The 288,358-nt window shown below is 35.8% G+C and overlaps 1 protein-coding gene across 2 annotated transcripts; it reads right to left on the reverse strand.

The window, feature by feature from the left end:
• Positions 1-13,424: 13,424 nt before the first annotated feature.
• On the reverse strand, positions 13,425-217,031 carry LOC149532726 (uncharacterized). Of its 2 annotated transcripts, none has more exons than XM_089807366.1 (18): positions 216,808-217,031; positions 163,331-168,388; positions 163,034-163,222; positions 162,148-162,262; positions 155,754-156,804; positions 102,561-103,008; positions 102,131-102,184; positions 99,186-102,054; positions 64,338-64,451; positions 64,081-64,211; positions 63,070-63,171; positions 50,596-50,865; positions 49,670-50,471; positions 49,512-49,582; positions 49,034-49,409; positions 29,675-29,763; positions 14,013-14,151; positions 13,425-13,912 (listed from the first exon to the last, which is right to left on the reverse strand). In XM_089807366.1, exons 2-14 carry the CDS (start codon positions 168,287-168,289, stop codon positions 49,548-49,550), a joined length of 11,139 nt encoding a protein of 3,712 aa, XP_089663492.1. In that variant the 5' UTR covers positions 168,290-168,388; positions 216,808-217,031; the 3' UTR covers positions 13,425-13,912; positions 14,013-14,151; positions 29,675-29,763; positions 49,034-49,409; positions 49,512-49,547. The 2 variants fall into 2 exon arrangements, with proteins under 2 accessions (XP_089663492.1, XP_089663491.1); XM_089807365.1 differs by having other exon boundaries at positions 49,512-49,587.
• Between the last annotated feature and the right edge of the window lie 71,327 nt (positions 217,032-288,358).

Raw genomic sequence — 288,358 nt, forward strand, 5'->3', positions numbered from 1 at the left:
CAAATCTATAAGTATCTTCTTTTCTATTTCATTTGGAGCTAACTTATGATTTGCAATCATGTCTATCATAGCCTCCTCAACTTTTGTTCTATCAGTATTATCCAATGTGTCATATTTTAGAAATCTAAAACTGGATAATCCTAAAAGATCTTCTAAGGTCGGCACATACTACATCAATAAATTTTGTTTGCCCTATGGGTGGTCCTTTGACCAATCTCCTTCTCTTTGGTTTTGATCGACCAGGCTTAGTGGTCTCTCCTACTCATTGTTTTATAGTTTTCTCGGCACTAGTTGCTACCCTGGTCCTTGGTTTAGTAGGTGGTGGAGGAGAGATGAGTGTCACCACTAGATTCTTTGTAGTTATTTTAGCCTTATTGCTAGGTGGTCTGACAACCAAGAGGGCTTTACCCTTAACTCCTCCTTCCTCTTTCTCATCACCACTACCCTCTTCATCTTCTCCAAGACATTGTGTTATCTGCAAAGGTTCCTTGCTCTTGCCTTGGGTGCCTATCTTTTCCTCTAGGTCTTCAATCATTTTCTTCCTTTTATTTTCCTTAGAAACTATTTTGATGTTAGCAGCAATGTCTCCTTTCAATAATGCAACAATGTTTGCATTCATAGTCTCACTATAAATCTCATAGTCAAATGTTGTAAGCCATGCCTTCCTTGGCTTAATTGCCTGCACATATGTGTTATATGTACCTACCAAGAAACATACATCATTATAATGTTTCATTACCTATTCCTCTAGTATCCTCATCCTCAATCTCATTCTCTATCTAATTTCTTTGAAATATGTATCCATAACATTCTCAAAATTCTCTCCCAATTGAGTTATATACTCATTGATTTGTCTTGTGACAAGTTTTCCTTGTTCCCAAACAATGTTTCAAAATCTAGGAAAACATTTATGAATGTAAATGATAATACATATGACAAGTGAATCAAACTTACACATTGACTTATTTTCCTTCCTGATAGCTATCAAGTTTTTCGCAACTCGGCAAGACCATATTCATGATCTTTCTTTACTATCTTCAATGCTTGATCCACCACCATACATGGCACACTATTCAATCTGCTAGATTGATAGAATTTGTGAACAATTACTCACTAAAAAATTTGATCAATGGATTAGAAATGTTTGTGATGGACAAACCTCGTCCATTCCACTCGGCACCTATTTTTGCTTCAACTTCTTCATGGTTTAAAATTTGCATGGTCATCTTATTTCAACTGGTTCATTATGTAGTCAAAACTTCATATCATGAATCCTACTCAGCACAATCTTGATCCATTTGATCTTGAAATTCCTTGGGAACTCTAGGGCACAAGTTAACCCTTTCTTCTCAACGATTTTGAATTTTTCCTTCAAAACTCCTTCATCACACAATTTCTCATATGCTTCCCAAATTTCATAATCTCCCACTTCTCCAATATTACACATGTAGCAACTCTACACATCATGTATCATAATTACCTTAGGTGGTATTGAAGGCAATGCACTCATTGAGTCACCTCTCATTGCAATTTTAGGAATAGCACAAAATTTGGGTGGAGGACATGCATCACTCTTTGACAATTGAATCTTACTAACCTCTATTCCTTGACTTTTTCCTACGAATGATGAAGCTACCATTTTCTCTTTGTTAGGGTTCGTAAACTTTCTTTCCTTTGAATCACTCATCACAACTTAGATATTCACTCAATTAGTCTTCTTGTCTTGGATTTTCTCTTGAATCGCCTTAAGATCTCTTTTCTCTTAAATCACTTTGTGCTCTCAAATTTTGTATGCAAGATACGAAATAATGCCTTTAGATTTTGATAAATACTTTCTTTTGCTTGATTTAGGATCTCCATTAATGTTGTGTACTCAAGTAGGTGAATGCTAGTTGTATCAGTCAACATAGATGCCTTCGAATGAGGTCTTCACTATACAGCTTGGTCTCTTCCATCTAGCTCAACCTCTACAGTAGTTTAGCTTGTGAAATACTTGATCCATATTACAATGCTCGATCAATATAAACAATTTTACTAATGTTTAGCACTATCTAAATACATGATTCTTTTACACTTAACCTTTCATAAATCTATTCTTATGCATCTTTACTTATGCAAATATAAACTTTAGCACATTTCATGTTAGGAACAGATGTGATATGTATCATTAGATATATAGTTCCAAAAATACCTTTCTCACTTAGTTTGAGATTATGTGATCACTTCTCCATTGGATTGGGTGACCTTAACTCCATTTGTTCCACTGTTTCCATTTTTTTTCTTTTTCTTCCATGTTTGATTCATCTCCTTCCTTATTGATCAATGTCCATTTTGCCTTTACCCTTGGTGTTATGGTTTACTATTGGTACTTGAGTTCTGCAATGTTTTCTTGAATGTCCAAACTTGTGACATTTGAAACATGCATTGTTAGGTGCATGGTTTTACCTTTGATTAGTCTAGTAGGGTTTTGTTTGTGATCTGCATTCATATGTTTTATGTCCATACTTTTGATAGTTGTAGCAATAGCCTTCAAATATAGGTGTAGTAGATATATTCTTCATTCTTGACCTACACTCATGTATTTGATGTCCTTGGTTTTTGAGGTAAAAACAATAACCAGTTAGGTTTAGGATTTTGCATACCATTTTTGCTTTGGCCGATGTTTGTAGTATGACCAAGTTTTAAACAATGATAACATGTTGGTTTTCCCTTTGACTTTGCAATTCTTAGTTCTCCATTTCTGAATAATTTTCCTTGCTCAATAGATGAATATCTTGATCTAATAGTACTGCTAGATGATCTCATAAGTTCTTCAAAGTATCTCATTCCTTCATTTGGCTTGTTGAATCTTTCCACTTTTTCTTTTTCATTTTTTAGGTCATTCTTCAGTAAATCCTTATATGATGTCAGATGTGCTTTTTCCACATCCTTACTATTCAACTCTTGATTTGCAAGAATCGGTTGATTCATCATGTTGAGTGTTTGTGACCTTTTGTACATCAGATATACTTTCTTCAAGTCAAGTTGTCATTGTCCTATTGTCTTCCTCAGTGACAACCTTGTCTTCCTCAGCTTTCTTCTTTTGCTCAATTATTTCACACAACCTTACTGATTGAATCTCATGTTCCCTTTTTAGTCCTCTGACTTCTTCATTCAGGTGTATGTTCTTATCCAGTAGATCTATAGTTGTTGTGCCATTTGAATTTATTGGTTCAAATAGTCCTTTAGTTTCAACTTCTTCATAAGAAAACTACTTGTCTTGAATAGAACAATTCCTTTCTCCTTTTTAGGGATTTTCTCAAATCTTGTCTTGTTGTTTCAAGTTTTTGTAGTAAGAGCTTGATGTCAATCACCTTCTTTTCAATAGTTTTGTCCAATCTATAAGCCTTCATCTCCAAGATCTTTACTCCAAGTTGTTAGACTTCTTCAAGAGAACTTTTCTCTAATACCAATTGTTGGAAGTCTTGATTGGACACCAAGATACTGAGAGGGGGGTGAATCGGGATCTATAACACTTTAACCTTTTCAACAATTCTAAAATGCATTCACCACATTTACCATCTCATATCAAATTGCTTATACATGCATCACTTATATAATCAAATTGTAATGGCATGTTGTAAGAATTTGGTATAGCTTTGATACCATCTAAGAATTTGCCTAAGGCAAGAATGTAATGCCAAGATCTAGAAGCTCAAGAGATAGTACAAAATAGATGAGATATGATCAATTGAAATGGATTAATCAAATAATTGGATGAATACATCATTGAAGTGTCTTGTATATAAATAGAATCAACATGACTAGGAGTCAGCAAAGAGATAAGCATACCAACTAAGCACATGTCCACCAAAAGTGGATTATCCTCCATTGTGCATAAATGCACATGCAAAAATGAGAGGATAAGAATGTAAAAGTGTATCTCATAAAGAGATGTAGTAGACAACATCTGCTCAATTGGAGTGTAAACTAGTAACAACTCATATGAATATGCAAACTCCTAAGTGTCTACATGACAACTAATATGAATATGCATTAACCTAAGTAAACTTAAGTAAAGTGTAAATAGTAAATACTTATTTACACCAACACCCCCCCTTAAGTGAAACTTAGGGAAATGTACTTAAGCTCACAAAAGCTATATAATAACGCAAAATGGGTCCCAATTACTAGGCCATGTTAGGTGCCCACGTAAAAGATAGATCCAATGCAATCTCTTGTAAAGTGGAGAAAGAGGGAAACCCACATGGGAAAAAACCCCCTCCAAAAAGAGAGATAAGTACAATAAGAGAAAATGAGAGAGAAGAAGACCTCATGTGAGGAAAAGATCCCCATAAGAAAAAAGAAGAGGAAGATAGACCAAGTAACCTCTCCAACCCCCCTCCCCCCCCCCCCTTTAATGTAGAATGTACACCTATGGGAGATGTGCAAGGCTCAATGTAGAAACTCCTCCATGAGTGTAGAACAACATTCCTTCCCTTAGGAAAAAATAGAACCAAAGGTGTATCAATGAAGCCTCTCCCATCTATAGGAAGAAACCTCAAAATGTATGAAATCTCTAAAACCTGCTCAAGTATCCCCATGTCAATACTGAAAGGTGCCTCCTCCAAATCATAAGTATTATGCCACTTTGCTGAAAAAGACAAATCAAGCTCAACTGAGGATGAATGTAGAACATGTATCAAAGACTCAAATATCTCCTCTGAAAATAAACTAACCTCCTCCAAATGTTGTATCAAAGGATCTACCATCATGTCAACCTCGAAAGATCGATCAAGTAGAGAATGAAGATGAGGGTCAAAGTGTTCCTTCACAACAACTAAAGAAGGATCATCTTCACCAAAGAGAAAATGAATTTCATCAATAATGTCTCCCAAATATACAATGCAGGACTCCATAAAAAAACTATAAATGTTTGTCAAGTAGTCATCCCATGGAACTGAGTCTGGAAGACAATGAATATCATGTCGCATTGAATCACTTGAATCCATGGCTATGTGAATACAACTATCATCAGGAACAATAGTAGATGGAATATAACTAGTAGGAGAAGAAATAGAAGGCTCAAGAACTTGACCATATGTGAGAAAACCTAAGTTCAAGTAGCCAAAGTTCTCCTCAAAGTTTGAATCAACAGTAGAAGTGTGATCAAAATCTGTTGAAGAATCTACTGAGAAATCATTGTCAACATCATGAGAAAAATTTGATAAGTAGCATAGCCTAGATGTGTAATCAACCACCCCTATAGCAATGATTTGTCTAGTCTCCAAGCCTCTGATAAAAACTAAATCAGGTTTGAATTCCACAGTCCTTCTCCTATCTCCATGAGTGAGCTAATAGATGGGAAGAAGATTATGACTTAGGTGAGGTACACACAACACATCTTTGCAGTATCCCTCCCCCTTATTAATAGTTCATTTCCCAATCACATTCATGTAAGTATGATTTCCCATCAAAATAAGTGTAGTATGACAAGGATCAAATGATGAAAACATAGACTATGGAGATGCCATATGATGAGAAGCCCCTGAATCTAGAAGCCATCTCCCTAAATCTTGACTTGAAGTAGCTACTAAGGCTTGACCTTTTCCCATGTGATCCTTTCCTTTATCGAAATTTGAATTTGAACAAGAGAATGAAGTGGTCATTATTGATGGTAGACCAATTTGATTCTTCTTAAGAACATTCTTGAGTTCATCTATCTCCTTCTTATAACAATGATGTTCTTCATGTCCATTCTTCTTGCAATATGCACAAGTAAGAAACTCCTTGGATGATTTTCCCTTATTGTTGGAGTTGTCTTGTGGTGAGGAGGTTAAGTGTTCTTTCTCTTCTTCTGAATTTTGTTGCCATGATTTCTACATCTTGTTAGACCCTTTTCCCTGATTCTCTTTACTAGCCACCAATGCTTTGGACTTTGAAGACTTAAGAATCCCCATGCTCATCAAATTTGATTTTTCTACCATCAACATCTTTGTGAAGGAAACAAATGAAGGCATAGTGTAGGAAGAACCTAAGGTTACCTTATGAGTGTTGAAGCTCAAAACAAATGATGCATATTCTAGAGGAATTGTTCTCATCAAATTATAGATCAATTTTTCATCCTCTATGGTAATTCCACAATCCTTAACCATTGACCTTAGCTCATGTGCCTTGGTGATATAGTCTTGAATTGTGACAAAATCCTTTAGATCTAATGATATGAGATTTTCATCAAGTTCAAAACCTCTAGCTTTGTCTACTTTTGCATACAAGCTAGCAAACTTATCTGATGTTTCCTTTACTGTTTTACAATTATCAATATGGAAGATAAGATCTTCATGTACATACTTCCTCAAAGTACCAATAGCAACCTTATTTGTATGATTCCATTCATTTAGTTTATCAGGATCAAATGGTGCAACCATGTTTCCATCAACATATTCAATTAAACCTTTTTCCATCATTTTACTCCATGCTATAATTTTCCATGTAGCATAATTATGTGGAGTTAAAAGTGGAAATCTAGGAGAATCCATGAGCAAAATAAAAGAACACGAGAAAAAGAAATGCAAACATTCAAGACACACCCCCAAAATCACTCAATCAAAAACCTCCCCCCTCGAACCAACCCCCCCACACCCCCCCCCCCCAAAAAAAAAGGATGATTTTAGCACTTTATACTTTGTCTGTGTACAATTGTCACTTGTCAAAATGAACCAAAGTGGATTTCTGATTTTGATGGCTACAATAACAAATATGAAGCTATATATGACTCAGCAAGATAAGACACAAGACCTCTCAAGGATCTAATTAATTACAAGTGCCAAAATAGGTTAAAAATGACCAAAATTTGAAAGTACTATGTCTACTATAATTTTTCCAAACTAATACAAGATCTAGAAAGTAGACAAAAAATCATGCACTTTCATAAAAAAAAATAACACCTGAATATGTGTCCAAATGAGCCCGAATGAAGCCTTTGAAGTTGCGAAAATCAGGATTTGCAATTTTTAGAAAAATTTAGGGACAGGGATTGCAAACAACCTCTGTAATTATTTTTCCTAAATTGCTGTTGTCACACCTTTAAAAAACAAATGACTCTAGATTTCACCTCAGATGTCTGATTTTGATAAAACAAAAGTCAATTTAGGAGTTTTTGAACCTTCTGAATGTGATGCCAACATCTTATTTGCACTAGCAAGCTCAAATCTTGACCTGTAAAAAAAAATCTCTCTAATGGTATGTAATGAAACTCCTATGGCTCTGATACCATATAAAAATTTGATATAGCTCTGATACCATGTAAGAATTTGCCTAAAGCAAGAATGAAATGCCAAGATCTAAAAGCTCAAGAGATAATACAAGAGAAGCAAGATATGATCAAATGAAATGGATTAATCAAATAATTGGATGAATACATCATTGAAGTGTCTTGTATATAAAGGCAATCAATATGACTGAGAGTCAGCAAAGATATAAGCATACCAACTAAGCACATGTCCACCAAGAGTGGATTATCCTCCATTGTGCATGAATGTATGTGCAACAATAAGAGGATAAGAATGCAAAGGTGTAACCCATAAAGAGATGTAGTAGACAACATGTGCTCAATTGGAGTGTAAACTACTTTGTTATCAACATAACAACTCATATGAATATGCAAACTCCTAGGTGTCTACATGACAACTAGTATGAATATGCATTAACCAAGTAAATTTAAGTGTAAATAGTAAATACTTATTTACACCAACACATATAGATCTAATCTATCAATCACATGCATGAAAAGTAATCACATGACACATATTTTGGTTACCCAAAAACACTTTAGAATGAAGGTAAATTTGGGGTGGGGATAACACCCACAAATCTTCACTACTACGGTAATAAAGTTAACCTATTAGGGTTATAATGTTTGACCATATCCAATGATCTATCCTATGAGGGACCTGCACTATTAAAAGCTTTTTAGACTACTACATCTCATCTTGTTAGAGGATTTCAAACTTACAACAGAGTAAGGATTATGTTGGGAGATTTACCCTGTCTCAATCTGTTAGAATTGATTCAATACCTAATCCTTGGTTTTTTTTGATAAGATAATATTGGATCTCCTCTTTCCAATATTATACTTTCTCTGATCTGATAATGGTTTTCTGTCCTTCACCGCTTGACTAGGTTGATTGCTTTGTTATGAGAATAACAAAACACTTTGCCTTTTCTGCAATGTTCACACATGAATTGCAGGAATAGTTTGTTCACTCCTTCATATCATACTATTCATCATAACATCAAACTATATTGAAATAGGTCAAGTTCTGCCCTATTTAAAGATTCTATAAAGAGTTTCCTAGATGCTTTCATGTTTTGCCTCTTCATCTACTTTGTTCATCACAGAACATAGGGATCTATGATCCACATCATAAAACACATAAAACTCTTTGTAACATACTCTATAAGTATTAAATATCACATTCACGTCGGCTTGAAACAGTTACCCCAAAGTCTGCATTATTCTTGACTCGAATGTAAATTATGCATTGCTCTACACATATTGTTTCGGATACTCAACATTCATTGTTTATGTTGTTGTTAGTCGGTCTCTACTATGCTCAGTACCTTCTCTGTATAACTTCGGCTTCAACAAACTTTTACTGCTTGGTTAACATTACACTCAGCATACATTGAAAATACTCAGCGACCACATACTTGCTCAGGTCCTACAAAACTCGGTATATACAAGATTATATACATGACTCACCCTATATAGAGTAGCTCAGTCGTAGTGATGACCATTTGACTTTGTCTAATAAATGACTAAGTGTTTGACACTAATAGACAACAACAATTAGAGAGATCAACACTCACCCTTTCCGTCATCCTTAAGAGACAAAAAAAATTGCCTTAAATCCATTCTTCCCAGTGGTGTATGCATTTTTCCTATAATACTACCAAGGCCTTCTTGTATCCATTGGAACAACATCACACCATACCTCATCCTTGTAAACATTTCCAATTAAAAATCTAATAAGACACTTTTAATATATTGTAACTCCATTCCTCTTTTTAAACCATCCAATAAAGGTAGGGCTCATTTTTTAAAACCATATTTTCACAACTACCTCCAACAATTACTTGACATACATTTCACCAAAAGTACACCTTGTCCAAAATACATTAGGGCCCATTTGGCAAGCGGAATAGGAATACGTATTCTGGAATACATATTCTGGAATATGTATTTTGGAATAGAAAATGGGGCTACGTATTCCTATTCTCTGTTTGGTTCAGCCAATATTTGATGGGAATTCGCGGACCCCAAAATTAATGTTTTCTAAAATTAAAAAAAGTGGAATAGGAATACATATTCCAATAACACCTATTTGGGTGGAATTGCAAAACTCCATTTTTGGGCCAAAATTGGAATACGTATTCCTATTACAAGGAATTCAAAATTTTTGAAATACGTATTCCTATTCCACTCGCTAAACGGGCCCTTAGTGTTGAGCCATGAACCTTTAGAGGTATTTTCCTTCGCTTTCTTCTCTACAAGAATTATTGTTTTCCTCGTCATGAGACTTTTTCCCGATTTCCAAAGATATATTTTTCTATATTCCTTCATTCTTAGCTTGAGCTATGTTCAACCTTGATGATCCTTCTTGATTCTTATTTTTCATGTTGTAATTAAAGCATTCAAATGCTCTATAACCACCTTCTTCACAGCTACAACAAGTGAATACTCCTCTTTGGCCATGTCATCCTTTGATGTTGTCATAATCTCTACCTTGTCAAAACCCCTTTCCTCTTTGTTGCTTTCATAAAATCTAGCAAGTTTATTGTTTCTCTATTCCTTGGGATGACTATCCATGTCTATAACTTGAACCACCATGCTATGGAGATGGTGTACCCTTCTTCCTCTATACTTTGAATACCGCCAACTTTGTTTTTCTTGTCTTCAAGAAAAATAGATACGCCTCTTTCATGTTAGTGGCTCGATGCATGTTGAACTCGTCTTGTATAGAAAACTTCAAGCCACTAACATAGTTTGCAACCATTTGTTCCATTGGGATCCACGTGAATGGCTAATTTGTAGAGTTCATTTGCATAGTCTTCTAAAGTAAGATAGATTTTGCTTTAGATTTTGAAAACTTTGAAAAAAGGTTTATGTATTATCACAAATAGAAACTTCTCTCAATTTCTTCACCTTTTCCCAAATTCTTCATTTTTTCCTTTCTCTTTCGACCACTTTTCTTGAAAAAGTGGCCCCACCATATCATTGCATGTGCTTTTAACTTTGCACAAACAAATTTCACTTTCTTGTCATGTATGATATACTTCGACTCAAAGAACTTCACATGCTATTTAGCCATTCCATCAACTTCTCTGGATACTTCAAGTTTTACTTCATCATTTCATCCTTCTAATGCCTTGAGCATCCTTTCCTCGAAAGATTGTTTATTCCTTTTTTTGCATCATCTTTGGCTTCTACATGTTCAACTACTCTTCCATGGCTTACTTCATCATCTTAATCACCTCCCCTTTGTTTTAGCCCTTGATTTGCAACCATTTTTATAAGATCTACAACTTGTCTTTGTAGTATTTGCATGCCTATGCATCTATGTAATGCCTCTTCCTTATCATCTTCCCGCTCGAACACAAAATGATGTAGTCAAATTCTTTTAAACCTTACAAAAAAACATAAGAGAAAGCAAAAATAACAAATTTCAGACTTCCAATTCTTCTTCATTATTCTTCCAACTACTCTACCATTACAAACTCATTTTAACTACAATTCAATATATTACCATTTTTTGTACTTTTTAAAACAAATTCTATGAACTCATGTTTCCCTAGACCTAAGATGAGATGAATTGCCAACTAACATTCAAAATTCAATTTCAAAGGAAAAAAAAATCTAAATACCTTAAGAAAAAACACTCAAAGCTGATTTTGGAGGTCCAAATGAAAATTTCAGCTCCCAAATAATGTCAAAATGATCATTTAACAAGCTGAACTCCCTTGAAAATCCAAATAACACCTCAAAACGAAGTCACCAATACAATTTTAGTAAAATGAACCTCCAAATTAAAAATCATAACCCTGGGAAGTCTTTGCATCACCCTTGTAGGACTCTTCTACCACGTGACTCAATCTATTTTTAGAAACCACTCAATATTGGAGCTATTGAAGGTAAATGAACTTGAAATCAAGTTAGTAATTTAATTTTTAATATTTAACCATTTCTGATTTTTCATATTTAAGTTGCGCAATGTATATGCTTTTCTAAAATATATATCTAATAGTTATTTTTTGCTCTAATTTGTGTCGCACATTGTTGAGACCCTTTTTACATCACATATAATCATCTTGAGATGACTTGTACAAGTGAAAGATGCACTTCAAGGTATGGTAATCAACCACAATTGGGGTGTATGGAAGCAAAAGAACACTGATAAGAAAAATAAAATAAAGGATAGGGTATTTGCCAACTCATGTTGGGAACTTGCAAAATATCTCCTTAAGATCATAGAGCGCATTATGAGCATGCTTAGGTACATTGACATGGATAGACCTTGCCTCGGAGAGATCTATGATGCCATAGACTCAATGCTTGAGAAGATCAAGCAAATTATAAATGAGGAGCAAGATCCACAAGAGACCTTTTTCAAACAAATGCAATTATTGTTAGATGATGGAACAAAATGACCACTCCACTATATTTTCTTGCATATGCCTTGCTGCCCAAATACTATAGCTCTCAATATTGTAGCTTACCAAGAAGGTTGCCACCATATAGAGATATTTAAGTGTTTGACAAGTACCAAGCAGCATTTAAAAGACTATTTCGTGATGATGATATGAGAGATGTAATCATGGATGAGTTCTTAGAGTTTGTAAAAGGTAGAGGTCTAAGTAACGATGCTCTTCATCATCAGTTCAACAAGGATGCTCATAGTTGGTGGTACCTCCATGGCCAAAGATTGTAGCCCCTTGGAATCTATCACAAGTTCTATTTTTTAAAAATTAGCTCACTTTATTTACAAGAGAATTATGACTAGAAAGTGATTTTAAACTTTTTATAAGATTGAATTAAGTCTTTTTTAATTGGTTACTGTACGCGGTCTTCATAGGTTGCTAGTTCAACATTGGAGCACCTATTCTTTCATCCACTCGATGAAGCGCAATAGGTTGCCAAAAGAAAACAAAGAACCTAGTATTTATGCATTACAACTTGCGTCTTCTTCACACAAGAGTAAAGAATACAAAGAAGGGGAGACAAAGAAGTGGGATATAGGTACCAAGATTGCTGACTTGGATGCTTCCACTGCTCGGCTTGCAATGGATGATTTTGAAGACTTTGATGCCAATACCATTGTTGGTCCTGCTGCTGATCTCATTGGCCTTAGCTCAAGAAATACCGGAGAAGACAAATATGAAGATTGAAGAACTTATAATACTAATAGATTTTCAGTCCATTTGTTGAACAATGAACGTGAAACAATGATGAACTTGATATTTTTAATGTTTTGAGTCTTTGATGTTGAAGTTGATTGAACTATATGATGGTATGATCACTATGATTACAAGTTTATAGTGTTTTTTGTTGTTTTAATGTGTTTATGCTATATATATATATATATATATATATATATATATATATATATATATAAATTTTACATGTTTTTGTACTCAAGAACCCAAACGACCCCAAACCCTTTTTCAAAATTTTGACGAACACGGGAACCAGTTCTCAAACTTTGAACTTCGAACTGAACCTAGACCGTAAACTTAGTCCAAATGTATTAAATGGAAGGAGTAGGTGCTTCAACCTAAAAAGCTACTCATTTTGGAGGAAACTACCATGCTAAAAGTCAAAATGCTTTAAATATCAAGGCCAAAAGCAATATTAGTTTTGTCTTACAAGAGGCAATCATAGGTGTTACATGAGTGTGCAATGAAGGGGAAATGAAGAGAGTGTCCAAATAATTTCTGAGCACGATGCTGCACTTTCAAAACCAAATTTGGGGTCAATTTAGAAGAACAGCTAATTTCTCACGTGAATTGCTTGAAATTGATGTTATTGTCTAAAAATTTGCAGAAGCAAACTTGAGCAAACAGAAGGCTGTGAAATCTTAAAGAAGTGCTATGACTCATTGGGATAACAGGAGTTTGCAAAAAGTGTTAGCATAAGCAAGATCTTTCAAACTTGGAACAGTAGCAGCAGCCTCTCACTTGTAAGGTGCAGATTAGTTAGCCAACAAAACTATTAAATTCTGCAGGGAAACAAACTTGCCAGATTGTCCATCAATTCCAGCACTGATTAATTTCCAGCATTCTGCCAATAATGAGTCTATTGCCTAAAAAAGCATATATGTTCAAAAAGTCCAAAGAATATCCAATCAAACAGAGAACAAAAATCACTGAAGAGCATTTTGGACACATTATCATATAACTTGGCGATGTAAATAAAAGAATAAAGACCCCAGTATGGATCTACAGAACTGAATTACACCATCCTTGACAGAAAGAACAGTAATCTGCTTTGCTGTAATAAGATGCTTGTAAAAGTACATAAGATGTGATTTTACAGAGAACCGTCTGTGAACTACAACTTTACCAATCACATTTCACCTTTCCAGAAAATTTTGACAGCATTTTGTCAAGGCTTGATATAATGATGGTCAACTTGCTGCAAAGAAAAAAGAAGCAACTAAAGTCTAAAACCCTTGTCGATTTTCATCTCTTTTCAGTTTAGCCCTAGGCTAACATCCACAATGTGGTATTGTGATCTGACGAAAAGTTTTAGAATACTACTGTGGTATTTAATGGAAAAACAGATAAATACAAACGAAATAAAAATGAAATCTAATCTCTACAAGATTTCATTTTGCCAGAACATCGGAAGTGGCAAATTCCTCCAAAGAATTCCCTGCAGTCAGATGAATGAAATTGTCAGGTACAAGTCATAAAAGTGACAACCATCATATCTCCATTCAATCCGTGTATCCCAAAAATCCAGTACAACTTACAGAGGCATATGAACTGAAAATCTTGAATCCTCCCGATGGTCCCAGCATCTTCTCCATTTGGAGAGAGAGAAGGTGTCTTCAGTAACACTCAATTCAGTTTTGAGACACAATCAACACTTTCATTATGAGGCCCAGAAACCTATTACCATAAAATCAAAAGCATTAGTATGATATACAAATTCACCTGTAATGTTGACCTATTTGTAACCACAGCTTCTTTTTCTATAAACTTCTAGAATCAAATTGAGGAAACATATATAAATGATCCTTGAGGTACTATTTTAAGGGAGGTAACCCAAAATACAGGAAGGCTAATTTGAAAAGCAACAAGGACATCGATCTGAAGATACTCATTTTTAATGCTGCGAAATTCAATTTTTCATTTATCAACTGATTTTTTTTTTATACAATAAAGAAAGTTGAATATCCATTCCATGCATTGAACATATCAGGCATCTAAGAATGGTTACTACAAATCCATGGCAGCTAATCTGTGTAGACCTTGCCAGAACCTTTGTCTACCATATACCACATGGTATGATTATTTTTAGATCTAGCAAAAAGTCAAGGTCATTCTCTTTAAGTGCAATCAAAATTCTACACTTCCATGAAAAAATGTTGATGAACCATCTAATCCATCTTCAACTTTAACTGAAAGTAGAGGAAATAGAAAAGGTATAACAATACTTCTGGTTCTGGATTGTTTCGCTAGACCTGCTCTGATAACATGCTAAATTTAAGAACCAAAAATAAATATTGCAAAAATTGAAATCATAAATTCAATCTTCTCTTCCTTAGTACTAGAATAGTAACATGATCTAAGTATTATACATAAGCTTCTTAATTATCTGTGAATACCTTCTTACTAGAATATGTCACATATGTAATTTACCCAGTTTTGGCAAGCTCCTGCAGTTGATTAAGTTCATCAGAGCGACCCTTGTGAGTTGACAGTGTGATTTGAGGGTCTCAATGGGGATTTACTATTTTTAGTATGTCCAATTTGGGCAGTTGACATATTTGGCAGTGCAGATGGTGATGCTAATAGTTGGTCATCACCTGCAGTGGATGGAGCTACTTACTGCGCGAGTTCATATTTATTAATTAATTATTGAGTTTACATTACAATAAGGCACTTTATTATATTTGAATGTTATAAAATGATGTTGTTGAGGAAGTTTCTTAAGTGGTGTTACGTTTGGGAAACTTGTGCCATTCGGAGATTATAAATATTAGTCCATTTGATGAGAAATCTGATTGTTTATTTGTTTTTGTTGTCTTTGTGAGGATTTCTGAGGCTGATGTGTTCTATACCCTTGCTGAAGTGTAACAGTTTGAAGTTGAGAAGTGTATTGAATCACTGCTGAGGTATATTTAATTGCATTTTGGATTTTGGTTGAATCTCCTTTGCTGTATTTGTCTGTGGCTGGGAGATATCATTGTTGTTGAGAAACATTATTTGCTTCTCCTCTGTTGCTACTGTGATTGAGAAGCTAATTAATGCTGAAGAGGGTTTAGTGAGGGCTTGATTGAAGAAAGCACAGCATAGTTCAGCATTTTCCTGGTAGGAGTTTGATTGGTTTGTGGGGTGGCTGCCGTTTCATTTCCAGGCAGTGTTTCATGTTTTTGGAGCTGCATAAACAGCTGGGAGCCTGTGTGTGAATCCGGTGATTTAGAGGCCTGTGTTTGCTTCCGAAGGCCTGTGCAATTTAATTCTTGGAGCCTGCAATTTCATTCTGGGGGCCTATGATTGGTCTTTGCACGTGTTTTGATGTGCAAGGGACTGTCAATTCAAACTGAAGCAGCATTGGCATTTAGAGGGACCACTTTGCATTCAACAGTTCATTTGGTCACTGAGAGGGGCTGCGTATCATCACAGCAGTCTGCATTTCATTGATGGAGTCTACGAACATTTCCAGGTTCTAGAAAAATTAAGAAATTGTGTTATTGCATATCAAATGATGTTGCTTTTAGAACATACTGAAAATTCAGAATTGGTGAATGCAAATTTTCCTTGCAATTTATTTTGAAGTTTATCTTGGCATTGCTAGAGATTACATCAATGCTCTGTTTGCACTATTTATTATTTAATTGAAAAAATTCTAAAATTCACAAAACATTTGAACTATCAGAGTATGATTGACAAGTGTTTGATTAAATGCCAAACTGCTGATCAATAAAGGAAATTGATGTCCGTTGATGCTATAACCAGCTAAGGGTCATTACAACATGCTAAACATACCTTGTTACAGTACTAAAGACTAGATTATGCTTACAATATCCTCCTTTGATATCGTATTCTCTATTCCCTTTGCTTAATACTTGTTATGTTCAAGTTCTGATTTCTTTTATTCCATCTCCTCTTTTGCCCTCCCCATCGATGATCATGAGTACTGCCTTCTTATACCTTCGTTCTGGGATACAGAGTCATGTCTACTCCTTACTTACACTGGTTAACAAAATCTTGATAAATCTCAACTTATTTGCCTCTTCATATTCTCGTCTTATCACATCACACAATCTTAATAAATACTAAACATGGCGTGAGTATAATGAAGACTCAAGAGCATATATCATGTTTGTGATGGGGACACAACCCAAGAACAGAATGGAAACAACAGAAAAGGGAAATTATATTAACTGAGAAAATAAGCTAGTACAAACAGTACAGGAAAATAAACTTCAAAACATGCCCTAAGGGCTTACAATAGCATAAATCTGGAGATAATTTCTCCTTATGGTACCTCCTCTCAAACTCCACTCCGAACTGCCTTTTACAATGCCAAAAATCTCCCTAAATAGACCCCGGAGGGTTAAGGACTAGGAGTACATTCTAGAAAGTGCTAGTAGGCATCCACCGACCAAATAGAAGGTTCCAGAAGCGGCGTTAGAAGTCGGTGCAAATCTAGAAGAATCCAGAAACGGTAACCGAACTTCCGAGAGGCATAGCTTTTGAACCGTAGCTTCGATTGACGAATCGTTTACATTTTTGGAAAGCTCTCGAAGCGCTCTATAGCCCTATGGACCAGCTTCGCTCATCCCCCATTTTTCGGCCCTTTTCGAGGTCATTTAATGCCCCTAACCTGACTTTGAAGCATTCTTAGGAGGTCTCCAAAATCCGAAAAACTGCAATAACTTTCAAACCGTGGGGCCTTTTTACTTGATTCTTTTTCTGGAATGCTCTAAATCACAATTACATTCATCTGGCCAATTCACACCTTCTAAGTCACCAAAATGATGGCCAAATTGCATGCTCCTATTTTTTCGGGATTTTCAAACACACTAATAGTGGAACTGTGAGAGTTGGAACCTTTATTTGACCCAAATGGGTATCCAAAAATGTAAAGACATGAAACAGAAACTAAGTCTAAGTACATTTTTTTGGGTGACACAGGATTGCCCTTATACCTCTGGATGCTCCTACATCAGACACCCAGGGTAGATTGAAAAGTGACCCTGTCACTTTATGGATGGTAGAGGAAATCCCAAATGGGAAACCTCAGCTGCTGAAATCCAAGTTGAGTCCTCGATCGGCCGTCCTTTCCATTTGACCAAATACTCTTCATACTGCCTGTTTCTGGTACTCCTACCCACATGATGATCTAGAATGTCTTCTATTTCCTCCTTCTTAGAAGCAGGAATTGGACATGGCTCTAACACCAACTCCTCATCTGCACCATCATCATGATACTCTGTTAAATCTGCAATGTTGAAAATGGGTGAAATCTGAATACCATCTGGAAGCTCCACTTCATATGCATTTCCTGAGTCATGTTTCTTCAAAATTTTGCAGGGGTCAAATTTCTTCATTTTCAGCTTGTTGTAAGTACCGGCTGGAAATCTTTCTTTTCGTAAGTGCACCATGACTAAATCTCCTACTTGGAATTCCTTATGTCTTCTCCTTTGATCAGCCCTAGCTTTATACTCTTGATTCATCTTGGTTATGTGTGCCTGAACCTCCTCATGTAGACGCTTGATATGTTCAGCAAATTCCTCAGCTTCAGCACTTGTCCTCTCCCCTTGTTCTATCTTCCTCAGCTCTGGTGCAGTCCTTGGGCTATTCCCATATACAATTTGGAATGGTGATTTTCCAGTACTCCTATTTATAGAGTTATTGTAAGCAAACTCTGCTTGTGGTAGAATTAAATCCCATCCCTTGGGCTTATCCCCAACTAAACATCTCAGCAAATTGCCCAAACTTCTGTTTACCACTTCTGTTTGACCGTCAGTTTGTGGGTGATGCGTGGAACTGAATTTCAAGTCTGTTCTCAACTTTTTCCACAATGTCCTCCAGAAATACCCCACAAATTTAGTGTCTCTGTCAGAAACTATACTCCTTGGAAGACCATGTAGTCTTACCACCTCTTTGAAAAACAAGTCTGCAATATGGACAGCATCATGAGTTTTGTGGCATGGAATGAAATGTGCCATTTTGGAGAACCTATCAACCACCACGAATACTGAGTCATTAACCCTTTTTGTCCTTGGCAATCCAAGAACAAAATCCATACTTATGTCCTCCCATGGCCTTGATGGAACAGGCAATGGCTGATATAGGCCAGTATTGTGACTAAACCCCTTGGCAACTTGACAAACCTGGCAACTCTGTACAAACTTCTTCACATCCTGTGAAATTTGAGGCCAAAAATAATGTTCTCTAAGAATGGCAATGGTCTTATCTCGACCAAAATGTCCTGCCATCCCTCCACTGTGTTTCTCCTTAATCAGATTTTCCCTCATGGAACTCGTTGGAATGCACAATTGACTACCTTTGAACAACATGCCATTCTGAATCAAATAGTCTAACCACTTGGTTCTATCTACAGCAACAGGTTCTTTACAAGCTTTCCATGCTTCAGCAAAATCAGGATCCTCAGGGTACAAATTCTTGAGTTCATCAAATCCAACTACTTCAACCTGCATTACTGTAAACAACAACTGCCTCCTACTTAGTGCATCTGCAACCCTGTTAGATTTTCCACTTCTATGCTTCAACACAAATGTATAGCTCTGCAAGAACTCTACCCACTTCATATGCCTCTGATTCAATTTACCTTGGCTATTTAGGTACTGTAATGCCTGATGATCAGTATACAAAACAAATTCCTTTGGCAATAAATAATGCCTCCATTTCTTTAAGGCCTGAACTATTGCATAGAACTCTTGATCATAAACAGAATACTTCTTCTTTGCATCATTCAATTTTTCACTAAAATATGCAATAGGCTTACCTTCTTGGCTTAATACAGCCCCAATAGCGCTGCCACTAGCATCACAATCCACCTGGAAAACCTTTCTAAAATCTGGAAGTGCCAACACAGACTGTTCTGTCACCTTCTTCTTCAGCAATTCAAAACTTCTTGCAGCCGCTACAGTCCATTTGAACTCTTTTCTATCCCCTCTTATTGTATCAATTAGGGGTGCACATATGCCACTGAAATTCTTAATAAACTTCCTGTAAAAACTAACCAGACTATGAAATGATCTTACCTCAGTAGCAGACCTTGGAGTAGGCCATTCCAAGATGGCTTTTACCTTCTCTGGATCCATTTTGAGACCTTCAGGTGATATAACAAACCCCAAATAGACTAACTCCCTTTTTGCAAAGATACACTTCTTCAGATTAATTAACAGTTTCTCTTCCCTTAGCCTTTCAAGGATACTACGAATATGCAATAAATGTTCTTCCAAAATCTTGCTGGAAATTAAGATATCATCCAAATAGACAATAACAAATTTTCCTAAGAACTTCTTAAGTACCTCATTCATGAGCCGCATGAAGGTGCTTGGGGCGTTCGTCAATCCAAAGGGCATGACTAACCACTCATAAAGACCCTCCTTGGTCTTGAAGGTTGTTTTCCACTCATCTCCTTCTCGAATCCGTATCTGATGATAACCACTCTTCAAATCTATCTTTGTGAAGTACTGAGCTCCACTCAAGCAGTCCATAATATCATCCATCCTTGGCAAAGGAAACCGGTACTTGATGGTGATCCTATTTATAGCTCAAGAATCTGTACACATCCTCCACTCTCCATCCTTCTTTGGTGCGAGTACTGCAGGTACTGCACATGGACTCAGGCTCTCTCGAATCAAGCCCTTCCTCAACAGCCCTTGAACCTGTCTATTTAGCTCCTCTATTTCAGTAGGAGTCATCCTGTGAGCAGCCTTGTTCGGCAAACTAGCTCCTGGAATCAGATCTATCTGATGACTGATTTGCCTTACTGGTGGCAATCCATCTGGAACATTATCAGAGATAATATCTCCAAACTCCCCTAGTAAATCTGAAACTTCAAGTGGTATTTCACTACTACCTTCTTTATCTTTCCTAGGAATCAAAGCATAGCACATATGCTAATGTTTCATGCCATCTAAAAACTTCCTTCCATTACCAAGACAAATCCTAGCACTGCTACATACCTTTTCACCTTCCTTTTTCATGGGCTTCAATTTGTGGCGAACTCCATCCTTTGTCAGAGAGTATATGTTTGCATGTCCATCATGCACTGCATGTCTATCAAACTGCCATGGTCTACCCAACAATAGATGGCAAACATCCATCGAAATAACATCACAAAGAACTTCATCATGGTAACTCCCAATTTTGAATTTTACTAAACATTGTTCACTTACCAGGACCTTATGATCATCTTTTACCCAAGCAATCCGATAGGGCTGGGGATGTTTCTCCCTCTTGAGCTTCAGCTTAGAGACCATCTTTTCTGATACCAAGTTATCAGTGCTACCACCATCAATGATCACGTCACAACATTTATCCTCACACTTGCATCTGGTACGGAACAAACTCCTCCGTTGTCCTGGTTCAATCTCACCACTTAGTAGGACTCTTTCATTTACCAAGGTCCCACCTCTTTCTGCATCCTCTGAATGTGATGATTGTGCATCCTCATCCACATGAGCAACCCTAGCTTGGCCCTCAGCTCTCCTATCTGTCCTTCCTTGTTGTTGAGGGCATTCAAAGGCACGATGACCTTCTTCATTGCAATGGAAACAGGTACCACGGAAGCCTCCTCTTCCTTGTCCACGTCCTCTACCTCTTCCTCTCTGATTTCCAAAGTCTTGGTCACGGGAGCGGTTGAAACCCTCATTCCTCTGGTTCCTGCTAGTACCCTCATCTTCATTTTTCTTTTGGGTTTCATTGCGGCCTCCAGATGATCTACCGCTTCCCCTTCCTCTTTGACCACGCCCTCTTTGTCTTCCTTCAAACCTTTTATTCAGCTTCTCTTCAACTCGTAGGGCAAACTGGTATGCCTCTTCAACGCTGGTCATTCTTACTAGACTTAATTCCTCCTGGATGCTAGGTCTCAATCCACTGATATAACGAGCAACCTTCTCCTTATTTGCTTCTGCATGCCCCGCTCTAATCAAGAGTCGGTAAAATTCCTCTGTATATTCTTGGACTGATCTTCCTGCTTGCTTTAACCCATGCATCTTCTTAAACAAATCAAGCTCATAGTCCACAGGAATGAACTGCTTCTTCAATTTGTCCACCATGCAATCCCATCTTGTGATCTTCTCCTTTCCTCTTCTGTTTCTTTCCAGTTGAACCTCTTGCCACCAGATTTTGGCATGGCCTTTCAGTTTGGCCTTTGCAAACTTAACCCTATCTGGGTCCCTTATATCCTCATACTCAAAGTATTCTTCCAGTTCATTGATCCAATCGATCAACTCATCTGGTTTCAGATTTCCTAAAAATACACCCACTTCAATTGTAGGTTTTTTCCCAAACTTAGTAATAGCCCTAAAAAGCCTTTCCTCTACAGGATTCAGAACTTCCCCATCAAATTCCTCTTCTGGTCCCATTACTTCTTCTTCATTGTCATCCTCACTGTTGTCACCTACGGCAACATTTGCTCCTCTACGAAGCTCCTCTTGCAATGCCTGCACCTGCCTTTGGAGGGCTCTAACCTCCTCAGGATTAATAGCTCTGGCCCTTCCACCACGCTCTCTTCGTGGAGGCATCTTCTAACTCGAACCCACAACAACACAGTCCTAGTGCAAACTGCCTCACAGTCGACGCTTTGTCTACACACTCAGGAAAACCAGCTCTGATACCACTTGATGGGGACACAACCCAAGAACAGAATGAAAACAACAGAAAAGGGAAATTATATTAACTGAGAAAATAAGCTAGTACAAATAGTACAGGAAAATAAACTTCAAAACATGCCCTAAGGGCTTACAATAGCATAAATCTGGAGATAATTTCTCCTTATGGTACCTCCTCCAAACTCCACACCGAACTGCCTTTTACAATGCCAAAAATCTCCCTAAATAGACCCCAGAGGGTTAAGGACTAGGAGTACATTCTAGAAAGTGCTAGTAGGCATCCACCGGCCAAATAGAAGGTTCCAGAAGCAGCATTAGAAGTAGGTGCAAATCTAGAAGAATCCAAAAACGGTAACCGAACTTCCGGGAGGCATAACTTTTGAACCGTAGCTCAGATTGACAAACCGTTTACATTTTCGAAAAGCTCTCAAAGCGCTCTATAGCCCTATGGACCAGCTTCGCTCGTCCCCCATTTTTCGGCCCTTTTCGAGGTCATTTAATGCCCCTAACCTGACTTTGAAGCATTCTTAGGAGGTCTCCATAACCCGAAAAACTGCAATAACTTTCAAACCGTGGGGCCTTTTTACTTGATTCTTTTTCTGGAATGCTCTAAATCACAATTACATTCATCTGGCCAATTCACACCTTCTAGGTCACCAAAATGATGGCCAAATTGCATGCTCCTATTTTTTTGGGATTTTCAAACACACTGATAGTGGAACTGTGAGAGTTGGAACCTTTATTTGACCCAAATGGGTATCCAAAAATTTAAAGATATGAAACAGAAACTAAGTCTAAGTACATTTTTTTGGGTGACACAGGATTGCCCTTATACCTCTGGATGCTCCTGCATCAGTTTGTCTTGTCCATCTCCAATGGCAAGGACAAAGCTCTTTAAACACATATGTCTCTTGTGCTGATATCATCGACAAGAGTGTCGTGATGTACACTGTCAACTCATATTACCATATTCATTGTTATGGGATGATGCTAAGCATTGATAAAATCAATTAATTGTATTACATTTATTATATGGTTAATCATTTTTATTATTATTTTATTCATTTCTTATTAAACAATATTATATTATATTAATCCATTTATTGTTATATTAGTAATATAGTTAAATAATAATTTTGATAACAAGTTATACATGTTCAATAGTCTAATTATAATACAATATGTAAAATTTATTAATATATTTTCATTAACTTATTTGTATATTCATTTATTACCTTTAATGATTATTATAATTAAAATATTTGTTTAATTAATTAATCGATCAATATTTATATTGATTAATGTATACTAGTAATAATTTCATTATTAAATTCCAATGTAACATTGGCGTTGTGGCATGTCGGGATGCCTCGGCATCGGGACAAATTTCTAGGACAAGGGGACAAAAGGCCTCAATTTCAGGATGGCAAGGAGACAACAAGGGGAACGGTGGTCAGGGAGGTGTCATATACTATACATATTAAACATAAAATGCTGGTTATGAAATGATATTTCAGTATAACATACTAAATTGAAATAATTGAACATAACAAAATTGCAAGACAAATCAAAACCATTGAACATTCAAAATAGTAACATAGTACATACCCAATAGTAACATTCAAACATCAAAATTCAAATAGAAATTCAAGTACACTTCCGAGCAGCAGCATGGGATGTCTCAGTAACAGCTACTTCGAGGTTTTTATTTTGCAGGGGGGAGGGGAGGGGGAGTGTTAGTCCTGATGGTTCACTATTAAATTCTTATTACAAATAGTGGGTACCACACAACCCCTAGTATGGTCAACAAGCAATATGCAAGGCAAACTCCCTCTCGCAAGGGGTTGCGCCCCTTCCAACAAGCACATTTTCCCTCTTGTGTGGCCTTTGGATTCTTAATTTTTGAATCATATTTTTCTCAAAATTGACGTGTTTGAACTCCCGTGAAAGCCACTTCAAATTTGCTTTAAATCCACTCCAAATCAGCTAAATTCCTTTCAAAAAACCTTGCAATATCTTGGAAGGGCATTTTGTGGCTTGGAAAGTAAACAAAAAATGAAAAGAAGAAAATAAAACTTTGTGTTTGATGTCAAAAGTCCACTATAGAGCCACAACCAAGAAAATGGATCGAATTCGACGAGTATAAGTCAAATACGCGAAAGAAAAAACTTCCCACGAGAAAACAACTTCTTGTTGAGTAGTTTGTGATCATTTTTTTATCTATGATTATATTTATTAGAATAATCTTTATGTTTCTTTTCAATGCTCATTATTGTATCTTAGTGTATCTCAGTAAATATTAGAATGTTTCTAATATTTAGGTGGTCTAGAATAGAATGTTTCTATTCTATTCGACTCTCCTCTTTGTATATATAGATCATTTGATCTCTGATTAATATATCAAGTATTCTGCCATTTACGTTTGTAACATGGTATCAGAGCTAAATGCTTAAATTTTTCTTGGGAAAAATTTATAATTTCTAGAAATTATTTGTTTAAATTTTCTTCCAAAATTATTTCAGCTACTTTCTCTAAAAACCCGCCTAGGGTTTTCTGTCTGGAGAAATTCCGAACTCGGATCTACAAATCACGAACTAGTAAATCGCAACCAGCTCGGATGTCTCAGCTATCGCGATTTTCTGGATTTTCTTGGTCATTCTTCTCGACACATCCAGATTTCTTAAGAAAATCGCGTCTAAAATCAGGGTGTTTGAAATTGCGGCGCAGCTCAAATTGCATTTTTCCTCTCAACATGCAACTCAACTCGCGTCTCAGCAGAGCAGTTTGTCACGATTTTTCGACCCCAACTGGAAAAACATCTGAAACCTACGCAATTTCTTCTAAATCATGTCTGTATTTTTTCCAATAAGCCTACAACAAAATCAATGGGAGCCGCAAAACACTTGCTAAAACACTTATATTTCGAACTGCTGAAGGGTCGTTTTTATATATTCAGCTCTCACAACTTTCTTTGCCAACAAATCCGCCTTTTTTTTTGTAGATTCGACCTCCATGACCGCCGACTGATATTTTGCTCAAAACCCTAATTTTTGGGTCTAGAAATTATTTTTGGTTGCATATTCTTGTTGGGTTTTTATGAGATTTCAAATGGGTCTTCATCAGATTTTTGTGGGTGCCTCAATTTTTGAGCCAATGGATCCGAATTCTGATAGCATTTTATTTTTAGGTTTTCTGAGCTCTCTTCTGGGGGCTTCTCCAAATTTTTTAGGTCTTTCATTTTCTCACCTCGAAGTTTGTGCCATTTAAGATATTCACATATTATGAGGATCTAAATTAGCAGCATCAGAAGTTAGACTCGATTAAAAAGCAAGCCAATGCTGCCCAACGCTCAAAGCAGAAAGAATCTATCTACCATGCCTTTATGGCCAGCATACCTGCAGATCATGTGAAATCTTCTACCTGGTACATAGATTCCGGTGCCTCCCGACATTTCACTCACAGGCATGATTGGTTTGTTGAATTCACTCCCTATTCTGACTCAGTAATCTTTGGAGATGGCAAAGAATACAATATTGCCGGCAAGGGCAATGTTCAGATTCAATCCGAAGGATGAAGACTCATGTTCCTAAATGTATGTTATGTTCCTGGCATGAAACATAATCTTTTGTCTGTTAGTCAGATTATAATGCACTCCCCTCAATTGGATAAGTGTTTGATTATTGATCGTGCTTCTCGCACTACACTTGCTGTCGGTCTTGAGGATCATGGTATTTATAGGCTTGTAGATTCAAGTGATTCCTTTGAGCATGCCCTCATCACCTAATCATCCGCTCTCAGTAGCCTCTAGCATCAGCGATATAGTCACCTAAACATTCAATATCTAGCACAACTTGCTCAGGATAATTTAGTCCATGGCCTACCTAATATCCAGACCCAGAACCATCGCATTTGCAGAGCTTGCCAAGCAAGGAAACAACATAGGACACCATTTAAGGATGGTGAATCATGGCGGGCATCTAAATTACTCCAGCTGGTCCACGCTGATGTATGTGGTCCTATGAATACTCCTTCGATTATTGGGAACAAGTACTTCTTACTCTTTGTGGATGATTTCAGTCGCAAAATGTGGGTATATTTTCTTAGGCAAAAATCAGATGTTTTTCCTATATTTCAGCAGTTTAAAGCCCTAGTAGAAAAAAAGTTTGGTTCCCCCATCCGTAATCTTAGGACCAATAATGGGGGGGGAATTTTGTTCTACTTTCTCTGCCTTCTGTACTATTCATGGCATTAGACGTCAGTTCACCACACCTCACACCCCTCGGCGAAATGGTGTTGTAGAGCGTCGAAATCGTACCATCATAGAAATGGCTAGGGCTATGCTAGAACATAGAAATGTTCCCAAAAAATATTGGGCAGAAGCAATATCCACAGTTGTCTACCTTCTTAATCAGTCACCCACCCTTGCAATTAACCATAAGACTCCTAAGGAGGTCTAGTCTAGTCACAAACCTAGGAGCAACCATTTGCAAGTTTTTGGCTCTCTAGCATATGTGTGGATTCCTGATGCCAAACACACTAAGTTGGATTCCAAAAGCCAGAAACTCATGTTTACAGGATACAGTCACACATAAGGCCTACAGATTGATTGATGTAAACACTGATCGTTTAATCTTCAGTCGTGATGTTGTGTTTGATGAGGAACTCAGACCATTTCAGCTCTATACCTCCCCACCGCATTCCGAGATTCAATCTTCAGCAATCTCTGACTTGGGTCCTTCAATTTTATATGAGTCATCTAATGCTATTGATACACAACCTCAACCACCTCCAAATAATACAGCTCCTGCTCCTACTCCTCATCTAGCTATTCCGACAACCTCTGATATTGGCTCCTCTACTCTTCAGCCAAAATGGTGGGCTCAAACGATTAGTGATCTTTGTCCTGATGAACTCATTGGGGGTAGAACCTCCAGAAATAAGAGAATTCAGCACAACACAATTAATGTTGCTCACTTGGGTCCTTCAATTTTATATGAGTCATCTGATGCTACTGATACACCACCTCAGCCACCTCAAGATAATACAACTCCTGCTCCTGCTCCTCATCCAGCTATTCCAACAACATCTGATATTGGCTCCTCTAATCTTCAGCCAAAATGGTGGGCTCAAACGATTAGTGATCTTCGTCGTAATGAACTCATTGGGGGTAGAACCTCCAAAAATAAGAGAATTCAACACAACACAATTAATGTTGCTCTTATGGCCAACATCCACAATATCCCTAAGGCCCAAACATATGCAGAGGCCAAAGGAATTTCAGAATGGGAACAGGCAATGGATGTTGAGCTTCAAAGTCTTCAAAAGAATCACACTTGGGTTCTTTCAGATCATCCTCCTCGAAAGAAACCCATTAGCTGTAAATGGGTCTATAAGGTCAAGTACCATGCAGATGGTACCTTGGACAAATGCACAGCTAGATTTTTTGCTCGAGGATTCACCCAGAGCGAAGGCATTGACTATGAGGAGACCTTTGCCCCGACAACCAAGATGAGCACTATTCGCCTTCTTCTTGCCATTGCAGCTCAGTATGGTTGGAAAGTTCGTCAGATGGATGTGAAGAGTGCTTTTCTCAATGGTGAATTATAGGAAGAAGTCTACATGACACAACCCCCAGGTTTCAAGGTTGCCAGTTCAGAACCAAAAGTCTGTAGATTCCAGAAGGCCCTCTATGGCCTTAAACAGGCCCCTCAAGCTTGGTACATAAAGATTGATCAGTACTTGGTTGCTCTGGGATTTCAGCGTAGTCCATCAGACAGTAATCTGTATATTAAACACTTTGACAATGATATTCTTTTTCTTGTTGTCTATGTGGATGATTTGATCATTACTGGGAGTTCAAAACATTTGATTTCAGTTATCAAACAGGATCTATGCAGAACTTTTGATATGACAGTGTTCTCGGATTGCTTCATTATTGTTTAGGTATTGAGGTTTGGCAGACTGACAACAATATTATTTTGTCTCAGTCCAAGTATGCCTTGGTTGACAGGTTTCGAATTGCAAACTTGCCTCCACTCCTATGGAGATCGGTCTGAAATTGTCCACACAATCTGATTCTCCTCCTATAGATGAAACACTCTTCAGGCAACTAGTAGGTAGTCTCATCTACCTTACTACTACTAGACTTGATCTCAGTTTTGCAGTCAGCTACATCTCACAGTTCATGACAAACCCCAAAACTGATCATTGGATTGCAGCGAAACGTGTGTTGCGCTATGTACATGGTACTTCAGATTATGGTCTTTACACAAGGAGTGCTACTCCTCAGCTCAGTGGATTCACCGACTCCAATTGGGCTGGCTCAGTTGATGATAGGAAATCTACTTCTGGCTATGTGTTCAGTATCGGATCTGCAGCAGTTACCTGGACCAGTAAGAAGCAACAAGCACGGGCACTCTACTCTACAAAAGCAGAATATCAAGGAGCTGTCAAGGCAGCTTGTGAAGCAGTTTGGCTCCATCAGATGCTTGCAGATATGCATATTCCTCAAGCAGGTCTAACTTCCTCATTTTCAGACACTCAGGGAGTGCTCAAACTTGCCAAGAACCCAGTGTTTCATGAACGAACCAAGCTCATAGAGCTGCATTGCCATTACATCCGACAGTTAGTAGAAGATGGATCTTTTCAGCTACTCTCCCTACCTCAAAGCAACCAGTAGATATTTTCACAAAACTAAATAGATTGAGCATTAAGGGGGGGTATTAGAATAATCTTTATGTTTCTTTTTAATGCTCACTATTGTATCTTAGTGTATCTTTGTAAATATTAGAATGTTTCTAATATTTAGGTGTAGTCTAGAATAGAATGTTTCTATTCTATTCAACTCTCCTCTTTGTATATATAGATCATTTGATCTCTAATTAATATATCAAGTATTCTGCCATTTACATTTGTAACAATACTAACACCCACTTATTTATTCTTGTATCTAATGTATGCAATTTAACATAAGATGTAATATAAAATCTGCAAAAAAAGCTAGCCTTCCTTTTTAATGATCATTAAAACATCTGTACTGTAATGATGCATTAGTAATCCACACTCAACTCAAAATTAAAGCCCTACAGGTAAATGTTTCAGACATTCCTTTGCAAAAGAGAAAAAAGAATGAAGTATTATGATATAAATATTGCAATTGTTTTTAATTATGTCACTACAGAAAACATGCCAACCATAAAAGAGTCAGAGACCCAATCAAGTCTGCAAACGAAGTACCTTGTACAAACTTTGTATCCATTACAGTGGGTACATTGAAATAATATAAACTTCATAAATGCATTTTGAAATATAAAATACAGGGCATACGAGAGTTTCATTAATAAACCATTATAAGAAAAATAGCTTCAACAAAATATTGAGTGGTAGCCCTTACAAAAATGACATTGACAAAAAGCAACAAAAGAGAGTTTGGATTCCCAGCTAAACAGTGCAGTCCGTACTGAGATTAAACATTCGCTCATATACAAGGTAACTGATAGCTAGGTTCCTCTTACTGGTATTAGCCAAAGAATAGATAAGTTTAATTACTACAGAAAAGAAATAGTGCAAAATTTGAATCATGACTAGCTCACCTCGCTTAACAGCAATAGCCCCTTCCTTTTGATGACACTGACCTCAGCTTTCTGAAGAAAGCATAGATAACATTGTTGACAGAGCCGTACTGTTGAAAATTTACACAACAAATGTCGTGTTAGGATTCAGATCTTAATATTCGTAGAATGTAAACCAAAATATTCAAACGAAACATTACTGAACGTGTAATGAACAGTATGCCAGAAACAAAATATTCAGAGATTGCGCCTATGTTATTCCATAAACATGCATCATTGACCATACAAATGTCACCATAAAAAATAAAAAATAAAACAAGAAATGTGTAGATTACGTGTATGCCATCAGATGTGACATGAATAACCAATGAAATTAGGTATTTATGTAATGTCCCCATCTTTACTCTAATAGTGCAATAGCAATAAATCAAATATGTGGTCAAGGAGTGGCAGACCTTGAGCACCTCAAGATATAGGAGATAGATAATAGCAAATAAAAGTTCAAGTAGATAGTTTGCATATTCTTTTACTAGAGAATCAATACACATCAAGAGTATCAAGAAAAGTCATCAAGCCTACTCAATAAAACAGTTTTCCTAGTTGACATAAGATACACAACAAAATGTGTTATGAGAATGACTTAGGATATAGGATGACAAGATCAAGGCAACAAGGAAGAAGTATGGTGCTTAATGTGGATCATCATGCATCCATCATACATAGAGTATTCATAGCCACACCATCATGATGCATCAATCAATACCATCATGGAGACAATCATCAAACAATCATTAAACAATGATGAGAAGATGGAGATAGTAAGTAACATGCTTATAGTGTCAATCACAGGGGCAAGTCCTCTTGAATACCTCTATCATACCAAGGAGAGAATCATGATGAAAGCATAATTAACTCAGAAAGTTATCAATCAGCAAACAAAGATCAATCATACATGAAGGAGTTACAAATGATCGACAATCACTATACATTAGTTGGTTCGTTCATATCAAGCAAAAAGAGGAATTTATTGCCATTGCATACACAGATCAATTAAAGGTCTAGCAAAGACTACAATCAGTAACCTACTAATCGGCCAACCAAGAGAGATCAATTAATTACATAATCAGCAAAGTCAAAGGGTATTATTCTTACAAAAGATTGGTTAGCATGTTAACTATTGAGCAAGTAGACTTAATATCGATAGTCATCAGAACCTTTGTCGATATCAATATCATACAGAGTGAGAAGAACCTCACCATAATGAAAGAAGAATTAGAAGTGCATATAGATCATATACAAGCATTACCAATTAATGTCCACATCTAAGAAAACCATGTTATGTGGCTAATTAAGTGATCTATATACTAATCTTTAATATACAGCAAGGAAGACCTAGGGTGCAATTCAATTGATCCGATTTCAGCACAAAGAATAATACAACCTCTTCTAGACAAGGATAACCTTCATTGGTGAAAAACTTTTGAAGCATAAAAGAGTCGGTTATAAGAAAAAAACGAGAAAAAAAACCTTGAAGGCTAGGGTTTTTGTTTATGTGAGTTTTGTTCAACTACAACATACAAAATCAAATACATGATTGTCAAGATGAAACACCAAATATCCAACTCTTTTTTGAATAAGGAAGCAGATGTAATAAACAACATAAACGAATTGTATGATCAAATGAGACAACCTCAAGGTTCCTTCTTAAATGTGGACTTAGTTTTATAATGTGATATGTTGGTTATCACAAAGGGACTAATGCTATTCATTCAATGGATATCAAATTGACTTTTACAACTTCAAACCACTTCCAACCAAATAACTGAATGTAAAAAAATCCAAACTAAGTCTAAGAATGCAAGATAATGGGGCAAGCCTCCAACCAATCCATGCTTCACCCAACCCACTAGGCATTGGATAGTGCAATCTAACATGGATGAAGGAATGATTTTCACATTGTCAATGCTCATCCAAATACCCCGTGAAGGAGCAATCTAAATGAACATCTCCAATAGAAGTGCAACACTTGGAATTTATGCCCAAACCAAGGCTAACTTTAAGAAACCCCCTCCCAGAAATGTGTAAAATCTCGGTGAATCCTACATTATAATTTTTTTTGAATCCTGGTGAATCCTACATTATGTGCTAACTTCAAGGTAGTGGAAATTTTTTATTTGAATTGGCAATTTTTTACCTACTATAGGGAATTTTCATAACATCAAGGTGCTTAATTTATTAATTTGGGGGAAAACATATAATGCATGAGACGGCTTTTTTCCTTTTGATCGAAAATGCATATAAATTATGAGGTGGTTTTTAACCTTTTCAAGGAAAATATATATAATGTATGAGGCGATTTATTTCCTTTTGAAGAAAAATATATATAATATATTGGCAAATGTTTTTCCTGTAAATGGAAGAAAAAAAACTATATTGGTGAACAACCATTCATTGTAATTGGGACTCCTCTATAAACCTCACCCCTCTCATATGTAAAGGACTTTTTGAAATGTTTGCTATAATATTGCCAAATTGTTCTTAATTCATTGTCGATCTTCATGGTGAATTGTTTGCAATATTTTGGAGTATTGCACAGTCTCTTCATTATCCTCACCTAGATTAGGATTTCATTTCATGTTGTTTAGAAGTAGTGTTTGGTTGAATGGAAGTAACAGTGAATCAATCCTTGTGGAACTCACCTAATCCATACCACTAGTTGCTTGTTGATTATCAGGTTGTCTTGTGTGGTCAACTAGAACTTTAATGAGCTTTACATCAATTATTGTTTGCACAATGATATGCATCCAAGGATGGTGTTAATGGAATGGTAATCATTTGAATATCTTACATCTATCTTAAGAGATTGTACTAGCTTGGTTGATGTCAAAAGCCAAACCAACTCTAGTAGAGTCACAAAGACATTCCTAATTTCTTACATTCTAGGAGTAGAATAGTTCTCTAAACCATTAATCTCTTAGCAGTTTAGTGTTGGAAAAAGTTGAAGTAGTTGATATCCAATGAATGAATAATGTAAGTCCCTTTTTGATAATCAGCATATCACATCATAAAAACAGAGTAAAAGTCAACAATTAAGAAGGAACCTTGAATTTTCCTGATTAATTACACAATCCAAATATGTTTGTTTAGCATATGAGCATCCGTATTCGAGAGAGGATTAAGTATTTAGGTTTCACTTCAAAACATTGAGTGTTTGGTTTTGCATGATGTAGTGGAACAAAACTCACATCAATAGGTACGAGGACATATTGTGTGGGGCAAAAAATCGAAGCACCTAGAAGGCTTGAATAGTCTTACTCTTTGAGGAGAGCGAATAGCAAGACATTGTGGAAAAATTTGTAACCTTACCTCAAGACCCAACATTACTTGCAGATTCTGAGAAGAATATAAAAGCTAAAAGGCTAATTTTAGATGTTATGAAAGACAATATCATACCTCATCTAAGTACCAGGGCTTATCCATTTGAGATGTGGGAAGCCTTGAAAGGTGCTTTACTAGTGTGTAGGGCAAAATGGGATAATGGTACTCAAGGAGACGTTTGAGAAGTGCTAAGATCACAAAGTCTAATGCAGTTATCTCATATCTCACCAGGTTACCTCAGGTTTGAGATGAATTAGTTGATGTAGGTGTGAGCGTTGACTCATATGAGCTAGTAAGGACAACTCTGAATGGCTTTTTGAAGTCATGGAGAGCCTTGTGAGAGGCATTATAGCATGTGAAAACATGCCAGGTTGGGACAGACATTGGAATGATGCTAAGTTACAGATTTCGGTGCAAATGCAGGTACAAGAATCAGGTATGCAGATGTGTGAACATTTTTGTTTTAATTTCTGGGAGTGGGGTATCTTTGCCTTTGCAATTCCCTTCCCAGTCACTTAAAGTGAGTATATTTGATGCCAGCATAGCTAGTCAAGTGATGGAAATTTCTGCACTTTTTTAACTTTCAACAGGCTTTATACATTCTCCAGTATAACTATGATGCTTGTCTTAGGGATCCAACTTGGTCATTCTTAGATGGCCATTCTTCATAGAAAACCACATTTGCTATATAGAAAAATGCATACAAGGTCAAATACCATCCATCATAGAAAATTCTCTCAGATTAACAATTAGTAAAATAAATTTCATCTTAAAAAACTAAGAAAATTGTCTCCTCTTGAATTAATTATAATTTACAATACAACTTAATAGGACTTATAAGTGGAGCTGAATTACTCGTCAACAACAATGTGTGATGTTCACATTTATTCATTTCTATGATTAATACAACATATGATCCAACATTGCCTTCCAACATTTTACACAATATGAAAACCATTGCATTGAATGATAATTGTGTCATCAACTGAACATATCCCTCACTTAGCTTTTTAACCTTTATTACAAACACCACAAAACTTTTTCTATTAAACCATGATTTGGCAAATCTACTTGATAGTAAGGATAAGTTTGCAAAGAAAAGTATTCAATTTTAAAGATAAGTTGGGATATGTTTAAAGTGAAAAATGCAAAAAATTGCTTTTGGGCATTTTTTTGGCACCCTGAGCCTCGGATGCATCAAATGCTCAGGGATGCCCACGTAAAGCATTGCAGTGCCTTGTGGATGCTCTATCCATGCGTTGATGTGCATCACAAGGCATTGCAGTGCTTCTTATGCGGACCAAGACAACACCCACCTCGATATTAGCATCAAAATGCATCCACATCTGCATTTGAGGGTGCCAAAGACCATCCAATAATGTAGGGATGAATTTTTGTGGAAGGAGTTGTGACTTAGTTCTAGATCTTCTAGGAGGCAATGTGGTGTGGATTAGAAAGAGAATCTAGCTCTTGCAGCCAAGGGCGAGAAGAAGACTAAGGGAAATAGTTCTAAGTGTGGGGCCTCTTGATGTTAGTGTCAGGAGACAAACTAAAAGTTATCGAGAAGCATTCCTCCCTAGCTAAGAGGGAGTGCTAATGTTATTGTAGCTATGATCGGATTCCTTCAAGCCAACATAGATAGCATAAACGTTGTGACAATATAATTATTATGGTATAATTATATGATAATTATTGATAATATAATACTATATTAATAATACAATTATTATATTACTATTGAGATAATATAACTATATTATATAATATAATTATTTGAATTAATTAATTGGGCCAAGAGTGGTGACCCTTGGGGACACCATTAATATATATAAAGATCAAATCTTGCTTTTGGAAATAATGAAGAACATATTACGATAATAGATAGCTTCTATTATCTCGCTATATTCCCCAAGAACGCATCCCCCCCAAAAAAAGCCATCGTTTTAGGGACGGGAACGTCCCTATCCTGGGGACTTGCATCTGTCCTCAATTTTTTAACACAAAAATTTAAAAAATAAACAAAAATGTCACTTTTGCCGTCTCGAAAACCCATCCCATTGTCCCTTGCCATCCCTGTCCCGGAAACTCGGGGGAACATAGTTGTTTAGTATCTAATGGTTATCTATTGTAATCTTTTGTAAATATTAGACTATTTCTAATATTTAGTTTTTTGTTTCAAGAATAGAATGTTTCTATTCTTTACAATTGTTTCTTAAAGAAACATTGTTTAGTCTCTTGTATAAATTGATCTCTTGATCACTGTTAATAACAAGCAAATATTTTCCAAATACTTCGTAATAGGGTATCAGAGCCAACACTCATAATTTTTTCGAAAATAATTATAATTTCTTGGTTGAAATTATCTAACTTTTATTTTTTAAATTATTTATATGCATATTTGATTCCAACCCTCACTATAATTTGACTAGGGTTTCTGTTCTGAGAGATCTGAATCCCCTGACTTCTAGTTAGTTTTGCAACCCATTTCTATCTAGATCCGTCTATTTTTTCTGCACATTTCTGCCATTTTTTGTGGGGTTTTTTGCAGCAGAGCTATTTTTTTTTTGTACTAGATCAAAAAAATAAGAAATTCTTTGTGGGTTTTTTGATATCTCAACTGGGTTGTCGTCTGTTTTTTCTAAGTGCCTTGATTTTTGAGCCTCAACTTTCGAACCAGACGATCTGGAAACCGACAACATATTCTTTCTGGGATTTTCGAGTTATCTTTTGGGTCACCCTTCAAATTTTTTGGATCTCTACTTTTTGAGGGTTGCATGTTTGTTGCATGTGCTTGCATGTTGTTTGCATGTGTTACTTTACCATGCAAAGTCTTGTGTTTGCCTCCCTCAAAAATTCTGGTGGGTTTTCATAATTTTTTTCCTTCTAAAAAATAATTCTAATGGGTTTTCATTTTATTTCCCTAAATTTTTTTTATGGGTTTCTATAAATTTTCCCTTAAAATTTTCTAATTATGTAATTTGCAAAGTTGTGTGAGATTCCTTTGTGGATTTGTAATTTTTTCATCAAAAATTATCTGTTGGGTTTTACCGTTTTACCTATAAAAACAATGAAGCTTTGTAATGTTGGGTTTTGATTGTTTTTTTACCTCAAAAATCATGTTGGGTTTTGATTGATATTTCACCTCAAAAATCATGGATTTTTGAGGTTTGTTTTGGAACATTATGCTCATCTGCAAAGTTTTGGAGCATTATCCAAAGTACCATCAGCAGTCTTCTCAGCAGACATCCTCTACTCCAGATTCAAAAGGCTCTCGGGAAAAAAACATTCAATGCAACTATTGCCTCAAGTTTGGGCACATGAAAATTGAATGTCAGAAGCGCTTAGTTGCTCTATCTAAGCAATCTGGTTTGCAGCCCATAGCGAATAGTGCAGAGCACCTTGAGCAAACAAAATCTGTCTTTTACGCTTTTTGATAGCTTTGTGCTTTGGATAGATTAACCATTAAGGGAGGGTATTACAATAATAGATAGTTTCTATTATCTCTGTTTTGTATCTAATGGTTATCTAATCTTTTGTAAATATTAGAATGTTTTTAATATTTAGTTTTTTGTTTATAGAATAGAATATTTCTATTCTTTACGATTGTTTCTTAAGGAAACATCATTCGGTCTCTTGTATAAATTAATCTCTTGATTATTGTTAATAACAAACAAATATTTTCAATTACTTCGTAATAGAACATACATCACACATTATGGCGAAGTGACAATACTTGGGGGAGACAATCGGTTATTGTCTATAGCTCGGAGGGAAAATTAGTGTCTATGGTTAAACAAGCATCACAAAAAATAACATGGTATCAGAGCTTGAATTCAAGCCTGGTCCAGGAGGAGAAAATGAGTACACACCACAGAAGTCTCCTGTGTAGAATATACATTGGAGAGATGTGCGTAAGAGTTGTGCAAATCGTTTGGGTGGAGCCATGCAATTAAATCAAGGCATTTCTATTTATTCTTGAGATGCAAGTTTATGTTCTCTTAAATCCATTCGCTTCTGCAATAAAATGTCATTGAGTGTGTTTAAGCGAAGGTTCCAAAGTAAATGTGCTTGGAGCACAAACAACCGGCTCAATGTGATCGTGCTTTACTGATTCCGAGAGTTGTTAGGTAGTTTCTTCAGATCGGCATATTGCAATCGATGTAATGAACTTCAAAAGTTGAAATTATTTTGGATGTTGGGCATATAATCATCATTGTTGAGCGAATATAATTTATGCTAGGAAATATTATATCTAATGAGATAAATAATTTAAAATTCACGATTAATGGTTAACTTAGCCACTATATTGGGGAAAGATATTATCATTGACCAATGAAGAGATTATTAAATATTTCATGGTTGAGAGCCTAAATATTTCATTTTAGGTGTTTATCGGGGCATTGGTATATATATTCCAAGGAGTCCTTTCTAGTGAGGCCTAATAAAATATTGCAAACAAAATATCAAGGTGTGCTCTATAGTTTGTGGAAATATTTGTAATTTGGTTATAAGGTTTGATACAATTTTGAGCAAAATATTTGAAGTAGCAGCATTTCTATTGGTTCATCTCTTTGTCGTGAGTTTGGCATATGTGGTGGTAGACCATTCCAAACATGAAGAATAAATAACATTGGATCCAAAGGCCCAAAATCCAAAATGGATTGAATCAGGTCAGAAAATAGGTCATTGTTCTAGCCAACAGGACCATAAGAACTAGCAGAATGATTGATACTAAATGAATTGACAATAAGGACAAATCTCATAGTCACCATATCCACTAGAAAGGAATTAAGCTACATGGGCTAGCCACCATCGACTATAGGCCATATTGAATTGTTGAAGACTTTGATACACTAGAAAATCATATCCATATCTCTAGAGGGTGGTCTTCACATTTAGTTGGTATTGTGCAAGCATCAAAGACGTGTGATTGGCAACAACTACTACATCATCATAACGGATAATTTGATCTATTCCATCAAATGGGAAGACAAAAACTATCAAGACATTACAAATGGACAAAGAGATCAATAGTTTAGTAGGACACAAACATTACTAGTCATTACAATCAATGCCATTAATTAGTTGATTACGATGAAGACAAAGAAATTCATGCACAACATTGACAAGCATGGAGACTAAGGAATAATTAAAATGTGATGCAAGTACTCTCAATAAAACTATTCAGCACCTTCCTCAAGATTCACATCTCACAAGTCTTCACATAGATGCTTTTTGTGTTTCTATTAATGTCCTGGCAGCTTTGAAGCTATTTATTCAGCGAGCTTGAAATTTTCCGAAGGAAATATACCAGGCACTGAGGAAAGGTGGCTTAAAATTTAAAGCTTTTTTGGGCAATACAAGTGGATATCATGGTCTTTGGTATATCAAGCAACAATCATTCATGGAGGATTTTGCTTATTCCATATTGCAGTAATTATATTGGCTAGGAGTCTGGAAAAAGAAGGATAAATACTTGGTGTGATAACAATAATATAGTATCTAAACTATTATCTACAGTAGACTAGAATTTGATTCATTTCTTAGAGAAAAATTAACACAGGGTGTAAGCTAAGTTCACAAATGTAATTAGCGCCCATCAGAATAATGGAATAACACAAAAGGTATGGAGAAAAAGCTAAATGTAAAGGTTAGTACATATATATATATATATATATATATATATATGGTAGAGCTTGTACATATCTTTGAAACAATCGTGAGAGTAGTTTTGTGGGCTAGATACCTTCCTATGTACGCAACCGCAAAGTTTGTGAGGCTCATCATTCAACATCTTGTAATATATATATGCAGCCCAGAAAAATGAATTAACACTAGAATGCCACATAGTATCATAAAAACAACAAAAACACTATAAACTTGTAATCATAACATCATATCTATTAGCAACACCAAAATATTAAATAATATTGAGTCCAAGTATCATTATTTTGCCTTTCAACAATTAGAACTTTATACTAAATCGTAATCTTCTTCTCATCATCAAAGGCATTAGTCAATTCACAAATAGTGCCAATGTCAATGAGATCAATCACACTAATGACATTCATGTTTTTGCAGTTATCAAATGCTTATTACTTTTTCATTGTACAGAGAGCTTGTTAGTTTGTAATTAACATCCTACTTGAAAAATATTATATAAGTAGCTTGCAACTCCCTTCACCTATTGAAGATGTTGTTTAATGTTTAAAATATGTTTTATCCCAATACAGAGCTTCCAAATAAGCGGACCAGGGTCATTATCCGCAATTGGATATAAAATTTCACTCAAAGATATCTTGAGTGCTAGCTTAATTTGATGTAACAAATATTTGAACTTCAGCAAATTTTGTTTTGTAATGTTAAAGAGCTCTATTCAAGTTCTGTAATAATCATTTTCTGCAATAAATTATAGAATGTTTCTTGGTGGAATTGTACTTGGTTTGCACTCAGTTTGCCTGGGTCTACCCTAGTTCGACCATGGCTCGACCTAGGTTCATCCTAGAGGAACCAACCTACCTAAGTTCGAACCTAAGTGGAACCCAAAAGGGAATTGGGACCAAAACCAAGGACTGGTTTGAAATTCGCTTGGTTCAAAGGGTTAGGAGGAAAGCTAGGTAACTAAGGTATCAAGGATTACAAAGCAAAGACAAGATAACAGGGCCCTCCCGGTGAGAGGAAGCGGACTGCCAAGGATTTTCTTTAAATCTCAGGATAGTCATATTTTTGTTTCGTCTAGGCCTTGATCTTATCACGATAGATCCAAGGTGGTCTTAGATCTAGCACTTCCAATCATATATCATCATGGTAGATGATTAGAGTACCTTAGAGCTAGATATCTTCCATGATTGGGACCATGTGAGTAGGGAATGCTTTTGTAATAGAGGAAGCAACTAGAGGATCTTCTTTTGTTGACATCCGAGGATCTTGGTCGTATTGGTTCAAAGGAAGTGGACCATATCAAGTTTGTTTCTCTATTGACCAAGCTAGAAGGCTTTTATGCGAACATCTAGATCATGATATTCCTAGATAAATGGATACTTGTTGGATCAAGGATATTCAAGAGAAGAGTTTGACACATTCATTGTGAAAGTCATGCAAACCAAAGAATGGAGATACACCTTGCTGCCATGAGGATGAGATGGTGGCACATTTCTAGATCAATTTCTTCAAAGAGGAAGAATTAACATGCAAAGGGAGTCTGACAATCAATCACAAGCGATGTTGGATGAGAAGGTTAGAAGGTTAATATCAAATTCAAAGGGAGTCTAACAATCCATCACGAGTAACCTTGGACAAGGAGGTCAAAAGGTTAATATTAGACTGAAGGGGTCTGAAGTTTTATTAGCAGCAACCTTGAACGAGGTTAGAAGGTTGATATCTATTTCAAAGAGAGTCACATTATCCTAAAGATCTCAGTGCATTCTTCTCTATGAGAAGAAAAGGTTGAGGTGCAATCTCTTGTTAATTGATTCTTCTCTGTGAGTGAGAAGTTTGAGGTGCAATCCCTTGTTAATGAGTTCTACTCTGAGGGAGAGTTTGAGGTGCAATCCTTTGTAGCATTTTTCTCTGACACAAAGAAATTTGAGGTATAAACCATTTTAGCATCTTTCTTTGAGACAGACAAATTTTAGGTATCAGCACTTGTAGCATGTTTCTTGAAGACTAGAGAAATTTGAGGTGTCATCCTTAGCAATCCATTCTTCTCTGTAAGGGGGAAGTTTGAGGTGAAAGCCCTTGATCCAACCTATAGGAATAGCCATGGTGGACGTCATGTCAGATAATCCATGACTTAGGACTTGTATTTATTCACCATTTGAGAGTAGCTATGGTGAACATCATGATGAGATGGCAACAACACATTGAGTGATTCCATGATGGGGACTTGTGCTCGTTATATTTCCATTTATGGGAGTAGCCATAATGGTGGACCCACCATCTAGTAGTAGCCATGGCAGAGGTCATGCGAGTGACTCCACGACTAAAACTCTTGACTCACGCTCTAGGAGTAGCTATGGTGACCCTCATCATGAGATGACGACATCAAAAAACTATAATGACATCAAGTGAGTGATTTCATGATGAACGCTTGTGTTTTCTTGCATTTTCATTTAAGGGAGTAGCCAAGATGGACTCAGCCTCTGGGAGTAGCCGTGGTGTGTTAATTCTGTAACTTATAATCCTACTGATCTGTTCTTACATGACATAGATTGATCCAAAACCTTTACATTATCCTCTGAGGGATATCAGCGTCTATCCTTAAAATTAGTTTAGATTTAACTAAACTCATTTTGTGTTAAAGTTATATTTAAACTTATTGTCTCTTGGAAAAGTCGCCGACTTCTTGGATGAGTTTAAGAATGTTTTAGAAGGGACATGTCCCTTGTAAGGACATGTCCCTAGGTCTCTCTATTTATAATGGGTATGGTTGAAGTCTAAGAGCACACAAGAACACAAAATAATCTGCTCCTTAGTCAGTACTGCCCACATACGACTTGTAGAACAAAAGACAGTTCTTATTTTTAATTTAATTCAAGACAATAATTTGAAGTTATTCACAGCAAGCTACAAGGAGAGGAAGAAAGTTGAATCTAATCCCTGATTCAATCATAGAATTTGCAGAAACCTTACATGGTATCAAAGCTCTGGTAGTCAAACCTAGGCTCTGCAAAATTCAATAATTAGACTTTATATATATCTAGCATCTATATCCTATCTTCAATGGCATACACAATCAGACCCGAGGACAGGTTTGATGGGAAAGAACACTTTGATGCCTGGAACTTTAGAATCATGATGATTCTTGAAGAAAATGATCTAAAACAATTTGTTGATTGAGCATCCAAACAACCTAGTATTGAACCTCATAAAACTGTATGGAGTAAAGGAAATAGAAAAGTCATTTAGATCATAATAGATAGAGTAAAGAATGATATTGTACCTATGCTAACAAAACATCAGACAGCATTTGATATGATGAATGCATTACTAAATACATATGAGGTCAACAATGCAACTAGAGTTCTTGTACTGAAAAGGCAACTAAATCGCATACAAATAGAGAAAGGAGAATCAATGAATTCTTACTTCCTAAGGGTTTCCAACATAAGAGATGAACTATCAAGTATAGAAACCACTATTAGTGACACGGAATTAACACTATTGGCTATAGATGGATTACTAGATTTGTCGGAAACTTTTGCATAAGTGCCAAAGATAAAATTCCTGACTTCAACAGACTTAAGGGGGATTGTCTTCAAGAAGAATCCAAAAAAATAAAGAAAGGAGGGAAACTGAAAAACTAAAGATGAAGAACTTCATGTTCTTAATACAAACTCCTATAAGGGTAAGAAGAAGCATTTCAAGAAGAAAAAGGGAAATCAAAAGAACGAAAAACCCAAGAAAGATCTATCCAAGATAAAGTGTTTCAAATGTGAAAAGTTTGGACACTACAAATCTAATTGTCTTGAGACTAAACAAGTGAACTATACAAATGTTACTACGGAAGAAATTAACTATAATCGTGTATTGTATTCGTCACTATCAAATGAAATCTCAAGTAATGCATGGGTAGTTGATATTGGATCTTCTAGACATATAATAGGATACAAAGAAGCACTAGACTCTATTTCAGAAAAGGTTAATGGCAAAGTTATCATTGGTGATAATTCAGCACATTCTGTCAAAGGAATTGGAAACTGCACCTTGAAACAAAAATCAGGAAATTCTCTTCTCCTCAAAGGAGCACTCTACGTACCAAGAATAAAAAGAAATCTAATCTCAGCTAGAGCACTTGAAGATGATGGGCATAATGTTGCATTCATGGACAATAAAGTAATAACTTGGGCAAAGAACTCCTCTATTAAGAAAGTGAAGTTGATTGGTCAAAGAAAAAAATATTTGTATGAATTAAATTTAGAATCTAGTCGACCTATTCAAGCCTTAATTCATGAAGTTGCATACATAAATGAAATATGGTACAGAAGATTAGGGCATCTAAATTTCAAAACCTTATCAACTATGGAGAAGATGGTTACTGGTTTACCTAAACCAAATAAAGACCACTCAAGCATATGCAAAGGGTGCATTGTGGGTAAGAACACCAAAAGTCCATTTTATGATAGCACTAGAAAAAAAAATAATGTTTTGGAATTAATTCATTCATATTTATGTGGACCTATGTCTATTCCTTGGAGGATTCTAGTACTATATTTTGTTCATAGATGACTTCTCTAGGAAAACATGGATTTACTTCTTAAAGTGCAAAGAATCAAACGAAATCCTAAAGAGATTTAAAGAATTCAAAAGATTGACTGAAAACTTATCAGGATATAAAATTAAAACTCTTAGAGGGGGATACACCTCAGATTTGTTTGAAAGGTTTTGTAAAGAAACAGGAATTAAGAGGGAGTACACCGTTCCTTATAATCTAGAACAAAATAGAGTAGCAAAAAGAAAGAATAGAACAATTATAGAAGCTACTAGAGCTATGATATTTGATCAAAATATCTAAAATATTGTCTTTGGGCAGAAGCCTCTTGTACTGCTGTCTATATTCAAAATAGAAGCCCTCACTCTTACCTTAGAGATAAAACTCCTGAAGAAGTATTTACCAAAGTTTAACCAATATAAGTCATCTTAGGATTTTTGGGTGCCCCATATATATCCATGTTCCAAAAGAAAAGAGAACCAAGTTAGAGCCCTCTGGGAGGAAAGGTATTTTTGTAGGGTATAGTGAAACATCTAAGGCATATAGGATTTTCATACCTGGATAGAAAAGTATTCAACTTAGTAGGGATGTAATTTTTGAAGAAGATCTAGCATTCAAAAGAGCCTTAAGTTATGAAGAACCTTCTCCTTTACCTGGTTTTGAAAGAAATACTAAGTCTGAGTTTCAGAGGGAAAACATAGAAGAAATTGAAGATGAAATTCAAAATCTAAATCTTGGAGAAACTCAAAATTCAAAGAAAAGGCCACTTTGGGCCATTAAAACAATCGAGGAAGCACATGACTTTGTTGCACCTTCTAGAACAGTCAGAGAAAGAAAATGACCTAAAAGACCTTCTAGTTATATAGCAAACATGAATGATTTGTCCAAAACAGAACCAACCAATCCTTTAGATGCTATTAAACATACAACCTAGATGAAGCTACGACAAAAGAATACCAATCTATTATGAAGAATGATGTTTGGGAAATTGTTCCAAGACCTAAAGGAAAATCTATTGTTTCTTCCAAGTGGATATTTAAAATAAAGCATCCTACTGACAGTAGCATTGAGAAGTATAAAGCTAGATCTGTAGCCAAAGGATTCTCTCAGAAAGAAGGGATTGATTATGAAGAAATCTTTGCTCCTATTGCCAGATATACCTCTATAAGAGCAGTCCTAGCAATTGCAGCATCAAACAGATGGAAAGTACATTAGATGGATCTAAAAACAGCATTCCTAAATGGAAAGATTACAAAAGATGTATATTTGGAGCAACCTAAAGGATTTGAAACTCATGAGCCTAACGTTTTTGTTTGGAGGCTCAAGAAAGCTCTCTATGGGTCCAAGGGATTGGTATGAAAGAATTGATAAGTATCTCACCGGCTTAGGATTTTCCAAGAATGAAGCTGATCCAAATTTATATTATAAAAGAGATAAAGATGATATGGTAATTCTGATACTGTATGTCAATGATTTACTAATAACAGGTGATGATCATCTTATTAATCAATGCAAGAAAGATCTAATTAGAGAATATGAGATGAAAGACTTGGGACTCCTTCAATACTTCGTAGTTAAATAGATTATGAGATACTTACAAGGCACTCTTAATTTTGGGCTCAAATATGAGAAAGTTGATTTATAATTGTATGGATTCACCAACTTAGATTGGGGAAAAAGTGTTAAAGACAAAAAAAAAGTACTTCAAGATGTTGTTTTAGTTTAGGATCAGCAATGATATCTTGGATATGTAGAAAGTAGTCTTCAGTAGCTCAATGCTCCACAAAAGCCGAATACATTGTAGTAGCGATGGCCTCTCGAGAGCAGTTTGGCTAACGAATTTAATTGTGGGATTATTTGGGCAAGCTATGAATCCTACGATTATTCATTGTGATAATCAGAGTTCCATCAAGCTTTTGGTGAATTCAATTTTTCATGACAGGTCCAAGCATATTGAAATTCCTTACCATTATGGAAGAGATATGGTAGACAAGAATACTGTAAAATTAGAATACATTTGCACTGCGAATTAGACAACAGACATACTCACCAAACCTCTATCTAGAGTGAAGATAGATCACTTTAGGAGAAGACTTGGTATGGTTGAATTGTAATCCATTTGTATTCTTTAAATTATTAATAAAATAATTTTATTGTCAAGTTATTAACTGTTATGGGCTCCACCATTTGTATTCATTATTTAAGAGGTGACAATCTCTGAGATAATGAACACTTGCATAAAAGACATTATGAGAGATGACGATCTCTTAGATAATGTGCTAAACAATAGAGTTCTACTATAGGATCTAGATGAGTTCAAGATCACATTGTGATGTAGACATTGGTATGTCTATATATCACAATTTGGATAAAGGAAGAAATTTATTTTCTTTCGGAGTTTATCCTGTGTTCTGGTAGATCTTAACTTGGGATCATGTTGTGACATAAGAATACCAGTATCTATGAGTCACAAGTTGGATAAATGAAGAACTTAAATTATTCTTCAGATTTATCCTACTATTATCACTAGTAGCAGTGATTTGTCATATCACAGGTTTAGTCATATGACATTGTATCATGTGTTTTATGATACCACATGCTAAGAAGATTCAGATAGATATAGAGTATCAATTCTTGCATGTTCATCTTTATTGATGTTGCTAGATATGATATCTCTTAGTATGATTATCAAGTTAAGAGGGAGTGTTAATTCTATAACTTATAATCCTACTGATTTGATAACATATCAGTCTAATATGTTCTTACATGACATAGATTGATCCAAAACCTTTACATTATCCTCTTAGGGATATCAGTGTCTATCCTTGGAATTAGTTTGGATTTAACTAAGCTCATTTTGTGTTAAGTTATATTTAAACTTATTGTCTCTTGGAAAAGTCACCGACTCCTAGGATGAGTTTAAGAATGTTTTGGAAGGGACATGTCTCTTGTAAGAACATGTCCCTAGGTCACTCTATTTATAATGGGTATGGTTGAAGTCTAAGAGCACACAAGAACACAAAATAGTCTGCTCCTTAGTCAATACTGCCCACATACGACTTGCAGAACAAAAGACAGTTCAAATTATATTTCTAATTTAATTAAAGACAATAATTTGAAGTTATTCACAGCAAGCTACAGGGAGAGGAAGAAGGTCGAATCTAATCTCTGATTCAGTCATAGAATTTGCAAAAGCTTTACATGTTGGAGGTCATGTGAGTGATTCCATGACTACACTTGTGTTGAGTCACTCTCTGGGACTAGCTATGGTGACCGGCATTGTAAGATGACAACATTACCCTATAATTCAAATATATGAAAAGATCTTGCCTATCTAATAGGGAGTGTTGATGTTAAGGTTGGGAGGGACAAACCAGAGGTTATGAGAAGGATTCCTTGGTAGCTAGGAGGGAGTGTTAATGTTATTGTAGCTATGGTCAGATTCCTTCAATCTGATATAGATAATATAAAGTTTGTGATAATATAATTATTATGATATAATAATTATATCGATAATATCATTAATATTATTATCGAGATAATCTAATTATATTATAATATTATTGTAATACAATTATCATAATAATACAATATAATAGTTTCAATCAATTGATTGGGCCGAGAGTGCTAACCCTCAGTGAGGGGCACCACCAATATAAAGAATATCAAATCTTCCTCTTGGTAATGAAGAAGAGCATACAACACATTAAATCTGCATTATGGAGAAGCAACTGTGCTTGTGGGAGACAATCAATCATTTTCTATGGCTGGGAGGGTAAATCAGTGCCTGTGGTTAAACAAGCACCACAAAAAAAAAACAGGGCCAAGCAGCAAAAAGGGGGTGAGCAGCCAAAAGACTTGAGTAAAATTAATGCTTTGCTTGCAAGAAGATGGGACACTATGCCAGTCAATATCCAACAAGGAGAAGATAAGTATGGTAGCTTCTGCTAAGGAGGACAGGTTCACCTCGAAATTTAAGAATGAGTCCTCAGTAATTGTATGCTTATCTACAAGTGGCATATCTTCAAGAATGTGGTACATTTAGTGGAGCATCTTGTCATATGCCAGGTGCCAGAGAGTTTTCTAGATCTCATAGAGGTAGGAAATGATTTTTAGATTATGCTTGGAGATGATACCAGTGTCAGCACAATAGGACGTGGCACTATATCCTTTTGGTGGGAGACTTTGTTTCCTATGGTACTACAAGCTGTGTTTTATGTTCCAGGGCTGAGGCAGAATCTGATTTCAGTTTTTGCCACTGAGAAGAGGGGATTTGAGGTAATCTTTAGAGGACAGGTACTTATTTACCCGAAGAGGTACAATGTCACTTCAGCTAAAGTAATTGGGGCAAGGAAGCTTGTATCAACTTTCTTTCCAGCCTGTACATGCCTTGACCAACAGCAGTAGTAAAAGTCACTTGTGTGAGCTATGGCATAGGATGGTTCACCTGCATCATGGAACTTTGAGGGTACCAAGGAAGATAGTGGCAGGGTTTCCACAGTTTAGTACTTAACAATAAGATGTATGCAAAGAGTGTACTGTGGGAAAGTACACTATGACAGTCATTCTCACCGCTGATAGTAGATCAACGAACTTTGTAGACTTGGTACACAATGACATATGTGGGCCCATGTCTACAGTTTCTTTGAGAAGTGCTGAGTACTAATGGGAACTTCATTGATTACTAGTCCGAGAGGACCTGTATCTCTTTATTGAAGACCAAGGATGAGGTCATCAAATAGTTTCAAGAGTTCGTAGCTCTTACGGAAAGCCAAACACAAAAGAAGATCAAAGTCCTATGGTTGGATAATGGGGATGAGTACACCTCCAATGAGTTTGCTGACTATTACAAACAAGAGGGCGTCAGGAGGGAGGTAGAAGCACCTTATAAACCCTGGCAGAACAGGGTTGCCGAGAGAAACAACTGAGTAATTGTTGGGACACCATGGGATATGATACATTACCACTTTTCTTATGGGACGAGGCTTGTAACACGACAATTTACCATCGGAACAGGAGTCCCTGTAAGGCATTGGGTAGCAGGACTTCTGAGGAGGCCTTCATTGGGAGGAGGTCAGATATTGGACACATCACATCTTTGGGTGCATGACACACTCACATGTCCCTTCAGAGAAGAGGATGAAGGACATTGTTGTAGACTACAGTGAGACCCCAAATGCCTATCAAATCTACAATTCAACAGAGCGGAAGATTGTTGTGAGGAGGGTTGTCAGAAATTAAGGCGCAAGCCTTCAAAAGGTCACATAAGTTGAGAGAAAACAATTATCAGGATCCACGGGTATAGAATGGTACATAACAGGGGACTCAATCAGAGGTTTCAGGGACCCAGAGTTTAGGAAATACAACTTCACCTTGTACAAGTATATAGTGTACAAGTGCGGATTCACAGGGTTCAGGTATACAGGGCACAAGTCTTGGCATAGGTTCCAGAGGTATATCTCGTACAGCTAGACTCCCACAGGGGACAAGGGGGCATGAGGATGTTCCTCTACAAGAGGTCACTTTGTAAAAAAGGAAGGAGAGATGGCTATAGGATACACTGAAAGAGGCCAAGGAACTAGAGGTGAGCCACAAAGGATGATTAGAGAGAGTTTGGTACCTGAGAGGTTATGATTGAAAAGGTAACTGGAAAACAAATACAGGAAGGTAGGACTCAATTATGTTTCAATTATATCATAGGCATCTACAAGATAAGGCTAGAAATGCTCAGAATAGACCATTAATAAAAAGCAGCTCAATAGTAATGTGACTAATACAGTTGAAGAGAATACCTTAGTTAATGGAGATTGTTTGTTTTGCTATGCAGCTGAAGCAACCAGTCCTTGCACATCCAATATTGTGCTGGATGAATTTCTTTGCCATGCTTCCATTCTCTGAAATAATCATAAAAAGACTTGCGCAAATATATGTAGATAGCCCAAATGAAGAAAGACGGCAACTGGACTTCTAAGAGGTCTGTGATAAATGCACTTTCTGGAATATCATAATAGGTATATCAACCAGCCTGAGATGAAATACACTTTCCCACGAAAAATCTTTTTGAGACATCATATCCAGGGTGTCCAACCCTCATACATGTTGCACAAATTGTCAATGCTTGTAGCTTGACGAAGAAGATGGTCCACTTGTTCTGAGACAGTAAATTGTCTGCACAAACAATGTAAAAAGAATTTTAGTAAATACTGTTATAAAGAAATAAGTGGACTTGACCAATATTATCAAATAACCAGAAATTTAGTAATAATTAACCTTTTCCCATCAGTGTCTCGACCTTCCAACCTTGCCTCAACTCGTTTTAGCACCGATACTGCATACGCATTCTTACCTAGTAATGAAATGCATGTCAAAATTTGTCAATATCAAAAGCTTTTAATCAGAATGCATGATTGATCAATAAAATTCCATACCCCTAAAAGTGTGACTTCTTTGTTCTGTTTTCATAGATGAAAATAAAGTTGATAATTCACTATAGCTTCCAACCCTGCCTTTATCTGTTGTTACATGAATCTGTTCCTGCCTATTTCCCTGTTGCAACTCTCCAGTTCGATGTTTTTCAGTAGCATTCAAATAGTTGTTCCCTATTTCTGTAACATTTATTTGTGTAGTGCTTAGGATTTCAGAGTTAGCCTTTACAGATGCCGGTGAGTCCTCTCGCTTGTGATTTGTGCTCTCTGAGAAGGGAATGCGATTGCTGCCTGTACAAATCTGATTATTCCCCATGCATGGAACTTCAAATTTGCCATCAGTTCCAATATGTGGAACCGTTGCAGGATCTTCCTGGCTGTTAACAATGAAGGATGGAGAAGTAAAAAGTATATCCTCATTTACTGTATATTTTGAGGAATCTTCCAACTCCCCTCCACTAAACCTAATCATGTCAGCTACACTTAGATGAGATTCCCAGTCATTAAAGATACCCACAGGGTCTTCCTGGTTTTGGCAGATGGTACTCTTTGAGGAATTACCATCAGACTCAGACCCACTAAGTTCTAAGCTGTCAGGAGGTGAAATCCAGGACTCTTCATCACCTTGAAGCAGAATTTCTTCATCAGTCACAGAATCTCTTCCATGTTCATCATTGTCCCCGACTGCTTGTGCAAGATTTCTATCTTGATTTATGTTAAACACTTCATCCCTATCAAGTTCAGGCCCAACCAAATCTAATTCTTGTGACCTTGCTTCCTGACTTTCGCCAACACCTTCAAGAGCCTGGGGAAACAGTAAAAACAACTGACATTAGGCATTACTTAATTAAATTATTTCGATCATAACTGTAACATACTATATAGCACCAATAGAGACATGATTATATGGCATAGAGTTAGTAGTTTACTTTATGAAGAACACCAGCATCAAAACTTGCAGTCCGTGCAAGTTTTGTCAAAGCTATATGTAACTCTTTCACAGTGTTCAGAAGCACTGGAACAGCAGTCATCAAAATGGGTCGAACTTCTCCGAGCTTTGAATGAAGAGACTGGAATATTGCTTGGCCCTGTCCTGGTAAGACTTCTAGCTTCTGTCCTCCATCTCTATTGATAAGACTAATTATTGTGCTTGATGCAGAAGCCAATGTAGACTCCAGAGGGAGAAGTAAAAGGGTGACCTATCAATATCACTCATGATATTAGATTTTATATCACTTATGATGTTACAAAAATTTAAGTTCCACAACATTAACATTCCTACTAAAACAACCTTCCCTAAGTACAGGGCTACTATGTTTAAAGACTTTAATAAAGGTTTTGATTCAGTCACTCGGTGTGACCTATTGCACATTTTGACAGTAAAATTGATTTTGTGGGCTTGCCCATGGCGGATCACAACGGCACTGCCACAGAGCCATACAACAGAATATAAACTGAACACGTTAAGTCTAGAATATTTGCCACAAAAAAGAATTCAGTATAATTTCAAATAGTGGAAAACAAAACTCATAAGGGAAGGCCAACAACAGTTTCACCATTAAGTATGCCTACTAAAAACATAATATCAAATAAACTTCAATCAGCAATCATGAGTAACATCTACTTATTAATTAATTATGACTGAAACCCACAAATAATGTTGAGGCAATCCAGCAGTTTAGCAATCTAAATTATCTTACCCACTATATGTAACAATGAAGTTCTTGGCCTTCAATTCTTTAGACATTCTCATCATGTCCCATCGTAGTGCCTGGATTGTTGTCAATTCATCATTACTGCCATCTCTAGTGCTCTTGTCATATTCTTACCCTTCCTGCAGGAGGATGTTCTGTTTTCACTCTCAATGTCCATTGTCCATTATATTGGTGACGAAGGCACCACCTTCATTTACTTTCTTGGCAAAGGGATCAATTCCTCAATAAGCAATGCTTCTCCAATCCATCTGCTAGTTGATTCTCCAATTTCACCAACAATTCCTTGAGCATAGGATTATAAACTCCTAAAGTTTCTCTTGTCAGGTGTTGTCAAGTTCGGTGACAATCTCATTGTTGTTTGGCAGCAGTTTAAACTTGGCCCTGAACATCCTTCTTAGCAAGTCCTAGGAGGGTGTGGATGATCATGAAACGTCCAATATTCTAAACCAATCAATGGCTACACCCTATACCATTGTTGGAGACACTCTCAACCAAAAGTCTTTGTCCACCAAACCACTTCCTCTACAGATCGTCTTACACAGCTTGCGGTTATTGGCGATTTCGGGTGAAGCTGTCATGTCCACTCAAGCTGGAGTCCATCTGGACAAATAACTTTCTTATTCGGAATAACAGAGATTCCAAAAACAAAAATCACAATATGTGTCACCTTGTATTTGTGCCTAACATCTTTGAGGAAATGAGTTTTTGAAGGCAGGCGGATATCATCAGAAAATGTTGACCATATTCTGTATCCATGGTAGTGAAAGAATCACATGCCTCTCTGTCTGATAACTTGTGATAAAGAGTCCAGTGTGTTGATACTCGGAAGACCTGGAAATAGAAGGCTATGGTAATCAGATTATAGTGGTGAATCTGTATGGAAATTTCTATGATCCCCACTTCAAACAGATAGTACAATAGACCATCAGCACTATCTTGACATTAACGTCATTGAAGAATTTGGAGTTGAATCAGCAACTGCAACTTGGCATGAGCAATCTAGAATCAATGAGTCCAGTTCAAAAACTGCCTGCCACCTAACCAGTGATATTAAATACAGTATGAAATTGTATTGGATTGATTTAATGGATTTCTCAACAGGGATATTCATAGTTATCAATTCAGGAATCAATAAAGCTGATTGTGTGCAACTCTATTCATGGCACCTTCATCATTGTTTTGGAAATCAACTGTCAAATACATGAACTTCACAGGCTCCATATATTCTGGCAGGCAATGGTTCAGAAAATGATCCTTGAATGCACAGGCATCATCATACATCCGGAGGTTCTAGGAATCAAAGAAGTGATTTCTCTCATACAAAAGACGGTGACCAAAGGTATTCTGAAAAGTTATCAATTGATTGATAAATATAAACAAGTCTATATCATGGCAAAAGGAAACCAAACCTACAGGTTAAGGATATACTGCATACGAAATGCCCGCGAGAAGCATGAAGATGAGATTTGTTTAAACGGACATATATGTTGCTCAATCACCATCACACAAATTAATGCTGCCTAATATATTTGAATGGAATTTGTATATGAAGATTAGTAAGGTAATTGTCCCAATGTGATTAATTCATAAATGTCAAAAGATTTGATCAGTAGAAGCAGTGATCTTGACATCATATAAGATAACTATAGTTTAAATGGCAGATTAGTTTAAGAAGTTTTTGTAAATAAATTCTTGCCATTAGGCGGTTGGATTGAAGCAACATGACCATTCATATCTGCACCTTCTCACTCTTATATAAATACACAACGCTAAAATCAAAAGGTGAGACTTTAGGAGTGGAGGCATTCTTGATTAAAAAAAAGATTTCTTGTAAAAGGCAACATATATTTTCCAGATTAGTTCTTTAAAAGGAATGAGAATGGGAAAGAAAAGTTCAGACTCAAGCGTCCAATTTGGTGCAGTTGTTCCGGCATGACCAGTAAGAATTTAATATTCATAATATTATAGTGCAAAGGATTCATAGCACAAACAAGTTTTGTCCTTTATAGTCATCAGGAAATTTGTGAGCAATTCTAAATTTTTGAATTGTATAAAGATAGATTATAGCATCTTAAGTTAGATTATCAGAGATATAGAGAAATATTAATTTGTTTCCATACTGGACTAATATAAGATAGCATATATAATTAATTTCTTTTACATTTTAATAATTAGATTGCTGATGATATTAATACATATTGTCCTATAAAGTTGTACATAAATAACTTTCATGATATTGAATCTATTACCCATATAAATAAGGCACTGGTTGTTACATTCTTCATGTAGTATGCCTTTGATTTATAGTCTCAGAATTGGACATTGCTTTCTATCCTTTCCTTTCAAAGAATTGATCTATTCATTTATTATTATAATTTATAAGCATCCTTATTTTAAACATCTTTACTTTCAAATAATTATATTCATAATAATTACAATTTTAAAATATTGAAATCTTAAACGCATTCTGTTAGAAGCATTTTCAGCATGAAGTAATTGGTAAAGTTTTGAAGTCAATATACTTTCAGCATTTTCATTTAAAGTGGTGCAAATTTGAAGATTTCTTAATTCCTTACCATTTGGAAGATTCTTTGTTGCACTTGTGATCAGATTATCTGCTATAAAACTTCTTGGACTTAAGAGATTGGTTAAGGATCAGGTGCACCCAACTTGGCTTTGCAAAGCCAAAAGTGCAGAGGACTTCAATCGAATTGATCAGTCCTGTCAAGTTGGCTTTAACCAGTTGAAATCCCAGCATTGAGTTGGCAAGACTCATAAAATTCCAATATTTGGTTTTGGGAACCAACAGATTGGCAACTCTACTGGGGAAGAGTTGCAAGTAACTTAAAGAGTTTTTTTGTTTTCAGATCAGCATACAGATTCATTTAATCAAGAAATTATGGTGAGTTTCAGATTTTGGTTTTTTTCAGCATTCACAACCTTTTCCTACTTATCAAAACATTTGAAAAAATTTCAGATTTTGGAAATGTTTTGGATATATTAATTCAGGATTTGATATTTGGTTGCTAGTTAAAAAAATTTCAATAATTCATGTTATTCAGATTTCTGAGTTCTGATTTTTCATTTCTGCATATAGGAGTGAGCATATAAACATTAGAGCTTTTTAAATCTGAAATTATAGAGATTCTAGTTCCTGTTAAAGTTCTGATTTTGTTTTCAAAATTATATATTTCAAAAATCTTTATTTCAATTCAAACATTTGGTGGCATATACTCTGCTGAGGAAGAACCTAATGTTTTATATTATTCCCTTAAAGGGTGGCGACTCTATCATACATATATGGTTAATGAATGTACAATTATTTTGTATAAAAAGTGATAAAGGAATTAGACATCTATCTTTATAGTTTATGTGGGGAAAGAGATCAGTTAATCAAGGACCAAAAAGATTTACACAGTTGACTTATGAAAGGAAACTGAGGAAAAAGAAAACTAATAATCAAAAGTCAGATATGAACTATTCAAGACATAGGGATTTCCATGCAAGGACTAATGTGCAAAACAAAATAAGTAACTCGAATCATAATAGTTCTAAGAAGGAAAATGAGAATTTTAATCCATTCTTTCAAATCCCTAGAGTGGACAAAGAACCACAATGTGAAATAACTGAGGAAGATGAGGAAGATGAGGAAGAGTTACAACAGTGGGATGCAATCATTAAAAGATAGCTGAAGCGTCTAGCGATAACAATGCAATATTAGCAAGAATACTTAAGAGGCAGCCCGATCATATCTTGGAGAAAATAGGAATATCAAAAGCTAACATTATTTCCTCAGGAAAGAAAGCAAACAGTTGAGAAAAACAAGGGCAAGAGAAGTGGAGAGAAGAAAAAAGTGAACAATATTCAAGAAGAGACAAATAAAACATTTAAGTACAACCCTCCTCATAGGAAAAACTTATACCCACTTTATGCTACTGGCCATGTCAATCCTTTGTATGATCATGGGCAAAATAAAAAATAAAAATGAGGGTTTCAGAAGGCATTATAGCAACAACTAGCACGCTGGAAATTCAGGACAGCTTACTGGAGGTATTCTGCATAATAACATTGTTAATGTTTGATAGCTTCTATTGGATGAACATATGTATAATTATATAAGAGTTATATATATATGAGAGAAATGTGTGTGTGTGTGTGTGAGAGATTATATATATATATATATATATGATTAAATATATTATTAATTATCTGAATAACAAATAGACATGTCCCATGAAGGGACATGTCTATTTATTTACTTATTCTGAATATATATCTAAAGAGGATGTTGCATTTGGATAACATATACCATAACCATGGCAATGCGAATACATTTGTAGCAGACCTCTAAAAACTAACATGGTATCAGAGCAAAGTCTGGGAATAAAGATATTGAAGATTATTTCAAATAAAGAAAATATGGGTAACATTTGGTAGAGTTTCTTGATTATACGGTTGCTGTGATTCACGAATCTTGATACAGAGTTCACGAGAAGTTATGAAATGGGTTGGATTACAGATCGCCAATGTCTTTAAATGATCACAAATCTGTGAAATAAAATTGCAGATTAAACTCATAGACTGAGAAAGCAATTGTAACCTTTTAAACAAATATTCCCGTTCCAAAATCAGAATTGTTTAGATAAATTTTGCTGCTGCATCTACCGTTCAGTAATGTTTCCTCTTCGCATAAATTGCTTTTACTTGGACTACTTCCAAATTGTAAGCCTTTAATGACCAATATCTACAGATTTTTAATATTTCAGATTGTAGTGGTCTCAAAACTAAGCTTGTCTTTGATATTTGAGACACAATTTCATCTCCTATCATTACTTTAAGTATAGAGCACATTCACCATGCTTGGCAAGTATTTATAATAGACAATCTTCAGTTTTAACAGTTTCAATACTCCTTAACAAATGATATTAAGAGAATTACGCTTTTACTCATTCAACACTTGAACGCAGGAGTCATGGTGATTAGTTGTACCGTTTCATAAAATCATTGAGCTGTCAAACAAGTCAAAAATTTTGTGCTTTCCATGTTAATAAATAGTCACCTGACAAAGTCTTAGTAATATTCACGAAACAAGTGTTTCATTTTTCTTATTCCTGTAGTTTCTCGATGATATGTACATAACAACAAAAAATTCAATGCCACGTCCTGTTAAACTGGGTCTTTGATAGATTTTTTTTCATCGCAGTAAATCTCAAGGATGAACTGTGACATAAGTAATGATTTCTTCATATCAGCAATACATTGAATATAACTGTGCTTAGCCATTCGTGGTCTTCATTCATGGACTTTGGGTGAAAGACCCTAAGGAAAATAATTAGTAATAGTGATTAAGACAGGCAGGCCACATCTTATTACTAGACAGTGCAGATATATGTCAGTGGTCTCATGCATAGTTTGCAAGCTCTCGGAGTACTCTCAGAGTTGTCGAGTACTCTCAAGTTTTTTTGCTGGGCGAGTACTCTCAAGTTTAACTCTCGCATATTTATAGATGTTAAAAAACGTATGTAAAAATGTTGATGTAGGGAAAACATTGGATTAGATGCATTTTTTACATCATTTTAGTGCTATAAAACTATACATTTTCTCTATTGAAATATCAATTACTAATTTAATACATTTTATAATTGTATTCTACAAAAAAAAATATGTTTCTTCAAGAGATTTTAAATTTTAGTACTTTCTGAGTTGTCAAGTTTTCCCCGAGTTTTTGTTGAGTATATGCCAAGTTTTTTCCGAGTTGAAAATTTTGGGCTTGCCAAGTACTCTCCGAGTCCGAGTCTGCAAACTATGGTCTCATGTACTCGACATGCAACTTTTTAGGTGTGACTCATCCCCACAAAAGAGCGAGACTTTGACAACAAACAAGGGCAGTCGACGACTTGGGGAATTCATTTTCTTAAAGTAATTAAATATAAGGTGATGATATATGGTTTATTAGTAAATATGAAAACATATATGATGAGATTTGATCATTAATATTATTAAATGTAAAATGAATATATAGTAAGATAGAAATAAATTTTATAGATGAGATTAATTAAAATTTCTATAATGCTAGTGTAGGAACTACGCTCACTCCTATATGAATAGCTATGTGTCAGTGTATAGTATGAGATTGTTCCTATAAGAATGGCTAGATAAGAAAATAATATGTTGAAAATTTAGATTAAAGTATAAGTTTATCTATATTATATTAAAAATTATACTAGTCTCTCATAGTTTTTGTAATTTATTATGTACTATATGAGTTATATGCCTTGATCTTGTAGGAAAATGAAGGATTGACATTAGATTCAGAGGGACTTTGAAAAACTTTATCAAAGACAAGAAGCTCATATAAAATTGATGTTAAGAGAGAGTCATTAGAGACAACCTTGAAAGAGAGGAAACAAATAGAGGATATGATTCAACCTTCGGTGATGCGGAGGGAGTAAACCACGTTGAGATGGATTGTCCAATGATCATTAAGTTGTACTAGTCAAGAGGACTGTGACTCATGTTCATATACCTTGTGACTATGTGATTTTTTAATGGGCTTACCCCCTGTGTACATCATGAAGTGACGACTTCCAAATGATGTCACTTGTATTTGGAGAAGTTGTTGTAAGGTGATGATCTTACAATAACTTGTATTATGAGATCAAACAAATTAAGTATATGGTGAATGCCTTGCATCTCAACATTCTAGGAGGCCATTACTCTAAGAGTACTTGGTGAATATCTTTGATATTCTATGAGGCGAATACTCTTGATATAAGATGTGATATCAAACCTTATTTTGAGTAATTGGTGAATATTGTATGATATTCTCGGAGACCAATACTCGTGATGTCAAAAGTGATATCACACCTTACTTGAGTAATTGGTGAATATTGTATGATATTCTAGGAGGCCAATGCTCTTGATATCAAATGTGATATTAAAACCTTTTGAGTACTTGGTGAATATCATTGATATTGTAGGAGGCCAAACACTCGTGATGCCAAATGCAATCTCAAATATTGGAAAATTTTTAAGGTATCAAATGATATATACTTATAATTTGTCATTCTATTAATGGTGTAATATTTGTCTTTTGTTCATCCTCCCTAGCTAAGAGGGAGTGCTAATGTTTGATAGCTTCTATCGGATGAACATATGTATAATTATATAAGAGTTTTATATATATGTATGATTTAAATATATTATTATTTATCTGAATAACAAATAGACATGTCCCATGAAGGGACATGTCTATTCATTTACTTATTCTGAATATATATCCGAAGAGGATGTTGCATTTGGAAAACATATACCATAAACATGGCAATGCAAATACATTTGTAGCAGACCTCAAAAAACTAACAAACACAAACTTAAAATAGTCTTATGGAGGAAATCAAAACAATATATGTATCAATCACAATAACCAAGGCTATCGAATGCAAAATCAAAGGATAAGGAATCATATCATAAGACAATCTATGGTTATCGAGAGGTATAGACAATTGGATTTTGACGGAATAAGAGGATATCCCAATCCAATCTCTAAAGAGCTGAGAACAGCCATTTCGAAGATTTCTAGCAATGGAATTGATTCTACTGAGCAACATGTCATTAATCTGAAAAGTACAATTGAAGAAATCGATGAAGATCACAAGGATGTTTTCATGAAACTCTTTGTGAAATCTTTAATAGAAGACACAATGTAGTTATATAGGAGTCTTCCTGACATATCCATAAGTAGATGGTGCGATTTTGTCGATCAATTCAAAGAAAGTAAAAGACCTAACAGATTCTCAAGCTATGTGGCTTTAATGAGTGAAATCATAAACTCAGAACCTACTAGTGTAACAGAAGCTCTCAAATACCAAGCATGTTAAGATGTCATGATAGAAGAGTATCAATCCATTTTTTAAAACGATGTATGGGATATAGTATCTAGGCCTAAAGAGAAATTTGTTGTCTCTTGCAAAAGGCTCTTCAAAATTGAACATGCTACAGATGGCAGTATAGAGAAGCACAATGCACATTTTGTTGGTAGAGGGTTCTCTCAAAAGGAAGGCATTGATTATGAAGAGACATTTGCACCTGTTGTCAGATATACTTATGTTAGAGCAATCATGGCTATTGTAGCAGCTAAAGGTTGGAAGATACACCAGATGGATGTGAAAATTTCATTCTTGAACAGGACTATCAAAGAAGTCTATTTAAAACAACCTAAAGGTTTTGTGATTCATAATGTAGCCTCACATGTATGAAAACTAAAGAAAGCCCTATACAGACTTAAACAGGCTCACTAAGCTTGGTATGAAAGGATCGACACTTATCTTATGAGACTAGGCTTTTCAAAGAATGATGCAGACCCAAATCCCTACGTTAAATTATTAAAGGTGATATGTTAATACTAATCCTATATGTTGATGACCTACTAATTGTAGGAGAAGATCATCTTATTGTTCAATGTCAAAAAGACTTGGCCTCGGAATTTGACATGAAGCACTTGGGTATTTTGCACTACTTCCTAGGTTTGAAAGTCTGGCAGAACCTGATGGTATTCTTCCGAATCAAGGAAAATACACTTGATATTTAAAAAAAAAATTGGATGATAATTTGTAGACCAATAAGCACACCCTTGGAAACCAACTTACATAAGTTAAAAGAGGCAGCAAAGGAATCCAAATTTGAAGATCCTACTCTTTATAGACAGATTATTGTTTCACTGATGTACTTGGTTAAAACTCAACCTGATATTTGCTATGCAGTAATTGCTTAGAGTAAGTTTATGTGCAAACCACGGGAGATACACCTCGTTGCTGCAAAACATATATTGAGGTACCTTCAAGGAACTACTGGATATGTTCTTAAATATAGGAAAGTTGCCTTAGATCTACATAAATAGCTGACTCAAAATGTGCTGGAAATTGACTAATCGAAAAAGCAGATCACAATGTTGTTTTGGTTTGGGATCAACCATAATTTCTTGGATAAGCAGGAAATAGTCTTCAATAGCACAAGTTCTGTAGAAGCCGAATATATTGCAGCCTCTATGGGGGCCAGAGAAATAGTATGGCTTCAAAAGTTGATTGTGGGACTATTTGGTGAGCCCCTGAAACCTACTACTATCCACAGCAATAATCAAGTTGTATTAAGCTCTCATTGAATCCAGTGTTCCATGATCGATCTATGCACATAGAAATTCCTTACCACTATGTGAGAGATATAGTAGAAAGGAATGCGATTCAAATGGAGTATATTAGTACAACTAATCAAATAACAGACACTCTCATCAAGCCTCTCTTGAGAATTAAAGTTGAACACTTCAAAAAGAACCGTGGTATGGTTAAAATGTAAGTTATTGAGCCTAAGTCTCAAAATCATTTTTATACTAATATATATATATATATATATATTCAAAGATGTTTAATGTGTAATCTCTTTTGACATATGTGTGACTATGTGGCTTTATGGGGCCCCCTGTGTACATTACTGAAAGGTAACGATCTTTCTGATTATATACACTTATATCTAACATTGTAAGATGACGACTTTACGATGTTCACTATAATGATGAATATCATGTGACTTGATATTGGTAAACATGTCTTGATAGTTAGCGTCTCTTGAACATTTTGATAGATACCATGAGACGTGATACGTATTGCATCATTATGTTCTTTATGAGATAATCATGGTGGATATTATGTGACGTAATATATGTGGGTATGCCATGATATGGTAGACATCTTGAGACATGATGTCAGTTCACATACCATAACTAGGATATAAGAATGTCATGTGACTTGATGTTCTCTATACTCCTTGAGAACGAGTTAGGTGATATCTAAATTGATATATACTTGTTATCCTCCCTAGTTAAGAGGAAGTGTTGATCCATAGTAGCTTCAGTCAAATATTAGGGTAATGAATTGATTACACACATATGGGAATGCATGCATGTCAATTCACACAGTGAACTGACACACATACATAACACAATTGCCATGCTTAAGCCTTTGAAGATAAAACAATCAACCCTATATCTAATTTGAAATTCTATGCGAAAACAAGTATACTGAAATCTGTATTATCAGATTCTACTCATAATTACTCTCTTGAAAAAAAGGTCTTATTAGACAAGTCAAGTAATGATCTAACATGTAAATAATACACCTATTTCAGGATCGAGCAAACAATCCATTAATGCAAGCACAGATCAGTGACTTCGTATAAATTTTGTTTGTTTAAATACTAACAAATCAGATTCGTATAATGTTAATATTTGTTAATGTGGACAGTCATGTCATGAGCGGACAAGAGACATGTCCTCTCATGACATGTCCTTCGGCCACATGTCTCTTTAAGGCATTATTTATACCGAGTCGATTAGACCAAGAGAGAGAGAGAAATCAATCAATACTCTCTCATTGGAAGTTCGGCATCTACAGAAGTGCAGATAAAATTGCATTCTCTCATTTGCATCAGTATTTCATATAATATACTAAATCGATTCCCTCAAGAGTATAAAAGTCTGATCATTAACCTGCAACAAAGAAAATCAGTGCATTCAAATCTGAAAATAACAAAACTATACCAGTCTGATTAGAAGTTTAATTTACATTCACAGGAACAAATCAAAGTCTAATGGTTCAAGGTACTCCCGAGGAGGATGAGCTTTAATTGAGCAGTGTGTGCTTTACATATATCTGTAATAGACCTTTCAATTCTTGCGTTGGCATGAGTACAAGAATGAGATGAAGCAAGAGACTTGGTCATCTCAAGTAGAGATGGCAACCTTATATTAGTAAGAAGCTTCTAATAAGTTAGTCACAAATAACAAGCACAAAGGTCATGACAAGAGTTACACTAAAGCATTATTACTCATTTTCTAGTCCCACAGACAAAATATAAGATGTCTTGTGCCAAGATTTTGTATCTAATCTATTTAGTCACTTAAATTGTCTTACATTTTGATCATCAATGTCATAAAATATAAAACAGATGAAAGAGTGGTATACTATCACTATTTAATCAACAGATTGTCTTGCAGCAATGAATTACAACAGGATGTAGCCTCTGACAACAATAAAATATATGTTCTTTGAATACTGTTAATGAAACAAACTAACAAGATTGCTGGCTACCCCCTTGCTCTTTGGTTTAGTTTGTTTGCTTCCTGATTCTAGTCTTAAACATCTTTTAATGTTCCTTTTGCACCCCTGACAGGTTATGACAATTTGCTTTACTGTGACACGCGGTGACCTACACTGATCATTTACACATTACTATATTCCTCCTCTGGCAAATGTTAGCAAAGTTGCTTTTGGTGTTACACTAAAAGCAAAGGAGAACTCAACATTGTGCTAAGAATTTCATACTCAAATAATGATAGTAAATATATTCATATGCAGAAGTAAAACACGCAGATTGCAAAGCATTCATACATATATCAGCAAACTCTCTGTAACAGCAAGAATAAATCGACAAATGATAGTAGTAATAATTGGGAAAAATATTAGGATAAGAAAACTCTAACTTTTGAAGTGCACAAAAAAGGAAGAACCCTTTCCAAGATATGATAATTTCTAAGAATATTCTTAAAATTTGACAGAAAGACATTAAGAAGTGTATAAAAGCAATATATTTGTCTACAGATGCTACCACCTGAAAACTTGGTAACAGAAAACTAACCTTATTAAGTTCAGACATTAGATTACTATGTTGTGCAGCAGCATCTTTGGCCAACCTATACACATCATGTGCACCTTCCACCCCTTCTGTTATTGCTAGAACCTGCATAGCAATAGATTAAAACAATTAAACCTGAATCCTACATCCACTGTAACATAGATAAAGATAACTTTTACCAAACAAAATTCCAAAATATGCAACCTTTGCAAGGAGTGAGGTTCAATAACAGCTCCTACATTTTTCATATATGATTTGTTAGTTTTTTTAAGTAACGTCTTGTGACAAGTACTATTTATTCCAACACTTGTTTTGAAAGTCACATCTTTTGTCAAACAAGGATAGCCCTTTAATTTCACAAATGTTGGACCCTGCTTAGCCATTGGCTTCTCTCCCTTATGCAAATCTGGATGGTAGTGAAGTCAGGGAAGAATTGTTGAGATTCGAGACAACTTCATACACTACGACCTTCAAAAACACAATTATGACTCTCACGCAAGGCATTTGAGGATTGAAAACCTTGTTTAAACACAGAGAGTAATTAATATTGTCTTTGAATAAGCTTAAATTTACTAAAAGAAACCAAAGAAAGAACTAGAATGCAGTCATCAAAAAATGAAATAGAACAACCACCCATGATATGAAGGTTCAAAGTAAAATTGAAAGGAATTCAAGAAAACTTGGAACACTTGGATCTTGCCTGGGTTTTAGCAAACGGGGTAGTCTTAAAAATTATAAAATGGAGGCATGTACGATTCTCACAAATTGGGACAGAGACAGTGATCCAGACCCCAGATAGGAACTATTGGTATATGCAGGATGTTTCCTTTAGACAAAATGCCCACCTCTAACAAACTATGTTCTGTATTAGCAGATGATTTTTCACACAATGTTCATAAAACTTGAAAAGCAAATAAGATATCCATTAATATTAGCATCCATATTCTGCAGTAAGGATTTCAGAATTTGAATTGACAATTAGGAATCAAGATTCATCAACCTATTTAAGCATACCTCTTCAAGCATCGAACCAGTCTCAGTTGTTAGAGCAGAATTGCTCCTTGCCACACGACAAAATGCAGACAGCTCCTCACTTGCTTTCACTACCCATTCTCTCATGCTTGAAAGTGTAGCTTGCAGCTCACCTGTGTTTGATATCATGAATGTTATTATAAATTCTTTGACAACTTACTGTTATTATGAGGATCAGCTATCTCGTAAAAGAATTATATACCAACACTAATCATGTTTTACAGAAGCAAATGAATAACCTGAAGTAGATTTTGACTTTATAGATACAAGACGCAAATCATTTGTAGCAGTGGATAGGCTTGCAGTTGCCGCTTCCATGCTCTTTTGTGCTAGGTGCCATTCATGGTCCGCACCTAAAGAGAATGAACATACAACAAAAGTCAGTTTTAGTCATTTTCCCATTATAAACATTCTAGCTCCTTTTCTACCACCAAGCACTCAGTGGATTTGTATGCATTGCCATTATATTCAATAAATATTTTTATGTATTACTCATGCAGCCAAAATTATGTAATGAAAAATCATAAAAATGTAATTTTAGATGACCCAAATTTGGGGTCAAAGATTGCTGCACCCCTAAAAACCTTTCACTAATAAGCCCTTTTGTTATATTATTGTGTTCATGTATCCAAGGATTGTGCATATAAATCATATGTTATGATCTCAGCAATATTTCATTTTATCACATGCTCTGTTCTCGAAAACAGTTGTCCTGCTTGAAGTTGTTTCATTTATTAGCCAAGTTCCAAAGGAAAGCAAGGAAAAATGAAAGCCAGACGAGGAGTTTCCTGAAAGGCACCTTCGGTGTATGAGTTATGGTTTCAAATGGCAAATGAGGAACTTGAGAAAAATACCCAGGCAGAGAATTGAGAAGCAGGAACAAGCACAGGTCTGGCAGAGCATGCTGACTAGTGTATGGACAGCAGATATAAGCATCTAATACGCCCGTAGGCGCCAGAGATGACTTAACTAGGTGTTACCTATCCCACAACATTTTCAAATTGTGTGTGTCTAAGTTGGTAAAAGCGAAGCTTAGTACTTATGCCTTTGCGATGTATCTTTTCCCATGGTCACAAATGAAAAGTCCAAGCAAGATAAAGTGTTGAAGTTATTAAACCTTGGAACTCACTGAACCCCATGAACCAGTTCAATTGGTTCAACATCACCAAGACTATGTTGAAAGTGTCGTTGAAGTAGCCTGTGATCAATATTGAGCCGATTGAACCTCTTGAACTAGTTCAATGAGTCGAATGGTTCAGTGCATTCAATTGGTTCAATGTCGGTCACATAAAAACTATTCTGTCAGTTGATGTTTTGTTGATGTGCTATACTGGCCATTGTGTTTAAAAGGAAATAAATTTATTTTTGAACCACTTGAACCTGTTAAACCCTTTAAAAAGGTTCACACGGTTCAAGCATTTCAACATGATCTACCAATAATTCAAGTGGAGGCAGAAGGTACATATTTTGAAAAGGTGAAAAACCAGAGATGGAATATTCTGGCAACTTTATCAGATTTCACAATGTACGGGAAGTAATAATGAAATGGCAAGCCACATGTAGAAGTGACAAGGTAATTAATATCATTTAAGGGCAAGATTTCATGCTATTAATTGGCATAAGTGAGGGATTTGGGTATCATTCTACCAATCCTTCTGCAAGGAAGGCGACAAATGGAGGACACCTGGATTTCCAGGTTTGAAGTTGCAGAAGGTTTCAGCTACAAGGTGAATCTAATTGTTTGCCCTTGTCTTAGCTCACAGTGCTAGCATTCTTTTGAAATTTTACTATTGCTTCAGCTTGTGAATTTCATTATCGGGAGAGCTGCCTCTTATTTTTTGAAAATGAGTCTGAAGCAAGGATATGCCTCTTGGGTCTAGTTTGACCTTGACTATTTTGTAGAAAGAGCGGAAAACCTTGAAGAAGGCTCTGTTATGAGTACTATTGTTGAGAGTGGCATAGTGGAGGTTACAACCTCTTGGGTCTAGTTTGACCTTGATTGTTTTGTAGAAATAGCTAAGAACCTTGAAGGAGGCTTTGTTATGAGCACTATTGTCAAGAGTGGCATAATGAAGGCTACAGGTTTTCCGCTGGCCCTAGTATATCCAGAATTGGTCAAAGAATGTATAAACAGATATGGCCCAGTGGATAGGTGTATAAGGAAATTCAATGGGGAGGCCTTGCTACCAAATAATAAGGAACTGGGCTGCCCTGAGAATGCCAGTAGAGGAGGTGCATACCGAGTTTAACATATCAATGTCCTGGTCCACGTTTTCTGAGGAAAAACAGGTTTACAGGAACGTAATTGCCAGGAACTGGTTGTTAAAATTCTAGAAAGGTGGGTCATGGCATCTTACAAGGGAGCATATGAAACCCAACATCAAGGACTTGGTGGCATTGTTGCAAAGAGTTAGCTTTCCATTTTTCTAAGCTGGATGTATTTCTTCATCCAAACAATTTTGCAGGGAGCCCAGTTTTTGAATTGGGAGAGAATATAGCCAAAGAATTGCATGACAAATTAAACAATGTCCGTTTTGGAAGCTTGGGTTTCTACTGTTGATGCATAGCATCAGTCAAAGTGATATTGAGCATTTGAATCATGATTTACATGAACATTGTTTTATGCATTATATTATTGATAAGAATAATGTATATATATATATATATATATATATATATATGGTTAATTATTCATAAATATATATACACATATATGTTTATATGTATATATATAGATAGATATATATATATATATGGTTGATTATTCATAAATGACTTTATCAAATCGGGCTCTTATCATTGAAGAGACTATTGTTATCGGGGCTCTTGTATATATCTGTTACTGCCGCCAATTGTAAACAAACAAATTGTATTTGTTATGCACTGAACTGTTGTTAGCTATGCCCTTGTAGGGACATGATTCCTGGACATGAGTCCTTTCATATATATAATACAAAGCAATCATTGAGGACTGATAGCAATTACAAGGCATATACAGTCTCAGTGATCGCTCTCTCTCTGCAGGAAAACAAAGACATTACTCAAGGCATGTTCGTTGATCCTTCATTGCTTTTCAAGATTGAAGATTGTCTCATACAGAATGTCACTCAAGTTCAAAGATCTGCATCATTAGAACAAAACAGTCAAACTGTTATATCAGTAAGTAAATCTGAATTTTGTACAGTCTGCAATTATAGTTTATATCACTATCAGAGATCCTGCATTTACATCTACATGGCTTCATATTTGTTTTATTGTTTGTCTTGTACAAGGGAATGAACTGGGTTGCATCATGAACCATTTGCTGCAGTGATTGAGATTTATGAATACCATCCTCAACTACAGAAGAAAAGACGACGTAAAAATTACAGAAGGGTTAGCGATGTTTCCTCAGAGAGATTGACTCATGAGTTGGCTGGTATCCCCAATAAGCAAATGTCGGAGGAAGAAATGCAATTAGTGAGCATCTTTTGCAGTTTTTATACTCAGTTCCCAGTGTTTCACCTACCTCAAAGTAGGAGGATATGACGGACATCATGTCGAATTGCCTAGGTATGTGTTGGACTGTTTTAATTTGGTAGAATTGTGTCATCAGCTGGCCTATTTGAGTAAGATGTACTCACCTAAGAATGAAACAAGGATATTGTTTCTAATTGAGCTAGGTTTGTGTGAAAGTAGATAAATTTCAGGCCCTCAACCTTGAGGTTGATTTGTTCAAATTCAACTTCCAATTTTACAAACCTTGAGTTAATTTTGATAGTAAGGGCTTTGCTAGAGCTACAGATCATCTGCTACTCAAGATGGAATTCCTACGCCTACCTCATCTCAAATACCTAAGTCACAAGGTTCAAGTTCGAGTTCGAGTTCGACAACTATGAAGTTCGGATGAAATTGGACAAGTCAAAAAAAATTTTAAAAAATCAACATTAAATTCGCCTTATGCTATTTATATGTTATTTACTATTTACAAAAGTAAATATAATTTTTTAATATAAATATGGAATGATTTAAATATAAAATTAAAAAATTAAAAAATATAACTTCTACAGTTAACAATTTTATAGTTTATAAAATTTTAAAAATGTCTTCTATCATAATAAAAATTAATTCTAATATTTTAATACTATAATTTTTTAATACAAATATCAAACTATTTTAATATAAAATCATAAAAATAATAATTTATTACAGGTAACAATTTTATAGTTTCTAAAATTAATAAATATATAAGTTTTCTATCATAATAAATTTACTTTAATATTTCAATATTATAAAACAAATGACAAAAACATAAATTAAAATAAATTTTGAAACCTACATAACCGAGCACCTTAGAAAACAAAACAAAATCATGTGAAATAAATGAAATCATTCGGAATGATGAAGAGGCAACAACAGCCGATGAATGGGTGGCAGTGGCAAACGAACGGGCAGCAATGGTGGACGAACGGGCAGCAAGAATCTCCCTAGCCGTCACTACAGCAACAAACTTCTCAGTTGTCGTCACTGCACCTACAATCTTCTCACGATTCTAAACAATTGATGCATTCCCCCCGTTGTCAACTAATGCATTCCCTCCGATGTCAAAAACCCTAAAAAACAGTAATAAACAACTCTTTTTTTCCGCCGTACGAATTTATGGCGAACTTTGACGAATTCGTTTTTTTTTTTATGGGTTTGCCGAATTTCGAACCTGGAGCCGAAAATTTGGCGAACCCTGTGACAGTCAAATACTACTAGGATGTTGCTTCAGTTTAGGATCAATTATGATCTCTTGGATTAGTAGGAAACAGTCTTCAATAGCACGAAGCTCAACAGAAGTTGAATACATTGCAACCTCCATGGGAGAAAGAGAAGCAGTATGGCTCCAGAAATTGCTTGTGGGATTAGTTGGTGTGCCCCTAAATCCTACTATTATCCACTATGTTAATCAGAGTTGTATCAAGCATTCAATGAGTACAGTGTTCCATGATAGATCATAACATATAGAGGTTCCTTACCACTATGTAAGAGACGTCGTAGAAAGGAATATGTTTCATTTGGAGTATACTAGTACAAGCGATCAGACAAAAGTCATTCTCACCAAGCCTCTCCCCAGAGTAAAAGTTGAACACTTTGGGAAGAAACTTGGTATGGTTGAAAATGTAAGTCATTATTGAGATTGAGTCTCAAATTATTTGTACTAATATACATGTTTAAAGATGTTTAATGTGTATACTCTTTTGTCATGTGTGTGACTCCATGACCTTATGCCCCACCTCCCCCTATGTACATTACTGAAACGTGATGATCTTTCAGATAATGAACACTTGTATTTGACATTGTAAGGTGATGACTTTTCAATGATTAGCCTCACTATCATGATGGATATCATGCGACTTGATATATGTGGACATGCCATGATAGTATCTGTTGGACATTTTGATAGAGGTCATCAGACTTGATATCAGTTGAAGATCATTATGATCCTTATGAGATAATCATGGTGGATAACATATCTATGGACATGCCATGAGTTGTTAAGACATCATGAGACTTGATGTTAGTGTAAATATCATAATTTGATATTCAATGAAGAATGTCATGTGACTTGATATTCTTGAGCATATCATATATTTTGATATCACGAGTAAGGAGACATCTCTTCTCACAATAGATGAGTGTACCTTTGTGATCTATACTTGGTTAAAACTTTATCTTCCCTAGCTAAGAGGGAGTATTGAACAAAGAATCACTTCAGTCAGATGTAGGAACGATAAACAACTCTTTCATATATATATATATATATATATATATATATATATCAGTATAGACAGTGTATACTGATATATATGCACACATATTAAATTGCTCATAATTATATTACCATTTGATCTAATCAATTATCATTGTTGCACCTGATTGAAACATCATGAATGCCAAGTAAAATATCAATCTGCATTTAGAGATTATTACTTGCAGATTATTGTTATTTCATGTTTCATTCACAATCCTGATAGAGCATTGATTATCGGTGATTCAGATCGGATACTTGTTTGTGCAAGATCACTTCAGATCATACTTGATAAACATTAATATTTGTTAAGTTGTATCTCATGCTTAAATCCCGATTAGTGATCGTCTAACCGAAATGAAAAGGCACATTCAATAGGCGATGAACAAACATGCCTCCACTTTGCACAAACATGTCCGCTCATGGAAAATGCCTCTTCCATGCGTATTTAATGCAGATCCGATCTCTAAAGAAAGACATTGAAATCAGTTAATGTTCTACCTCTTGGATATCGAGTCTCACTAAAATCAGATTCAGACTTGTGAATTTATATTGAGTGTTTTTCCAATATTGATTTAGCATCAACTCCATATTCAACAAGATCAAGGTTATCAATATTCTGATTACAACCTGCAGATTAAGTACAGAGATTAGTAAGAATTATATTCTGAAAATTTGAAAAGACATATATAGTCCAAATCTGAATTAGATTTAATCATCATTAACATCATTTGATAATTTTGCAAAGGATCTATGGGTCTTAGTGACAATATAATCCAATATTTATTCATGTTCAAGTTTCATATCCATTGTATGGATATAATTAAACAGCTTCATACTTTCTGGTTAAAGGCATATGATTTTAAATCCAAGCTCATTCATTGGAAATCTATCTTAGAGAGTCGTATAAAATTCGGAGGGAATCCTTCATAATCAACCCAATTATTGCTAAATCATTTGTTCTCATTGTGGGAGATAAACTCTAAGGTCAAATTTGATGGCCAATGTCATGTCCCCATTTTGGAGGCAATTTGATTTAATTAATTTAATTAATTAGGTTGTCCAAAATAATGAATATTTTATGAGGATGACTAATTAATTATTTTTAATTAAATAAATAAGTGGTATTAAGTTAATTATTTATAAAGTTATCAAATAAATAAATATTAAAAGGTAACTTTATATTTAATTAATTTAATAAAGTGACTTGAATTATTAAATATTTTATAAAGTCACTTTATAAAAAAATCAAGAGTTCCCCTTTTGAGTACATACATGGACTTTGTAAAAGGTAAAAAGAAGTAATATTAAAACTCATGTATTATCCCACATTGGCAAGATGGAAGCGTGGAGCAAGTGAGGAAGGGATTAAAAGAAAGAGGATAGCTCTCATTTATTCATGCTTGGAAATATCAAAGAAATTGGAGAATTTTCTGGAGATTATGTCTCAATAGTTTGAAGGACGAAATCCCTTCAAGCTGGAAATCTTGACGCCATTGAAAGATATGGTCTTGAGATTCAACAGGGTAGCAGTGTGAAAAAGCAGATACGGAAAAGCAGTCCAAAAAAGCGGAACCGAAAAAGCAGGCCCAAAAAGAAGTCTGAAAAAGCGGGCCGAAAAAGCAGTCCGAAAAAAGTGGAACCGAAAAAGCAAGCCGAAAAAGCAGTCCGAAAAAGCAGTTTGAAAAAACAAATCGGAAAAGCAAAGCAGAAGGGGCAGCATTGAAGAAAATTATTACAGCCATCTACAACCAGGTTCCTTTATTAATATTGTTTTTTAGGGTGTTATAAGTTTCAGCTGTAAGTGTGCATTATACCAGCATTATCATTTTGTAATCCACGTAAATGCCAAAAGTCTTGGCCATATTTCATGAGCATTATATTAGAAATTTCATTGCAAATTAAGAAGATAATAGTTGCTAGTGTCATTTAAGCAATTCAATATCATTATTTATCAGCTAGTTAGTTTGCACACCAACTATTTGTAAAAATGCCAGTTGGCTGTAGGTGTTCATTTCTCATGCTTAGATCATATTTATGCACTGAATATTGTCAAAATTAGTAGCACACTCATGTTAGGCCATTGTGTAGTCCATTTGGAGTCTTCTAAAACAAGATTCTCATTGATGCAAATTGAAAAAGAGTCATTTAAAGCCAGCTGAAATACTATATCAGTCATACGTCCCTTGCATGTGAATTGTTTGATGAAATTCTTTGAGCTTTCATCAACATTTTTTTGAGGGCAGATTTGAGGGTTATTACAGTGGTATCAGAGCTTGCTTGCAAAGTGTTTGACGAAATGTCAAACAACTGAAGTATAAAGATTTTTGGTGTTTGAAGAAGTTATAACCTATTTGGGTCATTACAGTGGTATCAGAGCTATAAGTCCTGCCATCCTGTAGAGGTCTTATAGGGAATTTGGATAGCCAGATAGAGAGAAAAAATGTTTGACAAAATAAATGCCGGTCCAGATCAGGGAAAGCAAAGATTCTTACAATTATTAGACACCTTAGCACAGGGACAGCGATCAGTAGAGCAAAGAGCACAGGAACAGAGTCAGAGATTTGAGCTTATGATGCAGATGATGGTTTGTCAAATGGGGTTGAATGCTAATGTGGGTGGAGGAAATAATCAGAATGGTAATAATCAGGATGGGGCACATAATGGAGGCGAACAAGTTGGGAACAATTTCGGTCATGCACCCCAGCAAACTAGGACAGTGAGTTCGCTGCCCATGATTCCCATATTTCCTCCTACAGCTCCAAAGCAGCCCATACCAGAGCCCCAAATCACTGATATACAGGACCAGCTGAGGAGAGATTGGGAAGCCGGAGGTCCATATTTTATTGCTGCAATCACCTTTAGGGAGTATATAGATGTGCGGATGAAGCATATGCCACGTGGACATGACAGGAACCAGAGCTATGAGCTACAAAAGAAAGTAAGGAAACTTTAGTTACCATATTATGATGGCTCGAGGAAGTCTACAGCAAGAGCTTGGGTTCAAAAGCTTAACACATACTTTCAAATGAACCCTATGCCTGAGGAAGAAACTATTAAATATGCAGCAATTCACCTGGATGGGTTAGCACACAAGTGGTGGCATCATGGTATGGTTACTATGGGTCATGCACACATTACCTCACATGTGGAGTTTAAGGAGAGACTGATTGAACATTTTGATAGGCCTAAGGATCGTACCTTCCCTATGACAGGCAGAAACTTGTATGAGGAGTTTAACAGACATACTGATTCGATACAGGGAGACATTAGCACATCTTCAGGTAATGGTTTATCTGCATCATCTTCACAGGTAGAAGGGGTTACAGATGTTGTGCAGGTTGAGCCAGTAGTATTAGAAGGTGATATCACAAGTACACTAGATTGTGTGATTGACACAGATAGTGATTCCAGTACAGTTGGGCTGGATGAAATTACAATAGTTTAGGATACTGTCATGTTTGAGGATAGTACAGTTGATCAGAAAGTGAGCATTCAGGACTTTGCAGAAAATGAGTATCAAGCACAGTTGAATGCTTCTTCACATGAGATAGAGGCTAGTAGCTCTTCACTTGGTTTGGTAAGCCAGCTAAAGACAGGGGACAAGGATATTGTCGCAGCTTTATCTCATCATGATAGGATGCATGGATTGATTGAGAATCACATTTGGATGATTCAACTGCAAGAAAGACAGAAAGGAGTCACAACAGGTTCTTTTTGTGACGACTTACAGCAGATCAAGGAAGGCATGGAGGCAATGAAGGTAAGTTACATACACCTACTTTCAGATCGCGATCATCTCCTTAATCTTGCAGGCATCTATTTAGATGCATTGAAGAAGAAGAAGGAGGAGGTTGACCGGCTTTCTCATGAGCTGGAGGATACTCAGAATTCCTTGGTGTGTATTCAGTTGGCTCTCCAGGATTCTGAGAGACATGTGGACGAGCTTTGTCTTGAGGTGAGCTCAGTTCGGGAGTTAGCGTGTATAGCAGGGACTCAGTTTTCTTTTACAGTCAGATCACATGTTGATGATTTCTCAGAGATGACAGAGTTTACAGGAGAGTCCCAGGATCTGAGTATTACAAATGATAGCTATTCTGAGGTTACTCCTTTGGACAGTGTACCAGGGATAGAGTATAGGAGTTCGACCAGTCAGCACAATCATGTGTCTAGTCAGCTAAGAGTTGGCAAGCGAGACATTTCTATTGCTTGCGAGCATTTCGATGTTGCTCGTCAATTGTTAGCAGTTTATGGATGGGGTTCTCCTACTAGTGATGAGCAGGGGGGCAGTTATCTTTCTTTGACAGAGATCCACTCTTTATGGGAGGCTATCCGAATTCTGAGACAGAATTATATGAAGTTGGTAGCCGACAGAGATTATCTTATGGAGTGGGGCAGTACAGCATATCACGCATTATTGGTCAAGGAAGATGAGGTGAGTGAGCTTACTCAGCAGCTCGAGATGATTTCTGAGTTTCTTGAGAGTACACAGTTGGCTTTCGAGGAGTCACAGTTTCATTTAGCTAAGGTGACCGTGGAGTTGGAACGACTTCAATCTTTACCAGATTCTATACAGTCACAAGTTGTGATGTCTGGTGATCCGAGGATGTCCATGGTCGAGATTGTCAAAGACAGTGGAGATGGGGATGCATCCATCCTTGATACTAACATTGGCATATCGGGTTCGTTCTCGCTAGAGTCAAGTTCAGTTGAGTTGGGTGCTGCAGCAGATTGTTGTGGTATGCCTGACACGGTGATGGCCTCTAGTACTGATGGCACGGAGACTAGAGATGTATCAAAGATCATGTGTGATGTTGGTGAGCCGACAGTTGGCATGGTTCCTACTAGTGATACTACTCCCTTGGCGATGTCTTCGGAGGTAGTAGTCAGTTCCAGCTTGGTTAGTGATTGATTGCAGTTAGTTTCATCTGGGTTGCAGTCTGAGCCACTGACTAAGATTGGGGCATTCTATCGGCATTATACTGTGAGGTATGCTCATCAATTTACCTTTGTTGACCATGTTGATGAGATGATGCGGAGATATATTTTGATTCCTAGTGCTTGTCATCAGTTATGGGATGGTTTGACGCCACAGGATGAGAGTTGTGATGGGCAAGACATGGCGATAGGTTCTGCGGTTGACCGCTTGATCATACATGACTTAGAGCAAGAGTTTGGGAGTGATGCTTCAGCGGTTGTTGTTATTGATTCTACTCCTTTGGCTATGACATCTCCTAACTTAGCTGGTGATCAGTCACAGTGAGTTGTATCACTTGTTCATGGTGAGTTGTTGACTGAAGTTGGTTCTTTTTATCAGCATTATACTGCAGCGTATGTACATCAATTAGCATTTGATCCTTGTGTTGAGGAGTTGATGGCAGGCAAATTTGGTTTGGGTTCCATTTCTTGTTGTTTATCTTGTGATGTCTTTTCATCATCAGTGGTGCATGGGAGTTATGGTTATGAGATAGTGGTCGGTGATCTGCAAAGTTGTGTTGACTGCAGGAGTTGTACAGTGTGTGGATTCTCCATACTTGGTACAGTTTCATTCGGGAGCGTTCACCATTGTTGCAGAGTTGGATTATACATTCCATATAGGCTAGTGGGATGCGTTGATAGTATTTACTGTGTTGGCAGCTTGATTTGCCCACTTTACTTGGGTTTTGATGTTCTAAGAGTTTGTGTCTCGTGGGTTTCTGACTGTGGCAGTTGTGATTTTGGAGTTTGGTTGAGCTGTAATTATCAGTTTGATTATGAATTCCTCTTGGTTATATTGCAGAGGATATTGCAGAAGCCTATGTTAATTAACAATGGTATAGTTCATGACTACATTTGGGATCCAGGCGGATTGATTGGTTTATTGTTCAGCCATTGCTTGGGGACAAGCAATTTCAGGAAGGGCGGACTATCATGTCCCCATTTTGGAGGCAATTTGATTTAATTAATTTAATTAATTAGGTTGTCCAAAATAATGAATATTTTATGAAGATGACTAATTAATTATTTTTAATTAAATAAATAAGTGGTATTAAGTTAATTATTTATAAAGTTATCAAATAAATAAATATTAAAAGGTAACTTTATATTTAATTAATTTAATAAAGTGACTTGAATTATAAAATATTTTATAAAGTCACTTTATAAAAAAATCAAGAGTTCCCCTTTTGAGTACATACATGGACTTTGTAAAAGGAAAAAAGAAGTAATATTAAAACTCATGTATTATCCTACATTGGCAAGATGGAAGCATGGAGCAAGTGAGGAAGGGATTAAAAGAAAGAGGATAACTCTCATTTATTCATGCTTGGAAATATCAAAAAAATTGGAGAATTTTCTGGAGATTATGTCTCAATAGTTTGAAAGACGAAATCCCTTCAAGCTGGAAATCTTGACGCCATTGAAAGATATAGTCTTGAGATTCAACAGGGTAGCAGTGTGAAAAAGCAGATACGAAAAAGCAGTCTGAAAAAGCGGAACCGAAAAAGCAGGCCGAAAAAGCGGAACCGAAAAAGCAAGCCGAAAAAGCAATCTGAAAAAAGCGGAATCGAAAAAGCAAGCCGAAAAAGCAATCCGAAAAAGCAGTTCGAAAAAACAAATCGGAAAAGCAAAGCAGAAGGGGCAGCATTGAAGAAAATTATTACAGCCATCTACAACCAGGTTACTTTATTAGTATTGTTTTTTAGGGTGTTATAAGTTTCAGCTGTAAGTGTGCATTATACCAGCATTATCATTTTGTAATCCACGTAAATGCCAAAAGTCTTGGCCATATTTCATGAGCATTGTATTAGAAATTTCATTGCAAATTAAGAAGATAATAGTTGCTAGTGTCATTTAAGCAATTCAATATCATTATTTATCAACTAGTTAGTTTGCACACCAACTGTTTGTAAAAATGTCAGTTGGCTGTAGGTGTTCATTTCTCATGCTTAGATCATATTTATGCACTGAATATTGTCAAAATTAGTAGCACACTCATGTTAGGCCATTGTGTAGTCCATTTGGAGTCTTCTAGCACAAGATTCTCATTGATGCAAATTGAGAAAGAGTCATTTAAAGCCAGCTGAAATACTATATCAGTCATACGTCCCTTGCGTGTGAATTGTTTGATGAAATTCCTTGAGCTTTCATCAGCATTTTTTTGAGGGCAGATTTGAGGAGGGTTATTACAGTGGTATCAGAGCTTGCTTGCAAAGTGTTTGACGAAATGTCAAACAATTGAAGTATAAAGATTTTTGGTGTTTGAAGAAGTTATAACCTATTGGGGTCATTACAGCCAACATATTTTGAAGACTCTATCAAGGAAACGAACATTGGAAATAATTTAGAGCAGTTGCCCTATCATGAAAAGTGATGGTTTTGCCTCATGAAAATGTGCCATATATTGCATCCTAACCTAGGTTTCCAAGATGATTAGGAAGACATCATTTGTTCATTGAATATTGTAGTCTGGCATACAAGGAGAAGTCTGGAAGACTACAGGCAGGCTAGTTTATTGTTCGAGAGGGAAGAAGATCCAGCTGCCAACCTCAGGTTTTTGTTGTTGAGAAAAATGAGACGAGAACAGTTCAATGCATAAAGATATCGGCTTGTGAATCAAGTACCCAACGAAGAACAACCTAGACTCTATTGAATGATTTAAACATGTCTAACAGTTTGGAGTCTCAAAGATTCACAAGGTCTTGACAGAGAGGAGTGATTGATCTCGTCTTTGAAGCCTTACAGAACCTGAGTTTCGTAGCCAACCTCACACCTATTAAACAAGTTAGATGCTCAAAAAGCAAATCTCCACCTCCTCTTAAAACCACTACACGTCCTACTTGTAATGCCCTAAACTTACACAGTATCGTTATGCCTATTGTCATCAATCTTGCACCTGTAGTAAACACAATGGCTCAACCATGGGGAGAAGCCATAGGACCCTTGAACCTAGCAGCTCAACTTAATGCATTCCCAAAGGGAGCAGGGGAAACTCTATCAAAGTTTAATGGAGATGGTTAGAAATCCACTGATGAACGCTTAAATGCTTTCAATATAGCCTGAGGAGTGCTTGTCGTGCAGTAGCAAGTAGACTCTTTATGCAAACTTTAACAAATTCTACAGCCAAGTGGTTCCACCATTTATCAAATGCCTCAATCACGAATTGGAATGATATGGAGACAACATTTAAGGACAAGTTCAAGAGCACTAAGGATGAACATTTGCTATTGGCCCAATTAACTCAATTGAAGAAAGAAATACATGAGCCCATGAGGGATTTTGTTGCTAAATATAATAAGATTGTTCACAAGATTCCAACTACCCAGAGACCAAGGGTGGAAAACCAGAAATGCTTCTTTATAAACTCTATACCCTCAGACATTGGTTTCCACCTTAGGAGAAGTAGGGTAGCAAATTTGGCATCTTCTTAGACCCGAGCTATTGAATTGGAAGATGATTCCATTACGACACAAAAATGGAGAAAAGGAGTTCAAAACACTCATGCTCAAACTTCAACTTCATACGAGATTCTGGTCCAGAGATTAGAGAACAACATTGTTGCTCTAAAAAGGAAATTACCTAAAACTAATCACCCTTACCCACAACTCTATCAAGATATAAGTAGAAAACAGTTGATCAACAAATGAACACTGGGAGAACTCTACAAAGTCCACCTACTCGACCTCGATTGGCAATTGAGGCTACTCTAGGCAAGGGCAATATGTATGCATTCCATTTGACTATAGTCCACAATGGGGATACATGTGCAGAAATGATTAGGCATGCTCAAAAGGAGCAACAAAGGAATTGTGAGATGAAGCAACAAAAGATAGAAAGGAACTCAGAGGAACTTGGCGAGTTCGTAGCTCTCTAGTAAGGAATCTAATATAGAAAGGGGAGGTGAAATATTGATGACTCTAGAGATCCTTCATGTACAATGCTCACTAGGGGGTAGGGGAATTTAAAATATCTTGTTGGTTCAATCCAAAAAGTTACCTTTGCTAAGAAGAAAGAACCAACTATCTAAACCCCAAACTTTGGATCGGAAACTTCATCAAGTTCACCTAGTTGAAGCAATTCAAAAAAACTTGAGGTAAAGCTTCTTTCACAATCTGAATCGTACTTTCCTTTGATATAGTAGAGTTTTGTAAGATGGCTCGCATTATCAAGTATCACCTGTTGAATTCTTAAACCCCAAAGACCTTGATAAACTAGTCAAGTATGTGCATGGCGATCAAACCCAAGTTCAAGTTTCTGCTTAGTAGCCTATAGAAATCGAGTCCCCAATTGTGCAACTTTTTGCTACCCCTATTAAAAACCCTTACGTTCAGATGATCAGCAAATACATGTGTTCAATGAGTCCTCATTCAATGTCAAACCAAACTCTTTCTATGTGTCTCTGTTTTTAAATGGCCACAAATTGAGTAATTATATTATTGATTCAGGTGCCTACAACAATATCACGTCATCATCAGTGACCAAGGCTTTAGTTTTGTCACTTACCAGAACATTTGGGAAATTATGTTCCATGGATGGCAAACAAGTTCCCCTGCTCAAGCAAGTAAAAGATGCTCAAGTAGCTCTTGCAACATACTTGTTAAATTCTAACCTAAATAATCCTACAGGTCTGACAATATAGACCATACCTCTCTTAAGTGTTAATATATCTTAAGAATGATATCTAATATTTATACCTGTTTATTCGATAGGTGTCGACGACTGTCTTAGAGGTGTCTTTGTTTGTGTTTGGCTAAACTAATGTTTAGTTAATTAAATCCTAAATTAAGTCTCTAGAAGTCGCCAACTTAGGAAAAGGTATTATTAATGTCAAGTGAAGGGTTATGCTCTTTGAAGGACACGCCCTCTAGCAAGATATATATTCGGTTGTGGATGCAAAATTAGAAAACACACAATTCACAACAGTCTGCTCTTCTATGCATCTCACTTCCAGCAATCCATAAGTCTGCAATATTATATATTTATCAGATCGAAAATAGAATAGTGGATCTATATTCAAGATAAGATATACATTCAATCAACACACTGAATATCGATAACATTAAGAAGATCATTCTCGGCCAAAAACGGTTCTGATTCTGATTCAAGACTCAGAATTTGCAGAACTGTACATGGTATCAGAGCCCTATTATCAGATATAGGGCTCTGCAAATTTTCAATAATCAGACCTTGTTACATTCAGTAGTTGTTTTCCATTTCCAATGGCATATAAAATCAGGCTTGAGGACAAATTCGATGGGAAGGAACACTTTGAAGCATTCAAATTCAGAATCCTGATGATTCTTGCAAAAAACAATGTTAAACAGTTTGTTGATGGAGCATCCAAACAGCCACCAGTTGAACTTCACAAATCCATATGGACCAATGGAAATAGAAAAGCCATTCAAATCATCTTGGATGGAGTTAAGAATGATATCGTACCTATGCTTACGAAACAACAAACTGCCTACAATATGATAAACGCATTCCGGAATACATTTGAAATAAACAATGCAACTAGGGTCCTTGCATTAAAAGTGTTAGAAGTTGTAATCTTTCCTTGGTGTGTTTATAAACCAAGGTTAGAACTCCTTTCTTTATTGTTATAATATATTAGGATATAAGCCAAGGTATCCTAATATATTTCTTTTTTGTCCTTTTTCCACTACATCTTATTTTGTCCTCTAGTGGAATATGTGAGGACAAATATTTATTGTAATTTGTAATTTAGATTATTCCTCCTTAAGAGGAATCTCACACTTGGCCTCACACACTTATGAATGGTGGCATTCATAGGCATGGGAGTTACATTCTAACTCCTCTCTCTCATCTCTATTTAAGAGATGACCCTCTTCTCTCATTTCACAATGAGGTTTCTTCCTCTTCTCAATTATTGTATGAGCAATTGCTCTCTTACTCTCACTCTCTTCCTTCTTAGGCTTTTCATGCCTCATTCATAATGTCACGGGAGGTTTTCTTCGCTTTCCCCTTTCCAAATATCTTGTCTCATGGTGTTGGATCTTGAAGCTTTCTCTCTCCGATCTTATGGTAATATCTTTTCATGCATTAACTCTCTTAGATTCTTTCCTGGTCTTGCTTATTTACATATTTCTTTTTCCATTTCTAACAAAAAGGACAACTGAATCCAATCCATATAAAGAAAGGAGAATCAATAAACTCTTATTTCCTAAGAGTTGCTGGCATTAGAGATGAATTGTCAAGCATAGAAACCATCATTAATGACACCGAACTAAACTCATGGCCATAGATAGTTTGCCAGAATCATGGGAAACTTTTGCACAAGGAACAAGTGCTAGAGATCAACTTCCGAACTTTAACAGGCTCAAGAATGATTGTCTTCAAAAAGAGTCAAGAAAGCTAAAGAAAGGAGCAAAACCAAAAGCAGAAGATGAAGAACTTCACGTTCTTAATGCAAACTCCTATAAAGGCAAGAAAAAGCACTTCAAGAAGAAAGGAGGAAATCAGAAGAATGGAAAGCCCAAGAAAGATCTATCTAAAATAAAGTGTTTCAAATGTGAAAAATTTGGACACTATAGATCTAATTGTCTAGAAAACTCCAAACAACAGGCAAATTGTACAAATGTCATTAGAGAAGAAGAAACTTATGATCCGGAGAATCGTGTTTTGTATTCCTCTTTATCAAATGAAATCTCAAATAAGGCATGGGTAATAGATAGTGGATCTTCCAGGCATATAACGGGATACAAAGAAACTCTAGATTCCTTATCAGAGAAAGTTAACGGTGAAGTTACTATTGGTGATAACTCTGCACACTCAGTTGAAGGAATTGGAAACTGCACTTTGAAACTAGAAATAGGAAATACTCTTCTTCTTAAAGGTGTACTCTATGTACCAAGGATTAAAAGAAACCTAATCTCAATAACAGCACTTGAAGATGATGGACACAATGTTGCATTCGTGGATGGCAAAGTATTAACTTGGGCTAAGAAGTCTTCCATCAAGAAAGCTAAATTAATTGGGCAAAGAAAGGGATATTTGTATGAATTGAATACAGAATCTAGTCAATCCATTCAAGCCCTAGTTCACGAAGCTAAAGATTCAAACGAAATATGGCACAAAAGATTAGGGCATCAAAACTTTAAAACCTTATCAACTATGGAAAAGATGGTTACCGGATTACCAAAATTAAATAAAGATCACCCTAGTATTTGCAAAGGGTGTGCCCTGGGTAAAAGTACTAGAAGTCCTTTTATTGATAGTACTAGAAAAACAAATAATGTGCTCGAATTAATTCATTCAGATTTATGTGGACCTATGTCCATTCCCTCCCTTGGACGATTCCGGTATTATGTCTTGTTCATAGATGACTTCTCTAGGAAAACATGGATTTACTTTTTAAAATGCAAAGAATCAGAAGAAATCTTACAAAGATTTAAAGAATTCAAAGCATTAATTGAAAATTTTTCAAGACATAAAATTAAAACCCTTAGAACAAATAATGGAAGAGAATATACCTCAGACTTGTTTAAAAGGTTTTGTAAAGAATCAGGGATCAAGAGGGAGTATGATGTTCCTTATAACCCAGAACAAAATGGGGTAGCTGAAAGAAAGAATAGGACAATTAAAGAAGTTGCTAGGACTATGATTTTTTACCAAAATCTAAAATACTATCTTTGGGCAGAAGCCTCTTGTACTGCTGTATACATTCAAAACAGAAGCCCTCACTCCTATCTTAAAGATAAGACCCCTGAAGAAGTATTTACTAAAATAAAACCTAATATAAGTCATCGCAGAATTTTTGGATGTCTTGTATACATTCATGTTCCAAAAGAAAAGAGAACTAAATTAGAACCATCTGGGAGGAAAGGTATCCTTGTAGGGTATAGTGAAACTTCTAAAGCATATAGAATTTTCATACCTGGACAGAAAACTAGTGAACTTAGCAAAGATGTAATCTTTGAGGAAGATCTTGCATTCAAAAGAGCCTTAAGTTCCAATGAACCTTCTCCTTTATCAAATTCTGAAAGAATCAATGAATCTGAATCCCAGAGCGAGAACCTAGAAGAGGTCGAAAATGAAAACCTTGAGGAAAATTCAAAGAAAAGACCACTTTGGGCCATAAAAACAATTGAAGCAGCTCAAGATTTTGCTACACCTTCAGGATCAGTCAAAGAAAGTAAAAGACCTAAAAGATTCTCTGGTTATACAGCAAATATGATTGATTTATCCAAAACAGAGCCAACCAATCCTTCTGATGCTATTAAACATCCAACCTGGAAAGAAGCAATGACAAAAGAATATCAATCAATTATGAAAAATGATGTTTGGGAAATAGTTCCAAGACCAAAAGGAAACCCCATTGTTTCTTCCAAATGGATATTCAAGATAAAGCATGCAGCTGATGCGAGTATTGAGAAATATAAAGCCAAATTTGTAGCCAGAGGTTTTTCTTAGAAAGAAGGGATTGACTATGAAGAAAACTTTGTTCTTGTTGCCAGATATACTACCGTTCGAGCTGTCTTAGCAATTGCCGCATCTAAGGGATGGAAGGTACATCAGATGGATGTAAAGACAACATTTCTCAATAAAGAGATTTCAGAAGAAGTCTATCTAGAGCAACCAGAAGGATTCAAAACCCATGATCCTAATGCCTTTGTTTGCAGACTCAAGAAAGCTCTTTATGGGCTTAAACAGGCTCCCAGGGCCTAGTATGAAAGGATTGATAAATATTTCATCGGCTTAGGATTCTCTAAGAATGAAGCCTATCCAAACTTATATTATAAAAGAGATAAAGATGGTATGGTAATATTGATATTGTATGTTGACGATTTATTAATCACAGGTGATGATCATCTTATAGATCAGTGCAAGAAAGATCTAACCAGAGAATTCGAAATGAAAGACTTCAGTCTTCTCCATTACTTCCTAGGATTGGAAGTACGACAGAATGCTGATAGTATCATACTGAATCAAGGAAAGTACACTTTAGATATCTTGAAGAAATTTGGAATGTGGAATTGCAAGTCTATATCTTCTCCAATGGAGACCAATCTACATAAACTTAAAGAAGCAGTTGTAAAATCCCCTCCAATAGATTCTACTCTCTATAGGCAGATGATTGGGTACCTGATGTATCTAGTAAATACAAGACCTGATATTTGCTATATTGTTCATGCCTTAAGTCAGTTCATGTGTGAACCTAAGGAGATTCACCTAGTTGTTGTTAAAGACATTATGAGATACCTACAAAGCACTCTTAATTATGGACTCTAATATGATAAAGTTGCTTTAGACTTGCATGAATTCACTGATTCAGATTGGGGTGGAAGTGTTAAAGACAAGAAAAGCACTTCAGGATGCTGTTTCAGTTTAGGATCAGCTATGATTTCATGGATATGCAGAAAGCAGTCTTCAGTAGCTCAGAGCTCCACAGAAGCAGAATACATTGCAGCAACAATGGCCTCTCGAGAAGCAGTATGGCTAAGGAAGTTACTTGTGGGATTATTTGGGCAAGCCATGAATCCTACAATCATTCATTGTGATAATCAGAGTTCCATCAAGCTCTCAGTGAATCCAGTTTTCCATGACAGATCCAAGCATATTGAAATTCCTTACCATTATGTGAGAGATATGGTAGATAGGAATTCTGTAAAATTGGATTACACAAGTATTGCAGATCAGACAGCAGACATACTCACCAAACCTCTATCTAAAGTTAAGATAGAACATTTCAGGAGGAGACTTGGTATGGTTGAGTTGTAATCCATTTGTACTCTTTTGATTATTAATAAAGTAATTTTATTTTGTCAGGCTATTGACTGTTATGGGCTCCACCATTTGTATTCACTTGTATTCATTATTTTAAGTGGTGACGATCTCTGAAAATAATAAATACTCGTATAAAACATTATAAGAGGTGACGATCTCTTAGATAATGTGCTAAATAGTAGAGATCTACTGTAAGATCTAGATGAGTTCAAGATCATATTGTGTTGGCATTGTTATGTTCATGGGTCACAAATTGGATAAAGGAAGAATCTTGGTATTCTCCAGGTTTATCCTGTATTCTAGTAGATCTTAAACTCAGGATCATGTTATGATACCTGTTTCTATGAAATCATAACTTGGATAAATAAAGAGACTACCCTTCAGATTTATCCTGTATAATATCACTAGTGTCAATTGATTTGTCATATTACAGGTTTAAGTAATATGACTTTGTATCATGTGTTCCGTGATACCACATAAGAGACAGACAGATAAAGAGTATTAATACTTGCTTACTCATCTGTATTGATGATAGCTAGATATAAATCTCTCTGTAGGATTATCAGGTTAAGAGGGAGTGTTAAATTCTAACCTAAATAATCCTACAGGTCTGACAGTACAGACCATACCTCTATTAAGTGTTAATATATCTTAAGAATGACATCTAATATTTATACCTGTTTACCCTATAGGTGCCGGCAATTGTCTTAGAGGTGTCTTTGTTTGTGTTTGGCTAAACTAATGTTTAGTTAATTAAATCCTAAACTAAGTCTCTAGAAGTCGCCAACTTAGGAAAAGGTATTATTAATGTCAAGTGAAGGGTTATGCTCTTTGAAGGACACACCCTCTAGCAAGATATATATTCGGTTGTGGATGCAGAATTAGAAAACACACAATTCACAACAGTCTGCTCTTCTATGCATCTCACTTCCAGCAATCCATAAGTCTGCAATATTATATATTTATCAGATTCAAAATAGAAGTGTGGATCTATATTCAAGATAAGATATACATTCAATCAACACACTGAATATTGATAACATTAAGAAGATCATTCTCAGCCAAACACGGTTCTGATCTTTAAGTCTGATTCAAGACTCAGAATTTGCAGAACTGTACAATACCCAGATAAAATACTCAAACTTACTATCTTACTTGTTGATATCCCAACTATAAATGGCATGTTGCTCAATCAAACCTTTGGTAAGGACCGGGAGAAAAACTAAAATTGGACTAGTCAGAGGCCACAAATCTAGTAGGAAAGCATAAAGCAAAGCTTGAACCTACAGCTAAATGTAAATTTCAGAGTGTTTCCCTCCAGTGATCCCAAGGCCCAAATACTAATATAAGGAGTCCATCTTTTACATTTTCTCTTATGAAGAAACTCCTACAAAAATTACCAGAGAGGTGCCCCGAGATAATGACCTATGGACTCTGCAGTCCAGTGGAAGTTGTTCCTCTCCAGAATCCGGAGCAGGAGAGGTCTTGATCTCATCCCAAGGTGAAAACTTTCCATTTTCCTTTAAATTAAAATTCAAGAATACTAATTACACTGCAGAATATGAGGCTTTATTGTTAGGATTGCAAGACACTAAAAGTTAATGAGTAAAACATTTGAACGCGAAAGGAGATGCAGAGCTAATCATCAAGCAATTCAAGCCATCCCTAGAGATCAAAATTCCAAGGTGCCTCCCTTTTTTTGCCTCATTCAGATTTTGAAATTGATCTTTATAGAATTAAATTATTATATAGACCCCATGTACCTGGTCATGTAGAGCCCTAAACCGTTTTTGAAAATGATCGTCAAATTCAGAAATTTCTTAAGATAGCAAAAATGTTTGCAAGAGCTTATTTTGAAGGATCGGACAATCACTGCAGGATTTTTTGCCAAAACTGAGGGATAAACTTGGAGGATGATATGATATAGCTAAAAGGAAATAAAATCTTCAAGGGAATGGTTACCCTAGAAAGATTATTCGCTCGAAGGGACGAAGCTATTAAAAGTAGAAATACTCAGGCATCAAGCAACCTTGAAGAACATGAGAAAATAAATATTGGTAATGAATCCCAGCCGAGTTGGATATCCATTGGCAAGAGTTGCACCTCAGAGGAGAAGGGCAAGTTGATTGAGTTATTAACAAACTATGGAGATGTATTTGCATGGGGCTATCATGACTTGAAAGATTTTAGAAATGTGCATTTTAAGCACAAGATTCCTCTAAAACAAAATGAGCATCCCTTTTAGGTGGAAGTTGAGAAATTATCATCCAAAGGTAGCAGATGTTATACACATACACAGGGAAGTTGGGAAGATGCTGAAAGAAAGGATTATTTAACCCATACACCATTCTACATGGATTGTAAACATTGTGCCAATAAGGAAGAAGAATAGTGAGATAAGAATCTGTATAGATTTTCAGAATCTAAATCAAGCTAGCTTAAAAGATAGCTATGCCTTATCACTAATGGATCACATACTGGACACGATGGTTGGCTCCGTAACGATGTCCAAGCTAGACGGATTCTCAGGATATAGTCAGATTAGCATGGCGAAGGAAGAATAACACAAAACAATGTCCATCACACCGAGGGGAACGTTCATGTATACTCAAATACTTTTTGGCCTAATTAAAGTGGACACCACCTTTCAAAGGGTTGTAAATTCTTCTTTCAAGGATCTAATAGATAAAGTTATTGTCATATACTTGGATGACTTAACTGTATTCTTTAAAAAGAGAGAGGATCACTTAAGGGACTTCCACGCAATATTGCAAACATGTCATGAGCATGGAATCTTCTAAATCCAGAAAAACACAATATTTGGTGTGACCGAAGGAAAATTACTAAGGCATTTGGTATCCAAAGAAAGCATCGAAGCTGATCTCGAACATGTAAAGCAGCTAAGCCTTCCTTCAAATAGGAGCGGCATAATATCTTTTTTGGGGCAAGTAAATTTTCTCAAACAGTTTGTACCTGATTTTGCTGAGACAACAAAGCATTTGGTAGGCCTAATGAGTGAAAAGCAAATTTGTAAATGGGGTGATGATTCAAGAAAAGCCTTTGTAGACATAAAGGAAGCTATTACTCATGCTACAACGCTAGTCAACCCTGCCTACCAGTCTCTCAAGGATCTTATTGCAAAAAGATGAGCAAGGTTTTGAAGCTCCTATCACATTCATGAGCATCCCATTAAAAACATGAACTTAAATACTCCTCGCCTAAGAAACAAGCATTTGCAGTGGTGAAGAAGGTGAAGCATTTTAGATGCTACATTTTCCACTTTCATTATAAAGTTTTTGTGGCAGAATTGATTGTGACGAACTTCTTAACACACAAGGATGTTAGTATGAACAAAAGAGCAACCTGGGTAGCAAAAATACAAGAGTATGATACGGATATCCACCCTACTAAGCTGACTTGCGGACAATGTTTATTTAAACTAATTGCTAAGAGAAAAGAAGAGGAAGGTAATCTGCCCGCAAATTTATTTGTAAATCTTTGAGACCCCTGGTTCTTGGAAGTGGCATACTACTTAACCTATGGAGACTATTCAAAACATTTGAACCCAAAACAGAAGAGAAATGTAGGATTAAAAGTTGCGAAGTATGTAATCTGCAAGATGTATTGCACAAGAAAGGGCTCAATGGAACTTTCTTAAGATGTGTCAACAAAGAGCAATAGGACAAACTTCTGAAAGTTTTCCATGATGAAGCATGCGGAGGGCAATTCTCTTCGACAATAACTTTCAAAATCTTTGGGAATTACAATTAATGGTTAGGATTGTTCAAGGGCGCTTTACTAATGGGTGGCAAATTGCGAGAAATGTCAGATGTTTGTCAATAGACCATATTTAGCAGCCCTGGCTTTGAGACCTATGATCATTGAAGAACCATTTAGACCAAAGTAACGAGACTCAGACTCGGCTCGAACTCGGCAAGGGTAACTTGACTCATGACCCGACTCGGACTCGTCTGTGACTCAGCAGTGTCTCAGCAAAGTGATAAAACCCTTAAAATTTTGAAATTTTTTTGGATTTAAGTTAATTCCATGCACCTATTCTTAAATAAAGATTAAAGACACAATAACATCATAAAATAGAAGGTAATTTGATCACATATGTAACATACATCGATTGCGTAACTACAAAGGCAAAAAAATTAGAAATCAGCCAAGTCAAATGAGTCAGCTGAGTTGACCCACCAAGCCAGGGTCACTGGTCATTTTGACCTGGCTGAGCTAACTTGACTCTCTAACACGGACGACTCGCCCGACTCGCAGCGAGTCTCATTACTATGGTTTAGACAATAGGGTTTGGATTTTATTGGACTACTTACATCAGCTTCTAGCGCCATCCACAATCACATTTTGGTTGCAACAAACCATTTTATGAAATGGGTGGAGGCCATACCAGTAAAAAGGACCACTTCAAAGGTATTCTACAATTTCCAAATGGAGAATATAATGGTGCGCTTTGAATTCCCAACGAAAATCGTGGTTGATAACGCTACCTATTATTCTTCTCATGAACTTATGATGTTTTGCTATGACCATGGCATATCCCTGTCCCATTCCTCAAACGACTGCCCACAAGGAAACCGACAGGCAGAATCTACTAACAAAAACCTCGTGTCTATCATGAAGAAGCTAGTCAGTGAAAACTCCAAAGATTGGCATAGGAGACTCTATGAGGTTTCATTGGTTGATACAATTACGTCAATGAAGCTGATTGGAATGGTCCCATATGAATTGGTGTACGGGATAGGCGCTCAACAGTCATTGCTTCTCGAAGTTGCAACTTCAAAGTTATAGAGTTGGTGGAAGATATAGTATTTTCAAAGCTCCCTCAAGAAATGTGTCATGTATCTAACTAAGTTACAGGAAAGGGGTGAAATAGTTGATAGAATCACAACTCATCAAGCCAGGGTTAAGGAGAGTTTAGACAAAAAAGAAAGACCTTGGAAATTTATGAAATTCTAATGTAGGACAGAACAAGGGAACCCAAAGGGGCTCACGGAAAACTTGATGCAGCGTGCAGGTCCAATGGGCAAGATTTGAAACTAGTCCAGATATTCTAGTTTATTAAAAAGTAGGTGGCCACTATTTGAACGTAGTTGTAACTTGTAAGTAATGTCGTTTAAATTTGGTTGTAGTCAATCCCTATACTTTGTTCCTTGTCCTATTTGGTATTGTAACTAAAGATCCTGAGTTCTCTACATTTTGTCATAAATATAGCATCTAGTCAGAGCCAATGTTGCCTATTCCCCCAACATTATCAATTTTGTGTGTGTAACTTGGTACAAACAAAGCTTCCTACTTATACCTTTGTGATGTATCTTTTCCCAAGGTCAGAAATAAAAAGTCCAAGCAAGACAAAATGTTGATGTTATTGAGCTTTTGAAGTCATTTAACCTATTGAACCCCTTGAAACGGTTCAATTAGTTCAACTAATCTAACATCCCCAAGGCTATGTTGGAAGTCTCTTGTCTCAGTCGTTAAGTTATCCTATGATCAAATATTGAGTCGATTGAACCTCTTGAACTAGTTCAATGAGTTAGAGTTGTTCAGCACATTGAATTGGTTCAACATTGGTATTGTAAATTCTGTGAGTTTTTGTTTTGTTTATGTACTATAAAGGTAATGTGTTTAAAAGCAAATAAAATTTTATTTCTGAATCACTTGACCTCGTTGAACCCTTTGAACACTAGCAAAGAAAAGGAAAATAGCCCACCTAAGCCTTCCCCAATTCACTGTTGTTGCTAACCTGCTCAAGACATCATGTTAGAAAAACAAAGCCAAATCAAACTCTAGATTGATGCAAGGTATCACTTAAGAGCACATGGATGTGCAAGTTACCCACCCATCTACAACAAGAAACATTAGTGAAGTGATAGAGCGGGACTTCAAAATTACGAAACTTAAACAAGGCCCCTTTTCACAAGATGGGGATAATAGTAATTTTTGGGTGTCAACTACTAGGATTGAAAAAGGGCAGGCAATCCATAGATGAAATTAAACAACAGGTAAAAGTCCTCAATGCTTGTCTATTCTATGGTAGATAGCTCAGCTCAGTCAATAGAGAAAGTTGGTCCTTTTTCTATCCCAACTCAAGAGGTAATTGATCCTAAGATAAAATAATTGAAGACTACCTTATGAAATTGTTACTAAATGATCAAAGTTCATTGAAGAGGCCAAGAATGTAAAAACCTAGCCTGGTTATATCTTAAATGAATACTAATTCTACCAATTTTCTCACTAATCATATGTTTGGCATTTAGACAAACACTTTTAAGCAACTTATTTCCATGAAAAATAAGCTCGAATCAGTTCACACTGTTTATGTTGAAGGTCTCTAAATTAGATATTTCTCCTTTGTTTGGGTAAATAATTAGATTTTTAATAAAAAAATGCATTTGGTCTCTTTAGAGAATTTGAACACCAATAAAATGCAATGCTTAAAATAAACAAATCACATACTGATAGCTTGCTTCAATTGATGTAAATTTTTAATATTTCAAATGCTTTTGTGAAATGCAGGAAATGCAAAATGCATTTAACAAATTTACATAAATGAGAACCTAAAGATTAGCTGTAGCAGCCCAGTGGAATTAATGCCAACCTCCTGTGAACAGATTGCAGCCCAAAATTGATACTACAAGCCTGCTTGGCACCTGACATTGCTCTCCAAATTTAAATGGCAGATCATATAGATTGATTGTAGACCCTCCACCATGAGTCACAACCCCAAGCCTATTGTGCAGTCGTAGCAAAGGGGTCCAAATGTCTACATGAGATCAAATGCAGCCTTGTCTTCCAATTTGTAGGGCATGGGAATAAACGCAGGCGTCAATGATTAGCAACATGACACCCAAACCGCTAGCCGCAGCCTCCAATTCTGATTGTCGTCAAAGAGTAGCTGGTAAGTGACGCACAAACTCAAAACATTGCCTCACAATGATTACGGCAGTCACACAGAGGTGTCTCCCAATAATTTGATGCAAAATCGCAGGTGTGGAGAATTAATTACAAAATCAATCTCCTCCAAATTGATTAGCTCCTTAAATATAAATCGGACCCCCCAATATATTGCAGGTGTGCCCAGCCATCACAACTTCAAAAAAACATGCACAGAACAATGAATTCTCACCAATCCAACCACTTCTTAGACAGAACTTTCCAATTAACAATGTGAACAGATTTACAGAATACTTCAATAACTCCCAGATGTGCAGATCGAACTCTTCAGATTTGCATATGGAAATGCAATTAAATTTCAAAACAAAAAGTACTTCCCAACAACAGTAAAGACAGGAAGATCCAACCAAAATCAAATTGAATCACCAGTCAACCCAGAATACATCAGCTGTGAATTGCACACTCAACTCCAAACCCTTGTACCACAGAAAGGGCAAAGAAATCAGTAAACTCAAAATCTTTCACACAAATCAACAAAAGAAAATAAATACTTGGATGCTTTTCCATCAAAATGAGCTCATATTTTAACCCCTATTGGCACCAAGTTTCCCAAATGCAACTTCACTTGAGAAGCTTCACCAACACAACATCATTTTATAACATTCTTATAATGAAGTGCTATTATAATAATGATACTTAATAACTAATTAATAAATATAAGCCCATGAGATTAATAGCCCAATCCACTGCAGGCAGTAAACGACTCCCAATGCCACCATTTGCACTACCAAATATGGAAAGCGCTTGATTCAGACTTACCAAAAATAGTAAGTCCACCATTAAGACCCCCAAATCACCTTGTTAGCTCATCAGGGTTGCTATAATGAACTGACTTGATCATCTGCAGAAGCTTGCCAAAAATTGGAATATTATAGCCCTCCCTCCCTAAAATTTCTTGTCCTCAAGCAATCAGGCATCATACTAAAACCTCCACCACGGTCCCATACGAAACAAGTGATATCCCTATCATCACTGAACCAACTACATGCCAGTAACATCATCAAAACAAATAACATGACCTCTAACATAACACTAAACACCTATGCTAATGATGTAGAAGTCAAGACATCACTAAAAGACAAGTCCATAGGAGATCTTCACACAATCTCCTTTGATGTCCCTACCCAAACATCCTGCAAACAATCCAACTTAGGCACAAACCAACTCTGCACCTAATGCAAGTCCTAGACATATGTGTCAAATATCAGACTATAAACACTCATCAAAGTATATACTCTACTACCACTATGACCATCCATATCCTCATCCTCAGGTTGCTATGATGACTCTCCCTTGACAATATCAGCATAAATAATAGTTATGGGACTCTGCGAGTCCAAGCCAAAGTCCACATTTCCGACGCAAATGGCCTCTGGACTCGAACTCGACAGAGTCAACATGGACTCGCCGAGTCCAAGGACTCCTGACTCGCAAAATCCCGAGTTCTAGACTCTCTCTGGCAGCATCACTCATAAAGTGCAAAAAATAATTTAAAAAAGGGTTAAGTGAATTGTTTGTGCGTTGTATAACATCTATTTTACCTAAAAACGTCATTCCATCCTTTGCTAATGCTTGTGATAGAGAGAAAAGAGTTAGAGAAGATTATTAGGGTTTTGAGAGAGAAATTAGCAAACCGGTTGGCTCTCCCATTTTGATTGTTGATTGTTTGTGCAACTTTGTAGCTTGCACTTAAGTATTGAGAGAAGCTAAAGGAAGCACTGGAGGAGGCTTCTACAAACTTACTTGCATTTCCATTGTTTGTGCAAAAATTGAATGATATTGTCTTTGTAGTTTGTTCACTACAACCTTCGCCTTCTTCATAGATAGATCCAGGGCACTGATATATTACCGATTGTATTAGAGATTGATGATCCACATGCAGAGTGGAAGACAAAGATTGTTAATCCTGTCTCTAGTGACGAAGAGGTGGAGTGGGTTGATTAGGTGGATTGCAAGGTAGAGGCAGTAGCGATGGCAGTCGAGGAGGCTACAACACAAGGAGACCGAGTGCAAGACTTTGAGGCTAGGAGTGATGGATCCAAGTCTAATGATGAAGATTATGTGGGCGTAGATGAGGATGAGGATGCCCCTAAGGTTCAACCTTGAACACAAGGAGAGAGGATAGCTCTAGAGTCTTCCATCACTTATCTTAGGCAATTTCGTAGGAGGGCATAGGCTACCATAAGCCTTAGTCTTCTACACTCTAGCGGATATTCTGATATATGTTTTGAACTTTTGATTCCATGGATTTCATATATTGTAGACATTTGACATTGACATTATGTTTAACTTTATATTATGTTATTCAATTTTTTTCCTTCAAAAATTCGTTTTTATACTTATGTGATCTATGCAAAATTGTGTATGAGTGTTACATAGCTTTTATTTATCTCAATTATTGTGTATTTGGTGTTCCTTAAAAATCTTTGAATTTCATGGGTTTTTTGATTTTCCGAGTCCTTGCCGAGTATCGTCGCCGAGTCAAAGTCCGAGCCCAATTTTGACTTTTTGAATCAGAGGCAACTCCGAGACCTGTAACACTAGTATAAACCCACATGCCACAGTTGGTTGCTCTCTTTGGCCTCAATGCACAAATATGACCTTTAGAGAAAGGCCCTTTGCACCAATAGCAAAGTTATATCCTCCTAAGATCTTCTCTGGATGTATCATCAAACTTCCTCGACGACTACTCCTTTTCCTCAACCACTGGTGGGGGCTCCTCGTCAACAGGTGGAGGAACAGAAGATTTTGAAGCAACCTTGCTTCGAGAAGATGACTAACTCTCTTGCCTTCCTCATCACCTCTTGTAAAGATGGGTCCAATGACTTCACCCATCCACGGAGTAGCTCAATTAGTCCCTACATAAATAACGTCACTCGTCTGCACTTTGATATGTCATAGACCATAAATGAGAGTCTCTAAAACACAATGATATATCCCTCTAATTCACCAGACTGCCTCAACTAAGCCAACTCTCTAAAGTACAACTCTGGATCCTTCCTATCAAACCTCACTATCAAACGATCCACGAACTCTTGATAGGAAGTGATTTGATCATGCCACAAAGAAACTAACCCATAGTAGCACCAATCATGAGCAACTCCATACAAATGTAACACTCCAAACCTGATATCATCCACCTCTGACATAAGACAGAACCAAATAAGTATTGAGCTTATGGATCTAAGGTCGAGCTATAACTCTCCCGCTACCATCAAAGTGCTCCAACATCATCTTATTGGCAACCTGTTGTAACTCTATCTACCTAGGACTCAGTTTGTCAAGAGAAGACCTGCCTCTAGAATGCTCTTGCTTCTGAGTCAAGAACCTATCAAAATTCAAATGCTCTTTAATCGCCTGTGGCAAAGTGTACCACCATATCATAAGCAAAAGGAGCAGCCTCAAACTCAACACTGATAGCATCCACCTCGGGTCTCAAAAATGTGGCCCTCTGCGGCCTATCATGTGTCAATATTTCTATCAACTAAACTGTCTTGATCCTCAACTCAAACTCGGTCTCCATCGTTGTATCTATCACCATCTCAGGTTCTATCATCAACTCGATATCTATGAGAACCAATAGAAACATCAAAGCATAATACCCATCATTTGATCATGCTGCAAAGAAACTAACCCATAGTACCATCAATCATAGGCAACTCCATACAAATGCAACACTCCAAACCTGATAGCGTCCACCTCTGACATAGGACGCAGAGCCAAATAAGTATCGAGCTTATGGATGTAAGGTTGAGTTGTAACTGTCCCGCTACCATCAAAGTGCTCCAACTTCATCTTACTGGCAACCTGTTGTAACTCTATCTACCTAGGACTCGGTTTGCAAAGAGCAGACTTGCCTCTAGAATGCTCCTGCTTCTGAGTCACAAACCTATCAAAATTCAGATGCTCTTTAATCACCTCTGGAAAAGTGTACCACCATATCATAAGCAAAAGGAGCAGCCTTAGACTCAAGACTGACAGCATCCACTTCGGATCTCAAAAACGTGGTCCTCTGTGGCCTATCATGAGTGTCATTATTTCTATCGGCTAACCTGTCTCGATTGTCAACTCAACCTCGGTCTCCATCGTTGTATCTATCACCATCTCGGGTTCTATCATCAACTCGATATCTATGAGAACCAATAGAAACATCAAAGCATAATCCTGTCATCCTATGGAATTTGGTTAGTTTACACATCTCAGGAATAATGGCCAAACAACTAGCCCACAAATTAAGAACATTTATGGAACAAACTAATGAGAGAATTGAAAGCTCCAATAAAATGCTACTTGAAGCTTTACAAAAATTAAGCAACAATAGCAATCAAAGTGAAAGATCTAAGACACAGAGATATTGTCATTCTAATCATGAGGAAAATGAGCCATCGTCACAAAGTTCAGCTCCCAGGAAACCTTTCCTTCATTCCAAGAGGAGAACCTTTTGCAGAAGAAGAAACAACAACAAATAGTGTGGAAGAAATTGCACAAATATATGCAAACTTGGATCCTAACCTTCAACAACTCATCAATATTTCTATCAGCTAACCTATCTCGATCCTCAACTCAAACTCGGTCTCCTTCATTGTAACTATCACCATCTTGGGTTCTATCATCAACTCGATATCTATGAGAACCAATAGAAACATCTCGAGCCCTCTCCCTAATCCATTCCTGAGTGAGTGCTATCCACGGTAGAGCATTAGAAAGTTGTTGCAGCACACCTATCATCTGCTGCAGTCCAGCTGCCAAGTTCCTGTATATCTGTCTAGCCTCCCTGTCAATTTCAGAACCTCCATCAGCATCTCTGAATCCTATACTGGCTGAGCAACCTAGACTACCAACAAAACCAAATTGTATCTCAGGCTCACCTACCCCAGGTGGAATGGTACAGCCTCTACGGGCATAATGCATACCCGGCATGAATTTCCTATCAACACCCATGATACTGAACAATAGACAACTAGAACAAAATTGAAAAACCAAACTCTGTCAATGTACTGATTAAACAATCAACTGAGCCCAATCCCTGCAAGCTAGCAAGAAACCACTCCGATACCACTACAAAAGAACCCGCCTAGTTTATCTTAAATGAATACTAATTCCACCAATTTTCTCATTAACCAGATGTTTGGCATTTAGATAAACACTTGTTTAGCAACTTATTGCAACTGAAAATAAGCCTGAATCAATTCACACTGTTTATGTTGAAGGTCTGTAAATTAGATATTTCTCCTTTGTTTGAGTAAATACTTGCATTTTTGGAAATATATGTTTTCGGTCTCTTCTGAGAATTTGAACACCAATTTAAATGCAATGCTTGAAATAAAAAAATCCTATACCGATAGCTAGCTTCAATTGATGTTAATTTTTAATATTTCAAATGTTTATTGAGAAATGCAGAATGCATTTAACAAATTTACATAACCAAGAACCTGGGGATTATATGTAGCAGCCCACTGGAATTAATGCCAACCTCCTGTAAACAGATCGCAGCCCAAAATTGATACTACAAGCCTCCTTAGCAACTGACGCTGCTCTCCAAATTTAAATGGAAGATCATATAGATCGATTGCAGACCCTCCAGCATGAGTCACAATCCCAAGGCAATTGTGCAGCCCTAGCAAATGTGTCCGCAGGTCTACCAGAGATCAAACACAGCCTTGTCTTCCAAACCCCTAGCCGCAGCCTCCAATTCTAATTGTCATCAAAGAGTAGATCGTAAGTGATGCACAGACAAAGCAATGCCTCACAATGATTACGGCAGTCACACAGGCCTCTCCCAATAATATAGTGCAGAATCACAGGTTTGGAGAATTAATTACAGAATCAATCTCCTCCAAATTGATTAGCTCCTCAAATACAACTCGAACCCTCCACTAAATCGCAGGTATGCCAAGCCACCACAACTTCAAAAAAACAATCCACAGACCAATGAATTTTCACCAATCTAACCACTTCTTAGTCAAAATTTTCCAATTAAGAATTTGAACAGATTTGCAGAATACTTCAATAACTCCCAGATGTGCAGATCGAACTCTTCGGATTTGCATATGGAAATGCAATTAAATTTCAAAACAAGAAGTACATCCAACCAACAGTAAAGACAATAGGGAAGATTCAACCAATATCTAAATTGAATCATCGGTCAAGTCACAATACCTCAGCTGTGAATTGCATACTCAACTCCAAAACCTTATACCACAACAAGGACGGAGAAATCAGTGAAGTCAGAAATTTTTGCACAAAGCAACAAAAGAAAATAAAGAAACGGATGGTTTTCCATCACCAAGTTTCCCAAATGCAACTTCACTTAAGAAGCTTCACCAACACAACATCATTTTATAACATTATTATAATAAAGTGCTATTATAATCATGAGACTTTTATAACTAATTAATGAAATATAGCCCAATCCACTGCAGGCGATGACCAACTGCAAGCGCCACCAACTGCACTGCCAAATATGGCAACCGCCTGATTTAGACTTACTAAAAATAGTAAGTCCACCACTAAGACTCCCCAATCACCCTGTCAGTGCATGAGGGTCACTATAATGAACTGACTCGATCATCTACAGAAGCTCGCCAAAAATGGGGACTTACAAAGAAATTATATGGTGAGATAAATATCACAAGAAAGAAAGTTGTTGGTGAAATCCCCATGTTTAGGAGAAGTGAACAATTTGGGTGAGGTTAGACAAGAGTATCAAAGAAATGACTAAGATGGGAAATGATAAGTTATGTGTAAAGCAAATTCTCCTAAATGTTAACAATGATAGGTGCTTTTTATGGAATAAGAGCATAGAAAGGAGATCGATGGCTCTTGCGCAAATGTCTTACAAAAAGGGTGTGATCAAATCAAGATAGTTGTTTGGATTGACATTTTGTCATCAATTCAAATATTCAAAGAAAGGATGATTCACAAACCATTGATGCACAGACAGTCCAATGAAATCTCAAAATGAGAACCACAAGGTTGCTTGATAAAGAGATGTCCTATGTAGAATTTATGAGAAAGTTAAGTGTTACTGAAGTTCCTTTGCCACAATGCACCAGCCATCTCACCATATGTCAAAATAAGGTGAAAAACATTAGGAGGAGCAGAGAGATATAGACATAGAACCAACATAATCATCATTCCCAAGAATAATGATCTTACACCTCTCATCAAAGCGTTTTGAGTTTACAAAGCCAAAATTACCACCCAATCGCCTCTATACCCAATCAGCGACAAAGATGGTATCCTTAAAGATATGGAACATAATCTTTTAGAAACTTCCATTTCTTGCCCTTATAATATGGCCATTAACTGTGGCTGCTTTTAGGTGTTACCACCAGCTTGGCTTCCTTTCATAGTTCTGACTATAAGACGATGGAGGAAACCTCAACAGAAAACTAACTTTTTTGGTTAAGATCTATCAGATTTCCAGAATCCATAGGTATAGAGTAAATGTTTGTGAATCTGACTGTGTGCACACTTTTACATGAATGTTTTGGATCATACACCATATTCCATCATCAGGATGCAAGAGAGATCAAGGAGAGAAAGTTATGAAAGAACCAAGAATGCTCAAGGAAAAATAGAAAGAAAGCTATAGTGACCTAAGTAAGGAACTTACGTGTGAATGAATGGTAAGAATGATCCAATCTTGAAACGATATTCAGAAATCCTTGCTGCCAAGCTTTAACATCACTTAAAGATCCCCCTGGTGTTACATCTGAAAGTGGCCTTACGAAGCCATCCCTAGAATCTTCGAAATCTGAAACAGCACTACAGAGCTTCAGTATACCTGAAGCTTGCTCTTTCCCTGCTAACAACAAATGCTTCCTGCGACAAAGATGCTCATGAAATTCAGGTGGAATTCCCATCCCTCTACATGAATTGTTTGAGCCACTACCAGTACTGGGACCCGCACATGCCCATCCCATAGCCCTTTCAAGTTGTTCTTCGGTAGAAATGGAAGACCTCTCACAAATTTGCAGATCTTCTGTAGCCCTATTTATAGCAGACATTGCAGATCTGATGTTGTCTAACAAGTTTCTTCGGTTGAGCATGATAAAGCTGGGTGGCAGTTTATCATCATTTACACAACTCTGTGTAAGGATACTTTCTTTCTCTGGAAGAGGGAGTATAGAGTCATGCAGCCACTCTAGTTGTGCAGCCTCGAGTTTTGCCTTTTGAAGATCCTGACTCAGTTCTCTCACTTGTAACTTCATTGCAGAAGCAGCTGCTCTTGCAGCACGTGCAGTTTCATGTGCATTACTATATTCAACAAGAAGACCCTGAGCCCGTTTCACAGCTTCAAATTCTTTCTTTGCTATATTAGATTCAAGTTCTCTACTTTCCAGCAAAATATGTCTTAATGAATCTTCTTCTTTTTCCAGACATTCAAGAAAAATTGGTGCAAGTCTTTCGCGGAGGTACTGATCAAGGTGATATTCAATTTGCATTTCAAGCTTCCTCTTTTGAATGCCAACTATTTGGTCAAAGCCCAAGGTATTATGATCTATAGCAGATGCAAAATTACGAATACATGAATCAAGGGAAGCATCAATGATACCAACTTTCCACACAAAAAAAGTATGGTCTTTTAAAATGTTAGCAGCTTTCCAGACAGACTCAAATCCAGAAAAGCCAGAGCTCACAATCTCTATTTGATTAGATGAACTTTTCTCGGAGAAATCGTGCCCAAATGAAGCCAACTTTTGATCAAAGGATTGTAGCTCAGAGAATGGCCTAGCAAATGTTGCTAGTAAAAGATATCCCCTTGTAGGATGCACTTCTACATCATGTTCAATGGTCACAAGTGACTCAAACCGTTGCTCTGCTGCTACTAAAGCGCCTTGTGCACTTAGCTCTCTTCTAGCAAGTGTAGAAGCTTGTATTTCCCGCTGTTCCCATGCATTTCTCAGTTTATCTAACTGAGCTCGATAAGCTTCTACTTGACTTGCAAGCTCTTCTGCCTCTTCCCAAGACAAGTGATCCCTACCCTCTTCAATAGCCATTTCAAGTGATGCTTTCTTTTTAGTTATCTCTTCAACATTTTCATAGTAAGTTTTCTCTAGTTCAATTAAGGAAGATCTTTGTATTTCTATTTCAGCCAACTGTTCCAGTGCTGTATCTACCGCCCCTCTTATCTGTGAAAGTGAACCAAAGGCCTCCATAATAGCAGGGTCATGAGAAAGAACTGATTTTATTGCTTCTGGAAGTGCGAGTCCTGTCATTTGGCTCACCAAGCTACGGCTTACAGTTAAACAACCTTGAATGCTTATGTTCCAGTTATCATCACCAGACCCTGCTGCATCCCACGAAACTGGGCCACACTGGATAAAATTTTGCCCACTCAGTTGCTGAACTTCAGTGACAATATTTATAACCAGTGCACATCTCTCAATTTGCTCTTCCAAATCAGGCAAACACCAATTCCAATTTTCAGAACCTCTATCCTCTCCTTGTCCTAAGGTAAATTTATCAGTCAAAGAGTTGCAAATGTTAAATAGTTTCCCTTTAATCTCACGATACAGTGAAGCTGCTGCAACATGCAAAACTGTTAGAACTTTAAACTTCTTTTCATCATTTACAAAACCCACATCGCGATCCTTTGTTTCATCCTGCCTGTTATAACCTGAGACCCTACTAAAAGTATCATCATCTTTCCCAGAATAAACATTAGGTTGTAAATGCTTTGTGAAAATAGCCAGCAATCGGTCCTTAGCTTTATGTTCATTTTCTGACTCAATTGATGCCTCAAGCTCAGAACAGTCCTCTTGAATTTTTCTTATTTCTTTATCAAGCATGTCAATTTTTATGCGAAGTGTTTCATAATTCTGGCATATAATGTCTGCACGCTCACCCTGTCCCTTTCCAACAAGATCAGCTGCTTGTCTTCTGGCAAGTGAAAGTACTTCAGGTGAAAGTTGCCTCACACATAACTGCAAAACTTGTGCCCAACTATGCATCTGACTGCTAGCAATATAATTGCCTCGAAGAAGACATTGTAAAGCCACAGAATAGGACTGCAATGCCTTTGCTGCTTGCATGCTAGCTTTATAGAGTTCTTTTGTAAGGCGTTCAACCTCCTTATCAACCTCTTGGCAATGTGCCTGTGTAGGTTCAGGAACAATTGTTAATGGAACTCCAGCAGCCAAAACAGCAGATGTTAGAGACAAAGCCTCTGCTGCACCAGATGTTTTACCAACAACCTGTAGCTCTTGAGCAGAACCATTACGCAATGCATCGAGAAACTTACTATGTTGTTCAATCCATGTAGAAGCCTTTTGGGCAGTTTCTGTGAGTACTACCTTTGCCTGAGAAAACTCGTGTGCTTGTAACTCATAAGCAATACGAACCTTCTCAAGATTACCCGCTGCCTCTATTAAAATTGACTTTGCAGATGCTTCAGCCATAACACATTTGGACCTCTCTTGCTCAGCATGCCCAAACACAGTTGAAATTGTCTCATATCGATCAAGCATATCTGCCAAGTTCTGGAGAATCCATTACATAATGAGTACGATATTGATGCAGTTAAATGAAATGCAAGTGCATGAAACAAAGTAGTACCTGAAGTGCTGATGAGGAAGCGGGAAGAGTTCCTAACAGAAGATCATGATGCTCCTGCTCACAAAACAAAAAGTGACAACTTGACCAATTCTAAAGTGGTGTAAACAAAAATTTGTTTCTATAATATAGCAACAATCTTCTGTAAAAATAGGTAAAGCCAACAGATCAGGAACGGGAAGTTGAAACCCCAATTAAGGCAGAATTGCAATAATACTGAAATCACATACAAAGGTGACCTTAACCACGCATCGATGCAAGAAAAAGGACCAACTCTAGAAGAAAATCTAAATAGAACAAATAAGTTTATGAGACCACAATAGATAAAACTAGTCATAAACACCTGTTAAACCACACAAACTTATATGGAGATTCAATCTATAATTATGACATATATATTAGACATCACAAAGACAAAGTGCTGGATGATTACCTGAAGTGGTACTCTGATTTCTTGAAACCGAGAAGCAAACAAGCTTAAACTGACCGCCAGCTCCATACCTTTCCGTTCCTCTCCACCAATGGTGGCTTCATCATGGCCATCTCCACGCATCCACTCAATCAGTGGATCCCATACAAATACTTCTAGAAGCATCAAGATTATGTCTTTGTTTTTCCGTAAAACATCAATCACCACTTCACAATTTGCTCTAAATGTACCCTCTATTCCTGTAAGTCCTAAAGCTGCCTGCATAGTCTGAGTAAGGCGAAATGGTACAATCTCAGGAATCTTCAATCTAAGTCCTTTGTCAAAACACACGTTATAATCTATATGAACAACATCACCAGTGCTGAAGTCCATTAAAATATTGTCCAAATGTCTGTCACCTAAACCTAAAATAAACCCCACCATGCTCATTGCTGCTACAGTTCCAGAAAACCTGTCATCAGATTGATCAAGACTTAGATACAAATAATCATTAGGAGTTTTTAAAAAAAGGATGAACGTCAAAATTAAATGATATATGAAGCTGAAGTTATCTCAAAACAACCTACTCTAGCACCAATCAAGTTTGTAATTCTCTTTTCCATGAGGAATACTTATCACCTCTCATAAAGCAAGGGTCTAAAAGCATGATGTTGGGAGCATCTGAAGCCTGTTTTTACTGAAGGGCTTGCCTAACCAATTGTCAAGACTCATAATATACCAGCACTCATACCTAGAAGAGGGTGGTCCTCTCTATATGATTAACAAAACATGAAAGAGACTGTTCTGCCATTAACCCTATGGTGTGTATTGTGTTATGAGTACACGGCTTGTAGTTACCATGACTCTTAAATAAGATACATAATCATTATTATAACCATAGATATGTATTTAGGTCATCTGAGTAGTTTATCCTAGGTGGTTTCCAAAGCATAAGTATGGTATACATAGGAAGTATAGGTTAGTTATTATCAACACATTGAGTGTTTAGATCTTATTGAGGAATGTTGGAGGCAGCCCCCTTCAAGTGGAGTAGGAAGCTGCCCCCAAGTGGCATATTTATACTATCAAAAATTCGCAGTAGTTTTTATTATTTTCTTCTTTGGGAAATTTATTTCATTGCAGAGACCTTAAAGCACAAGAATAGGATGGTACATGGTACCTTGGTAGTACATTGAATGAATTTGTCTTTCAGTGCCAAACTATCACAAGCTCCTAATACACTCCACCATGACCTCCATTGGCTTTGCCAGTCTAATGACAGTTAATGAAAGGTACATGAAGTGAAGTTTGTAAATATTTGAAAGCTTTACTAGGCAATAGATGCACAACACTTGAGGTTGAACATTTGGTTGGCCATCCTCAACTCTCACAACTTGTTTACAAACAACTAGTGTCGAATCTTTTAAGCCATGCAATTTTAGATGGCTCTCAAACATTTTAGAATACAGCATGTATGTCAAAGTGGAACACTACTACAATTGACAAGTATTCTTCTTTGAAGTTCTTTGAAGAAGAATCACACGTGGGATCTTATATAGCTTCCTAAAGGAAGAAAGATTGCTCATTCTAAGTCGGTGTAATAAGCCATATATGTAATTGATAGTTCCACTTAAAATTAAAAGGCACATGTTCTTACACGAGGGCTCTCATCACCCCAAAAATTGTTCCTTTATATTTCTTGAATAAGGGTTGTTTGAGTGCAGAGTTATTGTTTGTGGAACACAAGCTCGAAATGTCCTAATTTTAGAGGTGGAGATTCATCTTAGATATATCAATCTGCCATTGAGGTTCACTGCCATATCATGAGTATTTATGAAGTAATTGTGGATTTTTTGAGTGAAATTTTGGTATAAAAAACTTCAGGGTCAGATGGGCTCCGAAACGAGGGTGACTGGAGCTTGAGCAAGTCAAGCATTGTAGATCAGAAGCTGAGGATTTTGGAATGGGGTCATAATAACCAATCGGCTCAATGGTTCGCAAGTTATGGTCTTTTGAAGTTGGGCCACCCGAAAATTCCAAAATAAATGTCATAATTGTTTTGAGCCGAAGCTATATGTAATTTTAGCATTAGTCAGCCCCAAGGGTTAGGGTTTGATGTCTAGAACCTTCATGGGCAGTGTAAAATAGCCTATATAAGGAAGGCCCGTAGATTGTTAAGGACAATTCTGGGTGATAGTTCGCAGCACTATCTTGCAGATTATTGCAAGGAAGGCCCCCATGTGGGTTTGCATATTGTAATTCTAAATTCTGTAATTTTGCATTTGTGGAGATAATAAGAACCCCATATTTTGTTCTAACAAATTGTTGTTGTCTCTATTTTGTTATGCGTTTGTGGTATTAGGGGGAGCACCCTTCATCAAGTGGTATCAAAGACAAGTTTTTCTGAGTGTGTAGATAGATTGACGAGTGCGACGCAATTTGCACCAGGAACGTGGTTTAGGCGGCACGTATAGTCAAATCGCCAATAGTGAGGCAATTTGCACTAGGGTCTCAATAGAAGCGCGAAAATGTCTCCACATGAGAACGTGGTGAAAGAGTCAGAGGTGTTACCCATGAGAGTTTTAGAGCCCTCCATAGACAAATGCAAGCATTGCAAAAACAAATGTGTAAAGGGACAAATCTTGTCATAAGAGATGAAAGTGAGGATAAAAGAGAGGAAGAAGGAAACTTTGATAAAAAAGAAGAGGAAGTTTTGAACCCAGAATAAGAAAAGTTTTTTAAGGCCAAAGTAGAAGAATACTTTGAGTATGAAGATATTGAAGATCCGGATAGGGTCAAATTTGCGAAGGCCAAGTGGAAGGGTCATGTGAAGATCTGGTGGTAGGAGATCCAATTGGAGAGAAATAGAAGAGGGAAGGATAAAATCACAAGGTAGGATCAAATGATAGCTAAGTTAAAGCGACAATTCATTCTCGTTGATTATGAGCTTGATCTATTGAAGAAAATGCAAGGATTGAAGCAAGCGGGAAGATCTGTTCAGCAATATATAGAAGATTTCTACCTAGTTTGCATCAGAACAGGCCATGCAAAAGTTGATAAGGGGGAAGTTGTCCATTACTTTAATGGGTTGAGGCCTACCGTTCAATAGGAGTTAAGTCTGGTTCGAATGAACAGTATTGAGAAGGCATGCCAGTTTGTCCTAAAAGTAGAAGAGAATTTGAAAAAGAAGTTTGAGAGCCCACAAAGCGAAAGAGATCGTGGTGGAAAATCTAGTGGACGGTCTTTTGGAGGCCGAAATGAAGATTATAAGAAGGATGAGGCTAGCAGTAGTAGTCAAAATCAAAGGGGAAACAATTGTTTTCATCATCAAAATAATAGAGATCAGAGCAGACGAGGAAGACGGCAGGGATCTAGGAAGAGGTTTCCATGGAACATCTTTTTACTGTGGAGAAGATCATAGAGCATTTGAATGTCCCCAGTGCCAAGGAAGGACAGATGGGAGAACTAAAGCCCAGGCCAAAGTTGCACATGTTGATGAAGATGCCAAATCATCACATTCTGAAGATGATGAAACAGGACAATACCTAGTTAACAAAAGAGTCAAACTGAGTGGTGAGAATGAACTTGATCAAAGGAGGAGCTTGTTAGGTGCAAGTGTGAAGATAAGTATTGTGATGTGATCACTGATGGTGGAAGCACAGACAATCTGGTGTTAGAAAAGATTGTCACGAAGTTAAAACTCGAGGCAGAAACACCCGCATCCATACTGCAGTGCTTGGGTGCAAGATGACCATAAGGTCATGGTCACTGACCAGTGCCTGGTGAAGTTCAAAGATTGGAAGCTACCAGGATGAAGTACTTTGTGATGTCATCCCTATGGACATGTCATATGTTGTTGTTGGGTAGACTGTGGTAGTTTGATAGGCATGTTGTGCATTATGGTCATGCGAATACCTACACTCTAAAAAAGGATGGAGTCAAACATAAGTTGTAGTCATTGAAGGATAAAGAAGAAAAAGTATGTAGTGTTGTTAGAGTATGTTTTGTTGATGTTAAGAAGCTCCTAGAGGGTTTGAGGCATGAGCTTATGTGTTTTGCTATAATTCCAAAAGATGGTAAAAAAGAAGTAGAAAAGTGTAACAACTAGTTTTTTCGGGTCTTAATTAACAACTAACATACTCATAGAAATACAGTTATTACTTCATTTTCATAGGAAACATTTAAATCAGTTTCATTCATATGAAAGAGATTGATGGTTAAAATCAGTTAAATAAAATTTCTTAACTAAGAACTTAAAACACCATCAAGGAATTTACTATAGAAATTAAAATCCACAAACCATGGAATCTGAACCAAGAGATCATTATAGGGATGCTTCTGCAACCACCCAGATTAGACCACAAATACCACTATAACAAAATCATATAAAAACTATCATTCAATACCACTATATCAAAATCAAATGACAAATACTATTAATTAACACTATATAAAATTAGGGCATCACAAACCACTGCATCAATTAGGGCATCGATTAACACTGGATCATTTAGGGCTTCAGATACCACTATACTACTTAGGGCTTCAATTACCACTGGATCATCTAGGACATCAGATAGCACTGTATCAATTAGGGCATCAGATATCTCTAATTCAATTAGGGCTTTAGATACCACTGTTTCAATTAGAGCTTCAAATACCACTATATCATTCCTTTCCTTCCAATTGCTTAACTATAGCAATAACTCAAGATTAGAAGATATGCTCATATTTATTATAAATGAAAGATTGGTATAATGATCCATCAGATAAATTTTTTCACTTGTAACTAAGCGTAAAATAATTGTACCACTAATAAAACTCAATTAATCTTACCTTAGTCTTGCGTTTACATCATAAAAGTAACAATACTTGTTTTCGGTGACCAATTGAATGCATAGTTTATCTTTGTCTATTGTATGTCTGACAACTTGGGGGAGAGGTGAAACATTGTCAAGGGCTTAACCACCCAACCTTGGACCATAACTTATCCCTACACAATCTCTATCGAGAAAGACCCTCGCTACCCGAAATAAACAGGGGACACCTTGTTTTCCACTAAGCACACCATTTGACTTGACAACAGGAGATTACAATAACAAGATTATGCATGAGCTATTAAATGGTATTATTCTGGATTTAATGTATCATATCTGACTTTATTTTCTAAATCATTGCAGACTCCATCTCACCTCTTCACCATTTTCCATGGCTATACAGCCGATAAATCTTAGGTGCTCGGATCTCAAAGCAATCAACTCTATATATTGATTTCCAACAAATTCATGAATAACATATATATTCTAGCTTATCTCAATTTGTGATTTGAAAAGGATATTCTTGAAGATTGCAAAATTTATTGTTTCATTATTTTATTTAATCATATCTGATTTCTCTTCTGCGTTTTTGCAGATTCATTCCACCTCTTCACCATTTCATGGCTTCTTGCCAGTGAATTCTTCGGTGCCTGTAAGATTATGAGCATTTTGTTATTATTTATATCTCTTCACCATTTCATGGCAATCTTTGCCAGTGAATCCTAGGTGTTCAAGAATCTATATGTATTCTGGTCTTGTTCGGAAAATTATGATAGCTTGGCTATTGTTGTCGGTTCATACAATCATTTAAAATATTAACAATTATCATTAGAATTCATTAATGGTCTTTAATCGTATAGATCTTCAAAGAACTCAATGTAAATGTAAGAGACCAATAGCATGGTTGTGAATTAATCTCAGTTTATAATGCATAGCCGACTACAGTCGGACATTCAAATCAGGAAAGGAAGAAGTTATGAATATGAAAACATATTTTGCATTATTCTCAGCTCTAACAATATGTAGCCAACAGCAAACAAAGAAGGAAGAAACTAAGAAATACGAATGCATATATTATATTTCTTTCAGCCCTGCCAGGTATAGCCGACTGCAATGGGACATATTCTTAAAGAAAGAAGGAATTATGAAATGTGAAAGTATATATTATTCGTAACCTATGATTGGGCTTGGACGTGGCTCCTCCCGTCCCTAGGCCGGAACTCCTATAGGGCAATTCTTTTCACCCACTAGCTTAGTCTCTTAGCGGAATAAGGAATAAATCAATGTATTACTGACTAAGCAAACAAATTTAAAATGGCTCGGTTGGAAATGAGTATCACAACTTAGAATGATTATTACAACTTAGAAGAGAAACGTATCAAACAAAGAGAGAATGATGTTGCTTGGTCGATTCACAGCTCTCTTAAAGACTTAGCTGAGACTCCTCGGCTTCTATCAGTTTCAAAAAGATTATTTGCCCATTCGAATCCTAGGCATTAAATCGATAGGAAAAAGAGAAGGAAAAGAAAATAAAAAGGTTGGAAGATAAAGTTGGAAAGATTATAAGACAATTCGAATTGCCAATATTAAATTGATTTTATCATGCCAAGTGTTAATTAGTTAAAAGCAAGAAATTTAAAATGGAAAGAATAGAGTTGGAAGATTATAATTCGAATACTATAATAATTCGAATGTTATTATTATAATCTTATATTTATATATGTACATATAAATATTAATGGGGTGACATCACTTTATTAAATTATTATAATATAATGGTGCCATCTCATTTCTATATGTACGTATATAGATATATCTATTATAATAATAAGGTGAAAGATCATATAAATCTTTAGAGGTACGTTTTATATTTTAACTCAATTATTTTTGTTTCTCAATTTATTTATTTAAATAGCTCATGCAGGTCCCATAGATGTATCATGTTTCAAGTCGCTAGGTCCTCAACGCATCTACCCAGTGATGGTGATGCTCCTTGCCTAATTCTTTTCTCACAATGCTTCCACCCCTTCGATGTGTTTCCTGCAAAGAAATTCTCCGTAATTATATTATATTATCATAATAAATTATTTGATCATAAATAATCATAACGGTTAACCATCTTCTCAATTCCATGAATTCGTGATAAATGATCAACTAACTTGTTATCTTCATTTGAAATTATAATGACTAACCATCTTACTATTTCGCAAGATTATAAACTGTCAACTGACTTCATGTGAACCTCAATGGCTATATTTTAAATTAGGTCAAAAATTGGGATGTAACAAAAAAGTACCAACAAAAGTTACAAAAGATTGTATCCAATAATGTTCCTAATGGATTACCATCGATGAAAAAGATCAGTCACTAGATGGACTTGATTCCAAGAGCCAGTTTTCCAAACAAGGTAGTGCACAAAATGACATTGGTAGAACAATAAGAGTTGAACAGACAAGTGCATGAGTTGTTGCATAAAAGGTTGATTCGAGAGAGTCTGAGTCCATGTGTTGTGCCAGTAGTATTAGCAACAAAGAAGAATGGAGGATGGAGGATGTGTGCAAATTCTCGAGCTATCAAGAAGATCAGAATCGAGTACAGATTTCCATTGCCAAGGATGGATGATATCATGGCAGTTTGAGTGGAGCTATGTATTTCACAAAAACCTGCAAAGTGGGTACCATCAAATTTGAGTCAGGGAAGGAGATGAATGAAGACTGCCCTCAAGACAAGGGAAGGATTGTATGAGTGGCTATTCATGCCTTTTTGGGCTAACCAATGCACTAAGCACTTTTATGCAGCTCACGAATGAGGTGTTGAAAGAATTTTTGGGTAAGTTTTTCATTGTTTACCTAGATCATATTTTGATCTTTAATAAGACATTAAAGGAGCATATAATGCATATTCATAAGGTGTTTGAGAAGTTGAGAGAGGAAAAGTTGATAAATTTGAAGTGTAGTTTTGTGAAGGAGTTGGTGTACATTAGATTTGTAGTTTCGACGGAAGGTCTAAAAATGGACCCTTAGAAAGTGAAGCCTATACTCAAATGGCCTACTCCAACGAGTGTTACAAAAGTAAGATCTTTTCATCGACTGGCTAGTTTTTATAGAAAGTTTATCAGAGGTTTTAGCAGTATTTGTGGACCCTTGACTGAAACAATGAGAGGAGATAGGAAAGAGTTTAAATGGATTGTAGGAATAGATAAGAGTTTCAATTTGTTGAAACAAAAAGTTACAGAACATGTTTTAGCACTTCCAAATTTTAATAAGATGTTTCAAGTAGAGTGTATTGCTAGTGGTACTACAATAGGAGTTGTTTTGAGTCAAGAAGGTAGACATATTGAAATGACCCCAACTATCAAAGTCACTAAAGAACCAATGCTTAAGCTGAAAAATTTCATTAAACACTTATCTTGTATTCTGAAACTGTTCTATAAAAATATTGTTCTATAAATTTGCCAAACTATTAGATGGAAAAGATGACTCAATCAATTTACTGAATATGCTGGCAGTATCAATTGTAATGGTAATATCAACAACTTTTACTCGATTTTGTGGCTGGTCTTACAGTATGCATAATAATGTCTGAAATCGAATAATAGAAAGGACGACAAAAAAACCTGAGATTCCCTGTTTCCGTGGATTCCATCTGATGGTAACGCTGTTGAATGGATATGATTCTGCTCTTCACAATCGTATTGCAAATGGAACCCTCGAATCTGGGTGCGATTTATTTATTTATTTCCGTGTCCTTACCGGCGTCCAGACTGTGTAATTGCTATCGGATTTTCCCAAAACTGGAGCGGTAGCCGAATTCGCAGTATGTCGTTCGGGTGGAACAAATAACTGATTGAAAGAACTTGTGGTTAGTGCGTTTTCACACGCTATCTGCCCTTGAATATCTGCTGAAACAATGTGTTCCCAGACTGAGTCGAAAATGAAGACAAACTCATTTAAATAAATCGCTCAATCTCGTGTGACAGTCCAACCTAACCCTGACGCGAATTTCACCAATTTGCTTTAATGATTCAGTAGATGGCAATCACAAAAATGCAAGAGTTCCTAATTTGGCCTTAGGCCACAGATTTCCTCCCCAATGAAATGACTGGAATGTCACCTCCTGTTGTGCAATAATTCGGGTGATATCCCACACACTCAAAATTGCTTATCAATGGGAGTTTTCGTTCCCAAAGATATCTTGAGAATTTGCAGACCAAAGACTACAAATTGCTCCAACTGGAATAGAAGTCTAATCCACAAAACCGCTTGTTCAAATGGGTGCCTCATGTCATCTATTTATTCATTTTGTTGAGAAGTTACTGGAAGTTTTTCGGAATTGTCTTTTATAATGCACTTTTATTATTAATCTTTATAAAATTAAATAAATAACTTTATAAAGTTAAAGTACAATCTCAATTTAATATTAGAACAAGTAGGCCCCACTTACTGAATTATTATTCTCCGAGAGCAAGAATGTAATCATCTGGAAATAAAATGACTCTCTCTCCAAAATCATTTGCCTACGAGAGTCGATGATAGGCAAATCCCCGATAAAAGTTATGTCACTAGAAAGGGGACATGACAGTCCGCCCTTCCTAAAATTGCTTGTCCTCAAGCAATCTCAAAGCTGGATGCTGCAAAACTGTTTCATTTTCCCAAGTGGCATCTTCAACTGGTAGATCTTTCCATTTAACCTTGTTGAGAAGTTACTGGAAGTTTTCCGGAATTGTCTTTTATAATGCACTTTTATTATTAATCTTTATAAAATTAAATAAATAACTTTATAAAGTTAAAGTACAATTTCAATTTAATATTAGAACAAGTAGGCCCCACTTACTGAATTATTATTCTCCGAGAGCAAGAATGTAATCATCTGGAAATAAAATGACTCTCTCTCCAAAATCATTTGCCTACGAGAGTCGATGATAGGCAAATCCCCGGTAAAAGTTATGTCACTAGAAAGGGGACATGACAGTTCGCCCTTTCTGAAATTGCTTGTCCTCAAGCAATCTCAAAGCTGGATGCTGCAAAACTGTATCATTTTCCCAAGTGGGATCTTCAACTGGTAGATCTTTCCATTTAACCAAATATTCTCTAATTACCCTTCTGCGGAGCTGTTTTTCCCTGCTTTCCAAAATGAATTCCGGCACTAAGATCAATTTCCCTTCATCATCCAAAGGCGGTAATATGGTAGAAGGTACCACATTCTGTGCCACCGCTTTTTTGAGGCGCGACACATGGAACACATTATGCACTTTACTATCTGCTAGGAGCTCAAGCTCATAAGCCAATTCCCCTATTCGTCTGGTGATTCTGTAAGGCCCATAATATCTAGGCTTAAGCTTTTCTGACCCACTTCTTTTAAGAGTAGATTGCCGGAAGGGCTGAAGCATGAGGTAAACCATGTCACCCACCTCAAAGCTCCTCTCTGTTCTCTTTTGTTCTGCATATTGCTTATACTGATTCTGTGCCCGAGCAATGTTATCCCGAAGTGTGCTAATAATGTCTTTACTCTCTTGAATCAAATTCCCGGCACGTGGAACCGGACATCCCCCATTAGCAAGTCAATAAAGCTCGGTGCATCATACCCATATAATGCTCGGAAAGGTGTCATCTGAATTGACATGTGAAAAGTGGTATTGTAACAATATTCACACAAATAAATCCATCTTACCCAAGCCTTCTGCTGATCAGCCATGTAGTTCCTCAAGTAGCCTTCCACCCACTTGTTTACTATCTCCGTCTATCCATCAGTCTGCGGGTGATAACTAGTTTTGGGTGTGAGTTCAGTGCCACATAATCAAAACACCTCCTTCCAAAAATGACTCAAGAATCTACTGTCCCTGTCACTGACAATACTACGAGGTATCCCATGTAACCTGAGAACCTCTCTAAAGAATACCTCAACTACCTGTACTGCTGTATAAGTTGTGGTGATGGGAAAGAAGTGAGCATATTTCGTTAATCTATCCACCACCACATAAATGCAATCGCGTCCCTGAGCCTTGGGCAACCCTGTAATGAAATCCATGGATATGCATTCCCACTTCTGTCTCGGGATGGGTAGTGGCTGTAGAAGTCCTGCTGGGAAGGTGTGCTCCTGTTTATTCTGTTGACATACAGAACACTCACGTACATACTGCAATACATCCTTCTTGAGTCCTTTCCATGTAAACCGTTCCCGCACCTGTCTATATGTTTTGAAGTACCCTGGATGACCAGCTATGGGTGAATCATGAAGAGCTCGCATAATAGACTGCTTCACCTTCGATCCTGGGACTAAAAATATCCTGCTTTTGTAAATAATCAATTCATCCACAAGTGTATACCTGGTATCAACAATTGTCCCATCAACTATCCCAGATGCCCAAGGGTCTCTAACATATTCTGCAATAATCAGGTGCTTCCAGTCCTCAGAGATCTCAATCATCGAACTAAGGTGTGGCCTGCGTGACAAGGCGTCTGCTACCACATTTTGAGTGCCTTTAACATATGATATATCAAAGTCGTATGCCTGTATCTTACTCACCCATTTCTGCTATCTATCATTGAGATCTCTCTGCCCAAGGAAATGTCTCAAACTGTTGTGGTCAGTTTTTATACAAAACTTACCACCTACTAAATACTGCCTGAACTTAGCGAGTGCATGCATGATAGCTAACATCTCCTTGTCGTAAATGCTGAATGATCTCTCTGGCCCACGGAGTTTCCTGCTCTCATATGCAATAGGGTGTTTGTCCTGCATCAAAACAGCCCCAATACCGTCTCCTGAGGCATCACACTGAAGTTCAAATGGCTTCGAGAAATCGGGCAATGCTAGTACCGGGCATGAAGTCATGATCTCCTTAAATCTGTCAAAACAAGCTTGTGCCTTTGCTGTCCAAACAAAAGCTCCCTTCTTGAGCAAGTCTGTCATAGGAGCTTTATGTCGCGAATATCCACAAACAAATCTGCGATAGAAGCCACATAAACCAAGGAATCCTCTCAGCTGAGTTAGGTTCTCAGGAATAGGCCACTCCACAATAGCACGAATCTTATCAGGATCCATCTGTACCCCTTCTCTACTGATAATATGACCTAAATATAACAACTCAATCATTCCCAAATCGCATTTGGATTGTTTGGCATACAAGGACTCTACCTGCAAGGTATTCAACACTGTCTCTAAATGCTCCATATGCTCATGCCATGTCCGACTGTAAACCAAGATATCATCGAAGAAAACCAACACGAATTTCCTCAGCTGATGATGGAAGACCTTATTCATGGTAGACTGGAAAGTAGCTAGTGCATTGGTCAACCCGAATGGCATTACTACAAACTCAAAGTGTCCACAGTGACATCTGAATGCAATCTTCTCTATGTCCTGTTCTCTGACTCTAATCTGGTGGTAACCGGATCTCAAATCAATCTTACTAAAGTAGCATGCCCCATGTAGTTCGTCTATTAGCTCATCAATCCGTGGAATAGGATATCTATTCTTAATGGTTTTCTTATTCAGCATCCTGTAATCTATACACATCCGTAACGAACCATCCTTCTTCTTTACCAAAACTACTGAAGAAGCAAAAGGAGACTTACTAGGTCTAATGTGTCCCATTGCAAGAAGCTCCTTGATGGTTTTTTCTATTTCATCTTTGAGTCTCTTTGGATGCCTGTATGGAGTGATCATAACCAGTTTAGCACCTTCTTCTAATTCGATGATGTGCTCAATCCCTCTATCAGGTGGTGTACCAAGTGGAATATCACTGAATACCTTACTATACCTTTCCCTCAATGTCTGGATGTCTGGATGATATTCCGCCTTTTGCTGTTCTACGTTTGTAGGCATGAGAGTACACACGGTTGCCCATTCAATATCGTTATTCCTCACCAACCTTTCCAATCTTCTGAGAGAAATAGTTCGGATGTCACTATTCCTGATAGCTCTCAACACATGTTGCTTCCCATCTACCTCAAACTTAATCTCCATGTCCTTGAGACGGAAAGTAACTTCGCCCAATAAACGTAGCCATGCCATACCCAAAACGATATCTAAGTCGCCCATATTAACCACATGGTAATCTTCTTTAAACTCATAATTATTTAGACGTAAAGGCATATCTCTAACCATTCTATTGCACTTAAGGGTGTATCCATCAGCAACCTGTACTCGGAGACCCTCAAACTCCTCTGTCTTGATTCCATGGCGCTCAACCAATCGTGCATTAATGAAGTTGTGCGTGGCACCTATATCAACCAATGTGATCACCTTCTATCCTGCTAGAACACCACGTAACCTAAAAGATCCCTCCTGCTGAATACTAGACAGACGCCCCTGCTGTAAATGTAACTCAATTTCTTCCTTTTGTTCTAAATTTCCTAATTCTCCTTTAGGTTCTGAACTACTGTGATCATCCTCATTTGTTGCGCTGTCAAAATCTGACCCTTCGTAATATGCCCACATAACTCTGTTGGCCTTTCCTTTAAGTCTCAGAGGACAATCATGGTCCCTGTCATATGGGCCTTTGCAATAGAAACATAATTTCCTCCTGCGCAAGTCGTTTAGTGCTTCTGTATCCAGGGGTGTAGTAGATTTTCCTTTGGTCTCAATGCTCTTCCCTTTATTCTTGTCCCACTTCTTATTGTCTCTGAAAGAGGTAGTACTCCGAGAGGTGAACCTGCTAGAAGGTGTTGTAAGCTCCATCCTTCGTGCTTTCCTCATAGCCTCTTGCAGTGTTGGTGGGTCAAATGCCTTAATCCACCCCTTAAGGGATTCGGATAATCCTTCCGTGAATAGGATAACCAACCGTCTCTCAGACACATCCTGTACCATAACTGACAACCTCTGGAATTCACTAATATAAACCTCCAAATGGCCAGACTGTCTCAACTGTGCAAGGTCGCGAAAATAAATCTCTGGATCCTTCTTATCAAAACGCTCGACCAATCTATCCACAAAGTCCTAGTAAGATGTTACCTGATTGTGTTGCAAAGTAACCATCCCATGTGACCACCAGTCATGAGCTGCGCCTTCCAAATGCAAGGTGGCGTACCTGATGGCATCGATCTCAGACATAGGCCTTAATGCTAGGAAGGTATCCAACTTATGAACCCAAGCTTGCGCTGTCATCTGACCACTACCATCGAAAGATGGTAAAGTGAGTTTGCTAACAGCTCGCTGCAATTCACTATCATGTCCTCCTCTAGACCTCCTATTCTGACGGTTGCTCCTCATATGCTCTCTCCTTTGGTTCAGATAGCGATCAAAGTTCAATAGTTCACGCACATGTGGTGGTAATGCCTGCCATTCTGTAGTAGCAGCTCTGAGATCATCCTGTAAATCATCCGGCAAATCATCTTCTCCTATCTCCTGAGCCTCCTCCTTTAGGAAGGTAGGACGAGTAGGCCAATTTGCTGTCCATGATCTGCGCCTAGGAGCACCCTGTGAGCCTGCCACACTTCTATTATCATGATCAAATGTACCTCTACCTTGTTCCTGAATCCTGGGCTGAACAACTCTTTCCATTATGGTAGTCAAAGCCTGTAGTGATTGAGCTATTTCTTGCTGTCCGGTAGTCATGATTCTGTAAAACTCTCTGGTTTCATCATCATCAACTCTGGGAAATCTCGGTGGACTCTGTGATTGTCTTTCACCCATATCTCTGTCCTTAAATATTGTTCTCCTACGAATATAATATTTGGAATAGGGTTGCATAAAATATTCTACCCGACAGGATGGCAGGAACCTGGCTCTGATACCACTGAAATGACCCCAACTATCAAAGTCACTAAAGAACCAATGCTTAAGCTGAAAAATTTCATTAAACACTTATCTTGTGTTCTGAAACTGTTCTATAAAGATATTGTTCTATAAATTTGCCAAACTATTAGATGGAAAAGATGACTCAATCAATTTACTGAATATGCTGGCAGTATCAATTGTAATGGTAATATCAACAACTTTTACTCGATTCTGTGGCTGGTCTTACAGTATGCATAGTAATGTCTGAAATCGAATAATAGAAAGGACGACAAAAAAACCTGAGATTCCCTGTTTCCGTGGATTTCGTCTGATGGTAACGCTGTTGAATGGATATGATTCTGCTCTTCACAATCGTATTGCAAATGGAACCCTCGAATCTGGGTGCGATTTATTTATTTATTTCCGTGTCCTTACCGGCGTCCAGACTATGTGTAATTGCTGTCGGATTTTCCCAAAACTGGAGCGGTAGCCGAATTCGCAGTATGCCGTTCGGGTGGAACAAATAACTGACTGAAAGAACTTGTGGTTAGTGCATTTTCACACGCTATCTGCCCTTGAATATCTACTGAAACAATGTGTTCCCAGACTGAGTCGAAAATGAAGACAAACTCATTTAAATAAATCGCTCAATCTCGTGTGACAGTCCAACCTAACCCTGACACGAATTTCACCAATTTGCTTTAATGATTCAGTAGATGGCAATCACAAAAATGCAAGAGTTCCTAATTTGGCCTTAGGCCACAGATTTCCTCCCCAATGAAATGACTGGAATGTCACCTCCTGTTGTGCAATAATTCGGGTGATATCCCACACACTCAAAATTGCTTATCAATGGGAGTTTTCGTTCCCAAAGATATCTTGAGAATTTGCAGACCAAAGACTACAAATTGCTCCAACTGGAATAGAAGTCTAATCCACAAAACCGCTTGTTCAAATGGGTGCCTCATGTCATCTATTTATTCATTTTGTTGAGAAGTTACTGGAAGTTTTTCGAAATTGTCTTTTATAATGCACTTTTATTATTAATCTTTATAAAATTAAATAAATAACTTTATAAAGTTAAAGTACAATCTCAATTTAATATTAGAACAAGTAGGCCCCACTTACTGAATTATTATTCTCCGAGAGCAAGAATGTAATCATCTGGAAATAAAATGACTCTCTCTCCAAAATCATTTGCCTACGAGAGTCGATGATAGGCAAATCCCCGGTAAAAGTTATGTCACTAGAAAGGGGACACGACACATATTGCTTATTTCAATGAGAAGTTGATTGATGCCAAAAGAAAATATTATGTTTATGATCAAAAATTCTATGTAATAGTTAAGGCATTGAAGAAGTAGAGACATTATCTTCTTCCTAAAGAGTTTGTTTTGTATACTGATCATTAAACTTTGCAATATTTGAATAGTCATGAAAAATTGAACCAAAGGAATTTGAAATGGGTTGAGTTTTTGCAGAGTTGTACATTTTTTTTGAAACACAGGAGTGGGAAGTCTAACAGAGTTGCAAATGCTCTTCGTCGAAGACAACTTTTGCTGATAGAGATGTAGATTGCGGTGGTTGGGTTCATGGAACTTAAGAATTTGTATCCAAAGGATCTCAATTTTAGTGATGCTTGGAAAGCTTGTACAGAACCTGTTACTATAAGTGATTGGATTTCATAATCCAGGATGGTATGTTGTTCAAAGGAAGTGAGTTGTGCATTCTAAGAAGTTCAATGAGGGATAATCTCATCAAGGAGAAGCGCAGTGAAGGATTAGTTGGGCATTTTGGTAGATATAAAAACATTGCTTTGGTTGTTGAGAATTATTACTAGCCACAGTTGCAGCAAGATGTCACAAAGTTTGTACAAAGTTGCAAAATATGTCAGATGGAGAAAGGAGTGAAGCAAAATGTAGAGTTGTATCATCCATTACCTATGGCTCAGAAGTCGTGGGAGAATGTCAACATGGATTTTGCAGAACATTTGAAGAATATCAATGACGAGGTGAAGAAGCACATTACAAGGATGAATACACAGCACAAGGTTAAGGCAAATGAGAAAACGAGATATAAAGAATTTCAGATTGGAGATGAAGTCATGATTCATTTGAGGAAGGAGTGTTTTTTAGTGGGTACATATAATAAGCTGAAAATGAAGAAGTTTGGACATGCAAGATATTGAAAAAGCACGATTTTGGAAATGCCTATGATGTAGAGTTGTCTGCTCAACTGAATATTCTACTAGTATTTAACATTTCAAATATGATAGAGTATCATTAAGGAGGTGATGGAGATAAGGTGTTGAAACCCTAGTACAAACTACCTCACAATTGGCGACCTGTCTACACACACAACCCAAACCATGGCCCTAGTGCAAACTACGTCACAATGAGCAATATGTCTACACACTTGAGAAAACTTGGCTCTACTACCACTTTGTTCGTAGTGATCTTCACTATGAACATCACTCGCACCCTTACGATATTATCTAAGGGGGCAACTGAATTGATTCAGCAATATGGAAATTGGTATATCCAATTCACTACCTTCACTTATATCAGGATCTAGAGAGTTTCCTCCAAAGCATATAGGCTCCCAAGGTACCCTACCAACAAAATAGCCTTGTTGGAGGTGGTAAAGCAACTTTCAAAATCCAATCTTATGCAGAAAGAAAGTCACAATCAGAGGGTAGTGTCATCCATCACCATGGCAAAAATGTTTGTCTTGCCCTTTATTACAAGCAGCAGGGACAAGTGCGGAGTTAAAGTTTTATCAGTTGGGAACATATCATGTAGGGAAAGATTTTGATTTGTTCCAAAAGATCCAAAACCACAAAGGATTGAAACACAAGCACAAGGTAGACATAGAGGACTACTAGATGAATATCATGGACGAAGAGGTGGTCTAGGCTGCACATATATGTATATATATAATTTATATATACTTATGGAAAACTTAACACTCATTGCATCTAGGAAAAGGTGGTCTAAGCTACATACATATGTAGGCGTTTTTTAAAACATTCAATACAGTTCTTAAAGCGTAGTTTATAATATAATTTTTATTTAAACCTTGTATTTTTTACTTACACTTTTCTTTTATAAATGTAAAAACTAAAAGTCAGATTATAATTTGTATTTAATAGTTTTTATTTAATAAGAAATTTTACAAAATTTAGAAACAAAAAATCGAATTAATTTTAAATGAGGATATATTAAGTATTTTTAAGTATTATATTATATTATTTATATTATATTTTGTTAGATTATAATATAACAATTTCAAATATATTTAGAAAATTATACTATTATTTATTAATATACTACTTATAAAGTTATATTCAAAAACTAGTTTAATTATTTATAAGGTGAATTTTATCTGAATTTGTTTTTACCCTTGTCAAAACTTCATCTGGATTTTGTGATCCCCGAACTTAAAGTCAAATTTGAACTTTGTGACTTAGACTGAAACACCAGAAAACGGGTCTAATACAATCTAATACAATCAAATTTAAAGAAGTGTTAACAAAATCATTCAACCACACTCCTCCAAGCATCAAAGTTGTTCGACCCAGCAAGGACATCATTAATGGCAGCCAAAGGTATGGCCTTAAAAAAGACCCGAGCATGTTTAGTGAAAACCCCAAAAAAATGCTACTAAAACACCAAAAAGCAAACCCACAATTCTACAACAAAATCTCCTTGAATATTTCAGTTTAATAAAACCCTTGAAACTATGAAACTTGAAAACATGGGTAATCCCTATTTGAAAATACTCCAATCAGTTAGGGATCATCTCTAAGAATTGAACCTGGTCATCTAATGAGGATTCTCGTCTTCAATCAACCCTTGGTAGAGCTCTTTGAATCACTCTTGTAGAATCCTCTTATATGCAATATTCTAAACAATCCAAATCAGTGTCTATTGAGAGCTCTCCACACATTGCCCCATTGCAAATGGGGAACCCCTACTTTTTGGTCCACTTCGTCTTTTGGCTTTGGTTCTAGTAGTCTTGGCATCAGCCTCCTGAAGTTCCTTGTGTTTCAAGTGAGTTTTGAACTATAAAGCAATTTGTGCTAAATATAGAAGTGAAATGTCACCTGCCTTTTGTTTTGAAAATGGAAATTTTGTGAAAAATAGTGAATTAGGTCAAGTATAAAAGGGAATTGATCTTTCAAAGAGGTTGCCAATGAACTTTTGAGCATTTTGATGTACATGCTATTTTTGAAAAAAAATATATGGTACGTCTATTTTTTGGTAAGTTTCAATGCGCCCTAGAACAACCTAATTTTGAGTTCGGAAAAACATACTATTTTCAGCAGTGCCTATTTTTAATAAGTTTCACTATGTCTACGACTGGTCTAATTTTGCATTTAAACAAACTTACTCTATTTTTGGCAGGTCTGATGAGCACTAGTAGAGAAATAAGTAAGGTGGTATCTACATCTAAATCCAAAAAATTGAGCAAGTGAAACAATTAGTCCAAATTGCAATGTTGCGAAACATCCTTGAAATATCCAAAAGAGGATAGGCATGAAATGCACTAGGAGAAGAAACATTTTTGAAATATCCAAAAGAGGAAAGGCATGAAAAATGGTCAAGTCTAGAAAACAACCTTCAAAAAGATGAAAGGAAATAAAATTTCACGAAGTATGGAGAGCCCTTGACGATGAAAACCTAAAGTAGAAATTGATGGAAAAATAACTAATAAGGTATATGGCTAATAATAGTGTTGTTGAACATAGGAGCATAGAGAGTACGAAAATAACCAAATGTTTGAGAATTCCTTGACCAAGCTCACATTGTACTCTAGAGCACTAATCTACTATGCATGAGAAGATTTCAAAAAGTTAAAATATCTATCACAACCCCTCAAGTGTGTATCCCACGGTGTGGATCCTCCTATGCCAAGGAGAATATTCTAAGGATGAAAATCCTTCCCCGATGCAAATTAGGTATAGAATTGCTCTCAATTTATAAAATCATCCACCAAGCCCAAAGAGTGCCCATAAGTGCTAGTTCATCATGGGCATGGGATTTGCTAAAAAATTCAAAATCCTTCATAAGGCCTAATATGAGCCCTAGAGCATTGTTTCTAAAATGCAAAAATCCACCAAGGAGCTTAAATCTGCGCCCTAGAATGCCATTCTTCTTAAGTCAAATTCCTCCTTTGTGCTCAAAAAGTGCCCCTAATCACTAATTTCAAGACACCATGGAATTTATTTTAAAAATGTCGATCCTTCACCAGGACAAAATAGCACCATGAGTGCTAGTTCTTCATAGGTGATAAATTGTGCACAAGTACAAGAATCCTCAGTCCTATGCAATATGCATTCTAGAGCACCATTTCCAAAGTGGCAAGGAATTATTTTAAAACATGAAAATTCCTCAATATCTAATATGAGCCCAAGAAAATAGTTGAGAAATGATGAATTTGGCTAAGTTGTGAAAAATTCCTCTATCCATGATGATTTGTGCCTAAAGATAGGAAATTGAATGAAACGTTCAAGAATTTAATGTTAAAAATAATGAGAATGAAATCCTTCTCAGTATCTCATTTGTGCCTAAAGATAGGAAATTGAGTGAAATGTCCAAGAATTTAATGTTAAAAATAATGAGAATGAAATCCTTCTCAGTATCTCATTTGTGCCCAAGATGAGGAAAGCACGAGCTGATAAAATCCTTAAACATGTCCAATTAGTACCTGAGGAAGAAATTACAAAAGATTAATTTAAATTTGGAAAATCTAAAGTTGAGAAACATTGAAGTCTTTGAATTCAATCAAATATTAAAATCATCCTATATGTCTAAATGGCTCCCAATATTTAAATAACAAAACATTGGAAATATTAAACCTTGCCAAGTATTAAAATTCCACTCTTGGAAGGAGTAATGAACTCCGGCACACTACTAAGAGAAGTCAATAATACTTTTATAGCCCTTATTCCAAAAAAGGATAAGGTAGAATCTTTCAATGATTTCAAACCCATAGCTTTTGGCCAGCAGAATTCAAAAGATGTTGTCTAGTCTTATAAGTGAGGAACAAACAAGTTTTGTCCCAAGAAGATCGATATATGACAACTTTATTCTAGCCCAAGAGGCTATTCATTTACTTTAGAATAATAAGTTACCAAATATGCTCATCAAATTGGATATTATGAAAGCATATGACAGGGTGGACTGGCGCTTTTTTTGCATATGTCCTAAAGCTTATGGTTCCTCTAAACAATGGATAGAGTTAATCTTTGAATGTATATCTACTCCAATGATGTTTGTTTTAATAAATAGCACCCCAATAGGCTTTTTTAGTATTTCTAGTGGACTAAGACAGGGAGACCCTATTTCTCCCTTTCTATTTATTCTAATGGTTGATGCATTAGGGAGGTCAATTATGCGAGCAAGAATGGAAGGAGCCATCAAAGGTATCTCAATAACCAATGGGTAGGAACCATCTACACAGCACCATTTTGTAGATGATACAATGTTATTTGGAGAACGATCGACTAGAGAGGCATATTCCTGGAAGGATACTTTGGGTAACTATACCAAGGCGTCAGGTCGGGAGATTAATAGAGATAAATCGGAGATCTTTATCTTCAACACTTCTACCAATTTGGAAGCTCAAATTTGTGTCATTTTAAACTTTAACAAAGGTATCTTGCCTTGGAGATACTTGGGTCTCCCTCTCAATTCGGGTCAAAATGTTTCTAAACTATGTGTTAATGTTTTATAGTTTCGTCAGATAAATCTTAAAGGTTAAATTTAAATATCACCTCCTTGTTTAATATCATAGACATTAAAGATTGTATATTCTTATAATGTAAATTGATAAATTTCATATATATGTATAACTAACTTGATTTGTATCCTTATTATAATGTGTTAGCAATAATTTATTGCTATAGACATATTTCCTTTTGGTTAATGGTTAATCCAATCGGGAGTCACGAGCCTAATTGGACATATCTCTATATAGAGTCACGTCCCATCGGGTCGTGACTCTCCTTTTAATAGCTCCTTCTTTGTAATTATAAACGGTGCGATTATTTGTCATTACATAGCAAGAAAAATGTGAATATTGTTACGACAAAGGAGACATATATTTGTGCACGCAGCAGGTACTAACATTCCGTAGACATCATTACACTCGGTCTACATTAAAGTGCATGATATCGAGTACAGATCAATGTATGCAGTGAATCAAAGATATGCTAGAATTCATTGCATGCACTTTGTAAACACTAATCATTCTAGTGTCGTCAACTCCACCTTATTTCATTTTAATAAAGTGCCCACCACCTATTGTGTGACATCATTCAGAAGCATTATTCATATGCAAGTTTTAGTATATGCTAAGGAATTATAATATACAAAGGGAATATTATAAGTTAATTAAATATATAATTCGTTATAAAATTACTTATATCAATTACATCTAAAGTGATCCTCATTCATCAACATGGTATCAGAGCAAGTTTAAAGGCAAGATATCTTCAGATTATTGAAGATTCTCATTATTTATCTAATCTCCTTATCGCAAGATGGTACTTGGCATGAGACTCGAAGATAGACTTGAAGGTGCTTCTGATTTTGGAGCATGGAAACTACAAATTATGTTAGCTATGAAAAAGCATGATCTGTTACCTATTATAAGTTCTCCTAAACCAAAAAAAGTCAACGATAATGACCAATGGGAAAAGGACAACATAGGAGCCATGGAATTATTGGTAGATGGAGTGAAAAATCATTTACTGCCTATTATCCACCAAGCTGGACTCTACTTATGATATGATGAAATCTCTAGAAGATATGTTTGAAATCAACAACACCTGTCGTCGTCTTACTCTGAAAAATCAACTCTCTAATATAAAAATGAATAGAGGAGAAAATATTACCTCTCATCTTACGAGAGTAACTGACCTAAGAAATCAACTTCTGACAATTGGTCACATTTATGATAGCAAGGAGTTAATTTTGGTAACATTAAATGGACTCCCTGCCTCATGGGAAAATTTCAGACGGGGAGCTCATTCAAACTTCCTAAATTTGATCATCTAAAAGCCAATTGCATTCAAGAAGAATGTAATTTAATATGCAGAGGAATTATTGATGAATCCAAGAATGAAGGTTTTCAAGCTCTCACCACTAAATTAAAAGGAAAAAAGCGAAAATATTCTTGCAAGAGACAAAGGGACTACTCTAAAGTACAATGTTTTAGATGCGACAAATATGGACACACTGCAACTATATGTCCTAACCGAATTAAACATCAAGCATCTTTTGCTGAAGTTAGTAACCCTAATTTGAATTTAGAAACTTCTCCTTTCTAAATAAGTTATTGTAATAATGGTTTAAGAAGGAGTTCTTTTATCATTCATTGTTAAGATCACAATAGAAGCTTGTTTTTGCATGGTGGATTAAGTTCCTTAAATAGACCATGGCCTTCTATTGTTATGAACATCTAATAATGTTTATCGTAAATCAGAATAAAAGTAAATTTTATGGTGAAATAAGTTCCCAAATAGACTATGTTACAAACATCTATTAAGTTAGATATTTCTTTTGTTGAAATTATTTATCCTTCCTAACTAAGAGGGAGTGTTAATGTTTTATAGTTTCATCAGATAAATCTTAAAGGTTAAATATAAATATCACCTCCTTGTTTAATATCATAGACATTAAAGATTATGTGTTCTTATAATGTAAATTGATAAATTTCATATGTATTTATAACTAACTTGATTTGAATCCTTATTATAATGTGTATGCAATAATTTATTGCTACAGACATGTTTCCTTTTGGTTAATGGTTAATCCAATCGGGAGTCATGAGCCCGATTGGACATATCTTTATATAGAGTCACGTCCCATCGAGTCATGACTCTCCTTTTAATAGCTCCTTCTTCGTACTTATAAACAGTGTGATTATTTGTCATTACATAGCAAGAAAAATGAGAATACCGTTACGACAGAGAAGACATATATTTGTGCACGCGACAAGTACTGACATTCCATAGACATCATTACAGTTGGTCTACATTAAAGTGCATGATATCGAATACAAATCAATGGATACAGCGAATCAGAGATATGATAGAATTCATTACATGCACTTTTAAACATGTCATTCCAGTGTCGTCAACTCTGCCTTATTTCATTTTATTAAAGTGTCCACCACCTATTGTGTGACATCATTCAGAAGCATTATTCATATGCAAGTATTGTTACAAGATTCAAGAATTGGCAGATTAATGGATTTCTGGATGATTGATTGATTAACAAAGGAACAAATGTGTTCCTTATAAAGAATTATAAGGACGTTGTTTCTTTTAGAAACAACGTAGACTGAAGACGAAATTAGAAACAAAACTGAAGACAGGATAGGAAACATTCCTATCTGGACTGAAGACAACAGAGACAAGATAGGAAACATTCCTATCTAAACTGAAAGACGGACTACAGACAAGTAGTTGACCGTTATAGAAAGTATAAGATATTATCTTAATACCCTCCCTTAATGGTCAATGTACGGATGTCGAAACATTCTAGGATAACTAAGACCCTCCCTGGATCTACAAAATGTTGAAATAAAATAGCTTTGCCAAAAGAGTGCTATGACTCAAAACAAGTTGCAATTACAAAACTTCATTTTTGTGGAAAAAAAGGTAAAACCCAGAATCTCACGCAACCTTGCATATTACAGACAACATGAAATGATTTTTGAGGAGAAAATCAACAAACCCATAAAAAACAGAAACAAATTCAGAAGGCAAAAAATGTAACTTCACCTTGATCAAGAAGCTCGACAACTTGTGTTGTTGGCTAGGAAGCAATTTGCCTTGCTTGGGCAGCCAAACGTTTCCGACACTCAAACTTCGTATGGCCAAACTTGTGATAGTAATTACACTATACATTTTGCTTCATAGAGCCATCCAGGGGTTGAGCAGAAGGTTGATGCTGGGAAGGTTGAGAAGATTGATGGTTGCCGATGTTCTGTTGAAAGGATTTTGCAGCAAATGCCTGCTCTAAGGAGGCTATAGAAGCACTACTGCCAAATTGTTGTTTCCAATGATCTTGCTACAAAAATTTGGTGCATAATTCTAGAAACTTCAAATCAACATTAGTTGACGTAATGTTGAGTGTTTCTATGAAGTGCTCATAGGATGATGGTAGACTTTTCAAAGTGATGACTACCATATCCTCTTCCTCCATTTTCCGATCAATAGCTTCGAGTTGATCGCAGATGTCCTTAATCTTTGTCAGATGCTCTTGTAAGGACATACATTCATCCATCATAATGGAGAACAACTGATTCTTCAGAAAGAATGCTCGACTTTTGTCAGATGTTTCATGCAGCTCCTTCAGATATTTCCAGATTTTTGCAGCTGACTTGCTGGAAGGAATCTGCGGTAGCTGATCATCAATAACAAAGAGCCTAAGAAGCATAACAGCCTCTCGATTGCGATCATCAAACTTGTCCTATTCTGCTTGGTCAGAGGTCGGACAAGTCTTTGTGCCTAAGACAAGCTCATCCAAACGACAATAATCGAAGATGGTTAACATGCGCTGCTTCCAGTGATTATAATTGTGGCCATTGAATCGTAGACTGCCCTCCAACATCAGATTAGTCAAAGATACCATTTGCACGAAGTTCGAGGCAATGTTGAGGCTGACATAGCAAAAAATGACAAGTGCTTAGAAGAGTAGACGAAAAACCCAAAAGAAATTTGTTGTCGTTTTCTAGATCTGTTGGCTCGAAAATCGAGGCACCTAGAAAAAACGCATGACAACCCAGTTGAGCTCTCGAAAAACCCACCAAGAATCTGCAAACAAAAAAATTCGAAGGTCAAAAACTAGGGTTTCGAGCAAAACCCTAGCCAACGGCTTTGAAGGTCGGATTTGCAAAAAAATGTCGATTTGAAGGCAAGAATCAGTCGTACTTGAGGCAGAGAGAGGCAGCAATGGCCAGAATATGCAAAAATGACACGTGTGCAAGAAATTAGGGTCTTTTAGGGTACGTGAGTTCTCTATTTGATGTTGAAAACCAAAAACGCAAGCGCAAAAAAAAGACCAAAACAGTTGGTTTTTTTTTGGAGATAGGTTGCTGCAGGAACTGGAGGTCGCGTTTGTACTGCAAGACCAAGACCACAACCAAGAATCTTGACGCGAGCTGGAGATTGACGGCAAACACAAGTGTTTGAAATGTTATTTTCAAAGCAAAAAAAAAAACGCGTTTTCCAGGCATGAAAAGACCAGACTAAAAAACGCGAGCTACCAAAAACCAAGTCTCAGAAACCCTAGCCAAATCTAGGTATTAGGAAGTACGTAAAAAACCAAGAAAGGCTTTAGAAAGAATTTCGAAAATTTTAGAGCAGATAATTTCAAAAGAAATTATAAAATATACAAAAAAATTGAAACATATGCTCTAATAACATGTTACAAGATTCAAGAATTGGCAGATTAACGGATTTCCGGATGATTGATTGATTAACAGAGGAACAAATGTGTTCCTTATAAAGAATTACAAGGACATTGTTTCTAAAAGAAACAACATAGACTAAAGACGAAATTAGAAACAAAACTGAAGACAAGATAGGAAATATTCCTATCTGGACTGAAGACAAAAGAGACAGGATAGGAAACATTCCTATCTAGACTGAAAGACGGACTACAGACAAGTAGTTGACCATTATAGAAAGTATAATATATTATCTTAATTAGTATATGCTAAGCAATTAGAATATACGAACGGAATATTATAAGTAAATTAAATATATAATTCGTTATAAAATTACTTATATCAATTACATCTGAAGCAATCCTCATTCATCAACACTAAGGGATCCCCTAGTGGAAAAAATTAGAAGTTAAAATGGTTGGATGGAAAGGTAAGCAGCTTTCCTCAACAGGTAGGAAGGCTATGGTTTTTGTTGTTTTGTGAGTGCGGCCAATTTACCAGCTTTCATATTTGGATCTCCCAAATAGTGAAGTGTTTGAAATTGAAGGTCTACCTAGAACATTTTTCTAGCAGGGTAATGCAGATCAGCATAAGTTTTCCCTTCTTTCCTGGGACCAAATCTATAAGTCTAAAAATCTAGGTGGAGCTGTTATCAAAAATATTAGACGTCAAGGAATGGCCTTAGGAGCAAGGTTATTATGGAGGATGGTTAGATTCCCTACCCTCAAATGGGTTAGGATTCTTTCCCACAAATACCTTTCATCCCCTTATCCAGTCAATATCTTTAGGGAGGTCAACCCTCCCAAAGGCTCCAGATTTTTGGAATTTCCTCTTGAAATGCAGAAATATTATTCCAAATAAGCTCTTAAGGAATCTAGGAGATGGAAAGGATGCTTTGTTTTGGGAAGACTATTGGGGTGGCTATAAGCCCTTTGTTTGTTATCCTTCCCTACTGAAAGCCAAATATTATTTGGTAGAGAGATGGGGAAAAAAGGTGAAGGACCATGTGACTTTTGGACAAGATAGATTGTAATGGAAGTGGAGAAATCTTGATGTTGAAGACATTCCCTTAGAAGAGAAGTTTCTTTTTCAGTCAATTCTAAGATCTAGAGTGATCTCCTTTAAGGGAGGGGATGATAAACTCATATGGGATGGGAGCAAAAATAGAGAGTACAACTCAAAAATGGTCTATTTGTATATTGAATCTCTTCAAGAATTCTCTCTATCTCCTTTCCCTCTTCGTCTGTGTTGGGATAAGTCTTGCCTTCCCAAGGCAGGATTTTTCTCATGGATTGTCCTTCATCAAAGGGCCCTTACAGCAAAAAGGCTTTAAAAGTTTGGGATTCAAGGGCCTAGCAGAAGCCCACTATGCAAATCTGATGAAGAATTTGTTGACTACCTCTTTCTTAACTACGCTTACTCAAGCTCGTGTTGGCATTGGCTATGTTCGCAACTGGGAGTTATGTTGGCTTTTCTAAATTTGATCAAGAGTATGTTGACTTCTTGGCCTCTACTAAGAAAAGATAGTATATATCATAGCCTTTGGATTATGTCTCCTTCTATAATTCTATGGGAACCATGGAAGGAGAGGAACCATAGAATCTTCCAGGATAAGCAGATGCCTGTGGATCAATTAAAGAAAAAGATTTAAGTCTATTATTGAATTAACTAACAACAGATTGCTTAATTCTCTCCCCAAACACACTAAGATGACTCATTGGGATGAAAGGATGAGAGGTAGATAGATTGATCTGAAAATTCCTCCCTTTCTGGGTGATGGAGGGACTCTAGGTAAATTAAAGAGATTATAATGTGTTTGGCAGGCTTCACAAGATGGTTGGTTCAAGCTAAATTTCGATAAACCCTCTAGAGGAAATCCAGGTCAAGCAGGTATAGGATGTTGCATTCACAACGATCAAGGGACTGAAGTAGCTAACTTGTCCAAATACATAGGTGAAGCTACTAACAACTAGGCAGAGATTTCTAAGGGGATTCCACCATCATAATTAATGCACTTAGAAAAGGTTCCCTTCCTAACTGGACAATAGATACAAAATTAGCTATATCTTTAGAACTTTGCAAATATTTTGACAAAATTATTTTCAATCATATGTATTGACAAGGTAATAAGCGAATAAATGAGTTAGCTAATATGGGGATTAATGCCTTTCTAGCATTGAATGTTTAATTCTTGCCTCATCTTCCTTATTTAATTATTAGTTACAAGGCTCAAAAAAGTTGGTAAGTACAAGTTGTCTTCTAAGTACTGAATCATGATTTCATTTGCAAGCTCTAAACCTTTGCAAAGTTAGATATCTGAGGTCATAAGGGAGGTTTTTATTACTCCCTTCAAGTAATTAATAGAAGCCTCCCCTCTTTCAAGCTTCTTGTCTTTCTTATTCTTTGTCTGATCAGATTATGAGATGTATCAGTCTGATTGGTATGTAGACGTATTTTAAAAAGGTATTTTTTCATGTTATTAAACAGCTCTGGGTGTGTTGATGTTTTTTTTCATTTGATGTCTTGCTTTTTTGTTTAAATGCTCCTTTAAGACTTTATGGGTTTATGCTCTTCAATCTTTGGTTGATGGCCTTCTGCAGTTTGTTGTGTTTATCTTTTTAATAGTATCTTTATTTAAGTTTTCTAACCCCTAAAAAAGAAATATGGAGTTGTCTGATTTGGTTAGTGTTTTTGTGACATTTCAGGTAATTTAAGACACATGAGTGGATCTCTTTGGAAAAGATGGAAAATTATAACCATTGGATGTGGAATAAGGATAATTTTTTCAAATTTGAGCTAAACTGAGGGACCATCACCCAATCCCATTCTTTCAGTGCCTCACAAGTTGGGTTGTACTCTTTTTATTTTTTAAATATGGCCTCAGCCTCTTGCTTATCAAAAAATTTATAAAAATTCCACTCTTTTCTAATATGCACCCATAATTAAAGAGTAATAATGAAGTTAAATGCCCAAACTGAATCCTTGAAAAATAAAAGGCATGATAAGTGCTGTTCAAAGTGAGAGATTTTTAGGCCAACACCTATAAGAGAAAAAGTAAGATTCTCTCCCCAAATGGCAAATTGATGATATGTTGAATGTAATTGCTAAATTTAACATAGGAAAATTGCCAAGTTGGTGTCAAGCATTCTATACAAGATGGAGATTTCATTTCATTCTTCACATGTTTTATAGTCAAGTTTCGAACTTCAATAGGCTTTCTTCTTTGTTGCTTTGTTGATTTTCGCAAAGCTTTTGATTTCTTCTTTGTTGCTCTGTTTGAGAGACTTAGGGAGATCGGTATTTCCGAGATGCTACATATTGCTATTATGAGATTATATGAGACTGTGGTCGGCAGATTCCGGACTTCTGTTGGCTTCTCGAATCCGATCCATTGTACTATTGAGGTTAAGCAGGGTTGTCCTCTCTCTCCTACTTTATTTGGGTTATATATTGATGAGCTAGCAGACTTCCTCTTGAAGTCTTCGCTCCCGGGTGATGGTTGTTATCTTTATTAGGTTCTGATCTCGATCCTTCTCTTTGTGGATGATATTGTTCTCCTTGCTTCCTCTCCTGACAAGTTACAAAGACTTCTTCATAGATTGGCTTTATTTTGTGATCACAGACAACTGGTGGTTAACTTGGGTAAGACTCGGATCATGGTCTTTAATTGTTTAAAGACCTCTCATCTTCACTTCACATTTCGGGGCCACGAGATTGAGATCACTTCATCCTATTTGTATCTAGGTGTTATGTTTTCCGGACCACGATTTAGCATGAGACCTGCTATTCAACCCAGAGTTAATAAGGGCATGGATTCTCTTGCTTTGCTTGAGAAACAGTGCTTCAGACATCACTTTCAGGATACCTCATCTAAGCTATCTCTCCTAGATGCTCTTGTTCGACCGACTGTTCTTTATGGTTCTGTGGTTTGGGGTCCTTCTCTCCTTAGCTCTGATTGGGCCTCGATTGAGCGGCTCCAGACTTTGTTCTTGCGGCACATTATCAGATGTCATAGATCTACTCCTCGTGGTATCATTCTTGCTGAGTTCGGGGCTCATCCTTTCACACTCGTGGCCATTTTTGACTTAGTTTGGTTTCTTCATCGCCTTCGTGGGCTTGCTGATATGGTTGAAGACCGTGATCGTTACTCCTATTTAGCTTACTGATCTTTGGTTTCCATGGCGGTTGCTGAGTGTGGTGCTCGTGCGTGGTGTTGGTATGCACAGGTCTCTTCTTTGCTGAGTTCGATTGGGATTGATATTGATCATATCCCCCCTTTTCAGTTTTCTTTGGATGCCCCTGCTCATCTTCTCCCTTCTCGGCAGGAGTTGAATGAGCATGTTGGTCTTGATATTTATAGACGTTGCATTACTACTACTCGAGTTAACCCTCCTAGTGGGTTACGCCCACGGATGTCGTTTTATGCGACACTTTTTGGAGATCTCAGATGGGATTATTGCCCGACCTAACTATCTCTCACGATGTTGGTCTCATGCCCTGCGAATCTCTTTAGGTTCTTTCAGAGCTGGTTCCCACCGTCTTCAAGCTCAATCGGATCATCATATTGACAGGGAGGAGCGGACATGTTTGTTTTGTTCTTTAGGGAAGGTGGAGGATGAGGCTCACTTTCTTTTTCGATGCCCTATTTATTACGAGATCAAAGGGAGGTTCTTTTGTTTGTTCAGAGAGTGCTTCTCTCTCTATGATTTCTTTAGCTATTATGATCAGAGATGCCTTCCACTGTATCTACGTGAGGCCACTATGCTCCGGGATAGCATGATTCAGACTCTACTTCCATACCGGCACTCATCTACTCAACTCATTACTGCCTTTTTTTTTTTACACCTTTATCCCCTTTGCATGGTGTGAAAAGGCCCTCTAGCTCTATTCGGCCTAGTGAGCTTTCTAGATGCATCAAATCCCGTTCTGCTTATAGGCACCAGCGACACTCTTCTGGGACAAGTCGAAGACAGTGTAGTACCTCTACGCATTGACACGTGTATCATTTTGTGACTGATTTCTTTTTGCCCAAGAAAGCCTCCTACTGCTTTTTGTTGCTTGTATTTGTTTGTTGTTGTTGCTTTTCTTCGGACACCTTTGTGTGCTCCTGCTGGCTTCAGCCCTGCTTTGTTGTAATCTTTCAGTCCCATAGACCTCTTTTTGGTCTTTTGTTGGACATTAATATCATTATCTTATCTTATCTTATCTTCAAGTTAGAAACTATTCCATGGCCAATATGAAGAGTTTTATATAATTTACTTTAAATTTCTTTCATGATTCTTACGTCATTTATTTCGTCTTGCATGAAAATGTCAGAACCTAGAGGCTTGGGTTTGTCTAGGCAGACTTTGATCAAGAACAAATTGAAAGTATTCCTTCCAAAGTCGAAATTGGTGTCAAAATGGAAAGGAGTTGGCGATCCAAAGTTGGGAAGCCTCCACATGGACGAGTTCAACAAAAAGGATGTTCAGCTTACAAGGAATACTCTCCAACATTCTTATCTAAGCAGATAGTCAAAACTGGAATTCGGGAGGCAATTGACTTTCTTCTTGTCATCCAATGTCCTAATTTGATTGTGGAATGTAGAAGGCATTACTATTCAAAAGAAAGGGTGATTCAGACTCTAGATGGTAAAGCTTTGGCAGATCTCTCTCCTCTAGCAATTGCAGAAACCTTTCGAATTCCAACATACCATTCGATGGTGTGCAAGTCAAAAAAGGAGGCTCTCCAAATATATACTTCCAAAGCTGATCATTATGATGATGTTGTCAACTGCAAGAGGTTGTATAAGATCAAGCCTTATCATTCCAAATTGCTCAAACAACTTGTCTTGTTGGATCTGCACGAATATAGCGTTATGCTGATAATGCTGAGCAAAAATATTGGATGCCTACAATAGTGCATTTTTTAGCCCTCGATGTGTTAAGAAAGTAACCTGAATAACCTACAGGTCTATGGGTACAGAATCGTGCCTCACTCTTCTTGTTTAATATTCTCTAAAGAATGACATTCTATATTATTTATAGTCTCTATAAAGGTGCCGGCGATCAGGTTGAGATTTGTTTAGTTTGAAATTTAACTAATTTTAGTTAAGTGTTGCTACCATTTCATGTCGCCGACTTAGAGACACTTAATTAAGGGATGTATGTCAAGGGTTATGTCCCTTAAGGGACATACCCTCTAATGAGGATATTTAGACGGGTCATGTATGCAGTTTGTAGGACACACAGCACATCTACAGTCTGGACTACAAGCATACATAACCTCACGGGTTCCTTGCAACGATTTCACACTCCAGTTTGAGATTATCCCAGAATTATAGTCATATCATTATTCAACACATTCAGACCTGTACATCAGTATTTGAATCAGGGTTATCTTTGAGTTTCACCTAACTTTGATCTTAATCTCAGAATTTTGTTATCAGAATCTGCGTAAAATTACAAGATGTGGTATTTTATTAAGGAAGTGATAGATCAAGTCAGGGCCATAGATTGGTCAGGAATGATCAGCAACAACTTTTATAAGTAGTGCAGAAATCTGCGAGCAACATTTATATGAGCTTGTATGTAGTATATAGGAATATATGCTAGCCAAAATGACCAGATATAAAGGATTGAGATGTAAGAGAAAAATAGGATGTGATCCAAATTAGTTTTAGTTTAATGTACATGAATATTATTACCAGCTGCACATTGTTAGATCTTACAAGGAGGCCTTCATACAGGAATGGTATATGAAGCAATGAAGTTGGTGGAAAAGAACAAAAACTAGATCAACCAATTCCTGACTTTCTCTTATATCCATCTTTAGGGATTCTCTTTTAAGCCGTATAGGCTTCCAAAAATATCCAACAAACAAAATGGTGATGCTGGAAGTCACTAGGAAACTGACTACATATGAAGAAATTCAAAAGAAGAAAAAAGGACTTGAATTCCCAATTACCATTGGGGATTGTGATTAAGTACATTCACGTTTTCAAGCAGTTGTAAGGTCAATAGAGAAGTTAAATTCTATCATCTCAATCTTAAAGAGGATGGATTATGACCTTTATAGTAGAATCAATGCAGCAGCTAGCAGAAAGTACCAACACGACACCTCTTGAAATGTTTGGACAAATGTTACAAATAAGTATGAGATTAAGAAGAAATAAGTATGAGATTAAGAAGAGTTTTCCAAGTGCCACTCAAAATGATCAAAGCATGAAAGATCCTCAAAGTGCCAAATCAAGTAAAAGAAGATACAAGCATAATCTAACCTTAAGTATGACAAAGAAAGAAAGAAAAATGATCATTCAAACACTTGATTGGTCTAGACGTGAAATAATAGATCTTGATTTGACATCTAGATGATTCTTCAAATTCACAAGATAGCGGGTCAAGCATCAAGTCAACAAAGTAAAGATAAGAAATGTCCGCTTGACTTATGACTTGATGGAACATTGAGAGTCACGAGATGATAGACATGGGCCAATTGTCAAAGATGAGAACTAATAAAAAAAAGAAACCATCAAAAAATATTGGATGAGGAAAAGAGAACATCATCCAAGATGTGCAAACAAGAAAAAGGTCAAACAAGCAAAGTGAAAGGTCTTTGCATAAAAGGAAAAAGCCTAGAAGTGGCTCCATCATCACCCAACAAGATCCCAAGCTTGCAAGAAATTGATCCTTTCACAAGAGGAGAGGTTGAAACCAGCAAATAAGATAAGATAAATTTATTAATGTCCAACAAGAAACCAACAAAGGGCATGAGGGATTGCAAGAAGCAAAGTAACAACCCAGTAAAGAGCAAGAGCACCAAACGGTGTCCGAAAGAAACAAGTGAACAACCAAGGAACCAAAAGACCAAACAAAAACAACAACCAAAGCAAGTGGGGTTGCCAAAAACGGCAGCCCAGCCCACTAGTTAGTCCAATCTGTCAAGAAAAAGTCAAGAATCGACGAATAGGCCATAGGAGAAGATGTTCACAAGAAGATCATATAACTCTACTAGTGCAAAATAGGAAAAGTATCAATAACTTTCAGGAATTTACCCATCAGGGAAATGAGAAACAAGGGCCTATTGTAGAGGAGTACCTCAACACAATATTATGAGGAGATCTTGGAGAGGCAGCAATTCTCATTACAAAAGAAAAAGTGAATAATGAGATAGTATTAGAGTATTTTTTTTATTTTATGCTTATTAATTAAATCATATTGATTTAATTATATAAGTTTCTATTACTCTAGGTACTTAAGCTTCATTTAGGTGCATTATTAATTAATTATTAATTAATAATGGACAACCTAGTTTTTACCTTTAGGGTTTCTATCTCACCTTTATAAGGTTGAGCATTGTATTTTTTCATTATCTCTTATGCATTTTTCACATTTCAGAGAAACTTTTCTTCTATCTCCATTTTTCTTCTCTTGTAACAGGTTATTGGCTAACAAGTTCTTCTTGGGTTGTGTAGAATTGATATTAATCAATTCTTTCATGGTATCTGAGCTCAAATCTCTAGCTGCTTGTTCTTGATTTGAAGAATTTTTTGGAAATTCAAAGGTTTGATCTTTCAGAAGTTTTTTTTGGTTGGATCTGGGGATACACTTTTGTTGGAGGCCTCTTGGGCCAAAACAAACCTCACCAATGGATTCAGAGGATTGATCCGAGGAATTTTGATATAAAATTCGACCTATTTTGGTTACCGGAGCAATCTGTAAAAAATTTAGCCCCTGGACCATTTGCACGCATTCCAAGGTTAAAAAAATTTAAAAATGTGCAAACTTTTTTTGTTATTTTAAAAAAAAATTTAATTTCAACGTTTTTGAAAAAGTTGAAATGCAAATTTTATACAAATTTTTTAAAAAGGTTGTTTAATGCGTTATAGAGTTTTTTTTATCAACTTTGAAAAAGGTTGATCTGACGCCTAGTACACCTACGTCAGAGGGTACACTGATGCTTGTACATCCTGGATTAGAGGGTACTCCTGCATGCACAGTAGGGTATGCCTATACGCATGCCCTTTTGGCATTTTTTTAAGATTAAAAAACTTTGTTTTTATCTCGTCCGCCACATTTGGTGGCCCTTTTTGTAATGACCCTTACCAACAGGCCACTAAAAAACCCTAAATTTAATACACTGCTGAAATTATATTGCTAAATAAAAAAAATAGCTGATGTAAATAGTGCCAATGTATTCATTCAATGATAACCAAGTGTTTTTACATATGATATGCAATTTTCAGCACCGAAACATTACAACATGGCACATTACAGACAAACCCTAACTGGCTGAATTCAACTAAGAACTTGTTACAACTACAAATTGAAATGAAGAACTTGGATTGATCAAATGTTGGAGACTAAATGCTGAAGATGATATGATGAAAGTGCAACTCCAATTGAAACTCCAAACCAGCAATTAAGCACAAGTGAAAGGATTGAAATATCCTTCCCACAGCTGCAATAATTCAGGTGATCTTTCACACCCTCAAAATTGCATACCAATTGAGAGTTTTCGTTCTCACTGGCCAATTGTGACTACTTGCAGAAACCCTAGGCTCCACAACGCACATTAGCAAATATCAATAATAAATCTCGATGATAGGCAATGAGCCCTCAATGCCTATTTACTCTTTTTTCCCTCGATAGGTCGGCCTCCTTTTTAATTTTTTCTCCGCTTCTTCCAGCAACCTCTAGAACATTATTTTATTTAATAACTTTATAAAATATATCACTTTATTAAATTAATTAAATATAAAGTTACTTTGTAATATATTTTTTAATTGATAACTTTATAAATAATTAACTCCTCCAAAACGGGGACATTACAGGTCCACCCCTCCTAAAATTGCTTGGCCTCAAGCAATCTTAATGCTGGATGCTACAAAATCACTTCTCCCTCCCAAGTAACATCTTCAACAGGTAAATCTTTCCACTTAACCAGATACTCTCTGATTACTCTCCTGCGAAGCTGCTTCTCTCTACTATCCAGAATGGATTTTGGAACTAATATCAATTTTCCCCTCATCATCCAAGGGAGGTAATACTGCAGAAGGCATCACGTTCTGACCCAATGCCTTTTTGAGGTGTGATACATGAAACCCATTGTGCACTCTACTGTCTGCAGGAAGCTCCAACTCATAAGCCACCTCACCAACTCGCCTCATGATCTTGAATGGTCCATAATAGCGTGGCTTGAGTTTCTCTGCACCACTCTCCTTGAGAGTGGACTGCTTATAGGGCTGCAACATGAGGTAAACCATATCATTTACTTCAAAACTACGCTCAGTCCTCTTCTTGTCTGCATACTGCTTTTGCTGGTTTTGAGCTCTAGCAATGTTCTCTCTGAGAGTAGCAACTATATCCTTACTTTCCTGTAACAGTTCACCTGCACAGGGTATCCAACTGTCTCCCAACAATAAATCTAAGAAACTAGGTGCCCCATAACCATAAAGTGCCATGATGGGTGTCATTTGTATAGTCTTCTGGTATGTAGTATTGTAACAATACTCTCAGAGATATATCCATCTGACCCAAGCTCGCTGTTGATCTGCCACATAATTTCTCAAATACCCTTCCACCCATTTGTTTGCAATCTTCGTTTGACCATTGGTCTGTGGGTGATAACTAGTGCTAGGTGTAAGCTCAGTGCCACACAACTGAAATACCTCCTACCAAAAGTGACTCATGAAGCGACTGTCCCTGTCACTCACAATGCTCCGAGGCAAACCATGTAATCTGAAAACCTCCCTGAAGAAGACCTCTGCCAACTGAGTTGCTGAGTATGTAGTAGCAATAGGGAAGAAGTGAGCATATTTTGTCAGCCTATCCACCACCACATAGATACAATCGCGCCCCTGGGCCCTGGGCAAGCCCGTGATAAAATCCATAGAGATGCACTCCTACTTCCTGTCAGGAACAGGAAGTGGTTGTAGGAGCCCTACTGGATAAGTGTGCTCTTGTTTGTTCTGCTGGCAAACATGACATTCACGCACATACTGCAAAACATCAGCCTTAAGTCCCTTCCAAGTGAACCGCTCCCGTACTAACCTGTAAGTCTTGAAATACCCAGGATGGCCTGCTGTAGGTGAATTATGGAATGCTCTCAAAATCAACTGCTTCACTTTTGATCCTGGGACTAAGTAAATCTTGTTCTTGTAAATGATCAAATCATCTATGAGAGTGTACCTGGTGTCGATCATTGTTCCCTCCACTATATCAGAGGCCCATGTGTCTCTGGCATATTCTGCTACAATCAAGTGTCACCAATCTTCTGATATCTGAATCATAGAAGTGAGGTGTGGCCTACGGGATAAAGCATTTGCAACAATATTCTGTGTCCCCTTAACATATCTAATATCAAAATCATAGGCCTGTAACTTACTCACCCACTGCTGCTGACGATCATTTAGGTCCTGCTGTCCCAAAAAGTGCCTCAAACTATTATGATCAGTTTTAATACAAAATTTGCTGCCTACAAGATACTGTCTGAATTTGGCCAAGGCATGCATGATGGCCAACATCTCCTTATCATATACGTTGAATGATCTCTCGGGCCCTCTGAGTTTCCTACTCTCATAAGCTATAGGATGTTTGTCCTGCATGAGTACAGCACCAACTCCCTCTCCAGAAGCATCACATTGAAGCTCAAATGGCTTCGTGAAATCAGGCAATGCTAATACTGGGCATGTAGTCATTATTTACTTGAACCACATAAAACAATCTTGTGCCTCCCGAGTCAACACAAATGCCCCTTTCTTCAGCAAATCTGTCATGGGTGCTACATGTCATGAGTAGCCACTGAAAAACCTACAATAGAATCCACATAGACCAAGGAACCCCCTTTAACTGTGTAAGGTTCTCTGGCGGTGGCCAATCAACAATAGCGCGGATCTTTTCAGGATCTATTCGCACTCCTTCTGCACTAATGATGTGTCCAAGATACAACAGTTATGTCATCCCCAAATCACATTTGGACTCTTGGCATACAAGGACTCCCTCTATAAAATGCTCAATACTATCTCCAAGTGCTCTAAATGCCCCTGCCATGTCCTGCTATAGATCAAAATATCATCAAAGAACACCAGCACAAATTTCCTCAACTGATGGTGGAAGACCTTGTTCATAGTGGACTGAAAAGTGGCAGGTGCATTAGTCAAACCAAAAGGCATGACTACAAACTCGAAGTGCCCACAATGACATCTGAAAGTAGTTTTCTCAATATCCTGCTCTCAAACTCTAATCTAGTGATAGCCTGATCTCAAGTCAATCTTTTGTGAAATAACAAACCCCATGTAATTCGTCTATTAACTCATCGATGTGTGGGATGTGATACGTGGTTTTTAGAGTTCTCTTATTCAACACCCTGTAATCAATACACATTCGTAGAGTACCATCCTTTTTTTTTTACCAAAACAACAGAAGATGCAAAAGGTGACTTACTTGGTCTAATGTGTCCCATTGCTAGCAACTCCTTGATGGTCCTCTCGATCTCATCTTTGAGTCGTTTTGGGTGCTGGTATGGTGTGATCATGACAGGCTTAGCACCTTCCACCAGCTCAATAATGTGCTCAATGCCTCTGTCTAGTGGCCTGCCTGGTGGAATCTCACTGAATACCTTCTCATACTTGATTCTCAATTTCTGAATATCTGGATGATATTCAGTCTTATGTTGCTCCTTCTGGGTAGGCATCAAGGCACATATTGCTTCCCACTCTATATTGTTATGCCCGGCTAATCTCTCCAACTGCCTAAATGAGATAGTCCTAACATCACCATTACGGATAGCCTTCAGCACATCCACCTTGAATCGTATCTCCATATCCTCCAGTCTTAGGGTAACCTCCTTCAAAGAATGTAGCCACTGCATCCCAAGTACTATGTCCATGTCACCCATGTTGACCACATGATAGTCCGCCTTGAACTCATAGTTGTTTAGGCACAAAGGTAGATCTTGCACCATCCTGTCATAGTAAAGAGTATATCCATCAGCTACCTTGACTCTCAATCCTTAGAACTCCTCAGTAATGAGTCCACACCTCTCCAAAAATCGTGCATCGATGAAATTATTTGTGGCACCTGTATCCAATAGAGTAATAACCTTCTGTCCTGCCAAGACTCCCCGGAGTCTAAAAGATCCCTCTCTTTGAATACTAGACAGACGTGCCTCCTAAAAATGTAGCTCTGGAGCCTCTTTTTTCTCAGCACTATCCACCTCTTGTTCACCCTCTACCTCATCAAGATCCTCATCATGGTGCTCTGAGCTGTCTGAATCCGAACCCTCGTAATAAGCCCACATCGCCCGATTAGCCTTCCTCTTAGGCCTCATAGGACAATCATGACCAAACTCATAGGGACCCTTGCAAAAGAAACATAGCTTCTTCCTACATAGATCATTAAGCGTTTCCTTATCCAAAGGTGTAGCTGACTTGCCTTTTGAGTCACTAACCTTCTCTTTACCCTTGCTGAATTCCCCTTTGTTATCTCTAAATCAGTGTTATGGGACTCAGACTCGCCTCTGACTCGGAAAGTCAAAATCCGACTCAGACTCGGACTCGATGACCGGACTCGGCAAGGACTCGAAAAATTGAAAAACTCATAAAATTCAAAGATTTTTAAGGATTTTAAGATTGTTTCATGTATCTTTTAGTCAATTAACATCAAATACACAATAATTGAGATAAATAGAAGCTACTTAATACACATACACAATTTTTCATAGATCACATAAGTATAAAAGCGAATTTTTGAAGGAAAAAAACTAAATAACACAATATAAAGTTATGAACTATAAAGTAATAAACATAGTGTCACTCAAGTATCAAAGACTCAAATGTCTACAACATTCATGGATTACAAAATCCATGGCATCAAATTCAAATGTTCAAAACATATATCAAAATAACAACTAGAGCCATCCTCTATGTCCTCCTACGAGTGCGCCTAAGATAAGTCATGGAAGACTCTAGAGCCATCCTCTCTACCTATGTCTGAGGTTGACCCTGAACCTCCTCCTCATCCTCATCATCATCATCCTCCTCACACACATAATCCTCGTCATCAACCTGGGATCCATCACTCCTAGCCTCAAGGTCCTCCACTCTGTCTCCTCGTGCTCTAGCCTCCTCAACTGCCATCGCTACTGCCTCAGCCTCTCGATCCACCTGATCTACCCACTCCACATCTTCATCACTAAAGATAGATCATCCACACCTGTGTTCCACTCTGCATGAGGCTCAACATTCTCTAATACAATCGGTGTTGTATCGGTGTCAAGGATCTGTCTATGGCGAAGGCGAAGGTTGTAGTGAACAAAGACAAGACCATTTAATTTTTGCACTACCAACCTATTGCGCTTATTTGAGTGTATGTGCTCAAAAAGACTCCAATTACACTCACATCCTGATGCACTAGATGGCTGGCTCAAGATGCGAATCGCAATCCTCTATAAATTTGGCACCTTTGTGCCAAACATCTCCCACCATGCATCTGAAACAAGAAATTTTTGAATCATATCAATCACTTTGAATTTATCAAATTAAGATGGTAATAGAATTACTATTAGAAATTAGGATATAGAATCAAAGATTTTTAGTGTTTACCAAGCATCAATGCTGTCCTATTTTTCTTGCACAACTCTCGTGCAAATAAGTCCCCTTGAACTTTCTTAAATAGCTCAATCTCACGGACTATATCTGTGCTAACTACTGAATTAGGTGACATTCTCTCTACAACATCGTAGAGGCCACTCCACACCCCATCATCAAATGTGGGTTGAATTGGTATGCTGGATTAAGGAAGTAGGCCGTTGCATGTATAGGCCTATGAAGTAGATTGTGCCACCGTCTATCAATGACATCCCATATAGGCCCATACCTATCTCGATTCTCTGCAAAAAAAGAGCGAATGGCCTCCTTCACCCTATCCATGCCCTCATAAATGTAGCCCATTGAGGGCTTCTCTCCATCAGCAATTTGTAGGAGAACAATAAGCAATTTTACAAACTGCAATCATTATGAAAGTTGGAAAAGAAATAATCAGCTTTAAGTTTTTTCTTTAAAAAATGAACAATAATTTATAACATAATTTCATAAACAAAATAAAGTTGAAATAAGGACAAAAAGAAAAATTACCGTCACAATATCAGCAATCGGTGTCCAAAAAGAAGGCTCGTCAAAAATATGATCAGCTGCAGCAATCCCTGCAGTGGTCTTTGCATATGATGATGCAAGCCACTCCTCACTGACAAACATGCGTCTCAAACCTCCCTTTGAATCAAGCAAGGATTTCAATGTGAGGAAGTTGATTGCAAATCTAGTGACCCCTGGACAAGACAACTCCCTTTGCTCATTGTGTTTCCTAATGAGGTTGAGGACCCATGTATGATTATATATGAATTTTCATACACTCCTTCCTCACTCTATAACTGTTTTGATCCAAGGGAGTTTACCAAGATCCTCTAACATGAGGTCAATGCAGTGAGCAGCACAAGGGGTCCAAAATAGGTGAGGGTGTCTCTCCATAAGAAGTTTTCCTGCAGCAACATAATTTGTTGCATTATCAGTAACTATTTGCACCACATTCTCCTCACCCACATCCTTTATCACTTCATCCATTATCCCACAAAGATATTCAGTATTCTTTGTTTTTCCTGAGGCATCAATGAATTTCAAAAAAACCGTGGCACCTGAAGAAAAAGAAACAAATTAGTATTATGACTAATGATGAATCATAATTTATAAATTCAAAATTTATAAACTTAATCACGTAAGTACAAGTTCTACTTCTAAATTTTTAATGTCTAAGACTCTAAGTACAATTACAGTTTACCTGATGAACAAACAAGAAAGTTGAGGAGTGTTCTACTCTTTCTATCAGTCCAACCATCAGTCATGATGGTGCAACCTTTTTTCTTCCACACCTCACGCTGCTCTGTGATTTCAACTTGTACATCAGCCACCCTTTGGTTCAAAATAGGGTCTCCTAGCTCTTCAGCACTAGAGGCTTTGAACCCTGGACCACAAACAGCAACAGCATCGATTCCAATTTGCCAATAAGGGGACCTAAAACAAATAGAATAAAATTTAAAGTTAAACAAATTAGTATATTATAAATAAATTTGAAAACAAAATACAAATTAAAAAAAACAAAATAAACATATTATTGAAAGCTGAAACTTGTAACTTTGAAAGCAAGAGAAGACTTAAATTTAAATTTACATAAATAATCACCTTGCTGCATTGAATGAAATGTTGTAGATGAAGCAATCCCCAAGTGCCAATTTTGCATAATCATGTTTATCCTTGTTCCAACCCATGCCCTCAAGCGATGGTTGTGAACCTGGAGCCGTGTGTGGAGCAAACATAGAATCAAGTGTCGATTTTTGCTTACGAATGCGAGGCCCAATGCTCACACTCGTAGAAGCAGTGGTATCCGTAGGTGGAGTAGTGGATAATGGAGAGCGAAAACTAGAAGACCCCTGTTGGGCTCTGGCTAGTTGTGCCATTTCTTCATGTTGCTTCTTTTTCAATTCTTTTTGCTCCATTTTTTCCTCTAGAAGAGTTTGGATGTCTCGCATAACATCTTGGGGTACATCTTTGCATTTTTTAGCATCACATCTAGGTATATGTGCTAGGTGATACTTCAATCTATTTATTCCTCCCCCATTATATACCACACCACAATGCCAACATGTAACAACTCCCTTTTTGTGCCCCGGGATGGCATGTTTCCAAGCCCTATCCCTTGCTATTGCACTTGGGTCTGCATTAGAGTTAAATGGAGGCCTATTTCCACTTCCCTCACCTTGTTGTTGAGACATTATATCAAATTTGAACAAGTTATTGTTCGCTGCCAGGCTGCTGCAATATGAATGTAAACAAAATGAGAAGTAAAAAAATAGTAGACTAGTAGTAGAGAGTAGAGACCAAACAAATTTAAACAAAATGAGAAGTAAAAATACTAAAAAATACGAATGTAAAAGTTTAAAACATAGTATAAAACAACACAAAGAAATGCAACAACAACTTGTAGCTTACCTCTTCAAATTTGCACAAGCAATGGAAATGCAAGTTTGTAGAAACCTCCTCCAAATGCTCCCTTAAGCTCCTCTCAATGCTTTAATGCAAGCTAGAAAGATGCACAAACCATTAGCAATCAATATGGGAGAGCAAACCGGTTTGTTGATTTCTCTCTCAAAACCCCAATATTCTTCTCGAACTCTTTCCTCTCTCTTGTGAGCACAAGCAAATGGTGGAATGACTTTTTTAGGTCAATAACATGTTATACAAACCAAAAAAGTCCTATTAAACAAAACATTTTTATGTTTTTAAAACTTTTTTTCGTCTTTTCCATCTCACTCGCCAGCGAGAGTCCTGGCATCGGGACTCGCCGAGTCTGACTAGACTCTACCAAGACTCGACAGAGTTCGAGTCCAAAGGCAGTCTCCCTCGGAAAGGTGGGCTCTGCCTCGAACTCGCAGAGTCCGAGGCTGACTCAGCGAGTCCTGTTACACTACTCTAAATGATGAAGAACCCTTCAAACTAAACCGGTTTGCTAGAGCTGCAAGTTCCATACTGCGGGCTTTCTTCATGGCTTCCTATAATGTAGGAGGATCAAAGGCCTTTACCCACCCCTTGAGTGGTTCAGTTAATCCCTCTGTGAATAAAATGACTAGCCTCCGTTCTGAAATGTCAAGCACCATCACTACAAGCTTCTGGAAGTCATTAATAAATTGTTCTAAGCCTCCTGCCTGTCTCAATTGGGCTAACTCTCGGAAATAAACTTCAAGATTTTTTTTATCAAACCTTTCTATCAATCTATCCACGAACTCCTGATAAGTGGTTATCTAATTGTGTTGCAATGTGATCATGCCATGTGTCCACCAATCATGCACTGCCCCATCTAAGTGTAAAGTGGCATACTTAAGTGCTTCAAATTTTGTCATAGTCTTCAGAGATAGGAAAGTATCCACCTTATGAATCCAAGCACGAGCAATCATTTTTCCACTGCCATCGAATGTGGGTAATACCAACTTGTTGGTGACCTGTTGCAACTCACTGTGTTTATCTGCCTACTTCTGCCTGGCAGCTCTATAGTTCAAGTACCTGTCAAATGTCCATCCATCCTGTACATATGTTGGTAATGAATCCCACTCATTCCTCGCTTGTCGGAGTTCATCTACAATATTTGTTACCATAGCATCAGGTGTGCGTGCTGGAGTTTCTTCCTTGAATGTAGGACGTGTGGGTCTGTCAGCTGTTCCAAACCGTGTCCTATGTTGTGATCCTGCTATGCTCCTGTCATCCTGGTCATTATTATGATTATTTCTCCTATTTTCCCCAATAAAATGTTGCATCATAACCATCATTGCCTGTGTACTTGCCTCTATTGACTGTAGAAGCCTCTCCTCATGCTGTAAAGTCTCATCATCTCGCATAATTCTCGGTGGGCTTTGAGAATGTCTCTCAACCATATTCTCAGTTATGCTAGTTCCCTGTGTAAATAGAGCCTTTTTGGTTTTTTTACTTTTGTAAACTAAATTGGCTGCATAAACCCTATCAGGCTGGTAGGAAACCACACTGATACCATTGTAATGACCCTTACCAACAGGCCACAAAAAAACCCTAAATTTAATACACTGCTGAAAGTATATTGCTGAATAAAAAAAATAACTGATGTAAAATAGTGCCAATGTATTCATTCAATGATAACCAAGTGTTTTTAAATATGATATGCAATTTTCAACACCGAAACATTACAACATGGCACATTACAAACAAACTCTAACTAGCTGAATTCAACTGAGAACTTGTTACAACTACAGACTGAAATGAAGAACCTGGATTGATCAAATGCTGGAGACTGAATGCTGAAGATGATATGATGAAAGTGCAACTCCAATTAAAACTCCAAACCAGCAATTAAGCACAAGTGAAAGGACTGAAATATCCTTCCCACAGCTGCAATAATTCACGTGATCTTTCACACCCTCAAAATTGCGTACCAATTGAGAGTTTTCGTTCTCAATGGCCAATTGTGACTACTTGCAAAACCCTAGGCTCCACAACGCACATCAGCAAATATCAATAATAAATCTCGATGATAAACAACGAGCCCTCAATGCCTATTTATTCTTTTTCCCCTCGATAGGTCGGCCTCCTTTTTAATTTTTTCTCCGCTTCTTCCAGCAACCTCTAGAACATTATTTTATTTAATAACTTTATAAAATATATCACTTTATTAAATTAATTAAATATAAAGTTACCTTGTAATATATTTTTTAATTGATAACTTTATAAATAATTAACTCCTCCAAAACGGGGACATTACACTTTTGGTACGATCCGTCTTTTTTGGTGAGACTTTTGGAGATCTGCCAAATTTGGCAAAATTTTTGGCACATGCAAAAAAAAATTTCAATTTTGGGCACGCATTGCGAGGTGCCATATCAACACACATTCAGCCAATGACGTCAATGCCCAGTCAACCACCACATCAGCGACCAACCAACCAGTGACGTCAGCACCCAGTCAACCACCACATCAGTGCACTATCAACGATGACATCATCAAAGTGTAATATGACAGGCAAATGGCTGTCAATTTGTTTGTCGTGACTTTTTTTCCAAAGAGCTTTTTTGGACCTGTAGTTGGTTATTTGGCCATAACTTGGGCATACGGAGGTCTTTTTCCTATTCGAAAGAAGCGTCGAAAAGCTAGTTCAAAGGCGGAGACAATGGTGTTGGTTTCGTTTCATTCCGAGTTCGTTTGAGCTTCCAATTTTGGCATTGAAGTAGAGGCTTCTGTTTCTCTCTTCTCTGCATCTGAAATCCAAGTTCCTTTCTCAATTTTTATGCTTTCTATAGTTGTTTTCTTTGGTATTTAAGAGATATCATCTGTTGTGGGGGGGCATTTTCTTTTCTATACTTTAATTCAGAATAAGACCCTTCTACTTTCGTCTTCTTCTCTCAATGGCGGACTCTTATGTTGCCTACCTTACACCACACAACTACCATACTTGGAAAGGACAGATGACCAGATTGCTTATGGCAAAGGGATTATGGTCATGTCTCGATGCGGCTCAACCAGTTCTACAGAGGCCTTATGAGCTTCTTATGCAGCACAATAAAATGGATGAGGCAATGGGCCTCATTGCAATGAATATTTCAGATGGGTTACTATTTCACCTGGATGGTTTGAATACACCCAGGGCTATGTGGGACAAGTTTTCCACCTTATTTGACACAATGAATTAGTTCAGGGTTTTACAGATAGATGCAGAGTTTACCTCCTTGATTCCTGAATCATTCACCAGCATTGAGGATTTCTTGATGAAATTCAAGTCTCTTCGATCTATGTTATAGATTGCTGGAAAGACAAAGTCTGATGATGAGTGTATCTTCCTGATACTATCCAAGCTTCGAGGACCTTATAAAATTTTCACTTCTACCTTCTACTCCACTATGGATGCTCTAGGTGCACGACATGTTATGCCCTCTTTCGAGACCTTTTGTGACCGGTTGACTCATGAGCAATCAAAGCTCACTCAGATGGATTCTCTTACAAGTTCACAGTCATAGGCATTGCTTGCCAAGTCACCTCAAAGTACACAGAAGCCGAAGCAAATATCAGATTCCTCTTCTCAACACTCTATTGGCCCACCATCTTCTTCTAAGGAGAAACAGAAGACTGAGGGACCTACATGTTCCTATTGTCAGAAGAGAACACACGATGAGTCACTTTGCTATCAGAAGAAGTTTGATGGTTACGAGAAACAGATAGCGGATTTGCAAGCTCTTCTTCAAAAGAGCAATCTTTCCTCTCCATCCTCTTCTAGCTCATAGGGGTCTGCTTATCAATCTTCCACTATCAATCCTACAGCTGGACAGGATCCTGGAAAGGGTCATGCATTACAGGCTTCTTTCACATCCCCTTCACAGGTCCCTTGGATACTGGATTCAAGTGCTTCTCACCATATGTCATCTTCTCGAGAGATATTCTCTTCTTTTGAGGCTTCTCCTATTCCCCATATTATCATTGGGAATAACATTGTTATGACAATCTGTGGGAAAGGCACTGTATGCATTCAAGATGGCACATTCAATGATGTGTTGTATGTTCCATCTCTGTCTGCAAACCTTTTATCAGTTTATCAGATTTCTCACAGTGGGTCCGGGAAGACAGTTGAGTTCACTCCAAATTCAGTTTTCATCTAGGATAGTATGACAGGAGGTATTGTTGCTACAGGGACAATTGATCTTTCCACCCATGTCTACTCCTTTTCACACTTTGGTCCACCTTTGCCAGAGCACGACTCTCCTCCTTTGAGAGAGCATCATGTGGTACAGTCAGGTTGCTTGAACCTCTGTGTGGTTCCTGAGACTACTATTGTGACTACCCTGCCACCTCCTACTGAGGATTCTACAGAGGACATTCCTCTCCTCTTTGATGACAGTGTCAGCAAACCTATCATACCACTTACATTGGGGATTCCCTTTCAGGATCCTCGTGTCTACTCCTTTGAGCATCAGCTCAGCCTTCCAGTGAGACCTCAGCTTTCAAGGTTCCCTCTACAGTGTCCACTAACTTTCACTCCTTTTCATTGGAGTCACAGTGGTTTGTTCATTGATCCAGGGGTTCTTTCCTTCCGAGGGGGCTTTGGAGCCTCGACCCTCTATCACAGGGGGGTTGGCAGCATGCATTGTACTTATGGCTTTGAGAGAGTCTCTTGAAGTCATTATTTTTTGTCTTTGTGTGCTTTTACATCTCTTTTTGGAGAGGGGTTTTTTCCCACTGGGTTTTCTCCTTTGCTCCGGTTTATATGGATTTCCTTGTACTGGGTACCTGATCAGGCCTTGTTGTCGAGACCCATTTGTTTTTGCTTTCATAGCATTGCTAGGTAAGCTTACTCCCTGCTTTCAGCTTAGGAAGGGTACTAGAGTATTTTTTTATTTTATGCTAATTAATTAAAAATCATATTGATTTAATTATATAAGTTTCTATTACTCTATGTTTACCATACTGAGCATAGACAATAGATATGAATAGCAGAACTTCTTATTTTATTCACATATGCCAAAGACATTACATTATGCTTCAATCATGATTTACAATGATCCCGAAGGGTGTATTAATACTTTCCAAAGAACCTTCCCGAAGGGGTCCGTTGGCTACATAACAAGAACCTTTCCGAAGGGACCCGTCGGCTACATACAAGAACATTTCCGAAGGGACCCGTCAGTTACATACAAGAACCTTCCCAAAGGGGTCCGTCGGCTACATAACAACCTTCTCGAAAGGACCCATCGGCTACACAATATTTATTGACAACATCATCTCCCCCAAAGAGAAAAGTCGTCTCCTGACGACTACAAAACAAAACTCAAACAACTAATACAACAATATTGATCTGTCACATCACTCTCACATTCGTCCTGTGCTTGCACCAAACTAGTTTCCAAAACACACTATCTCCTTAGTCAAACTGACCTTGATAGCCACCTGTGCCACTTTCTCTGCTTCCAATTTTGGGTCCACTAAGCCAAGTGTCGCTGAAGTGCCCTCAACTGGATGATCGACTCCTCTCGAGCTCTCTCTGCATCCACCAAGACAGCTTCACGTCCAACACCTACTCCAAGTGTAACACCCCTCTCGAAATGCTTGTTCATAGATCTTTCCACCTCTGGCACACTATGCCTGCAGCAGCTCTAAGTTTCATCAATTGGTCATACTTCCCACGACTGATATCTACAACAACACTATTTCTGCAATTTCTCCTAATCCCGCACTCTTTCTGGCAACCGCTGATGCTTCTCCTTCCCTTTGGCATCAAATGCTACTCATTCCGAGCATATTCTTGATTTGTTAACGTTTTTTTTTTTTTAATTTACAAAACCTCATTCTGCGTATTGAACCACTTCACCGTTCTAGACTGTTTATCCGCCATTGCTACAAACCCTAGAAACCCTAGAAAACCTTAGAAAACCCCCAAATCGAAAACACCCAAAGGGTGTATAAATACTTTCCGAAGAACCTTCCAAAGGGGTCCGTCGGCTACATAACAAGAACCTTTCCGAAGGGACCCGTCAACTACATACAAGAACCTTTCCGAAGGGACCCGTCGGCTACATACAAGAACCTTTCCGAAGGGGTCCATCAGCTACATAACAAGAACCTTCCCGAAGGGACTCATCGGCTACACAATATTTACCGACGACACTCTAGGTACTTAAGCTTCATTTAGGTGCATTATTAATTAATTATTAATTAATAATGTACAACCTAATTTTTTCCTTTAGGGTTTCTATCTCACCTTTATAAGGTTGAGCATTGTACTTTTTCATTATCTCTTATGCATTTTTCACATTTGAGAGCAACTTTTCTTCTGTCTCCATTTTTCTTCTCTTGTAATAGGTTATTGGCTAACAGGTTCTTCTTGGGTTGTGTAGAATTGATATTAATCAATTCTTTTAGATAGTACATGAACAGAAACACTTGTCAATATATGATCAATAAACAATCACTCCAAATTGGTACAAGTAAAGGATGCAGAAAGATCCTAAGAAGGTATGATCCTACATTAGAAATACAACAAATCCCAAACTGAATCATTAAGCCAACAAAGAAGGGCAAAGCACAACGATTCTCCAAGGTTACCAGGGATGAATCAAGGTCCAAAACTCTGCATGTTGCAGTGCCTAAGGTTGATATGGCCAAAGACAAGATTACTCTAGAGGAATATGATGATAGCATTTGATCTAGTACATGCAACTAAGACATAGCCAATAAAGGAATTTGACGATTCCACCCAAGCAATGAAAGAAAAGATGAAGAAATTGGAGGAAAAGTACTAGAAAGTAAAGAGCAAGAACAAAGCCACGTACAAATATCTATAGTGCCTACCTTGTCCAATTAGGAAACAAGACCAAGCCTTTGATCCACCTAAGGTTCTTCCAAGGGAATCAACAGAAGTTATCAAGGACATGAGAGAAATTACCCAAGGTGCAAAAGAATGGGTGAAAAGAATTCAAGATGGGGCAAGGAAATCTATAAAGGACCTAGTTTTGATATATGGAAGGGTATAAGCTACCCTTGCCAAGATATAATGTGTGGATGAAATGTGGAATTATACACACCTCTACCAGAATGAGACGATCCCACACTTGCAAACTTTGGTAATGGGAAAACATTGATTGATAGTGAAATACTATGGTTAGGTGAGGCATATGATTTCACTTGCTGGTATAGTGCAATAGTCACAAGAAAATAAAGGAGTTTGCTTGAATGACGAAGATGGTTGAAAATATCGGAAAAGGAATCTTCAATACTATTGTTGAAGAACAGACTAGAAGAGTCCATTATAACAAATCCCTCCTTAAGAGACAACTTAGAGAATGTTTGCATATTCTCAAATATTAGGTGCACCACTCAAGAATCAATACCAAATTGAGAGAACTTTAACAAATGTAACAAAGGCATGCCCATTATGGAGTCCAAGCAAGAAACGACATTGTTTTAGTGTCAACAAATTGGAGATGGTGCTTTTCAGATCTGTTACATTCGGGGAAAGGAATTAAGCATAAGCTACTCTAATTGAATGAGGATCTTATTAGTCCATGTAGACCGACTCATTTATTATAGATTCTCTCTCCATGCCCTAACCCTAATTAGGGCTCAAGTGGCAAAATTTAGGCCTTCATTTATGTTTAAATCTAGGCGACTCATTGTAATTTGAAAGACTACAAAAGGGGGCTCACCTCTCATTTGTAACAGAGCAAACTTGCATGGTTTCTTTGTTCCCTCACTAATAATAGATTTTCTTTCATGTTGGTTGATGAATGAGATTGATAATATTGTTATAGTGAAAACATTTGCTCATACATTTTAATATTAGATGATTTGCATGTGTTGTTTAAGGCTGGTTTAAGCGATTTATGTGGATGCTTAACTTCAATTACTGAACAACATTGTTTCATGATGGTCTTCATTTGTGGTTTGAAATTCGTTTGCAAAGCCCTTAAAGATTGCACCACTTTTAAATTGTTGTTGAATTTGGTGAAGCAAAAAGAGGTAAATTTCACTTCGCAATATTTGTCTTTCGAGTTCTTAGGTTTAAAATAGATTTCTCAGCCCTATCTCATTTACATTCAGCATATTTGGTGAAAATATCCAAAAGTACTAATTGTCAAATCTTTCCAAATAGCTCCCAAAACTAGTATTGTTGAAGCCATCTTGAAGAAAATTCTGTGAGTCCCTCTATGTTACCAGCATAGCAAAACAACCACTGAGCTTATCTACACATCAAGACCTAACATAAAAAGACCTTGGAGTCACTTGTATGATCTTTTGAAATCTTAGAATACACAAGATTTTGCTTAAGAGAGGATAAGATACTTGGGTATTTTATCACGTGTCGGTGTGGTCACAAAACACCCATCAACATAGCCCAATTCATTTTGTAGAGTCAAAGAGAAAGAAGAAGAATTTTAAATTCAGAATTTAATTTTCCCTCTAGGCTATTTGGCAATTTAAATTTTAACTTCTATCCTCGTCCCTCTTTTACCTATGTCCACTTGAGGGGACATAATATTACTTTATTAAACTAAAACACTAAAATGAATAATCAAATGCATTGTTCAACTGAGTTTCCTGATGGGGAGATATGGTGACAAGGGGTGGGTTTCAAGGAGTTTGGATTTCATTCATTCAAAACTATGCAAGACATCCTAGTAATCATCGATGCAAGGTACTTTGTTTTGTTGGCCAACAATTCGAACAAAAAAGTTTCAATATACATTTTGAAGCAACTTGATTGATTTGGTTCCTTTAACAAATCCAAGGGATCAGTTGAGAACCAAACAAGAAGCTGGATCAAAATTTGTGATCCAATAGTAAGAGAAAATTCAGTTCCAAAGATTCAATACAACAAGAAGGTACTCTAAGACATTTTACAGCCCCATACACACTCAATAAAATAGGTTGTCTTGGCATTTCAATTTGTGACTTCTGAGACAACTCAGCTCATGATAGTATGTGAGATGTAACTTCTGTTCAAATTATATGGGGAAGGTTCCTGAAATTTAAAATAGCCGTACATGCTAGGCTATAGAAAATTTAATATATTCTTCACACAATACAATATTTACTGGATGGTTTTCCATGAAAATACAACTATTTGACTATCTTTTTTAAAAGAAAAGACCAACACTCTGATGCACACTTGGTTTGAAAGGATTAACTAACTTAAAACAACACATGATGATGTGAACTAAATTATTAAGCCCTATACACAAACTAGATGAACAAATAACTTCAACAGAAACCTTGATGTTATAATCCAATTTCAAATTGATTACAGACGTCACAATCATAAAACAGCAAACACAAAGATAATAGTTTGAACAATATTTCAATAGGTGGCTCATATAGCATAAAAAGAGTCTGATGCCTGCTGAAGGAACCTTATTCGCAATAGTGTAAGTCAGTAGATCTAGCTGCACCCACTCCAATTCCACAACACATCAATGATGGGAGATGTCATCATTAAATCCATCAAAAAAAATGTTAGAAAAGCATCTTTGGGTTAAGCACACACTTATGAGTACTATAATTACTGTACGAGGTCCAAATTTACTCTTCATACATACTGCAGTGCTTCAATCATAACTTTTGGTTTTTCTCTTCTTTCTTTTCTTCCATCCATGGCACATAGGCATCAGGTTATGTACCTAATCATCATTTTTTACATTGATTTTCTTTCCTTTCTGTCCGGAATTTGATTTCTAATGCATATTCTTATCATTTTGAGCATCTTTGACCACTACCTGACACCTTTCACAAGTAGAATTCCGTGTTATGCGTCAATTTTATTTTATCTGGAAGTGAGATAGAGTATGCACATTATCTTTTTCAAATAATTCATCTTGTTCGCCCTCATTTGTCTTACCCACAGTATTCCAGGAAGTTCCCCATACATCATGTTTTCGATGATTGAAATCTAATTGAAGGGCACACAAACTTCATTTCTAAGCTAATTTCAGAGTTCAACTCTTTAAATGGTAAATCCTGTACACAATTTATTTAACAAATCTACAATTCAACTATATGCATTTATCTCTGTGTGTGCACAAGATTTTAATCTCATATGTTTAAAAGAAACAATTCTTATTCCAGAAGCAAATATGTGAAGTTTAATAAAAGAACATATATACTAAATAAAAACACAAATTTGGAACTCACCTTTGTAACTTCAAGCTGAAATTTTGCAACCCCTCACTTGAACACCAAATTTCCTTATAAAGTAGTTGACGGGGAGTCTCTTTCATAAGGTCCAGGAGCACCTTCCTCTTTACTTCCTGAGGCCAATCCCGACGTGAGATAACTTTGCGCAATCCTTTTTCTTTTAGTGCAGGAATAATCTTTCCATAGAACATGTCACTTGGACGTGGGACAGGTGGAATATTTGCAGCTGGAGTTCCACCAACAGTAGAACCAATCTGGGCATACTGTACCCTCTGTTGCCATGCTTTGAATACACTGTACATACTAACAACATTGTCCACCCACTGGATTAAACCAGCTCGACCGCTTATAGGAGTGACAGAATAGTATCGAACAGCTAGCAAACGACTGCGCATATCTAAGCTTCCATTCAGCATTCCATTTATAGCACGCAAAAGCTGCATAATTCTTGCATCAAGTCGCAAATCTTCCCTGCCCTTGAGAAGATAAGTATATCTTTGGCCATCTGAACCCAGGAAAACCAGTTTCTTTGGCTTTGTCTTTGTTGCCAGAATAGTTACTTGTTCACTAAAAGAAGAAACTGTAACTGGGCACAGGCGATCGCTGCCTTCAGCTTCAGAATCGGAAATTAAAATCTGTTTCTCAAGGCCAGGCATTGGAGCATCGGAAGAAGACAGTTGTGCAAGTTTTGGAGCAACGTCACCAAGAGAAACTGAAGGCTTCTTCTGATGGTTTGCCAAAGATGCAGCAATGATGTCAAATGGACGCCACACATCAGCAAGTGAAGCAGCAGTTGAATGTGGCATCTTAAAACTTGTTATGGCATCTTTAATTTGTTGACCATATTCTCTCTGAAACCAAGCCTCATGAGCAGTTTCTGGCAACCGAGAAGTTGAAGCTAGACGACGTTCCAAGGCCACAGCAATCGGTGCCATCATGGCAGAATATTTAGCAGCATTGATTTTCACTTTCTCACTATGGGTAAGGGTCATGTTCTCTGCCACCCTTGAAACCTCTTCTTTCAGTGTAGCTATGCGCCTCAAGACATCTGCAGCATAAAGTTATGTATATGTCAACTAAATCCTCTTTTATAGCTACAACTCTTCATTTTGAATCTATAAAATGGTACTTCAGCAGAAATATTAAACCTACCGTTAAAACTGCAAACTCATATCAGAGACAAAAAAATGCAGGAATAAGAATTTATTTCAGCTTTTACCATTTAACATGATAATTGATTATATTGTATTTTGTGACTCTAATGTGCTGAACAGGTGAATGGCATAAACTAATATTAAATCAGTATTATATTACCATGTGGCATGTTTTGTTTTTGCATGCCATAGAGTTGGAAGAAAATATTATAAACACAAAGATAAGAATGCCAGAAGATGGCATGTGTTATCCATTAACAACTTTACACATGCTTTATCTGATAGGGATAAAATGTTTGTTTAATATTTTATTATATATCAAAAATCTCAGCCCGTGACTGGAAATAACAATAAAACCGTTGCAATTGTTTACAATTTTTGCTGGATCTCTTCTTACTGAAGTAATATTTCTACATTCGATAGTAAGAAATATCCTAGGCCTACGCATGGAAACTTTGCGAAATATAAAATAAGGGAATCTTTTCAGACAATACTCATAAGCAAGAAAAGTATTTTGCATCTTGATCTCTGTATGAGGCAACTCACCACACTTAGTAATCTATTAGATAGGATATTCTTAGTTCTCTGTGTATTTGAAGGATCCATCAATCACTCGAGAATCTAGATTGATTTCTAGTCTCTGGAGTTCTTATGATAAATTTAATATGAAAGCTCTACAGCAGTGGTGCCAAAGTTTTGCACTGAAAATTTGAAAACCAATAAAGACAAATATAAGGCCGATTAACAAATTCTAATGGAACATATAATTTTTTTGTATTGAAGTCTTTCATTATTAATTCATACTTTTTATAGTTAATCTTTTTGTACTTAACTGTATGTGTCAGAGCCCTTGGTTATAGTTCTCAGCTCAGGAGATGAGGATCGAACCCCCATAGGCTATCTTTATGAGGCTATGGATATGGCCAAGGAGGCTATAAAAAATTACTACAAGAGAGACAGCCTCAAATTTGACTGCATATGGAAAATTATTGATAACAGATGAAACTATCAGCTCCACCAACCCATTCATACAGCAGGGTACTTCCTCAAACCTTGTTTTCGCTTCTCACCACCCCTCAGTTCCCAATGGAGAGGTCATGGAGGGCAATATTGAATGCATGCAAAGGATGATACTTGAAGTTGACATGAGAGACCTCATTTATTCCAAATTGGACAGATACCAGAATGTGCAAGGGGCAATCTATTCTCTTCAGGCATGGCCAAGAGAAGAAGAAACACTCTAGCCCCCAAGTATAATATTTAGATGCATGATAAGTAGATAAAAATTTAAAAATGTTTTCACCCTGCTTTCTAACTCTTCAATATCTTATTTAGCATATGCTTGGTAGCAAAGTTGGGGTGGAAATGTTTCAATCTGTGATGACTTGCCCTATAGATCATATGCTAGACTTGTAGTCAATCCAATTGTGAACACAATTGAAGATTTTTCAAGGCCATTCACATGAAGAAGAGGAAGAAGATAGCATAGAACACCTCAATAATCTTGTCTTTGTGCACTATAACCTTCAATTGTACACGAGGAAGGTAGAAGAAACAGGTCCAATGATTTGGATAATATAGATCCTTATTGTGATTGAACATCACAAGTGCAACCTCCATCCTTTACACAGGATGAGATCTATGGTTTGGAGACGCAAGCTACGGAGGAGTGGATGGATGTGCAATGGGGTTGGATGACATTGATGAGGAGGAGGAGATTGAGGATGATCTAGGATGGAGGTCAAGTCACAGATGGTTCTACAGAGGACAGAGGCACAACCATAACAAATTCCTAGGACTAGACGCCCTACCCCTCCCATAGTTTTTACTAGAGTTGTTGGGAAGGGGAAGAGGAAGAGGAAGACTATTTTGATGTTGTACTTGTAATCTACTTGTAGTTATACTTTATAAAGACAAGTTGCTATTTTAACTTTTTCCAAACGATCAAGGCACTAGCCATCAACATTCCACGTGAGGATGTCATTTTGTACCCAACCTGCACTTAAACATATTAGCTTGTTTCTTTTGTTTACTCATTTACTAGATTATTAGATACATCTCGTCATTGAATCTTGCAAAAACAAAATGCATTCCCTAATTAAATTTATGCAAGTTTTTAAGTTGTCGAGTTATCACTGAGTTTTGCTGGGTTTTTTGGACTTTGACAAGAAGTTGTCAAGTACGGGTATTTCAACTATGCCTTCATATGAATTGGTATAAATTAGGGAAGGTCCCTACTGGGGACATTACAAGTGGTATTAGATCATGTTCCTGCCAGCCTAAGGAGAACTAGTTGATGCAACTTAGCCAACGAGCAATTAGGGCTCTTAAAAGGTAAAGGAGAAATTTACCTCCCAAAGCAATACAAAAACCCTTCAAATGGAACAAGAAATGAGGGATTTCGTGGAAAGAAATGAGAAGACAAACGAAGCCATGCTCCAAACCTTATATAACATAAGAAACACATTAAAAGCAACCAAGGGAATGGCAGGAATACATATTCTAGCCAAATTGTAAGTGACAATGAGACCACCTCAAGAACCCTTGAAGCTTTCTTGCCTCCCTTTATAACGAGGGAAAGATCTCCAAGCGAAGGTGAAGAAATTAATAATCCAAACATGGAAAGACTCGCCATAGAATATGCTAAACTTGAGCCTGAGGCAAAAAGAGCATCCCCTTCGCACCATATTGCTAAGGCAAGATGAAAACCATTTCAAGGAGAAGAAATAATTACCCAAACCAAGATATTTAAAACAAAATAAGAAAGCTATGCATTCGTAGCTTTTATGGATCAAAAATGATTATGGTACAAGCAAGGTTACAAAAACTAGAAAATACCTCAATCACTACCCCATGACAAAAAAAGACATCACATTTGCCATATTACACTCGAAAGGAGTGGCACGTGATTGATGGCATGATACCCAAGACCACAAAAGCATAAAGACCTATGATGTTTTCAAAAGAAAATCCATTAAAAAAAATTGATTGAACTCATCCCAAAAACACTTCAAAAAGTTAACAAGTATAAGGCAAAGAGTAACTCTTTGAGACTACATCACAAAATTCCAAAGGTTATCCATTATGTTCTCGGAAATATCCAATGAAAGAATTACACATTCATAGAGGGTTGTCAGATAACATATGAGGATTGGTGAGTGCATGGACCCTCCTAAACTTAGAGACACAATAGTCTCGATGTTGCCCAAGCAAGTGAAACGAGGAATTCCAAACACACATCTAAAGATAGAACTTTTACAATAAGGCTCAGAAAAAGGCATATCCCTAAAGATAGAAATGATGCAAGGCTTTATGCTCCTGTTGCATAGAAAAGTGGAAGCTAAGACACATTTGTGAGTATAATAAGAATAAAGGAGAAAAGGTATGCTACAATTACGGAGATGAATGGAGACATGGATACAAATGTAATCCAAGGGACCTCAAGCCAAAAAACTAGTGTTTTAGATGTGAAAAGAGATAGGAGCCAAGGCATAAATGTGGGAAGACAAGCCAAGTCCATAGAATAAAATCAAGGTCCAATAGAGGAAGGGAAAAGGAAAGAAAAAAAAACAAGATACGATGAAAGAATTCTTAACATCGCCGAATCAAAGGAAGAAGGGATAAGAAACAAATGAAGCTTTGTGGAGGAGCAAACCTAGGGATAACGACAGCCTTGTAAATTATTCAACATATTTCCACAATAAAAATTGTAACATGTCAAATTGAAATTCTTCCTGTAGATAATTACATAAAACATGGATTTGGATAAAATGATTAACGTTTTTAACTTGGTTAGATTACTCCAAGAGACGGATCAGGTCTTGGTTGGACATTACTGCCTCTTGTGAATTAGTTACTCCAAAAGATGGATCTAGTCCTAGTTGGACATTCTTGCCTCTTGTAGATTAGTTACTCTAAAAGATGTATTTGGTCCTAGATGGACGTTCTTTCCTCTTGTGAATTGATCTAAGTCCTAGTTGGGTATTTTGCCTCTTGTGGATTGATTACTCCAAAAGGTGGATCTAGTCGTAGTTGGATGTTCCTACCTCTTGTGGGCCAACAGCACTGTATCGACACATATATTTATGTGCAAGTTTGTGTTAGGATATATACATGTGTCTACATCGTGTATGTTGTGTGTCTTCATGCATTCATGTGTCTACTTCATGTATGCTCTGTGCCTTCATGCAATCATGTGTATACTTAGTGTTTAAAAGTGTAAGTTCCATGTTTGATTTTCTTTATCATTGAATAAGAATATTAGAATAATTATAGTGAACCAAAAGATATGAATGTATTACATTTGAGCTCGTAGATGTTCGTTATGCTATCTTGCTAACATTGGGTTCTGCAAATATAATTGACACCATTGTGAGATGACCTAGATCCTTTACACCTACATATGTACATACATACATACCTACATAGGTACATGTGTACGTACATACAAACCTAGATACATACGTACGTACATAGAGATGTATGTACATACATACAGATATATATATATATATATATATATATATATATATATATATATATATATATATATATATATATATTGTTGTCTGTCTTGTGAGTTAATGTACAATTTAGTGGTTATTACAAGCAATATATCTCGCACTTATTAAAATAAGTTTTGTAGATTTGAATACAAATCTTCATCTTTAATTCATGACCTCATGTTTTGTTGAAGCTTGCAAGCATTAATCAGCTGTTTTTAGGTATTTTCCCACAATAGATTAAAATAGCATAAAGCTCTTGCCGTGCAAAAGTGTTGAATCACCTTGTGCCCTAGACTAAGATAAAATAATAGATTTTTATTTGGAGTTTGTTTGCATCGCATACTTAAAACCCCTAGTTTTTCATTTGCCAAATAGCTTTGTAATATACATACACGAGTTATTTTACATTGTCAAACACCCAGTGCTTAAAAGTAAAATCATCAAGAAAGGAATAGTGTCCTGACTCCATCTCTTTACTTCTGACCTCTTTTTTTGCAAAGGTAATTCATAGGCTTCAGATTACTAGATTAAGTTGGACAAATACAACCATGTATCTCTGTCCCATCTTTAATTTCATAGTAAAGATAAAATATATTAACTTTTCAAATGCTAGAGTGACAATGGTAGAAGAACTACCAAGAAATGCACTTAGCTATAAAACTAGACCCAAAAAAAAAATCTAACTCTAAAACGCAAATTCCAAGCATCAGAAGATATGACCAAAAATGCTACCTGCGTGAAGATCTTGTAGTGTGCTTAGCCACTGCTCCTCCCAAAGAACAGTGATTGACCCAAGTTCCACAATCATCAGTTGCACATCCTGAACAAGCTTTGGATGAATTTTACCCTACATTCATAGTTAATTTTTAATTGAATTAGCTCTCTCAAATTATGAAATCCAAAATAAAAATTGAAAATGAAGTTTCCAGCCCTTAAGTTTGAGTTATGGAAGAATTTAAGAACAAAGAAAACTACGCTATTGTAAAACATCACCAACCACAACCCCGAACATTCGGCCTACCAATTAAAGGTTGTAATCTCCAAGAAGAAAATAAAGGATGCAAGGCTATGGACTAGATCACAAGCTATACAGTGAAACCAGTATACAAAGATGTCCTTCTTACAATGAATAGAAAATTAAGCAAATCTCTTCTGACGTGTCCTATAACAGTGGTATGAAACATATTTATGCAGATATTTCCAATAAACAACCAGATTATCATAGACCAGAACGTCCATACAAGATTTGGCAAATTTTATTTTAAATCTAAATCTGCATCAAACAACTGAGACAAGTTCAAAGGTCGTTATGGTTGATACAATCAAAGAAAACTCCAAGTTCATGCTTCAGATCAAGGATAGAAGTGATTGCATTGTTTTTATACTTCGGTGGCTTCTAAAACCCAATCTGGCCTAAAGGACATTGAAATTTATTGCATCATCATCATATGGTTGGCTCTATTACATGGATACGCACAAACTTTCTGAAGCATCTAGCATAATCAAAAGTTGTGTTGTAGAAATATTGAAGTTCTTTCTAATGAAATACAGTGATTTTCAGTGGTTCAACAAAATCTACTAGGTGCTATAAATATAAAATTTACAAAATTTATCGTACCAGACAATCTAGTATACGCTGGAGCTCCTCTGATGGTTCACCCTCACAAGCATTGATATCAACAAGTGTAGGGTAGACTATAGCCCATGGAGATATTTTAGCCAATGTCATCAATAAGCTTTCCAACTGTTTACGAACCTTTTTTTCAGGATGTGTACTCAACCGTGCAAATAGTTGGGGAATTGTGTCCTAAAAGGTAAATTGGGAATTACAAAATCATTACATGGTTCAAGGAAAAGATGTATTAAAAAGATAGAAGTGACAAAAAAATCATTCATAAGATACACTGTAATATACCTGCCATGGTACAGGTGACACTGTCATAAGACCTTGTTCTATTGTCTCTTCTAACTCAACTCCAAAATTAACAAGAATATTTAACACATACAAAGTTGCTTTGAGAGTGGAGTCTTCCCTTCCATATTTTTCAAGTTCTAAATCACACCTTTTCCAATTACTCTTTTCAATATGCATCCTATTTGATAGTGAAAGAAACTGTATGAAGCCACGAGCTGCGCAGCCAAACAGTGATACCCGTCGTCTCCTCAGAATCCACCAGATGTCCATCAAATCATTTATCAATGGAACAAAAACAGATGAATCTATCTCTTGATTGATATTAAGCATTTCCCGATGAAGTTGAGAAAATAAAAGAGATGATGCACTTTCCCCATCTGCGTTTTCAACTCCTGCTGCCCCTGCAGCAGACTGCATGATATAAACAATACGCTGTACCAATAGTTCCACAAAGTTTCTGACTGAAGTTTTCCTGTGTACTTCAGTGTCTGGCCATTGCCACATTTCCTCACTAAGCAACATTGTTGTCTCATTTTTCAAGAAAAATCTCATGATGGTGGCTCGCACACTCATTACCTCTTCCTCAAGTAAAGAACAGCCTGCACAAGAAAACTCCTGAACAAGAATCTGCGATAAATGGCATGACTTTAATACTGGGCGATCTCCAGAAAGTGATGCTTTGGCAAGATCATAACACCACAAAGCATATGAAAGCCATGACTTAGACATCTTTGGGCACAAAAGTGTGGCTGTCTTTACAGAAGTACCCACAACCTGTTCAAGAATCAATGCATAACTAGTGACTGACATCAAGTTGGCTTCCCTTGAAGACGTTCCCTCCTCCATATTTGATGTAATTTCACACGATTTGTACCAAATATTATCTAAATTCATCTTTGTAAGCAAGTCTGGCCAATGTATTTCTGAATAAGTTTTCTTCAACCAGGAAGTGAGTTTCAGACAAGCCTTGGCTTTCATTGGGTTATCAGATGCAGAAACAACAGCCACTGGAGAAATTGGTATATAAGAACGAACCAATGCCCAAAGCTCTGATATGGCTTCCTCTAAGTTCCCCTCTGCAAAAAGTAGTAAAATACGTTCATAATGTAAGCTTGAAAACATCCAGTCACTAAATTTGATATCCTTACATTTTGAAACTCCATCCAACAACTGGTGATGCAACCGATGAGCCATTTTAAAATTGCTCTGTTTGCGAGCTAATCTAATGAGTTGTCGACAGAGCTGTAAAGTTAACTTTGATTCTGGCAGCACAGTACGATAAACGCGCAGGACTTTTGACCACAAGAAACAATCTTGTTGTATCATGTTCATTGGAACTTGAACTACTTGCTGCAAAGAGCTAGATACTGTGGAATACTCCCCAAATTCATCCTGGCAAGCAACAAGCTTGCACCCAGCTTCATAGGCATAAATACAATGAAATTGAGTGGCATATGCTGCTGCTTCAGACATACCATCAATTGACGAAACCAGCAATGCTTCCTCCAGCATCGCCTTTGCCCTTTCTATTTCCATCTTTATCACATCTTCCTTGGAATCTCTATGAAGCATTGCCTGCAAGAGCATCTGTTCACTTCTTCGAACAGCCTGCCTCGGATCTACTGTCAGTTCACTACTACTCTGTGGAGTCAACCCCAAGTATCCCCATGCACCTTGTACATCTCCCTCATCAAAGCGAGCTAGAGCGTGAATTGCATTCATTTCATTGCCAGCCGTTGTTAATGCTCCAGAATAGGATTTGCCCGCATGCTTAGCACGAAGTAGTTGCAATTCTTGCAGCCAGTGGTCTAGAGAATCCCAATCTGCAAGAGCTACATAGTTTTCGATTATACGTGCAATAACAAATTGAACTGCATCAGCTCCCATTGAACCAAGGGCATCTTCAGACTGGAGCAAGTGTGTAAAATGAGCTGCAGCTTTTTCATATTGCCCCTTTGCTTGATGTACAAGCCCTGTCAGCCATCCAAAAAGTCCAGAGGTCCCCATGTTTTTCTGTCCTGGTGTACTATCATCTGTAGTAAGCGCACCAAATGTTGAAGCTGCCCATGTCTGAAGACCCACTATGGCATCTGACTCGTGAACTCTACAGAAGGCTAGTGATGTGTGGCGTAGGACCCGGAGCGCATCATTCAATATTTTGGTTCTCAGTCCCTGTGAATTATCCACCGTTTGGCTTCGTGCAATTGTCACAGAAGCATTTCTAAGGTCCTGCAATCGTATTGCTGCGTGATGAATTATACCAGGATTACATTGGATTGCCAAGCTAGCATTCATTAGTGCCTCACATATGCGAGCGAACCACTCCTCACAAACCTTTTTATTTCCACGGAAAAATACAACACTTTGAGAGGGTGCAGCTGGTAACACAGCTGAACCCTCATATGCATTATAAATTTCTTTCTTCAAGGATTCCACAAACTCCAACAAGAGCCTCATTGGTAATAAATGAACACCTGGGGAGCCTGTGCCACTACTTGCTTCACGTCGCCCAGGATCAACTTGTAATAACTGGGCAACATCTAACAGCATTCGTTCCAGTGCAGCAAATGTTTGAGTGGGACTGCCAAGATGAGTGCGTAGACGAATAGCAATGCAATGTCGAGCTGCTTCGTGTATAGACCACCAAGCAGCAGCAAGGTTGTTGGTAGAACATACTCTCTCGAGCATTTCACCATCTATATTATGCTCCATCCACAGGCCATCTGCTTCAGAATTAGCTGAATCTTTATTTGATTTTGGAAGTCCACTCTTCAAATTTCCACAATAGCTAAGAACAAGACGTTGGAGCCAATTAGAGGGAAAAACCTGCCACCGTTGGGAAATATAGTTCAAAACTGAGACAAGCTGCTGTGGCCGTGATGATTGTGAAAAGTGCTTGATTGCAAACACTTTCTTCCAGTGGCAGTATTTCCTTGTCCCTATTGTCACATAAGGCATGCCATTCTGGTAAGCAAGATCGTCATTGATCTCAACACAACCTCCCAAATACATTGCAGAAATAAAAACCAGCGAGAGAACTTTTCTAAAAGCAATTTGTATTGAGGAATCAGGATCTCCAAGTTTCTCAAGTGCCACATCTGCAACTGCTGCCAAGTATACTGGATATATGAGTTTGGCTTGCAAGAGGCTCTCCAGCACTGATGCAACCCGAAATCTAACCTTCAATTCTCTATCTGATGCTGCACTTAAAACTGCAAATAATACATTCCTGCTTAATCCTGTATGGCAACATGTTTGAAAATCTTGATTATCTATATTGCAGAAGCATTGAAATGAATCCTCCTCAGTGTTAATGGCAGTCAAGATCTCACAAAAGCTACTAATCCAGTCCAATGCTTCCAACTTGACAGAAAGACCAGAAGAGATAGTCAGAGCTTTGGCAATGCAGAAGCCATAGACATTTATGTTACTGGATACAGCAATGGTTATTTCCTTCCTTTTCTGAGCTGATATCTGTGAGCTTCCCTTAAACTTGGTAAAAGCCTCAAACGTTTTCGGAAATGCCTCAATAATTTTATCTTTTCCACAAACAATGAAATTAGAAAGCTTGTGTAGCGCCTGAATAAGTGCATACTGGAGATCTGCATGGCATGAAAAAGGATTCCTGAAAGGATTCAGCTTTTCTAAGATAAAATTGCAAAATTCTTCTGCTTTGTGGAGCCTAGTGTTGGCTGCCAACATTAAATCAACAGGTCCTTTGTCTTTGTCCATCAAAGAATTAATCAAAACCATTATATCAAACCTTATCAAGGCTGAAATTTCAGGTTCTGAAAGAATTCTTCTAAACAAATAAGCTGCAACTCGGTCATTATTTCTCTCATTGGACTCTTGTTGGACACCAAGTATATCCTGGCTATCACTTCCTGGGATGGGGGCATTCAAAAGCAGGCCTGTGAGTAAGTCTAGTTCTGATGTGATAGAAACAATAGCCTGTGAAACTACTTCATTGGACCCATGCTTTAGCAGAAAAATATAAGTAGCTGCAACCAACCCTGTTACAAGATGATTTGGATGCAAGCGTAAATATGCAAAAAATGAATCCACTTTAAGGACAATGTGAACTGCTGATGATTCAAGAGCGAGGCTTTGTGAAGACATCAACTGTAGGTTGGTTTTAACCACTGCCTGAACTTTGTTGGATGAGAATACATTAGCACCAGAAACAACTGTGTTCTTTTTTCCCAGACATTGGAGCAATACATCCACTGCAGCAGGGTAAAATTTTGCAAACCGTTCCTTTAATATATCAGCCAAAAGAATCAAGCACCTGGAAGATTCCTTCAGCCATCTAGGATCACCAAAATTTTGAGCAACCACTAACAAGCACGAAAGCAAACGTGGAACCATTTCCTGAAGTGGCTCAATAATGTGTTCAAGCAAATTCATTTCTAGCATGCCAGTTGCTGTGGCTTGTAAAACTATGACGAAGCAAGAAACAAGTGCAAGCAACCTTCGCAATTGCTGGGGAGTTCCAGGAGTAGCATCTTGAGCCAGTACTTCCATGTCTCCCAGAAACTTAGATAACAGGTTGGCCGAGAACTGCAAGTTGCCTGCCCAAAGCTTTTGAAACTGCAAAAATTTATCTGTAATTAAGCATCTGTCTGTCTCAGAAAGATCTGGAACAAGGGCCCACCCCAGTAACAGATCTACAATATCTGCAAAATGAGACTGGAAATGACGTGTGAATTTTGCTGAGAGAACTGTGAGCAGATTCAGAAGAGAACGAAGGAGAGTTAAGGAGGTTCTCTCATCTTCCAAAAGCTCCTTACATGCTCTAACAACAGGTGAGGCATACCGTTCAATGCCATTTGCATCTCCTGCACTGAAAAACTCATGAAGCCCTGCCAAAGCCAACTCTATGGTAGCAGTATCACCATTTCCTTCTCGAAGCTGAGGCAAAGCCCATCCAATGAATCTTTCAGCAGAACTCCCAGCCATGACAGAAAATAAATACCACTGGATGATGGTGGGCTAGAACTGACAATTGCACGTACATGAGCATAAGCAATAACTTCCTCCTACTTGACTGCATAGGACCTACACAACCACGAAGAAAAGAGAACATTACCTCTTTTTTTAAAACCAATTAAACAAGAAAGATCCTATATCAATGCAAGCTCTCCTGTGACCTTAAAGTAGACACAACCAACTAGGATACAGATTCAGCTTGTGCTCCCAGTTCTAAATCCTTTTTTCCTGAAAAATATCTCAAGTTGTTGATACTTTTTCCCAATTTAAATCGTTTTTAGTTTTTCTGATCCTAACACTATAGCGTACAGATAGATGCCCTATCACTGGACAATCTTAATGGGTATGATATCCAATTTTGAGATACCACAATGCCAAAATTTTAGTACAGAAAACACAAAAAAGCAAACTATTATAGACATGAAACCATATATTAGCACACCAAAACATACACTAAACCATATAAACATGAAACAATATGCAAACATGGCATGAGAAGGTTCCATTCAGAATGTCATGAACAAAGAACATCCATATGAATCTATGTAAAGGATGCAGATTGCAGAGAGATATCACTTTTTTGTTTTTTTCTCATCTGCTAACACCATCATACGATAAGGATATGGAGTAAATCACCCAGCAACTCACCAGAATTGTAACAGGCATTGATCCTACCAGTGATCTGTGAGAGACTATAGAACTATATTTAATTCATGGAACGTGTCTCGTAACTTCTTTTGATAAAGCGTCTCAATACGCATAATCCTTCACATTATATCAGAACTAACTGTTCTAATCTTCTAGAGTCTGTTTTCTCTTCATTTAATGCTGGTTGTGTGTTGAGTTAATTGTATGAAGGGGAATTAACCTAAATCAGTTAGAACAAGATTCCCTGTTGAGAACCCCCAGGACAATTACAGGTGCATATATTTGTACAAAAAAGGAGGGAAGAGGACTATGTGCCCATGCATAGATGATAGAAGAAAGTGTGGAGCAGGTGCAACAGTACTCAATAGGAAATAAGGAAATGCGGGCCTTGTGTAGTGTTTATTCTTTGATATTAATCTGCTTAGTTATTTTAGTACACCCTATTTTGTGTTCATGAAGAACAGAATGCAAAACCTATTCAACAAGAAATCCAGTAACAACCATCCACTTCATATTAGAATATTTTTTTTATTTTTAGTATCTTGCTGTATTTAGGCACTTCTAGGTAATGGTCATTTAGGCTTTCTTTTTAGTTTTCTCTTTCAGTTCTATTTATAGACATTGTCTTTATTAACACAACCTTGCATTTTTGTTCACCCTATGATTAGCATTTGTAAACTCTATTTAAGAGTTCACTGTTAATACACTAATTATTCAGTTTCCTCTAGTTATTCAGTCTTTAGAAATTTCATAGTATCAAAGCGGGTGCTGGTTTGGCATGATTCCCTCCTGGGAGAGCCCAAGATTATGAACAAAAACAATTTAAGTTTTTGTTTTTTGTTCAAAATAGTTAGTAAAAAATTGAAGTGTTTTTTCATAGCCGTTATGGTTCTTGGCACCATTTTTGGAGGTTGTTCATGGTTTTCATGGGTTTTTAGAAGCCATAATTGGAAGTTTCTGATTGCAGGGCTGTATTCTCCGAAATTCAAAGCAAGTCTTTCTGCTCAAGTAATAGTGGACAAGTAAGTGGTATGCCCTGTGGTTTTGTCAAGCCTGCACCCAAAGATTGTTTGTCCTGTAGCAGCGATGAGATGCCGCCATCCAGCCCACAAATAATTTCTTTTTTTTATCCCTGCAGCTTTGGCGTCGATAGCATGAGATCAAATGCCCATGTTCTAGCCTGGCAGCCCAAGTAAAATCTGTCTTTTTTGGCGCCCGCAAACCCCAAACACTTTCGGCAACTATTTTTTGTCATGGCCCAGCAATTTACGCTGCTGCACAAAGGTCCGCAGCCCTGGTTTTCATTTGTCTGGTTGCTGCAGCCAATCACGAAGTCATGCGACCTCCAAAATTTGTCTTCTGGGAAATTATTTATGGTTTATTCTAGTGTATTTTCCAACCACGTTGGCCAGGTCCGTGTGTTTTTTTGGCAGCAGTTTTTCCTGGCAGCATGCGTTGTTTGATCAACATTTTTACTCCAAATCGTGTTCTGTTGGGCACGAAACCCTAATCTGAGTTTTCCATTTGAGCTATAGGTTTTTTTGTATTTTTTGGATAATGGTTTTTTAATTATTTTTAATTTCTAAAAAAATCTGATGGGTTTATTAATTTTTCCCTTGAAAAAATTCAAATTGAGTTTAACAGAGTTCCGTATTTTCTGACCTATATTCTTCAATTTGTATCCACGCTTTTGTTGGGTTTTCAACTTTTCATCGATTTTTCAGCTCAAAAATCATTTCTAGCTTCTATAATATGCAAAATGCGAAGTTCATGTGGGATGTTACTTTAGGAGTTTTACTAATTTTCTCCGAAAACACAATGCTTTGTACTCTTCAGATCATCATATTTTGCAGCCAGTTCTGAAGCATTTTGCTCATCTACAATAGTTTGGAATATTTGCAATCATCCTGAGTGTGTATCTCTGTTTCCACGGAAGGACAGATCTGTTATCCAACATCAGGTTGGATGTTTTTGTGATGATTTCTGGTCAACAGCTTTGCTGATTCAGGGAGGATCTACTCTCACACCAACAAATCATTTTGATGAAGGAGACCACCTTCTTTGGTTTTTTCTAGCTACACTTGGTCATTAACATTCTGCAGTTCTAGGGAGGGGTCTTAGCAACAGCAGAATGTTCTTAAGTATTTGGGACTACAAGACATGTATTATCTTCTACAGGGTAGTTGATAGAATATTAAGGAAGGGTATTAGAATATTTTTAGTATCTTGCTATTTTTAGACAGCTCTAGTTAAAGTCATTTAGGCATTCTTTTAGCTTGCTCTTTCAAATTTTATTTATAGACATCGTCGTTATTCAAACAACCTTACTTTTTTGTTTGCGCTATAATTAGCATCTGTAAACTCTTTTTAAGAGTTCATTGCTAATGAAATCATCATTGTGTTTTCTCCATGCATTCAATCTTTAAAAATTTCACATCGATATGCCAATGGAGTTAAATATTCAAGTTGATATCTTCCTAAAAGAGTTCTTAGAGGGGATGATATCCACACTCTAAGGAATTGGAGAAAATATGGAAGATAGTGGCATTAAAAAATCTACAGTTCCAGATTGGTTAAAAGCATAGTTCCAAGAATCACGGCGATTCATGCGATTCACGCGATTCGGCGATTCGATTCAAGCCAAACGATTTTTTGTGAATTGGTGAATCGAATCAGCGATAAAGGGTTTATGAAATAAGTTACTCACTAAATTTCAAGGGTTTTTTTAATTTTCCGATTCATGGCCGATTCGATTCCAATTCATGGCCGATTCACGATTTGATTCGGCCTTGCTGATTTCGATCCGATTCCGATTCTTGTTACTTTGGTTAAAAGACAGAATGGAAACAAAAAGTACCTGTAGAAATTAAGCAAGATAATGATACAGAGGATTTCCCAGCCAGAATGAGCCAAACCAAAGAAAAAGAATGAAACTAAGAAATATTCTGTGATTGAGAAAAAGACATAGGGTCTTGTTCAATTTACACAACAGTACCTAAAGTTGACAAAGCAATGGAGGATATTACTCCTAAAGAGTATGAAATAGCAACTATTGATATAGGCCCAGCCACCAAGAAGCAAGAGCTTAGGAATTGGATGTTTCAGTCAAAGCAATCAGAGAAAAATTAAGAAAAGAAGAGGGAAAAGAAAGATAAAATGTAAAACAGAGAATGATCAGTTGAGAAAGTATATGAAGCATTTGGTAAATCCCATCAGCAAAAGAGATACAACATTCACTCCATCTTTGGCTCTTCCACAGGAATCAGTCAAAGATTTGAAGAAGGGAAAGTGATAGCTAATGAAACAAAGAAATGGATTGCAAACGGCACTGATAGTGCTATTAGATTTGCGGAAGAATTGACATCAAAATATGAAAAGACTTCCTTATTCTTGTATCTCATTTGCATAAGTATATGCTCAAACTCTCCTCTTTTCCCTTTTATTTTCGAAGTCTTAATCAGAGTGAACCCAAAAAATCGAAAAAAAGAGAGAAAAAAGGAAATTTGTTATCCAAAAGTTGAAGGACAAAACCTTGAATAAATACAAAGTCCCCTTAGAGCTTTTCAGCAAATCATCTTACCACATGAGTCTATCTTGAACGGCAAAATCACACACATTTAGAACCTTGGAGTCCACTTTGTGATCACGCAGTTTAGCACATTGGAGACTTTGTTCAAGAGAGGATAAAGGTACCCTTTCTAGTTTATTCTGAATTATCTATGTCATAAAACACACACGAACATGATCTTAACATTTTTGGAAGCAATTTTTGCTTATTTGGAAAATATGTTAAGTTGTACAGTCACTTCTTGTGATGAATCTGTTGATTACTTTTTTTTTAAAAAACATATCCATCTCAAAAACTGATTGTACAACTTCATGTTTCCAAACACTTCTTTGAACTCTTTATGTCTAAGTTTGAAATATAAAACTGCAAATGATAAGTTTAGAGTCAGAGATTTTAAATTTTAAAGCTAAAGACAAGCACAAGCATTTTAGGGAGCAATGAATAAGCAGGAAAGCAGAACCCATGAGGTTGCTGTTTCAAGCATTACACTTAGCTTCTTTTCTTTTCTTGGCGGACATCATTTGTGATTAAAAAATCCTATTTTAAACAAAAAGAGTTTGAAGATATGATTTTTAGAGTGAAAGACCTTTCCATTTCTGGAAGCAATTTTTGCTTATTTGGAAACAAAATGAAGTTGTAAAGTCATTTAGAGATGGATCTGTTGATTTATTTTTCTGACAATAGGTGGCCTACATATTTTACCAAAAGCTGAACCTAGGTTAGGTTTGGTAGAGATCAGTCAGGTTGTGCCAATAATGAACAATAGTTTGTATCAAAATCTGTTTCCTCAATCAACATGTTCAATAGCCTTGACAATGAGAAGCAAAAACCTATTTGGGTTTGCCCTTCCACATATATATTAAACTAAAATAGGGATTTGTTTAAAAAATTAAAGAATATGCAATTAACATGACAAACAGATTCAAAGAAAAATGGCTTCCTTTTGTAAGATATGTATGAGGGTTAACTCAATAGGAGCATAACATTATTTAACAGAAGAATTTTTTTTTTTATAGATCAATCTCACTCCATGAGCTAAACATCTTTCGATGTTGTGAATAAACTTCATGCTAATAGTTTTCAATATAAATAAATAAAATATTTAATACGTAATGGTACTATAATGTACACATTTGGAAGGGAAACCTGCATTCGTTACTATAATGTACACATTCGTCAAGATGCTTCAGTATGTTACATATATGCTAAAACACGGAATAGACAGTGTTATGGCAACATTTTTATGGCTCAAGTGACTACCTAGTCTCACCTAGATGACATTAGTTGTCAAATTTGAAATCATAGTTTACTAAAGGAATCCTTCATATTAGAAGCAACAATTGTGAAAGAACTAGAGGAAGGAGAGCATGAAGATATCTTATGGAAGCAAAATCTCGTATTGATCGGCTATAGGAAGGAGATAGGCACATCGATTTTTTCCGTAGGCAAGGACGTCTCATTACCTCTCTAAAGTCCACATAAGGAAATCAACTCCCTTCTTGTAGGATAATTTTAAAAGAGAGATCATTCCTTCCTATCGCACTCTATAACTGAGGATACCCCTCTAACAAAGGAGGAAGAGGATCTTATTTTGGAGTACATTTACTTCTTGATCTCTAATGAGATGAATGAATCATTGAACAAACCTATTACCTTTAATGAATCAGAAAGGATTGTGTTCCAGGTCAAGAAAATGACCCCTAGATCTAATGGTTTTCACATAGAATTTTACTAGGAGCTTTGGATATTCTCAAATTGGAAATTCTAGAGGTGGGTTTGGAATCTCAAAGGAGTAAATAGGTGCTAAGAGGCATGAGTGTTGTATTCCTTGCTCTTATTCCAAAAAGATAGAAAATTCAATGGACCTCTTTGGACCTGTTGGTTAACAGTTTGTCCCACTTGCTAACTTGGCTTTACCTTGACTCTAGACGCCCACAATGTGAGGAAACAAAAGGATGTCACCAACAAATGGGTCAGTGTATGTGTTATATCATTGTCCTCTGAATTATAAGGTATAGCTCCCTTATATGCAACATATGCAATGAATTGTGTCTTTAATAGATCATTGGGATGGGGATATGCTCTTAACCTAAGAGCAAAAGAGGATAACCTAGATTGTTTGCAAACACAAACAACCTTGGCAAGATAAGATTTGGGTAACCTATGACAGCTAGTAGAATAGCTATCATAAATCACCTTGAAGCTCTCTAACATCTACTCCTACTTCTAAATGCAAATTGGACCTAATGAAATGCAATCCAGGGAAAGAGCAGAGATGCACATTAAAGATGAAATGGAATCCACCTTAATTGATAACCCTCCACTAAAATGGAATCTAGTAAGATATCACCAGCTTCAAATACATTTGTCCTACAATCCCATATTTTAAGAAAGTTAGCAGTTTGAGTATTGAAACGTCTGCCTTAAACTGTAATTGATATATATATATATATATATACACACACACAAATAATTTATATAGTGCATTATTTTCATGTCTATTTTATCTGGTTAATCCAATACAGTCAAGTGATTAGTTTACACTAGACTGTTTGATGTCACTATCAATTATATTTACATCGACAAACCTCTAGTCGTGTTGAAGTGCCATCTCCGATTTGATATTGGTTGGCATCACTTTGCTAAACGGTGTAACTCATGATTTATATACTTGCGTAAGTACTTTAGTATCGGGTGTAACCCGCCATTTATATAAACACTATTTAGTATTAACAAAGTTGCTATGAATCAGTATGTGTACGTTGGGACATGAACGTATAGAGTCATGACTCTATTATGTCATGTTTATATATATATATATATATATATATATATATATAAGTCTCATTCTCATTCTGTAGATCATATCAATAAAATTGGCAATACTGATCTCAAACAAGGAAATTATATTTTACAACAAGTACATTAAATTTATCAACAAGAAGACATCAGTCTGTTATATATCAGAATACATATCAAGCACTTTGATAGGCCTACACCAAACATAGTCTATTAAAATTTACATGGTATCAGAGCCTACTTGGTAGAGAGGCTATCAAAAGTACTGCAAATATGTCAAATAATGTGAGAGTAGAAGACAGACTTGAAGGTGCCATAAATTTCTTTTTATAGAAAATCCGGATTACCACAATCCTTGAAGAACTAGAACTAGAATCATTCATTGAATCTAATAATCCAATTCTTGAAGATGAAACTGGAAAAATCACTTGGAGAAGGCAAAACAATAAAGCCAAGAAAATCATAATAGACTCCGTAAAGGATCACATTCTTCCTTCCATTTCAGATCTGAAGAAAGCCTTTAAAGTATTCACAATAATCAAAAATGCATTTGAAATAAACAATTCAATCAAATTGATCGCTCTAAAGAATCAATTGATGAATACTGAAATGAATAAGGGAGAATCAATCTCATCTTATTTTGGAAGGATCTCTAAAATTAAGAATCACTTAAATTCCATTGGAAACAAAGTAGAAGATCAAGAACTCTCTAAATGCACTCAGAGGATTACCATTATCATGGGAAGCATTCATTCAAGTTGTCAATAGACCTTCAATCCCTTCTTTTGATCAACTAAACACTGATTGTACATCAGAAGAATCAAGATTAATTTCCAGAGGTATTATATCAAATCAAGAGGGAGAAAATCAAGCTCTTTTCTCAGCTCCAAATCATCAAGGAAAGAAAAGGAAATTTAAAGGAAAGAAACATGACCATAAGAAAAAGCATAATAAGGTCAACAATAATAATCTCTCTAAAGTTAAATGCTTTAAATGTGACAAATTCGGACATCTTCAGCAAATGTCCTGAAAGGGAAAGAATCTTAGCCTCATTAGCCGAAAGCAAGAAAGATGAAAACCTAGTTTTCTACTCCACTTTGTCAAGTGAGATAAACTCTAATGAAAGTGTGTGGATAATAGATAGTGGCGCTTCCCGACATATAACAGGATTTAGAGACAAATTTGAAACACTTGAAAATTATAGATCTGAAGGAGTTACTATTGGAGACAACCCCACTCATCCAGTCAGAGGCACTGGGACTTGCTCTATTCAATTAAGGATTGGAGTTACATTAAAGTTGAAAGATGTTCTATTTGTACCTAGAATAAAAAGAAACCCATTGTGAAGTTTTCACATCATCGCCCCAAATTTTGGGGACCCCCTTTTTTTCGATCACCTTGGCAATAATTTTTCAGGCCAGGAAAGATGGGTTAGATTTATTTTTCACCCAGTTTTAACTTCATTTTCCAGAGCTTGTAATTTTATCCTTAGGCCAGGCAAATTTCAAAGACAACATTTTCTCGATAATTTGGACTATAGTTGGCAAGATAAATCTACAAAATTTTGAATTTAAACGGTTTTTGTTTTGAAAATTAGATGTGATTATGTAATCTTTAGCATTTTCAAAATAAATTTTTTAGATTTAATTATTTCAGAAAATTTTTTTTTTTTGGTGAAAATTTTGATTTTGTAATGGTGAAATTGAATTAGGAAAATCGATTTTAGATTCTAGAGAAATGATTTATTTTTGTTAAAAATTAAAATTGCATTGCAAAATTGATTTTGGATTAAATTGCAAAAAGTGGCATTAAAAAGGTTAAATTCGCCTTGAAGATTTTAAAATCCTTTAAGAAATTTGTAAATTAAAATTGAAAAATTGATTTTAGCTTGCTAAGTCCGATTTTAAATGATACTTTGATTACTAAAACATCATTAAATAAAAATGTTAAGCATCTCCAAGGCTTTATTAATTTTATTTTTGCAATTTTAGTCTTAACCGGCAATTAAAAATGCACAATTCACTATGGCAAAATTAATTTTTAGCTTGGCATTTAATCTAGGCCAAAGTTGTGCACTAATTAAATTTTCTCTCTCCTAGGGCTGGTCAGGCCAGCTAAGAGGAGTGTGTAGAGTTGGGTATAAAAAGACTTCCCCCTTCCTTCATTTCTCATTCCACAAGCAGGTCTCCTCCTTTCCTCGGCGATTTTGAGGCAGCCTTCTTCCATTTTGGTGATTTTTCTTTGCAAAGGGAGAACATTATCAGACTTAGTGATTTTTGAAACAGCAGATTAGTGTGCTTGGAGCAGATTTCAAGGCCTTAGCGAATTGTTTCTAGGGCAGAATTTTCCGTGTTTGATGATTTTTGAAGGCAAATTTTCATGTTTGAGGTCTGATTTTTTCTTCCTTAAAGAGCTGTGAAATTTGTGGAGGTCTGATTTTCTTGAGAAGCTGTGATTTTGCATCAGATTTGGACAGTATTATTTGGTAAAAGAAACATATGATTAAAGCCTGATTTTTGGCACATGCATGGGCAATTTCAAGAGGACAGAATTCTGATTTTTCCAGCTAGGGCATCATTATTTGCAAAGGGCTTGAAATTCTTAGGTCTGATCCGAACTTCAAAGAAGACCCGGCTATTGGTAAAGGTGAATTCGATTCATTCTAGAGCTGAAAGGTGGTCCTTAAGCAGATTTCGCTCCTTATTCTTCTCTGGTTTTGTTTCTCTTGGTTCTTCTTGCATTCATCATCCATCACTTCATCATCCCATCTATAGGTTAAGATTAAAGAGATAAGTGTAGAATCCATGATAGGACATTTGGTGAGGCAGAAATAAGCTAGACCACCCTAGGAATGAAGTTGGGAGATATAACTGTAGTCCATCCTAAGGCAACAAAGAGGCAGAAATAAGTAGTAGTCCCATCCCTAGGTTGAAGACTGGAGACTGATAAGTGTAGTGATAGGACTTGGCAAGGTAGAAATAAGTTAGAATCCATCGATAGAAAGAAGGTTGGAGATCAATAAGGGTAGTCCATATCACTTAGAACGAAGGGGCAGAAATAAGTGTTTAGGATGGTAGATGTTAGTGCAAGCAAGAACCCTAAGGGAACAAATACTAAGAAAGACAAAGAAGACATGATGCCCAAAACCACCTTCTTCTCAAAAATGAGGCGAATTACCGATACCAATATCGGTACAGTGAACATGATAAAGGTAGACTAAAGGAAGGACAATCCCCCATGGCAAAGAAGATTTACAAAAGTGGAATTGTACACATAGCGGCCTTCCCTCCCACCTTGCCTTGTCCAGAATTGGTTATGGAATGCGCATCAAGGTTTGATTTGGTTAGTAAATCCATCATTTTTTACTATGGGAAGAGAGTGTTGGCCAACATCGGCAAAAAGGTGATCGAAGAAGCATTTAACATCCCTCAGTACAAAAGCATAACAGTAGTAATGATGGATCAGGCGGCCATGTCATTTCAAGATAACCAAGAGGCTTATTTCATGCATCTATGTTAATGTTTAGCATCAGAAGAAGCAAAACATACATTTCGGCAAAGAAAAGATTATGTTGTTAACCAACTCCATAGTGGTCAGGTTTCATATTGCCGACAGACTTCATGCCTTGTATCGGGTTTCATATAGGCTTAATTCATATCGTGCTTTGTTTCTTATTGAGCCCTAATGTATTATCGAGCCTTAATATAATGTAGTTAAGTTGGCAGTTAAACAAACTAACATGCCTCCGAAGAGGCATGTCTCTACATGGCTCTTGAGCCACATAGAGACATGACTCCTCGGAGTCATGTTTGTACATTTCATATATATATTCATGCTCTGCCACAGGAAAAGCATCAATTCCTTGGCATTCGAGTACCTGCATAAGCATTAGCATATTCAAAACATTATTCATAGTTATTCACATCATTTCATTTATCACAAGCAATCCAGTGATTCAACCATTGCTAAAGGAGGAAGTCAATCATATATATTGTTGAAGTCACAGTCAGAGATAAGTATTTAAATTCTACATAATTCAAATTAGAAACTTATCTGCAAGCATTCTTTGTAATTGTTTATCTATCAGAGATCCACTATACTTAACATGGTATCAGAGCTGCACTGATAAGAAAACTTTTACAAAATATTCAGTCTAAACTGATTTCAAAAGTTAAAGTAAGAAAGTTTTAAATCAAAATATTAAAATGGTGAATCGCGTAAGAATAGAAGATAGGCTAGATGGAGCATCAAACTTCTCATCTTGGAAAATCAGATTATTAATAGTACTAAGAGAGATGGAATTAGAAAATTACATTGAATCAAATTTACCCATGCCTGAAAAATGAATCCGAGAAAGTAACATGGAAAAGGCATAATAATAAAGCAATGAAAATCATCATAGACTCAGTAAAGGATCATATACTTCCATCTATAGCTAATCTTAAAACTGCATTTAAAATGTTCTCCTCTATTCAAAATACATTTGAAATTAACAATACAAGTAGATTATTAACTTTAAAACAAGATCTATTTTACATAAAAATGAAAAATGGAGAATCCATAACCTCATATTTCTTGAGGATTACTGAACTAAAGGATCAACTCACATCTATGAAAAATCAAGCTGATGACAAGGAGCTAAGCATGATCGCTCTAAGAGGTCTTCCTCTTTCGTGGGAAACTTTTATTCGAGGTTTAAGCTCCCGACCTGAGTTACCCAAGTTTGAGTCTCTTAAAAACGAATGTACTCAAGAAGAATCAAGATTAATTATGAGAGGAATCATTTCAAGTCAAGGGAGAATTTCAAGCTCTTCAAGTCAGTACCAATAATAAATGAAAAAGAAAGAGAATTCATCAAGCCAATAAGGAAATCAACAAATCATACAAGAAAAGGGATTGATCCAAAGTACAATGCTTCAAATGTGACAAATTCGGTCACATTCATAACTTTTGTCTAGAAAGAGAGAAAATACAAGCAGCTCTAGCAGAAGTTGAGTATGAAAAGGATGAAAATCATGCATTTTAAGTTGTTAAATAAAGATAAGATCCCAAAGTGAGGAATCAGAGGGAGAATGATACATTTCCAAATACATAAGTGACATATGCAATGTTGATTCCGTTTTTCAATCAAAGATATGGTATATCAAGATCGATTTACAAATGAGCAAACAACAGATATTCTTATAGAACCTCTTGTCAATGTTATATTGGAATATTTCAAGTAAACTTGATATGATCAAATTGTAATGTTGAATATTGTATTTAATTTCAATTTATATGTGATTATATAATTATTGCTTTAGATATGTAATGAAAGGTGACGATCTTTCATTGGCATATATAATCAGAAGGTAATCATTGTAAGGTGACGATCTTACATATGATAGGCCGATTATCATGGTTCTTTGGGCCAGAATTTGTCGAACACCATGATAACAAACAAATAGAAGTTAATCTTTGTAAGGTGACGATCTTACAAATGATAGGCCTGTTATCATGACTGTGTTATCGGAAGTCATAAATAATGAAACAAGGTATAAGCATCTCTAGACATTGCTTAAGTGCAAGTAGAGATTATTTGGGCTTCTCTAGACATTGCTTAAGTGCAACTAGAGATTATTTGAGCCTCTCTAGACATTGCTTAAGTACAAGTAGAAATTATGTGTACTTCTCTAGAAATTGCTTAAGTGCAAGTAGAAATTATTTTAAAAACTTCTCTAGACATTGCTTAAGTGCAAGTAGAGATTATATGTGCTATCTCTAGACATTGCTTAAGTGCAAGTAGAGATCATTTACTGTTCATATTGTGTTGCTTCTGATTTAATTAATGTTTTACTTCTCCCTAGCTAAAGAGGGAGTGTTAATGTTTAGCGTCAGAAGAAGCAAAACATAAATTTCTTGATAACTAGAGTTGCTACTATTCTCTGTGAATGACAGAGATATAAACATACGTATGTGTATACATATTAATATATGCATACATATACGTATGCCTACATCCCTGTCATGCCTCATAATATTATCGACAGAGAAAAGATTATATTGTTAACCGACTCCATATTGGTCGGGTTTCATATTGCCGACAACTTCATGCCTTGTATCAGGTTTTATACAGGCTTAATTCATATCATGCTTTGTTTCTTATTGAGTCCTAATGTATTATCGAGCCTTAATATAATGTAGTTAAGTTGGCAGTTAAACAAACCAACATGCCTCCGAAGAGTCATGTCTCTACGTGGCTTTCCCTACGTGGCTCTTAAGCCACGTAGAGACATGACTCTTCAGAGTCATGTCTGTACATTTCATATATATATTCATGCTCTACCACAGGGAAAGCGTCAATTCCTTGGCATTCGAGTACCTGCATAAGCATTAGCATATTGAAAACAGTTTTCAGAGTTATTCACATCATTTCATTTATTACAAGCAATCCAGTGATTCAACTATTGTTAAAGGAGGAAGTCAATTATATATATTGTTGAAGTCACAGTCAGAGATAAGTATTTAAATTTTGCATAATTCAAATTAGAAACTTATTTGCAAGCATTCTTTGTAATTGTTTATCTATCAGAGATCCACTGTACTTAACAATCTAAAGCAGGATTGGCTACACAAAGGCAAGAAAGGAGTCACCAGGTCATCAAGGCTCACCATGGCAGGTTTCAAATCAAAGTATGGCAATCTCATTGTGCTTCTCAACCGGATCATGGACCTAGCTCAAGGTATGCAATTCAAAAACTGGGTGTACTACTTTATTGATGAAATTGCAAATGGAAAGGGCAAATTTGATTGGGCTAGAATTATAAGTGAAAATCTAGAATTACAACTTAGGGCAGTGCAAAACTAGAAGCAATTCCACATGGGGTCCTAGCCCTTCTATTTGATTGCAAGGCGGCAAAGCTTGAAGTGCGACCTTTGGTGAAGAATGAAATCAGGTGAAGGGCGAATTTGATTGAAGATTGAGATTCAAGAAACCCCGCAAAAAATATTTGAGGCTAGGCAAGGCTTGGCTATTTGTGCAAGCTAGCTTGGTTGGATTTGAATGGGAAGGTGGGAAGACCAGGAAGGTTAAGGCAAGGATAATGGGGGAGGTTAAGTTCGATTTCAAGGTAGTGGCCAAGAGCAAGACTCTCAAGTTGCAAAGAAGTTCACATCCAAGGAAGTCATTGAGGCCAAGGCAAGATTACCCCAAGTGCATGAAGACCTCATCCTTTCAGGGTCAGGACATCAAGTACGAGCAAGTTCGAGTGGTGATGAGAAATTTTCTAAGGACAAGCTCAAGCATCCAAGGCTTCACCTTATCTCAAAGATTGAATAAATTTATAAGATAAGGTTGATGAGGTGGCACTTTCATGTGCATGCAATCAAATCATGCCAAGTGTCCTATGTTCTCATTGGTTGACAAATTATTGTAATTTTCTCATTGGCCCACAAAGATGGAGCACTCATGTAATTGGTTGAATAATGGTAACCCTAATTGGGGTTTGTAAGATATAATCTTGGCTCTTGATTTTGCCTCTTAATCTCGGCCATTCATTGTAATTTTGAGCCACTATATAAGGCCATTTTGCTCTCAATTGTGAGAGAGTTATGTTGGAGAATTGTTGCCAAAATACTATCAAAATTGTTCTCTGTTCATTGTTGTGGCTTGCATGGTGGATATACATGATCATTTTGGTGTATTGCATTGTTATTCTCATCTCTCAAATTAAAGTACGATTTCATTTCATGTTGTTAGAGTAGAAGTAGATGGCTAATTGTATGGTGATGTTAGTGAATGTTTGATAGGGACCTATATACTAGGCCACTAGCATCCTAGCGGCTTGTTAGGAAGCCTTGTGTGGTAATCTAGTCCAATCGCTCCTAACTTCTACTTGCATATTATCTTTCCGCTTGTACTTCAAGTTGGGTTGGGAGATAGGTGTCAATGTGAAAATCCTAAAAGTATCCCTTACACTCATCGCACCAATGGAGGTAGCATTGCTGGCAAGCTTTCATTTGGTTAGATCCCCATCCATTTCCTAATTTCTCCATCCATAGGAGTGGTCGAGCAATAAGCATTTAGTGGTAAGATTAGTTGAAGTGAAAGTGATCAAGGAGAAAAGAACAAGTCAAACAAGCGAAGTACCAACAAGTTATCTTCGAATGAATAACGTAAGCCTGCCTACGTGATTACCAACAAATCACATCGATATACTGAGTTAGTATCCACAAGTGTAAGGAACATTGGAGTTCTTGCTTATGTCTTCATAAGTATTAATTTTTCAAGAGAGGAATTGTGTGTTTGATACTCCGTATCAGATATTCAATTGCTAATATGTTGTGTAGTGGTACAAAAACTAACATCAACAAAACCTAATCTCAATCTTTGGATTAACGGATGAAGGTTTTCAAGTTACTTTCAACGAAGACAAAGTCTTGTACTAGCCTAAAAACACAAGTCTTAAAAATGCTATCACTATCGGGACTAGAAATAGGACCTAATATAAACTATGTAATATTCAAAACCAAGCTTTTAATCATGAAATAACAAATTCTAATGAAATATGGCATAGGAGACTCGGACACAATGTTTTAGTTCACTACCGAAGATAAGCAAAATCACCTCTGGAATTCCAAACTTAAATTCTACCCATACAAGTATATGTAAAGGTTGTGCTCTAGGAAAGAACATTAAAAAACCTTTCCCTACTAGTGAACACAAATCTAAATCAATTCTGGAACTAATTCACTCTAATCTATGTGGGCCCATGCCAACTCTCTTCCTGGTAGGTTACTCTTACTACATAATCTTCGTCGATGATTACTCTAGGAAGACTTGGATTTTCTTTCTAAAAGTTAAGGAATCAAATGAAGTGTTATCAAAATTCAAAGAATTCAAAGAATTGGTAGAAAATCAAGTGTCAAAGAAAATTAAGACTCCGAGATCTGAAAATGGGGGAGAATATACTTCTGAGAATTTCAAAGCTTTCTATACATCTGTTGGGATTAAGAGGGAGTATACAATACCTTATAATCCTCAACAAAATGGTGTAGCAGAAAGAAAAAAATAGAACTATTGTTGAGGCAGCTAAAACTATGCTTCATGATCAAAACCTACACTTTTCATTCTGGGCGGAAGCCACTAATACTGTTGTATACATTCAAAACAAATGTCCACACTCTATCCTAGAAAATATAACACCTAAAGAAGTCTTCACAAGGAATAAACCTAAGTCATCTCAGGATCTTTGGTTGTCCTGTGTATATACATATACCAAAAGAAAGAAGAACTAAGTTAGAATCATATTTGTTGGGTATAGTGAAAACTCAAAAGGATACAAAATCTATGTTCCCGGAAGATCAGTAGAAGTAAGCAGAGATGTCATATTTGAGGAAAACACTGCTCTAAAACTATCCATAAGCACAAATGATGAGCCTTCAACAAACTTAGATGAAAGTCCACAATCTGAAATTCGGAGGGAGAATATATCAAAAGAAATGAGTTTAGTACTAGATACAGAAAATAGAAACATCTCAAATTACCAAAAAGAGACCATTGTGGGCAAGAAAAATGATTGAAGAAAATAATATTGAACAAGATGGTATTACTAAGGAAGTTAAGAAAACTAGAAACAAATCATATTATACTACACTAGTAATTGAACTCATTAAATCTAAACCTACATCTGTTGAAGAAGCTCTAACTTGCCAAGCATGGAAAGATCCTATGGTTGAAGAATATAAATCAATACTTCAAAATGATGTATGGGACATTGTACGTAGACCTAAAGTCAAATCAGTTGTTTCTTCTAAATGGTTATATAAAATAAAATATGCAACAGATGGAGCATTGAGAAACATAAAGCGAGGTTTGTTGCTTGAGGTTTTTCACAAAAAGTAGGTATTGATTATGAAGAAACTTTTGCCCCAGTTGCTCGTTTTACTTCAATCAGGACAATTCTCGCCTTAGCAGCAACAAAAGGATGGAAGGTGCATCAAATGGATGTGAAAACTACATTATTAAATGGAGTCATAAATGAAGAAGTTTATATTGAACAGCCTGAAGGTTTCGTGATAAAAAAATGAAAATCTTTATGTATGTACACTAAAGAAAGCATTGTACGGCTTGAAACAAGCCCCTCAAGCTTGGTATGAAAGAATTGACAGTTATCTCATCAAATTAGGATGCTCTAAAAATGAAGCTGATCCTAACATCTATTTCAAGATATCTAATGGAGATACGATTATATTGGTTCTTTATGTTGATGATCTCTTAATAACAGGTGAAGATCATCTGATTGCAAATGCAAATAAGACCTTGCTACTGAATTTGACATGAAAGACCTAGGTTTGCTACATTATTTTTTGGGCCTAGATGTATGTCAAAAGGAAGATTACATATTCTTAAATCAAGGAAAATATACTCAGGATATTTTGAATAGATTTGGAATGATGGACAGCAAGCCACTTGCAATTCCAATGGAAACCAATCTACACAAGCTAAAAGAGGAAGCAGCACATTCAAACTCTATTGATCCTACCCTCTACAGACAGATTATTGGATCTCTCATGTTTTTGGTAAACACTAGACCTGACATCTGCTATGCTACGAATGTACTAAGTCACTTTATGTGTGAACCTAAAAAAATACACCTGATGGCGGCTAAACATGTTTTGAAATATCTACATGGCTCTATTGGTCTTGGACTAAAGTACAGAAATGTTGAAATCAAACTTGAAGGCTACACAGATTCGGATTGGGCTGGTTGTTCCTTGAACTGAAAGAGTACCACAGGATGTTGCTTCAGTCTCGGATCAGCAATGGTGTCATGGTTCAGTAGAAAACAACTTGCAATTGCCTTGAGTTCTACTGAAGCTGAATATATGGCAGCCTCCAGGGAGCACGTGAAGCAGTTTGGTTAAGGAAGTTATTATTTGGATTATTTGGGAAGAAGTTAGATTCCAATGTGATCGATTGTAACAATCAGAGTTGCATCAAACTTTCAGCAAATCCAGTGTTCCACAACCGGTCAAAGCACATTGAGACTCCTTACCATTACATCAGAGACATGGTTGACAGGAATGTGATCAAGCTGATTTATATTAACACAAATGATCAAAATGCTGACATTTTTACTAAACCTCTTGCAAGAGTGAAAATAGAGTATTTTAGATCTAAACTTGGTATGACAAATATGTAATTACATTTTTGTAAATTTATTCATGAATATTATATTTAATTATTGTTTGCGAACTTGTTAAATGAAAGGTGACGATCTTTCATATTCTTTGTTAAAAGTCTCTATTATAAGGTGACGATCTTATCAATAGATGACCAACTATTAAATACCAAAAGTATTGAAAGTTATTGGTGTCATTGTTATAGTCTGGATTCTGCCAGACACATTGATATCCATCATGATTATAGGCCGGATCTTGTTTGAACATCATGAAAATTATTGGTGTCATTGTTATAGGCCGGATTCTGCCGGACACATTGATATCCATCATGATTATAGGTTGAATCTTGTCCGGACATCATGAAAATCATTGGTGTCATTGTTATAGGCCGAACCCTACTGGACACATTGATATCCATCATAGTTATAGGCCGGATTTTGTCCGGACATCATGAAAATCAATTATTATGGTTATTTTAGACCGGATCTTTGTCGAACACCATATTTCATCAAATGTAATCAAGTCTACTCAATTGTACACAGAAGTTTCAATCCCTCGTCGCAAAAGAGGGAGTGTTAAGAAAGTTAGCAGTTTGAGTATTGGAACATTTGCCTTAAACTATAATTTATATATATATATATATACACTAGTAATTTATATAGTGCAGTATTTTCATGTCTGTTTTATCTGGTTAATCCAATATAGTCGGGTGATTAGTTTACACGAGACTGTTTGATGTCACTGCCGATTATATTTACATCAATAGAACTCTACTCGTGTTGAAGTGCCATCTCCAATTTGATATCGAGTGGCATCACTTTGCTAAACGATGTAACCCGTGATTTATATACTTGTGTAAGTACTTTAGTATTATATAAACACTATTTAGTATTAACAAAGTTGCTATGAATCGATATGTGTATGTTGGGACACGAATGTATAGAGACATGACTCTATTATGTCATGTTTCAACATATATATATATATATATATATATATATATATATTAGTCGCATTCTCTTTCTATAGATCATATCAATAAAATTGGCAATACTAATCTTAGACAAGGAAATTATATTTTACAGCAAGTACATTAAGTTTATCAACAAGAAGACACTAGTCTGTTATATATCAGAATACATATCAAACACTTTAATAAGTCTACACCAAACACGGTCTATTAAAATTTACGCCATAGAGACTACTTTGCTATGCATGGTTAGCTCAACTAGAGGAGACAATAAACAGAACAACATTAGAAAGGCTGATCTCAAATGGAATCAAGACCACACAAGACCCAGTTGCAGATATCAATCAAATCCTCCATTTCATACAACCTCTTGATTCTCACTCAGTATCTGGAAATAAAGGGGGAGAAGTTGCATAAAATTGTTGATCTTTGTATTAACTATGAAAGTTACATTTATAGGCCTTTAGATACTTGGCCATTACAATTCATTATTACACTTCGAAGCACTTGAACCATTCAGAATAGGACAGACAAACAGTCACCCGTTACATAATCATACATCAGAGAGAGAACAAGAAACTATACAGATAAGGTTGATAATGAAGCATAACACGATATTTCTGGCATGATCTTGGTGGTTGACCTTCCTTGTCGACACCCATCACCACCCATGGCCTTTGCCATCCTTGAATTGCCCTCAAAAATGTTCAATCTTCCTTTCGTGCCATCAACTGCATCTTCATATTCTAACAGACGCCCAAGTTTAAATTACCATCATCGATAAATCTTTCCTTGTTGCCTGATGGACAGTCGCGATTAAGTCTTCGAATGTTGACAAAGAAAACGCCTTTACCTTCTCCTGACATGTGGTGCTTTTTAATTTGTTTTCAGGGTTAAACCCTTTAGCATGATGTCTTTCCTTTACTTTGTCCCGAGAGACCATTGATTATGGGCCCACTTGCCACCTGTCATTATCTCGTAACATCTTGTGCTCACCTTCACTTCTAACATGTGACAACATGTGGCACTATTTTGCGAGGTTTTCTAAAATGAGCTTTTACTTGGAAGAAAACTTCCCGAAATGAAAAAGGTGTCATTGATCTTGGGCTTAATCAATCGCTGAGATTTATCCTTCATATTGATGCTTTGTGGGTCCACCTTATGCTTTCTTGACACATAGCACCCTTTCATTACTTGAAGACTTGGCCCACCACGACACGTGGTATTCCATCGTTAGCATCAAGCATTGGTGTGTCCCTTTGTGACAAGCTTTTAATATTCCTGCTAGCAAATCACCACCGTTGGTTGAATCTTAATCTATGGCTAACACTTCGCGTTGCATCGTTGATCAAATTTGCATGCTTACTCCTACTACTTTTGACCAGGGTGTTTTCCATTAAACTGTAGATCAATGTGAATCTTCACCTCCAACATGCTCCTGAATGTGGAACAATGGATCAATGGAGTTTCAGACCTCCTTCTCATCAAAGGAACATGTAAACAGACCCTCCAAAATCCTAATCACCTAGCCCTTTGACCAGTGCATTGCTCGCATAGTTTGCTTGATAGGTAGATGAGAAGAAGATCTTCCTAGAGGTAACCAAGACTCAAAACTCAAGACATGACATTGACTTGACTGCAACTTAAAGCAAAAGGGAATGGAACTAAAAATTGGGCAACAGACCTATAGCCTAGTGCAATGTAGTCTACACAATTATTACTAAACTAACTGCAAGAAGACTTAATTTGTGGCTTAGTTCTCTAATTTCAAAGAGAGCAAGGGAGTTTTTGGTTAAAAGACAAATTTTGGACGGCGTTGTTGCAAGCGAGACTATGCATTCCATGGAAACCTTCAAAGAGAAGGTTATATTTATCAAGCTTAACATGACCAAATACGATGATCGTGTCAATTGGACTTTTTTGCATAACATTTTGGAGGCTTATGAGTTTGGCCAAAAGTGGATCATGAATTATAACACCTCCTCTTTCTCTCTTCTCACTAATAGCTATCCCCTTGAGCTATTTGGAGCTTCCATGGGTCTTTGCCAAGGGGATGCTCCTTCACCTTATGTATTTTAATGGTTAATTGCTTGGGAGAGTTATCAAGTCTCATGTGAGGCAAGGGTTGATTCTAGGTTGGAATTAGGGTAGCAATTCGCCTCCCCCTTCTAGTTTACAATTTGTAGAATGATAACGCTCTGATGGGATTAGCAAGATTTAATGAGGCAATCAATCTAAGGTCTTAAAATATTTACTTGGCAGCCTCAAGGCAAAGGATTAATAAGAGCAAGTCCTCCATATACTTCTTCAATACTCCTAAGCTTATTCAAACTAGGATTGCTCGAATACTTAGATTCAGATTGGTATTTTTCCTCTTGTATATCTTGGTATCTCAATTGCTATGAGCTCTATACCTAACAGGTTTTGGCAAAATGTTCTAGATGAGTTCCAAAGAAAAGTTATTCATTGGATCTACAAGTGGCTCTCTACTGTTGGGTGAGCGACTCTTCTAAAGTCAATGATTCAAGATTCTCCCTAAATATAGGTGACTTATGCAAGCAGCTTGTTCAAGTTTCAATTGTAAGTTTGATGGCCTCTCGTGACAATCCTTATGAGCCAATAATTATTTTTTGAAAAAAGAGAGATTGGCTAAGTGGGAATTTTCTTGTAGCCTGAGATGGGACAGGGATCTTGGTCTCATATAGACAAGCCTTAATGGTCAAGTCTTGTCGACAAAGCTCTTTTGGAGAGAGTGGTATATCAAGTCACCTTCTTGAAATAGGATTTAATAACAAACAATAATAATTAAATCGAAACATAAAAGAATAAATTTTAAGTTTTACAAGAATAAAATTAAAAATAATTAAAATTTAGTTACATCGAATGAATGGTCAAAAGACATGAATTGAAAAGTTGTCTCCCTCAAATATAAGCTATCAAAGGGAGAGGAGAACTTCATTTGAGGACAAGAAAGGAAGTGAGAAAGAATGGAGCATGGGAATCAAGGAAGAATTAATGAAGCAATGGAATGTAAAAAGGAAGTAACTCTTTCAAAGGGTAGAAATTAGCAAGGGTTCTGCACTGACTGAGAAATTTTGTGTCTCGTGGCAAAAGGCAGACACAATGAAGAGACGTGACCTTTCCCTTACACTGGAAGACATAAAGAGAAGACAGTTCTATTTGAGAAGAAAAAAAGGGAGATATTATGGGTGCAGCAGCAGACTTATTTTGAAAGAGAAAGATTAACCAAAACAGATTTTTGTGAAGACTTTTTGCAGATCTAAGAAAAAATTTATAATCAGATCTTCATACAGTGTATGAACAGATACAAGGCAGAAGTAGAACAGAACTTCAAGCTGATTTAGGGAATAGCTTTAAAGCAGATCCTAAAGGTTTCCTAGAAGAAAGAAGAACTATTTCACTCCAGCGATTCAAGTATGTGAAGGAATCATGTGTGATGAATAAGTGTTATGAAGCGGTGTCACTATCAGTCAGAACCCAAGGACACTACCTAATAGAAGGGCAGATACCACCAAAGATTGCATCTCTTGAGGGAAACAAGAGGATATAATGCCACAATAGGACGAAGTTGGTAAGGCCTCAAAAAGGAAACAGTATGCAACTAAGCAAGGGATCTGCAGTTTCACAGTTTATAATTAGACAGCAATTTATATATTGTTCAAGGCATTGGTATGGTGCACTGAGCATTCTGATCTGGCTGATTGATTATCTTGTCTTCCATTTGATAGGAAGCAAAAATGTTTGCATAATAAATAATAATGAAGATTCATTTCGACAATTATAACCAGTATGCTGTACCATTATGTTGGAAAGATATGGTGCATATAAGGAAAGCGAGTAGCTGAGATGCCCATTCAAGTTAAGTAGGAGGCCGAATGACAGATATACTTATGTGCCCCTCAGGAGGCTGATACAGCAGATATGTTTTTGTGCCCCTTTGGAGGCCAAAGAAAGGATGTACTTTTGTTCCCCTAAACTTGATTGATAGGCTCAAGGCATCTTGTATGACCTCCCATGGACTTCATAGCATAGATGATTCATGGAGTAAACCCTCAAAGGAATCCCGTGTATACTTTAGGAAAATTATGATGATAAATAGAATTATATTTGTAACTCAACGGATTACATGTTTTTTCAATTTTTGTTAACTAATCTGATTGCAAGTTCTACATCAAAAAACTAAGTTACATTTCCATTTTCTGAGCTCAATCCAAACCCTGGTTGGGAAATTTAGGGTAAATCAAGTAAAGTCCCAACAGGGGACATTACATGTGGTCATCAGGATCAAGATTGGGCCAAGATCCTTACTTCAAAGTATTTGAGAGGAGTGGAGACTAATGATGTTCCTTGTTGTAGCCTTGGGGAAAACGGCTCTATGATTTGGAGCAACACTCAAAAGTGGCATTAAATTAATCAGGCAAAGGGTATACTTTGGATATGCTATAAAGGCTCAAAAGCTTTACTCTGATTTTCTTCCTGGGATGGTTCCCCTCCTATCATATGTATATATCTGCACTTGCAATCTTTGTGTAGGTTTTTCTTGAAGCAGGTTGGAGTAATGTGTAAGACTACAAACTTCTCAGGTTTTGGGTTAAGTAGAAGTGTTTAGATGGAAAGAGCCTCATAAGCTAACCTCGAGGGGTTCTGAGGAAGATTGTCAGGAGCTTGGAAAGTTTCTGGTAGGCAAAGCTTGTAATTCCTTAGAGAGAAATAATGTTTCCTGCTTAGGGCTCTGATCCAAAAGGAAGATTCTCAGTTGCTTCGCAATATTAGGAGTTAGACAGGCAATTTCACAGGAGAACGCAAGTACTTTGATGGAAAAAGGTGTGGAGGAAGTTTACTTGACCTAAAATGCAACCTGTTCAAGTGGCTGGTTGTATAGAATAAGTGTCTCACATGGGAGAATTTGAGAAAGAAAGGATTTCAAAGTCCATTTATTTGTGTTCTTTGTAACAATAAAGAAAAATGGTATTCACATATTTGTTGCCTTTTTCTAAGGAGCTTTGGCACTGCTAGTGACAGATTTAAGGCCTTTGTCTGCGCTTCCTCCATGCTTGAGTTCTGGGGTCTTCTGCGGAGTTCCCCTACCAAAACTTCTTTTTGCATGTTGCTTGGAACAAGGGCCTTTAGTATATTATTTGGAAAATCTAGTTGAAAAGAAATAGATGATTCTTCAGGATAAGAAAATGTGAAGTATTCAACAATGGATAAAAATTATTAATGATTTTCACAAGACCTTACCAAGAAAATGTGATATGTCTGCCCCTCTGTATCCAGGCGATTTGGTTGCCATTCGGAGATTGGGTTTGGCTAGCTGCTGTAGGTTCCCCTCTTCCAAGGTGGGCCAGCAAGCCAAGAGCAAGGTCCACCAAGATGGTTGCTAGTTGCCCCCTTCTCAACAAGTATTGATGATGAATGTTAATGATTCTTCCAGGGGTAATTCTGGGCATGCTGCGATTGGTGCAGTTCATCGTTGATTTCTTCTTTTCTTTGTAACAAAGGAAAGCATACCAACAACTTTCTGGAAGCTCTTGCTATCCTCTGCTCTGGATAGAAGTTGTGCCGTTGGTTGGAGAAGGATCATATATCAATCTGATTCACAAATAGTGGTTGATATGTTAAATAAGTGGTAAATTGAGGAACTGAAGTAGCAATTGGCCTTGGTGGTCAATCAGATTGTGAGACTTAGTAGATCTTTGGATCCTATTAACTTCTGTCACATTCCTTGTGAATGGAACAAGGTAGCACATTGTTTGGTGAACTCAGCTTCTGATGAGCATATGGGGATGTGGAATCTTGGGGACTGAGAACACTTGTCCACAAAGTATTCTCAGATATTAGAAGAGCTAGTTTGGGAGGACATTGAGGGTTTTGAGAAAGGCCTGGTTGGTTGGTTGTATTCTTTTTAATTGTTTTTTAATGTCCCAAAATAATGATTTCCATAAATAATATTAATTATTTATTATTAGTTTTATAAGATAAACTACTATTAAATAACTATAAAAATATTTAATAAGTATTAATTATTTTATATTAGTTCCTTAATATAAATGAACGTCGAATACTAATAATTAATTAAAAGATGGCTTGAAACTTAGTTCCTCACCATTAGAGATTGTAGCTGACGTAGAGATCTTTATCGCTAGTAATATGGACGTCACATTTATGATGAAATTGTACTATTAAATATAAAGACGTGTCATACAACATGCATTAGGGGCATGGAAATGCGTAGAGTTGTATTTGAAAATAAAGTCATGTTTTGGGAAATTGAAGAGACCTTTGGTTGTAATGTGAAGAGTCTCTCTATGTGTTATATATATCGCATCAAGTGAAAGGCATTGTACGCTTGAATATTTTATTATCAATAAAGTGATCTTTTGTTGTGTGGTCTGGCTTTTCCCTTCATTTTGGAAGGGTTTTCCCAAGGTAACTTATGTGTGTCTCTTGAATCTTTTGGCTCTTTATTATTGTTGTTTATCAAATATTTTTGGGCTAAAATTTAACATGGAATCAGAGCCAGGTTAGATAACAGCATGTGGCGGTTCTTCTCATCGCCTTTGTTATATCAAAAGGATCTTTATTGGCTTTGCTGATTGATAATTTTTTTACTGCAGTTAAATATGCAGTCATCATTTTGTGTGTTAAATTATAGCTGTTTTTTATAAATTCAAAGGCCAAAGATTTTAAGTTGGTCGCTTTTGTGTGGATTGTTGTATCAGATTGTCAGGTTGTTTGTCCCGTCACCATGAATTAAGTAAGATCGGAGGTTTCGTGATAGGTCTGGTGAATGTGACTATACTTTCCTTTATTCCCTTGGAGCCAAAGCATTGACAAAATTGTTGAGATATTAAACAGAACAAGAACGCATCTTTAAATCTGTATGGTGTGTATCTGGTGTCTGTGCCATCATTTGTCAGAGATAATATTAGCGGAGCTGTGTACGATATTCAGACCAGGTTATCAGGGGCAGGATGATGGATCCATGTGGATGTTCTCATTTGCAGCTCTTCCAAAGCGTCATTTCTCCATTTTTTGCCAGGCATATTTGCTCCATTTACAGCACTCATGTTCCATCAGCAGGACCAACCTGCACGAGTACTCTTCATACGATGTTGATGCCTGCAGATGTTAGTAGCGATAGAGGGATGATTGAGATGGAAATCAAAGAACACAAGGAATGGTAGATGGAGGCTCGTAATGAACTCATCGTTATTGAACCTGCAGGATGAGGTAATCGTCAGGATCTTGTAACCACAAGTTTTACCTTCCTCAGTGTCATCTTGTTTTGTCAAGCATCATCATGAATTTATACATTTTCATTGGATGAGCAAAGAATTTTGCATCAGCAATTTGTGGCCATTCTTTTGTCTTATGTGTGCTGGGAAATAAACCCCAGAAATATGCCCTATGTTGTGATTCTGTTTATCCCAAGTAATCATCAATGGAAGTTTTTTGATATACGGCAGTCTGTCGTGTGTCTCATTTGTTCTTCTCGTGCGCCAAATTTGTTTTTCCACCACGCATACATCAAATAAAAGTTCGTCATCTTTTATCACTGTAGGGAATATATAAGGTGACCATTTTTACCGTAAATGGTTGTCTAAATAACTTCTTTTATAATATGATACTCATAGATGTAAGTATCACTGATTAATCGGCGATACTAGAAAAAATCAAGATTTTTTGGGGCCGGTGATTTAGTTGCCCCAAAAATCGTGATTTTTTTTTTGCAGATTTTTTCAAAAAAATCGCAGATTAATAGGTGATTAATCGCCTAAAAATCGCGATTTCTTGGAAAAAAATCACTTGCGCCCGGCAGTTACATAAAGTGACGAAAAAACATATTTTTTTCATTCGGTTTTTAAATTGCTTAGGGCGTTTTGGAGAGGAGAGGATAGAGGAGGATTTCTTGGCAAGCAAGAGGCGGAATCGAGTGCATTTGGAGGCCTTTTAATTCGATTTCTTCATTGCTAGGTAAGTGATTTGAATCTTTGTTTTTTGTTTTTGCAAGAGATTGTATTCTTTTTTCTTGCATGTAGATGGATAAAAATACATTCCTAATTAATTAGGAATGCATTTGATAAATGTAAGCAAGATTAAATGCATTCATTTGCATTTTTTTCCATTCTAGATCGAATTTATGTTAGAAATTTGCACTTTTTTGAAAAATTGGAAACCCTAGCAGCTAGTTTTGTTTGAATGTTATTTGGATTTCAATTTATTGGCGCTGTTATTGGAATGTTGCTTGAATTCTTTGTTTAACTATTAACTTTGATCTTGTTATAATTTATTTATAGTTTTTTTTTTAAATTTGTATGCGTAAAGCAGCCCACAGCAATTTTAAATGGCAGACAAATGGCCATGGACTCCATGCCCTTCAGGCTACATTGGCACCAAGCCAAAGAATGCGAGAGACCAGGCATGGAAATATGCCTATGAAGCACCCGATGAACCAACCAAAGTGATTTGCATTAGATGTGAAAAAGTAATATCCGGGGGCATTTACCGGTTCAAATATCACATCACAGGGATCTCAAAACATGATACGAATCCTTGTGAGAGTACAACAGAAGAAATAAAAAGGTTTGCAAATGCCTTGCTCGCAGCTGGAGAGCAAAACAAATTGCAAAGAAAGCGGATTAAATTGCATGTCAGGGCAGCCATAGCAGAGACCCAGGGCAGTTTCGTTGATGTTCAAGAGGAGGCAACCATTGAGAGCATGGCCGGTTCTAATCGTGGGCCACGTGTCTACAAACAGGGTGGTTTTTCTCTCACGAGTTCCGCTCCCACTCCCACTCCTACACCTCCTAGCACTTCCGCACCATCAAGATCAGCAGGTGCTTCTGGGATAGGGAGCTATTTTGTGCCGAGGCACACACCTAGTGCACAACCTTCATTAGAGGCCACTAGATGGAATAAGGAGGTCCATGACCAGGTGGACAATGCACTAGCAAATTTATGGGTTTTCAACAACCTTCCTATTAGTGTTGTTGACAGTCCCTATTGGGAGGCTTTGGCCACAGGGTTGACAGTTGCAGGAAAGGGGTACAAGTCCCCTTCTCGTTTTGTGTTGGGTGGTAGGTAAGCGAATAATTTTATTACACTCGATTTGCTTTTAATTTTTAACTTTTTACTTAGTTCTAAATTTTAATTAATTTATCTAGAAATTAGAATGTTGATTACTAGAGTCTAAATCAATTTAAAATTACTAAGAATCTAAGACATAACTAAATTTTGTTTTTGTAGGCTTATTGGAACTGCTGTTGAGAGGGCCAAAGCATTTGTTGAGGAACAAAAACAAGAATGGACAAAATTTGGTTGCACCATTCTTTCTGACAGGTGGACAGATGGGACGAGCAGGACCATAATTAATTTTTTGGCCTGCCGTAATGATAATGTGGTGTTCCTGAAATCAATCGATGCCTCCAGCAAGGTAAAAAATGCTCAGACATTGGCATTGATGTTGGAGAACATGTTCTTAGAGATTGGCATTGAAAATGTGGTGCAAATCATCACAGACAATGCTGCTGCATATGTATCAGCAGGTAAACTGTAATTTTATGTTGCATGTGCATTGTGAATTTCACAACAAGAATTTTTAATAGTTTGATATTTTTGAAAAGTTAGAAACTAATTAGTATTTTCTTTTACAATTGGCAGGAAAACTCGTACAGCAGAGGCACCCCACTCTCTCTTGGACCCCATGTGCAGCACATGTCCTTGACCTTCTTTTGGAGGACATGGGCAAACTTGAGTGGGTCACTCCAATTGTGGAGGATGCAAGGCAGGTGACAAAATACACATACAATCACCCATGGGTCCTTAGCCTGATGAGAGAGCACACTTATGGCAAAGAAATTGTCAGGCCTGCCGTCACAAGGTTTGCAACGATTTTCTTGACATTGCAAAGGATTCTCGATAATTTGGTTTCTTTGAAGCAAACGTTTGTTTCCAAAAAATGGCTTGAATCCACATTTTCAAAGAAGAGTGAAGGAGAGAATGTTGTGCGGATTGTGTTTGATAAATATTTTGCAGATAAGGCCGATGAAATAGTAAAGGTAACTACAAAACTTTAAGTTTTAGTTTACACTTTACAACTTTATAACATACTAAGTTTGTAACTCAAGCAAATAATAATTTTGTAACTTGTCAACTAATTTCAAATTTATATTGCATGTGTCTGAGCCTTTAGTCAGAATTCTGCGTTTGGTTGATGGAGACCAAACACCAATGGGTGAACTATATGAGGCCATGGACAAAGCCAAAGAATCTGTCAAAAATTACTACAAGGGGGAAAGCATCAAATATGAACCCATTTGGCAGATCATTGATAGAAGGTGGAATAATCAGCTCCACCAACCCATTCATGTAGCAGGATATTTCCTCAACCCACATTTTAGGTATATCGTAAGCTCATTCTTACTCAAATTTAAGTTAACGAAGACTTGAGTTCATTTTGCTTTCATAGGGTGTTGGGTGTGTACTTAAATTGCAAGACTTATTTGTTTTTGGTTTTTGGTTTTAGGGCTGATGGTGCATATGCAGATCCTGATGGAGAGGTCATCAGAGGCCTAAGTGAGTGCGTCCAAAAGATGGTAACCAGCGAGGAAACAAGAGATAAAATCATCGCTGAGCAAAAGATCTTCACTTCAGCAGGGGGCAAGGTGTTCTCACTCCTCTCTGCAAGAGAGCAAGGCTTACACAAACCCCGGTAATACATTTGCAAACTTCTGAATCTCAAATGCTAAATTAACATTAATGTTTCACTTTTTGTTGTCTATTAGTATTTTCTAACTTGTACAATTTTTGTGATGCAGTGTCTTGGTGGACCATTTGGGGTGCAAGTACTCCAAATCTTGCAAAATTTGCTCTCAAAATCCTATCACAACCTTGCAGCGCATCACATTGTGAGCACAACTGGTGTTTGTTTGAGGCCATCCACACAAAAAAGAGAAACAGGTTGTCCCAAAAGAGGATGAATGACATGGTCTATATGCAATATAATCTTAAATTGCGCATGAAAAGGGCACAACAAGATCCTCCTGGGCCAATCGATTTGGATGAGATAGATCCTTATTATGATTGGACGGCACAAGAGCAGGCTCCCTTATTTACACAAGAGGACATCTCCAATTTGGAGAGGGAGGCCGCGGAGGAGGCTACGGAGGAGGAAGGGGGTGGAACTAGATATGACATCGATTTGGATGACATCGAGGAGGGCGATGATGAGGATGATGACATTGAGCTTACTGTAGAGGACCTTGACATCTTGCACGCAGTGAATGTGGAGCTACCGACATCTAGTTCTATAGCTACACCATCTCTTGCATTGGCACAGACACAGACACAAACCCTGCAGGGTTCTAGTTCTAGAGCTTTACCCTCTCACGCACTCACTAGTAAAGCGACTGGGAAGAGGAAGATGTAGTCCTGTATTTGACATTTGTACTTATTTGTAGTCATGTTGATGTGCTTATTTGAACTGTTTACATTTGACACTTTATTTATGAGAATACAACTTCTCGTGTGTTGTGAACTTGTTAGTTGTTAGTAATTTACAACTTGTCACTACTTACTTGTTAGTAATTTACCGATTAATAACTCTTTTTGCATTGATATATATCTAAACATGATTGTTTCTTATGTATTGTTAGTAATTAAGTCATTAGATGCAAAAAAAATTGAATTCTGTAAAAAAATCGCATTTTTTTATTAAAATTTAGTGGTTTTTGAGTTCCCGATTTTTTCCCCGATTTTTTGCCGATTTTTCCCAATTAAACTTTTTCAGGCCTAAGCGATTAATCTCCTCAGGCGATTTTTACATCAATGATGATACTCATACACTGTGACCACACCATCAATGTCCAATTAAGAACTGTTTACAATCCTCGGCCCCGAATCTTCTGTGGACCTCATAACTGTTGTCACAGTCATCCACCAGTTTGAGTTGGATAAAAATATTTGTTGGTGTCCAATGGTGTAATTGTAGAGTGGGCAAATTGGAATATCTTGGTGAACAGAGATACATCATCTGCTGCACGCACTTGATTTTTTTGGCTTTTGTTCTATCGTCCTAAGGTCAAACAACATATAAATCTGGAGATTGTAGCTGCAAGAGGATGTGGCAAATAGAATCAAGGAAAATGGCAGGAGCATATATGGCAGACAAGGGAGTAGGAGCGGGAATTGTAAGCAGACTCCAAAGATTTAACATAGCGAGCAAGCTCTTCTCTCACCAAACACAACAAAGACCGCCAGCTCGACTCCATTCAAATTCACCAGCGGATGGCATCATTATCTTTATCAACCATTCTTTATTTTGGAGATTTCATCAGCATAATCATCGGTGCGGTAACACATGGACATTTTTGTTTTGATGGTGATTGAGTACTTGAAATTCTTTATTACCCCCTTGTGTCGTCAAACTAAAGATATTTGTTTCTGGATAAGATCGGAGATATCAGTTTCAAGGGCTGAAACTGTTGAATAATATTGCTTGTCCTTTATGCGAGTCTCTATGTTCTCATGTGTGTGCCGTCATCAACTGTGCCTCATCTTGGGCATCCGTTGTGTTAAATCCTGATAACTTGATCATATTGTTGTTCTGATTTTTCAGATTAGACGGATCAAAAATGCATGAAATTTCCTTTATATATGGCCTCATAATAAATGCATCTCCCTAGAGCAAATCAGTGATTTTCTAGGCATATTTATATGCCTTGTATTTGACTATTGTAGCTAATATATAGTTGACTATTAGTTAATGCATAAGAGCACCGATTTATGAAAGAGTAAATTAAATGTATTTTATGGAGGGCCGACCTAGAAAAGGTCATGTCCTTTGTAAGGACATGTCCCTTGGGTTCACTATAAAGGAGAGGCAAGGATGTCAATAGAAGACACACATTTTAACACCCAAGTCTGCTCTTCTAGAATTACTACCTTGAGCGATTTTATATCAGGATTAAACCGATTTCCAAAATTATACACCATTCTCCAAGAACGTTTAATATTCTGTCCAGAATATCTAAGGACCATTTCCAGCAAGGTTGAAGGTAATATATCAGTATTATTTCATCAGAATTTGCAGAAAAATTACATGGTATCAGAGCTCTGATAGTCGAACCTTGGCTCTGCAAATTGATAATCAGATTTAAAACATATCTAAGCAAACATCCTTCTACCTTCAATGGCCAACGCAATCAAGCCCGAAGACAGGTTTGATGGAAAGAAACACTTTGTTGCATGGAAATTCAGAATTATGATGACTCTGGAAGACAATGATGTAATACAGTTTGTTGATAAGGAATCCAAGCAACTCAATGCTGATCCTTATTAAACTATCCAGATTAAAGGAAACAAGAAAGCCATGAAAATCATATTAGATAGAGTTAAAAATGAAATAGTACCTATGATAATGAAACATCTGACAACATTTAATATGATGAGTGCATTATTAAATGCATATGAGGTTAACAATGCAACTAAAACCCTTGCACTAAAAAGGCAACTAAATCATATAAAAATAAGAAAGGGAGAATCTATGAACTCGTACTTCCTAAGGGTGGCTAGTCTAAGAGATGAACTTGCAAGTATAGGGATCATAATTGAAGACAAAGAGCTATCACTTATGGCTATGGATGGGTTACCGGATTCATGAAAAACATTCTCACAAGGAGTAAATGCTAGAGACAAACTCCCAAACTTCAACAAACTTAAAGGCCTTCAAGAAGAATCTAGGCAACTTAAGAAAGGATTGAAATTAAAAACTGGAGAGGAAGAACTTCATGTTCTCAATACAAATTCCTACAAAGGAAAGAAGAAACACTAAGAAGAAGGCCCCTCAAGGCAATAACAAATCCAAAAGGGACATATCTAAAGTCAAATGCTTCAAATGTGAGAAACTTGGACATTATAAGTTAGACTGCTTGGAGAATACGAAACAACAAGTAAATTTCACAGAGGATACAAAGAAGTACTGGACTCAATATCAAAAGAAGTTAATGACAAAGTTACCATAGGTGATAATTCCACTCATTCTGTCAAAGGGATTGGGAACTACACCTTGAAACTGAAGTCAAGTATTTCTCTTCATCTCAAAAGAGTACTCTATGTACCAGGAATCAAGAGGAATCTAATCTCTATTACAGCACTTGAAGATGATGGACATAAGGCTGCATTCATGGACAGTAAAGTAATGACCTGATCTAAAAACTCTTCATTTAAGAAATCAAAGTTGATTGGTCAAAGAAAGAGATACTTGTATGAATCAAATATTTAACCTATTCAAGCCCTAATCCATGAAGCTACTGATAAAAATGAAATATGGCATAGAAGGTTAGGGCACCTAAACTTCAAAGCCTTGTTGACTATGGAGAAGATGGTTACTAGTTTACCTAAATTAAATAAAGATCATTCAAGCATATGCAAAGGATGTACACTAGGTAAGAACACCAAGAGTCCATTTCAAAATAGCACTAGACAAACTAACAATGTTTTAGAATTAGTCCACTCAGATTTATGTGGACCTATGCCTGTTCCTTCTCTCGAAGGATTTTTGTACTATGTACTCTTTATGGGTGACTTCTCTAGGAAGACATGGATTTACATCTTGAAATGTAAAGAATCAAAAGAACTCCTTAAAAGATTTAAAGAATTCAAATCCTTAACCGAAAATTTATCAGGACACAAAATTAAAACTCTTAGGACTGATAATGGAGGGGAATATACTTCAGATTTGTTTAAGGATTTTTGTAAAAAAGTAGGGATTAAGAGGGGGTGTATTGTTGCTTATAACCCTCAGCAAAATAGGGTAGCAAAAAGAAAGAATAGGACAATTGTGGAAGCTGCAAGAGCTATGCTACTTGACCAAAATTTAAGATCCTATCTTTGGGCAGAAGCCACATCTACTGTTGTCTATATTCAAAACAAATGCCCTCACTCCCACCCAGGAGATAAAACTCCTGAGGAAGTGTTCTCTAATTTTAAACCAAATATCAATCATCTTAGAATAGTTGGGTGTCTTGTTTACATTCATATTCCTGAAGAGAAAAGAACTAAACTTGAACCTGTAGGCAAAAGAGGTATTTTTGCCGGATACAGTGAAACATCCAAAGCATATAGAATTTACATACCTAGTCAAAAAAACATTAAACTTAGTAGGGATGTAATATTTGAAGAAGATTTAGCATTCAAAAGAGCCTGAAGTTCTAAAGATCCTTCTCATAAACCTAGTTCTGAAGAAAATCATGAACTTGAGTTTAAAAGGGAGAACATTGAAGAAATTGAAAGTGAAATTCAAAATCTTAATCTTGAGGAAACTCAAAATCTTAAGAAAAGACCACTTTGGGCTATTAAGATTGTAGAGCAAGCACAAGACTTCGTTGCACCATCTGGAACCTTCAAAGAAAGCAAAAGACCCAAAAGATTCTCTAGCTATGCTACAAACATGAGTGATTTATCTAAATCACAACCAATCAATGTTCCAAATGCTATTAAACATATAGCTTGGAAGGATGCTATGACAGAAGAATACCAATCCATTATTAAAAATGATGTTTGGGAAATTGTTCCAAGTCCTGAGGGAAAATCTGTTGTTTCTTCTAAATGGATATTTAAAATCAAGCATGCTGCTAACAGTAGCATTTGAAAATATAAGGCCAAATTCATAGCCCGAGGATTCTCTCAAAAAAAGGGAATTGATTATGAAGAATCCTTTACTCCAGTTGCCAGATACACCTCTGTAAGAGCAGTCCTAGCTATTGCAGCATCGAAGGGATGGAAAGTACATCAAATGGAAGTGTAAACAACATTTCTAAACAGAAAGATTACTGAAGAGGTATATTTGGAACAACCTGTAGGATTTCAAACTCATAACCCTAAAGTCTTTGTTTGCAGGCTCAAGAAAGCTCTCTATGGGCTTAAATAGGCTCCAAGGGCATGGTATGAAAGAATTGATAAGTATCTCACAAGTTTAGGATTCTCCAAGAATGAAGCTAATCCAAATCTCTATTATAAAAAGGATAAAGATGATATGATAATTTTGATACTAGATGTTGATGATTTACTAATAATAGGTGATGATCATCTTATTGATCAATGCAAGAAAGCTCTAATCAAAAAATTTGAGATGAAAAATTTAGAACTCCTTCATTACTTCCTAAGACTGGAAGTATGGCAAAACGCTGACAGCATCATACTTAATCAAGGAAAGTATACATTAGACATCTTGAAGAGATTTGGAATGTGGAACTGCAGGCTTATGTCTTTTCCAATATCTACACAAATTTAAGGAAGCAGCAGCAGAATCACCCTCCATAGATTCTACTCTTTACAGACAAATGATTGGGTCTCTTATGTACTTGGTAAATACAAGACCTGATATTTGCTATGTTGTTAATGCCTTAAGTCAGTATATGTGTGAGCCAAAGAAGCAGTCAAACAAATTATGAGATACTTACAAGGCACTCTTAACCTTGGGCTCAAGTATGAGAAAGTTGACTTGGACTTACATGGATTCACAGACTCAAATTGGGTTGGAAGTGTTACTAATAGGAAAGCACTTCAGGATGGTGTTTTAGTTTAGGCTCAGCAATGATATTATGGATATGCAGAAAGTAGGCATCAGTAGCACAAAGTTCCACAGAAGCTAAATACATTGCAACTACAATGGCTTCTCAAGAAGCAGTTTGGCTTAGAAAGTTACTTGTGGGATTATTTGGTCAACCCAAATCCCACTATCATTCATTGTGATAATTAGAGTTGTATCAAGCTTTCTGTGAATCCAATTTTCCATGATAGATCCAAGCATATTAAAATTCCTTACCATTATGTAAGGGACATGATAGACAGGAATACTATCAAGTTAAGATACATTTGTACTACAGATCAAAGAACAGATATTCTTACCAAGCCTCTCTCTCGAGTGAAGATAGATCACTTCAAAAAGGACTTGGTATGGTTGAATTACAACTCATTTGTATTCTTTGATTATTAATAATATAATTGTGTTAAATTATTATTGTCAGGCTATTGACTATTATGGGCTTCACCATTTGTGTTTATTATCTAAAGAGGTGACGATCTCTGTGATAATAAATAGACATTATATGAGATGAAGATCTTGAGATAATGTTCTACAACAGTAAGAAACTACTGACAGATTTGGATGAATTAAAAGATCATATTGTGTTATAGACATATCTATGCCTATGAGTCACAATTTGGATAAAGGAAGAATTTAATCGTTCTCCGGATTTTATCCTGTGTGCTAAGAGATCTTAATTCAAGATCACATTGTGATATAGGCTTATCAGTGCCTATGAGTCACAAATTGGATAAAAGAAGAATTTTATCATTCTTTGGATTTTATCCTATGTATTACATTACATGTAATACTGTTATCACAAGTATTAGTGATAATCCATATTACAGGTTTAGTAATATAACAAAGTATCATGTGTACCATGATACTACATGCACGGAAGAATTAGATAGATAGAGTACAAATCTATGCTTAACAATGTTGCTAGGTATGTTTCTCTCATTTATATTATCAAGTTAAGAGGGAGTGTTAAATCCTAATAACTTGATCATATTAATGTTCTGATTTTTCAGATTAGACAAATCTAAAATGCATGAAATTTCCTTTATATATGGCCTCATAATACATGCATCTCCCTAGAGCAGATCGGCGATTTGCTAGGCACATTTATATGCGTTGTATTTTACTATTGTAGTTAATGAATAGTTAACTATTAGTTAATGCATAAGAGCACCGATTTATGGAGGAGTAAATTAAATGTATTTTATGGAGGGCTGACCTAGAAACGGTCATGTCCATTGTATGGACATGTCCCTTGGGTTCACTATAAAGGAGAGGCAAGGATGTGGATAGAAGACACACATTTTTACACCCAAGTCTGCTCTTCTAGCATTACTACCTTTAGCAATTTTATATCAGGATTAAAACGATTTTCTAGAATTATACACCATTCTCCAAGAACGTTTAACATTCTATCTAGAATATCTAAGGACCATTTCCAGCAAGGTTGAAGGTAATATATCAGTATTATTTCATCAGAATTTGTAGAAAAATTACATGTTGCAGGTATTCTAGACTATTTGTTGTGAACCTTGATGTTGCTTAGAAAGAGGTTATTCTGGTTCTTTTGTTGAAATTATTGATTCATATTATGAAGATATGGAGTCTCTATGAGCATTAGTAAAGATGATTCATGGTGTCAAATCAAGGATGTTTACCGCATAGGTTAATTAAGAAATGTACACAAATAATGAACACGAACAGCAATTGTACTCCTTTATTCGCATATGCCAACAGGTTACATACAGAGCATAAGATAAGACAAGACGATTTACAATGTACCCAGACGGGGTATAAATACTTTCCGCCGAACCTTCCCAAAGGAGTCCATCGGCTACAAAATCTTTACCGATGACAACACCCTGTCGGCTACAGTTTCTATTGTCGGTTACCAAATACAAAATCTCCGACGGCATAACCCAATTGGCTACAGAATACAAAATCTACCAACTACATCATCCCCCCCAAAAAAAAAAGTCGTCTCCTAACAACTAACAAAATAGGAGACAACCCTCATACAACAAAACAAAAATACTAGAGAGAAGGTGGTGCCGCTGAAGCATGCTGCTAACGACACAACTCATACACTTGATTTGTCTAGATGCGCAGATCCTCCTGAATCTGTGAATTAACCTCTACGGCCTCCTTCAGAAGAAGCGTTGCACCGATAGCCTGCTTCTGGCTAACAGCAACTCCTGTTCTGCTGCATCCTTATCCCGTACAGCTGCTTCCTTATCCCGCAACAAAGCTGCCCTCTCAGCTGCCCATGCTGCCTGCTGACTGGCCAAATCCACCACTAACTTCTCTCTAGCCTCCATCTCAACCGCCAGAGATCTCTTAGCCGCAATCCTCGGCAATGGCGCCAAATGTTTACCGCATAGGTTAATTAAGAAATGTACACAGCTAATGAACACGAACAGCAACAGTACTCCTTTATTCGCATATGCCAAGAGGTTACATACAGAGCATAAGATAAGACAAAACAATTTACAATGTACCCAGACGGGGTATAAATACTTTCCGCCGAACCTTCCCGAAGGAGTCCGTCGGCTACAAAATCTTTACCGATGGCAACACCCTGTCAACTACAATTTCTATTGTCGGCTACCAAATACAAAATCTCCGACAGCATAACCCAGACGGCTACAGAATACAAATCTGCCGACTACAAAGGAGGTTGAACTAATTCTATACAATTTTTAGATAAGTTTTCTATGATTGTATTTTGAATTTTAATCATGAATTGTTATATCACTACAATAATAGCATTGCTCTCTATTATAGTTGATTGAATGAGCTTTTAGTATCTCTCTTGGTTGCAAGACACAACAAGAATCAATGAAATGAGGATGTTGCTTACTGAATTGAATTGATGATACATATTTGTGTTCAAATATGAAATTCAGAGGGAGCTTGTGATTCAGACGAAGATGTCCAGCCTCAAAGGGAGGTTACATCAACTATCTTATTGTGGTGATCAAAGCCATCCCTGTCGAAAGGGAGTCTTTGTTGCGAGAGTATAGTCTTTGTTGAGAGAGTATCCCAATCATTTTGTATGCATGTTGAATGAGTTTCCTTCTCTATCATAAGATAATGATATTGTAGGATTTTGCGACTCTTGTTGGAAACAAGTCTCGACTGTGCTTTCTTGTTGATTATGAGTTTTTATAATGTGAAATTAATAATAAGTTGTTAGGACAACTTAATAAAATTTTCGCTTATGAGAGATTCATAGTGAACATCATGTAGAGAGAGTCCATAATGTCATCACATTGAGAGATTCCGTGATGGGAGTTGAAAATCATGTTAAGAGAGTCCATGATGTTATTGCATACAAGATCTCTAACAGAAATACTGGTAAAGATAATTACAGTCTTACCTTTCTTAATGCTGATGTATAAATCTTCAGATTCAATCTTCAATAGCCAATGCTAACAATGTGTACTTTGAAACTATAGGTTAAAAAACGATCCTGGGACTGCAAATATGTCGGTACTTGATATTGCATTGTCTCTAAGTTCAGTGAGCATATATATCATATAGAAGAGACATGACTAGTTAAGGATACCAAGCCCAATACTTACCGTAAGCTTTGATTAGTTAAGGATACCAAGCCCGATACTTATCGGGTGTTATACACAGCAATACAACAAGCCCGATACTTATCGAGTGTTTGCATGAATTAAGACATAGCAAGATCAGTGATAAGAACCTGATCCCTGATCGATGTAACAGCAAGTGTCATCAGCCAACCCGATATGAATCGGAGGCAATCATAAACGTATATTTTATCCAACAAAAGTTATAAAACATTAACACTACCTCATAGCTAGGGAGGATAAACATACGATCATATATCACTTCAATATAAGAATATCGTTGATCAAAAAATATTCAACATTTCGATATCACTGTTGATATCACAAGTATTGGCCTCCTAGAATATCGACATCCAATATTCACCAAGTACTCAATTAAAGTGTGATATCACATTTGACATCACGAGTAATGGTCTCCGTGAATATCATATGATATTCACCATTTACTCAAAAAATAAAATTTGATATCAAGAGTATTGGCCTCCCAGAATATCAAAGATATTCACCAAATACTCTGAGTAATGGCCTCCCAGAATGTTGACATGCAAGACATTCACCATTTACTCAATTTGTTTGATCTCATAATACAAATTATTGTAAGATCGTCACCTTACAATAACTTCTCCAAATACAGGTGACATCGTTTGGAAGTTGTCACTTCCTCATGATGTACACAAGGGTAGGCCCATCATTTTTATATATAAGGATGTTTTCAGCTCCCTATGAATATCAATCATCAGAGCTCCTTATAAACCCCCTCTTCCTGTAATAACATTCTCAAAACAAAAAGGTCATGACACATAGGAATAATGATTAAAAGTAAATACACATAGATAGCATAGTACAATAATTTGATATTCTAAGACTCCATCTTAGAAATTTTAGCAAGCTTATTTTACACTTCTATGAATATATAAAGAGAACTCCCTCTTAATCCATTACTTCATACATGTTAAGGATATTCAAAGTTTCTTTAGAATGGACATTTCTCTAGATCTATAGCAAAATCACTGACTTTGGCAAAAGCTACTTGATGTTTCAGTCTATCAAGGCATTTGAATGCTGAGTGACCATAGTTGTCACATCTAAAGCACTACATTTAATAGTAATCAACATGTCTTCTTTTCCTTTTGAATTTAGGTTTCTTGTTTTTATCAACTTGGGTTGTGAGAGCTTGAATATCACCTCCAATAGGAATATCACCTTGAGATATTAACATGCCCTCCCTTGTATTCAGTCATCCTTTAGTCAACCAAGTTTAGGACGCTTTGATCGAGCACATACCCATTGTCCGAACTATTTCCATGATGATGGCAGACCCTTGAGAGCTATTATTGTTAATTCTTTTTCATCATAAATCTGGGCAATTTTGGAGAGTTGGTTTCTTAGTTCTGTTATCCTCATGAAATATGAGGCAACAGATTCTCCTATTTTCATTTTGATGTTGGAAAGATTGTCTTTCAAGGTTATAATTCTCGTTGTATTGTTTATCTCAAACATTTCTGCAAAAGCTTTAAGCATTTTGGTTGCTATGTCTAATTCGGAGATAGTAGGGAGTAGATGATCCCTAACACCATCCACAATTAATTTCATGGCTTTAGAGTTATCTTTTTCCCATTTAATTAATTTGTCATTTCCTTTTGATTGGTCAAATTTTTCAATGAATTGCTTTAGGTCTTTATCTTTTAAGGTTAACTTCATTCGTAATTTCCATGTTGCATAATTTGAATCACCGTCAAGTCTATCCTCCACTTTTATACCACTCACCATTTTGAAGGAAACAAAACTTTGAATATTTTAGGGCACTTGAGCAAAATAAATCTAATTGGAATCGTCTCTTAAACCTGCTCTAATACCATGTTATTGCAAACAGGATCTCTGAAAGAAATACTGGTAAATATAATTACAGTCTTACCTTTCTTAATGCTGATGTATAAATCTTCAAATTCAATCTTCAATGGCCAATGCTAACAATGTGTACTTTGAAACTGCAGATTAAAGAACAATCTTGGGACTGCAAATATGTTGGTACTTGGTATTGCATTGTCTCCAAGTTTTGTGAGCATATATATCATATAGAATAGACATGACCCTACGTGGTCATGATTCATACCATAAGCTTTGATTAGTTAAGGATAAAAAGCCCGATACTTATCGGGTGTTATACACAGCAATACAACAAGTCCGATACTTATCAAGTTTTTGCATGAAGTTAAGACATAGCAAGACCAGTGATAAGAACCCGATCCTTGATCGGTAGAACAGCAAGTGTTATCAGCCAACCCAATATGAATCGGAGGCAATCATAAAACTCAAATACTTACACACACACACACACACACACACACAGATATATATGTGTGTATATTTTATCCGATAGAAGCTATAAAACATTAACACATGATTGTATCACGTTGAGAGAGTCCGTGATAAAATGCTAGTTGTAAACCTTAGTAGTTTGTCATGTTGAGAGATTCCATGACAGCATCACGTTGAGCAAGTCCATTATGAAAACTAATTGTGATTTTTACAGGTTTGTCGTGTTGAGAAATCTCATTACAGCATCACGTTGAGAGATTTTGTGATGAAATCTAATTGTGATTCTTGCAGGTTTGTCATATTGCGAGATTCCATGACAACATCATGTTGATCGAGTCCGTGATGAAAGTTGATTGTGATTCTTCTAGTTGTTTCATGCTGAGTGATTTCATGAATTATGTTTTGGATCTATGTGATCAAAATTTATCATTGATATTTTTGGTTGCAGCCTCGTGTGACTGTTTAGCTAAAGATCTCTCTCTCACTAAGTGGGAGTGTTAGAGAACGTAGCTGCAATAGAGATCTTTATCTCTAGAAATATGGAGATTATTATCATTATGGTACCTTCAGCTGAAAAGGACATGTATGATAAATTGTAATATTAAATATAAAGATGTCTGTCATACAACATGCGTTGAGGCATGGAAATATGTAGAGTTGTATTTGAAAATAAAGAGTTGTATTTTGAGAAACTGAAGAGACTTTTGGTTGTAATGTGAAGAGTCCTCTCTATGTGTTATATATATTGCATCAAGGGAAAGGCATTCTACACTTGAGTGTTTTATTATCGATAAAGTGATCTTGTGTTGTGTGGCTGGGTTTTTCCCTTCATTTTGGAAGGGTTTTGCTAGTGTAACTTTTGTGTGTCTTTTGTATCTTTTGGCTCTTTATTATTGCTGTCTATCTAATATTTGTGGGCTAAAACTGAACACTCACGAGAATCCTTTTGCTATAAAAAAGAATTTGGAAAATGAAGGAAACAGAATGGCAATTTGATTAATAATTGCTCACCTTGTATTTGGACTGGAACCAAACATTCGCTTCACCAGGGCAATACCTGATCTAGTGATCTCTCAGTGGAAGATAGTGATTGACAGCAGTTTGTGTTGATAACAAATTGAAGGGAACAGTAACTTAGATGGAATCAATGGCATCACTATTTGTGTTATTTGTTCTACAGCAACAAACCGAGAATACAAGATGTATTCCATGTCCAAATCATACAAACAAGTGGGTCTGGCGCTCAATGAAGTGGCTTCTTTGCTAGTTTGTTTGTTCTGTAGCGTACACAGTTGATTGGGCAAGGATGTCTGGAGCCTTCAGGCGCAAACACCTTAAGCAAAGCAGGAGTCATTTGGTCCAATAATCTATTCACAGCCACATGATGGCAAATGAAGAAGAAACCATTGTATTTGGGTTGAGACAAATACTTACAGGCCAGGAGTATGTTCAGAGACCGCTAGAAGGGTTGAATGCTTCTTCTCATTTTGTCAATGCTATTGGATGATACAGAAATAGAAATTGGTTGAAAAGGGTTGAATGCTTCTCTTCATTCTCAAAGGATGTTGTAAACTCCTAGTGGATGTTGATACGGATGCTTGTGTGTCCAAGAATTGAACCCAAACACTGATGGAAAATACAGACCAACTACTAGTGGTGCCTACTCAGCATGACATGTAAGTTCAGACAAATCAGAATCACTTGTTGCTACCATCGTTTTTTCCCAGAACTGTAAATATATTCAATCCAGAAGTTGGGAGCATGTTATTTCACTGTTAGCATAATAAATGTACACTCCAGACACAAGGTTTAATGATAGAATCTTGTGTATGCTCCATTGAATAGAGATGCAAGATATCATTTTCTTCCAGAAACTTCAGTATTTGTTTTTTGTTTTTTGTTTTTGAGGATTAGAAACAGAGTGCAGTACTAAGAGTTGTTTGCAAAGGTATCCTTCTTTATTATCACAATTATTTGGAAGGTTGCTTAATGACTTTCTCTGCTATTTAGTTGGTTATATTGTATCACAAACATTTAATTCAAGAGCATGATTGAGACAATGCAAACAGTGATCTATACACAGCTTCTAATTGCAAAGTATTTGTTTAAATGTTTAACACAATCACATAAGAAGTATGATAATCGTTTGATAAAATACACTTTAAGAGGAAAGTTCAGAATAAAGTAATGTCAACTGATTGACGAAATTTCTGAATACTGATTCACCAATTAGTTCATCCATATATTATCAGATTGGCCAAGATTCCTTAAGGGGATTTTACATGCTTGGCCTATTGTTGAGTTTGTTGGCTCATGCTGCTTTTTACTGATCTTTGCTGTTTAATAAATTAATAAATGTTTAATTAATAGGGGAATGCCCCTATTTTGATGTGTTTTTGTTACCCGGATATGTTAGTGGGAGAGTTAAATTAATTTCAGTGATAGAGAGAGAGAGATTAATTCTCCACTATTCAAAAATCCTCTCTCCATGTACTACCTCTCTCCCCGTACTAAGAGTTTCTTTCTCCCGTACCAAGTCCATCTCTCTCTACATACTACCTCCCTCCACATACTAAAACTTCTAGAAAGAAGTTCGGATTTGGATTCCTCTCACTACTTACTAAAGTTCTTTTCTCTCTCCATGTACTAAACATACTCTCTACATACTCAAACTTTTCAATCTAATCTTAACTCAAACTTTCCAACCCAAACTCCAACTTTAAAACAACCACCAGCTGGAAATAAAGTTCACAGATATAATCTAAAAGATTGGTTTTTTCTAGAGAGGAAGCCATCCTTACAAAGTATATAGGTACCATTTGGCACTCGCAGGTCAGTCATCGTGAGTTTGAAGGTGGCATGACTTCCATTCATTATCAATGTGTATTTCCACCGATGCTTGGAATTTCACAGCAGTTTGATAGAAAAGTGAAACCATTCAAAATGTTTGCCAGAATATCTTTTGAGATTGCATAAGCATGGAAGCATAGACAATGTTCCAATTGTTTGACTGAATGCCTTGATGGGAGATTAACACAATACATTGAAAGTGTTGGAAGGAAGGAATGACATCTCAAGGAATGCCCACATCTACATCCAGCCTCACTGTGCACATATGAAAGCTTCAAAGTCTTCAATGAGGGAATTTGAAGTCTCGGGTGGCACAAGCATGACTCCAGCCTTGTTTGCAGCCCATGATATCCATACAACAAAAATGATAAGAGACGACAACCATTTGATAGAATGCTTCTCTTCTCCAAACCGCAGTGTGTCACTTCTCAATGATTCCGAGCTGTGTTGTGAGAAGACGCATGGTTAATGTTCATCTCCATACCTACGTATAGACAAGCATTCAATGTAGAAGATTATGAGTCTTGATGTATCATCCTCACATAAGTGAAATCGCAAACTTGGCCAAAGCTTGATAACATGCAGTTTGAAGAAATGAATGATAAGAGATGTGTCTATCTGTCCAATGCTATCATCAACCGGCTTTAAACCAGTTTAGTTTAGTTGATGATGCCATTTATTATGTTAAGTATGTCGTTGGTTCAGTGGTGTATCCTGTCGAGTCAGCAGATGTAGATTCAGTTAATGATTCCAGGGACTAAGGTCCTGTGATCGAGATCGGGATCCCGTGCCAGCAGTGGACTTCGCAGTGAAGACAAAGCTAGAAAGCCTAAAGCCAATAAGCCCAAGCAAGGTCAAGCCACACGGTAGTGCCAATGATTTGAAAAGATACTCAAATAGAGTGTGCAGGTCGTGTTTGAGGGAATGAGCATCATAGACAATGAATGATTCCCTAGCATCAACTCAAGCTGCTGGTGTGATATCACTAAGCATCATATAGTGTTAGAAATAAGTTATGCGAGCCGCCAAACAGGGTTTGAGGATACAAAGCAGGTTGAGAGTCATTCTCACACCTCCATCCAAGGTTATACTTTTCCCTTACAATGAAATTAGAACTTTGAGATATGCAAAAGTGACAACACAGGCAAACTATTTGTCAGAATGTATTCACTTTCAGCTACAACGTAGACAAGACGTGATATGTTCAAAATCATGGGCAAGGCATGTAACCCGTATGGCAAAACTTTCCTACTTCTCCAACCCATAGCCTTGATGGGGAGATGAATAACAAGGCATGTGAACTATTTAATCAAATGTTTTCAAGCCAATAAAAGCCGCAAGTGTAAGGTCTTGGAAGGACAACACTGGCAGGCACGCAAACTATTTGATAATATGCCCAGTGCAAAGTTTGGAGTGCCTTTACCTGTAGATGTAAGGCAGTTACCATTAAAAAGAATAAATCACTATTGTTGGTTATAATACATTGGGGAGCCATCATCACAAGGAGCAAAACAAAATGGTTGCAGAACATGCACAAAATCTAGTTGATAAGGAGCTCTTAAAACCGCTTGAAGAATATGAACATGTGTCAAGAAGATGAGGCTATAGGTACGGAATGAATGAAATCCACTCTGTCAACTTCCTAAGCTCACAGTAAAGTGTATGGACTACACATAAAAGGTCCATTTGATCTTGTAATTCTCCAATGAATTTTTATGCAAGAGACGGTAAAACCCAAACTCCCTTCATATAGAAATGAGCTTGTTCAACCGGCCAATAGAATGGGAATATAAACTCGCAACATGTTAATGACAAGGTGGAGAGTTGATTCATCGGCCTATCTAGTACTCTTTGCCAATTTAATGAGAACCTTGAAAGGACATATAGCTTATTGGATTGGTACATGGTTGGAAGAGCGTTTGCAGAGAAATTGATCAAACAAGTTGTCATTTCTTGGAGCCATTACAATTGACATTGGCAAGGTACCTCTTCTACAAATGGTTGCATATTTACTCATGAGACATTTTGTACATAGGGAACATGGATTTGTTTGGGCGACGATAGGGAATTGTATTGGAGATTGTAAGAAAGTTGCCCAAGTTGACCAAAGGATCCTCATGAAAGGGTTATACAATTTGCTATTAAAATGGATAATGATAATGATGCAATTAAAGAGTACATTTATAAAGAGGTTGGTTACTGGAGAGTCTACAACCTTTGTCTTGAGAGATGCAGCATGCAACTTATCATAAATCAACTCTCCTACAAAATCAATAGTCGTCATGTTACTTATCATGTAAAAGTGATCATGTCACTTATTGTAACTAGAGTTAGGATCTAGAGTTTCCATTCGTATGAGTTAGAGTTAGAGTTGGTTTTCAAATGCATGCCAAATTCAAAACTCTTAACTTTTTGAGTGGTTACGAACCCAAAAAGTTATTTAAGCTAGAATGGCTATAAATTGTCGAATATCATTGTAATAAAGGACTTTTTGGACTTGGAGATAGGGACCACTTATGTTTTGATAACAAGGCAATTTTTGGAAAGTGTGTACAATTGTTCTTCTTGTAATCAATCATTTCTTATGTTCTTGGTGCTAAGAAATAAAACGAAGTACATTTCGCGTTCTCTTTTCTATTGAATCTAAATTGTTAAAGTGTTGATTCATCAATCTAAATATTTTCATGGTATGGTGTAAATATTCACGAATCACCGAATTAGCATTGTGTTGATGATAGCTCTCAAGCGTAGTTCTTGTTTGTTTTCATTAGCAGTCTACATCAATTTCATGGAAACATTGAAGTCATGTGGTGTATTTGTCATCAATAGTTTCCTTTCTATATTTGAAGTTGTAATCGTGTTTATTTGAAAAATCAAAAATTTATCTTACAAGGGAGCTGCCCTTCTAAACGCAAAGGAAGATTGTAATCTAATAATGATCGATTTCAATCTCTCCAACTGTTGGCACAGTTGTCACTATTCACAGGGCGGACAGGGTCAATTTCAGAAGTAACTATCACAATGACAAATCTGCTTACCAACAATTTTAATAAATTTTGTAAGTGGTATTAAGCTCCTCGACTGGAAGGAGGAATCTTGAATTTAAACTATTTAATAAAAAGTTTTTGGCTTAGACCTTTTATCTATCTAAAAAACATTATCCCTCTATTTTTTTTTTCAATCTTAAAAACTCTTCATGCTAATAGTTTTCGGTAAAAATATTTGTTTACTTTCAAATTGTAATCTAATTGGAGATGCTTATTGAGGTACACATGGGTAAATTCCCTAGGAAAAGAGCTATAACCGATGTAAAAGTATTCCTAAGCTGAGGAGATACCGCAATATAACAGATAAAACCCATGAGCTTTGGCCAGTGCAAAATCTAATGTCAAAACACAAAATATAAGAATCATCAAAATATATATCAACCTAATAAAAAGAGCTCACATGACCGGCAAATTAAAAGTCATATATGTCCAAGCCACAAAGCGTTCAGAGCTCCGAGCTTCATAATTAACATTGTTTTCTAATTAGAAACAAAATGGGTGGCCAATAAATTAACAGCACAGTTGATAACTAATAAGATTAATAGCACAGTGGGTGGTTCACAAAATAAATCAATCAATATTGCAAAAAAAGGTAGACAAAACTTTGGAAGAATTCAGCACTTGCCAGTGAAATTAATCTACATGCATACGTAATTTTTAGTGCATAGCATCACAAGAACCAGACAATGAAACAATAGCAAAACAAAATTCCACAAATCCTTCCCAGAGAAACCAAGACTACATACATTCACAACAAAAATTACCAATCGAACTGACACAATACAAAACCCTCTTCAACAAACTCGTCCAGAAAATGATAACCATTTGCAAATTATAACACAATGTTCTGATAAAGCGCGAAAAGAAAAGCACAGGAGCGAAGAACAAAAAAACTCACATAAATAGAAACTTGAACCTGAAAAACCCTCAGGAGCGGAATATCATATGTAAATCTAACTGATAACGTGGGAAAGTCTAGAAGCAATCTTGGCAACTAGGGCACCTGCGAGTAACATCTAAGCTTCAAAGTCAATTCAGGAGATCCATTTTTGCTCGCCTATCCAGCAACTGATCATCTTTTGTAGCGTTCTGCACCAATACTCTGTGCTTTACATGTTCTAGACAAGTCTTCGTAAGGGTGTGGGACAGTTTTGCATCCCTTCAACCTTGTCGCAGCTTTCAAGGCACAAAAATGCCTACATGTGTTGGAGAAGTAAGCAATTCGTGAACTAAAAAATTACCAGAAATTTTAAAAGCTCGGTAGAAAGCTGAAAGGAGACCGTTTGAATAATTTATGGGTTTCGGAGAATTTTAGTAAACCTGTAAAGTGTCCGTAAAATAATGCAGTTAAAAGAATTTTGCAAATTTTACAACTTCGAATAAGATACTCAAGAAGGAAAATAGAGATTTATATAAATAGAAAGGAAGGATAGTAAGAAAGAGCTAAAAAGAACAAGGACGCAAAGCGTCAAGTAGCAGTTTTGATAGTGTTTTATATATTGGATATGCAATAGGATAAAGCAAAATGTGCAATTTTTGTTGTATTTCAATAATAATTTACATTAGCAAAGCATGTACTCAATTATGTTATGCAACTTGATAGAGAAATACTATGTCTTATAGCATATCAATGCATACACATTATTTCATTATACATATATGACACAGAGAGTGTACTTGGATATGAGACTCATGCGTATACATTGTTTGATTACACACCTTTCTTTATATTGACTAGTGTCTTTTGTAACTACCATTAATTATAGCTTGATATGTCATTATAGCTATCCATGATACCTGCAAATTTCATTTTGTGCATGTTAGTGTATTGTGATTATGTCTCATAATAAGTTGCTTCTAATATTTTAAATAATTTGTGACTAGTCATGTTTACCTTTTGTTTTGAGAAATTGTTCAATCTCCATTTGTCACAACATGATTGATAGCATTGTTCTGGTTTAAGGTGAATTGACCTTTGACGATGAAATCTCGAAGGATAAAGATGAACTTTGATTTGTCTTGTCTATAGTATTCAACTTTTGTGTCTTTTAGGCTTGGTAGTAGTTGTTCAACAATGCACTTGTCTATTGAAGACTGGATAATTTGTTTGTTTTCAGTTGTGATGATAGTCTTTAGGTATAATGAATATACATATGGAACCTCTTGATTGCATCTATTGCAATGAGCTGTTTTGTCTTCTAGCATTCCATAATCCTCAAATTTTAAGTTGCATTGGAAACAAAATGCATGAAATGGATTTGTGAATGCATTGGCTACTTTGAGAACTCCATCAACCTGCAAGATATGTTTTGATATTAATGTAGCTTGTGTAAGAATTAATTAATAGTTGAAGTGTTGAATTATCTGAGTTTGCTTACCTGTAGTGTTGTTTGTAGCAATGCATTCAAGGCATCCAATGTTCTCTTGTCTTTTAGTGTACAGATGTATGTAGCAACCCCTGTGCGAAATGTTCTGTCCATGTCGTTTCATCATACAATGTTTCTAAACAACATTGCAGGAGTCTCACCTCTTTGTAATTGGATTGCTATTTGCATGGATTCTTCTTGGAATGCAGAGTTGATTTGCAACTAGTAATTGACAAAACAATTTTATTTTCTACTTTTAGAACTCTGTACTCAATAGAAACATGACTATTGTACATGTTGCATAAAAAGAAGAGCTATTTAGTGTGTTTTTAACCTATACTTTGTCATCATCATTATTTTCGTCTTTTATGTCAACAACATATTGGGAGCCAGTTTGTCGTCCTACAATTCTAGTGCACCTATTGTACCAATGGCATAGGTACTTATGCTTGTGAGTAGCTGTTTGATTGTGGAGCTTGGTATGAATTTGTATTCTTGGCAAAGTCGCGTTATAGTTTCAATTGTGCTTGAATCTTGGAGCTTCAAGATGCAATCTGAATCTCCACGGTCAAAGGTTGTTTTGTGTCCTAGTTGAAATCCTGACACTATAATGGATGTTCCTAGAACTATCTTGTTTTTGTACTCTTGCACTAGATTCCTTGTCACATTTAAAGTTATTGTTATTTCTCCTTTAGAGTCTGTCAAGTCTACACGTAGCGCCTCTCGTGTTTTGTTTTCTCTATCCAGTGTTGCTATATATACGACAAGTGTGTCTCCTTCAAAAGTGTTTCCTGCTTTTCTTGCATTCAAGTCCTCAATTGATATTGCATTGGGGTTTCCTAGTTTTGACCTGCACAAAGTATTATGGTGTTAGTCTAATATTGTAGTGGTTTGATATTTAACATTTCTTCAAATACTAGAAATTCATGTATTGATTTGTCATTTTTCATGTGGGAATTCATGTTATTGGAGATGAGAAAAGCTGAGTACCTTTTTGTTGTTTGCTCTTGCTTGATATGTGTTCCCTTTCCTGTTCTTTTGCTTCCTTCCATTATTGTGCTACACAAAAATGTAGAACATTGAAATATATACTATTAAATTAGAGTTATTGTCTTTGATACATAAAACTCTTAGGTGTAAGATGTATTTGCATTCATGTATGTGTTCTTCTATTTAATTTCGTGTTTGGTTGTCTATGTATTAGCAATCTAGAGTGGAGTATGGAACCTTATGAATGTAGCAAGGTGATCAGTCCAGTATGCTTCTACTTTGTAACAACAACATATATTACTTGAGTTTGTCTAGATGTGATCAATTGATGGATTGTATACATTTTGTGTTTTTTTTGTGATGTAATTCATGTTGTGGTATTGCATGTATTTTTGAAGATTTTCTTTCCTAGCATTTCTTGTTGACATATCAATATTGAAATCGCCTACAATGTATAGATTAGTCATTGGTTTGACATATGCAGTGACTTGTTGAATAATAGTGACATATTCTTCAATGGGTGTGTTAGGTTTTGCATAAACATTATATATATTTAGTTCATTGCTTTTGATCAAAGTTGTTATTGTAATAGATTCTATATTTGTTGTGTTATATTGCTTTATCTTTGAAATGACTAGGGTTTTTTTGGCTAGTGTCATTATACCATGTATGTGGTAGGCATTGAAGTTGTTGAAATGTTGGAATTCATTATTTATTTTAGGGATTTGCATGTGTACTTCTTGAATGCAGATGATGTCAGATGACATTAAATCATAGTCATTAGTTATATCATTTATGTGAGGCTTTAAACTACGTGTGTTTAGTGTGCATAATAGCATGGATGGTGTGTTATGACAACATGTATCATCATTCTCAAATTTTCATTTTGCACTTGATTGTAGGCGGGACATTTCAAGATGTATTCTTTCTTTGATTTTAAAAATTTTTGGTGTTAAAGGTTTTAAAAGGAATAATGAGTCAATTGTTTTAGTTCGTGATAGTGTTGTGTATGTTAATCCATGTTGTCTAACACTTGTAGGGTCAAAAGCCATTGCCTCCATTGTAAGCCCTTGTGACCTATGTATTGTTCTTGCACATGATATGTGTATAGGAAATTATTTTCGTACAATAATTTTATTTTTCACGAATGCCTTTTGGATAGGTCGAATGATGTGTAGTATTGGTACCCAATCATTTTCAATTTTTTTTGTATAGCATTGTACGAGTTTCTTGCGTTGTTGCTATCCAATTGTATTGCCGTTAAATCTTATCCAAACTATGTCAAAATCATTATATTTTGTGTGTGCTTTAAATATTCCATCTGATCCATTTGCTAGACTGTCTTTTGTGTTGTAGTTTCCTGCATATAGTTCTACCAGAATATTTGGTTTTAGATGAATTTGATGTGGGAGTGAAATTATTTGTGTGTGTAGGCGTAATGCATTGTTATTTTCATCATGTTCATCAATGGCATTGAGGACAGTCATTTCACCAAGAACTATTGCAAGCATTTTTGTATTATGAGCATCGACATCGATTCTTCTATAGAAAAGGAATGGTAATGTTGGGTCCAATGGTGGTTTTCTCATGCATTGTTCATTGATATAGTGCAAATCTTCATTTGTTTGCATGCCTATTCGTATTCTATTGAGAACATTAATGAATTTTTCATCCTTTTGCCTTACTGTACGTGTTAATGAATAACATTTAACATTGTCTATCCAAAAATTGTAAGGCATCAATTTTGACATAGTTGCTTTATTTTCAAATACGACTGCATCAAGTACTGGTTGTGCTTGCTACAAGTCTCCATAGAAAATTATATCAACATTTCCAAAGTGTATGGTAGGCATTTGCATTATCTCACGTAATCGTTTGTCAATGTAATGTAAGAATGTGGCACCAACTACTGATATCTCATCAATGAGAATTACATGTAACTGATCATAATGCTTTGACATTGCATCTAGTATGTCGCTATTGAGTGGTAAGAAGTCAGATGTGATAAAAGGTACGTGGAATGCTAAATGTAATGTGACTCCACCTACATTGTGTGCTATTTTTCCTGTGTAAGCCGTTATTAAGCCCTTTGGTTTGTTGGGATCACTGTCGATGTACTTATTGTAGATCCGAAGGAGAGCTTGGTATATAACTTTTGCAGTGAAAGTCTTTCCAGTTCCGGCTCCACCTGTCAAGAATAGATGCAGTGGGTTCTTGTTGTTTTTAATTTATTTTTTAATAATAGCTTTGACGATTGCTTGTTGTTCTCTATTTAGCATTTTCCTCAATTTGTGGTACTCATCGTTGTCCATAATTTGTGGATGGTGGCTTATTTCAAATGTGTTATAATTTCTATTGCTTTGTATCTTTTGTACCTTGTGTTGGATGTCTTTTGGTATGTCATATTGCTCAATTTTCTTCAGTTTGTTGACTATGATGGTTTGGCTATCCATTCTGTCATTTTCAGTATCTAGATCCTTGACTGCTTTTTCCATGTTACCCCATGTAGGAGCTGTGTTATGGTTAAACTTTGCTTGATTTGTTATGATTATTTGTTGATAGTATAAATGTGCTTGTTCCCATGATGTAAAACTTTGTTTCAATGTGCTCTCATTGATTGTAAATGGAACATAGAGTATTAATTGTTCTCTACGATAATTTTCTAAGTCCATGTGTTTGCTGAAGTTGATAAATTGTATTATACTCGATTTTTCTTTTTGTGTGTATTTTGTGCCCTTTTTGCTATACTTGGAGACAAATTCTGTAAGGCATATGCTATGAAGGATTGGAGATTGACTTAAATAGTAGTCCGCTAAAGATTTCAAGAGGACATTTTCTAACTCATCAGGTTCTTTAAGTAATTATTTATTTCTTTTTAGTATAAATGTGCAATTGTGATCATCTCTTGTGTCTATGAATATGCACTTTCTTGAGCTATGATTTAGTGGCAGTGATAGAACTATGTGTACTGCTTGTTGTGATGACATTTGTTGTAAATTTAGTAGCGCATTTCCTAGCATTGTTATCATTTGTATTGCATCAATACTATCTTGTTTGTGGTCATTATGTATTCTCTTAAATGTATTTGTCATTGTTTTGTCCACTTTTGTCATGTATGAGCTACAATACATTGCTGCAGCATATGCATTCAGTACAAATTGTGCATCAATATTGGCTCTCCATAGTTGTGGAATTCCCTTTGCAAAGCTATTGTTCCAAACTTCTAATGGCTTTCGTCACAAAAAGAGCGTTGATCGTTGTAGAGTTGATCTTAGAGCCAAGATATATTCTTCTTCATTGGTTCCAATTTCATCTAAGAACATTTGAAATGTGTATGACAGGTTATAGTTTGCCTTTTCTAATATTGCAAAGATACTTGTTGCTTTTGAACTTATTGCTTCATTCTTCTCTGACAATGGTTCAAGTATTACTGTCCTTTGGAGGGGTGGAAAAGGAAAATTATATTTGCATGAAATCTTTCTTAGTCTTCTACATCGCTTTGTGTGGTGGTGCTTGTGAATTGTACGAAGACTAGGCTCTATATGTTTAGTTGCACAAGTAATGTACTTGTCAATAAAGTCTATGATGGATGTATTGCTATCTATTCTATATATTGGTGCATTTTTTACCCAGAGTAGGAAATGATCATGTTCATTTCCTTGATTTTGGAATTCAGTCATAGAGAAGTAATCCACAACATTTCCAAAGAACGATTCATCAGTTAAAATTAATTTCTTCATTGCATCTATTATGTGCCTATAGTATCGTGCACAAGTCACCGGTTCTTTCTTTATCAGATTGAATTTCTCACCTTTTGTTTCATACTCTTTTTGTTGTTCAATTTTTGACTGATGCACATTGTGCAATTGTTTGAGTGCACTTAATAGTGGATCCCAATTTTGTTCTGCACTAGTAAAAGTAACAAAAAAAGTTGGAGGCCCTAGTTGGTGTATCATTGCAAAAACATTCTTCTTAAGTTGGTGTACATAGTCTGGTGATATTCTCATTCTTTTGAAGTCAACGTATCCAATGTTTGATTTGAGAATTCTTTCCAAGTTGGGTTTTTGCTTAACATCTTTCGCTTGCAATTTGGGTCCTTTCAATTGTCCCTTTCGTATTCTTATCCACATTGTAGAGAGTGCCTATTGCACCAATATCTCGATATTCTTGAAGAATATATTTGTCGTGTGGTATGCAAAGTACCTTTTTGATTGTAGGAGTTCCCATCGTGCAATATTTTGGTAAGAAAATCTTTGAATGATGTCTTCGTCACGTGGTTTTCCAAAGAATAATGTGGGAAAATTCATTTCCTTAGCATATTTGTCTTTGAATATTCCAATTGGGTGGTGCTCTTATGCAGGTGCGATGTCAATTATCTTGTCTTGCATTTTATGTATGGATCTAGATTCGGTGAATCCATGTACCAAGGTTTCTAAAGGCTCATTATGTTCTTCGTCATCGTCTGACTGTGTTGCATTTTGACTAAACGGAGAGGATGTTTCATCTTTGGAACTTGCATATGTTGTTTCATTCTCAACATTAATCTCAAGAGCTTCTTTCCAATCTTCTTTTATTTTAACATTTTCCATTATGTATAGTGGTGTACTTGTGAGTTTTGAGAGTGCTTGCATCACTACATTTGGCCGCACCATTCCTATTTGAAATGCATTTTTGTATTCTAGGTGTCTTTTGAGAGCAACAACAATAGTTGTTGTGCTATTGGTTGTTTGTGGTAGTGCATTTTGTATGATATTCATGTTCACAGGAACATTGATAATAGAACCTGTCAATCCCACTAGTGATCTTTTGTATCCCAGTTCCCATATTTGAGCAAATGCAATTCTCACTGAAACTAGTCATTCTTCTAGTTATGACAAGATTTGCACATCTTCTATTGGTTCATTCATTCTAATATTTTTTGGTGTACTATATGTTGGGGGCTTGAATTGTTTCAATGCAAACAAGCATGTTCGACAGATGAAATTATTTGGCGCTTCATGTTTTATTTGTGTCAGAGTATAATAGTTGTTCTTGTCCTTTTATTTCATTGGTTTGATGTCTTTCATGAAACACAATAGTTGACAAATTGAGCATGTGTGTTTTGGTGTATCCTAGATTGTTGTTTCAAATATCTCTATTGGTGACAATCCAATTTTTGTTTTTTTAGCAGACAACACTGTCCTACCTCTTTTTTTTGTTTTTTGGATTCTAGATGTGCATGTTGGCTTATTTTGAATGTTCTTGCTTCGATTTGCACCATTTGTTGTATTATTTTGTGTATCTCTAATAAATTTCTTCAGATGACATAATTGAAGTGCATTTGTTGTATTTTTTCTAGTATTACTTGGAAAATCTTTGATAAATCTCTTGAGGCGACATAGTCGAAGTACATGCTTTCTATTAGGGCTCTCTAGTTTGATATTTTTAATGTGCACCTTGTCATGTCCTATATTATTTTTGTTTGCAACTTCTACAATGTGTTGTGCGTTATGCTCTTTTATAAATCTCTTCCATTTGTTGTATCGCATTTGTGCTCAATGAATGACTCTTTTTGACTGTAATCTTAGTAGTGGTTCAAAGTGACCAGCAATAGGATTTGTATCATGAAAGAGGATTTAGTATGCTTCTTCTTCTATTGATTCATTAAAGTGCAAGTACTTTCTTGTTGTTGTTGTTGACCAAATGCATATTTGTATTTTTAACCACTTGGATAACCAATGAATGCAGAATATATCTCCCCATAGTCTGACTTCTCCATTGTGTATGTTTTGCTTTGCAAAAAGTCGCATTCTGCGCAAATATATTTCTGGATCATGTACTCGGTGTAATTCATATAGAGTTTGTGGATGAAGTTCTGTACTATACTAATGTAATGCTTCTGATTCACCTTCTTGTTTGCATTGTAAGAAGTAATCAATGGTTCCATTTCTTAGCTCAAGTGATGTATATCTATAATTTAGTAGGAATTCCAAGGCATCAAATAAGCAGCCTCCTATGTTGTACTTGAATGTTGGTACTCTGCATAGTTCTTCATTCTCTAGTACAATGTCAATATTGCAAGTTCTATCTTGACCTATTGGCTTGTAATGCTCCAGGTCTATAAGTTCTATTTGATCTTGTAACATTTTATGTTTCAGGAAGGACTAGTACCACCTTGGTTTTCTTGTCACTTGCATACTTGCACTATGTTTCTTTTCTACATGCGGATATTGCTTTCCTGCATGACAAGATGCATCTTTTCAATATACTATTTTTAGTTATCTTAGATTATTTACTTTGATTTTTATATTCTTTAAAATTACACTTGCCATAAGAAAATATACTATACATTGCAATATGTAGTCCCATTTATTCAGAAGTATCTAGTATGGAACAATTCAACTTTCATAGAATGATTTAAATTTGCACTATGGTTGTCATGAAAACAAAAGTGTACTTCCACATTGATATTTTTATAGAGGAATAATTCCATACACTACCTCACAATGATAAATGTAACTTGAAGACATGTAGGCCATACAAAAACTTGTACTTCTTGTCTCTTCTACTATCACATATTAAAAAAAGATATATTATGATACTAGAATAAAAAACACATAACATGTTGCATCATTAGAATTCCTTGATGAAATATTCAAAAAATAACATGCTAACATTTTTATAGAGGAATAATTGCATACACTATTTCACAATGATAAATGTAACCTGAAGACTAGGCAGTACAAAAACTTATACTTCTTATCTCTTCTACTATAGCATATTAGAAAAAGATATCTTGTGATACTAGACTAAAACACAGATAACATATTGCATCATTAGAATTCCTTGATGAAATATTCAAAAAACATAATGCTAATAGAAAACACAAGTAGCAAATACAAACATTGATACTTCTCTTGTTTTTTTGTCATGCCTCCATGTTATCTTTATGTTTTTTTTCATCTTTCCTCTTCACATTGCCACCTCAATATTAAACAGTCATTGATGAAGTAAAGAAAAATGCTAATACAAAACACAAGTAGCGAATACACAAATTGCTACTATGCTTTTCTTCAATCATGCCTCCATATTATCTTTATGCTTTTTCCACCTTCTCTTCACATCTCCACATAAAATATGATATGTTGACTATGTCATCAAGCAATAAAAATAATGTTGAGATTGCTCTATGTCTGTACCATTTGAATCATAAATTCAATGGTGGAGCTAAATGACATTATTCTCTGATGTCACATGGAAACTGGAGAAGTCAAATGTGTCATGGTTAACACCATGCATGTCTATATTGTTAGGATTGGCAGCAAGATTGTTTAGAAATGAAGGAACATTTTCATTGGGAACATTACTATCATATTTTTCTATAATTGGATCCATGTTGAGAATTGCAGAATTCCATTTTTCATGAGATAGGTGCATGGGGGAAACAACTTGTTCCAATTGTTGCAATGGGCATGAGTTTATCAAATTTGAGGGATGTATATTCTGATAACTTGTTTCAAAATTGGGTAGTTGAATTGCAGTAGGATAGGTTGATTCAAATAATGGACAGTGAATTTTTGTGTCACTTTCTGAAGAATACATGCTATTTATGCTAGTAGCATATATGGAATTGATATGTTCTTTCGATGGAAGATCTTGTACTAGATTTCTATGAAAACTTTCAAGGATGTTAGGTTTCATGTGCATCATGGTTAGATAGTGCTAGTTCTCAGCGATAGGTATTGTTTGACCAAAATGATCATTTGTATAAACCATTGACATTGGACCATTTTTTCCTATTTCTATTGGACATCATTCAACTTGAAGGGTCAATCCAATTTGATCTTTCTCTAAGTGAGAGATACCTTTTGTTTCATGTATCTCTGTATCTGGATGCACAATATTTGTAATGGCTTTGTATCCTTTGAAGGATATTGCAACCAGATCATATGCGATAGCAACTTCCTCTTTGGTATCAAATGTTCCTAGCCATTTTTGCTTTTGTTGTATAGGATTTCGCACTTGTGCAACATAAAAACCACTTGAACATTTCCATACACCTCAATATAATTTTTCTTTTGCACAGATTTTAGATCCATTGCTAAATGACATATGTCCTTTTTTTTCTTCAACTTTTTTAGAATGTTCTTGCAATTCAGACAATTTCATGTATTTAGTTTTCTTCTTGTTTGATCTCATTACATTTGAGATCTAAGTGCTCTACACATTGGAAGATTGATTATGAGGTGTATAGTTGACATGGAAAAAGTTGATGTATACATTACTGCCTCTCATTGACATGTTGGCCATATCATATGCAAAGGCTGCTTGTTCTGTTGTGTCAAATGTTCCTAGCCATTTTTTTCTTCGTAGCTTGGGCAATATTATCTCTGTTGAAAATTGACCAGATGCTTTCTTGCGAACACCCCTGTATGTCTTCTCCATTTCTTCTTTTGTGTTTCTATAGCACAATTAAACTTTTGTTAAGACATGTCTCAATACACACATGTTTACATTACATTACAAATGACCAATCCTCTCAAACAACAATTTCAATTATAAAGAAATGAAAACGATATGCAATTCCAGAAAATAGTAGGTCAAAAATGACTATTGTCATATTGTTCATAATCATCTTTTGTCAGTAGTTACTTGTAGCTTATCTCCATTACAGACATTATTTCCATGCTATGATCAATTAGAACACTACCAGCCGATAAATACTAAATGTCATTACTACTGTCATGACTAGTGACATTACTGTTATTGTATGTTGCTCGGTTACATACCAAATGCATACAATATGGCTACCGTACATAGTACAATTAACATTACAAACCATGGAGTACTGTCCACTGTGAAGAATAGTGTAAAACCTACTAATGTTATCAAGATTAGTGTCATCCATGCTTTTATTACAAGTTCTTCATAGGTAGGAACATGCTCAATTTTGTTCTCAGCCAACTTAGTCATCATGTTCTGTGGATATGCTCCATTCACTGCAAGGGGGTCAGTAATCCAGAGACATTGGTCAAAAAGCGAAAAACAAATTCTTTGACTGTGGGTGGTCTCGACTTACAAATGTATATATGCATTTTAATATATTCTATGAGGTTCTAATTATAGATTTTGTAGTCAAGAAGACAATACAATTAGTAATTTTGTATCTTTGAGATCTATTCAAGCACACTCTGTCTTTGACTCTTTTGTTGGAAATCATTACTTTGAACACAGAAACTTATGCCAATAGAGATCTAATGAAATGCTAACATGGATCTTAAGGAAATAATACACAAAGAAACAAGCAAATTTTTGAAACTTGTAACTTTGAAATTTCTATATTCTAATCAAATGTATAACTTTACTTACTATTTTCTTTTTCACTCAACTGCTAAGCTTGTGTATTTGGTCCTTGTTGATTTTTCTGCTTTGCAATCAAAATGTCGTATTAAGAAAAGCATAATCAAACCTTCACAACATTAGATGTAATTAATTAGGTCACTAGTTCTTATTCTACATATGCGAAAAATAATGTATTGTGTGGCATAATCATTGTGCACACATTAAACATAGTAGATCGAACTTTTACTAATTCATAGTCAACTTTGCAAAAAAATGATTAGCTAAATAAAGCTATTTGCATGTTTGCAACAGTCAAAGTTCAAAACAACTTCTAATGTATTATAAAGTGAGATGGAAATTACTAGATCCATATTGTAATATATTTTTTGAAGCCTCAAGGGATACTTCACTAAGAAGCAAATGACATTGAAATGACTAGATACATATTATACTATATCATAATGAAAAATATTATAGCTTTTACATGCAAGTTGTGAACTTTTGTTCATAGTAAGTATAAACTTATACATCATCACTATATTCTTGTAGTAATTGTCATCTTGTAATCAATAGTTCATCAATAAAGAAAGCACCATCTCCCAATATCCACTACAAGATTAATGCCAAGTGGCTCAGAATTATTCTCAAATACAAACAAAAAATGACATGAGTAATGATGCTTTATGGTCTTCGCTACCAACGCTCCTATATCATTATCATACCATTGCCCAATAATTTATGTTTTGTCATGTCTTATAATCCATTCAAGTGAAAACATTGGATATGCTACCACAAGGTTTATTATGGACAAAAGTGTTTCATCTTCAACAACTGTGCTAAATGGTGATAGTTCGCAAAATAGTGTCTTGCATGCTGGATTGAAAATGGTTGTTAATTCTTGTGCAGTGTGATTTCCAAGAGGGAAATGTCTTATGATATCTTCACAATGAACTATGATATGAGCTTTCCTATATTGCCGCACCAGATGTTTTAAGTAAATCAATTCACCATTAGTCATTAATGGTGAAAGAACACAAATTTGATTAGTGTGTGGTATTGGCTGAATGTCTCCCCATCCATCATATCAAAACATGGAAACATGCTTATCATAAAAATATCTTTCTAATATTTTCCTTTGGCATTCCTCTGGAAGTTCTAGAATTTTTTCAAGAATACTAGATTCTGGACTTTCAGAGAGGTGATCTGTATCACGATCTAATGAAACAAATACATCAAGAAAATCCATTCTTGTGTAATATGGAGATGAAAACCTATTTGCAACAAGGAACATTTCTTAGAATTTATCAAGCATCAGTTAGTTCTAAGATATATGTTGCACTTAGTGTCATTCTTTCATGGATATACTTTTTATGGCAATAATCATACAAATATCATTAATATAAATGATTCCATACATACTATTGAATAAATGTGCAACAGATGACTATCAATTACAATGTTTCATTTTCCATCAATGGTTTCCACTATTCATTGAATGTTAATAGTATACTAGTCAACAAATGTGCAACAGATGACTATTAATTGCAATGTTTAATTTTGTAGCAATACATTCCACTATTCATTGCATCTTAATAGTATACTTAGTATTCAAGTTCTAAACTTCTCTATAGTAATTATAGTATCATAAGTTTACAACCAATTATATTCATAACAAAGCTGTAAGAGACATTACTTTAATAATCTTTTTATTCATATATCGATACAATATTCACATTACTTGTACATACTTGTTCATTCATAGCATAAAGTACCTAGATAGAGCACCTAGTCTCTACAGTATTCTCCATACTTTGTAGATACATGTAACAATACACAAAGCACAATAGTCTATGTGCTATTTTTCACACTTCATAAATACATGTAATGATAGGACAAGGACAATGTGATAATTGAACTTTGACATTAGTACTTCTAATTTATGAGCAAAAGTTAGTTTATAGTACTACTAGACAATCAAACAGTTCATGAAGAGCTTGCAGTTGGAGGTTGGAGCAGTCAAATCTGTAGTTGGAGTAGTGAGATTTGCTTCATTTGGGAGTTGTTTGTCACTTGGATGCTTCTGTTCACATGGAACACTATTTTCCTTGGGTAGATTTATGTACAAAGACATGAATGCATTGTACAAATTTGTCACTCTTGTCACAAGACGTTCACCCAAATGAGTAGTGTGTGCATTTAACACATGAACTAGAACAAGGTCACATTCATTAGTAATAGCTAGACACACATCATTATAAATGCATGATACAACCTCACACTCTTCAACTACTTTATGAGAAAAGAGGCTGCCAACAATAGATGCATGTGGAGTTCCTCGATATGCACAAATTGCTTCATGGTATCCTGTCGATGGCACAAAGTACTCTCGTACATAAGCATTTGCTAGTTTCTCAACGATTGTTGCTTCTTGTATGAAGTCCATACAATTCGACAAGAATCGTGAAACAATATCAACATAGAAAATTTTTCCTGAAGCATTTTTCAGAAAGTCCTCGCCTATCAATGTCCTTAGAGATTGCTTGACACATGAACAATCAAATATGAAGACATGTCGCATTGTGGTTGATTCAATTGGTCTTATAATAGGACAGTCCCATTGCGGCCTTGGAATACATACCGGCTTATCCATTTTCAAGTTGTAAAGTCTGTTATCAACTTTCCAATTGTCAGATTCTAGAGTCCTTTAAATTTCTAAAGCTAGTTATATTAGTCACTAGTATAATTCTCCTAGTAAAGGAAGTAATTGCTCAAGATTTTGAAAAATATGTTGCAAGTATTGTCTATAGCACAAGTTTTTTTGATTGAAAAGAAAAATCAACAAGATGCACAATAATACTATTTATTTTTCTATTATTTTGTTATGTTTTATTTATTATAGCAATCAATTAACATTCAAGATGCAGTAGATGAAAATATTAGCTTCTAGGTTTGCTTTCAAAAAAACAATAATCAGCATTGAAATCTTCATTATTATTATTTTTAAAGAAATTTGGTGAAAGTTTGTATTCATAAAGAAATCAAATATTCTCTTTTACCAACGAGATATTCTAATGATGGAAAATATAATAAGAAAGTTCTTAAGTGGGAAATGTTGTTTTATTCATAGATTGGCAGAAATATTGTCAGTAACATAAAATATGATTATGATCAATGTCTTTATTTCCATTGTACCGTACGAATATATTGGTCCCACTCTGTATTACGTCTTCTTCAACATTAATGCTTCTTTCTAAGTGAAATATGTGATGACTGTATTTTAAGCTAATCAGTATCAAAATTGGTAATATTGTAGCTATGATATGCACATTAGATCTAGGGGGTTCATTTTGTTGAATGTTTGTGTAACTTTTCTAAACATGAATTAGAAACATAGAAACTAATTATAACATTTCAAAAAATTTGATATAAAAATCAAAAAACAATATTTGAAGAGGAAAACTTATTTAATTTTCTTTGTTTTCAGTGAATCATTATTATTAAAACATCTTAAATAGGTATCATAATGAAATCTAATTATATATATAATAATAATAATATATTAAATATAGTGCAATTAAAATAAAACAACACAAATACCTAATAATAATAATATATAAGTTTCACTACCACAAATTGCCACTCTTCTATGAGTTCTATTTCAAGGTCTCTTGTGGGACCTTTTACATCACTATTTTTGTCCCCTCTCCAAACACCAAAGATGTCGCATGTAGACAATGCAATATATTTTCATTAAGGCTTTGTTTCCTAGATGCTTTTTTTCACATTCTAGTATTTCTCACATTAGATCTAGGGGGTTCATTTCGTTGAATGTTTGTGTAACTTTTCTAAACATGAATTAGAAATAACTTTTCTAAACATGAATTAGAAACATAGAAACTAATCATAACATTTCAAAAAATTTGATATAAAAATCAAAAACAATATTTGAAGAGGAAAACTTATTTAATTTTCTTTGTCACTACCACAAATTACCACTCTTCTATGAGTGCTATTTCAAGGTCTCTTGTGGGGCCTTTTACATCACTATTTTTGTCCGCTCTCCAAACACCAATAGAATGTGACCCTAGAAGGAACTAAATCATGAAAGCCCCTCCACATAAATCTTGAGGAGAATGTGGGCATCAATTGACATCGAATCTTTTTTTTTAAATTTAGTGGATGATGAATAATGTGATAAGGATAGAAATATCAAACAAAATGTGGTCACAACAGCCATGAACATGGAAAGAAGTCATGAAGTAGCTAACATCATAATTATGGAGGGAAGATAACCACAAACATTATGGCTTCTAGAAGGATTCCTTTGACCTACCACATTATGGCTTCTAGACAGAATATGTGGGCCTATCAAATTATGGCTTCTAGAAGGATACTTCCATGGGGTTTTCATGTTTCTTTGGCTTTGCATTCATCAATGTCAATGTCACACATGCTTTAAATCTACTTTCTCAAGTATGTTAAGTAATGCTTAGTCTTCAGTTGGTGGATCTTGCAAGTTCAAGGCAAACAGTCCCTTATGCAACAAAGTGTTAGCAAAAACTATATTCTTATCTATTTGTAAAGAATGGTCCGTAAACACACTGTTTGCATTAGTCTATACCATTTCATGTTTTGTGGGTCCTTACCTGGTGAACCCATTAATGGAGCATTTGGAAGGAAAACAAGAAGGTGTGTTTGGGTACTGAGGTGGGTACATGTTTGCCTCTGCTTTCATTGGGACAAAGGTGATAGAATCATTTACAAAGCCGTATCGGTACTTTGGATCCCATAGGCTTAGCTTACAGGTCATAGCAGCCCTGACAGGTGCCATATATAAGAAAGGTCTCAAGCTTTCATATGCGCTAGACAAAGACATACTAGTGGAGAAATTATCAATTATGCAAGAATAGATGTCCATGTTATTGCAGACTTCGCTTTGTTTTGGCATGACATTTGGTTGTTGCCAATCCAGATTCTCCTTGCTCTCTTCATTTTGTACAAAAATCTAGGGATAGCTTCACTTGCAGGGGAAAGATTCTTAATGAGCTATTTTCTCTCAATTATTAGTTAAATAGGTGTAAAGATAATAAAGATAATAGAACCCCATCATTATTATTCAAATTGGATTTGCATCCCTTAAAAAGATCAAACTTCAGTTAACCATGTTTAAAGATAATAAAGTTATATAACATGGCAATGCCTTAGTGCCTATATTTTGAGTAAAAGTTTACATTCAACCAATGGAAAACAATGCATAGTATGTCATTGTAGGTGCATTTAGCAGACCATACAAATTGTAAATGGCATCTCTGAAGTCTTTTTTTGTTGCTACTTCTCCAAGGATTGCACATGTCAATGGAGCTAAACTTTCCATTGATTCCTTCATCACCTAGAAGTTCACGAGTTGTTCTCCATTAAAATTAGTTCTTTCATCATTCTTAAAACTTAATAGAGGCCATGGCATTAAAATATTGGTTGCTTCAACAGCTTCACAAATGGAAGCATCCATTAAGGCAAAGATAAGCAAGTACCCACTAGTAATTTACTCTAAAACTAGGTGTTCATAAGTACAACTGCTTTTATTCAGCCATCGTTATAATTTTGGTAAAATTCAAGTCTTACCCTCTCGAATGCAAGAAAATTCCTAAAATCTATCCTGTGTTTATAGGTATTGCCATAGTTTGAAGTCTTTGTTCAAGTGCATTGGAGTTCAACCACTGATCGTGGAATTGGACGAGTTGGGTATGCTTAATTTTTTTTTAAAAATATGTAAAAGAAATGGTCAATTTATGTTTTGTTTCAAGATGGATGCTTGTTATTGAGACTCATCTACATCTTTAGGAGTTATGAGAGGAACATCAATAGCTAATAAAAAATAGTTGTTTATATAATTGAATGTGATTATTATACCAGTTCTTTGAATACCCCCTTAAGCAGAGTGACCATTGGAAAGTTATCATTGGGAGGTTTAAATTATAATGATACACTCAAATAATCAAAGGAGATAAAGTGGAATGAAAGTGCATGATCTAGAAGAATAGAGAATAAATGCATCCATAAAGGGACAATTCCTTTAACTGCAACCTTTCTCAACTGGGCACACAATCTCCTACTTGTAGGGCTATGACAATTCCTCTTTGGGTTAGTGACTTATGTGCATCTACTCTGTAGAATATTTCCCCATGGAAGTTGTGAGTTGGGTTTTGTAATAAGTATGTGGAAACACAGTGTTAAGCATAGATGACTTATAGAGTGACAGAGAATTGCAAATGAGCACAATAATGGCAATACAAAACACAAGCAATCATCAGAGCAGGCTAGGAGAAAAAAGATGGCCCGGGCACTGCTCAGCATAGTAAAAGTTAAGAGAGGCTCCATGGAATTTTGTGGAGAGCAAGGAGGCCCTGTGGTATTCTTTTGCATCAAAAGAAGGGCCAAGATCTTCATTTTTAAAGGATTCTGAATTATAGCATTTGTCATCCCTCACCCACGATAGCTCCTCCATCCCCTAGTGGACCCCTAGCTGTTAGATAGTAGTCTTCTCTAGCCCACACCCCCGCCGCGGGGCCCTGCAAATAACAGGATGGACCCCCAAGCAATAGATTACCATCACTCAGGTGGGCTCCTCACTTTCATTTGAAGATGTCACATAGTTCCTATTGAGTTGAGGTTTCCATATGATGGTAAGGAAATACCTTGTTCCTCATCTCTAAAACTCAGAGAACCTCCAAGACTATCCTTGGACAGTAGAGAATTCTCGAGAAATTTTGTTGATTCAAAAAGAAATGCTTCTATTAATGACACACCCATTACTACCCAAAGGCATGGCCATTCTAATGGGGATTTCATAGAGTTGGAATGCTATAGTGGAAACAAGCCTTCACCAAGTGTTGTTGCACGACTAATGGGTTTAGAAGAGATGCCAACTGGTTCAGCTACTCGCTCTCAAAAAAGGGAACTACTGAACCAATGCTCATCTGAAGAAGCATCTGTCTCAAAAACTTCCACAGAGATGAAGAAAAGTTTAGAATATTTGAAGGTTGAATCTCATAATCAGAGTAGAGAAAAAGAAAATAGTTTACTTGAACTGTTAAAGAGCCATAACTTTAAACAACAGTTCAAGACAGATAGATCTAACCTTGTTCAAGAAACATATGATGGAAAGTTGAATTCTACAAGACAAATTCAATGCTCAGATTCACCCAGATTTAAGCATCAGGAAACAATTCCAAAAACAATCTTGGCTCAAAGGTGTCCTATTGAAACTGCTACATGAGACAACCAGATAGTTGCTAGACATTACCAAGAAAAGCAGTTGAAGCTCAACACTTCTTGCTAGATTTGACCAAAAAGAATGATGGATCATCCCAAGATCTTTATAGTAAAATTGAAAAGAGGCTGAAGCTACTAGAGCTTGAAAATTGTGATAAAGATCTTCGGACTCTCAAACAAATTCTTGAAGCAATGCATCATAAGGATCTCCTGGATTCCACTAAAGAGAGGCTAAATTGGCATCAAAATGATGGAAGTTGCACACCTATATCCAAAGTCTTTCAAGAAGCTAAACCTAATTCAAGGGCATCTAAAATGCAAGGATTCCATATGAAATCTAGAAGCTCAAACTCATCTCTGACCATAAATGGCAAATCACAATAATAGATTTTATATCTTTTGAATGCTCTTTATACTTCAAATAGTCGTAGAACATGAAAGATATTATAACATCAAAGAAAAGTTGTGCCAAGCTTATAAAGATATTATAACATCAAAATAAAGTTGTACTAAAAATGAGGGAAAAAACTAAGAACACCTAATAGAAATAAAAGAAATAAGGATGCTTATTTTAAAAGCAAAAAGAGTTATGAACTTACAAGAAAATGTTGGAGAGAAAGAGAAAGAAGAGAAAACTTGGTGGGAAGGAGTGAATATGCAACCTATAAGGTTTTCAATTACATAAACCTCACCTTTAAATGTGAATCTCATTATAAGTCAAATTTAACACACAATACTCTTCTATTCTTTATGTATTAACAACCATTGATTTTGATCTTGTTTGTTGCACTAAGTAGTGGAATGTAGAATCCAACTATTCACAAGTCAACATGTTATTATTTCCTATTGTCATAGCTTGGCTCTTGACCAATTGTATGCAACTAATTTAACTACACTAATTGTGATGGGTCATCCATATTACTATAAAGTAGTGGAATGTAGAATTGAACAAAAAACACAAATATATAATAATAATAGCATATAAGTTTCACTAGCACAAATTGTCAGTGCTGTGTGAATGTTATTCCTGTTGGAAATAGAGATGGAGTAATTGAGAGGGGAGGGGTGAATTAGTTACCACAAAAATAAATCCACAGATCCTTAGATGTCTTAATATATAGTTTTTGCTGACACTCAGTAACCACACAAATAAATACTGAAACTTGATAGATGTTCTGTTAACTTATTAAGCATTTAAAGTGATTAACATGCATGCATTAAGGAAATAACATGAACACAAGAGACACCAGATTTAACGTGGAAACCCAATATGGGAAAAACCACCAAGTAACTAGTCACCAAATTTCACTCTTCTGAAGTGAGCCCTGTTAGGAGCCAACCTTGTTAAAGGTTACAAAACACACTGTTAGGTGTGACCCTGTTAGAGGATTTAATCACCCTGTAAGGAGTGGCTTGGTTGGAGGTCTTAAGAACAATTCAACTGAATTGTCACCTTGTTAGAGGATTTACAAAATGGCTGTTAAACCAACTCTGTTAAGAGATTTTGAATCACTGTTACAATGATTAGAAAGCAACAATGAAGTGATTTGAAATATATGCAACTTATCTTTGCTGAATACAGACCTCTGTTCTGCTTCACTAGATCCTCACTGATCGAATACAACTTTGCAGCTCCATAAGGATATCTAATCCTTCCACAACATTCGACTCATATATTCAATATTTGCTCATTCCATTTACATCCATACATTCGCACTCTTATGCATCCACACTCTTCATATTCATGAATTCACAACTTGACCTTTCATATATAACTTATAGATTGTCAAGTCGGCTCAATTACAAGTTACAACAACTGGAAAACATTAAATCAGTCGGCTGCAAACATTGCACAAAACAATTAAACTTAATTCTTTAAAACAATAAAATTCTTCGTTGCCCAACCCAGCTCGGTGACCACTGCTCCAAAATGGTTTCCCCAGTGTTAACCAAGTGAAGCTCGGTAAACACTACAAACCTTGCAACTTCCTTTGGAGACTGAGTTAACTCGATAAACACTGAACTTCCTTCATTTACCGAGTGAGCTCAGTAAAAGCTAACTTTCTCTTCGATGACTAAGTGAATTTGGTAGACATTGACTTTCCCTTTGTTAACCTTGGGAGCTCGGTTAACATTAACTTTCTGCTACAAAATCCTTTGATGCCCAATTGAGCTTGGTAAGAGCTAACTTACTGTGTAATGTTCAGGAATGCTCGGTAGTCACTATAAATTGCTTTGCTAACCATCTAAGCTCGGTAGATTCTATCTGATGGCTGATATGACATTTTTGTAACATCAAAGACAATACACAATACACAATTGTATCCAACAATTCCAAGGTCTCTTTTTGGGCCTTTTACATCACTATTTTTGTCCCCTCTTGAAATGCCAATAGAATGTGACCTTAAAAGGCATTAAATCATGGAAGCTCCTCCACATAATGAGGAGAATGTGGGCATTAGTTCACATCAAGTCTTTTTCTTAAATTTAGTGGATGATGAATAATGTGATAACAATAGACATATCAATGTGTTGATTGCAAGATTGATAATTGAGAAATGATATAATTAGAGGAAATACAAAATACTAACAAGAAACTACAAAATTATCTTTTATTTAAACCATTTTATTGTAAAATCCAACTATTTCCAAGTCAACATATGATTATTTTTTCCTATTGTCATAGCTTGGTTCTTTTGATACAATTGTCATGTCATCAAATATAACTCTAAAGCATTCATTTTTTTATAAGTATTTCAATAGCACAATATATGAGTTTAATAAAACCTTGAACAATATGAGTTTAATAAAACCTTGGACAATCTTAATGATAAATCACGATAATAATATATTAAATAATATGAAATATTATTATCACCTTTTATTTCAAAATCTGTTATTTCAATCAAAATAGAAACTAATACTTCAAAAAAAATCCATAGGCCTATTACTGTATAACCTTTGTATCCTCTAGAAAATGATATTCTCTTTCATTCAAACCTTATCTCCATAAAACTCAAAGATCTTTTTAATGACAAACAGTCGTGAGCCATAATGTTCCACTAGCAACAATCACAAACACACTGGAATCACAATAAACTACTCGTGATGCTATATTAGTTCATTGAGTTTGGCTTTACACCCTTTCTCAGGGGACTTTCCCCAACAATTTGACAAGATCCATGTTTTGTGATTGTGTTTTCGTAAACTCTAAACCATTTTGTGCATTATATTATAGAAATTATTAGGAATATGCATCTGAAGATTACCAAAGTTCATTCTATAGTAGCCAAGCTCATATATTTCAAAGCCTTCAAAATGATATTCTCTTTCATTCAAACCCTATCGCCATAAAACTCAGAGATCTTTCTAATGACAAACAATCGTGAGCCATAATGTTCCACTAGCAACAATCACAAACATACTGGAATCACAATAAACTACTAGTGATGCTATATTAGTTCATTGAGTTTGGCTTTACACCCTTTCTCAGGGGACTTTCTCCAACAATTTGACAAGATCTATGTTTTGTGATTGTGTTTTGGTAAACTCCTGAACTATTTTGTGGATTAAATTATAAAAATTATTGGGAATATGCATCTGAAGATTACCAAGGTTCATTCTATAGTAGCCAAGCTCATATATTTCAAAAGCTTCAAGACTTTTTCTACCAACACAACAAAGTTACAAAAACTCCATCAAACATAAAAAATCTATTAACATTTTGTGCACAAAATTATTGTGATCTAACATATCTACATAGATCTTCGCAAAAAAAACTCAATTCTTTACAACAAATTTGATTCTACACAATAGATTATCGATTTCAAATTTTGACCAATGGATCTCAAATTTTCAAACAAAAAACTCAATTCTTTTACAAAAAATCGATTCTAAACAATAGACCTGGACAAGCTTCCATAGATAGATTTCATATAAATATAATGATCACAAAAAATAATACAGCTACAACACAATATGTTCTAAATAATAGATTTGGACAAGATTCTATGTAGATATGATCATCATATAAAACAATACAACTAGAACACAATATAATTTCAAATAAAAAGAATAGAGAAATCTTTGACATACCCTGTACTCTAGTAGAAAGAGATGAAAGCCAAGCCTTTAGAAATGTGAATTAAAAGTAATCAACCAATGCTATAAATAAGCAAATAACAATTCTAGAAGATTCCATAATCAATGCTCACACATGACAAATGTTGACTTAAAAATCATTTATAAGCCACAACTATAAAGAAATATATTCCCTGACATCCATAATCAATGCTCACAGGACAAATGTTGACCTAAAAACAATTTATAAGCCACAACTATAAATAAACATCTTTTCCAAGGAAACTTATGGAACACTACCATCATAAACGACAAGATATGTCATCTCTCTAATTGTTTATCATGTCGTATTGTTTTTTTTGTTTGTGTTAAATTTTTAAAAATGAAATACAACTGTAATCACAACAATAATAAATGACAAGAAATGTCATCTTTGTAAATGCTAATCATGTTGTCTTATTTTATTTGTTTCTATTGATTTTTTACAAATCAAATACAATTGTAACCACAATCTATAAATATTTGACAATATGTTTCATTATTATTATTATTATAATATTATTGTTATTGTTATTATTATTACTAGTATTGATATCTAAAGTTTGGAAAAAGATAAAAATAAATAAAAAATTGTGTGCACAAAACAATAATGAAAAAAAAAACTTTCAAACTCATGACTGTAGCACACATAGACCAATCAAATTGCATGAAAATAAGGTTGACTAAGTTTGCAAAAATGTCAAGAAAAAGATATGTCTATAGTGCAAAATGGATAAAAATAAATAAAGGCTCCTGATTGGACAAACTAATAAGATCATTCGCTTTTAACGAATGCATAAGTTTCTTGCCATGGCAGGAACTAATAATATGTTATTATAAAGACAAGTAAAGGTAGAATGATAGAGAATGATAGAGAGACTTGAAAAAAATTTAAAAAATATTAATAATTATAATATTTAAAAAAAAATATAAATAATAATAAAAATTATATTATATGAATGAACTACTCATTTCTATCAATTCAATTATACGTTAAAATATTTAATTTTAAAAAATCAAGTATTAATTACTTAATTCAAACTACCAGAATATCTAGTAAGTTTGAGGACTGGCATTAGTTTAACAATTTGTAAAATGTTATTAAAAAAATTAGAGTAAGATTGTAAAATAGTAGCTATTGAAACATAGTGTAAACTTAAACAAATAACATTTTACAATTGGCAAAAATAAACATTAATGTAAAACTAATAAATATATTTGAAATAAGAAATATAAAATATTTTAGCCAATAGGCTATTTGTGAGAATTTTGTTCCTGGAAATTAAAATTTTGACGAAAAATTTGCAAATTGTTCAAGAAAGTTGTCAGTTTGGCCAGAAAATTGAAAATCCTTCCCATTAATTATTTACCGGTAAGTTTTTATCTCCCTCCACTTTTAACTCTTGTTTTGATATTTATTAGTTGTTATCTCCACTTTTAACTATTGTTTTTCTTTTTCGATTTATTAGTTGTGATCTCCATATAAGCTCATGTTGTGATTTATTTATTTAACTTTTGATTTTTAAAATTGATTTAGATTTTAGTTTTTAAATTATTATTTTTATTTTAGTTTATTTTTTATTTAAATATTATTTTTTAGTTTCTATAATTTATTTAGTCAATAGAATATTTGTTAGACATTTTTTTTTGTATTTCTCTTATTAATTTTTCATAATAGATTTTTTGATGGCTTTTTAAAAATGATTATTTTTTCCATATTTGATAAATTTAATTTAAATAAATAATATTTATTAATCTATTTAAAATATTTTAGTAAATATTATGTTATTTAAACAAAAAATTATTAATAATCTAATTTGTTCACATAATATTATATTTTAAATATTCACTTTTAACTATTATTTTTCTTTTCTTATTTATTTAAAAAATAATTACTTGTGATCTCCACATTAGATTATGCTGTGATCTCCATTTATTAAACTTTTGATTTTTTAAATTGATTTAGGTTTTAGTTTTTAAATTATTTTATAGAGATATCTCTATTTTTCATATTATTTTTTGTATTTCTATTATTAATTTTTCGTAATAAATTTTTTGAAGAGTTTTTTTTTTTTTAAATGATTATTTTTTCCATATTTGATAAATTTAATTTAATTTAAAATCCTAAAATTATTAAACACATTTCTTAAGCAATATTCAAATTTCCTAAATATTGTAAATTTTATATCTATGTTTCAATCTTCTACTTTTTTAATTTTGTATTTTCATTTTAAAAAAACTTATATTTACATCATTTAATGTTCATTCTACATTTTTCTCTTAAATATCATCTCCTATCGGTGCACTCATTGCATGTACAAAAGTATGCGACTACTAGTTAACAATTGTGATAATTAATATTGATTAGACATTATTTTTGTTCAGAGTGGTGTGAGGTGGAAGATAACAAAATATTACTTTTTTAAAAATCTAATGAACATGTCACAAATGTGGAAAAGATAAAGTTGTAATTAATGCATTCATTAATGCATGATAGAGTTGTTAGAAAATATTTATATTTTTGTTTCTCCCTATCAAAAATAGAATGGTCTAATAGAATGAATGAAAAATGTGATTTATAAAATAATGAAAAATTAGAAAAAGATATAAACATTTGAAGTTTCTTTTAATCTTTTAAATCCTATGAGTTGATTGGTCAATTTAATTGAAAAGTTGAACTAAATGAAAGGAATAGTATCCTGCCTTTGGCAAGAACTAAAAATGACATGAAATAGGTATCGAGATATTAAAAGGTTTGCTAATCCATCAAATCTCAATAAATAATAATAATTGTATAATAGGGGAAGGACCAAGAATGTTTGCAACTTAATTTTGAGGATCTACCTGAGTAACCATGACCTAAAAGTTTTTATTAGCAATGAATGAGTGAATGAAGGTATTTTAATGACGTCTATGGGAACAATCAACTTATGATACCCTTTTCATGTTCTTTTCAATGTCAATTTGCCTATTATGAATCTACTTTAAGAAGCTTGTTGTTTTATGTAGTCTTTTTTTCTCAAAAATTTGGTATAATTGGCCCTCCTTCAAATTGTCCTTAAACTACTCTCGGATATCTTGGTATTTCACACTAAAAAATGAAGCGTCATTCCATTTCGCCACATCCTTTACTGCAGTATATGCATTTTATTTCTTCCCAAACCTCTTTGAGTAGTATCCCCCTCCCTATCTCACACCGTAAATGATGGGATCTCGTTTGTAACTATGCCAGTAACAGCCTATTTTTACCTTTCATATCTACATGAAGGTAATCTTAAATCTCATGGCACCACGTGGGGTTGAACTCTTTCACATAATGGGCCTTTTTCTTCCCTATTTGTTTTGTCCACATGACCGCTTTAAATTTTTCTAGCATGAACCTTTTATCTCTTCATTGGTGTTGGCTTGCTCTAGTATGTTAATGTCCCATCTCATTTCAGGTCAATTCAAAATCAAAATCAAAATTTCAAGTCAATTCAAAATCAAAATCAAAATTTCAGGTCATCTATCCTTGATTTGCCACATGTTCCCATATCATTTGTCCAACTTGTCCATTTCATGTCATTTCAATGCATCAACTAAAATGTACACAATCCACGCCCAAAAGTTACCATATCACTTGGACCAAACTGGGTGTTTGTGTGGCATTCATACCATTTAAGTTGGGTAAGGTGGTCATGTGGCATTCCACCACATGGTCATCCAATCCACCACCCTCATCATCGTTACTTCTCATTGACACCTTATACTACAACATGCAGTGGCATTAACTATGCATCACCTCTCCTTACTTGCACTTAAAGCCGAATAAAGCTCTGTTACCTACACTTGGCCCCTCATGGATCTAGCCATGTTTCATTCCACTATATCCCACCATTGGAGTCTTTGTTTCTTTTCTCACTAAAACATATTCACTCGAGGACTCTACAACTTCAATTTCTAATTAGAACACACTCATCCATTCACTAGCAATGCCATCATTCAGAAAGGTATTTGTGTGGGTTTTTGTTTGCATTGATTGTTATTCAATGGATTTTTGGAATGCAATGATGTCATTGTACTGCATTTACTTCCTATTGGGTTTGTTTTGCAAGTATAGATAGGACATGGTATGAAGAGGAGACATTCAAACTTTGCATACTTACCCTTCACAATGACTAGTGGGAGGAATTGTATGAAGTTTTCTCATGACTCATGTTTAACACAAGTGAGGATAATATCCTCATTAAGGCCACCTTAGACCATATGGGGCATTCACATCTATTTTTTGTATTTGTTTTTTATACTTTTAACTCTAATGTTTGTTCTTTTTATGTTTGGAATTTCTTCTAATGTTTTTTGAGAGTTTTGTGTTTATTAACACTACTTACTATGTTCACAAACACTTGTAAGTGAAAAGGGGAATCGTACTCATGTGTTCTAGCTTCACTAGCATTTTATTAGTCTTATGGATTCAATAAATTAGTCTTTTCAAGAATCAATGTTAATATTTGGCTTATAGGTCTCATTTTCATTATTTAAAGTTTTCAAGTCAACTATTAATAGTGGGTTTGAGGTATCTAATTTTATTGTTTAAGGGTCTCCACTTTATTGTAGAACACTTTCAATGTAAGTATTTAAGGTTTTCAATTTACTGTATATAGGTTTCCAAATTTAATGTGTATGCTAGGGATTAAGGGTCTCAACTTTGTTGTTGATGAATTTCCAATTTCACTATTATTGTCAAGCATTTCAATTTTATTGATACTATAAGGTTTAAGGGTTTCAAGCTCATTGTGGGAGTAGTTTACTTTCATTGTTTAAGGGTTTGTAATTTCACTAAAAATGTATAAGGTTTTAAGAGCGTCAATCTCTATGTTTTTAATTAAGTTAAAGGATTCTCCTTTCAATTTTCGAGGGATTCAATTTTACTACTTAAGAGATTCAATGTCACTAGTTAAGGGTTTCAACTTCAATGTACAATAATTTCAATTCAAGTGTTTAATGGATTTAATTTTATTGTTTAAGGGTTTCCAAATTCACTATTTATGTTAGGGTTTAAGGGTTTAATTGTCACTCTCTAAGGGTTTCCATTTTATCATTACTATTGGAGTGTTTAGTTTCACTATTCAAGGATTCACAATTTCAATAAAAATGTCTACAATAATTATTTAAGGGTATACAATTTATAATAACATTTTTTATAATATCAACCACTTAAATTGAAATAACAAATAAAACCTTAAAAACTAAGTCCCAAGTGTACACAACATAGGAGGCACAAACATTTGTTAATTCTAAACTCTTAAGTTGGGTTGATCTTGGCATTCAATGCTTGCATGATATTGGTGAAAGCCTATCCAGGTCCCATACAATTAGGAAATTGTTAACATCTATCACTTGTATGTTACTTGTAAAAAGGTAACTCTATCATATGATTGGATACTTATTTTGGTAAAGCATGCTCATTAACTCATGTCATAATAGAGCAATGATAAGTTTATCTATAAGTAGATCATAGGTTTTACGACATTGGTGATCATCTCATAATGAGTGGCACAAGATAGATTAAGACAATAATTGATCTCGTAGAGTGTTTTTCTCAACTATAGTGGGGATCCCAAGAAGTCAACTGTTGTATCTATCTCAATTTATCATGGTAGCACTCACAAACTAAAACATCAATCTAAAATATGATATCCAAAGGCTTTACACTCTAAGCCAATTAATCCAATTACACTACCCTAGATATATTCATTGTATTATACAATTTCATTGTAGGTCTTGAGGTCAATTTACCAACACATTTGAAATATATTGAGCCCACATTGATTGTCCTCTATCTAAACACATATGTTAAATATTGTGGATCTCTGATAGATAAAACAATTACAAAATAAATGCTTGCAGAGAATATCTTACTTGAATAGTGTTGAATGTATTTACTTCTTCTTTGGCAACGATCATAGTTTATCTTCCCTCTTTGAACTGTATACTGTTATGACTGAAGTGATATATAACTGATGTAACAATATCAACAAAGTGCAATGTTCATACAATGATTATTTATTAACTACGGGTACTGGAAATGTCATAGATTGCTGCCTTTCCCTGCAGCCAGAGTGCACCTATATATATATATATATATATATATATATATATATATATATATATATATATATATATATATATATATATATATATATATATATATATATGATCAGAATACATGACTTGACGAGTCATGTCTCTACGTGGCCCAAGGGCCACATAGAGGCATGCCTCTTCAGAGGCATGTTTCATAATAAAAATAACAAACAACCTTTGATTAGTATGTTCCCAATAACAAGAATATAATTTGGCATGATAAAGTGAGTATCTCCTGATATCATAAAGGAGCCCAATCACAATAAAAGGCTGCAAATAATCAATAAAACTTGATCATAGTATTTTAAAAGACTGCCGATAATCCATATCATAATACTATGTATATATATATATATATATATATATATATATATATATATATATATATATATATATATATGCTTACATTCATGTAGTTTATAGAATCAACAACAATTATCAATATATCAAATAATCCATGTTTTGCTTCTTCAGACACTAAAACATTAACACTCCCTCTTTAGCAAGGGAGAAGTAAAACATCAATAAGTCAGAATCATCATGTAATCAACACAATATGAATAGTACATAGTATATCCTATGATCTCTACTTACACTTAAGCAATGTCTAGAGATGTCCATAGTGATTAAGTTTTCATGATCTCTACTTGCATTTAAGCAATGTCTAGAGATGTCCATGATACACATATAATCTTTACTTGCACTTAAACAATGTCTAGAGATGCACATATAATCTCTACTTTCACTTAAGCAATGTTTAGAGATGCACACATAATCTCTACTTGCACTTAAACAATGTTTAGAGATGCCCATAATCTCTACTTGCACTTAAGCAATGTCTAGAGATGCTCATATAATCTCTACTTGCACTTAAGCAATGTCTAGAGAAGCTCATATAATAGACACACAGGTTTATTATTTACAAGATCGTCACCTTGTAAATAATTTCCTTCAAATGAATATGTCCATGAAAGATCATCACCTTTCATTACATATCAAATGCTATTAAGTAACCAATAGAAGCATAAAATCAAATGAGATAAACATTTTATTTCATAAATTTATCATTACAATTAATCATACCAAGTTTTTCTCTGAAGTATTTCAGCTTCACTTTAGCAAGAGGCTTGGTAAGGATATTAGTTGTTTGCTCATTTGTACATATGTATTCTAATTGAATAACTCCTTGATTCACCATGTCTTTGATGTAATGGAATGAAATTTCAATATGTTTGGAGTAGTTGTGAAACACTGGATTAGATGAAAGTTTAATACAACTTTGATTATCACATTAAATCACAGTGGGCTTTAAATGTCTTTTGAAGAGATTTGATAGCAATTTTTGTAGCCATATTGCTTCTCTAGCACCCAAGGAAGATGCAATGTACTCAGATTTGGTGGAACTCAATGCTACTAAAGTTTGCTTTTGACTAGACCAAGAAATCATACCATATCCAAGACTGAAACAATATCCTGAAGTACTCTTTCACTCAATAGAGTTTGCAGCCCAATCAGAATATGAATATCCAAGAAGTTCAATGTTGAATTTGTCATATTTGATTCCCATTCCAATAGTGCCCTTTAGATATCTCAATATGTATTTAGCTGCATGTAGATGTATCTTCTTTGGAGCACACATAAACTGACTCAAGGTGTGAGTTGCATATCATATGCTAGGATGAGTATTGACCAAATACATTAGGGATCCAATAATTTATCTATAGTAAGTAGGATCTATAGCCTTAGATTTTTTCATATCATCTTTTAATTTGTGTAGATTTGTTTCCATAGGAGTAACAACTAGTTTACATTCCATCATTCCAAATTTGGTTAAAATATCAATTGTATATTTTCTCTAGTTTAGTATAATACAATTGTCTTGTTGCCAGAATTCTAATCCCAGAAAGTAGTGAAGTAACCCTAAGTCTTTCATTTCAAATTCTGTTGTGAGTTCTTGCTTACATTTCTTTATGAGATGTTCCTCACCTGTAATTAGCAAATCATCAACATATAATACAAGGATAATCATATCATCACCATCTGTTTTGAAGTACAGATTTCGGTCAACTTCATTTTTGGCATATCCTAGTTTCAATAGGTGGCTATCTATTCTTTCATACCAAGCTCTAGGAGCCTGTTTGAGTCCACAAAGTGCTTTCTTTAATTTACAAACATGATTTTTGTCGTCATAAGTATTGAACCCTTCTAGTTGTTAAATGTAAACTTCTTCTTCAATATTGCCATTGAAAAATGTTGTTTTGACATCCATATGATGTACTTTCCATCCTTTAGATGTTGCAATTGCTAGGATTGTTCTAACTGAAGTGTACTTGGAAACAGGGGCAAAAGTTTCTTCATAATCAATACCTTCTTTCTGAGAGAAGCCTTGGGCTACAAACCTTGCCTTGTATTTTTCAATACTACCATCGGATGAATGTTTAATCTTGAATAACCATATCGAAGAGACAAGTGATTTGTTGTTAGGCCTTGGTACAACATCCCATATATCATTCTCTAATATAGAGTTATATTCCTCAATCATCGCTTCCTTCCATGATTGATGTGAGAGTGCTTCTTCAACATTAGCAGGTTCAGATTTTATGAGTTTAGATAGCAATGCAATATAACAAGATTGGTTTCTGGTCCTTTTGCTTTCTTGAATTACTTAATTTGGTTCAACTTGATTTTCTTCTAACATTTTCCTAGCCCAAAGAGGTTTCTTTTTATTACTATTCTTGATGTTTTCAGGTTCTATATGATTAGGCATGGAAGAGAGATCAAAATCATCCTCCCTCTTAATTTCTGTTGTTTGATCTTCTTCAAAAATAGATTCATCACTATTACTAGAAATTTTAAAGGTTGCGTCTTCTTCAAATATTACATCTCTACTAATTTCAATTGTCCTTTTCCTAGGAATGTAAATCAGGTATCCTTTTGTAGTTTCACTATATCCAATGAATATTCCCTTTTTCTCAGAAGGCTCTAATTTCATTCTTTTCTCTTTTGGTATGTGAATATGGACTGGACATCTGAATATTCCCAGGTGGCTTAAATCTAGTTTAATGCTTGTAAATACTTCTTCTAGGGTGTATTTTCTAATACAGAATGAGGACATCAATTTTGAATGTAGACTGTTGTATTAGATGCTTCAGCCCAAAATGAATAATGAAGATTTTGATCATGTAACATGGCTCTGGCTGATTCAACAATAGATCTATTTTTCTTTTCAACTATTCCATTCTGTTAAGGATTATAAGGTACGTAATGTTGGATACAATTGTTAATTGTGTATTGTCTTTGATGTTACACAAATGTCATATCAATCATCAGATAGAGTCTACCGAGCTCAGATGATCAACAAAGCAATTTACAGTGTTAACCAAGCTCCCATGATTAACGAAGAAAAGTTAATGTTTACCGAGCTCACTCAGGCATCAAAGGATTTTGTAGCAGAAAGTTAGTGTTAACCGAGCTCCCAAGGTTAATGAAGAAAAGTTAATGTTTACCGAGCTCACTCAGGCATCAAAGGATTTTGTAGTAGAAAGTTAGTGTTAACCGAGCTCCCAAGGTTAATGAAGAAAAGTTAATGTTTATCGAGCTCACTCGGGCATCAAAAGATTTTGTAGCAAAAAGTTAGTGTCAACCGAGCTCCCAAGGTTAACAAAGAAAAGTTAATGTCTACCAAGATCACTCGGTTATCAAAGGAAATGTGGCAGAGAGTTAGCTTCTACCAAGCTCACAAGGTCAACAAAGGAAGGTCAGTGCTAACCAAGTTCACTCGGTCTCCAAAGGATTTTTGTAGGGTTTGTAGTGTTTACCGAGCCTCACTTGGTTAACACTAGAAAACCATTCTGGAGTAGTGATCACCGAGCTGGGTCGACTAGCAAAGGATTTTATTATTTTGATATTAAGTTCAATTGTTTCATGCAGCCGATTGATGCAATGTTTTTTTGTTTTTGTAACTTATATTTGAGCTTACTTGATAATTTGAAAGGTATATATTTAGATGTTCAAGTTGTGAATTAAATTATGTGTATTAGTATATGGATGAGGATGGAATAAGCGAATATTGAACTAATTCTGATGAAGGATTAGATATCTTGGAGGAGCTGCAAAGTTGTATTCGATCAGTAAGGATCTAGTAAAGCAGAACAGAGATCTGTAATCAGCAAAAGATAAGTTGCATATCATTCAGGTCACCTCATTGTTGCTTTCTAATCATTGTAACAATTAATCTAGAATCTCTTAATAGAGTTGGTTTAACAACCATTTTGTAAATCCTCTAACAAGGTGATAGTTCAGTTGAATTGTTCTAAAGACCTCTAACCAGGCCACTCCTAATAAGGTGATTAAATCCTCTAACAAGGTCACACCTAACAGTGTGCATTGTAACCTTTAACGGGGTTGGCTCCTAACAGGGCTCACTTCAAAAGAGTGAAAATTGGTGACTAGTTACTTGGTGGTTTTTCCCATATTGGGTTTCCACGTTAAATATGGTGCCTCTTGTGTTCATTTATTTTAACCTTTGCAAGCATAATAATAACAATGAATGATAGATGATTAGTAATTAGTTAACCTACCAAGTTATAGTATTCCTGCACTATTTACCGAGTATCAATAATAAGTAAGTATTATAGACATCTAAGGGATTTTTGGAATTTTTTTTGTAGTAACTGATTCACCCCTCCCCTCTTAGTTACTTCATCTATATTTCCAACACATAAAACTCCCTCTTAATCCCAATAGAAATATAGAAGTTTTTAAAGATATCATATATGTATTCACCTCCATTATTAGACCTTAGGGTTTTGATCTTTTGACCTGATTAATTTTCAACTAAGGCTTTAAATTATTTAAATTTGGATAAGACCTCAAATGACTCCTTTTGTTTTAGAAAAATAGATCTAGGTTCTCCTAGAGTAATCATCAATGAAAAATATATAGAAAAGACATCCATTAAGAGAGGGGACTGACATAGGGCCACAAAGATCTATTTGAATCAATTTAAGAATGGATTTAGATTTATGATCACTTTTAGGGAAAGAATGTTTAGTATTTTTACCTAATTCACACCCTTTAAAAATACTTAAATGATCATCTTTCAGATTAGGTAGACCTTTTACAATTTTCCCTATAGATGATAAAGCTTGAAAATTAAGATGACCTAGTCTCCTATGCTAGATTTCAAAGGAATTCGACTGATCATTACTAAGGGTTAAGTTTAGATTAGGATTTTGGTTATTACAAAGCTTATAAAGACTCCAATCTCTGACTCCAATCGAGATGGATTTCTTAATAGTTGAGTTCTTAGGCCAAGATAGAACTCTATCTTCTTGAAATGCAATTTTGTACCCTTGATCAACAATTATGGAGATAGAGACAAGGTTTCATTTGATCCCTGGTACATATAGGACATTCTTGAGTTGAAGTGAAATTCTAGAATTCAGTTGTATAGAATAAGAACCAATTCCTTTAATATGACGAGAGGAATTATCTCCAATGGTTACTTCTTCTGATTCATGATTTGTGAAAGTTTCAAACTTATTCTTAAATCCAGTGATTTGACAAGAAGCTCCACTATCTATGATCCAAGTATAGCGATTAGTGTTTAATTTACTTGAGAGGGCTAAGTAGAATGAATAATTTTCTTTATCCACTTTCTTAACATTTTCTTCTTTGACTTTTGCTAAAGCTGCTTCAATTTTCTGCTTCTCTAGACATACATAATAAGAGTGACTAAGCTTATCACATTCAAAACATCTAACTTAGGACCAGTCACACTATTTGTGATTTTTGAAATCCTTCTTGTTATTTTTGAACTTTCATTTCTTATTTGATTTAGTGTACAGTGCTTGGATGTCTCCCTCTTGATTTGAACTTAGTCCTCTTGAAGCTAGTATGGATTCTTCTTGAGTACATTCATTCTTTAATTGATCAAATTTTGAAAGTTTGGGTCATGAACTTAAACCTCAAATGAAGGTTTCCCATGATAGAGGAAGACCTCTAAAAGCAATCATGCTTAGTTCCTTATTATCCACTTGATTTTTCATAGTTGCATGTTGATCTTTTAATTTAGTAATTCTTAAGAAATAAGAGGTTATAGATTCTCCATTTTTCAACTTTATATAAAGTAGATTTTTTTTTAAAGTTAATAATCTACTTGTATTGTTGATTTCAAATGTATTTTGAATGGAGGAGAACATTTCAAATGCATTTTGAAGATTAGCTCTAGATGGAAGTATATGATCTTTTACTGAGTCTATAATGATCTTCATTGCTTTATTATTATGCCTTTTCCAAGTTGCTTTTTCTGATTCACTTTTAGGCATGGGTAAATTTGATTCAACATATTTTTCTAATCCCATTTCTCTTAGCACAATTAATAATCTAATTTTCCAAGATGATAAATTTGATGCTCCATCTAGCCTATCTTCCATTCTTACGTGATTCACCATTTTAATACTTTGATTTTAAAAACCTCTTCTTCTTTTTTAACTTTTGAAATTTAGATTTGAGTGAATACTTTGTAATAGTTTTCCTATCAGTATAGCTCTAGTACCATGTTAAATATTGTGGATTTCTAATAGATAAAACAATTAAAAAATAAATGCTTATAGAGAATATCTTACTTGAACAGTGTTGAATGTATTTACTTCTTCTTTGGCAAAGATAACAATTTATCTTCCCTCTTTGAACTGTATACTATTATGATTGAAGTGATATATAAATGATGTAACAATATCAACAAAGTGCAATGTTCATACAATGATTATTTATTAACTGCAGGTACTAGAAATGTCATAGATTGATGCCTTTCCCTGCGACTAGAGTGTGTGCGCGTGTATATGGTTAGAATACATGACTCTGAAGAGTCATGTCTCTACGTGGCCCAAGGGCCACATAGAGGCATGCCTCTTCAAAGGCATGTTTCCTAATAAAAATAACAAACAACCTTTGATTAGTATGTGCCCGATAACAAGAATATAATGTGGCACGATAAAGTGAGTATCTCCCAATATCATAAAGGAGCCCGATCACAATAAAAGGTTGTCAATAATCAATAAAACTTGATCACAATATTTTAAGAGACTGTCGATAATCCATATCATAATACTACAAGGACATATATATATATATATGCTTACATTCATGTAGTTTATAGAATCAACAATAATTATCAGTATATCAAATAATCCATGTTTTGCTTCTTCAGACGCTAAAAATTAACAACATATACATACAATATTACAAATTCATAAAGAAAAATGTTCATTTACTTCAACCAATGGTTATTCCAAATGCGTACATTATTTGTTAGACAAAAAATAAATAGTAACAAAATCTCGGTTGTGAGTACAAAACATTTTTATGTAGCATCAATCATAAAGATTAGCATACCATTGTCCACCCAATAGTTTTAAATGTATAATACCATATTGTATTTGGCAATAAATACCACTACTTGCCCTTAATTTCAAATGTCATCATAAAGATGATATTCACGGTGATACTTAAAACCTTTAACTATGGAATTCATACCCTTAAAAAAAATATTACACCTAGCCTTACTTGCACATAAAGGATCCCCCTTCATCAAGCATAACTCCATTGAATAAGCTTGACTCATTATGGATCAAACCATGTTTCATTCATTTCTATCAATGGTTTTTGAACTTACATTCAGTAGTTTTTTGGCACTCATAAATGTCATTGTTTTGCATTTACTTCTTATGGTCTGCATCTATCAATTTAACTCTTAATATAGAAAGAATGGTTTCAATTTCACTATTTCATTTTCCATGTTTAATGCTTTCAATTTCACTCTTAAAAAGGTGGTTTATGGGTTTCCATTTCACTTTTTATAGGTTTTGATTTCGTTATTTAATTAATTTTAAGGGTTTCAAATTCAAATTTTAAAGGTGTGATAGAAGCATTAAAAAATAAATTATCAAGTCTAAAGCGATGGTTGGTCCTATAGATTGGAAGATAGTTCTGTCATAAATGATGCTACCCCACCAGAGTTTTGGTTGCACCACACTATTATTTGGTTCCTTATGGTGGCTTCCAATAGTGCCCTCCTTTTCCTTTTGTTAACCAGTTTGATACTTTCTCACACTCCTCTATGAGTATTACTATGTCGACCAGTCCAATTGTGAGATTACTGGATGTGATTTTTGTGTTAGGTTCATGAGTTGTACTCTTGTACAGATTCAACACTTTGTCAATCATGACTCAATGATAATAGTTGCCTATTTTGGTTGCATTATGACCTATCTATGCACAATCCCTTTGAGTTATGAATTATAGTTCATGAATTGTTTGACTGTTGGTTGGATTGTATGAAAAAATTTAGTTACATTAATTGTTGCCCATAGGATGCGGACACTCTAGCTTTGATTATGGCTTCTCTCTTGCTTTCCACTAAATTGAGTTTAGCTGGGAACCACAAACTATGTAATCTTTTGTATTTGGTAGGGATTGAGAATTTTCTTGTAGGTTCTTTCCCTTTTGAACCTTGAACCAGTGTTATTTAATAATATATCAGTGGCTTGCCACTTTCGCCAAAAAAAATTAAAAATTAAAAATTAATTATCAAATGTTATCTGGCAATTGAAGTAAATTTAATTAGATAAGAACTTTTTTCTCGTGTGAAAGATATGCCTTCAAAGATATAAGCATGTAAGTTCTAAATTTAATGCATTTTCAAATTGGTTGACTTAGATGAGGCCATGAATGTGGTAATGACTCAGTAGGATAAAATTACACATTCCCTATCTAGTAAGCTACACATTGACTAATTAGGCATATGCATTAAAATATGTAATGTTATTTGTATTTATTTGAAAAGTTGGTGATATGTAGAAACTTCTTAGGTGAAAATAGAATCCTTAGACCCTTGCATATTAATTTACATCCTAACAAAATTATAAACTTCATATACATCTCTTTGTATTTTTTCCTTCATTTTAAGTTTTCAATACCCTTGCCAACTATTTAATATCTTTGTGATTTATATTCTTTCAATATTATCCTTTTTGTTCAATTCATTTCCAATTATTTATTATTTCTATTATCACCTTGATGTAACACTAAAATAATGAAATGAAAACCCTTAAATAGTGAAATAGAAATCCTTACATAGATTATCATACCCTTGCTTGCACTAGTCCAAGGGTATGCAATAGATGTGTCACTTTTAACTTTAAAACATTGCATGCATAAACATATGAAAATAACATGTATAGTAAATGCATCCACATAAACACTTGACACCAGATATGATTACCCAAAAACCCTCCAATGAGGAGGTAAAACTAGGGTTGGGATGACACCCACAAATCTTCACTACTGTAGCAATAAAGTTCACCTATTAAGGTTACATATTTTTGACCATTCTCATGATCTGCCCTGTGAAAGGTTTACCCTGTTAAAAGTTTACAAGGATTGTTAGATCCTACCTTGTTAAAGGATTTTAACACTCTATCAACAGTGTACCTGGCTAAAGGATTTACAAAACATTCACTTGGAATGTTACCTTGTTGAAGGCTTTGTACAATGGTTGTTAAACCAACCTATCTCCATAGGATTTCATTCTACTAATACAATTTTTAGAAAGTATAGTAGAATGTTTTACCTGATTGCTTGCAATCAACTATTGCTGATTTTAGATCCTTGTTCTATCCAATCTGATCCTCATTGATATGATATGAAGCTATTTGTAGTACTGACACTCTGTTCTTCTAACTAATCTGTAGTACTGTCATTCTTCTAAATCAATTCACCCCTTTCACTTCCTTCAAACTTTGCTAGTTTTATCTCCTTGCATGCATTCTCCTTTCATACACTCTCTCATACACACTGAATTATGGGGCTTTGATCTCCTTAAAAGGATTTCATGACTTAGGGTTAGGTATGAATCCACACTTGAGATTCATCCATCTTTCATGCTCAAATCTTTCCATTTTTTTGATTGGTTGCATGTTGATTGCATAGGGAATCAAATAGATTCGACCTTATCTTTTAATCCATCAAGATCTATCCATATGTCTGCTGATCTGATGAACGGATCTAGACTAATTACAGTATTGAATGCTTAAATAAAATCAAATTTTAGCAGAAGTCTTAATACATTATACATAAATGAAAGTAGGCATTAAAACTTTAAAACAAAACTTAAGAATTTAAGGTAAAATAAGTAGAATTGAGAGAGAAGGAGATAGAACGTGCAAACAAGTTTGATTTCGGAGTTCGCCACAAACGTGACTATGTCTCCGGGTCGGCTCCAATAGAGTACGACCGATCCGATTAATCTCCAAAATAGATTACAAATGCACCAAGACTTATTCCCTTAAACACATTAGCATAACATGCCCTCGATGTGCAGAATAGTCAAAAAATCTCCTGAGCATTCTCCTATTCTCACCACCTGAATCTCCTAAGAGTTTCCTAAACCCCCTTTTTATACATGAAATTAGCCTATAATAGGCTAAAACAAATTATTTTATTTTTAAGACCTTACCCTCTGAAAATACCCCTTAGCCATTTTACAAGATTCGGCTATAACAAATTGGGGTTTAAAAATGGGAACTAACCATAACAAATTAACTATTTTCTAAAGTGGACGGTTCTCATGATAAGGTTTAAATAAAATATCTCACTTTCATATCTTTAGTTACACAATAGCACAACGGTAGGCTCAATTTTAGGCTGGCCGCCAGTCGGGGGTTCCAAACCCACCGGCGGCCTTCTTTTTTATGAGGGCTTGCAGCATCATTTAAGTTATATAAAATTTCGTGCAACCATATCTTAAAAGTCACATGTGCAATGGCCGCCACCTTTGGGCTTGGAAGTAAAGGTCATGGGTTCAAATCTCATTAGAACCCTTTTTATTTTATTTTTTTAAAATTGCCCCATGACGTTATGATGATGTCACCAAAATTCAAATGACACTTTTACCTCCAAAATTCAAACTGCCGTAACTTCTTCATACGAGCTCCATTTTTTATGAAAAAAATACCATTGGAAAGTTCTCATCAAGCTCTTTATTTTGAAATCCATTGTTGACCACTTTCAAGATGGTCTGATTTTGCCTCCTATCTAGCCCTCTGGTTTGCCTGTTGACCAAAACTTTGACCACACATAACTTGCACAAACAGACTCCTTTTCGCTCCATTCAAGTTGCGTTAGAATCAGGATGCTGAGATGTTTCTAATGGTGCAAAAATTTGGAGATTTGAAGACACTTCAATTTTCACTAAGATTGTCCACCGGATCATCTGCTCAAAAATGGTTTACATCTTAGTTTGTGAAGGCACAAAATCTTATGATGATTTTGTGTTACTCAACACTTACTAAATACTGATGCTTGACACATACTAAATTTTTTCTTGCTCGGCACTTGAACTTTGCTCAGCATCTATTAGTCACTTAGCATCTGAAACTTGTTTGGCACTGTTTGTTTACTCGACATCTAAATGACTTGACACTTGTTGAATATCTGGCTTGGCACATGTTGTAACTCAACATCTATATTATACTTAGCATCTTAGAAAAATTTCTTAAGTGTGTTGACACTCAGTTCTCAAAACCAATCTGGGAACAACAATCTCCCCCTTTGACATTAGTGTCAAAAATACTTAACTATAGATAACGAAACTGATCTCTTCGAGTATAATATACATTTTGTTTGGCATATATACAAAACTTCAAAATTGTTCAACATTTTGTGAAGAACTATATAACTCAAAATTTTGTATCTCCCCCTAAGTTGATGTACCATATCTTTGTAACCAAAATATCTCTGAATAGATTGATGTGCCTTAGCTGATACTCCTTGTCTTCAATTATGATACTCTTTATCTGATGTGTTCTTGTTATGTTCTATTTTGCTCCTTCTCTATTTATTTTATTACTCCTCCTTTTATTTTAGCTCCCCCTTTCACATGTTCCCTTGTAGTTTAAGTGTCCTTCTAACTTTTCAATTTCTACTAATGTTCCTTTAATTTCTCCACTTTTTCTTTAATTTCTCCCCTTTTTTGACACTTATGTCAAAGGGTCTTAGACATTGACTGAATACTTAGCCAAGAAGTTCTTGTTCACTTCCATTACAATTCTCCAAGTAGCATCCTAGTTTTTGGATGGTTGTCTCTGCTGCAAGGTGAACTAAGCCATCTAATGTAGAAAGATTGGGATATTTCTTTATCACATTCTCTACATAAGCTAGTTCCTTTTGCAAAATTTCCATGTAAGGGGTGAGGGAGGCTTGTATTTGCACCAATTTGGCTCTTGTGTTAGCCTCTTCTACTATTAATACAACTAGTTCCTTTTGAGTGTGAAGTGTTGTGTTAAAGTGCTTCTCACTTTGAGTTGGGTCTTTGGGTAGTTGGAAACTTGATATCTTTAAGTTCGTCTCCAAGCTCATGATTCTCTAGCTAGTATCCTGTGTGAAGATAGAAGGATCACACAATTTGGAGTACAATGAGAATATGTTCTCAAGTACTGTCTTCACCTTTTCAATTTTCTTATCTAGTTCTACTTGAGATAGTGCTATCTCATTGGATGTTCTTTCATTTAACTTTGTTTGAAAATTCCTTTCTGACCATTCCATCAGTTAGGCATTAGTATCATGGTTTGCACTTTGCACTTGGTCCACTATGTTTGAAAATTGCTCCATAATAGGCTTTGTTTCATCAGGTGTCTGCAAGCTAAATGCATCTAAAAATACGTCCTTTATTTCAATTAATGCTTGGCTCTATTTATACTCATTCCTGAGTATCTCCTACTTTGTTTTCCTCTCTAGTGCCTCTTGCACTTCATTGATTTGATCAATGTTCATGGTTTCACAGTCATACTTAGGAATGATTATTTCTTCATCTAGTGTAGGGTCTCCATAGTGAAGTACCCTTGCAACCTTTGTAGAGTTTGAGCTAGTGCTGAAATTTGAAGTGGTATTGCTTCAGTGCTCAACTTTTGTGGCATTTTTGTTGGAGTCCCAAAGGTTGGAAGATTAACCAAAGTTTGAATTGCTTGTTGCTCCTTCTCCTTTGGGGTCTCCTTTTCCTCCTCTGATCTTCCTTGATCAATGACTACTATCTAAGGTGGTGCAACTTGTACTTGTGTAGTAGGAATAGAAGTAACCATCTATCCTATTTGGTCCTTTGTTGGCTCCTTAGTAGTTGTAGTGACTGTGATTGTGGAGTCAACCTTAACTGATGTATCTTTTGTTGCTTACTCTTTAGGTTGTCCACTTATAGTTGTAGGGATGACTGAAGATGTTTCTTATGTTGCCATCTTATCCCTAGTCAAGTTAGCTACTACTTTTTGCAACTCTTCTACATTGACCAACACTGGATCACTGCATAATTGGGCTTATAGAGTCGATTGGTCCAGGATCTTCTTGAGATCCTCTACAATCAATGGATTTATGTTCTGATCAGAATTGCTAGGAACATCCTTAACTTTTATAGTTTCTACAGGTGTAGAAGTGTCATGTGGAGGACTTGGAGGTGGAAATTGTGTGTCTTGCACACTCTATTCTATTTGTTGCTCTTGAGCAGTTGACATATCATACTTTCGAGTTTCCTTCTACATTGTATCATCTACCTTCTCTTTTTCACCTTCTCCTTCCTTTTCATTTTCATCCTCTTCTCCATTATTTCTCCCTTAAAAGGGATCTTCTTCTTCTTCTTTTATAGTTGTGAGACCATAGATTAATTTCCACATTTGAGTGGACTTTTTCACAACATGTTCAATCTTATTCTAAAGAATACTGAATGCTCTATATTTGGGTGCAAATTTGCTCCCATGCTTCTTATTTGCCCTTTTGTGAGCTTAGGCATTACTTGAGCCAATTTTGACTCTCTTATTTCTTTTTCCATATTAAGGCAATAATGCCATTTACTTTCTACAATAGAATATAACTCCTTAGGCATTGAATTGTCAAGTTCAAGTGGAGTGTTCTTGAACTTGGTTGTCATAGTGTAGACTGATTCTTCAACCATGTTATGTTCTTCTCTACTAAACTTATTAAAATCAATGCTTTTCAAGCTAGATGAGTTTGCATTATCTCTAATGTTATCACATATATTTTCTAAATCAGACTTGGTGGTGTGACTTACCACTCTAAATTGGCTATTGTCATCAAATTCAGTCCTTTCCTCATCTGATTCAGGAGGTGCAACATACTTTCTTCTCAACTTCTTCTTAGCTCGACCTTCCTGATTGGTAGCCTTCTTCTTCTCTTGCTCCTTATCCTCCTTTGTTGTAGCTCCTATACTTACCCTTGTAGTAGGCTTAGCTGGGCTTGGCTTTGACATCTTTTTGCCTCTGGATTGAGCTGCAGGCTATTTTTGAGCTTTTCTTTTCTTTGGCTCTGGCTGGGTAGGTGCTTACTCAACTTTTTCTCCCTCCTCAGAACCTTCTTCCTCTTTAGAATCTTCACCCATGCCTTATGTCAAGGAAAGTGGCCCTTGGCCCCGTTCTTTTTCTTCTTCTTCTTCTTCTTCATCTTCTTCTTCTTCTTTTGCTTCTGTTGTCGTTTCACCAAATTTGGCCCATAGCATTTTGATCGGTTTATCTTTCTTCTTTAGGGTTGAAGTAGTCTTCAACTCCATCTCTACCTTGGATTTCACAACATCAAAAGTTCCAAAGGGTTTTGCACTTTTATCAATGTCTTATGCAAGCAATGTTGTGATTGTTACTAATGCCTCATCAATGTTAATTTCATATCCAAGTGGCTTTAGACATCTTACCCTTGGTACTGTTGCTTGGATGTATGCATAATCAATGTCAACTAAGAAACAAATGTCATCGATATGTTGATCCACTAGAGAAACTGGTATTCTGAGCCTTTGCTTCATAGACTTCGTAAGGTCCTCAAAATAGCTTGTCATTAAGGTTTCAAAATTGGCTCCCATCTTCTCTATATACTCATTAACTTGTACTGCTATAGACCTATTTGTCTTTCAAATTAATTTCCCAAAAGAGGGGAATTCATTTTGAACATAGAAAAATATACATATCAAAATTGATCCAAACTTACATTGAGCACTCTTGGATCTCCTTATTGCTCCCAAATTATCCATAATCTATTGTAGTTACAGTTCTACTAGATCATATGTATGATCTTTCTTCACAAGTTTGTATCCCACATTAACTGCAATGCATGGTACACTATTTAGTTGGCTTGATTGGTAGAATTTATGGGATATAACCCTAACAACAAATTCTACAAGTGGATCTCTAATTGTGTCTATTGTCATGTCCCTTTTGTTCCACTTAGCCTTAGTGTTCTTCTCTATGGCTTCTTTTGAGTCGCTCCTCAGGGTCTTTGGTCGTTCTAGGGTTGGGTACCCTATTACCCTATGTATGATTCTCTTTGATAGCTTGATAGGTCCGCCCTCCAACCATAGGCATTCATCATGAATTTTTCTCAACACTATTCTTATCCATTCAGTTTTGAAAACTGCAGGGAAATCTAGGGCACGGGTTAAACCCTTTCTTTGAACAATCTGAAATTCCATCTTTAATACCCCATTCTCACAAAGTTTTTCATAGGCTTTCTGAATCTCCATGTCACCTATTGCTCAAAATTTACAATTATAACATTTTCTGACATCTTGCACCATAACAACCTTAGGTGGAATAATAGACAAAGCGCCAACAGGGTCATTTTTGTAAGCCACTTTAGGAATTGGTCTTAAATTTGGTTGTTTGACTTCATTGTTGACCAACTGAACCTCAAATGGTTCCTTGTCCTTGGGATTCCTAGAGCTAGATGCCATTTTTGAAAACTAGGGTTTCAAAATCTAGAAATTGCATAACTGCGTAGCTCAACACTTGAGTAAATACCTTAAATCGATGAAACAATGATGAATCTTAGTCGAAATCTTTGCAAAAACATCAATCTCTACTTGGTAATCGTTAATGTGCTCTTCTTGCTCTCGCTCTGTGTTTGCAATGACAAGAAATGATTGAAAGCTCAACTTTATACCTTTTATTTCATAACATTTAATGCTTAGTACATATCCAACTGCCCACTCAGCTCCCTATACAATTCTGCTTTACTTAGCCTCCATTGATTTTCCAACACTTGACATCCACTGGAGTTTCCCTTACTCGGCTTCAATAAGAATTTTTCCTTTTATTCGCAACCACTACACACTCGGCTTCTACTGACTTTGGCAGACAACTCGACAATAGTGTGAGAACTTTGAAGATTTAACCTTGTATCTTTATTCATGTTGATCTATCCTTTTTAGTGCTAACTCATTCTAGGAACTAATGTATGATAAAGTATTTAAATATCAATTCTAGATACCTTCTTGCTTAGTTTGATGAAGTATGACCACTTGACCCTTTAGGTGAAGTGATCCCTTCATTTGATGTGCTACTTCCATCTTTCTTCTTGCATGTCTTATTCATCTCTCCTTTAATATGCTCAACATCTACCTTGCCTTTTCCCTTGTTTGAGTTTGAGTTAGGTGCCTTTGATCTTGTTGGATAGTGCTTGTTGATGTGACCAATCTTCAAACAACTAAAGCATGTAGTTTGGCTCAACCATCTATTTTAGCTTCCACTGAAATGTATTCTTATGCAATTTTCAGGAATGTGTTCATACTCTTGATAGTAGTGACAACTATGTCTTTTGTTGTAATTCCAATTATAGGAATTTTCATGGCTTCTTCCTTTGTTTGTTGACCATATGGGCTTGGATTTGCATTCATAGGCTTTATGTCAATGCCTCTAAGAATTGTAGCAACATCCTTCAAATCTTGGTGCATGCATGGTCCTTGTTCTGCATTCATGTGCTCGACGACCTTGTTTGTTGCACTTGTAACAATGTGTCATATTCTTTGGCTTAGCATTTTGACTACCATTCTTTTTTCCTATAAACATTAGCTTTATGTCCCTTCTTACCACAAAAATGATAAGTGGGTTTGGAGTTTGTACCTTTGTCATTCCTTTGTTTAGCAGTCTTGGATGACTCTCCTTCCTCAGTGCTTGTGTAGCCCAAACCTGATGTGTCTTTACTGGATCTAGGGGATTTCAATAGTTGCTCAAAGTACTTGATGGCTTCATTTGGCTCGTTGAAGCTTTTAGTAAACTCCTCTCCTTTTAGGTCATTTTGTAGCTGCTCATTTTACAACTTCAATGTAGTTATTTTGATGTCCTTGACATTCAACTCACGATGGGCATTCATCATTTGGCTCAAGGTATCCAACTGCATGTTTGAGATCCTAGACAACTCTGCTGAATTTTCTTCCAATCTGTTTGACAAAATTCTTTTGTCTTCTTCAATCATGCCCTTATCCTCAATGGCTTTCTTCTTTTGTCCAGTAACTTCACATAGCAGTATTTCGTGTGATTCTTGCTCCAAATTGAGATTTTTGATCTCTTCAACTTGTGCTCTGTTCTTATTCATGAGATCTGCAATTGCTGCATTAAACTCACATGAGTTACCATCTACAAATAACTTTGTGGTGTCAATCTCCTTGTATTGAATGTCATTCTCAGCTATGTCAATCTCCTTCCTTCTTTTTAGTGAACTCCTCAAGGCATTTATGGCTTCATCCAATTATTACAGTAGGAGGTGTATCTTAATCTCCTGATTCTCAATGGTTTTTCCCAACTTGTAGACTTCCATCTCAAGATATTTTCTCCAAGCTATAAGGCTTCTCCTGATGAGAACTTAGCTCTAATATCAATTGTTGTGAATTAATAAGTGGGAAGTATACTTTTGAGAGGGGAGGGGTGTGAATTAGTAGTACTAAACTTTAACCAATAAAGCTTTTAACTTTAAAACATTGCATGCATAAACATATGAAAATAACATGTAAAGTAAATGCATCCACATAAACACTTGAAACTAGATATGATTACCTAGAAACCCTCCAATGAGAAGGTAAAACTAGAGTGGGGATGACACCCACAACTCTTCACTACTGCAGCAATAAGGTTCACTTGTTAAGGTTACATATTTTTGACCATTCTCATGATCTACCCTGTTAAAGGCCTACCCTATTAAAAGCTTACAAGGATTGTTAGATCCTACCTTGTTAAAGAATTTTAACACTTTATCAAAAGTGTACCTAGCTAAAGGATTTACAAAACATTCACTTGGAATGTCACCCTGTTAAAGGCTTTATACAATGGTTGTTAAACCAATCTATCTCCATAGGATTTCATTCTACTAATACAATTGTTAGAAAGTATAGTAGAATGTTTGACCAGATTGCTTGCAATTTGCTATTGTTGATTTCAAATCTTTGTTCTGTCTAATTTGATCCTCACTGATCTGATATGAAGCTGTTTTTAGTATTGACACTCTATTCTTCTAACTGATCTGTAGTTCTATCATTCTTCTAAGTCAATTCACCCCTTTCACTTCCTTCAAACTTTGCTAGTTTTATCTCCTTGCATGTATTCTCCTTTTCAAACACTCTCTCATACACACTGAATTATGGGGCTTCGATCTCCTTAAAAGGATTTTGTTACTTAGGGTTAGGTATGAATCTACGATTGAGATTCATCCATCTTTTCTACTCAAATCATTCTATTTTTCTGATTGGTTGCATGTTGATTGCATAGGGAATCAAATAGATTCAATCTTATCTTTTAATCCTTCAAGATCTATCCATACATCGGCTCAAAAATGATTTACATCTTAGTTTGTGAAGGCACAAAGTCTTATGTTGATTCTGTGTTACTTAGCACTTACTAATTATTGATGCTTGACACATACTAAATTCTGTCTTGCTCGACACTTTAACTTTTCTCGGCATCTATTAGTCACTCGACATCTAAAACTTGCTTGACACTGTCTATTTGCTCAACATTTGAATGATTTGACACTTGTTGAATATCTGGCTTGGCACATGTTGTAACTTGACATCTATATTATATTCAACATCTTAGAAAAATTTCTCAAGTGTGTTGACACTCAATTGTCAAAACCAATCTAAGGTCAACAACATCCTCTCTCCTTCAATTACATTGTTCCATATTTTAAAGAAAATCTTTTCAACAGTGAAATTGAAAACCTTAAACACAACATTAATAGTAAATTTGAATCCTTTAATCCTATTATTACATACACATTGTGTGTGTATGTGTGTGTGTGTGTTGGTCAACCTTATTCAGGAAGGTTTCTCCCCTTAATACCACAAACACATAAGAAAAATAGATAAGCAACAATAATTTGCAAGAACAAAAAATGGGCTTCTTATTATCTCCAAAAGTATATAATTACATATTTTAGAAATACAACATGTGAAGCCACATGGGCATTTTGCTTATAGTACTCTATAAGACAGAGCCATGAATAACCACCCAAAATTGCCATAAACATAGGAATTTTTCCACCGCCTAAGAAGGTTTTAGAATTTAGCCCTACCCTTGAGGTTGACCAACCCTAAAGTTATTTTATTTTTCATATTTATTACATTAAGTTGGCTCAAAGCAATTTCAAATTATAATTTCAAGTGGCCCAACTTCCAGAGGTCATAACTTTTTAATGGTAACTTTAATTGGCTATTATAACCACTTTTCAAAAATAATGACTCCTAATCTATAACTCCCTAATTGCGTAAGTATCATCAATCTAGAGTTTGACTTCATTTTGGAGCTTCTAAGGCTTTCAAAATTGAGCTCAAAGATTTTGTACCAAAAATCCTTAATAACTTCACCAATTCACATGGTATGGCAATGGAACTCAACTGTATATTTGTTTTTTTCTCTCTTAGTGTATGTGTTTTATGGTATATAATAGGATGTAATAGTACATAATAGTATATATTAGTATATAATAGCATATACTATATAATATTATATACTTATTATATATACATTATATAATATATATGTGTATATATGTGTGTGTGTGTGTATACACACACACACACACACACACACACACACACACACACATGCTTTTGCTTACACGTGTATATTTGTTTCTTCTTTTTCACACACACACACACACACATGCTTTTGCTTACGCATGTATATTTGTTTCTTCTTTTTCTCTTAGTGTATGTGTTTTATGGTTTTCTTAGGTTCGTATTTTCTTTCATTCTAATTTCTTATTTTCATCTCCTTTTATTTTTATTTTTTTAAATTCTTTTGTGCCCTTTATCTTTCATGTCTCATTTATTTCATTAGGTGGTGCACTTCTCACTTTTTGTTCTTTGCATGAATTTGTGTGCTCTCCCCTTCTCTTCTTATATCTCTTGAGTAAGGCTTTGTCTACATATTTCTACTATTCTACACTTTCTCATCATAATGATGGATCATGTAGTATGATCCAAAACATTGATGGTAAAAAAATACACACAATAGAATCTAGAAAACATTTTATTTACAAATGGATTGTGGAAATCCGATGATGTTAATTAAAGACAAAAACATTAATAGTTTTGGGTGATGCAAGATTGTACTTACACCCAGGGTGCTCCTGCATCACTTATATCCAAAAGTATTGTATAATTTGAGCCTTTTGTTTATTTTTATGATTTTTCAATCAAGTATTTGTTCTTATAACGATTTTCCTCTCCCTTGTTTGTAATCATTTTTATAATCATTTGCCTATCATTTTTGAGCATTTATTCACCTTTGGTAACCATAAGATTGTGGAACCATTGTTATGTTACTATAGATGTACCATTTTCTTTTATATAAACTATTAAATTGCATGTTAGTATATGTGCAATTGAAAAGGGATTTATTTTAGGGCATAAACCTTTTATGTTCTTTCTTTATACTCTAGTACATATATAATTAGCTAGAGTAGGAAAGAAATCGATCTTTCAATTTAAGTGCTTCAAATTTATTCATTTACATGACTTCCCATTATAATGCATCAACATGTGGTTACATTATGTGAACATTATAGTTACAAATAAATAACTTTGTAGCTTAATTGTTAGTGTAGTTTTTTATTTTTTCTATTTTGCTAATTTTTTCCTACACTTTTAATAATCTCGCTTAGGTTAATAAAGCATGTCTTATTAGGTGAATGGTTGTGAGGTGTCACCTTCCTACATGTGAGCATCCATTAGCTATCTTAGGAAGATACTTTGCTATCTTTAGTCTGATAGATGGTTGCTCCTCATTGGTTGGTGTTGTCACCTCCTCCCTCTTCCTAGCCTATATAAGCATGCTACCTAGCTTGTATTTGTATCTCTTGTTTTTGCATCCTCTTAATGCTATTTTGCTTCCAGCATTTGTATTACTCTCTTGGAGACTAACTCTATGATGCTATTTTGATTTTGCATCATTTGCATTCATAGTTTAGATATTTACTCTTTGCACTAGTTTTCTGGTTTATTAATCTTTTCAGATTCTAACATGGTACTAGAGCTTTTCTATGTGCAAGAGTAGATTTTAGTTTCCTTATTTGAGAGATTCGGGGGGGGCAAATAAACTGTATTGTAGTTTTTTGAAAAATGAAGTATGCTCTTCTCTTGCATCTTTGGATGATCCTGAGAATCAGAAAAGTTTTGACAAAAACAATTTTTCTCTAGGGTTTCAATCTCAAATCTGACAACCAACTTGCATATTTGGAGTTTTCAATCAGTTTTGCAGGTTCCAGCATGCCATTGATGGACTTAAGAAGCTGATCCAGCATGTGCATGTCATATTTTGGTTGTTGGGGTCGTTTTCTGATTTTTGGAGCCATTTTTTACTGTTAAAAGCGTCTAATTTACACTACAGCAACATCTTCTGTTCATCAACAAGAAAAATGCTTTTTGGGTTTTGTTTGCAGCCCCAAAAAACCATCTGGGTATCTTTTAGATTTTGCATGCAAGCTGTATATTTTTTAGAATTGAGCATGCAAAGCTACAGCCATACCCCTCTCCGTTGGCAGTCACAGATTTGAATGCAGTTTTCAAATGTCTCGTTCTTGCTCATACGGACTCCGATTTTGACGATTCTTGTTATGAACTTGGCTTTTTTTTGTTCTCTATCCACTAGTGGAGTTGGTTTTTTATTTTCATGCACGAATTCTTCATAAATTGCAGATTCTCAGTCGTGACTATGCACAGTTCTCATTTTGAAAACTTCGGAGGATCATAACTTTCTCATATGACCTCGTATCAAGGTGATTATTTTTTTGAAAGTGCATGATTTTTCAAGTAGATCGCAGTGGTACTATATGTTTCTTTGATTATTGTGCCCAAGTTTCACTTTTAGCATATGTTCTTCATGAGGAGGCCCTGTCAATTTTTCTTCCGTAACTTGAGCATACAGACGTATTTTTTCGATCCAAAAAATGCATCAAAAAGCTGGTTCTGAGATGGAGATGATGGTATAGGTGTTTTTGATTTTTGCTACAGTCTGGTTGCCTATTTTGGCAGTCAAAGCCAAATGTTCTATTTTGCCTTCCGGGAGCCATATCTCGCTCATTCGGACTCTTTTCTGGACTCGCCAGATATCATTGGAAAGCTGGTTCTGTGAGTTATTCAATTACAGAGATCTTTTATCCAAATTCTACTCTAGGTTCTTTCTCCTCCGAGTTTTGCACTTTCGCACTCTGGTGGATTACTTGGATTCTACAGGTCCTGGAATCTCTTCTTCTATTCTTTTGGCTCACTCTTCTTTTTGACTTCTGAGCATTGTATGCTTCTATTCTGTTGCATTCCTTTTTCTATAAACGCACTGAGATAAAGTGCCTGCTTTTGCATATCTGGGATCTTGTACACCTTGTGTTTGTTTGTACTCACACTCAGTTATAAAGTGCCATGGGGGGTCATGATGTTTTGCCATTTTGTGCTCATCCACCTTTGTCAAGTGAATTTTTCTTCCACGACATTAGCCCATGCAGTGTGTCGGTGACACCGCCCTTTATCTTGTGCTTGTACTTCTATTGCACTATTGGTGTTCCTGATTCTTCTTCTTGTAGATGTTTTTGGCATTGCATTTCAGTGTTCCTGTCACCCCTCTCCCTGTTTAGCATTATGGGGGGGTTCACTTATTGTTCTATGCTTCTTTGGTTGATGATTCGTGCCTTCTATTTCCATGGAGGTTCTACAGATCAGCATTTTGACAGAGTTTGCAGCTTCATGCTTCGGAGATGCTTCATGCTCTTTTTTGTTCCTCTCTTTGGGACATTTCCTAGATTGGAGGCTTAGTTTCCTTCATCTAGTTCTTTTTCTTGTATTGGGTACCTGATCAGGCCTTGTTGCCGAGACCCATTTTTCTGCTTTCATAGCTTTGCTAGGTTAGCATCCACCTAAGCTTCGCTTATGGGGGGGTGTTAGTGTAGTTTTTTATTTTTCCTATTTTGCTAAGTTTTTCCTACACTTTTAATAATCTCGCTTAGGTTAATAAAGCATGTCTTATTAGGTGAATGGTTGTGAGGTGTCACCTTCCTACATGTGAGCATCCATTAGCTATCTTAGGAAGATAGTTTGCTATCTTTAGTCCGATAGATGGTTGCTCCTCATTGGTTGGTGTTGTCACCTCCTCCCTCTTCCTAGCCTATATAAGCATGCTACCTGGCTTGTATTTGTATCTCTTGTTTTTGCATCCTCTTAATGCTATTTTGCTTCCAGCATTTGCATTACTCTCTTGGAGACTAACTCTATGATGCTATTTTGATTTTGTATCATTTGCATTCATAGTTTAGATATTTACTCTTTGCACTAGTTTTCTGGGTTATTAATCTTTTTAGATTCTAACATTAATAACATAAATTGTTGTAAAGGAAAGTAAAAGTTTTCTAATGTGTTTGTTGGAATTCTTTTAGAATAACTAAAGGGGGGGTGTGAATTAGTCATTCAAGGTCCATATGTACAAATAAAACTTTTCACAATTCAATGAACCCATATAACATTCATAACCATGCATTCATTGTGTGTTAACCAAAACTGATATGTTACTGTAAAATTAACATGCATAAATGTAAAGCATAAAACACAACACATCCATTAGTACACTTGACACAATGATTTCATGTGGAAAACCAATTTTGGAAAAACCACCAGTAACATGCTACTCCTTTTTCAATCTTCTGAAGTGATGCCCTGTTAAAGACCAACCCTATTAAAGGTTACAACACACACTATTAAATGTGACCCAGTTAAGGGATTTAAATCAGCCTATTAAAAGTGAGCCTTGTTAGAGGACTTTAGGCCCTTTACTTGGAATTCCACCCTGTTAAAGGATTTTCTAATGACTGTTAAGTCAATCTTTCTCCAAAGGATTTGCCCTAATCTGATACAATTGTTAGAAAGTAATAGTAGAGCTTTGATCTGATACAACTTACAACCTTACTTGCAAATTATAGATCACTATTCAGTCCTCAACTCTAAGGGCTTCCAATCTTTGTAGCTTTGACAGCTTGTTCACCCTTCAAGCATATATCCTTTTAAAGCCTTTTTGCCTAGTTCGCCATTACAAACTTCTTCTCTTGGGTCACTTGATGAAGCAAACCCTCTTCCTTCTCCTTGTCAGGATTTTTGCATTCAAAAATCTCTAACCTATTTGCTTCATGACCATATATCCCTACATATAGGAAATTAGAACTCTTTCCCTACTTATTATCCATCACAAAAATTAGGGTTTTCAATGGATTAGGTAGGATACAATGTATCTACCTCATATCTTGTCTTCTCTAGAAACTTCTCCTAGAATCGATTTGAATTTGCCTCCAAAATGGTTTACATAAGATTATGTGCCTCCAACTCATCAATCTTATCTTCCTCCTAATTCACAAGTTCCAAGAAAATAAACTTGTCAACTTTTAATTGGCAAATCTTTGATCCTTTTCATAATGTAGTAGCTCGACATTATCAATTTACTGATGCTTGAGACATACTGTGTTACTTGACATCTATTATAAAATCACTCGACACCAACTTGGATTTTACCAGTGCTTGACATCAACTAAAAATCACTCAGCTTTAACTATCTTGCTCGGCACCTACTAATTTGCTCGACATCCACTAGAATTTGCTTTCACTCAGCTCCAAATAACCTTTTGCTCGACTTGCACTAACTTTTCTGGACATCTTCTATCAACTTGGTCAAGCTTGGCAAATGAACTTTGTTCAACCTTATTCTTTTGAACTTTCTAAGTGTGGCCAATCATTTTGTAAACTCAAGTAGATCATCAATACATTATGTTATCACTGTCTTAACTGATTCTTACACTTCAATACATAATCATAACTCAACCTTTCCTCTAGGTACTTTTGTTACATCTTTTTGATCAAATCCTCCTCATCAATCAATTAAGTGATAGTGCTTGAAACATATAAGCAATTATCTTACCAACATATAGCAGGTTTGACATCAATGACAAAACAATGATTGAAAACACATAGTCTTCTTTCAACATTTTTTCTACTAAAATGATCTTTTCAATCATATATCAACAATGTTAATCTAGGCAAGTTAAAGTGACAATAACTAATTTGCACCATATACTAAGTCACATTCAATTATTATTAAATTTTCTCATTGAATTGTTTGACCAACTTCCTTAATCCCATTTTGTTATTCCATTTCATTGTAAAATATTCTTTACTTTTTAATAGTTAAATTGAATGGATTTGATCATAATGAAATTACTATTATATACTAGTTAGTACGTTGGTTAGGTAAGAAAGTATGCCCCCCCCAACCTTGGCCCAAGGCCCACTCTTTTTAATCAAACACCTACACTACTAAGTTGACAATCCTAAATCAAAAAATTTCTCAGTGATTCATTGCATGTTTCAATCACATTCATCCAACCTGTCAACAATTTAGAGAAAGACTAACGTTCTATCTATTGTTTCCTTGGTGTTCATTTCCTTTTGAATTTTCTAAACCCTTAATTGTTTTTGTTATTGATTTTAATTTTGTGTATATCAAATTGCAATATTACAACCAAGTTATATATGTACACATGTATGTATGTATGTATGTATATGTATATGTGTATGTGTGTGTATGTGTGTGTGTATATATATATATATATATATATATATACATGTATGTATATATACATATATATGTATGTGTGTGTATATATATGTAAGCATATATGCATGTGCATGTGTGTGTAAAACTTTATCCCTTAAATAATGAAATTAAAACCTTAAACCTAGTATTTACATCTCATAACTATGTATGTGGGCAAGGGGTTAGAATGTGTGTGCCCTAATTTAAAAGGCCCATAATATAATGTTATAGAAAAGCCTTTTTTTATAATGTAGTCTCCCATATGTAATATGATGGGTGTGGTAAGGTGTCAGCAATTTGAAAAACACTAATGTTCTTTTGATTCTATCCTTGATGTTGACAATAACAACACACCATAGGAATATAGGTTTTTCATTTCATATATCAAGGGCAAGGTCCAAATAAGCAACCCCAAACAATTTAAAATAATTTAGATGATAATGGTAGTTCAAGGGAGTAACTATATTCTTGACAAAATTTATTTAACATTCTAGGTTGTCTTCATTGGAATGTTGCACTCAAATGCACAATTATTTACAACCTAAATAAATAACCTCAAATACAAAAATGTTCACATTGTATATAAATTCATGTACTAGTGCTCTCAACTATGTACAACATGAAAGGAAATGAAGATTCTTAATATTTCAATTGTCAAAAAATATATGCTTATCCTAGATGTGGTTATATATGTCATGCAATCAACCACTCATAGATATATGTAGTTCTTTAATTTGCTTGACTTAGATATCTGGATTACCTTTCCAATCTAAATTGAAGTGAATTTTATATTCAAATGAAGTGGATTTTATATTCAATTAAAGTGAATTTTATAACCAATTTTTAATATCCCATGTATACATACTTCACACCTCAAATGCACCATTGTTCACATTCTACAGAAGTAGATGTATGGTGGCACTCAAAACCATATATTGTATGCAGAAAAGAAGGTTTATCATTTCAACTATTAAAAATTGTATAATTGTTCTAGATGTGATTATATATGACATGTAATAAACTATTAATAAATATATGTAACCCTTTGAATCTAAGAAGTGATTTATGTGCTTATGTTGGATATATTAACATTCTAATCTAAATTAAAGTGAATCTTACATTCAATTTTTATTGTCGTGTATAAACATACGTCACACCTCAAATGAAAATAGCGAAGTTAGATGAGCCAATAGGTACATAAGTATTGACCCTAAAGGTGTTAGAATCTGAAAAGATTGATAACCCAGAAAACTAGTGCAAAGAATAAATATCTAAACTGTGAATACAAATGATACAAAATCAAAATAGCAACACAGAGTTAGTCTCCAAGAGAGTAATGCAAATGCAAGAAGCAAAATAGCATTAAGAGGATGCTAAAAACAAGAGATGCAAATACAAGCTAGGTAGCATGCTTATATAGGCTAGGAAGAGGGAGGAGGTGGCAACACCAACCAATGAGGAGCAACCATCTATTGGACTAAAGATAGCAAAGTATCTTCCCAAGATAGCTAATGGATGCTCACATGTAGAAAGGTGACACCTCACAACCATTCACCTAATAAGACATGCTTTATTAACCTAATCGAGATTATTAAAACTGTAGGAAAAACCTACCAAAATAGAAAAAATAAAAAACTACACTAACACCCCGCCATAAGCGAAGCTTAGGTGGACGTAGAAATGGGTCCCGACAAGTCAAACCTAATGAGGTACCCATGTACATAAAATTCCCCCAAAAGAGAGAGAAAAGAGACTCCCCAAAGAAAATTAGGACTCTAAGTGAGAGGAAGAGGCCCCCCCAAAAGATGAAGCATCCCACACCCCCAGCAAAGCTTGCAAATTTTGTCTGGTAGATCCACTTACATCGAACAAGTTTTCTTCCCTTAGAAAAAGGGACAAGATCCCAAGTGTGGCTCCTCATTAAGGAACTATACTCCTCCTGCATCAATGTATCCCACTCAAAAATACCAAAAGCCTCATGAAGGACCATGGATTTGAGGCAGTAGCAATGAAGATATATAGAGCATCCTAGAATTGTGAACGAGTCTGCTTGGTGTCTGATGGATCCCCAACCCAATCACTTGCAAACTGCAAGGTCTGTCTAGCCCAAAGTGGACTAGAAGATGGAGAATCTAGAGGAGAATCATCAACTTGTGAATGATGACTAGGAGAGGAAAGAGGTGAGTCCTCTGAATCACTCTTTGCATAAAAGTGGAGGTAGAAGATTGCTCAAGTGAATCTGACCCATTAGAAGATCTATCATGTATTCCAAGTGACTCTAATGTCAAAGTAGAAGGCAACCTTGTGACCATGCTTTGTTGGTTAAGTTGATGCAAGTAGTGGAAGTTAAGATGGCCAAACCGCTCATGCCATAATCTGCTCACATCATTAGAGTGAGTGAGAAAAAAAGTCAAAGGAGGATCAGGAACAAAGTGAGAAAACATATAGAGTCATGACTGATGATCTGCTCTCCCAACTGCAACTGTAGAATCATTGTGCAACTCACATATCTCCACTGAACTACGAGTGAACTCAACCTGCTTTCTTAAACTTGTGTGAGTGATCTAGTGTACTGATAGGAGATTAGTTGACAATGAGGGTACACAAGGAACATCATGGAATGTACCATCCCCCACATCAACAGACCCTCTCCCACACACCTCAACAGGAGTGTTATCACCCATCAACATAGAAGGCATAGTACATGGCTCCAAGGATGCAATTTCTTCCTTAGATGAAGCCATGTGGTGTGAAGTACCCGAATTAAGAACCCAAGTGGATGGTGAGGAAGCAACTGCAAAAAGGGCCTTGCCCTTTCCTTTCCCCTTGCTATTTTATTTTTCTTTGTTAGACCCTTCATTAGAACTTTGTTTGATAGACTCAGGAACACTGATATTATTCTTCTCAAGAATGAATGTCAAGTGATCAAGTTTTTTCTACAAACATTTATGTTCATCATGACCAGGTCTTTCACTATAGACACATTTTACCTTTTCTTTCTTAGGCTTATCACCCTTGGAAGATGGTGTATCAATAGTTGCTTTTGAAAAAATTGATATCTGATCCTTCTTCTCCTCGCTATTCTTTTGTTTCTTGTCCTTATTATTGTTGTTACTACTTTTTCCTTGTTGTTCTTTTGTGCCTTGGTTGGCAGCCAAGGCATGTGACTTAGAGGACGTAAGAATGCCCATCTGGATTAGCTTGTCCTATTCTCGAGTGAGATTGACAACAAAATCATCTAAAGATGGCATGGTGAATTGAGTACCAAGTGCACCCTTAGTAGCATAGAAGGTAGAGACAAACACAAAATATTCTGAACTTAGCTTAGAGAGAATACTAAGAATCAGTTGTTCATCTTTCTTTTCAATTCCACATTGTTTTAACTGTAGCCTTAGTGATTTCAATTTGGTGAAGAAATCTTGGATTGTGTTGAAATTGCCTGGACTCAAACTAATTAATTTATTTTTCAACATATGACCCCTCATTGAATCTTGTGTGCCAAATAGTGTTTCTAGCTTTGTCCATACTTCATTTGGTGTATCCAAAGACTCAATATGAAATAGCAAGTCAGGAGAAACAAACAAACACAATGTTCCATATGCCTCATCGCATTTGTTAAACCACTTAGGCTTGTCTTCATCTTTAGCAGGTTCAATTTCAAGTCCCATAGTTATCCTATTTAATCCAGCTTTCCTTAAGTGAATTTTCATGCAGGATTTCCACTCAAAGTAATTTTATGGAGTTAGGATGGGCATATTTGTTTGATCCAGATGAAGAAATGCTAAAAAGAAGAGAACCCAGCCACAATAATGCCCCCCCTTTTTACTCAATCAAAGAACCCCCCCCAAAGAAATATGATTTGGCACTTTATTTTAGTGCGTTTACAACTACCACTAGAAAGAAATACTTAGTGGTCTTGATTTCAATGCATTACAAACCCTTATGAAGAGCATATGTTGAAAGTAAAATTTAGCACAATAATCAAGGGAAAAAAATAGCACCACTGTGATCTACTTGAAAAATTATGCACTTTCAAAAAAAGAATCGCCTTGATAAGAGGTCGTATGAGAAAGTTATAATCCTCTTAAGTTTCCAAAACGAGAACTGTGCACAGTCACGGCTGAGAATCTACAATTTTTGAAGAATTCATGCATGAAAATAAAAAAACAACTCCACCAGTGGATAGAGCATAAAAAAATAGCCAAGTTCATAACAAGAATCATCAAAATTGGAGTCCGTATGAGCAAGAATGAGACATTTGAAAATTGTGTTCAAATCTATGACTGCCAATGGAGAGGGATAAGGCTGTAGCTTTGCATGCTCGATTCTACAAAATATACAAGTTGCATGAAAAATCTAAAAGATACCCAGATTGTTTTTTGGGGCTACAAACAAAACCCATAAAGCATTTTTCTTGATGATGTATAGAAGATGTTGGTGTAGTGTAAATTAGACGCCTTTAACAGTAAAAAATGGCTCTAAAAATCAAAAAATAACCCCAGCAACCAGAATATGACATGCAAATGCTGGATCAACTTCCTAAGTCCATCAATGGCATGCTGGAACCTACAAAACTGATTGAAAACTCCAAATATGCAAGTTGGTTGTCAGATTTGAGATTGAAACCCCAGAGAAAAACCATTTTTGTCAAAACTTTTTTGATTCTCAAGATCATCCAAAGATGCAAGAGAATAGCATACTTTGTTTTTAAAAAAACTACAATAAAGTTTATTAGCCCTCCCCCCCGAATCTCTCAAATAAGGAAACTAAAATTTACTCTTGCACATAGAAAAGCTCTAATACCATGTTAGAATCTGAAAAGATTGATAACCCAGAAAACTAGTGCAAAGAATAAATATCTAAATTGTGAATACAAATGATACAAAATCAAAATAGCAACACAGAGTTAGTCTCCAAGAGAGTAATGCAAATGCAAGAAGCAAAATAGCATTAAGAGGATGCTAAAAATAAGAGATGCAAATACGCGCTAGGTAGCATGCTTATATAGGCTAAGAAGAGGGAGGAGGTGGCAACACCAACCAATGAGGAGCAACCATCTATTGGACTAAAGATAGCAAAGTATCTTCCCAAGATAGCTAATGGATGCTCACATGTAGGAAGGTGACACCTCACAACCATTCACCTAATAAGACATGCTTTATTAACCTAAGCGAGATTATTAAAAGTGTAGGAAAAACCTACCAAAATAGGAAAAATAAAAAACTACACTAACAAAAGGCAATCTTGGTATTGTCTATTAGTGTAAAAATCTTAGTCATTTACAAGGCAAAGATGGTCTTGTTATGCCCTACATACACGTCCTTACTTTTTGTGAGCAATTTAGTTGGGTCCCCTCTTTTCACTTTTGGCTTACCTCATTTGGGGTAGTTTCCTTTGTTTGGTTTCAATTTTTGGTCTTTGGGTTTCTATATCCCTATCTAGGATATAGAACCCTTGCATGTGGAGGAAGCAAGTGAGGACTCTTGGCCTCAGGGTAGGAAGTACTTGGTCTCGATAAAAGTACTCTTAGATCAGGCAAAAATCCACTCTCGGGTGTCCTCGACGATGGGGACATATTTTTATGGTCCTAAGGCTAGATATGTGGAAATGTTCATTAATGAAAGACAAGTACAATTAATCCACCCTTTTAGCTATAATTATAAACACATTATATAAGACACCTAAAAGGATTAAATAACACTTTGTTTGATAATCAAAATTGTGCTCTATAAGCAAAGTTGTTGCTTGAGTCATCACCTTACTTGGAAGTATTTGTTTTGTGAGTCCATGAAAGTGTCTTCTCAAGACTGAGATAGTTCAAGTTTATGTGCAAATAGGAACAAGTTTTGGCATTGCAATGCTCCTATACTCCAGTGCTCCAAGTTGGTTATTTTGGTTTCACCCTTGCTACATTTATTTTCATTTGCAGGTTGTGTCTTCTGGGTTCCTTTTTGTGGGATTTGTTCTTTCTTTCATTTTGTCATTTTTTTTTGCTTTATATTTTTCTCCCTGCTTTGACATGGTTTTTGGTGGTCACACAACTCCTTCAAGTGACTTCATGTGCCACATTTTGTCATTTTCTCTCATTCATCATCGGTCAAAATTGCTTCAACTCTAGCCTTTATGTGTTGTCGAGCTAGTTTTTGTGTTCTTTTAATAGGTTGAGTTAGGAAGTTTGGACTTTGAGTTCCTATAAAATAGTCCCTAGAATTCATAGTGCAAAATTTGTCCTATTAATGGATAGTATAGTCAGTTCCTTGTGTGTTAGTTGGTCTGGTGGTGAGAGATCCATTTCTTCTAGTTTTTTTGAGTGCTTGCTCTTCTAGGAGGTGGTTTTCACTATCTAACTCTCTAGTACTATATTTTGGTCCTAGTTTTGGCATGAGGTATGATCTCACTACATGAGTTTCTTTTTCTCAGCTAAAGAATTTGTGGGCATGCCCTCATGGATGTCTTGATGGTGGTTTTGGGCTTTGAAAGATGAAAAGTATGGGTATGTTGTCACTATTACATGCATATGTGCAACCTCAACCTTGGTTGGGTGGGTAGTTACTTTTTTGGTGTTGAAATAGTGACTCCATGGTATTCTAAGTGACAGTGAGTGGTGGTTTTCCACTTTTTTCGTCTACTTGGATGCATCATTCTTCCTTGGGCTAAGTGCCTTATGTCATTCACAATGTATTTGTTGATATTTCAAATTTAACTAATTGTCACATCAAAGGTACCCAAAATTTATTTATCCCATGTGTCCAATGAGTGGATGTTGAATAGTAATGATGTGAATCATGTAAGGACAACTTAATGTCATGAGCCACATTACTAAAAGTTTTGTCTGGGCGATATGCTTTTGGGTTTCCAATATAGAGAAAATAGTATAATTTTGGGTCTTGAACTATATATTTTGGCACTCACAAAGTTTGAAACTGTAGGTTCTCAAGGTTAGAGATTCTTCACCTCATTACTAGTGAGAGATAGTTTTCATGCTCCTAAGGTATGGCTTCCATTTACCTTTCTTTTTCTCTTTTATTAGTTACTATATTTGTTTGGGATTTTGGGTTTTGTGTTCCTTCCCCACATGGTACATTTATCCTTTGTAAGGATGTGAAGGCATGGAACCCTGAAATCCCAAAAATATTGAATATGATAAATGGATTACTGTTGAAAAGTGGATCATGGTAATAATGAGTGTCTAGTCTTCATAGGTGCTAATGGGTACTAGTTCTGGAGGACTAACAAAATTTTTCATGTACCATGGCTAGACAAAGACCAATAAAAATTCAAGGATGGAGGCCTCTTGATAAAAAGGATATCTCTAGAAAAATACAGGAAGATGATTTCCCAATGGTCTAGGTCATTTGGGTCATGAGATCCAAACCATGAAAAGTCATCTATCAACACAAGAGATGAGGCTTCCCAGGAATAGAAGTCTTGGATGTAATGATTTAGCGAACAAAAGGGTACTTGCATTTTCAATACTCTGCATGTGCAAGTTTGAAATGTTTATCTTTTGGGATCAATGAGGCTTTCCCTTCCACTTTTGACCCTTCTAGTGTCATGATGTGGTAGAGTGCATAACAAGGAACCCCCTACAAGCAAGATTTTCTGTATATAGGGATCCTTTTAGTTGTTTTCAATACCTACTTAGTGGGAATTCCACTTTTTGTTAGAGACACTGCCACTCTATGGAATACAAATCTGGGTTTGAGGGTTCCTTTTCCTCGTGACTTGGTCAGGTGATCTTGCATTACATGGTAGTCGAAAGTTGGTGTCCCATGCTCAAAGGTTTTGGAACTCCATTCCTTCTGATGTATAGATAGATGTACTTGATTCCTTATGAATCTGACCTTTTGTCATCAAGAGACTTATTAATGACATGGCAAGCATTTAATGATGGAAGATAAAGAATTCCTCTTTTGTTAAACTACATGTTTTCCTACATGTCTGATACATTTAAGGTTGTTACAAAAATGGAGTACTCTTATCAGTCTATGGGTGTCTCGAGGAGATAACTAAAAGAGGTGTGATAGAAAAAGTGTGTAAAGATTAACATTTGTTCACTGATAAAGGTATTCAAATGCTTTTCTTTTCTCCTTTTTAGGGAATCCTTCAAATCTTGTTTTTCTTTCTCAAGGTAGTATGATTTGGATGTGAATCACCTGATTGTAAATAACCTTGTCTAGCTTGAAAGCCTCCATCTCCAAGATCTAATCTCCAAGCGATTAAGGTTTTATTAGAGAACCTATCTCTGATACCAAAGATACTGGGGGGCGGGGTGGGGGGTGAATCAAAATCTTAAACACTTTAAACTTTTCACCAGTTGATTCACATTTATCAATAAACTTGTGCATGTAAAACTTGTAATGTAAATTTTTTGTAACATGTAAATATGATCTATCACATGCATGAAAATAAACACATAACACAATATTTGTTACCCAAAAACCCTCAAAGGTGAAGGTAAAACTAGGGCGGGGATGAAACCCATAAATCTTCACTACTACATTAATAAATTTAATCTATTATGGTTACATTGTTTGATCATAAAATATGATCTACCCTATGAGGGTTCTGCCCTGTTAAAAGCTTAAGAGAATTCTAGGTCTCTCCTTGTTAGAGGATTTAACACTTACAATAAAGTAAGGACTCTATTAGGACATTTATAAAAATTTGTTAAGACCACTCTATTAAGAGATTTACCATGATTTGAGTTGATTAAAAATGATTTAGTACCTAACTCTTGGCATGCTCTGTAAGCTAATTTCAAGTCTTCTCCTTGCTAATTGATCCTCTCCTATGATCTGATAATACTTGTCTTCCCTTTACTATTATGATTAGGTTGCTTCCTCTATTAAGTGATAACAAAACTTTCACTAAGTTTTAATATGATCTAGATCCTTCACTTCATTTTGCATCGCCTTATCATGCTCATCACACTCTCACTTTTACACTTAAACATTTAGGTTAAGATCTTCTCTATTTAAAGAGTTTCGTAAAGAGTTTTCTATATTCTTCCATAGTAGCCTCTCTATCTCAATCATTGATTGAACAACATAGGGATATGTAATCCATATCATTAATACATAAAACTCTCTATAATAGTCTCTACTAATATTAAATGTTCCTTCCATGTTGGCTTGAAAATGTGTTACCTCAAAATCTATTCCATTCCTAACTTTTATGTAAACTCTGCATTGCTCAACCTTTACTATTTTTTGACACTTGACATTGTTGTTGCTCAGTCTGTATTGTGCTCGACACATACTATATAACTCACCACTTGTATGCTTGAAACTTGGATTCTCAATTTTATTAATAACTCTCAATATAATTAGCTACAACCAATCAATGACCATAAACCTAGAGCCAATAATAGACTCTAGAAGAACCAAATGTGGAAGATCAAAGGCTTGTTTTTTGGTACAAAACTAAGCATTTGGGATAATAGTTCTTTGATAGAATACATTATATGTCAATAAATTGGAACTCGTAATAAACAATGACTATTTCAAGAAATGATTGGTCTCCATATGCCCGACACTATGAACTAAGACTCATTGTATAAGTGAAGGTAACTTAACCATTTAATTCTTGATATTCAATTCACCAAATTATTCATGCAGCCATAGTGAAGTCCCAATCAAGTTATTATGAGATCCCTATAGAGGCCAGTGAAGGAATCTAGATGTACACAAAAACTACACAAGATTTGCTCCAATGTTGTTCAAGGAAATTTAAGCCTAAAGGAGTAGAATGACGATTAAATTTTGTTCGAAGATGAGAAATAAAAAACTTTCACATATACAAATTCTCACCAAAAATTCCATAATGGATTAGCAAAACCCAATTACCAATTTAACACTATACAAATGCTTTCCTTTTCTCCATTATAGGGCATCCTGTAGATCTTGTCTTGCTTTCTCAAGTTTCTACAATATGAGTTGGGTATCAATCACATGATTGTCAATAACCTCATCTAGTTTGAAAGCCTCCATCTCCAAGATCTAATCTCCAAGCAATTAGACTTTTCTTAGAGAACTTGGCTTTGATACCAATTGCTGACTAATGGAGGTATAAATAGGATAAACAAGATACTAGGCCGGGGGGGGGGGGGGGTGAATCAGAATCTTAAATACTTTAAACTTTTCACCAATTCATTCACATCTACTAGTAAACTTGTGCATGTAAAACTTATAATGTAAATCTAATCTATCACATGTATGAAAATAAATACATAGCACAATATTTGTTACCTAGAAACCCTCCAAGCTGAAGGTAAGACTAGGGTGGGAATGACACCCACAAATATTCACTATTGCAATAATAAAGTTAACCTGTTATGGTTATAATGTTTAATCATAAAATATGATCTACCTTGTGAGGGGTCTATCCTATTAAAAGCTTAGGAGACTGTTAGATCTCACCTTGTTAGAGGATTTAACACTTACAATAAAGTAAAGACTATGTTAGGAGATTTACAAAGATCTGTTAAAACCACTTTGTTAAGAGATTTACCCTAATTGAAGTCGATTAAAATTGTTTCAATACCTCACTCTCAGTATGCTCTATAAGTAGATTTCAAGTCTTCTCCTTGCCAATTGATCCTCTCCTCTAATATGATAATACCTATCTTCACCTTCTTTGCTATGATTAGATCACTTTCTATGTTAAGTGATAATAGAACTTTTCACTTACTTTTGATATGATCTCAATCCTTCGCTTCATTTTGCATCACCTTATCATGCTCATTACACTCTCACTTTCACACTTACTCATTTAGGTTAAGATCATTTCTATTTAAAGAGTTTCATAAATATTTTTCTAGATTCTTCCATAATAGCCTATCCATCTCAATCGTTGATCACACAACATAGGGATATGTAATCCATGTTATTAACGTGTAAAACTCTCTGTAACACCCTCTACAAGTATTAAATGTTCCTTCCATGTTAGCTTGAAAATGTGTTACCTCAAAATCTTTATGTAAACTCTGCAGCTCGACCTTTACTATTTTTTGACACTCAACATTGCTATTGCTCGATCTGTATTATGCTAGGCACATACTATGTAACTTGGCACTTGCATTCTTGAAACTTGCTTGATCATTGTTGAGTTTGACACATATAGGAAATACCATACACTTACTCAACTCCTATAGAGCTCGATACGTGCTTATGTACATGACTTAGCCTATGTAGAGTAGCTTAGTCACAACAATGATCGTCTGACTCTGCCTTGTAAATGACTAAGTGTTTGACACTAATAGATAACAATAGTTAGAGATACCAACAATATCCCCTTTTGACATTAGTGTAAAAAACACTTTGTCATATTTATATCTTTATAATACAATTAGATAATGAAATCTCCCCCTAAGTCTTATGACTTATGCCAATGAATAATGAATAAACAAAGTAAAATGAATAACATGTTCATTTACCCCTTATTCAAATGTATTTCCCCTGTGTTTTTGAACACTTCTATCACTGTTTCTAGGGTTGAATGGGTAGAAGTAATCCATATTTCTCAATGAATGCCATATGAACTCGGGTGATCATGGACAATGCATGATCCCATGTGGTTCTTACTACCTCCAAAATATGATTTTGCAACTATAATCTTGTAGCTAGATCAATTAGACTATCAACCACTGATAGATTATGATCTTCTTTGATAAGATCTTGGGCTTCTTATCTTTCCCTCTGCATGACCTCCAAATGTGGTATCATCATTGCTTGAATATATAACAATTTGGATCCATATTGTTGTCAGCTACCTGAAGGTTGACCAATATGCCTTAAACATTTAGTAGATTATTGTAATGATCTATGCTTGATCCTACCGAATCTGAAATAATATTTTTAGATCTCTTCATCTCATCTTGAATTTGGTTTATTTGTACATGGATATCATTTGAAAATATTGGCACATCTGACAAAATGTTGTACCTTCCAAATTAGTTCTATCATAAACTATACTTTTTTTTGCAATTGCACTTTTTGCTCAACAATGGTTATGGAAACTTTGTCCACAACCTTATTCTCGAATCTTCTTGCAGACCAATCCATCAATTTCTCATTTGACTCCACATTACCAATATTTATTTGATCAACTATATTTACAAGCTAGTTGATGACTGGCTCTTCTTCATCAAAATTTTGAATATCAAAAGCATCAAGAACAATATGCTTTACATCATAAAGTACCTACTTTTTCTTTAACTCTCTCTTTATCCCTTCTTGCCTTTTTTTCTTTGCCAAAAATTCTTGTAGAAATTTTTTTTGCTCCAAGGTGATATTTGCTAGATCTAATTATGGCATCTTAATTATTTCATTCAAACTAACTTCAATATATGTTGAATTATCTTTTATTGGTCTTGATCTTCTCCTTGGCAAAGGAGTACTATTGCTTAACACAACTTTGAGAGTTGGTGAAGGAGTTTCACCACTCGATCATGCTTGTGCATCTGTGCTTGAGACACCAATAGTTGTACTCAGTTTAACTTTACTTGACTCTATGTTTTCCTCAATATGAGGTGTTGAAACAATCATATTGTCTACATTTGTTTCTTTCTCTTCACTTTTTGCCACTATATCAATGAGCTTTGATTGCTCAACCTCTAGAGTGTTAGGGGTGTTGGCATGTACAGGTGACATGTTACCTTGCAGACTCGACACACTCAATCTTTCTCCACTACTATAATCATCTTCGATGTTTACAATATCTATCTCTTTCTTTGCTCCTTTGGTGGATAAACCAAAATGATTTTCCAAAGCAACTCAGTCTGTTGTGCTACAACTTCCATTTTATTTTGTAAGATCAAAAACATTATGTACTTAGGAACAAATATGCTCCTATACTGCTCCAAAAATGTGTTATGTTGATCCTTGGACATATCAGGCATTACTATAAATAATGTGTCAGTCCTTATCTTTTTATCTTATACTTGTATTTGCTATCATCTCCTTTCTAGTCTCTCAAATAAATATTTGGGTATCTTTTTCTCAATTTCTGTAGGGAAAAGCTTCTGATTATCAATTATTTCTACCATAGCCTCCTCAACTTTGGTTTGATCAATATTATCAAATGTATCATACTTTAAAAATCTAAAACTATGTAATCCTATAGATCTCCTTAGATTTGCACATAACTCTTCAATAGATCTTGTTTTCCTTATGGGTGGTCCTCTGACCAATCTTCTTCTTTTTTTTTTAGGGGCACAGGGATCTTTAGTTTCTACTACCTTTTGTTTTGTAGACTGTTTGGCACTAGTTGTTGCCCTAGTCCTTGGCTTGTTTGGTGGTGGAGGAGAGAGGGGTGTCACTACTGGCTTCTTCTTGGTTCTTTGAGCCTTCTTGGTCAATGGAGTGACAAAACCTAGTGCTTTATCCTTGTCACCTTCTACTTCTTCCTCTTTCTTATCACCACTATCTTTTTCTTCATCTTCTCCAAGACCTTGTGTTAACTGTAAAGGTTCTTGTCCCTTGCCTAGGGTGCCTAGTTTAGCTTCTAGCTATTTGATCATTCTTTTCCTTAGAATTAATCTTAATATTTATATTTATTCTAGCATTTTCTTCTTCATATCTTCCAAAAGGTTTAGCCTCGATGTCTATCTCTTCATTCAACATGCTTCAATGTTTGCACTCACCAGATCACTGTCAATTTCATAGTCAAAACTTTGTAACCAAGGCTTCCTCAACTTCACTGCCTATACAGATGTGTTGTTTGTATCCACAAGAAATCATGTCATTGTAATATCTTATTACCAATTCTCCAGGTATCCTCATCCTCAACCTCATTATTTGCTTAAATTCATCAAAATAAGAATCCATAACATTCTCAAAATTTGCACCTAATTGAGTAATGTACTCATTAATCCGTCTTATCATTACTTTCTCTTGTTCACAAACAACTTCACCAATACTAGGAAAATACATCTAGATATAAAAGAAAATACATACAAAGAGGGATCCAATTTTACATATTGAATTCTTTGCTTTCCTTAAAAATGAAAAATTCTCTGCTAGTTGTAGCCTTTATAGCTTGACAAGATCATACTCATGATCTTTCATCACTATTGTCCATGCTTGATCCACAACCATATATGACACACTATTAAATATGCTTGATTGATATAATTTGTGAGCTATAAAACTCACTACAAATTCGATTAGTGGATCAGAAATGTTTGCAATGGACATGCCTCATCCATTCCACTTGACTCTTGTGTTTGTCTCAATTGCTTCTCGACTCAAGCAACACATGGTTTTCTTCTTGTCGAGGTATGGATAGCGTGTAACCCTGTGAATCATTTTCTTCAAGATTTCCATGGGTCCATTCTGTAACCAATACTTCATGTCATGGATTCTACTCAAAAAAAATTTAATCCATTCAATCTTGAAATTTCTTGGGAATTCTAGGGCATGAGTTAACCCTTTCCTTTCAACAAGTTTGAATTCATCCTTTAAGATACCTTCATTACACAACTTCTCATAAGCTTCTATGATCACATAGTCTCCTACTTTGATTTTACACATGTAGTAGTTTCTAACATCATGGATCATAATAAATTAGGTGGTATCAAGGATAGCGCTCCCATTGAATCTCCTTTCATCGCAATCTCTAGAGTAGCATGAAATTTTGGTGGAGGACAAGCGTTACTCTTCACCAGTTGAATTCTACTAACCTCTTGACTCATTCCAGTGGTTGATGAAGTTTCTGTCATCATTTTTAGGGTTTGAAGTTGTTTCTTCTCTGAATTACTTAGCATAGTTCAAATCTTCACTCATTCAAGCTTCTCAACCAAATTGCTCTTGAAATATTTTGGTAGTTGCCCAAATCACTAAATCACTTTGTGCTCTCAAAAATTTATATGCAAGGTATGAGATAATGTTTTCAAAATTTGATATATACCTTCTTTTTGTTGATTTAGGGTCTCCATTAATATTGTGTACTCAAGTAGGTGGAAGCCGCTTGTCTTTGTCTGTATTGATGCTATTTAGCAAGGTCTTTGCTTTATAGCTTAGTCTCTTCTATATCACTCGGTCTCTACCATTTCACCTTTGAAGTGCTTAGTCTATGTTGGAATGCCCAGTCAACATAAACAACTTATATTGATGCTCGATAATCTTTCATGAATTTGTTCTTATACATCTTTATATATGCAGATATGAACTTTGGCACATTTATGTGTAAGGAACTGATGTATGATATATCAATTGGGTATACAATTCCATACATACTTTTTTTTCTTAGTTTGAGATGACATGATCACCTTCTCCATTTGATTGGGTGACCTCAACTCCATTTGCTCCACTATTTTTGTCTTCTACTCTCTTTTTCCATTTTTGATTCATTTCTTTCCTAACTTGCTCAATGTCTACTTTGCCTTTGCCTTTGTCTTTTTTTTGATTTGCTAAATGTACTTGAGTCCTAAAATTCTTGCTTATATGTCCAAACTTATGACATTTGGAACATGCATTGTCATGTGCATTATTCTTCCTCTAATTGCCTAGTAAGGTTTTATTTGTGATCTACATTCATATGCTATATGCCCATACTTCTGATAGTTATAACATAATCCTTCAAGTCTAGGTGTAGTAGATACATTCCTCAGTCTTGAGCTACACTCATGTATTTTATGTCCTTGTTTACTATAGTAAAAATAGTAACCACTAAACTTAGGTTTGGGATTTTGCATACCATGTTTTCTTTGAAAAATGTTTGTAGTATGACCAAGTTTTCCATAATGATAGAATTTTGGTTTTTCCTTTGGTTTTGCATTCCTTAGTTCTCCATTCCTAGATGATTCTCCTTGCTTAGTGCATGAATGTCCTTACCCATCAGAACAACTAGATGACCTCATTGGTTCTTAAAAGTACTTCATTGCCTATTTAGCTATCTTGAATCTCTCCATAAATTCTTTCTTAGTTTTCAGTTCATTCTTCAATATGTCCCTTTGTGATTTGAGAATTCTAATTTCCACATTCCTGTGATTCAATTCCTAATTTACAAGAATAAAGTGATTCATCAAGTCCAGTTGTGTGTTTGTGAGCTTCTATACATCTCATATCCTTTCTTCAAGTCTAGTAGCCATTACTCTTTAGTCTTCTTCAACCATAGTTTTGATTCAAATAATCCTTCAGTCTCAACTTCTTCATAGGAAAAATATTTTATCTAGATAGCAATTCCCTTTCTTCTTTTTAGGGAATCCTTTAGATTTTGTCTTGCTTTCTCAAGTTTCTGCAACATAAGTTGGACGTCAATCACCTAATTGTTAATAACCTTGTCTAGTTTGAAAGCCTTCATCTCC

This window comes from Cupressus sempervirens, chromosome 10 (assembly GCF_028749045.1).
Source record: "Cupressus sempervirens isolate cs-2001-9-10 chromosome 10, ASM2874904v1, whole genome shotgun sequence".
NCBI classification, from domain to species: domain Eukaryota; kingdom Viridiplantae; phylum Streptophyta; class Pinopsida; order Cupressales; family Cupressaceae; genus Cupressus; species Cupressus sempervirens.

Coding starts and splice junctions, on each gene's coding strand:
- LOC149532726 (XM_089807365.1), bottom strand. CDS start 168,289: ATGGCTGGGAGTTCTGCTGAAAGATTCATTGGATGGGCTTTGCCTCAG. Junction 50,866..63,069: donor TAATGTCTGAACTTAATAAG/GTTAGTTTTCTG, acceptor TGATATTGATAG/GTCACCCTTTTACTTCTCCC. Junction 49,588..49,669: donor AAGAAGTCACACTTTTAGGG/GTATGGAATTTT, acceptor TTTCATTACTAG/GTAAGAATGCGTATGCAGTA.